The sequence below is a fragment of the Aplidium turbinatum genome, chromosome 15, assembly GCF_918807975.1.
Source record: "Aplidium turbinatum chromosome 15, kaAplTurb1.1, whole genome shotgun sequence".
NCBI classification, from domain to species: Eukaryota; Metazoa; Chordata; class Ascidiacea; order Aplousobranchia; family Polyclinidae; genus Aplidium; species Aplidium turbinatum.
In genome coordinates this window covers 17,314,495-17,602,852 of record NC_137486.1, presented here as the reverse complement: position 1 = coordinate 17,602,852, position 288,358 = coordinate 17,314,495, and the positions used below count along the sequence as shown (strand labels likewise).

The window sequence follows — 288,358 nt, the reverse complement described above, 5'->3', positions numbered from 1 at the left end:
CAAGTGGTTCACATATGGCAACCTTTAAAATAAATAAACTAGGTCAAACGCAACAAACAAATTGATTTTTGAACTGAAAAAAAATATTCAGATCCCAACACATAATAACCAGAAAAACTTTTCCTGTTCTCTCAACTGCATAATTTGATGCTTTAAAATAAAGTATTATTTTGATTGTCCACAAATTTACCACAACATTATAATTATGGAACATCAGTATTTGAGCTTTTTAGCTGATATAGTTCTAAAACACAAAACCCTCATTTCTAAATGAAACAGGGTTGTCGATATTTTACCCAACCCAAAAAAAAACCGGGTGTTTTTTTTTAAAAAACCCACTTAAAAAAAACAAAAAAAAAACATAAAAAAACCAAAGCATCATATTTGTCCAATTTTTATCAGAAAATTGAAAAAATGAACCAAGGTACTTAAAACAAACTTCAAATTAGGACTTAAGGATGTGATTGTGAAGGAAATATCCAAGGATAAATTGAAAACACAGTGGATATTTCTGTACACAAAAACCAAGTAATGCCACTTTGTCCTACACTAAAACGCATTTATGCAAGAAGGCCTCATAGTTAAACAGCCCTAGTGCATTATTTGATTGAGTTATACCAGCACGTACTGTGAGTGAGAGGCACTTTATTGGTAAAAAGTAGTATTAGAGGTGAAATAAGCACGAATCTACCTTTTTTGCATCTTTTTTAAATAAACCAAAAAAACCCGAGTTTTTTAAAAAAAAAAACCATGCGGGTTGGGCTTTTTTAAAAAAACCCAGGTTTTTCTCAACCTTGAAATGAAATATTGTTTTTCCAGTGCGAACGATGTAGTGAACGTATTAAGCATAGGTGCGTAACCTTACATCTCGAATGCAGCTCATATCAAATCCATACACGTTGTCCCACCAGTTAATCTTATCATCCTTGTACTTTCGGTCTTCAATAGCAGTAACATACAAAGTGGCTTGATCTGGAAAGATCATCCCATCAGGAGCCTATAGCAAAGTATAGTTAAAACTGGGCTTCAACCATAGACGAGTCAATATAAGGTTGAACCCCAAAAAAATTGATACAAAAGGTTTTTCAACGGATTCTGTTACCAATGGGCCTACTAAATAATATACTAAAAGTCTACCAAAATCGGACCTCCAGAAAGGGGTCATTTTCAAGATGGCGTCCAAGATGGCCGCCGAGATGTTATATTGCCTATATCTCAATTGCTATTTAAGCTAGAAAGGCGGTTTAGGTGTCTATCCCTAGGTTTTCGGGGTCAATCAATCGAATTAAGTAGGTTAAATTACGATAGACTGATTATCTACTGAGAAACGTATGATTTGTATATAATATACGACCTGGAGGAGCCCGGGGACATTTCGGACGCAGCGATAGGCCAACATCAGACAGAGCAGAGCACGATATTAGCAAATTCACTTGAGGCTTGAGATAAACCGCAAACAAAATCATCTTGACTTCCATTATGTAACACAAGCTTGAGAAAAGTGGTTTTCCAACATTCCAGTTTCTATACTTTTGGCAGCTTGATAAGCCGAATAGTGGTAAAATTTTCAGAGACAATTCCTCACTTTTCATCTGAATAAATTCCATATGTATTGGTGCAAAACGGTTTCCAGTAAACTTTAAAATAAAACGTTTTTTCGAAAACAAAACACTCGAAAATCCGTCCGTAGTATCCCCAATCTCCCCTAATAAGATGGAATTATCATAACAGCATATTACATGCGGCATAACAGGTACTATCAATACAGGCATCTAAGAAAAACTGCAACCAACAGGAGGCTCATACTTGGCCTCCTACAGCAGATGAATACAGGGGATTAATCTGTTCTAAAGAATGGCGTACCATTAAAGTCTGGACACAGACACATTCAGAAAATCATCGGAATTACAACAGTAGGCTACAAAGGTAAATCGTAAACCAGGGTGATCTACCGGTTTGTTGTCTTATTGCCTACGGCTGTCTCTATTCATCATCTTCCGACTCGTCTAGAAGAAACTTGTTATGTGGATTGTCACATTCTTGCAGTTTGCATGGTCCACATGCAGCGGTACATGGTAGTCCGTATCCTCTACAGGAGCAGCGGAGTGTCTTACAGGCAGTGGAGCAGTTGCAATGAATGACCTTCAAGAGACTGTCTGGAGCAGCCTTCATTTTTGACATAAGTGGGATGAGCCGATTCTTTTGCAGGTTCCACCCCCAATTCATGACATCCATACTCTCTGCTTTTCCCATCCAGACCATTATCTGGTAGTAAACTCGACGACAGTGAAATTGGGTAGCAGATTCAGTTGGTGGCAGACTCTCGGGCGTTACAAATGATGAAGCAGAGACAACTTTCTTGCTGAAGGTGTTGCATCGCATTGTCGCAAGGGAATCTGTGCTCTGGCCTTCAAAGAAGACAGCCATTACTTATTGAAACTTGAAACTTGGCACCCAAGGTCATCGATTATCTCTGTGGTCTGGTTTGGGGCAGTGAATGCTTTAGCACAAGACCGAAGAACAGGATCTCCATGCACAAGTTTCCGAAAAGCAGTCTTTTTGCAAACACCGAATATCCGAGACGTAGTGTCACAACCAGTCATGGCATGGATAAATATCAACTCAGAACACATGTCATGTCCAAAGATTTTTTTCAAACGGTTGATGTTGTATACTTTGGTACTGCCATCAGCTTTGGACTTGTCTGACCTGAAATAAAGGCCCTTATACTGTCTTGTCCCCGGAGTACATGTCTATCATTGGCAGATACCTTACTAAAGACTGGCCTGGGTGTTCCTTTCCCTGATAGATAGTGTGCATCATCCCCTGCCAGTCTGGCGTGGCCTGCTTAAAGTTGAATGACAACTCCCAAAGCAGATCAACCATGTTGGCTAGGGTGCGTCGTGTGCCCCAATGTTCATATTTTTTGTATTATTTTTTTTCAATGGTGAGGTTTCACTGAAACAACAATAATATGAAGTTTCAGCAAAAAATATTAATGTTTAGGTGCTCCACATTGCAGTTAAAAATACAGGAATTTCGACCCCCATACTCCATAAATACCTTGTTTTAACATAACACTGATCTACACGATTTTTGCTCTATGAACTTTGAAAACTGATTTAGAGTAATTTTGGGGTGCTGAATCCAAATCTGCCCTCAGATTTATCCTATCACGTCAGGTATGTGAGATATGATGACAGCAAATTGTTACTTTTGTCAAAAGTAGAAGATTTGACGTTGCGTTTATTGCACATACATATTTTGCTATATGCAGAAATCCAGGCCATGTCGTGCATACGTAGCTGAAATACACCAAATATAATTTTGATACCAATTTGTTTTCTAAGCAACATTATTAACCATGCAGTAATAACAATCTAAAAGGGGGGCTAAAAGTATAACTGACCCCCCCCCCCCCCCCGTCAAAGGTTTGCATGAAACCACAAAGGATTAAGTAGGCCTGTGGCAATGCTTGTACAGTAACCTTACTTAGGCTGTTTTGGCCTGTCTAACACTAACCATTCGTTATAGCACTGCATTATGTTGGTGGTGAACGCAATGCCAAATCTTCCACTTTTGACAAAAGTAACAATTTGTTGTTATCATATCTCACAAACCTGACGTGATCTGAGGTTAGATCGGATTCAGCACCGCAAAATTACTCTAAATCAGTCTTCAAAGTTCATGGAGCAAAAAATAATTCTTTTTTTGTTTACCAGTGTAATATATGGATTATGCCTGCATTGTGCTTGGGCATGTTGAATGTTGATGAAGACTTGCAGTTTTTGTCAGTCGGGAAAGTATGTCATTCAAGGTGGCTAACACTTGCTTGTAGGCTACTTCGTAAATACGCTCATGCAATCAACCCTTCCAAAAGTTTCATGAACTTGTCTGAGTACTGCATCAAGGTTTGCTTCCCACCTTGGTTTGAAATAAAACACCACAATTCATTATCTGATGGGTCAAAAAACTTCTTCAACATGTTGCAAAGAAATCTTCCCAAACCAAGAAGTAAAAGATTTCCAAGAAGGTTTTGGAATGCAATGCATTATTCACTCAATCTGAAAATGTCATTGTTGGAATGCTAGGTGATGAAGACTGCCAAGTTAGAAAAGCAGCAGGCCAACAAATCTATTCCTTAGGTGCACAAGCACAGGAAAAGCAAAGCAAGAATCATGTTGGCTCCTCACAAAAAGCAGAAGATGAAAATCGAAAGCTGAGAAAGGAAATTTCACCAGCCGTGCCACCTGCAATATGCAGATTTCTTGTGCCACAGCTTAATAGTAAAGCAAAATCATACCACCAACTTGTGAAGCTTGGCACAGTTCATAAGTCTGAGCCACCTATCATGAGATCGCTAGCAGATCAACAGCTTGACAATGTCATCGACAAACCTCTGCGGCTGGATTATCCTTGCCACAACCAAGCAGTGGAGTGTCACGTTAAGCTAGTGACTGTTAAAGCAAGCTTATATGCTGTAGGTTTTGAAAGAAGGGATGGACTGATTCGTCAGAAGGTGCGATCTCGTCAACTTATGAAAGAATTCAACAGCAAGAAGGAATTCCCACTAGATTGACATGTTCACCTTTTTGTGCTGGTTGCTAAAGTCTCAATGTAGTACAGGTAGTCTAGCACATGCAGCAGTATGGAGTATATCAATCTGTGTGCTGGTATTTCCTTGACAATGATTTCATGGCAGATCACAGTCTTCCCATCACCAATTATGTCTACTAATTACAGCATTTGTTTTATGCACCTACACTTTGAACAGTCCAGTTAGTAACCCCCAGGTCGTGCAGTAAAGTTGTTACTTGCTACTGTGTGTGTACATGACACGAGCACTATATTGTATTTCCAGTCACACTACTGTACCGTTAGACCACTGCCTACATGCTCTCGATTAACCCTTGTATTCTCTACATCATGTGTAGTGTGTACCGTATATTATGCATACCATGCTGTATATTTATTGCAAATGCAATAAGCAAAAGTATGACCTGCATCAACATATGCAGTACAGCATGTGCATTTACCCATTACCTTGTGCCTGCGCTACCGTTTTGTCCAAAACATTGTCAAATATACGCTTTTTGTCATAACTTTTTTTCTAGTGAAATTAAGGCAAAAAGTCCTCATAGAGCAGATAGAAACATTATGATTCTGCATCATTTGATACCAAACTCATGTTCCTAGCACCAGCAGTTCCAAAGTTACATCCGATTTGAGAATTTTGGGGGTATTCCCCCATAAAATGGGGGGTAGAACGGCCAATATGTGGTCCAACTCCCTGAAACCAGTTTTGTTATTGTTTTTAGCCAATTTGTCAGTGGTCTAGACCCCCCTTTTTTTAAATTTAAAAAAAAAATTTTTTCAATCCACCCTATTGTCAAGCCAACAAGGGGATACAGGCAATTGGGATGTGGAGCACCTAAACCTTGACCAAATTTTTTGAAATTTTGTAATTTTGCTTTTTTAGTCAAGCCTCACCCACAAAAAAAAATAATTTTGTTTTCAACCATTTTTTAAATTTTTGGGGGCACACGACACACCCTAATGTTGGCACATGCAGTGAGAATCGGAAGTTCTCTGAATGTGATGTCTTGTCGAATATGTTTTGCGATGCTCAATTATGCTCAATTATCGCAACCTTGGACGTCTCTACAATGTTCAGTTTTAACGTTTCGTGCCTTGGGATAATCTGGCCTGTTTCCTGTCCCATCCCGTGAAACGTTCCTTTCCCATCAATTGTGAGAATGTTATGATCTACATTGTCTGCTGCGAATAGCAAGTTGTTGTCCAACACATCAATATCCTTACCAAGCATGTTTGGTGCAGAACAATTTGCGGCATTCATTTCAAACCTCTGCATTTCGCCATACGAAGAGCAGAACCCCATCTGACACAAACTATCCAAAAGAAACCGCGATCGATTTAGATGGTGCAGTTGCACTGAAAGGCCAATTTGCAAAGGGGCAATAACAGCTCGTGGTCGGACTGCCTGTATGATTGCATGACCAATAATAGCAACTTTTCGCTGTGTGCCTTTACCTACAAACAAGGCATTGAACACAACGTAGAGTGATTTTGGAATATAATCAAGAGCCGCCTGGATTTTAAGTGTCTCTGTAGTCGGGTACTGGTCGTTAACGGATGGCACATTTGTCTTGATGTCACTCTTTATGAGCCTGGCAGCTGCTTCAAGTAATGCTCTCTTCTGTGACTCTTCATCACCTTCTTGGTTTGTGCTTGCGAAGTATGACCTGAGGATGCTTCCCGTTTTCTCTCTCAGCGTCACTATGTCCTCTAAACCGTTTCCTTCTGCAATAATTATGGAGTTTCCATACCGTTTCTTCAGGTGACTTTTTAGGTATTGATTGCCATAAGGGAGGGAACCGTCCTCAGATAAATACTCTTTCATTTCACACCTTAGATCAGAAACAGTCAGCTGTTCTTCATCATTCATGGCTAGGTACGCACACATCTTTGTGAAGGCTTGCTCTTGATCCTCATTCTTTGGCCTTCCAGCTTTCCTAGGCTTTGAATCGCGATCAGTCTGAAACTGCAAGGGGACATCACGGCTACACCTGAAATGGCTGCTACATACTTTGTGATATACGCAGTCTGCAGCATGTAGATCACCACAATAGTATTCAATTCTACCTTTGACTTTCAAAGACCACTCATCATGGCGGTTTTCACTGCAATCCAATATTGCCTTTGCGAAGATATCAGTTTTCACATAACTATAGTCTTCACTTCCATCATGAACATTATTTCCGCAGAAAAGGCAATCAGTCTTGGTATTGAACAGACCCTCAGAGTCCCTAGTACCGGTACTTCTTTTATAAGTGCTGGTGGAATAAATCTTTTCGACTTTAACAACGATAACTTTGCTTGCATTGTGATGCGACTATGCACGCATTCATGTGATTATGATGTCACAAACACAAGAACAATAAAAACTTGAATACCACCATCTACCCAATACGCAAAATCATTTAGAAATATGCCGTACATTTCCTTGAAAATGACCCCTTTCTGGGGGTCCGATTTTGGTAGACTTTTAGTATGTTATTTAGTATGCCCATTGGTAACAGAATCCGTTGAAAAACCTTTTGTATCAATTTTTTTGGGGTTAGGTGCCTTTTTTCCGTATATTGACTCGTCTACCATGAGTAAACGACATCTTAAAAGGAGACTATTTGCAGCCAAGACAACTCACCACATGTTGATCTTGTAACGACACTACTTGATAATGTAAAGTCTATTTTACATTGAACACATTTTGGTTTGTGCAGATATTTTATACTATATTTACCAATAAATTTACAACTATACTTACAACAGTGGGGTATGTTTATTGGTAGCTTGCCTTTCATTTATTATGTCCCTTACGCATTCCATCAAGTCAATATTATGATTAGAGATGTACCGATATATCGGTATCGGCATTGGTGATATCGGCCATTTTTTTAGTATCGGTATCGGCAAAATTTGGCCGATACTGTAGCCGATACTAAACATGTAATAAAAAGGCGTTTGCTGCGAATTTTCTGCAGAAGCAAAGATATAGATTTTTTAAAGTAGTAACTAACGTCACATTGATGTAGAAAAATAAAAACCTGTTCAAATTTTTGATACCTCACACTCCCATGACTTCATGCGCACACCTTTTGGCATTGTTTGCTTACAGTGATTCTTTCACTCAAACAAAACGTTTTGTTTCAGAAGTTTTGCGTTGTTCGATTCTTAAGTTGTGAAGGAGACTCAATTTCTCCAATATTTATCATTTGTTGTTTCTTTTTTACTCTCAACAGAGGATAAAACCAGGCCAGGACTGCCCAGGTGGCGGAAATGTGTATAATTTTGTATCGTTTTTGCGTTGCTGGACGTTTGGGGGACCCGTGTAACTTGGTTCTTTTTGGTGGGCTGGTTCTGTCGGTTTGTGATTTGGTTTCCGCATTTAGTTATGGTGGACTCGCCAAGCTTGGGCAATGTCGTGGCGGAGTGGGTGGGAGCGGTGAGACTGCGAGTCCTCGCTGGGCTGGTCAATAAGTGGTCTTGTTGCACCTGGGATGGTGGCCTCGTTGTGGGGGGAGCGTTCTTCTCGGCTGTCGGCGCGGTGCTGGGCACTCACTGGTTTGGCGGGCTGTTGCAATTCGCTGGCCATAGCGGTGTGGCTTCCACGCTAGCCATTTAGACCATCCAATATGTTTCTCGGCAGCCGTTTTGCAGCAAGAATTGAAATGGCTAGTGTGGAAGCTGTACCGTTGTGGTTGGCGGATCGCAGCTGCTCGCTGTGCTGGTGGGTGCTCGGCCTTGTGCTGGTGGCCGGGAGGGGCGCTCCTTTCTTCGCGGTGGGGTTGTCGTCTTGAGCGCGGCAGGACCGTTTTGATTGGTTTGGTGAGGATCCGTGGTCCCATTGCTTTCATGTTGGGCCTGCTAGTTCTGCCGTGGAATTGTTTGGGCTTGGTGGGTATGTTGCAGCGAGGGGTGGAAGTTGGGTCGCGGACTGGTGGAGCCGGCTTGCAGGGGGCAGCCGGGTTGCATAGTTTTTTTGGACGTTTAGCAGCATGGGGGCGATGCGGGATTGTGCATTTTTGCTGCCTGGGTGGTCTTTGCCTGGCAAAAGCTTTTCAACCAAACGACAAGCGCCCTTAGGTTGCATATTACTTGTCGAATAGTTTTTGTACGACTACACAAATCACTTGGTTTACATCTTATTATCAATTATGATAGTCTATTTGGAGAGTTTGCGCAAACACTTTATTTAATTTTTCAGAAACCCCAATTATGATGTAATGTTTCTTCCCTTATACCCTAGTCCTCAATTATGGTGGCCTTTCATTACTAAAACCTACTATGACACAAAAGTGCGGTTGAGATTGGATTCTTGAATCTTTAATAAATTATACCAATTGAAAGCTTTTTTTAATAGTTTTATGCAAATAAGGTAAAACTTAGCATTTGATATAATACCTTGCAAATACCAAAATTGCATCTTTTTGTAACACCAAAGTATCGGCCAAAATATCGGTATCAGTATCGGTATTGGCCTAAAAAAGTGATATCGGTATCGGGATCGGTATCGGCCACAATATTGGTATCGGTACATCTCTAATTATAATGGTGAAAAAAATTAAACTTTTGGTAGGTGTAATGGTCAAATTAGTAAAAAATTGTATTGAGATTTCAACATTGGTAATCAAAAATAAAGTTATATATGTCCGGCATATATTTGCTTGTACAACAGTCTCACAGAAAAATTTATGTTGTGGCGAATCACCCGCGGTAAATAATTTTGTCATCAAGAGACAACTGAACATTTTAATAATTAAAGAAAAAAAATTTGGTGGCAGATTTAAAGATAAGAACGAAGTCATACTGTATAACAATATAGAACTATTATTACAGTTTAAAATTTACGATACACTAACTATTATAAATTATTATAACTTTTATTAACTATATATTTAAAACTTTTTTACACTTTCTTTGAATAAGTTTGCAATGCAGAAGTAGAATTTCATATTGTCATCTTTCCAGTAATATACTACCCTTACCAGCCATTTATCTCTTGCATATAAAACAGTATTAAGCATTGACTCATAAAATAAACAATATCCCATCCATTCACTCAAGATAATGTCAACTTTCTCAACAGGAAGTTCAACTTCTTCAACTTTTCCTTTGATGAGGGTTATTACTGCAATAAAGTTGATCTGTTGATAGAGTTGGCTACATATTTCCATTACATAACTTGATAAACTCCAGAATAAGTTTTGTAGCTTGGTAATAAAAAGGTTTTTAAAACCACGAACGTTTTACTGCAATGATTTTGTACTACTCCAAATGAAAAAGGATAATTTCAATTGATCTCAGAACATAGTACATATTAATTAGAACATAAAACTTTGATTTAGAAAACAATGAAATTTTTATAAAACTAAACCGGCAAATACCATGATCAAGTCGATTTGCAGCAACAATCTTTTTTGCATAATCTGCAATGCTTGAACATTCAATTCCAATTACTTTCGCTGCACCAGCTTTTGCAGCAAACATAGACAACACTCCAGTGCCGCATCCTACATCAAGAACAACTTTTCCTTCAAATAAATGCTTGTTGTGGTAGATCGAGTTGCGATACGTTTTGGTACGAACTTCATCTTTCAACATTTCCTAACAAATGATAAAAGTATATATGAGAGTGAGGAAATGAAAACTAAAGAGACCAATTAACTCCATGCATTTCATCTAAACCAACAAACAACAAATCGTAAACCAATGAGTAAAAGTAAATAGGCGCCAACTTTGTGATAACAATAGTGGTTCACACATAGATCAATGATGAAGTGTTAGTGATGGAGTCAGAAGTCTCTCAATGTTATGTAAACCATGCGAGCAAACAAGCAATAATCGGTTCAATTAAAGGCAAGCACACCTTAATCTGCAAAAAAGGGGATTATTTGTAAAAATATATGCACACTGTACCTCGTGAATTCCAAAATGGGCGTAAGAGTCAAAATAATAGTCTTTGGAGGTCATTTCATTTGGTGGAATTTTTCCTACAACTTCATCTCCTTGAAGTTCCTTTTCTGTTTCATCTCTCTCCTTTAGTATCTGTAATATAATTTAAGGCCATTGCGTGAATATGCATGGTTTACAATATCCAAGCCTATGTATCATAAATTTGTAATGAAACTGTTTACCATTAAATATCTAAGTTAATTTGAAAGGAGGGACCAGTTTTCCAATAATTATATATAGCTTACACCTTGCACGAACTAGGCCAGTAAAATGTGCGATTGAGACTCTCCATGGAATTTTTCTCAAAAAAACTGGAAAACATCAGCCTGAAAACTAGTCCTTTTTTACACTGATTCAATGTTTGTAGAATGTAGATGCTAAATCAATGTCAACAAAGACTGGCAAGATACAAGAAATAAACTTTATCAATTTATGCCATCAATTGTCTTATTGAAAACATTTTACAACTTAAAAATTGTTAAGCAGAATTTTGTTGAAAGCTGGGAGATTGAAAGAAAACAACAATTGAAATGTTATTCTTTGACATCTAAACCTCAGATTTTTAAACAATTATATTTGATAAAAAAAATCAAAAAAACAATTGCTTCAAATAGCTCTAGATTTGGTTTCTGAGAAGTGAATTGCATTTTCTAAACAGCAGTTACAACTTCTTTTGGGCTTTGTATATTGCTAAACACGTAAATCTGCAACTCATTAAACTTGAAAGTTCACTATCAAACAACGTTAGCAAATACAACAGTACAGTTCAAAGATTTTACTTCAGGAACTGCCGACACCATTTCTACATTCCGCAACTTTACATCGACAACAATTTTTCCAAAGTAAAATATAATTTTATATATATAGACTGTTGCATAACACACATTACCTTTGTTACAGGCTCTTCTTGTACTGGTACATGATTTGTGAGATCTGACATAACTATTTCCATAATAAAATTATACTAAAAGATATATTGATCCTAAATTATAATAGTGGTACCAGCAAGTCAGTCAGGATAGCTAAATGACAATGGTTATAATAATAAAAGTTATGTAGTTACTAGTTATATATAGCCTACAGAATTCAATCATACCCTTAATAGCTATGGCTACAAAATTCTTATCATAAATGTGTGATAACAAAATATTTGCACATGTAACATGTAGGCCTACTCAAACATGCAATTTTATAAATTAACAAATGTTTGAACTTTGAAAAAACATCACACATAGGGGTCATTCCATGTCAACTCAACAGGGTATGCAAGCTCGACCCTCTTAGATTTTCTTGAAATTCACACTAAAGTTTCATATTGATGTATAATGAACACAAAAAAAATTTCAGCTCATTATCTCAAGACGTTTAGAAATTACAGCCCTTCAAAGTCACCAAGGTCCCTCAAAATGCGTTGTCATGTAAATTTTCCTCCATGTTTGGGTCTTCACAACTTTTCATGTAAAGCATTTACACATCTGAAATTTGGTATTCTGATTAAGAAGCAGCCTAGTTTTCATATCTACAGTACCATCAAAACTGCTAATTTCAAATTAGTTTTAGATATAGAACCTTTCAAAAATTGAAATTTTTTACATTTGAAAAAATTACATCAATTTTTGATGTCCGCTATCTCCCAAACCAATAGTCCCAGAACTACCATTTTGCATATTATTATTCTATACTAGTTGGTAATTAACCCCCATGAGACTTACACTAAAAAATTGTCAAATTATTGAAGTTTGGAGGGTGCAAAGATGAAGCGCGAGCAAAAAAGCGCAAAATGCGCCATCTTGTGGTTAATATTTAACCTGTGGACAGTCATTCAGGAAGTTGAAACTTTTAGAAAAAAATCTTCTTTGCCTAAGCTATTAACAGTTCAAGTTTCAAATATGTAACCCAACTCCTTCAATAGTAAATGCAGCTGTGAAATCATGAGTTTGCCCATCACATGCAAAAGTCTTGGGGGTGTGAGGTAGTGTGGCTTACTTGGTAAACATGAAAATATTTTGAATTTTGCTAAGTACACCCTTTTAAATCGTGAAGTTGTCAGAAAAAATAACTCCTTCAAAACATTTTTGAATTTGAAATTGATTTAGGGGTAGCCCTCTCCCCCTGAAGTTCTGTGCCCTCCCCCAAAATACCAAATCTTCATATCTCAAAAACTGCTGGAGCTAGAGATACAGTTTTTGTGTCAAAAGATGCAGAAAACATGATTTCCTATCTGCTTTCTGAACAGTGATTGTGTCTATCTTGAGTAGAAAAGCAGTTATTTAAAAAAAACTTGTTTTGGGTATTCTAGCACAAAACAGCGCTGAACAAGTATTGTGGTCTAAGCTATTCAATACACAAAGTTCATAAACTAACTTGTATATAACTGGTTAGTTTCAAGATAAAAATGAAACTAAACAAACAAGCAAGCAAACAAAGAAAAAAAAGTCAAATGAATCAGTAATGATCGTTGAAGTTTCTTCTTCGTCGTATGAGCTGTTCTTCTGGACTATATGTTTGGGCATGATGTCATCAGCCACTCGACAGTCTCGTCATCCAGGGCCTTCAGTCCAAGCGCTCCATGTGGTGGTTAATGGATTGGGCAGTCATGGACGACATGATCTACTGTCTGGTCTGTGGCGCCACACTCGCATCCCGGTGAGGGAGCCAGGCCCCATTTGCACATGTCTGAACGAAAGCGACCGACGCCGGTTCGTAGGCGGTTAAGCCGGACCCACGCAGGTCTTGCGAGGGACATTCCCGGAGGGTGGGGATCGACGTCGGGTAGGAAATCACGGAGTCGGGAGGTGTTGTTTTGCCACTCCATGTTTCATGTGTAGTTCGTCCAGTGTGCCGCACTTATTCCAAGATCTTCAACGTTGTTCAGAAGCTGTCGTGCGGCGGGCACTAGGGTGCGTCATGTGCCCCCAAAAATTTAAAAAATGATCGAAAACAAAATTTTTTTTTTTTGTTGGTGAGGCTTGACTAAAAAAGCAAAATTACAAAATTTCAAAGAATTTGGTCAAGGTTTAGGTGCTCCACATCCCAATCGCCCGTATCCCCTTGTTAGCTTATGGGGAAAGACCCCCAAAATTCTCAAATCGGATGTAACTTTGGAACTGCTGGTGCTAGGAACATGAGTTTGGTATCAAATGATGCAGAGTTGTAATGTTTTTATCTGCTCTAAGAGGACTTTTTGCCTTAATTTCACTAGAAAAAAAGTTATGACAAAAAACGTATATTTGACAATGTTATGGACAAAAACGGTAGCGCAAGCACAAAGTAATGGGTAAATGCACATGCTGTACTGCATATCCTGGTCACAGATGACTTGGATACTTTTGCTTATTGCATTTGTAATAAATATACAGCATAGTATGCATAATATACAGCACACATGGCATAGAGAATACAAGGGTTAATCAAGAGGATGTTGGAAGTGGTCTAACGGTACAGTAGTGTGATGGTAATACAATATAGTGCTCATGTCATGTACACACACAGCTGCATGACCTGGGGGTTACTAACTGGACTGTTCAAAGTGTAGGTGCATAAAACATATAGTGTAATTGGTAGACGTAGTCAAGAAAATACCAGCACACAGATTGATATACTCCATACTGCTGCATGTGCTAGACTACCGGTACTACATTGAGACTTTAGCAATCAGCACAAAAAGGTGAACATGTCAATCTAGTGGGTTAACCCTAGTGGGAATTGCTTCTTGCTGTTGAATTCTTTCATGAATTGACAAGATCGTACCTGATGAATCAGCCCAGGTCATCCCTTCTTTCAAAACCTACAGCATATAAGCTTGCTTCAGACACAAGATTGACGTGACGCTCCACTGCTTGGTTGTGGCAAGGATAATCCAGCCGCAGAGGTTCGTCGATGACGTTGTCAATCTGTTAGCGATCTCATGATAGGTGGCTCAGACTTATGAACTGTGCCAAGCTTCACAAGTTGGTGGTATGATTTTGTTTTAGTATTAAGCTGTGGCACAAGAAATCTGCATATTGCAGGTGGCACCACTGGTGAAATTTCCTTTCTCAGCTTTCGATTTTCATCTTTTGCTTTTTGTGAGGAGCCAACATGATTCTTGCTTTGCTTTTCCTGTGCTTGTGAACCTAAGGAATAGATTTGTTGGACTGCTGCTCTTCTAACTTGGCAGCCTTCATCGCCTAGCATACCAACAATGACATTTTCAGATTGAGCGAATAATGCATTGCGTTCCAAAACCTTCTTGGAAATCTCTTTTACTTCTTGCTGTGGCCTGTGGGAAGATTTTTTTGCAACATGTTGAAGAAGTTTTTTAACCCATCAGATAATGAATTGTGGTGTTTTATTTCAAACCAAGATGGGAAGCAAACCTTGATGCACTATGCAGTACTCAGACAAGTTCATGAAACTTTTGGAAGGGTTGATTACATGAGTTGTAAGTAGCCTATAAGCAAGTGTTAGCCACCTTGAATGACATAATTCCCCGACTGACAAAAACTGCAAGTCTTCATCAACATTCAACATGCCCAATTGCCCAAGCGCAATGCAGGCATAATCCATATATTACACTGGTCTACAAAAAAAGATTTTTTTTCGCAGCATGAACTTTGAAGACTGATTTAGAGTAATTTTAGGGTGCTGAATCCGAATCTGACCTCAGATTTATCCTATCATGTCAGTTTGTGAGATATGATAACAACAAATTGTTACTTTTGTCAAAAGTAGAAGATTTGGCGTTGCGTTTACCACCAACATATGCAGTGCTATAGCGAAAGGTTAGCGTTAGACAGGCCACAACAGCCTTTAAGTAAGGTTACTGGCTAAGCATTGCCATAGGCCTGCTAAAAATTTTGTAGTTTCATGCAAAACATTGATGGGGGAGGGGTTCAGTTCTACTTTTAGCCTCCCTTTTAGCTTGCTATTACTGCCTTGTTAATAATGTTGCTTAGAAAGCAAATTGGTATCAAAATTATAGTTGGTCACTTGGTGAGTGTATTCCAGCTACTTATGCACCACATGGCCTGGATTTCTGGATATAGCACAATGTGTATGTGCAATAAACGCAACGTCAAATCTTCCACTTTTGACAAAAGTAACAATTTGTTGTTATCATATCTCACAAACCTGACGTGATAGGATAAATCTGAGGTCAGATTCGGATTCAGCACCCTAAAATTACTCTAAATCAGTTTTCAAAGTCCATAGAGCAAAACACGTGTTGTTATGTTAAAACAAGGTATTATATATATTATATTATGGACTATAGGGTCAAATTCCTGTATTTTTAACTGCAATGTGGAGGACCTAAACATTAATATTTTTTGCTGAAACTTCATATTTTTGCTATTTCAGTGAAACCTCACCATTGAAAAAAAATAATACAAAAAATATGAAAATTGGGGCACATGACGCACCCTAGCGGGCACAAATGGGCGTCTTGATTTCAGTCGCTGCTGTCCTCCAGGTAGGCGCTGGAATGTACTGTGGAGGAGGTGGTCGGGGTCCAGTGCGCGACGAGCAAGGGAAATCATGGCTCCTTTACGGCGAAGCTCAGCAGGTTGGATGCCTGCAAGGATGGGAAGGCAGTCCGTTGGAGTGGGACGCAGGCATCCAGTCACAGTGCGTAGTGCGTCATTGATGGCGGTGTCAATGTCAATCGTTGAAGTTGATGTCAAACCTTAGCGGCCGCATAAAACAATAGTGTCAGGTTGGCTAGCTGATAATTGCGGTAAGAGACGTCGTTAATGAGGTGACAGTTTTTCCTTTGCACTGCTGAATAAGCTTTTTCGCCCGAGATAAACAATTGCTGACGCTGGCGGACATTAGCCCATTTTTTACATTGATTCAATGTCTGCCAGTGTTGAATGTTCATGTGTTAATGAGTGTATTTCGATTCTCGTGCGTCTGATAACAAAACAATGCGTTCTGTTAAATCATACTTGATCTCACAGCGGGGAAAGACCTTGTTGAAAATAGCGCGTCTGGATTACTTGTTATTGCCGTGAATATTGTGACGTGACTAACTGACTATTCCAGCAGCGTAAGTTACTTGAACTTTGAACATTGAAATTTCCTCACCGTATGTCAATACCGATAACAGGGGGTGCGCCGCACCCCCTTACTCTACGCCAGTGAAGGCTGCAGTTACTTTTTCGTATCAAAACCAACTATATGCATTTAATTTATTTCAATACATAGTGTTTTTTTACACTAACAAGGTTCACAAATGAGGCATAGATAGCAAAACTAGGTTTATGGTACCGGTACTTTTAGTGTACGGTAAGTGCAAAATAAACGTTCTACACTTAGACTGTATCATTCTAATCTTACACAGACTAAAACTAGCCTACCCTTTTTTGTTCACCGTACACTAGTAGTAGGTACGGTACTGCATAAGCGATTAGTACCGGTAATATAACCAAACTATATAACCTACTGTGCCCACGATCCAAGCTTCATCACAGGATCTATCAATCAAATGTGACAAACACAGCACAACTGTAAATATTCAGAAAATTCTTGGCTACTGGCTGCAATCTCCTCCAGGCAAAAACTTAAACGCTGTATAAATACGAAAGCAACAATACGAAAACGAATGAATAAAATAACACAAAGGCGAGAACACAAAAAAATAAACGAATGAGTTTTTAGTTATTTTATATTTCGCTTCACGTGCACGGCCTACCATGTTGCCAGATTTTTATGCCCAATGTGATTAGTTTTGTTTCTGATAAATAAAAGAAAGGAAGCTACTTGGTTTGCCAATCAGATTACAAAAGAAATATAAGCTCATATTTCAACATGAGTGAAATCACGTTTTAATAACATAAATTTTTCAGTATCTAAAAAGAAAATTACCTGGGTTTGATGTTTTGAGAGCAAAGAAATGGCAAAATCAAGATATGAAAGTTTTTTTTAGTTTAGTGCAGTTCAGTTGACGGCGCTAGCCTCAGCGTTCAACAAAGCGAGAAGAAAAAGACCACCACATTTCTGGGCATGCGCTTGAGGATTATAAGCAATGCAGTTTATCAAATTAATAATTACCAAGCTGAAAAATCACATCATAAATCTGCAGAAGCTTTGAACCGCCTTGTTAAATTGCTTGGTAGAACGTAAGTTACGTTACACAATACGCACCTGTCACTGATAAAATTACTAATGGTCAAGGAATTACTTAACTTACCGTAGTGCTTGAGCGCCAGATAAATTGACGGCGTCAGCGTTAGCGCGAATTGTCTAAAAATTTCACGGCGTAAAGTACTGAGTAAGCTCTTGAAAAAATTGACGGCGTCAGCTCTAATTTCTAGCGCATTTTTATCCAGGGTCTCACAAAACGGAAGTATCTTGTCTTAGGGCCTACCAAGTTTAGGCTAGCAATAGCTATAAATAAAGAGCAGGCAGTAAAGTACGCGCATACAAAAAACATTGACGCCGCCAGCGTTAACGCAAACGTTCGAAAAACCATACGCCGTATGCGTCAACGCAACTTGTCGAAAAAGTTGGCGGCGTCAGCGCATACATTAGCGTAAACTAATTTTGTTTGCTAGGTGCAGGGATAGCCTACCTCGACACTAAGTCCAATATCCCTAACTAGGTGCCAAACATTCACACGGTATAAAACACTCGAAACAAACAAGTTTTATTTTGATTTTCCACGAAGAAACACAAGCATCTGAAAATGTTCATCTGACATTTTGCTGTGTTTTGGTTCCAATATGTCTTTGCCCATTGATTGATTGGTTGAATCTTTATCCTCGGACTGGGAAAGCTTCTTGCAGAGCTTAATCCTGGCAGTTTCGCATACTTGTAGAGCAACGGTGTTCAACCTGCGCCCGTACGGCCGCATGCGGCCGTTAACACGTAATTTAATAAGCATGTGTTAGCGGCCGTGCCCTGTTGTTGAGATAAAAAAATTATTTTATTAAAAAAATGAAATGTTTATATTTTAAATATTATACAGGGATATCTAGAACCACTGGATACCCTTGTAACTATAATAATATTTCAAATTTTAAAACTTGAAAAACATTCTCATTTGAGACAAAACTTTTTCCTCAACCCAATTTCATTGTAGGCAAACTGCAGCCTACATTCAGTGCTGGTCTTTGGTGTATGTAAACCGTGCGATCGCACAGGGCCCGCAAATTAGGGGGGGCATAAATTGACTCAGAAAATGCAGTAGGCTAATTTTTGTCATTTCCAATGGAAAAATTCAATTCGATTCACCATCAAGTTCCGGTAGCCTATCGTTGAAGTCAGTTGCGGCTTTAGAGTGAGGCAAGTGCTGAGATTGTCGCGTCGGGCCACCATTGCCACCGGACAGCACCATTTTACAATAATATTCATTCCCAAATGTTTGTTGAACATGCTCTCAGAATGCATCAAATTCAAAGTAATTTTTCCAAAATTTCTGAGGGCGGCCCCCCAGACGCTGAGTGTCGCCTTCGGCGAACACACCGTCAACCCCCCTCCCCTTTCAAAATACCTAGCTACGCTATTACATTGGATCATTGTTATTGAGACCCGTAAAGCATATTCCGCACAGGGCCGAAATACCTTAAGAGAGGCACTGCCTACAGTATAGGGCAGGGGTTCTTAACCTGTGGGTAATTACCCACTAGTGGGGAATTTGAGGATTTCAAGTGGGTAATTTGAAGTTGGGTTTGTTGTTCTATGTGTACTCCAGTGGTTCTTAAACGGTGGGAAATTTCCCACCAGTGGGAAATTACTGAATATCCATGCAGTGGGAAATTCTTTCTGGTCTGGAAGTGGGAAATTGTTTTAAGTTTTACTCGAATATCCAAGGAAGTAAATCTGATTAGTTAGTCACAAAAGTAATATTTTTTAACAAACACCGAGTCCTAGTGCATTGTTTTACAATTCATCTGGAATCAGATTTGCGTTGTGCAATCTCAAAAATAGAGCCTGACATTGACTCGATCGTCGCTGAAAAGCAAGAACAAAAATCGCATTGACATTAATGGACAATCTTTAATGTTATTTTTCTCATTGAACTTGTTCTTTTTGTTAAATACCATTGTGCTTTGGGATATGTCACACAGGTTACTAGGATTCATTTTGATTTTTCAGTCAGTTTTAAAAGTATGTGGGGAATATAGGTTTATTAAGTAGCGGAAGTGGGTAATGAAAGAAAAAAGGTTAAGAACCCCTGGTATAGGGTATAAGTTATGGGTATTCAATTCAGGAGAATATATGGGTATTCAATTCAGGAGAATATATGGGTATTCAATTCAGGAGAATAGGGTATTCTTCAATTCCCAAACGGAGTTGGATTATTTCTTGATCGAGACTGCAGCGCATAGGCTACTATGATGTGTCTAATATGCAGTCAAGTAGTTAAAACTGTTCAAGGAAATAATGCAAAACGGCATTTTTGTCGTCATATGTCACACAATTATGCAAAATTGGAAGGCGAGTCCAGGAAAATCTGTGTCAAAAATTTGAAGAAATGTGTGAGTCTGCCTTTTCACATAATATACATATGAAATCAAATGTAGTTATTACTATCTGAAGCCTTTACAAATTGTTTCACCTAACGGATCATCAGAAGGTCTGCAAAAAACATGTAAACAGTAAATTAATTATAAAATATTCAGTAAATTATATTTATTATATTTAATTAATTATATTTAATTATATTATATTATATTATAATTATTATAATTATTATAATTATATTATATTTTATTATATTTAATATTTAATAAATATAATTAATTATATTTATTCAGTAAATGTATTACTGTTTACATGTTTTTTGCAGACCTTCTGATGATCCGTTAGGTGAAACAATTTGTAAAGGCTTCAGATAGTAATAACTACATTTGATTTAATTCGCTCTGCTTTGCCTTTTTGCTTGGCATTGAGCACTTTTTGTAGTATTAATAGTTTTCATTGTTTTAATATATATATGAAGTATACGGTAGGCTACCTAAAAAACGAGTACCGAACAAATTAACTGAGACTGGTGTCTTAACTGGTGTTCGTATGCAAAATTAAGGGAGTTGCAATGTCGCAGACTTTTATTGAATAAATTCATTTTAAAAAATGTTTGGTATTTCATGGTAGGCTACTATTAGGTTTAGCCTAAGTATGATAAGTTTAGTAGATATTAACGAATAGGCTAAATTCTTCTCTTAGATAACGCAAATTAAAAATAAATCCCTTAACCCTATTATCCCTAGGTTCTGAGTTCCACCGAATCCCCAGGTGGTGCTGATTCAGCACCCAGTTTAAGCGCTTATAACTCTTTTATTACGAGTCTCATCATTACCATCTTTTGACAACAGATAGAAAATTTATCTGGGGTTATGAAAATTGTAAAATTATCATTCAATTGCTTAAAATACTCTTGATTCAAAGCAATACACAAACAGTGTTTTTTTTACCACATTTAAAATAAAGAAACACAGCGATTTTCGTTTTTTCTCACTCTTTCACGCATCAGCGTTTGCGGTTTCCATATTCTCGAGAGATTGAAGGCTGACAAACGTTTTGAAGATATTTCTGTCTGCGGTTTTTCTTGCAAACGTATTTGTCAGCGCTCAACGTAGCTGTTGATTTTAAAGGGTTTTAACGTCCGAAGACGTTAGTCTGATTTTGAGTAACGCAATAGTAAAATTGCTTTTCTTGAGAAAGGTTTCACTGTTGTCTTTCAGTATAGTCAGAAACAATTCAAGCTGTTTCGTCTATGTATGGTTTACTTACACAATTTTGTATTTTTCTTATTCTGTGCGAGTCAAACGGGTCTTCACGACACTCTGGACACTTTTTTTTATAAAAATCTCTTGCAGTTTGTTCAACTCATCACCAGAATGAAAGTATTTGTTTTCGATTTTATTCAACATTCTAACCACGGCAATGTTGGTCTGGCGTGCTATCAGTCATTGATTGCCAGAATTCTTGTTCTATATTCAAAATTCTTCGTTCAGTCATATTCTTATTCTATGGCATTGTTAAGTCTTGTTTCACTCAATAAAAGAAACTGTATTGAGTATGACCGTTTGTCACAAAGTAGATTGTAATAGCAAAAAACAACTTCAAGAATGTTTTGCAGAATCACAGAAGTTTAAAAAAAATGCACGAATAAACTTCAAATAAGTTTTGTAGTTCATGTCGACTAGCCTAGCACTACCTGGCAAGAAAAATTTGTGCTTTTTGCATTGATTCAATGTCTGTAGACTTTTTCTCAGTGCTAAAACGAGATTATTTTAGTAGCTAGGTAAATGTTCATAAAAACGGCAACGTACGTCACTGCAACTACACCGATTTCATAGTCCAGCCACTCTTATTTATTCAATCAAAAATAAGATCAGAAAATTATTAAATTTTGTATTGCAATCCATTGCAATGCAGCACAAGTTTACAGTTTATAATATTGTGCATTTAAAATTTTCTATTGTATGCCTGTGTTACTTTGCATTGAAACAAATTGCCCAATGGCGGCAAAATAAAATCCTGCTTGGGACTAGCGGCGGATTGAACATTGCGACTTTGGTATAGCGCCTGTATTGCGAAGTCCACGCAGAAGTTATTTTTTGGTGATATTTAGCAGGTGGAAATATGAAAAGCACTGTGATTACTCTGTACTGCAGTTGGGTATAATATGTTGCCAAAAAGCAAACCTATTGTCATTGTTTTGGATTTCACTCATGTAAGCCCAAATCTCGTCGCTGGACAGTCACAGCATTTGCTTATTTGCTGGACACGTGCAGAATTAATGCTTCAACTATATTAGCTTTGGGTCTGCAAAACGACCCAAACAAAGTTTCTTCTTTTAATTTTGGTTGGGACCTGGCGATGTCGTTAGTTCGACTGCAAATTGAGTCCCGTCCCTTGCGGGGTCTCTCGATGACAATACAACGAAAAACAGAAACGGTAATAGGGAAAAAAAAACGATACCACCAAGTTCATCGTCAGGTTTACTACCATTCAAATCTGAAAACCGGCGAAGATGTAAACAATGCTTACAAAAGCCAAGAGGCTACTGGGGAAGTTGGTGCAAAGAAAAGAAAGCAGCTACCGGCAAACTGTAGTCAATGCCAAAGATGTGGCCACTCGGTATACCAAATACACTCTACTAGATTGTGCCAAAGTTGTTTTTGTTTTGCACATGAGCTTTCGGACTAAATGTAAATGTCTGCAAAACCTTTTGTACCAAGCTAAAGATTGAAAATTTGTTTGATTAGTAGCCTAGGCCCACTGCCATTGCGTTCCGATGCTGCTTATCGTGTAGGCGTATATAGCGTAATATGCTGCCATAAATTTAATTAGTTACTTTAAAAAAACGATAACTGAAACTAGTAATTTTTTGAGCGAAGTAACTGTAACTCAATTACTTTGAAAGTAACTAGTGCCCACGACTGGAAGTCATTCTTCGCTCTAAAAGCCACTCGGCTAACGTCACCGATGTAGGCTATAGCCAGCCTACAGTCTATTTTCTAAAGTACAGCCTAGCTATCTAAATCTTTAGAAAGTTAAAGGCATAAAAGATGTTAGAAATTGTTGCCCACATTCGATAAATGGATTCATAATTATCAAAATAACTTATAAAATGAGACCCTGATTGTGACTTTTTTTTTTTAATTTTTTTTATTTACATGAACATGAAAGACCAGCCACCAAATTAATCCTTTTTAGCTTTGATTCAACGTCTGCAAATGTTTGTCTGGGCGATGCTGAGGAAAAAGAGGGTAGCTTCATTCCTAATGGATATAGGCATCAGCCCTCCGCGATTTACAAGGTATCTACGCTCAATTCAAATGCTTCCTTCTCAGCACTTATGTGAAAGTTGTCGCCTTTTCGTTGACATAAATGTTTAATCAGTGGGAGAAAGGTTTAAAAATATTGATAAAGGTTTAAAAATATTTGGAAGATTTTGCTATTTTATAGCCGGTGCATTATGACGGCAACAAATCATTTTTTTTTTGAGTTACGTAACCTAAAGCAGGTGATCGATGCAAAAAATAAAAATAACAAGTAAGTTACGTACACAGCAAAGAGGGATGATCAATGTTCTGATCTAATACTTCGAAAACCGTACGTTATTCGTTTTTTTTCTAGGTAGGCCTATGGCAGAGCCAGTAAATTCGCTCTCATAACGTTGATTCATTGTCTACAAACGCAAACAAAAGAAATTGCGGACTTGGTAGATTGACCGAATCAGCATTTGCGTTGAAACGATGAAACTCGTACCAAGCACTTTCATGAAAAATTGAGATCTGTCCAGAAAATGTGGTTAAATTTTGCAAGTGGCCTTTGAACATTTAGGGTTAGGCGACTGGAGAAAATTCAAGTTTGCAGTGATATGCCGTTTTTGAATGAAAGCTTTTTGTATTGTCATCGCCACTTCCCAGTTTTGAAGGTAAAGTAGATAAATGTGTACAGGTTTGTTGTTAGAAAAGAAATCTATAGATTGTGTTTGAAGATTATTCCCTAGAGAAGTCCAACTCGCACACGGAATTGTGACGTCATAAGTTACAATTGCTATGAATCTCACAGCAAACAAAAAGATTTTTTATTTAGCAAATTTACTAAAGATCAGCGTTGCGTTTAAACGATGAAATTAGTAGCAAGCATTTTGATAAAAAAAATTGACATCAACCATCAACCAAGACAAATTTGCTTTGGTTTTGCGCCGCCTCTAAACTTTTCCTGGGGATGTTACGTTTACTGCAGCAATATGATGTTATTGGATGAAAGGTTTGTGTATGAAGTAAAATTCTCCTTCAGCACAAATGTTTGATTGACAACGCTAAACTTCAAGGCAACTAGAAAGCGAGTCGCACATTTTTGCGGTTTTGTTTTCAGACAGTTCTCGACTAGCGCGACGCTCCATATGAGCAATAAAGAAACACACAATCTTCTCCGAAAAGAGCAATTTAGCAAAATTTCACCAATTGCATTTCAAAATGCATATGTTTGCATGAAAAGTATAAGACATTGGAGGCCCAAATTTACACACAATAAAATTCGATGATATTTAGGAAAAGTCAAAAAAATCTGGATGTATGGAGCCAGTGGTTAAGCCGCGACAGCAAATTTGAAGTGCTTGGTGCTGATTCAGCACCACCTGGGCAATATAGGGTTAAAACTCACTGGCGGCCGAGCTTTATAGAATTAATCTGAATGCGGCCGGTAATAGCAAAAAGGTTGTAGGCTACAGTTGTACACCCCTGTTGTAGAGGCTTTGAATCACTGACGCAGGCCCGGTCACCGAGATTGACAGAGTGAAGTTTCCGAATGTTGAAGTCTTGTTGCCTTGGAATTATTCCATCCATTAGATGCCGCTGAATGGAGAGCAGTCCTTAACGTGCGTTGCTCAAGCGCACACACCGAGAGTCGAACCAGCGCCGCTATTGATCTTGAAGTTTCTTCATTCCAGAAGTGACGTGCTAACCAATTGAGCTATCGTTGACGCTATGCGCTAAAAAACCGCGAAAACTTTACTGCGTAGCCTCAAGCGTAAACTATTCCTAAAATGTGGCCGTAAGCATTAGCGTAAACAAAAAGCAAAAAGTCTACGCCGCAGTATGCGGTGTTGAATTTGCGGCGTATACGTACATCTCTGAGAGCAGGTATTATGTTTTGAGACTGTAGCCTATTCATATTACAATTTTGGTAAAGAGGTCACTTTTTTCAACCACAGACATATAGATTAGAACCAAGCAACCACACGGCATTTAACATAATCCATTAAAATTGAACATAAACTATAAGCTACAAACGTTTTCGGCGTAAGACGTTGTCACCAGTTGTTTGCCTCAGGCGCTTCTTATTTAGGCCTACTCAACGTCTTTTCTTGATGCGTCTTTGCCTCGCGTAATTTAAACGCCATGTGATGTGCCTTTCTCCTTTGCTCTGCCGTTTCATTTTATGCATTTCGTTTTTCAATTCAGTGTTTAGATCAGTTATTCATTTTCATTGTAGATATGATAAGCAGTTATTTTTTGTTACTTGATAAGGGCTAACGTGTGTATGGCCGAAAACGTTTGTAGCTTACAGTTTATGTTCAACTTTAATGGATTATGTTAAATGCCGTGTGGTTGCGTGGTTGTATATGTCTGTATTCATATTGTAGTTAGCTGCTCAGCTTATTAGTTATTTTCTTTAGAAACACAAGCGTTTCAAACTGTTTGTCTGACAATCTGCTACCTGTGGGACGCATGGGCCTAATGTCCTTTCCAAGTGAAAACATGCGTTCTACCGCAGCGCTGAATGGTATTGGTGTGTTGTAATTCAAAAACATGTCTTGAAAACGTTTATTCGAAAACGAAAAATGACGCATAGCGCGTGACGCTTAAAATCGGCAAAATAGTTGACTGCGCTATCACTACCGTCAACTAAGGGAACGTTCAAATATTACGTAACGCCTTCGAGGGGGAGGGGGGGTTTATGCAAAGCGTTACGTTAGCGTCACATCGGGGGGGGAGGGGGTTCAAGCAAAACGTTACGTAACGCTTTCGAGTACGAAATGGTAGTTTTTTGTGCTAAATTCGTAGTGAAAAAGCGTTACATGGGAGAGGGGGGATTGAAAAAAGCGTTACGTTGGCGTTACATGGGGGAGGGGGGGTCAAAAATTCGGAAAAAAAGCGTTACGTAATATTTGAACGTTCCCTAAACAATAAATTGAAGGCGCCAGCCTCAGCGTACACTGATAGCAAGCCTGCTTCAGTAATGCTATTGGATGATTTTAGGGGCCGGAAAACTTGAAGAAACCATCGTGTATTCTCTGTATATAGCGAGCTTTTGTTAAAGTTGTTTTGATTTGGAGCACGAAGATTTCACTGGAAGCCTACCGGTACAGGAGTGAACGCAGTCCAAGAGTTACTAAGGTTGCCAAATATAATTAATTACTTTTTTAATGAAAATTATTGAAATTCTTACTGCTCAAAACTCAAAAGGTTACATTGACAATTTTAAGCATTGCTTAATCTTAAATGAAAAGGTGTGCATTAGTTTAAGAACAACGACTCAATTAAACTTAGTTGTAAAACTTTTGTTTTTGTATTGCTTTCGGAAGCGCCGGGCAGCTTGGTTCATTTGTGGTCTGACGTCATTTCTAGACTGCCACGCTGCAGCAGCACTGTAACTTTTGGACCGCAGTAACTCCTGGACAGTTACACCGGGCCTAAATTATTATTTCAACGGTCCTGCCTACAAGTAATGAGTTTTCATTCTAAATGATGATAGACAGACTATTGGCTGGACTTCCATTTTTGATAATTTTTGTTTTACTTTTGAGAATGGAAAAACAGCAAAAGTTAAATTCTTTTTGGGTGTATTACTGTTTACGAAATTGCCGACGCAATGTTTTCTTTCTTTAATATTTCGTTTTGATAAACCCCTCCGATATCTGCAAAATAAGAGGTGCCTTGTTTGAGAAATGCTGGCCTCTCATTGATTGCGGGCCCAAATTGTATTCAACGGCTCTCAGTGCCAATCGTGCAACGCGGTATAAACTGGTGGTGGCCCGCACATCAGAATTAAACGACACGTGTTGCTAATGAGGTCTACCGGAAAGCCAAATCATGAGTTTATAACTGGTTTCGATTACCTGAATGTTCGCAGCTGAGCACTTTGGTTGCACTGCAATTTGATTATTTTGAATATGATAGCCTAGAACCAGTAGCGTATTTAGGGGGGAGGATAAAGGGCGATGGCCTCCCCCTAATGATCAGGTAAAAAAATAAAATAAAATACAAATTTTGCAAAAAAAAAAGTTGTAGCGCAATAATTGCTTGGATGATTCATCCTAGCGCGGGGGGCGGGGTATACTTTTTGCAATGTAATTTATCAACAGTTTTTCTTCCTTTTCTTGACAATTGCATGGCACAAATTCACGATAGATTCAATGAGCACTGCTCAGCTTTTAAAGTCAGCACATTTCTGCCTTCATTGATTCATGAAGATAAGGACTGCACGATCGACGAGATTTTCGACTTCTACCATGGAATGCTGGATGTTGAACCAAGCAATTGCTTTGCAGCTACTATTGAATTGCGAAGATGGAGAGCGAATTGGCTTGCAGTTTCTGTGGATAAACGACCTGCGACTCTTGTGGATGCGTATCGAGCGGCTGAACAACTCGGCACTTATCCGATTATCCATAAATTATTACTTCGAATCTTTGCTACGCTTCCAGTTACAACTGCCTCCAATGAGCGATGTTTCAGTTCACTAAAGTACCTGAAAAATTATTACCGCACGACCATGACCGAGCCACGTTTGGATGGTCTAGCTCAGATGTATTTAAATAAGGATATTGTACTCGAGCATGATGCAGTCATTGATATATTGGCCAAGCACAGCCATCGCATTAAACTGTAAATTGTCATTGCGAATCGCAGAGAATGTTCAAAAGGTATTCGAGGTCGGGAGGACTAACTTATTGTTTATGTTCTGAAGTGTTTCATATCTTTTGTTGGTTCATTGATCGGAACAGTAACTTACTTCTGCGGATTCGCTCTTGATTTTGGACCCTCTCTCCCCTTATCTGACAGTTTCAGCTAACCCCCTCCCCCCGTTCTGACGCATCATATGACATTTTGATATACCTCACCCCTATTTAAAGGCTCAAACAAGTCTAATTTCAACCCAAGTAGAATAAATTTGAACCAATTAACTGCCATTTTCATCAAGTTTGAGCTTTCTGTGTACTACCGTTGACTACCCCGTGTGTACTACCCCCAGACCCCCATTGGACTCCAGCCGCCGATTCAGCCGCTGCACGGCTGACTGACACAATGTCTTGGCCTCCCCCTAACAAAATTTCTAAATACGCCACTGCCTAGAACCCCCGTGTATTGTTTTTGCAACTTATTTATCAATCGCAATAACATATTTTTGAAACTTGACCAAGAACTACGCTACAACATGCCGTACATTAAAAATGCGCAGAAATTCCAGAAAAAAAAAGGTCACACGCATTATATGTATTGTACAGTACAATAACACGACGCAGAGGTGACAAATAACTTATACCTAAGTTCTCATATATATTTGACCATACGGGCTGTTAAAATACCATAAGACGCTTCTGGGGGTCGGGTTTACAACAGTTATGCTAGTTGGCAAAAAATGTCACGTTTGTCATCATACAAAAAAGTGGAAAATAGCGCTACTTAAATGGTTGAACATTCCATTGTGGTTGTATAGATGATTTGACAACACCATAGGCATTTGCATGACAACTTTATTGTATCTTTCATTGTTTTTAAAAATAATTTACTGCATAAGAAGCAATGCTCTTCACTGCAATTGTGAGGAAATACAAAGTATCAGATTTCTTCGTCTTCAGTAGGTATTTTATACTTTTTTGTGGTATCGAATTGATAGCTAGCCGAAGAACTGATATAAGGGATCGAAAAGGAAAGAAATAGGTATGCCTACTGTGAGTATCGAACCAGCCACCTTTCAAAAGTCGGTTGAATCCATTGACTACTGAAGATGTTCGAAACAACTTTTTGATGAAAACAAAATTCTTCACAAAGGTTTGTAATTCGAGATGACATCAACACTAAGAATTTTGTGCTCAAGTTGAACACTCGTAAACTTGTATAACCGGAAAATTTTGATGTGTTTCATTTCAAATTCATGATAAATCGGTTCAATTGCTTTCTTTTGAAAACATTGACAAAAATTAAACGTTGAAGCGAAATATAAGTTACGGCACTGCCTCCAAAACAAACCACTCGAGTAAAGCAGCTATTGTAAGATAAGCGTGACGCACAATGCACAGAAATGATTGCATCATAAAAGGGCAGAAGATGATTGGTTGGTTTGATAAGCACTCAGTCGTGACATTGCGTTGCCAGAAACTTCTGATCTGTGAGAGCAAATGGTATCCGAAAAAAATGGCATTTGATAAATGCTTACCGAAGCATCTGGTTTTATATTATATCAATTACAAACAGTGTTCTGATTCAATGGCGTCTTTGACACGTACAAGTTCATATGATCACAAGTTTACACAATAAACAGATTTAACACAAGTAACACATCGCAATTCAACGCAACGCAAGAAACACATTGCAATTCCCGCTTGCGCAAACACATAACAAAGACAATGTGACGTATAAACTCGTGTCCATGTCTTCCTCAACATCTCCAACAAAACGTCATTATTTGTCTTCAGTAGACATGAACCATGCCATACAAAAATGTCCAAAATAAAATATAGGTGAACAATCCTCCCATTTGGCCGCTGAATAAAAGTTGGCGACGGGAAAGAAAATACTGCTTTGATTCTGATTTGCTGCTTCCAGACTTCAAGATAAGTCCTACAAAAAGTCCAAGTGCGCAAATAATGTAAAACGCGAATCCATGTAGACCTGTAAGGCCGAGAATACCAGCTGTAACTCCACTTAAAGCAGAAATTGATGTTCTGGAATATTCCGCCTTGGACATATTGTAACGAATCATCATAGGATTAATGTATTGGATAGTCGGCAGTTTTCTTTCCTTTCCCATGATTTCGTGTGTAATTTAAAATTGATTTTTAAGCATGTAATATACTGTAATAAGAACCGACAAAATATCCTGAAATATAAAAACGTACATTAAAAAGGAAAACTTATTGTTCATACCAGTGTCGGACAATGCATAATACAATCCATGGGGACTGCATCAGTGTGATCCAAATTCCAAACCAATTGATTTCAAGTGAAGGCTAACCTGTTTAATGTGGGCTAAAACCCTTTTGCGTTTTTGAATTGTCATGTGTAAAACAAAGTAACAGAAAAAACACGAATTATCTGGAGGAAAAATATGCATATGCTACACAAAAACAAAACACAAGGCTATTAATAAGTCTCTTGCGGCATATTTCAACAAAGGTACGGTATATACCAACGGTGGGCAAACTGCGGCTCGCGAGCCACATGCGGCTCTTCAAAATAAATTTTGTGGCTCTTGTATTGAATCGTATTACAAAAAAATTAAGATTATATTTTATAAATATGTTATCTCGCGAATTCAACCAAGCAGTGGCGTACCTAAGATATGGCAGGCATGGTTTGAGCCATGGGCGCCACATTGATAGAGGCGCGAAAATCAGTTGGTAAAAATTAGAATTTGTGACTTACACTTTCCTCAAAATCTAATTTGCGCCCAATACAATACAAAGATCAAAAAGGAGTCTCTCTTTTACTGTAGCTGTTGTTAAACAATGGAATTGTGACGTTGCAAAAGGAATATTGTGCCTCTCTTGGCTCCTTTTGCGTTCAGTCAGCAACAATTGGAAGTTTCATAAAGTCGCTATGCAGCGATTAGTTGAAGCTTAGAAGTAGCACCAGAATTTACTTTTCATTTTCATAAGAATTTATAACTTTGTAAAATCAAAACATCGTGCAACCTTGACAAATGAACACTTGGAAGAATTAAATCGCACAGCATTAACAACTTATCGTCCAAATTTTCAGAGATTAGAGAGTCAAGTACAAAACTGATATGGATAAACAATCACTGTGTTTTTATTGCTGTTATGTTATTTTGTGTGAACTGATTTTGCGGCTCGCCGGTGTTTATGGTTTATCCGCAAGCGGCTCTTTTTTTTGAACAACTTTGCCCACCCCTGGTATATACCATGGTACAATTCTTTATACCCACGTCCTGATCACATTAAACTAAATGGAGAATTTTTAAATCTTTTAACGAATAGCTAATAGTATTACAGTTTTTTATAAAAAGAAACAAAACTGAAAAACGATTTTGTGATAAAAAATAACTTTGCCTTATATGGTTAAATTTTCAACACCTGTAAGCTATAACCATAGCCAAGTAAAGTCAAAATTTGTCAGGGTTTGATCATGTCATCAAACATATCTTAATGTTCATTTCAGTTACTCAATACTCATGCAAAGAAGTTTTATAGATTAAAATAAAGCAACAATTTGTTAACATTTAGTCTCATCAAAATTTCTCCATACAAAAGTTGATTTTTGCTTGTGTAAGTTTTTAAGCAGTTATAAATATTGTGTTGCACACAGTTTTTTGAAAAGCTTTCCAATTCAAAATTCTGTGGAAGTAAATCATTATACATCGCAATACAGATCTTAAATGCAACTGAATTAAAAGTATGACAATGACAATTTGTGTAGCATTAATTTTCTACAAAATTTGCAATAATAAGTGATTTTACAAATATTTAACAAAGATTCTAAATTTGTCTTGAGGGCTTTGTCTGAGAAAATGCTGTCTTCAATAATTTAAATATAAGCAAGTTGAATTAGTATGATATGATTTTTGTGTGTCTGCGGGCCAAAAATAACACATTGTGCAACAACAGGTGTGACCATACAAAAACATATCGTGGGCCAGACTTTGGACACCCCTGATTTAAACCATATTTATATAGTTTGCATGGTATTAGTCACTGCACTAATAACACCGTGGAATGGTCACAAAACACAGCACAAAGAATAGCAATCGAATCATAAACAACGTTTTAGGCAGTGAACCCTGACACGCATGCACTAATCTCATGCAGAAATTCAAAAAATGTACTTTAAAGCAGTTACAGATTAGTGTGGTTGGCTGGTTTTTCAGCTTGCGTGTTGATAAATCAAAGAAGACAATAAAATTATTGATAAAATTTGCATTGACACATATCTTTATCAAAAGATGAATAAAACCTTGTAATTGATTTGTAATTTCCAACAGTCCACTGAAGCCAGGGTATGATAAGAATATGACAATTTAACAGTTACCCTGATAAATCTGTTTATAGTAAATTTTTGTGTTTGGAATGTTTACTTCTATCCAGACTCTAGAGCATTACAACAAATACAACAACAATCCTTGCCTAAATTGTATTCTCTAACCCAGCGGTGCCCAAAGTGTGGTCCGCAAAAGAATGTCTGTGGCCCCCATCTGGGTTCTAGAATATACAATCTTAAAGCACAGGCCAAATTTCAAGAAAAAAATGAGTAAAAATTGTAATGTGGCTACCAAGACTTACGAAATGCGGCATGTGGCTACCAAACGTTGAGCACCTCTGTTCAAACCTATTGAATATTTGAAGCAGTGAATAAGAGTCACCTTCTCACTTCATTTTGCACTTGGTTCATTACTTATTGTCAATTAATGTTCCCTTAGTTTTCTTTGCTTTTACATCGTCTACAGTTTGCAAGGATGGTCTTTTTCCAATCATGCCTTTCCGCTCAAGCTGCTTTTGAATCACTTTTGCATTGGCAGCATAGCTATCAGCGATCTCTCGTGCTTCTAAAGCATCTTCATCTTCATCCATTGTTGACACTGTGACAGAGCTAAATTTACCCATGTTCATAGTGTGTTTCACCAATTTCACCTCTTTTGGTTTATCCATTTGCTTATAAATGTTTGTTTTATATGAGCTTTCACTTTCAGCAACAAGAGCACCTTTAAAAATAAACCTAACGTTGTTATCTGCTTCAGAATGGCGATAGTATATGGGCAAACTACATCTAGAACATTTCTCCCGAAATTGCTGTTCAATTCCATCACTCCAGCGAAGATAGATTTCTTCTTCAGGTTCCACATTGCTTATTCGATGAGCATGCTTGCTTTTGTCAATGACACGTGCCTTATCTCGACGTCTTAATGGAAGCCTTTCCAATAAACAATCTAATATCAACATCATTTGTCCACAAAGACAATAATATGTATATAAAGGTTTCTCTCCATAAGTTTCTTGGTCTTGGGTGTCCGTACAAACAACACTACGTGACACTACTTTTGGCATACTTGCAAAAGATAAAGTTCCTTATCAGAAAATGTAAATTGTACATAAAATGAACCACGCAACTTAACAATAAATTCTCCTGTTTTAAAATAAGCTCATTAAACAATAATAGTGGGTAGCCTATATAGAGTATAGATTACGGTATAACTAGTTTCTAATGATGGGCTACACATCTTAGAATGTGTGGAATATGAACCATACGGTACTCATTGTTTTGAATGTGAATTGTTATTGCGAATAATTTCACTTTGATAAGGTCTATCACTTCATTAGTTTAAAAGAAATTAAAAAATTAATTTTACAAAGTTACAGTGCATTATAAGTGACATGTTAAGGAAATCTACTCAGAGGCAAGTTGAAATGCAAATATGGGTAATTTGGCTGGACTTACACGGCTAAGTCATGGAACTGCAAAGTAAGTTACTGTATACTGGTCGGTTTTTCTTATACTAGGTTGTACAAAACAATGTCAGCACATAATTCTTTACAGGTAAAATTGAAAAGTGTCCAGTCCATTGACGAGCAACGACCAATGAGTGAGAAATAGAATTGAATTGCGTTCTTGATTGAGTTATTCCAAAATGTATGACTTTCATAACCAGTGTTGCCAGACTATTCAAATAAATTTCTTTGCAGATGCCCTTCTATTTCCCAAATTTAGCTTCAATTCACGAATTACGAACACATGTTAAATGATTACACGGAGAGTTAACTCAACGTTTATTGTTTTTCCGTTGTTGGTGTTTTAAGTTGGGTGCTATTCTAATCTTGCCACCGAAGCAAACAACAGCTGTCCACCCCGTTAGCTCAGTGGTTACGCGCCTGGCTTAAGATCACACGGCGCAAGTTCGACTCTCGGGGTGTGCGCTTAAGCAACGCATTTCAGGACTGCTCTCCAGTCAGCGGCACCTAGTGAATGGAATAATTCCTCGGCAACAACATTTCAACAATCGGAAAACTTCACTCTGCCAAGCTTGATTAACCGGCCCTGCGTCAAGAGCCTCTACAAGTATGCGAAACTACCAGGAATAACCAATCAAGGCTTTGTCAGTTCGAGGATACAGATTCAAACCCAACCAACCAACCAAGCTCCACACAATGAAAACACAACAGAAATATGTTTTAACGATTGATGGAATTTATTGTTTTCTGGTGCTAGTTTTACTTTTGATTATGCGCTACTTAATTGTGCCCTGTAGCGTTGATAGGAGGGTCCAGGAGGTACTTTTGGACCCGGGCCCAGAATAATTACAGTTGCCCGGAACCACAAAAAATCACAACGTATCTTTTTAATACAGTACGTTTTTGTTATTTATTTATTTGCTTCAGATAAGCTATGCACACATTTTATAGCCTACATCCATATGAAATTAGGCTACACGAAAAAAGGTGAGAAAAAGTAGATGTAGCCTACAGGAGAAAGACTACAAACGTCTCAATCTTCCTTGTTCAACAACTTACAAGCAACATCAAAAAAGTTGATCTTAGACAAACATCAGTAGGCTATTTAGCAGGGCACAAATATCCGGGACTTTGACTCCGTAGTAGCCTAATAAAGTCCCGATCGAGCTATTATTCTCACAAAAGACGAAATAGAATGCGGGGTTCACACTGACAAGCATAAGCGCAAATCATAAAGCGTGCCAAAAAAACCAGTGTTCACACTGAAAAAAAAGTGTTCACACTGAGAGCGTGAAGCGTGACCGAATCGCGCTACCGGTTTGAAGATCTCGATTTCAAGCGTGAAAACAGAAGTTGAATTATTTCAACTTTTCCCTTTCGCGCTTGACATGAGAACTCGATCTGTTCGACTTTCGAGTCGAGGTTTGGAAGAGATCGGCTGATTGTACTCGCTTAGGCTATAATTTGTCAGCAGTTTTGGCTCTGTAGATATTTTGTAACACATTATTATCAGCAGTCAGTTCAAATTCTAGCCAGCAGCAAGATGTAGGCCTAATTGATTTAACATACTGGCATTGAAAGATGAAAGCCTAGGAAAAAATACTAGGCCTATTGCTGTAACTTAAACCTGGGTCAGATCATCAGATGTCACTAGAATACTTAAGTGAGGCTTAAATAGTTGACAAATAATTCCACATTTACAGAAAAACCAGATCGCTTTTGTTTTAAAACTAATCAAAGATAAGTTAATCCTTTTTTTCCAAACAACCTCATTGCAAAAAGATCAACAAGGCTAATACAGTTTACAACTTTATATATAATTGGCAAATGAATGAAAGCGTAGTTCAGGTTTAGATGTATTATAGCCTACTGAATTAGAATATGTAGGCTACGGTATCATAGGCTATGCTGTTTTATTAGCCCTGGCCCCTGAATCTATTGAGGCCGAGTGGGGTATATTTGACTTGGACTGCTACAATACAGAGCAGTACCGGTATAACACAATGTACCGGTATTCGGTACCTATAGTATAGGCTAGGTCTGTGATTTAAAGGTAAAATTTAGTACGGTACTTTATAAAGCAAACAGATAAACAAACCTTTGAAGTCATGACATAGACCAGTGCTCTTCAACCGGGTATACTGTAGCCTATACCCAAGTGTATACCAGATCAAAACTAGGGTATACAGCTGGAGAAGAGTATACGAAGGGTATACAGCTTAGATCTGTGATAGTGGAAGTCACAACAGAGGTACAGTGGCTATCGCGAGGGAAAGTTCTTTCCCGTGTGTTTGAACTTCGCGAACAATTAGGGGCATTTTACACTGAACATGGAGACCCACGGGCTTCCAAGTTTCGTGACATATTCTGGATTGCAAAATTGGCATAGCCTACTTGGCGTCGATTTTTGATCGTTTGAACCAAGCAAACATCAGTCTTCAAGGGAGAGGGGGTGATATATTTCGGTCAACTAGCAAGATCAATGCGCTGAAGATGAAAATTGCACTCTGGAAAGAGAATGCTTTGTCGAGGAACTTCAATGACTTTCCTATAGGTAAGTCAATACATAAAAGAGTCTAGCTGGGAGTTTGAGGACGTTTCTACTGAAGATAACTTGTCTGCCCTTATTGTTGATCACCTGAAATTACTTGCCGACAATTTGACTACGTAGGCTATTTTCCTGAAGATAACGAACAATGTCTGAAAGCAATAACTCGTGGATTATCCAACCATTTAATAACGAACCAACTGAAGATGAGGAATTATTGGAACTACGGGCTGATTTAAATCAAAAATACTCATTCCAAAAAGTGGATTACACAGAATGTTGGGTTTCTCTTCTTGAATTTCCCGAATACAAAAATCTCGCGCAAAAAGCCATTGATGTCTTGGTGCAGATCCCTACCACTTATTTGTGTGAAGAAGGATTTTTCAGTCTTGTTGAGATCAATGTCAAACAAACAAAACTCGATACTTGACATTGATTCTTTAATGCAGGGAGGAATAGAGAAAGAGCTAACACCACGTTATGTCCAACTTGTCGAAACAATGCAACAACAAGCTAGCCGTTACATCAACTTCAATTTTGACGTTTTTTGCACTTTTGCATGCGTAGTTTCTTGTGTCCAGTTCAAGACTGCTATAATCACTTTAACAAACAATTAGTTAATTTTTTTTTTACTTCCTGTGCACAATTAAACATTGCTATTTGTGAGGTATACAAAGTTATTAAAAATTGAAAAAAGGTGTACCACGGACAAAAAGGTTGAAGAGCACTGATAGACTACCGGTATATCAATGGTACATGATCAAGTGGTACTAATTTTTTTGTATTGCAGTTAACATTGCTTCAATTATAAAATAAAACATAGCCTACAATTAAATAAAAAACTGGTAGAACTTAAAAAGTTCCTGCTCTGTACGATAAAAAGCATAATGGGTACAAAGATAGGAAGTTGAAGAAAACGTTACGGAAAAAAATGAAAAATATTTAGGCCATCCGGGTAATTATTAATTTATATTCTGACTTAAAAAATATTAAATAGACTAATGATTGATAATAAAACAACTTAGTTGGAAAACATTGCTGAAACGGTAAAAAAAACATTACTGCTGTTGCTGATGTCAGTGAGCTGAAAAGAAATCTAGTTCTAGTGTGACAACATTTGTTGTTCATATTTTTGTAAACTGTACTGTTTTGGTTTTTCACTGCGTGTTTTACAGCTTCTGTGTCACCATACTAATCTTAAGTGTATGACTGTACGTAATGCTTATTTACAGGGTAGCAACTGAGCTATCTAAACAAACTTTATTTACGTATTTGATGAACAGGGATGTTGATGATGAATAAACACATGGATTGAAATTAGCAATACGAAGTAAAGGCGTGGCTATATTTACAGCACTAGTGTTACCAGATAAGAAATTTTTCCATAATTTTAGTAAAGTTTAAAGTAGTTGAAGACAAAAACTTGTGATTTAGGAGATTTTGAAATCCTGGGCAAAACTCTTAGGTTAACCCTATCCTTGTTTGTTGCTAAACAATGCTTTTTGATTGCAACCACGGTAATCCATGGTTAAATATAACCACTTCAAATATATAAGTACTATTACTGTAAGCTGACAAATACAATTAGTATGTTGTGAGTGAGGATTTTAGTGTCTAAAATGATGATATGGGAGAAAATGATTAATATCTACCAATTATCACACCTAAAATTACAGAAATCGAAAAGTTATTTGTGTAAGTCCTGTGCAGATAAGTCTTTTATATGGATATTTTTCACAAAACTTGCATAAGAAAGATCACAACAGCATTGTTGGAAATTCTTTCAATATCTTGCTTTTAGTGGAAGAATCTTCACAGTATAAAGTAGAGACATTATATTACTTAGGCTAGTGAGTGACTTTATAGTATTGTATCAACAATGTCACTGTGAATCTGAATATATGAGTTATAATATAGGCAAATTGTTCGTAAGCAGTTGTTCATAAAGCAATTGTTCGTAAGCAATTGTTCGTAAAACAATTGTTCGTAAACTGTTTTTCGTAAAATGAAATCTGTAAAACAATTCTTCGTAAAGCATTTCTTCGTATACATCAAATTTTAACTGCATGCACAAAAAAATGCTTTAGGAAGAATTGTTTTACGAAGAATTAATTTTACAAACAATTGTTTTACGAACAATTGCTTACAAACAATTGCTTTACGAACAATTGCTTACGAACAATTTGTTGGACACCAAATATTTGTATTGCAGTGACAATTACTCAAAAATTAAGTGCTAGAGCATGAGCTATATAAATGCAATTTAATCTGATTGTGGTCGAGCTGTGAGTTACCTTCAAAACAAAACTTTTCTTTTATATATACATGTTACCAAATATATTAATGTATATTAATTACCAAATATATTATATTCTAAAATTAAAAAATTTCATGCTTAAAATTAGTAAAAGTTAATTACAATGCTTAATTGCTTATTTTATGTGCAGCTGTGGAACTGAAAGACCCGGATGACAACAGTGAGAGCATTTGTAATGACTTTCTGTCTCAAAGCACAAATTCCTTTGAAGACTTCACTGACGGGGTAATTATTACCTACTACCTAGAATCACAAAATGCAAGGTGATGATGTGAGAGTCCTGTTGGGAGTATTTTAGAAAGACCGAAAAGTTTACACAAAAATAAAATTCAAGTTTTTGTCTTGTCTGATATGCGGAATTGCGGATAGTGCAAGTAACATCAGGACATGAAAAAGCATTGCATTGTAAGAACTATAACAGACGACGTCGAGCTAACTGTGTCCCTTGTCCTTGACATTAAAAATATTAAATATCTTCAAATTATAAACAGATGAAACCAAGCAATCACACGGCGTTTAACATAATATATTAAACTGAACATAAACTATCTACAAACGTTTTCGGCCATACACATGTTAGCCCTTTTCAAGTAACGAAAAAATAACTGATGTTTGTTACATATGATGTGATGCGTGTTTGCCTCGTGGAATTAACCGCCATGTGCCTTTTTCCTCTGCTTTTCCGTTTCATTCTTATGCATTTCGTTTTCAATTTAGTGTGAAGATCTGATCAGTTATTTATTTCAATGTAGATGTAAAATCAGTTATTTTTTCGTTACTTGAAAAGGGCTAACAAGTGTATGGCCGAAAACGTTCGTAGATAGTTTATGTTCAGTTTAATATATTATATATATGTTAAATGCCGTGTGGTTGCTTGGTTTCATTTGTTTATGGTTGAAGAAAGTAACCTCTTTACCAAAATTATATCTTCAAATTAGGTATGTAAGATGTATGCTTGCTTTTCAATATATACTGTACAAACTGTTACATCCAAGGTTGACCAAGCATGTTATTTAAGTGTTGAAAGTTTTTGTTTTTGACATAAATCAAGCAACTTTAGTACTTTTTCGTAGTTCTTTTTTATGCGGCCTGCATCGTAACTTAAATATTTTTTTCAGGAATGTTTGCTCTCCATGTTAAAAGAAAACTCGTCAGCAATACAGACAGCACTGTCTACCGCTACATACAATACAGATGAAGAAGCATTGTTTGGTCAATTGATTACCTGCGCCAAACTTTGAAGCATAGACATTAGACAAACACGCCTCTGATATGTGCATGTCACACAGTGTTTACTGTTTAGTATGTATGAACTATTCAACATAAAAGCACATTATAAGTGTGATTTAACTTGTCTGATTTTTTAATATTTGTGTTAATCACATAAAGTTTGCAGACGATATTTGTTACTTATTCCCCAGTTTACATGGTCTCAAACAAATATCTTCTAAACTGCTGTGACGGTTAATCGGTTACGCCTCCAAACATGACATTGTTTGTAATTGTAACAAAATCTTTTGGTTTGTTATTTTCTCAACATTTTAAACTTTTTTGAATCCCACTCGCTTGAGCCTGAGAAATTTCTCTTTGTTGGGTCGGTTAAGTGTTTAGGTGTATATATATACATGTAACAGTTAGCTGTTTGTCTAATGAACTGAATATTTTGCGGCAAATGCGCTCACTTTGCTGCATTGCCAACAAACGAAAATCGCTATTTTATAAATGTTCAACGACTATTAAGAATACTCCGTTTCGCTCATACTGCACGTCTTTTTATGCTTTGTAACTGTTGCATAAATATCGTCTTTTTTGTTTTAATCGTTTACGAGTAGCTTACAATGACTAGTTTAGAACGCTACATAATCTGCCGCGATATGTGAGCGCACGTGAATATCAAATTATTGTGTTTTTCTTGATCAACCTGCTTGCCATCACTTTGTTGCAAATTGCAATGTGACTGGTTTGAAAAGTGATAAAAGATTGGAGGGGAGTTTGGCACTAAAATTGTATGTATTGTAGCACGGCCTACTAGAACACGGCCAAATATGTTGCTATTTGAGGAAATTTCTAAGAGTCTGAATTGTTACAATCATAGCTATGACAAACCTATCATCTTCCCATTTCCAGAAGTAAGTAAAATGAGCAATATTTGCATCTAGACATATTTTTGGCTTGTTTTTCCGGAGATTAGATATGTATGTTAAGCACAACTTATGCAATACTAATGTAAAATATGTAAAAATTTTCCAACTACATCCTGGAGGTAGTCTCATCATACAGTCGTTAGGTTTTTTGTATAGCAGGATTTTTTGCCAATAGCCACATTTTACTTGCAAAATTAAACTTGGTGGAAAACAAAACGAACTAAAATTTAAATTAGCACATCAAATGAACCGCTTACAACATAGAATTCACAAAAAATCCTTGATATTTTAAATGGAACATGCAATTTCACCAAAAGCGACACACCAAACGATACTACCTCCAGGTTGCAGTTGGAAAATCTTACATATTTTACATTGTTATTGCATAAGTTGTGCTTAACATACATACCTAATCTCCGGTTAAACAAGCCAAACATATGTCTAGGTACAAATATTGCTTATTTTACTTACTTCTGGAAATGGGAAGATGACAGGTTTGTCATAGCTATGATTGTAACAATTCAGACTCTTAGAAATTTCCTCAAATAGCAACATATTTGGCCGTGTTCTAGTAGGCCGTGATTGTAGTAATTTGAAGTTTGCCTTAGACGATGTGGTTTGCACTGGCGTTATTCAATTCATGTGAGATTATTTGAACACCGTAAAGAAGCTATTATATGCAACCCAGACATCCACTCTTTCTGGTCAAAATCGTACCCGATCTGGTAAAGATTTGGACCAGATAAAGTGGCTGTCTGGGAGGGCTGTGGTCTGTGGAGTCGGGCGAAAAATATGCGACTCCTCGTTTTATAACTAGCCGACTCCGGCTTCAGGGTTTCCAGGTTTTTTTATAATTTTTATCGTTTTCCATTTTTGTAAAATTTAATTTCTTCAAAGTTACGATCGAAATTGGTACAGCGACTTTTACAAAATTAACAAAAACAAGCACTTCTATTTTCGGGTGAAGTTTCAGACTCAAATACGGCGAACAAGAAATAATATTCTTTTTAAAAGTCTAAACAAAAATTTTGTTTTTCAATATTTTGTATCAAGTCGGAGTGAGCCTTTTAAATGACTCCATTCCGAACACGCCAAAATTCCTCCGACTCCACAGCCCTGGTTACAGTACATATATTGTTCTGTATATTGTTTGCAATTATTTGAATTTGTATACTGTATCTAGTTTACTTTGATATGTGTGGCTGATAAAAGTGCTTATTGTCTGCAAATATGTGGGCTGTGCATTCACAATGATCTGTGGACTTATATGCACTGTACCGTCATTTTCATGCTTATACCAGATTAGCTTATTTCTTGCTATAGTAATCGTTCGTTGTTTTACTTGGTTCAATCAGTGTTTAGAGCGTTTACTGCCACTGGTATGATTGATATCACTTATCATATGAATCTTTCTAGTCGTTAGAGTAGACTAAGTTTAAGTGATGATTGGTGTAGGTTCTATTTCGAAGGATTCAACATTGCACTGCAGTGTATGTTCAGGTCTTGGTTTCATCATGTGCCTAAGCCTTATGCTAGGTCTATTTGGCCAGTGTAGATACGAATGTAGCTACACTATCTACGGCTTGACTCATACGATATATTTTTTCGTTTGTTACGTTGTAGTTATCGTCAATTTTCGTTTTCAACTTCGAAGCCTTACAATATACTGGTACCCCGTAGTTGCTTGCTTCGGTACATCCGTGCTTGGTTTGGTAGTTTTTAGAGCAAAGAAGAGCCCGACGCGTGTAGCTGTAGCCTATATTGCCAGTCGTATATGACTGTTGATGTTTGCAGAGCATCTGATGTCAGCCACAGCCTATACTTTTTGGACAGTTGTAATGCGGAGATATGTTAAGGCAAGACCGTCTTGGTTAAGGGTAAACCATAAAACTTGTAAGAGAAGCGGAGAAGTTAACACAAGATTCCAAATGAAATTTCACAAATGGGCCACTTGAATTCACGACCAATTGTATTTCCCAACATCGCTGAAATAAAAGTAACCTGCGCTTGCAGTTTGTTTTTATTCTGACCATCACAACGAAAAATAATATATGACAAACATAGCAGAGGTCCAAAAAGGGTAGAAGCGGAGCTGACACGTTTTGTCAAGAAAGCAGATCATCTAAGGTAGACTTACTACTACTCATTCTAAACTAACGGTGGAATCATTCCTCAATTATGTCACAAGATTTTGTTCTCCCAGGACCCAGGTCATCCCTTCGTTGAAGAATGGGCCGCACCAAACATCTAAATGTTTTGTGAAAATTTATTAAAAATACCGTACCGTACTTCAGTTTGTTTTGTTGGTTAATCAGCCACGAAATAGGCCTAGACTAGGCCTACTTGTAAAGAACAATAAACAAACTTTTTTTTAAAAAGCCTAGGTCTATTCCAGAAGAAAAACTTCATTGTTATTAACTTATTTGCAAGTAGTCTTCTTGCATAGGCTACTTTTCAAAAAAATACTAAGTTTTCTTGTTGACGAAGCATCAAAGTGGATAAATGCAATGTCGCTGTCGGGTTTTGCTATAGCCTAACTTTGAAAGTTTGTCAACGGATATTTGAACAAGCCTACTTACTCAATGGCTTCCACACGCTTAACGTCTTGTTTCTATGGAAACCAATGTGAACATGTTAGCGCAAATCATAAAGCCGAAACACGCCAAACATGAAAACACGCCCACCCGCTTTATGTTAAATGCTAGACAAGCTCAGTGTGAACCCCGCTTTTCTTTTTTTACTGAACTGTTACGGTACTTTTTAAAAAAAAATATGTTGACACTGAATCCAAAAGACCGCCTGTGTGGCGTTTGCTCTGTGGCGTTAGCTCAATGATTAAGCGCCGACTCGAGATCACGCGGCGCTGGTTCGGCTCTAGGGGTGTGCACTTTATGACAGTGCGTCAAAAGCCTCTACAAGTAGGCTAACCTATGCGAAACAACCAGGAATAACCTATCAAAGTTTTGTCATTCCGAGAATAAAGATTTAAAACCAACCAAAGCATTAAAACAGCTGATAGGTAGCCTCGTAGTTCAAATTTACAAAGCTAAAAATCAATTTCTGTCAACAAAATTACCTTCTAACCAGTGGAAAGTATTAAATGTTCAACATTTTTTTCAATCTCTCTAGTTTGGTTTCAACTATAGAGTAAAATCCGATTGCAATTTCATTGTTCAAGGCTTGTTGAAAAAACGTTAACTATGAAGTCAGTTTGTTTTTATTTCTAACCTAGATGACCAAATGGTCTTTTGCTGTTCCAAGCTAATCAGATAGACTCATTCAACACTGAGTACTTATGCGTTTCTCTACGTTTATGGATTGTATGTTATTGTGCACCGTACTGTTATAGAATCTGATTGGCAAATAAAGTTATTTTATTCTCTCTCTATTTTACTTCGTCTTAAAAAAAACATCACAAGGAAAAAAACAACAGTAGCCTATATGCCAAACAGAACTTAATCCCGGTAGTTTCACATACAGCACAGACTTTGAACCATTAACACAGACCAGGTTACCGCGATAAAAGACAGTGAAGTTTGCGCTTGTTGAGGTGTTGTCTCTGAACTACTGTATTTCATCTTCTGGTAATCGCTGAATGCAAAGCTCTTCTTGAAATGCGTTGCTCAAGCGCACATCACGAGATTCAAACCAGTGTTGCTTGATCTTGAATATTTTAATTAAATGAAATTAAAATGTTATGTTCCATGGATAACCATCTTGTCCTCAATGGACAAAGTTAAAAGTTTTAATATTAAAAAAAGGAAAAAGGTTGAAAAACCTTGTTTTTAGTTTGAAGTTTAAATAGAAGATTGCTCCTAGCGGTAGAATTTTTACTAGAACGTCATAACAAGTAGTGACGTTCTGTGGTGACGTGTTCGCTCCTGCTTTGATCGAAATCGTTTTCTGGAATTTAGAGTGATCATTTTTGATTGTGAGACTGCAAAGAAAGCTCATTTACTGAACCAACGTTTATTTTTCTCAACTTAACAAAATGGATCAAATAACAGCTTGGGTGGAACCCGCAAAACAGTTTGCCAAGGATTCTATCAGATTAGTGAATCGCTGCACAAAACCTGATCGAAAAGAATTTCAAAAAATTGCTATTGCAACTGCCATTGGATTTGCCATTATGGGATTTATTGGATTTTTCGTGAAACTTATTCATATTCCTATCAACAACATTATTGTTGGCAGCTAAATTTTTTGAAGATGATTTGCTACAAAACTTTCTATCAATTTTATTGCCTAGCCTACTCTCGTTTTTGGGGGGTGTTAAAATATTTGAAGATCATTTAACTGCTTGAAAGTATTGAGTTTGTGTTTAAAACTTAAAATCTTGTACATTGATAAGAACTATATGACAGAGGCTGCAAACATTTGGAAAATTCATTGTAAACGAATGCTAAAAGTGTTGTACAATTTATGATTGCAATATACATGGGTGTCATAGTGCCAGGTTTTTATGTATAATCATATAATGCTTTGTCAATTTCATTGTTAACAACATCAATAACACACTTTAAAGGGCTCATCAGTTTTGTTAAATATGCATAGTTTGTCATAAACAATGATCACATAATAATAATTTCATGGCAGTGGCTATATTTTCCGCAATGGTGTTGCCAGATAAAAAATGCTGCTCTACTTCAAGAAAAGTTTGAAGCCTTTGAAAACAAAAACTTGTAACTTGGGAAAATTTTGAAGTTCTTGGCTGAGAACAAAACCCCAATCTTAACTCTAACCCATACCTTAATCCTTTCTGACTTTAATTCTAGCTCTGGCAACACCTGCCACAAAGCAATGCTTTTTAATTGCAACCATGGTAACAAGTGGGTAAAAATAGCCACCTTGTAATTTTATATATGTAATGAGTTTAATCTTTTACTTATGCATTCGACATACTATGTTTCATTAAACCTGGTTATTTGATAAGATACTGAGTCAAAGTTTCAGTTGTTTAATGATTTTATCTGATTGAAAAATCGCCACAGCTGACATTATCTTTATAAATATTATCAACAATCAAAACTGTTGTAGGATTATATTGGTGGTTTCATGCATGTAACATTTCAGTAAAAGTTACTGCTGTTTTATTTCTACCTTATGTTCAGTTTCTATTACATTCATCTGTTCAAAGTTTCTTAGAAAACTCTAGAGAAACTTTACCATGCAAACTATGAATAATACATTTCAGATTTAAAAAGTATTTCTTTTCAAGTATCATTCAAGCTTTGGTTTAGCTGGGGTTTATATAAAATAATGTTTTGTGGATGTTTATAGCAATAAAGTTGGTATTTAAAAGTGGGCAGTGGCTATTTGACGGTCTTTGAATCTGAAACACTATTTGACCGGTCATGACGTCACTATATAGGCATTTTTTTCTTTTACTCTTTTAAAGCAAAAGACGAGTAGAGTGCCTATATAACTTCTAAATTCAACACCTATGTTCAACTGATTCTGTGGCGCGTAGGATACGTATCGGGCTGGTGCTCCAGAGGGAATGAGTTCGATACTACGCGGAAGCGTTTTTTTTTTAATTTTTAACTAAATTATTGTGGTCAATTTTTAATTTGAGTAGCCTACAGCCCAATTTTTTATGTCTTTTCAAATGTGAGCAATAAAGTTAGAGTTTTTTAATTTTCTTGAATTTAAGAATTTCTTTGGATAATTTTTTGTTCGTCATAAGAGGATGTGACCGTGTTTGTCAAACGACGCAAAAATGTAATGACAAACAAAAAATTATGACAAACGGAAAATTGCCCAGAGAAATTCTCAAATTCCAGAAAATTAAAGTAGAATTTAGAACTTATATAGGCACTCTTCTCGTCTTTTGCTTTGAAAGAGAAAAAGAAAAAAATGCCTATATAGTGATGTCATGACCGGTCAAATAGTGTTTCAGATTCAAAGACCGGCGCCGGTCAAATAGCCACTGCCTTAAAAGTATGTTAAAAAACTGCTGTAAATAATTGTTTGAAACTATTGAGACCTCTTGCTTTGTAAAGTGATGTGATGATGCAACAATATGATAGTGCAACATGTGAATATATGTTTTTTTGGCATTTCCTGCCTGCACAACACAATATTTCAAGGAATTAAATAAAATTGACTATTCGACTTATGTGTCTTGGTTTTAATAAAGTACGGTAATTTACAATGTCGCAACTTCAGATTTCCTTGACTTAGTCATTGATGTTTCTCAGCAGTTGAGTGTTACGCTGTACAAAGAATTTGGTTTTGGTCAAAGCTACATTTTTCACAAGTAAGTTTAATTCGAAATGATTCCGGAAAAAATATTTTGTGCAAAACACTTGTAGACAGTTTAAATGGGTTTGTGTCAAATTTACAATGAAACAAAATTTCTTTTCTTTCTAAATTTAAATGAATCCAAGACTATTTCTACCTTGAAAGAGAACAATCTTAAGCTGTGTTAATAGAAAGTTGCTGAGATTCATTTTACAGGCATTATTGCTTCTGACACAGTCTATCAGAAAATGTTTCTTTTTAATAATTTGTATGTTTAATTATGGTAACCGGTGGTGTAGCACCTCCACTTTTTGGGTTTTCACTTTTATGATAACTTTAAGCGTTTAGTCTATTGTTGTTTATTTGTTAAAACATCAACTAATCAACCAAACAAGTAGTGGAACTAACAGTGCTCTCACTTTTAGGGATTTAGTTCCAAATTGAAACTTTTAGCCTCTTTTAGGGACACATCTAGGGATTTTGATGATCTAGGGATTTTTTGGGGATTTTTCGCAATTTCTTGCAGATCGTATTGTATAATTTGCTAATCAGTAAATTCTGTTTTGTTTCATTTTATGTGATATGAATGTGATTTTTGAAATCATGTCACCATCACTTGTTTCCTTGTGGTCAGTGGCCTGTTTGTTTCTTTTTTCGCCACTATACACCAGATACGGTAAGGTTTGCTTTTAGACTAGTGGCCCAGGGTTGACCAGCAGCACCACTATGCCAGGCGTTTATTAAGTTGGCTGTGGCTATATTTACATTATATAGTGTAATAATAGCTTGAATAGTGTTGCCAGAGAAGGAATTTTGCCCTAATTTAAGAAAAGTTTTAGGCGGTTGAAAACAAAAACTTGTATTTTGGAAATTTTTTTTAGGCCTAGAAAGATCACAACCCTAATCTTATTCCTAACTCTAACTCTTACCTTAACCCTTCTTAACTTTAATCCTAACTCTGGCAACACCTGATTGTGGAAAAATAGCCACTTCCTATTAAGTTGCCTTATCGCCAGTGAACCTTAATGCCACAAAGTGCACCAATGTTGTGAGGCAAGGAACTGATTTATTTTCGCTAAGAAACTGATATGTACGTTAATAAAGACAAAATTCAGCATCCTACCGGATGAAACTAAGGATGTTAAACATCCGCCAAACAGCTGGGCATTGTTGTAGTCTTTTGTGATGTCGAAGGTATGTTGGTTTGGTTGGTTTTGAATCTTTATCCACGGACTGACAAAGCCTTGATTGGTTATTCCTGGTAGTTTCGCATACTGGTACTTGTAGAGGCTCTTGACACAGGGCCGGTTACCGAGATTAGCACAGTGAAGTTTTCCGATTGTTGAAGTGTTGTTACCGGGGAATTATTCCATTCACTAGGTGCCGCTGAATGGAAAGCAGTCTCAAAATACATTGTTCAAGCGCACACCCCGAGAGTCGAATAAGCACCAGGTAAACTTGAGCCCTGCGCGTAACCACTGAGCTAACGGGGCGGACAATGTGTGTGTATGTGTGTTAAAACCCAGTTCCTTGACCTTGGAGAAGTTAATAACAGCACAGTCAGCACAACAAAAGGCATAGCCTATACAGTTAGTGCAATCAAGCAGTCACTGAATGACAAAGGCATACCAATGTGCAACATTGTCGGATACACATCTGACACTGCTAAGTAATTTTTGGCAGCAACAGTGTAGTTGCCTTATGAAAGAGAGACTATCCTGATGTGACAATGAAGTGTAGCTGTCATATGATACATTTGTGTGCATCATATGCATGCCGAATTGAAAATAGTGTTGAAACGATTGAATGAAAGGAAATGCGGTGGGCTACCTTTCATTTGAAATCCAATATAACGCGCTAATTATGTTTAGGGATTTTTCATGCCATCTAGGGATTTTTTGACATAGCTTTAGGGATTTTCTGGTTTTCATTTGTGAGAGCCCTGGGAACTAACTAGGTTGAACCACACCCAGACTTTCTTAAATACAAGTAGACTAAAGTTTGCTGAAAGAAGTGAACACCCAAAAAATGGTCATGCTATGCCAATGATGGTGTCCATGTCATGTGTAGTTTAATTACAATTCCTACTAGAAGGGTGATTTTTTTTATTTCAATACTAAATGTCATAAACTTGAAATGAGATTTCAAAAATGTTAAAAACTTGTAATGCATGCTACACTGCTACAGCCTTGAGCCATGTCTTCCAAAGAATTTCTGATTACATTGTAGATGTATACACTCAAACCAAAATTTTGTTTTCACCCAGGGAATACCATTGATTTCATTTGAAAATACTTTTCTTGTGAAGGATTTTCTATTTGAACCACTTTTCATACATTCAAATTTCCGCCAAGAAAACTTCCAAGAGTTTATGGAGCCTCAAGTCTAGATTTTATTATAAACATTCTTTCAAAATGTGCATAAACTTTTGAAGTTTTGTCACAAATTATTTTGTGATGTCACAATTATATGCGATTGTTGCAAACAAATTGTTAAGTTGGTAAAAGGAAAAAGTTAGGAATGAAAAAAGTGGGTTCTTACAGGAAAAAGCATGGAAAAAAATATTTAGTAAGAGAAAACAATGGAAAATGCGAACAAGCCTTTCCTAATGTTGCAAGGAGTGCTTGCGCATTGCAGTCACCAGGCTAAGCAAGTTAAAAAGCTCACACGAAGTGCTAATGCTTTTGCGAAGCAAACAAAAATTCAAAGTGATAAGGTACAAGTTTTGACACACGAAGCAGCTTCATCGATTTCTTCAGATCTTTCAAAGTGCTTAGACACTCAAAACCATGCAGGATCGACCGAAAGCATTGTTGAAATTCAATCAAAATTGAAAGAATTACTGTCCTTTTTTCCTGAAGTAAGCTGTATGTTGATGCGAAAAACTGTTGGGCTGAAAATGGTCAGTGATGTAGGCTACACCAGCTGCATTCTCAGGTGCACGGTCGATTGGTCGACAGGACAATTGGTCGACAAGACAGTTGGTCGACAGGACGTTAGGTCGACAGAACGATTCATTTTAGGGTTAGGGTTAGAGTTAAAGTTAGGTTAACTAACCCTAAAATGAATCGTTCTGTCGACCTAACGTCCTGTCGACCAACTGTCTTGTCGACCAATTGTCTGTCGACCAATTGTCCTGTCGACCAACTGACCGGGTACCCATTCTCAAGAGTCTCAAAACTATTCATATAGGTTTCTCTGCAGACTCCTTTTCACGGGCATCAATTTAAAGATGATAAAAAATTTCAATGAAAAGCAATAATCCGAAGTATGAAACCATTACATAATGTAGTCCACAAACGCATAGCCAATAACAATACGATACCCGGTCAGTTGGTCGACAGGACGTTAGGTCGACAGAACGATTCATTTTAGGGTTAGTTAACCTAACTCTAACCCTAACCCTAAAATGAATCGTTCTGTCGACCGGACGATTCATTTTAGGGTTAGAGTTAGGTTAACTAACCCTAAAATGAATCGTTCTGTCGACCAACTGTCTTGTCGACCAATTGTCCTGTCGACCGTGCACCTAACAATACACTGCCTCACGTTTTCGCCGAAGTCCAACGTGAGTGTTCCGTTGGAGCAACTGAATGGCGGTCTACAGTAGGCTAACTGTGAGATTGGAGAATAGAATAGAAAGATAAATTGTTGTCATGTGACATGGATAAAAGGCGAATATAAAAAAAAAAATTGAAACCAAAATTAAGTAGCCTACTAGGCCTAGTTAAGTTTGCTTTCTCCGAAAAGTGTTCAATACTTTTTCATAAATGTTATTTTTGTCTTTTTCAAATTAGGCAAGGCTGCAAAGAGTTTTTGATTGATTGATTGATTGAATCTTTATCCTCGGACTGGGAAAGCTTCTTGAAGAGCTTAATCCTGGCAGTTTCGCATACTTGTAGAGGCTTTGAATCACTGACGCAGGCCCGGTCACCGAGATTGACAGAGTGAAGTTTCCGATTGTTGAAGTCTTGTTGCCGGGAAACTATTCCATCCATTAGATGCCGCTGAATGGAGAGCAGTCCTTAACGTGCGTTGCTCAAGCGCACACCCCGAGAGTCGAACCAGCGCCGCTTGATCTTGAAGCTTCTTCGTTCCAGAAGTGACGCGCTAACCAATTGAGCTATCGGGGTGTTTTCACTTTGAATCAATGTTAATTTGTGTTCAACAAATATATTGATACAAATGCTTTTAAATGTTTCTAGGAGATGGTTTCTGAACCTCACACGAAATCACAATGTTCTACGAGTGAAACTGAAACGACAGATATTTACAATGAATTGCGATTACCGGTTCTTCCAACGTCATGTGATGGTTCCTATGATGATGCGCAGCACTATGATGTCAGTGACTGCGAATCAGATTTTTTCCCTGACTGGTCCAGTGTTGAGTCATGCACGAGTAGCATTGGATCAAGAAACGATCACTTCTTATCAAAATACAATCGAAAGGATAAAGATGAAATATTTTTAACTGATGACGATTTTTTAAAACTGTCGGACGACGACTTTGACTTCTCAGCAGATGATGATGATGAAGACTATGATATAATTAAACTGCGTGAAAGCAAAGCTATGCAAGAAGGTAAAATCTTGTGAAATATTAGCCTTGGACAGTTTCATGTTTTTTATCACAAAAACCATTGCCAAAGAATTCCACTGCACCTCCTCAGTTATGACTAAGTTAGTGCCCATGACTGACAGTGATGTTTCTATTCAGATTTTACAATCTACTATAGGCTATGTGCTGGAATCAGCATCATGCGATGCTGAAAAGGATGAAAGACATGGCCACGGTAGCGTTGACAGGGGTGTCCAGAGAGTAGGCTACTATTGGACCGGGACCCGAGCAGGGGGGGGGGAGGCGGATGCCCCCCCTGCCCTCAATTTTTCTGTGGATGGGGGGGCAGGGGGGCAATGGTGCCCTTTTAAGGTAATGTAAGCTACTGTACATTTTGCAATACGATGTAACAGTAAGTAATTACTCAATTAGGTAAATATCACAGTAAGTAATTAGCCTACATCAAGGGTCACCAACTGGCGGTTCACCACGCTGTTATGTGCGGCCCACGAAAGGTATCAACGTACAAGTATAACTAAAAATACTTTTCTTGAGGAGTTAAACAGCATGAAGGCAAAAATTACTTTCCGGGAAGCATATTTTCGCTTTGCATACGATTCTACCGACCGACCAATCAGATTGTAGTTTTAGGTAGGTGTCGTTTAAAGTTATTCCAATGCGATGTCCAGCAACACTGTCCTAGTGTTTGATTAAAACGTTTGTTTTCGAATTTCGAAAATATCTGTGAGCATAGGGTTGCTTATTTTAAGTTTGTAAATGTCATGTAAACACTACTGTGCGTTTCACCATTATTGGGTTTCACGAGCAGTGTTCCTTTATGCAAGTTTTTGTTGGCAAAATACTGTAGGTGGTGTGCCAAATCAATTTATAATAAACTGGAAAAATATTATAGCCTGTAACCTGTATGAACTAAAAGACTTTTTCTGGTACCAGTAGGCTATTATGAAAATAGTTAGCTTATTACTGCAAAATGTTGTCAATCAACAATTCTTGCCATGCTTGTAAGCACCGCAAGTGACAGCTGTCTAATAATCAAGGAAAGAAGGATTTATAGACTCTCACAAAAAGGATGAAAACCAACTCATTGCTTTTTCAGAGGGAACACTGTAGCCTACGTGAGTTACGATAGAAACGTTTATTCGGTGATTTCCACAAGCGTTTGTTTCATGGTGCCTGGTTTCTTTCTCCCTGTTATTGGAGCTTATTTTTTGCTGATATGTTTGCAAGTCACTATTGTTGCCTGTATTGCGATGCGTCAAACATTTCCTTGTTCACTGAAACTGTTAATGGCAAGACATCTTTTGTGAAGCGAAGTGACAACACCACTCTTGCTTGGCGATGAATATTGTGATGAAACCGCTCGCCTCGCTATAAGTGCGCAAAACAAGTGCCCTCGTTTATTAGGCAATGTTAAAGAAGTCAAAAGTGTTGTTAAAGGAGCTTGGTATGGCAGTAGCGTTGTTTGACTAATTTTGTTGCTGCGGTATTCTAAGATAAATATTAACAAGATGTAACGCTGGATACTGGGTACGAAATGCGTTCTTTTCTAGCATAAGAGTCAACCTACCTAAAATTTTACTAGTGCGGCCGGCTGCAGCTCTCCTAAGTGCCAAAGTGGCCCGCATGCAAAAAAGGTGAGTAACCCCTGGCCTACATCATCATAACATAGCACGATGCCCTGCCGTGCCATTGTCCTTTGTATACCGGACACTTGTATCATTTCTCGATGATGGATGAGCATTTTTGCTATATCTTAAAACTTTAAAAAAAAATTGGCCTTTCAGCAACAAAAGTGCCCTTTTTTCATAATCCTGCCCCCCCCACTCAAAAACCGTTCCGGCGCCCCTGGACCCGAGTGGATTTTAGGGGCTCGTAACCTTTGCAAGGGGCCCGGAAATTGAAGAAACAATCCCGTATTATTCGAATATAGTGAATTTTTCTTAGAAATTTCTTGATTTGGAACTCAAGGATCTCATTGGTACCGGGCCCAAATTAACCCCTTAACGGCCTTGCATGGCAACATAGCCAAATGCCCGCCAAAAATCAGCTTTATAAAACCTGCAATATGGTAACCCGATGTTGAAAATAGTGAAAATTTAGGGTATTAAACTGTCCAGACCTGTTTACAGAAGTGGGTCAGAAAAGATTGCACTGCACACCTTAAACACTGCACTGCAGCCTTCAACATTCTTTGAGAGACCAGGAACTTTCAACTCAGTAATAATAATGTGCATTTTTATATAGCGCTGTGGCCTATTATCTATCGCAGATATGCGCAGCTCCTCGGCGCTTTACAAAGCAGACAGTGTCAGTGCAGCAGCCGAGTGTTGTGACCTTGCAGAGGCAAACTTGAGATAAAATAATGTGATCTTGAAGAAATAATAACGATGAAATGTTTTACATTGTTGGAAGGATTTGACAAAGGTGAATGCAGTCTCGTATCAATACAATTACCTGTTCCAGCTTGCGGGAATGATGTACCTGGACCAAGCTCAGACATTTCAGAAAAAGCATCCCTTCCGCTGGACAACACGGTTATGAAGTAATATGTGACATATATTTGCTTACGCTCGGGCTGTTCGAGGTTTGAAATAGGTGTTTTATTTTAAAGCAGAATTAATTGCTTGCCTTTTGTTTAGTTACATTTTGCAGTAAGTTTTTTTTGTAAATGCTTTCCTTTCATTAACTTCTAAGTAACTTTCAGTTTCAAACTGTCGTGGTTTTGAAATCGACTAAAACGAAATCTAGAAAAAGCCATTATTTCAAAAAGCACCATGCAATTGATATTGCCTTGCGTCACGTTGCTGAACGAATGACCAAACTGTTTAGGCTTAGGCTACAAACTTTCAAAACAAAAACGATTCAAAAAACTTGAAACAAATTTCGTTTCAACCCACAATTCTGTTGTGGATGTCGTTTCGAATCATTTTTCTTGTTAGGCTACGAGTTTGTTGCATTGCAAATCACTCTTATTGAAAAAGTTCCTTTTTACTAGATTTTAATCAAACGCTTCATTTCAAACCGCCCCAGTTAATACATGACACCGTAGCCTATAACAACCCATTTGTATTATAAGTTATTTAAAAAAATTTTTTTTTTAATTTAGCCTACAGCCCAAGCAGTTAAATTTGTTTAGCCGCTATAGGGCGCTCAAGAGGAATATTTTTGTCAAACCACCCAGGCACATGAAACATGATTTGGTTTGGCTTTGAATTTTGATTCTCGGACCAAAAAGCCTCTGGGCTCTGATAGGTTATTCCTAGTCGTTTTGCATACTTGTGGAGTCTTTTGACGCATGAGCGGTTACGAGATTGGCAGAGTGAAGTTTCCGATTGTTGAAGTGTTGTTGCCGAAAGTTATTTCATCCACTAGGTGCCGCTGAATAGAGAGCAGTCCTGAAATGCGTTGCTCAAGCGCACACACCCAGACCAGAACCAGTGCCGCTTGATCTTGAGTCGAGCGCTTAACTGCTGAGCTAACGGGGCGAAGATAGATCAAACGATTCATTTCTCGGAGGCCTTTCTGACAAACAAGACTTAGTCTAAAAGCTTTAAACATCATCCAGCAAGTGAAACAAGCCATTTTTACATCGTTTCAAGGTCCAAATCTAACGGCTTTAAAAAAAAAGTATAACTGGCAACACTTGCTGAATGGAGAAGTGCAAACATGACTAATAAACCTAAAAAAAGAATGTGTAATCAGAGAGGAAATTCTTGGTTTAGACCACAGGATCTGCGTCGAGTTAAAAGCATGATTGTTGAAAATGACCTTGAAGATGGAGTGGATGTGGGGAAGAGAATGTTTGTCTTGCAGCAGAAGCGAAATAACATCAGTATGACATCGCACCCTTCGCCATTGTTGACCACGGATGACGTCACTTCGCTGAGGGTAAGTGGAATGTTAACTTGAAAATAATTTTTTCCAAAAATAGCATGCATTTACTCCAGTTACAGTTTATTTACTGCAAAGTTTATTTACTGCAATTTACTTACTGCACTTTAGTGCAAAAATTGAGCGATTGGAGAATAGACTTTGGAAAGTTTGTATTTACGCAAAATGTGTAACTCTTTTGCTATCGTATCAAAACGTGCTCTTATAGAAAACGTAGGGGTGTTGCATATTCAGATTTTGTGGCCGTAAAGTGTCAAAATTGACCAAATGGTGAAAGGGGTGAGCGGGTACTGTAGTAGTATCATGCAAAGACTAGTATGCAAGTTTTTTCTCTGTTTTTCTATTTCTTTCACTTCAAGTCGGTATAGGGCTAAATGTGTCTGATTCTTACAATTATGCAATAGAAATAGAATAACACAACGAATCATTGATGAGCAACCTTCACAGTAGGAATATCGTCAATCAATTAATATTCGTTCTCAAAACTTTAAGCGTAATGTCATATATTAAAGATAAAACTTCTTTGGCTTACATTTTCGATACTTTCTATTTCATAAAAAGCAATTTCAATTTTTGAAATTACTCTAGAAATCTCCGTCACAATTGAGCCCGAAGTTTACATTGAAACGATCAAGATCAAACATTAGCACCGAATTGTCCTCGCGCGGGCGAGATGAAAGTTCTATTGTTGAAGACACAAGAAACAATCTGATCTTGGAAGAAAACGAATCAAATCATTCTGACGAAACACATGCGTCGTGAACTCGCTACCCAATCAGAGAAGAAATATGCAAAATAGCGAACGTAAGCGCGCAGCAGCAAATAGGCTACAACGATATCTTGTCACTTCTGCTGTATCACGTTTGTTTTCTGTCTTGTATTTCTTATACTTGGGTTCTTCTTGAATGGTGCATCGTTGTTTTTGCTACATCCAAATATAAGTTTCCGAACAAACAAACGTATTGTAGGCTATTGCTGATGCTTTGTACTCGATTAAATGCAGCCTACCATAATAGCAAATGAAAAGAAAAAGTATACTACAAAGTTGTACGACAACGATGATAGGCCTAACCATGGCCACATAAAGATACGGCCTGATAGTGATTTGTCACATTTTGCAGAAATTTCCAGGTTTTTCTAACTTTGGGCGAACGTTTAAATAAATTTTTCTAAAAATTGTATTTTTACGCTTTCTTTATTCTTTTCCCCAGATGACACAATAGGTTTTAACATTCTCACATGTTGAAAAACAAAGATAATTTGATTTCGAAGATTTTAGTCAGACTAGCTGTTAATTTTCAATAACAGCCTGATTTTGCGTTTTTCAACTTACTTTTTCTCATTTGCTACTGCTTCCCCAAGGCAACAAAAAAGTTTTTTGTCATTAGGAAACCGCAAAAAGTAAAAACATCTCAAAAAATGTCAGTCAAGCACTAGTAGTAGCTGTAATCAAAATCTGCAAAATGTGACAAATCAGGCGCATCTCCAGGTGGCCATGGCCTAACAAGGAAACATCAACAATACGCAGAATTATTGGTCGTTACGGTAATTAATAAAGGATAAAGCCTGCGCACTAACCTGTAAACAGGCTGTTCCTACAAAATTAGCGATGAAAAGATCACAACAAAATCATTTTAATGAAGTAAACTGACTACTTCGCACATATTATGCTCTGCTGATCAGCGCCATTCTGATAGGTTAAATTTCAGCATAACCTATATGGAAATTTTTAATGGTAGATCTATCTTTTCAAAAGTTGCTCTCCGTAAAACGATCAGAAAAAAGTTTGAAAGTCAAAAAATTCCACGGATATGCAAATGAAACAAGATTTTTAAATGGTAAAATGAAGTTAGTTGAAGTTGTTTCATAACAACATAAAAAGTCAAGGAAAGTAAATGAGGCTCATGACAAATGTGCTTTGTATGAACACATTATCATAAAATATCTGTCGTTAACACTTTATCTCACTTTCAATAGGTCAAACATATTTATTTCATAACAAGAAATTATGTAGGCTACAAAAACCATGCGTTAAAAACCATACCATTTTTATACTTGCTTTATTTAAAGGCACATCCAAACATTGAGCACTCGGAGACGCGTGAACAAAATATGGTCACAGTGATAATAATACCAGACAACAATAACATAAAATTTGTCCGTGATTTAAATGCTTTTTGTCATGGACTCATGGGTTGTGATGAAACACTGTAAACTACAGCAAAAATAAATAACCTCTGTCTATTTAGCTCAGTGGATCGAAATCCGTCTTCATAAAGGGTGAAGTCAAGTAAGTAGCCTAAGGTTCAATTTTTGAGGGTGTGCAGTTGCATAATGAAGTTACACAACGCATACAACAGCACTCCAAAGTTTCAAACCGTACAACATGTTGGCGACTGGGCCTGCGTCGCTTTTGAAAACACTTTTCCAGTCTGTGTATTAATATTTCCATAATTACTTAATCGGACTTGAGACTTCTTATAAACAGGTTTCCTAGGTAGCAAATGTCAGGCCATATGCAAAAATGGACATCACTTCATCGTCTGGCTATGTTGAAACGATGTAAAAAGACGCGCTAAAAACAGTTTTCGGGACAAACGCAAAGAAGTCTAGAGATCCATATCCCTCACGCAATGAAGGAGCTTCAATGGCCCTTGCATTGCGTCACATCCGCTTTGAAACACGTCTGTTCGTGCTCGGTGCGGTTCATGGTCATTGCTGTGGATAGCATTTTGCAAATACTACTAACGTGTGATATTACAGTGGTTGGGATCAGTAGTGGGATTCGATCGGTTCGCGCAAACTGGTTCCTAAAAATGACGAAGTTTGCAGAGCCGGTTCTTGGCCAACTTTTTCGAGTGGACCTTGTATGATTGATCACCAAACGCAGGGTTGCCAGATGTAACTAAATTTAGTCAAAGCGAATCGGTTGCAAACTACAGTAGATAAAATCCCATCACTGGTTGTGATGGTTTAGACATGTTGAGAGTGAAAAACACCGGATAAGCGACAAAGTAAAGCCGACCCACAATCGAAGTGTTTTGATGTGGGTTGAATGGAAGTCTCAAGAGAAAATGGCGGGAGTGCGTCGGTAGCGGCATCTCGAATCCTGGCATGGCAATGAACTTGCCTAAAATCATGAAAGTGGAAGTCGAAAGTTGTCACAGGGACCCAGAAATTGATAAGAATGTAAAAAAATAAGACGAAGAAGATTAATGCCTCATATTATCTCCTGTGACTCTGTAGTTTGCAACTGTGGCATAAACAGCGAAGGACGAAAGCATGGTCTTAAAGCTAATACTGAACTTATACAACCTCCCATTGTCTAAACTCTTTAAAAGCTGTCTTTTTGTGACATATTTATCAGAGTTGTCAATGTAAGTTTTATAATGTCACAGTGACGTGATTCCTGCGTCAGTGGGAGTTTGTATTGTCACACACTTTCAACACTGGTTTCGCTGCTGAGACTATCAAGGCTGATCCGATTCGTCACACGATTGCCGTTGTGCACAAGTAAAATTTCGTCCTTGAGTGGTTTTTGATAAGGTATCATCGTCTCATTGTGTTTGTGCTCCTTTGCCAGTTCAGCCAATCGCCTCCTTTTCTCTTCATATGTCATTTTGTGACCACGACAGCACAAGGCGTATTTAAACCTTTCCCAACCCAGAGTCCAAAACTCGCAAATGCTAAGAGCGCACGATATAGCACCTGGAAGTAAAAAGCATCTATGATTTGCAATGAGTTTTCTGGCCGTACTTGCTACAGACATATAGCCTACTTCATGAACTATCTGGCACTTCTTAAAACCTGTCAAGGTCTCGCCACCTGTTTCAGTTCATTGACGTGTTAGTATATCGACTATTACAGCTATAGTAGTATCTTTTTCGTTCCTGGCGCGTTAATGACAAAAAATAAAATGATAATAACAAGAATGAGGTTCACACAATTCAATATAGTAATTATTCCACTAATCACTTCTGGCTGGTGAATTGCTATAGTTTACAAATAGACTAAAACACATTCGTTTATGGCAAAATACAACTACTCAGCAACTTTCAATAGGATGCTCACCCAAACCGAACATGAGCCACATCAGACAAGTTTTTTCCATTGGTCTAGAAACGAAACAATCCACTGTTTTAGGGCAAGGCCATTGTTTGCATTCAAATAACTCCGGTACAAGAAAGCCGTACAAATAATATTGTCCAAGAAGAAATCCAACCTGTAATCATGCAAAAACCGTTGTTAATTATAGCAAGGAGTTTATTTATTTAATATTATTTTTTACCTCTTGCACAGCTTTTGGGATAGGCTACAATTATGTCATCAAGCTGCATGAAAAACGAATGTTTTGTAATAGAGCCCAGACTCCATGTATTTCCCAAACAAACATTTAATGTGGCTTTATTTTCAAATAGAGAAGGTTCTCCACCGCCATAAGAGTAACAATAAAACAAAAAGTTATTTAGGTTATCAATCGCGCCCGGCTCAAGATCACGCGGCGCATGTTCGACTCTCGGAGTGTGCGCTTGAGCAACGCATTTCAGGACTGCTCTTCATTCAGCGGCACCAAATGGATAGAATAATTCCCTGGCAACAACACTTCAACAATCGAAAACATCACTCTGCCAATCTCGGTAACCGGCCCTGCGTAAAGAGCCTCTACAAGTATGCGAAACTACCAGGAATAACCTATCAAGGCTTTGTCAGTCCGACTGTCCGAGGATAAAGATTCAAAAACCAACCAATCCAATCTTACCAAAACAAAATGAAGTGTGTAGGATTACAGCTTACAAAATTTAGCAATGATTGAAATAGTTGCCTCATCTACGCCATTGTAATACGAGATGTCAATGAACGAACCTGAATCTGCCACCAATTTGTGTTGTGTTGGAAGAAGATAAAAACGAAAAAATTTAGAGAGCTTGATGGGCGCTTAGAAGTAAGATTATTTTTATATGCACAAAAATCTTGAAAATTAAAATTATAGGCGGAGACCGGGGATAGTTCGGACGCGGGGATACCTCGGATAAGGCATTTGACGTCACAGTAGAGTATTGTTAAAACACGTTTACCAGAGCTTTGTGGCTCCATTACAAATCAGGATAAAGTTTGCAAGTATGTCTGGTTTTCTTAGAAAGTTGAGGCCGAAAAAGTAATTTTATCAGTGATATCAAGATTTTAAAATTGTACGTGTAAGGTCATAATTCCGTTGCAGTTAACCAAAACAAACTTTTTATTGATTGAGGTTGTAGTTAGAAAGCTATACTCAGATAAGCAAGTGATGATTTTGACCAGCAGTTAATCAGATAGCCATATTTTCTTCATTTACCTGTAGTCACGTGGTCGGGGATACTTCGGACACAATGGCCGAAGTATCCCCGTGGAAAAAATCAAACTCAAACAAAATCTTATTTTCAGATCTTTTGAATAATTTATTGAATTTTAAAGACATAATGGTTCGAACATATAAAAGAAAAACAAATATTCTGTATTAACTGTCAAATCAACTCAAAACGTCTGCATAAAATTGCTGTCCGAGATGACCCCAGGCATGTCCGAAATTACCCCGGTACCGGGGTGACTTCGGACATTTGAAGACCGTAGAAATTATGCTTTTTATAAGCATTTCCGGTTTTCTAAAACAAACGATACTCCTACCCTTTTTTGGCAAAGCTTTAAGGTTTACAACAAAATAACATTTACAAACTTGCTGTGTAATTTTAAAAAAATATGGGCTGTTTTCAAAAAATCGTCCGAGCTATCCCCGGGCTCCCCTACATTAAGTTAAAACAACATTTTTAAACGTAATATGTGTAAAAATCTATACCATAAGTTAATAGTATGTGTCATTTATGATGAGCTTTTGTTAAAAGGACTTACTTCAAAAAGAGTACGAATGACCACGTGCCACCAGTACGCGCGATACAATTGTGGGTTTTCCAACATCCTTCTACTTTCTTTGTTCGCTCTTATTTCGTCATAAGGTCTTGGTTCTTTGATGTATTCGATGTTACGTCCATGCTTGTCGGAATAAATTGGATAGCTTTGACTTGGCCTGCAATTGTATTTTTCTCACGCGACTTGCTCGTGCAAACGCTTACTGATTTTTTTTCACAGGAGGCTTATGGCCAAGACATAGTCTGTTAAGTTGCAATTCTATAGGCTGCTGTTAAAATCTAGAAACTTCTGTCGCATAGTAAACCATTTCTTGATCATCTGGAGTTTGAAACATAAGACACTCAACCGTCTCATTGCTGAAGTAGTGGAAAAACTACAACATTGTTTAAAATAAAACAAAAATGGCGAAGCGCAAATGAAACTTTCATGAATGATAAAATTCAACTTACCCGGGATCTGGCCAGTGCTGCCATTTGCGAGAACGCAACTCTTCTGTCGACGTACTATTGTTATTCGATGTTGATATTTTACGTTTTTCCAAAATGTTTTTGTCTTGATGAAGACTTCGGCTAGGAAAATTTCCTAACCTTGTAGTCTCGAAATTCTTTTGGGACATTTTTTTCCCTTTGTTCTTGTCTGAATAATTATGTTTTTTAGAATGTAATGTTCTCAAAACAAATAGCGGGGAAGCGGCAGGGTCCGAGAAATTGTACGATTCTGTCCTCCTTCGCTTATATACTGGTGCGTTGACATAAAATGGGACGGAGTCTTGTCCAGAGCTGTTGGTGTCCCAAGTTTTCGCTTTTTCATCATATCCAGAAAGAGGAAATTTCACGTAGGCATGATAAATCTTGTGACTCGCGTAGAGACAAAACAAAATCCCCGGAGACGAAACCACCAGCACCATCAAAGACCAAAAACGCAGTTGAGATATTGGACTGAACTTGTTGAAACAAACATTTTCGCAGCCTGGGGTCATTGTATTACAGACGAAACTGGACTGGAATGTAAAAAAGTTCAATTAAACATCATACAGTTATTATTGTTAGTAAAAAGACAACCCTTTGAATCATCAGTTTAATTTCTCGTATTTGAATTGATGAAAATAAGCCAGCAATGAATGCGGAAAAGTTTGGATGTTATCAAGATTTATTATCTTCTCTTGCAATAGTTGCAACGTCTATCTGATGAATGCGAAAGTAAAAGCAGAAATATACGAATTGTTTTATTACTTTACTGACGTTACGCTCATCATAAGAATGAGCATCTTCAGAGCGCATAACGTGCAATGTTAATGATACGTTCATCTATATTCTATACGGGCATAGATGCGGGATATATCCAAGTACGAAAAGCCGTTGTACCTGCTTCTATGCTTACTCATTCTGAATGTGCTTCAATGTAGGTCTTTGGTTATTTTCTAGAAGCCTCTTAGCCAGGGCCGGATTTAGCTGATGGAGGGCCCGGGGCACTTTTAGATCGGGGGGGCCCCCGTGCAAAAATTTTTTTCAAGCTTACGGCGCGAAAAACCATCTCTACGTCTACAGTAGCATCAGTCCAGTACTGCACAGCATTTTGCAGAAACTTTAAAGGCCAAAAGGAAAAAAATCACATTTTTTCCACATAGGAGGACCCTTCAAAAGTCGGAGGGACCGGGGCAACTGCCCCCTCTGCCCCCCCCTAAATCCGGGCCTGCTCTTAGCATAGTTCGGGAAACAACGACAATTAAAAGTGGCATAAGGAAAGACCATCGGCCCGAGAAGTTCAAAGGATACAGATTCAATTCCATACCGAATTATGTCAGAAATTGCATAATTCTCAATGGACTACTACGACACTAACACGACAATCTAACTTGTAAAAACATATTGACATCTTAGAAAACTTTAAAAAAAAGCCAAATCAAAGGGGCCCATCAACCCGTGCATCAATCTCGCAAAATAAACATCAGACGCAAAACGGCCAATTTGTTATGATATGATAACCTATTGCATCACATGCAATGAACTCCTACTATACTACATTAGGCTATGTATCATCATACTTTTAGCCAAATTACAAACTTGGAATACGCTAAGTTTAAAATATAAACAGACATCAGACATAACTCAGCAACAACACTACATTTAACATTATAAAAACAAAAAAGCAATAAGCGAATGTATTTGGCTAGTCATCATCAGGCCCGTAGTTATACATTTTAGCTTGGGGGGGGGCTCAAAAGCTGTTGCGAAGTAAAAAGCTATGTACCAGTGGCGGCTTGTGACTTTTGGCCATGGGGGTGCTGTAAATGGTGATGTTAAATATGACGTCGTAAAGTAACAGGAACGGACAAGCGCCGAAGGCGCGAGCTTCCTAGGGGGGTCTGGGGGCATGCCCCCCCAGAAAATTTTGCACTTTTATATGCTCTAAAATGCCATTCCTGGTGTTTTCAGGACAAAAAATAAAAATTTTAAGCAGTTGAAAATGTGGATTTTTAGAACTTTGAAACAAAGAGCACGAGGGATCAGTATCGAGCACGAGGGATCAGAGAGAGAAAGCGAAAAATTAATGAATGTCATCACGGAGGTTGAAGATACTTTATTTCAAGAGCTCTGTGCCCCTGAAAAGAGCGATGTTGGTGCAGTGGACCTCACTAAAAGATTTAGGCTATATATGCTAAACCATCACAGCACGCTTAGAATAGTGATACCTTTCAGAGTAAACGTTTTCAAGGCATGTTTTTGAAATACAACACACCAATACCATCCAGCGCGGCTGTGGAACGCATGTTTTCGCTTGGAAAGGACATTATGCGTCCCAAACGCAGCAGGTTGTCAGACAAACGTTTTAAAATGCTTATGTTTCTACAAGGAAATAACTAAAAGCTTTGAGCTTGGGGGGGCATTGCCCCCCCAAGCCCCCCCGGCAACTACGGGCCTGGTCATCATACATACCTAGTAGTAAACGTTACCTTATTGTTTTTTTGTTTTTATAATGTTAAATATTGTGTTGTTGCTGAGTTATGTCTGTTTTTGGTTTAAATAAGTTACCTCGCTATCCAAATTGCAAATTTAAAATAATTGTAAAACGGATTCTTGAAAATCCTCTCAATGAAGAATTAATTAATCTTACCTGCTCATCGTGATAGACGTTGTCCCCAATCCTCGCTACCACCACGATGCGAAATATAAACATCATAACTATCCATAACTTTCCAGGAAATGTGGAATGAATACGGACTTGTTCCAACAGTCCATGCAATATATGCCAAGCCATAACTCAATCATATACTTGAAGACTTAATTACAATTTTTCCAGAGTGTCATAAGTAAGTAACACATTTTGTCATCTGTAAAGGAAACGATCAGTTTGATTGACTTGTGCACTTTCGGAGGCTGCTTGGTATGACAATAATTCGGGTCACACAAAGCAAGAAACTGTTGATGAGCACACCCATGGACATTTTGGTATAATATTTCTGTTAAGATATTTTTGATGTTGTTAGTTTTCCAAAAAAATAGTCTAGACCTCAAAATGCAAACCAGAAACTTTTATGGAAAAATTTAGGAAACTGTGCACAACAATAATTAACTCGATTTAACATGTTGGGTCACTTGACTGCTTAGCTGCGAACTATCTCGGGCTGGGTTAGTGATTGACTATGCTAGTTTTTAACTTGTGCTGATCAACTTTGAAAAACAACTGTTTGCCTTATGCTTCTACATGGTTTGCTAACAGAGAAGCAAACAAGCAATGCAATGAAACTCGATTATTATCAAACGACATTTCTTCGGATTTCATTCAAGGGGTACTCCCTTCGTTATCTAGTTCAAGTTTAGAAGTGTCAGAATATGATAAATGCCATATCCTTCTTATCAGGAGGAAAACTGACGTAAGCCACGTGCCAATGCAATCTTGAAGCTCTTTTAACAGTAAGCTTGAAAACATAATCATACCTGATGCTATAGTGATGTAAAATAACCTCAAAATTGCTGTTGTAAACGTTTACTGCGCTACACACGTCAAAACGAAACCCAGTTGGCAAAATTCATGTTTTTAAGTAAATTCTAAGCCTGAAGACGTTAAATCGATGTAAAAGGGAAGAAATTTTGTAAGAATCATGAAAAGAAATGACAGAAGTTGATCTGACAATGTTCATGAATGCCTTATTTTATATTACTAAAATGGAGTCTAAAGCACGGAGAAACATCAGGCATAGCATTTTATAGATAAGCAGTCTAGTCTGAAGCTGATCTAGACATCACGCAAAGTTTGACATTTCACAGTCGTTGCCTTTTTGATACGGAATTTGCCTCTCATTCTTCTAGTGATATCATACAACTTCCTAGTTCACATGCCATATCCCCTGAACATTGGCGTATTCTATGCAATATGGTGACACTGCCATGATGTTCAGGTTAATAAAACTCTTTCTGTTTACGCTACATTAGCTTACAACAAATTTAAAGTATTTTGTTCACTAGCCTACTGTATTTAAAGTCCGAAAGTTACTAAAACCATAGACAATCTCTGTCTGCGATCAACTGGTCTTCTCGCTACGCCATACCTATCTGAACGCGATCAACCACCTTTCGATGTCTGTTTTGAAACAAGCTGCGTTTTACGCGGAAAATCCTGTCGTGACTGTTTACGCGAGAGCTTCCAAATGTCGATGAGGACTTTACAGATATAAAGTATCTACTATTTAATGGGATTATAGAGTGCAAAAATAAAAATCAAACTCCCCAATTGCATTTTTTGACGCTAGTGGGGTCAACCAGTCACTGTTCATATTGTCGCCGTCTTTCATTCGCCAAACCAACACTGTTAAAATTCTTGACCAAAGATCAAAACAAGGATGAGTGTATTTTAGCCGGAATTATATCAACGCATCTTTGTTGACACGAAATCCTAAAACTACACTAAAAGATAGAATAGTTGTTTATTTTTCTCCTGTTATGGCAAGTAATTTTACTCACAACAAGATCAGATACCTTGCTGTTCTTGCACAATTCAGATACTTTGCACAATTCTTGTACACATCTATTTTTTTTAAATAATTCATTTAGGAGATGACGAGATGTACTGTTAATATGAAGTTGTTTAACATAAAGTTTTCCTAAAAGTACGCCTGCCACTTTTGTGCGTTGGTCACTGCGGTTCAATCTTACTGCTAAAAAGCATCTTCGCCTCAAGAGTGATGTAATTGATACTGTTACAATTGTGCTGAGAACATAAAGCGTAGGCGAGTTTCAATTAGCAATAAGATTATCTTTCACAAGGTCTTATCTTCAATAATTCATCAGCAGCACTCAACACCCAAACGACATGCACAACATCACATCCATAGGCTGGCTTCAAATTTGTGTTCATTTGCAATATCAGAGGACAGCAATAAATATTCGCTATCGAGGAGAAAGGGATGCAAAACCACGCTATTGATGAAAACTGTAATTGTAAAGACAAAATAAAAATAAACTAAAAGAAATCAAAGAATGTATGGTGGATTTGCCACAATTTTACGCAGAATTAACTTTTTTTCATCAATGTTAATTCACCTAGCTGTTATTGAAACAACCTAAAAGTGACATCTAACTTAAATATCACTGCATGGTAAGGTAATGCCGCAAACCCAACGATTGTGGGTTGTTGAAACATCACACTTTTCCAAAAATAAACACCGGTATATGCGATACTGTAAAAAACAGTCTAATAAAAGCGATGCAGAGCTGTTCTTTACATAGCATTGTATGTAGTTTGGAAAAGTAATTTTAAAGAAACAAAATCACCTTTGAAAAACGTCTTTTGCAATTATAACTTTTCTATAAGTTACTAAATTTTACAAAAATAATTGATAAGAAACTGATGGAACCTAACCAGATCCTGAAGAGCGAAATATAACAACAGGTTCCTTTTTTGGTTAAACCAAAGGATTGGGACCAAACAGGTCTAATTGGCCGCTTAAGCTCGGCTTATCTTCCTTAAAATAAATCTTCAGTTACACAGTATGATTATGATGTTTTATTTCTTATTGATGAAATCATAAATTGAAAGTAACAGAAATCTTATCAAATTTTGCACAAAAATATTTTTGGAATACAGTTGTAACATTTTGATTTTAACATAATTTCTGATATATTGTAGGCTTAGTCATGGCCACCTGGAGATGCGGCCTGATTTGTCACATTTTGCAAATTTTGATTACAGCTACTGCTAGTGCTTGACTGACATTTTTTGAGATGTTTTTACTTTTTGCGGTTTCCTAATGACATAAAACTTTTTTGTTGCCTTTGGGAAGCAGTAGCAAATGAGAAAAAGAAAGTTAAAAAACGCAAAATTAGACTGTTATTGAAAATTAACAGTCTGACTAAAATCTTCGAAATCAAATTATCTTTGTTTTTCAACATGTGAGGATGTTAAAACCTATTGTGTCATCTGGGGAAAAGAGTAAAGAAAGCGTAAAAATCTAATTTTTAGAAAAATTTATTCAAACGTTCGCCCAATGTTAGAAAAATCTGGAAATTTCTACAAAATGTGACAAATCAGGCCGTATCTTTAGGTGGCCATGGCTTAGTGAAGCATGTTGGTCACTAAACTATTTGACGCAATTGAATGTAAGCCAAAAAACTTTAAATAGAAGAAGTGTTCAATTAAAATCAATGAAATCTGTACAGCAAACAATGACTAAACTATTTCAATTAATAATGCATCATCAGTAGAAAGATGAAAATCAATTTCAAACCTACTCAGTATTTATTGTAACGTTATTGCGCATTGAGCTTTCTTTTAGAAATATTCGAAGAAAAAGACAAGTTTTAATGCTGAAAACGCATTAGAATATGGTCAACAAACCACTTCTTCCGACAGGTGCCTGGATTCAAGCATTTATTATTAACGACGCTCTTTATTCAGAAGCTTGTTAAAGTGCAGCGATAATTTGGTAAATTGAGGATAGAGCAACCAAGCCAACCAAGAAAAATATGACCTCGCATTGATTGAAAACAACGTTTGCAATTTATTCTTTCAAGTGACAGCTCTGTTCAATATCTGAAAGATCTTTACGATCCTTTTAATTCCCTGTAGATTTTGTTACAAAATTGGTTTTTGTGCAGTTACTTTAAACAATCTAATCCATGATAATTTTGCAAAAGTCACTATGACCTTTCTGATAAAGTTTAGCCACAGGCATGTTTGGGAATCAAAGAAAGAACAAAATGGAAGAGAGTGTACGCGCCCCAAATAACAAAATCCTTCATTTTTATATTGATGCAACGCATAGCATCTTTTCACATATAAACTAGATGGGCAATTGCCCAACTAGCTCATTTGCTTGCCCCCTAGCCCTTTCTTTGCCCCCCTAGTTTGAAACTAGGTGGGCAATTTTTAAAACTTAATTTTTGTTTTTATGAACAGCTAAATGGAAAGCTTCAGCATACATTTAGAACTTATGAGCCTACCTTTGACCTCACTTAGGCTATTCTTAATATTCCATTCAAGCAGATTAATTAATAATTATCAGTTTGTGTTGTGAGTAGGCCTACCTCAAATTTTGTGTGAGATTCTCAATGTCTGAATTACCGAAGTTTGTTTCGTGATTTTCATCAAAATACAATACCAGCTCTTTAGAATCATCAAATTCTGCACAGGTTCAACTCATTATAATATCTTAGCAGTCTTAGCAGTCATATATTATAATAGACTCATAGTTGTTTCTTTCTACTTTGTACAAGAGACCTCTGCAACTAAATGTTGCTAGATTAAATTTTATTACATTATTATTTATAAAATATTGTGAGCGGGGATGAATATAGGAATCAATTATGGGTCTCAAAAGTCTAGTCTAAATATAATATGCCTTTTTACCCACAATTTGCCTGAGAAATCTACATTTTTAAGCTTAGCCTAGGCTACATGTTTTACGCTCGGAAAAAAATGCCCTTTCTCCCATCATATACTCGCAAAAAGTGCCCTTTTTAACATAACTCCCATGTTAAAACTGCCCTTTTTTGAAAATTTGCCTTCCTAGTTCCAATTTGTGAAAAGATGCTATGATGCAACGGTATGCAAATTTTTATGTTTCGGTTCTAGTTTTCATCGTCTTCGAAGGGCGTATAGGAATTCGTTTCGTATTATACATGGAGTCTTGGAGTGCCTAGTCACATCAACATCGGTAAGTTTCATATCTCTCGTCGTATAGCAACATTTGAGGCCTTGATGAGAAAAGCTCTTTTTGCTTTTATCAAACGCTTCGTCGCTCATGAAATCGGGTTGTTTTTTATTGTCATCGTTTCATGAACACTACAAACAAACAAAGTATCTCGTATAACCTTATTCTGAATGTATCTACTTGTTCACGCTAGCATAGCCTATGTCTTATAGTGCATGATGCATGCAAGTGAATTTGTTCAATTATTATTATCTTTGCTTCATATGGATCGCAAGGTCTAAAAGAAACGTTTAATAATAATAATAAGTAATAAGTTAATAATAATAATAACGTTTAATAAATCTAATGAAGCTATAGTAGGCTATATCAATGTAGATCAGTTTAGAACTAAATTAAACAATCACATTAATTGGACAACTGACTACAGTATGAAAAAAGCTATTTTCTTCGTTTATTAAGATTTCTTACATATAGGCCTATCCTTACAATAAGATTTCTTACATACTACGCTCATCTGTTTTGAAGCCAAACTAATATGTTGAATAGGCCAACTCACTCGTGGTTTGAAAATTATTCTATCCTTCACATTGGCTAAGCTACCAGCAATGTTGAAAACAACATACCCACAGTAAGTAAGTTAATAATACCAGGCATAATACTGAAGTCATGTAAGTTATGAAAAAATAGGCATATCGGTCGACTGACAAAGAAACTCACAAAACAGAAGCAGAACGAAAGCTGATATAATTATAGCAAAGCTCGTTTTATCTTATTTAGATCAAAATCTCTAAAATAAAACCAAACTCTATACAAATGAAATATTGCTAGTTGTTGCAATAAAGTAGCTTAAGCTATAACAGAGAATCTTTTTGATTCAATCTCTGCAGACATAAAATCAATGTAATAAAGAACAATGTTGATAGCGGGTAGTGGTAGCCTACCTACATTACCGCCTGAACAATAGAGCGTGGAATGGAAATGTCTTTCCACTGTATCAAGCAAATGGGAACAAGCAGAGAGCTACTTTGATTGACTTCGACGTGAAAACTGAGAGGTGAATGCAAACATCTCTCACTTCGTATCACGGTTATTAGCGATAATATTTCGTCGCCTGATTCTGTGGTAGGCCTGATTTTAATTCTGGTGACATCGAAAGCAGTTGATAGCTAAAATAAATTGACGAGGCAGAAGAAATCTCTTTTAGGTTCAGAGACTTCAGGCTACACATCTGTTAAGTTGAACTATTAGTTAAAAATGAAAACCTTTTTGAAGTACAGTCAGTGGTGCCTTCTCATGCGATTATCTTTTGGCAAGGCAACGTTAGTCTCATATGAGGTAGTTAGGTTGTTTTTCATTGCAGAAACAATTACTGGATGACATAGTTGGCAACTTACAGATGGAATAATAATCAGCAGAGCACAACACGTCAAGCCGAAAGTTCACTCTGTCAATCTCAGTGATCGGACCAACGTCAGTGGTTCAAAGCCTCTACCCAAGGGGGCCAAGCATACACAGCATAGCCTACATCACGCGAAACATGTCAATGTGCCCTCGAGATGGTTCGAGTATATTTTATATTATAACCTGCATTTTGATTCTGAGTGTGATGGAAATTTAGGTTTATACTTCGATTCAAAATAGATAGCTTACGGGCTTGCTTGTGTGTTGCATAATTTCACTTTTCATTATTTCTGCAACCTCAACGAAAGCAAGCAACGACCGTCGCTGGATGGCCTTGGAAGATATTCTAGAATTATGAACTTATGTTCTACAATCACACTCGCTTATGTGTTTCGTTTCTTGCCAACAATGCTACAATATTTCTTATCACAATTTTTTTGAGATTTGTATTTTGTCGATGTCTGGGGTTCCGTTTGATTTGTTATTTTTTGTCATCATCGAGTAACTCTTTATTACTGCCAACAAGTTTTAAATACAAGAATAAAACATATAGCATGTACCTTCGGCGCCTGCCTTTAGGTTTCATTTTTTTATTTTTGGAAGATAATTTTTTTTTCAACGCTCACTTATATAAACTTTGCGATCGTTAGCATGGAACAAAAAATATTTTTTCTATTTGTGGCCTTTGTAGTCGATCAAAATTAATGCGTGAAGTTATGCGATTGCTTTTGAATTAGCCTTTATAGGCCTAACCAATTTGAATATCGCTGCGTGAAAAACGAAAAATAGACTTTCTGTAATTTAAAATACCTCACATAACCTAAATCATCTCCCATTACGCAATACTGATCTGCTGTAAGTCTATAGCCTACTGCTTAGTCTGTTTCATTCACTTTGAAAAAATAAGCTTTGTGGTCGAAAAACTTGAAGTTACATGTCACAAGATTTTTTGAATTGAAACGTTTCAATCTTGCCAGTAAGATTCTGTTTTGCCTCATTTCAACCTCGCTGGACTTTGAAAGGATTTGAAAACATCAACTTTTGCTGGTGGAAAAGCAATGAATTCCATGTACAAGAGAAAATCTAGGCCTGTATCTTTCAAAATATTCTCTTTTGCTGGAAACTTATCTATTTTGTTTCTACCTAACACAAAGTAAATCTACACGAGTTTCATTTTATTTCTATTAACAACATGATTTTAAAATAGTGATCTAAATGGAACTTATGAATTATTTAAAAATAATTTGCTACAGTTTAGCGAACACAAGGAAAGTGCATAATGATCGCTTCAGACGTATGTTATTAACCCGGCAAGCAAAATCCCTATTTTTACATTGGTTTAACGTCTTCAGAGATAAAATCATTGTTACAAGTAAGCTTACTTCACCAGCCCAGAATCTGTATAAATCGTGGTTCAATTACATCTCAAAACTGCAAGCAAGCAAGTTTGTCTCAGTTCAGTTTTATTTCTGACCACCATAGTGAAAATGATAGCCTACAATGTAGGAGATTTTGTGCCAACGTTCAAGGACAGTAGCATTGAAAGGGAGTACTTTTGGACTCCGATGATTCTGGAGGCTCAGAAACTTGATGAAACCGCAGTGTATTATTTGGATATAGCGCGTTTTTCTGTGTCTTGATTTATGGCCCGGAGTTCTCATTGGCACCGGGGCCTTATTATCCTCTCAACTATCCTGGCGACTGATGCTGCTGCGTGGTCGCTGCTCACAAGAAATAACGAAAACATTCACAAAACGAGCTAATTTTATTAGACAAAAACACCACATTAAACAATATATAGGCTAAATTAATGCACTGTGCTCGAAAGATACAGGGTGCATTTTTTTCTACAGTAGGCTACACCATATACCCGTTACCGCAGCTTGAACAGTGCTATTGACCCAACACAAAATCTCGCAACGAAATATAATTAGAAAGATGTAACATTTAAAAAGTTTTGTGACGAAGGGAGCGTTCTTCCACTCACTTGTACAGCGAGCAATTGCAATTCGCTAACCATATCGGTGTAGCCTCCACGCTGGACATTTAGACCATCCAATCAACTATATGTTTCTCGGCAGCCAATTGTAATAAGAATTGACAGCAATAGACTCATGGGCAAAGCACGGTGACCGTCGCTGTCTACTCTTGCTACAATCGGCGGCCGAAAAACATTAAAAACATTTCTTCAGAATAGTTGCGAGTCAAGTCATGCCTGCCATAAACACAATTTTTCATCTTTCCCTGCGAATGTTCGAATATTTCTCGGAGTTAAAATATAGAATTGTATCCCTCAAACAATGTGGTAGCTAAAATAGAACAAACATGATTAAAAGCAGTTTCAATTTAAAAACTATTGCAAGTTGGTATGGAATGTTAAAACAAAACATATGAGCTTCTATGCCTGTGATGTAACAATAATGCTGAACAACGTAATGCTTAGCACCAAACGAATCAAATGAAAAATCACCCTAAACTACTATCCCAGACAGCAAAATCCGTCAGTTTACATTGCTTAAACGTTTGCAGACGCTGAATCAATGTAACAATGGCGGATTTTGCTGTCTGGGCAGTCTCTCCTACAGTTTTCGCAACATCTAATTAGTAACATCAAAATGGTGTTGGATTGTGGTTACAAATTTACAATTTGTTTTGTAAAACTTTGGATTTTTAAAAGCGACACAAAATGTGGCGGTGTTGCTGCAGAATGGTGAAAACTGAGTTATGGTTTGCACTTTACAGAAAGTGGCTTATTGGTTGGGTCTCTGGTGGTGTGGAATTCAACAAACTGAAAAATTAAAACATGCAAATTATGGATTAATAATATAAGATATTCGGAAGTAGGTTAATAGTGTTGACATGATTCAAAAAGCGGATTGCACAAATACAGTAATTGCGCACTCAAAAGCCCAGTCAGTATACTACGTCGAATTTGCGCTTGATATACGTTATACGACATCTGACAAACGTAAGCAAGGCGGAAACATCGACACATCAAGTGAAAAAAGTAACAACGAAACTAAAGTGAGATCAAAAATGACCTTTAGGTTTTTTGAGGCAAATAAAGAAATTTTCATCTTACCCGGTCATCAAACGTTAAAACTCATCAAAGTAACGTCGTTGAAGCGATGGTATTACGAGCTGGTTAGAAGCCCTTTGCAATGCCAGCTACGTAGAGAAGATACAATAAAAGGAAAGCACAGACTACAATCGTGCAAATGACAGCATACGAACACAGTGCAAAAACAACGCGAAAGAGACTTGAATTTCTACAACACGAGCTCAATAACTACTACAATGATTGGCCTGGAAATAAGTTCAGATACTTTTTACATTGATATAACGTCGTGAAAGGTTTGGTTTGCAAACGAAAATGTCCCAAACAACAAAACCTGTCCTTTAACGTTGATTTAACGTCTTAATCAATTGAAAAAGGACGTATTTTGATGCCTGGGAACGAGATAAACGTATGTGACACCTTACTAGTCAGGAACAAGTTAGATTGCTACAACGCTTGCAACACCTCGCATGGCTAAACTACAGTAACAACAACTCTACAAGTGAACATCAAACAGATAGAGAACTGTCCACATGCCCTGAACAGGAAAAAATAAACAAAAATATCAGCAAGTTGTTTTTCTAAGAACATTTGCATTGAAAATCATGTTTAGCTATAGGGGTGCTGGAGATTCCGAGAATGAAACTCTGGGCTTTGACCATTCTTGTCTAGCCCCAGTATCCTGAAAGCATTCGTTTCAAGAAAAAAATGGCCAAGAAAAGGCCAGACAACTTTGAAAAAGGTGTGGGACCTTGACAATCATCAAACCTGGAGCGGTTTAAGGTGATTACCCCTCTCTCTCTCTCATTATTTTGTTTAAAAAAAGCCTGGTCTTCATCCCGAAACATCGGGGTCGACCAGTACGGAGACCTTGATTACCAGGAAATCAGAAGTAGTCCTAATCAAGACAATCTCCTCCGTGGACTTGTGGCTTTCCGTTAGTATTACAATAAGCATGATAATTACTTATTAGTATTATTATAAGTATTACAGTACACGTAATATATTCCTGTTTTGTTAACCCTAAAAGCAACACAGTTGAAGACACCGACCTCGAATTGTTGTTTACTTCCGAAACGATAACTTGAAGCAAACACGTTCGAATTGAGTAAAGAAACAACTCCCCTCTAAGTTGTTTCTCAAACAGTGAATGCATGAGCAAGCGCACCACTTGCTTTGTCATGGTTGCCAACCCCTAAATGTCAATTGATAAGCAGAAAAAAAAATAGAGGACGAAATTCTGAGCAGCATTCAGATTCGAAAGAAAATGTAAACGGAGATAAAGAAATTGATTTTACTCAAATACACAGGGTTTGTTTTTGTTTGTGCAAAAAAGGTCTTACGAAACGTTTTAGCCCCGTAATTCAGACGAATGGCCACCAAGAGATGAAAATTGCGACGAAAAACTTGATAGGCTTGAATTTCATCTTTCCGCCCTTCTAGCGGCTGCCACGTAGGAGAACAAGCACAAGACGGCGTAACATATCTCGTTGGCCAGAGCTGACTTGAACTTGTGTATGGTGACCTCATCCGTGTCACGATCTGCAAAACAAGATGGCGTCGTGAAACAAAATATGGCGTCGATAAAAATGTTCTGCGCAAAGTAAACTATACTATTTATCTTGTACTTTTTTTGTATCTTTGCTGTATTTTGAGCAACTTCACCTTTTCTACGTTGTTTCTATATAAGATACTTGATTTTTTTATTGTAAGCATGTAAAATGCATTAATTAGTAGTAGTAGTAGTAGTCCAGTTTTAATCCGGTGATGTCCCCGTTACCGGGGTGGCCGGATTCACCTCCAAGTGCCGCAATCGTCTTCACACCCTGCCTCCACATCGATCTGTCTAGCGCGTCCTCTCTTGTCAAGCCCACCTTGCTGCTTTCTTCCTCAACTTGCTTTTTCCATGTTTTCTTTGGTCTTCCTTGTTTTCTATGACCCTCCACTTGCAACTCCAGCGCTCTTCTCAAAACATCATCTTCATCCCTTCTCAAAACATGCCCATACCACCTCACTCCATTCGCTTTTGCCAACTTATCAACACTCTCATTCAACCCAAGCAAGCTCAGAAGTTCTTCGGTATTCCTTTTGTCCATCAGCTTTACACCACACATTGCTCTCAGCCTCTCACCATCGCTCTCTCAGTTCTTCTTAAAATCGCCAATTCGTTTTCCCGTAAGCACCATGTCTCACTTCCGTACAGCATTGCAGATCTCACACAACTAGTATAAATTCTTCCTCTCATTTTCAACGGAAATCTTCTACCACACAACATTGCTTTGCTTGCCTTTGGCACAATAAAGCAAATTCAAAGTTGCAATAAAAACAAATAGGATTTCGAAGGTTATGGCCTGGAAAGTCTGATACTATTGAAACAAAAAGATATAATCATTTCAATAAAAATAAAACCCGTAAAAGTTATAAAAGTGCTAGGAGATTTCCAAATTCAAAATAGGAATAAAAGCTCTATGGAAAGCGACTCACTATATTCTTCTAAGATGAATATTCCTTTGACAGTGTTGCATTTTCGTATCGTTTTCAACCCAAGAAAAACCTTTGAGAAAATATGAAACAAATTGTCAGCGAAGGCTTTTAAATAACTCAAAACATACAACAACTCGAAAAAAAAATTCGTCTTTTTTGCATGGATTCAACGTGTTTTTGTGTTGCGGTCAAGGGTAAAAGAGTCTATAAATGTGGTTACGCTTTCTTCGATTCGACGTCTGACGATGTTGAACCGATGTAAAAAAAGACGCAATTTGTGAAATTATACAATGTTTTCGGATGCAATAGTAGCGAATAAAACTTGAAGAATGACTTGTACCAACTAGAACTATAAAGCATGCTCTGCGGATATGATGACTGGCGTTGACGCATCACCAAGCACTCAACTATGCCATAAAGTAACAAAAGTTTTCCTTCATTTTTACTTCAGCTTGACGTCACGGGACGTGAAAGCGAAGCAAAGATGAAAGATTGTTTGACATGACGTCACGGCTCCAGCCTCCAGTCACCAAAAATTAAACATTTTCAATACAAAAACATGTGGAGTTTGTGCAGTTGAAAGAGCAATCTACTGACTAGAAAATGCTGCGTTTTTTTTCCTTCGAGCAACTAACATGTATCATGTACAAACAAAAAACACCACAATACACAACAAGTATCAGCATGCCACAACCACGTGCCAAATACCTTTTCCACTCCCTGTGAAAAAGCGTGAAAAAAGAAAACTGTTAAGGAAATCATCACAAAAACGCCGCACAATTGCTTTCATGCAGATAAAGTTCATTAAGTGATTATTTGGATTTTTTAGGGATTTCGTTTCAATCTCTTTTAGTAATTAAGATTATAATGGAGTTTTTTTTTATCGGCTCCAGGCGTACGCCTGGTAGTTGAAAATTTGGATTAAGTGGACGGGAAGGCAAGGAAGCCAATCTTCGTGTCCACCTTCAGGCATGCTTTTAAGCGCCTTGCCAAAGACACAGCGGCATGCTCATCAGCGGTGTCGAACCGGCGCCCTTTCGAATACCGCACCATGTACCGCCATTGCTCGAATCAACAGTAGCCGAGTTGTGTTGCCAGGTGATGAGAGCCGGTTCGGCGTGATGAACAACGCATAAAATTGGCTTAAGAAGAAAATGATCACTTTCGGATACTTTCGGAAATAAATACTTTCGGATACTTTCGAAAACAAAATACTTTCAGATTCGAATCATAAGGCGATATTTTGTCAGTACCAATAATACTGTTGGGCCAACGAATTGATCAATACGTCATGAACCTTAACCACACAGCGTTGCCAAGTCCACATAAAACATCAGCAAAATCTTGCAAGAAAACAAGCACTTGCCTAGGCAGCAAATCAACCTTTTTTATGAACTGTAGACGTTGAATCAACGCAAAAAGGTATAATTCGCTGCTGGGGCGAAACAAAACGATGAATGCTTTGCTGCTATGCGCTCACGTTATTTTCATATTGTTTACATCATTAAATACAAGGTTCTCATACGAGAGTTTACGTTTTGAAAACGGGAAACTGTGACGGCTATGTTCCACTTCCAGAAAAATGTAAACGTTTCTTTGATGACCCAAATTCACGGACATCTATATCTCCTCTGAAACGTTATCTCGTTATCGTTGGTATACTCCGCCAGTAAAACGTTGTTTATCGCTGTCGGATGTAGAATTTATAAAAAAGAACTTATTCATCAATAAAGCAGATGCTTACTGACTATCCCTGCGTTACCTGACTAGATGCGAATTTCAAGTTGATACCATCCAGTGTGACCTGGAGTAACCCGCACTGGCCGCTTTTCATGTCTTGAATTGGGAATTCCCCTCCTAACTCCGGCTCTGAGACGAAAAGTAAAACTCCATTGATAAAAAAAAAAGACAAACAAGATGGGGTTATGTTTAGTCGCATCCAGGCTTACGACCGACGTTTGAAGAATTACATTGAGTGGACGGAAAGACAAGGAAGTCAATCTTCGTATCCTCCTTCAAGCATGTCTTTAGGTGTCTTGCCAAAGATACAGCAGCATGCTCTTGAGCGGTGTCGAACCAGCGCTCTTTGAGTGCCGTACCATGGCTCTTACTACTGGGCTATGCAGCGACAGAGACGGACGAGTAATAACAGAAACTACCGACTTTTTTCATTAGGTGAGGTAGATTATATTTAGAAGTAAATTGAATCAAAAGCCGGATAGCTTATCTGTATTCAAGCTTCCTCTCACCGTTGTGTCTTGCTGCTGCTTTCTCCATTGCTTCCTTGACGCAGTGATACAGTTCCCGGCACTGCACAAGACATTCAGTTTAGTGAGATTTTCTTACAACGTAATAAAAAGCTACAGCGGCTAAACCAGGCCGTTGAAGTCTCTATTCATTCATTAACTAAGGATTTAGGTTCAATGTCAAAACCCTAGTTCAGTGAAAGGCTAGGATGCAAACCTCCAAAGCCAAAATTCTCGTGAGGAACCTTCCGAGACTGACCCAGTTATTGGAAGATGCAACTGGTAGCTTACCTTCTTCGTGAAGAATTTATTGAGTTGGGTCTCCTGGCCTTTCCGCTGCCACAAGCAGAGCACTTTTGTCTTGGGGCAGAAGGTCATGTTGATCAGCTTCTCATACCACCACCGCTCGCATATGGTACCGAACCCGGTTCGCAGGATGATTGCGTCATCACATATCTAAAGGGTAATGAGAAAGTTGTTTTAAAATGATAAAAAGTGAGAGATATTTCGGAGGCCTCAAGTAAGTGCTACCACTACCAGCCGTCATATCGAAATAGATGTGCCAATGCACAACAGATGTCAAGTGCAAAACTGGTTTGTAGTGAGATTTTATCGTTGGTTAACTTTGAACGATGCTAGTTTCAGTGAAGACTATGCTCAACTGTAGGTTCCCAAAAAGAAAATCAGCCGTTTTTACATCGGTTCAATGTCTGCAGAAGTTGCCTTATTCACACGACAACTGAACAACACAATAAAGTTATAAAACAAAGGCATAGGATTCCTACCTCCATGAACAGCACAACTCCAGTTGAATCTGTGCCAGAATGAACGACAAACGATTGCTTGCGTATGTGGCGGCTACCGCACGGCTTCAGATCAATCAGCTCTCCTTTGACTGAACCAAGTTGATCGAGTAAAAGGTTCACTTCTGAACTGTGAGCCAGGCCTACATGAGACTTCCCCAGCAACCGACGAACCTGAAATGAGAAACGCATTAAAATTTTGAAGAAAGTATTTTTTACATTGATTCAATGTCTGCAAAATTCAGGTATTCCATTTCTTGCACCAAACAATGCAATTATGCTTTTTTTTAAATATTACCTTCCGTTTAACTTCGGTCAGTCGCACTCCCATCATGACCATAAAAGACACAAGATTGTAGAGCATCGTTGACAACAAGCGGTCCTCATCATCCTCCAGCCTCTTCCGCTCGCTGCTGCCAAGGGTCCGGTACCTTGAGAAAACATGACGCGTGAACACCTGAAGTTGGAGATCGACTATATCGCGTGACTAGGTTATGTAATGTATTACTGGCTTGTAGAAGAATGACAGCTTTTTAGATAGCTTGTTCCACGCAACTGCTCGGTATTGAGATAATTCAAATGAAATTGTTATGTCAATTGAATGTTCAAAACACTCGTAGCTAGCGGTCGTTGCAGAAAGAGATTGTCAGTTTGCTTTACAAAGCCAAAGCCATAAACGGAGGTAACACTAACAGTTAAAATTTTCTTGAAACAATTTTGAGTCATGCTATCAATTCAGTTAAAATAATTCAAGATTCTTTGATTGTTAAAATAGTTTTTTTTTCCAAAAGTGCGCGCGTTCATGGCAAATTTATGAGTTTCAATTTAAAAATCTTTGTTCTGATGTGTCTTTATTCTGATGTGGTGCAGTTCAGAACAAGAAAGCGAAACACCTTCGGCAAACCAATTGCGAACATTTTGCTTTGTATTAATTTGTATCTCTTTGTCTCAAATCCATTACGTTTGCAATAAAAGTATGATCGGTAATCTCCGACCAGTACGTTCACTCCTCTAAACCTTGTCTCAAACCTTAATTAATCCAGCTTAAATGTGTTAGTTAATTAAGACCTTTCAATCATATCTGTTGGTCCTTGATCCATCCCGACAGCATCTCGCTCCATAGCAACAGCATCCAGGAAGACATCTTCCCAGAACTGCATTTTATCCCAGAGAGATGAACGATCCTTGCCTAAACGCAAACACAAGGAGGTTGCAATTGCCAGTGCAGAAAGTCGATCAATAAAAAGCCACCGACAGCGAATCGGCCCTTTTTTTACATTGATTTAAAGTTCGCAGACGTTAAATCAATGTAAAAAAGGCTGATTTGCTGACTGGGAAAGTGTCTGCCAGCAACTCGCTGTACAACATCATAATTGTTTGCTTTTAGTCAACGTTGAGTTATACGATAAAATGCATCTTTGAAACCTTCCATTGCTCAAAGAAGAAAGTGTCCAGTTAGAAAATGAAATGCAGGAGTCAAATATATGCGTTGTTTAAACACATGGACATGAAGCAATGAAATGAAAAAAGAAACTGTATTACTCAGCTTGCTGCATGCTGTGCCCAAGCATTGCAAGGATTCTGAACTGAAATCAAGCTAACACATTCAAACAAACAAAAAACCAACGATATAAACCAGGCACCCTCGCCGTGTCAAAACAAGCCAGAAAAACGTTTCTTTTCTGCGTTGATTCAACGTCGGAGGTTGGCTCAACGTAAAAAACAAGTGACAGGCGAGCCGAAGTTAGTCATGGATAAGCGAAGCGCTTGATGAAGGTGAGTAAACATCTACACAGGAAAACAGTTTTTTTGCATTGGTAAAACGTCAAAAAGCGTTAAATCAATGTAAAAAGGACGGATTGTGTTTGCTTTGCAGTTGACGTCAGTTTGTTACCACGGGTGCACCAACAGCGGATCTTTTAAGCGGTGGAATAAGCTAACCGTCTGATAAGGTAATTGAAAATCAATTTGAACAAAGTTTATCGGCGGATCAGTAGTCGGCGATTTTAATCTGTGAATTACGATTAATGTATGTGAAAAAAACTTCGTGGCATTAGTTGCTTAATCAGCAGATTTGCTTATTCGGTGGATGATCAAACGTTGGTGCATCCAACTCTTAATATTTCGATTGATGACAGTCCAGTTATTTTTAAGCAATCAACGTAAAAGTAGGTAAAATACAAAATTGATCACGTTTGTGAAACCAACGGATCTTTAACATAAAATAACCACAAGATTGGAATAAAAATGTTATTCAAGAATTTAACTTCAAGACTTCTCACAATCATCAGAAGACAAGACACATTAAAAATAAAGCAGCCAGTTGTAAACACCTATGCGTCGAAGGACATGGGTTCGACACCAGGTCAGGTCGTGCCACAGATAGTATCTTTCTCGTTAAGAACGAAGTGCTTCCGAGTGGATTTCAGCTAACGCCACAATGCGGTTGACATTTGGTCTTGCGCGGCATGATGTGAGTAAAGCAACGTTCGCTGTTGTTATTTCCTCGATATTTCAGTAAACACATTCAGCTCCACCCGCACACACATTCATTACACCCGGAAGTAATGGCAAAATTTATTCTCACGGTCTCAACTGGTTGCTGCCTCGTCTGTTACAAAGCAATTTTTAGGAGAGAAAATTATGTTGCATTTGAGAATCTTTTCAAATGAAATTCTTCGATCGGAATGCACGCTTCAACATAAGAATATTGGCTTTTTGTATCCTTTCAACGTTGAAATAAAATCTTTATGTAATTATGAACGCTTTTCGACGGTACTTGAATCTCTGTTCTAAGTTTGAGTGCTTTAATTGCACCAATGTGCATGCGCGCCATAATCAGATAAAATTGTGGCTTGCGATGAAAGTGACAAGATTGGGATGTTTACAATTGCTTACTAGTAAGTATTCACAAAGCAGCCAAATATCAAGTGATAGGCTCCAAATATCACTTTTTAAAGCAAAGCATCCAACTGTAGTGATTTTTTGCGAGTACGTGAATGCCTACTGCAAGCAGCTTTGAAATCACTGCACTGAAATTCGGTCTCGAAAAGCTTTGATTCAATGTGAAAAGAACAGAATTTGTAAACTACCCAGACCGCAAAACCGTCACTGTTACATTGATTCAACGACTGTAAGCGTTGAGTCAACGTAAAAATGACGAATTTTGAGGTCTGGGTAAGAAAAATCGCCCTTGATGATCGAGTGAACGATCGAAGTCAGCCATCATTACACGACGATCAAACATAGCCATATGTAGAATCAACGTAAAAAAATCAACAAACACAAATGAACATCTTTTCTTAGGTGGAGTAATGCAAGAAACGCTTTTGTTAAATCAACATCTGGACAACTCAGCTAGTAAATCACTCCTTTTTAAAATTGTTTCAAAGTCTGCAGACGTTATATCAACGTAAAAAGGACTGTCTGAGCATAAAAAGACATTAAAACGACGTAACATGATGATAACACAACGAATACCACCAATGATGCCAGCGTTTGTTAATTGAAGAAAAACACAAAACAGGGGTGAACCATGCAGACACAGTGCGGGCTCATGCTTGTTTACTTAAGTTAAAGGTGGTTTCGAGGGCTGCTCCTTCCAACTGCATGAGGAAGGAGTGCTTTGAGGTCCCTTCATCAGTAAAGCAAGAAAATAAATTAAACATTTTCTGATTTTCTTGCAAACGAAAGACATTAGGTTAGTGGTGGTTAAGTACTAAAAAATCACGTTTTTAGTGCTGAATATGTGAAACTGCGGCCTGACAAAATTTCAGTTTTAATAACCAAAATAAAAATAAATGTTGTTAATAATTGATTGTTAACTAACGGTCGTCGGACCACTCGGCATGCGACAATTCAGCAAGTGCTTCAATTCAGCAAGTATATTTTAGCTACTGCCAAGTCAGCAAATGAGATTTTCACCAAGCATCGGACCTGGTTGGTCAATGGTCATCGCTTGCCAAACTGAATTTGCTGACTTGTGACATGCCAAGTGTCGGCTTGTTCAGTTGCTACTTGCTCAGTTTCATCATTTACCAACTTTCAGCCATTTACTGAAATGTTGCTAGCTCAGTTGTCACTTTCTCAACTGCCATTTGTTCTTCACAACTGCTAACTTGTAAGAGACTCTCACAAAGTAATTCCAACCAAGATTGCTCTAAGCAGATCTGACAACAACAAAAAACGTCCAAAGACAACCACAGCTTAAAAAATTTGAAGAGAGTTGCAATGGAGCATTGGTCTTGACAGCTCACAGCAATAGAAAAAGATACTGCATACACAAGCCAGATAGCCAAACCGTCCTTTTAACGCTGCTTCAACATCTGCAGACGTTGAAACAATGCAAATAGGACATGCTATGCCAGCTAGCAATATAAAAAATAATAAATTGAAGCGTCTTGAAAACAACGAGATGTATGTAAAATTGGAATCTCTTTCCTCACCGAGTAATCCTTCATAGAGGAAGACTCTTTGCTCGTCTTCCCCAAAATCTGAATCAACTCTCACTAACTTCCCGTTTCTGTAACGAAGCTCACTGGTGTCTCCATGAGAGGCGGCATCGGAAGCAATGCTGATGGAGTCCTTGAGAAAAAAATCACATTTCCAGATATAAATGTAAGATTTCACCATTTTAGTACATCATGCCAGCTTATTCGTTTTCATTCGCTCGAGTATGCCGGTATGCCCCACCAAGTAGGAGAGCTGAAGGGACATTTTTCAGCTCGACAAGATGCTGCAATCTTGGCATCTGCCTTGTAAAGTCGAAACTATGCCTTAAGGTCAATGGCTAACCAGACAAAACTTTGAATAAATCAGCTGTTTGTTAAGAAAATATGATGCTAAAGCTTGGGAGTTTATTGCGTTAGGATGGCGTTGAAAAATCTCCAGTGTGACTTCCATTGAAAGGAGATTGCACATTCCCAACCTTTAACCATGGCCCGATGGAGACGAAAAGGTTTAAGCTGGTGGTTTAAACAACTTAAATTTAAATATGGTAAGCAAGGCATCTATAAAATACAGCGCATTACTGAAGAATGCAATTTTCAAATACAAACTCATACAGTAAACATACAGGTTGCAAGCCTTAAAACTTTATTGGTAAACTTACATAAGACAAAACTATTCTCGATATTTACTCAGAGTTCTCTTAGTCGGTTGGGCCTTTTTCGCCTGTCCAAGGGAAGGGGAGCTCTGCTTTATAATCCCTCGAAACAGGGGTGGTGGCCTGAACTGAATATTTACCACTAAGAAGTTTTATCACATAAAAATTGACACGAAGATAAATTGTACATCTGAAAACTTACATCGGAAAGACGTGCTGGGACGCTTCTCACGCTCAGATTGTCTTTCGATCGGGATGATTCGCTTTTCCCGGATGCTGCAAAATTAGGAAGGTGCTCATAGATTCACTGATAGTTATTTCAAGAAATACAACACAACAAAGTGTCTTTCTTTGTCGCCCAATCAACTTTATAACCTCCCTTGGTTGTGCACCAATGGTAACATGCTGCTATCCTAGCCATCAAAATTACAAAAAAAACGAGTTTGCGATCTGGGATTGTGATTGCTAACAATTGTCAAAATTAAATTTCATTTTTGTTAATCTAAGGTTTGATGTCGTTGAAGCAACGCAAAAAAACTTTGATTTGAATCGTAGTCCAAATGAAATAAACACAACAGACCCAGCGAAATTCGTTCTTTTCACATTGATTCAGTCGTTGAATCAATACAAAAAGGTCAGGCTTCACTGTATTGAGAAGGACAACACGTAACAATGAACATACCAAGATATTCCTGAGCAAAAACTAAAAAAAAGAAAATAAGCGATGACAAGCACTACGTAGTCAACGTCAAACTCAGTTTGCAGGGTTTGCGTGACGTCACAAAATAGCATAATGACAACAAGTGAACAGTTAAATAGACAATGTTGTGGTATTTTAATACCTAGAAAAAAAGCCACTAGCCCTATTTCTAAAGGCTCTAATGCAGTGGTTCCCAACCGGGGTGCCGCGGCACCCTGGGGTGCCAATTGCAATGCTCAAGGGTGCCGCGAGATATTGCAATAGTGTGGCCCATTCTTTATTTTAACTTTAACTCGTTAAGTGCGGAATTTATTTATTTCTAACCGAGTTTCAGTGCGTATTAAGTTTCGCGCCTCGTAGTTATTCCCGGCTCCTTTCTAGAGAGTCGCTTAGTGGGGAAGCCGCTGGGCTGGCGGTAAGCCTTCGTTTTCTCGCCCAGGAAAAACAGCGTGAAAGAGATTTTGACTCGTTGCTTTTCTTTCCCTAAAAACGTTTGAAAGACATCATTATTGCCAGGTTTCATGATTTTATTTTGCGTTTCATGGCGCACAAAGTCAAATTGCAGTGATGGATTATTGGATTGTGTGACCCAGCACGATTATAAAATTGCACGATTGTTTGCGAACCATTGTAAACCGATGGTTGGGTCAAGGTCAATTGAAGGATTTGTATCGTTAGCAAACAAGCAAAATAGTGATATTATAACAATACACTGTTTTCTTCATCGCGAAGTTCTTGTCCGAAAAACATTAGGTTCAGACCTAAAGAGTGTTAAACAAAGTTGTCAAAATGGTCAACTACATCAAAAGTAGACCACTTAAATCACGTCTATTTGCCAAGCTTTGTAAGGAAATGCGAGAAAACTATGCTAATCTTCTGTTAGGCTACATACCGTCCGAAGTAAGATGGTTGTCGCGAGGAAAAGCATTGTCACGAGTAGGCTATATATGAGTTTCTCAGCAGTCGAGTGTAGCAAGAACTAGTGGTGCGGTACTGATGAGCCTAGCCTCATGGGGGAAACACGTGTCTATCGCTGAGTTCTTGCTACACTCGACTGCAGAGAAACACATGTTTTTGGGAAAATCTTGATGGCTAGGGTGGAGGCTACACCGGTATGGTTAGCGAAACACAGTGCTTGCTGTTCTATATAGTAAGCAGTCAGGTAGTGCTGACGCCAGAAAATCGCTCCTTCTCAACTAGGCTAGCCTATATGAGTTGAAGGATGCAATGCTCTCTTTTTTCAGCCTTGAAAAGCAAGAGGAATTTTGTGAATTGCTTTGCAATTACAATGGGGTCTCCAAATTAGCGTTTTTAGTAAATAGCTTCGACCATTTAAATAACGTGAATGTGAAAATGCATGAAACTCTCTTAACTTCAACCGATAAAATGAAACCACTGAGAGAACAACTGCAAATGTGGTCCTTAAAAGTGGAAACTTTGACATGCTTTCACATTTCACTGAAATGAAGAACAAAGAAGTTCTCATTAATAACTCAGCACCTAAAATCATTGGAAGAAAAAATTTAGAAATAATTCCCCTGCTTGTCCACGGAAAATTACGCATTGGTGAGATATCCACTTTTACTGGACTCTCGTATTGTTTTGAATCTTAAAGAAGAAGAATTAATTGATATTCGTAACGATAGAAATTTTAAGCTTATGCACAAGCAGATGCCTCTCGACGAGTTCTGGATAAAAATTCAAATGAATATCCTTGCGTTGAAAAGAAAGCTATTGTGCCTTTTCTGCAGTTTTCCGCGTCATACCTACAGTATGTGAGAGTAGATTTTCCGTATAAACGAACATAAAAACTAAAAATCGAGAACGACTGCTTATAGTCGAGGAAGATATGCGGGTGGCTTTATCGAATAGAGCCCCCAGATATTAAGGAACTTTCTGCAAGAAGTCGAGCCCAAATTTCACACTGACTTTTGAATCAATAGCCTACATTTATTTACGCGCGCTATTAGGCCTATTTGAAATACAGAAACCTCATAAAATTGATCCAGTTTTGCCAGGGTGCGCAAACTATTTATCTCTTTGATAGGGTGCCGCAAGGTCAAAAAGGTTGGGAACCACTGCTCTAATGCCATAGTTTTTACATCCTTAAAAACCATATACAACGAGCGTTGCCTAAACGACTATATTTTCCCAACTAAGGTATTGGTAAGGTTATCCTCAACTGCAATTTCACAAAGAGTTATGCAAGAAATATAATGTCGAACCATAGGCATACGAAGCCGAGCAACGTTATCAAGTTTAACATATTAAAGATTATTATATTTATAATATAATAATCTTTAAATAATCTTTATATAATAATCTAAATATAATAATCTTTAATATGTTAAAATTGATAACGTTGCTCGGCTTCGTATCCTATGGTTCAACAAGACAAACTCTCTACCGAAGCTGTAAATATAATGTCATAAAATCAAAAGACATCGTGTTCAAGCGAAAGTCAGTGGAATATCAAAACATACGCAACAACAAATTCAAAAAGCTTGCTTACAATTCCATAATTTAGCAAGACCAGATATGTCAACAAAAGCATGCCATGCCCTGGCTTCACTGTACCCGTGCTTTCGGCGTCTTCGTGGGAACTTCCGGGTTCCTGCTGCTCATCAGAGGTCAGCGAGCACTCGACCACGCCACCTGGCGGCGATAGAGGAAGATCGTCGTGGCTGGCGCGAAGGTTGCTATGGCTACCTCGAAGACTTTCACGGTCGGCTGGTTTCAATTCTGCTCAAGATTTGTGGTTTTCGACGACGATCAGATTATCATGGTGGGGGTGGGTGTGGAGATTAAATTAAGAAAACCAAATCATGCAAAAAAAGTGCGTGCAGAAACAAAATCCAAACAAAATCAACAGCTATTTTCAAACGTCTGGACAAAGATTGCTTTATGCTGTCTCAACTTAATGATAGAAATGATTTGATAAATCAACGAAAAACATTGCAAGCGAACTAAGCGGAAAACAACCGTCTTTATTGCAAGCAGCCCAAGTTTCAAATATCGATTGAGTAGCAAGACAAACCACAAGCCAGCTTACAAAACGTTACCTTTAGCGTAATAGTGGGTGCGGCAAATCTCCAGCATTGTGAAGGCGGACGCCATGCCGCCCAAGCCATGGCGGCTGTTGTAGGTGTGCTCCAGCCCGCTCAATACGCACTTTAGTAAATCTAACATTCCTCGATAGATTTTGACAGAAACCTCCTAGAAAAAGAAAAACAAAAGAAAGTTGAGTTATAGGCCAGATATGCTACAGAACAGGCTCCTGCCAATCTAATGATTCTAATCTCAGTCAGCACAATTTTCCTTTTTGACATCGTCTCAATATTGACGTAAAAGAGCAATTTTTATTGACAAGGTTGTTGCACAAGAAAAAATGTAGAAAATCCACAGTAAGCAGTTTTATAATCCTTTGTTCATGTTTCAGTGGAGAGGGAATTCGGTCCATCGCGTCACTGATTGGTGACGTAGCCAAGGCTGTGAAAATGGTACTGCATTTTTGTGTTGTGCTTAAATCCCCCTTTGTACAAAGCTTGGTAGTTACGCATGGACCTAACATTAAAACAAACATCACTTTACTTGTGCAACCCAGAAAATGAACTGAACACGTGTTCACATTTTGAGGAAGTGTTGCCAGAACTACATCAGTATTAAGGAAGATTCCTCACCACATCCTCAACGTATTCTTTATTCCCTTCATCTTGCGTCGACTGATTGAGCCGCTGGAGGATGAAGAGCCGCAAAGACTCGCACTCCATGAGACGTCGGATCTTCTTCAGATTCAACCAACCAACTCCGTGGCCTTCCAAGACGCTTTGGGTAATTTCCTGTTGGTGAAAGTTGTTGGGTTCTACTACAATGAGATGAAGTTGTTCTAAAGAGCCTTTGCACGATAAGTCCAAGCAGAAAGTCGTTTTTAAACGTCGCCAGACGTTGATGTTAAGAAAATCAATTTTACTGGCTGGATTCATCAAAACAAATATTACACCAGTGACTAAAAACATCCTAACAAGAAGATGAAATGATTTTTCAATAGCGCACACTGTTGTATGAACGCAAGGAAACCTACGCGTTCGAGGGTTTAACTGTAACAGCATTCCAAAAGATGTTACTTAAAAAAAACTGCTATGGACAATTGGACATTTCACACACCTTCAAAAACTGCTGGTTCTCCTTCGTGTTTGAATATGTCGCAGTACTTGTGGCCGGAGATTGCTGATTGGTGGGTGTTGGGGGTGGGGTTGCTGAAAGCGGTGAACCGTGACGAACTACTGACCGATGGTCTATGAGAGTCTTGCGGGGACCTTGAGACGATTAAAAAGGAAGCTAAGATGATTGCAAAGCCTAGCTGGTATAATCTGCCCTCTTTACGTTGATTCAACTTCTACAAACGTCGAAGCAATATAAAAAGGTCCTATTTGGCCAGCTGATGATTCGCCTTAGCAGCAGAGAGCAGTGCGACAATACATTGGATTAGCATAATAAGTTTCTGGTCTTGTGCTATATTGTAAGCTTATGTTACGTAGCTACACTTTGAGAGCAAGTTTTTATGACCGACTGTGACGTAAACCTGAAATTGCTTCGCCAGAATGACTCAAAAAATTGAAGTAAAGCTCTTGAACCGGCTTAGCTGGAACACGGACTTCATCCAGTAAAAGTGAAACGGTTTATTATATTTGGAACTGGTCACGCGGGACTAGTTTTACTGACCCTTTACGCTGGGGAATGGCGTGCGTCTCTCTGCATGCGATTTCGTACTCGGCGTCCTGGTAAAGTCGCCCTGCAAATGTTCGCCTTCGCTGCTGTGCGTCGATGACGAGGTGTTGGTGCTTGGAGAGCTCAACGGATCGCTCTCCTCTGTTTTTTCTTTATTATGAGCAACTAGAAATAAGAGAAATATCCACAATTTGAACGGAATGGTGAAACAAGCGCTCATGCAAAGACGAGGTGGCTTCCGTGAAAACAATGATGGTGGAGTTTTTCTAAAATAAATTTTCTTGCACTGACACTGTCTGCTTAGTAAAGCGCTGAGAGCATATCTGCGATGAAAACAGTGCTTTCAAACTCAAACTGTAAAATAAATTACAATACGATAATGATGTGAAATGAAAGAATATGATTTTCGTGAGAACCTTCCTAAAAAGTACGAATTGTAGTTGTACGAAAGTGAAACTATTTCTAACAACAGGTGAGATTTTTACTTCGAATCCTACCAAATATAGACTGCACAACCAACACCACTTACCACCGCCATTCTCCAGTGCATGTAAGGTCACTCTATCTTCAAGCTCATCTTGCTGAAAACAAGAAACCTTGATGGAGTTATCAAGCTACATATACATAAACAAATCAAATATAGCAATAACTATATTTGATTTAATTCGCTCTGCTTTGCTTTTTTCTTGGCATTGAGCACTTTTTGTAGTATTAATAGTTTTCATTGTTTCATACATAAACAAATATAAGCAATCACCAGAAATCGGCAGGAAATGATGATAAACAAGATATAAGGTGCTCATTGTTTTGAAGGAAACTGGCTTTTGAGTCTACAAATAGCACAGAGCAAAATCTTTTAGTTTGCTGTACCAAAGCTCGGTTGAGGAAACTAAGCGTCGTAGCCGCACTAAACCTTGCCTCAATGAAGCTATGGCAATAAAATATAGGACCTTTTCATATTATCTTACACACCTTGGGTTCCACGCAGTCAGCCACATCTGATGAAGTGAATTGAGCTGAGTCATCATCGTCAGAATAGGAAGAGTAAGAAGTTGCTGTGTCATCATCACCCGGTTCACTTTCGCTTACTAAAATATGGTGTCCGACAAATTGTTCGCAAGCAATTGTTCGTAAGCAATTGTTCGTAAGCAATTGTTCGTAAAACAATTGTTTGTAAAATTAATTCTTCGTAAAACAATTTTTCCTAAAGCATTTTTTCGTGCATGCAGTTAAAACTTTATGTATACGAAGAATTGTTTTACGTATTTCATTTTACGAAAAACAGTTTACGAACAATTGCTTTACGAACAATTTGCCTATAACCCTAAAATATGATGAAAAGCAATGAAGCAACAGTTTGCAAATGATGTTGTTTTAACCTATTTCTTACATCAAAATCACTATGACAAAATTTATGTGCGCATACAAAAGTAAAAAATCTTTAAGTTAAAAAATAAACAAAATTAGAGAACTACTTTATCAAAGATAAAAAAAAAACAGATTTAAATTTCTGAAGTACCAAAAACGCTTTTGTGTTGCATGTGTGCAAATGCATGGTGCCACAACCCAGCAAGCAAATCGGTCGTTTTTACATCATTGTAAAAAAGACCGGTTTGCCGACTAGAAATGCATCGACCTTGCGAAATAACCCTCCATTTTGGGCATTACCGCTTTCATCCGTCGGTGCTTCAGTTTCACGTTGGCTGATAAGTTCATCCGCCATTGTGACAGTGGCCACCAAGGTGCTGCTGTCCCCGTACGTGGAGTGGCTCACGTTGGGAAGTTGACTGGCAAACCACTTCGGCTTGTCTCCGATTAGTAAAGGATCAAAAATATCTGAAGAAAAACATAAAGGCATCAACAAGTGATAAGGATAATAATAGATAATGTTCATCTTTTTATCACACCAGGTTCACAATATTCCTGTACTACATTGGAATGCTACTAGTTATACAAGTGGTAATTGAGGTTAAATGTAAAGATAAGTGAAGTTTGATGTTGCTTACATAGTATGTACCTCAAAGTATAGGCGATTTTTCAAGAAAATATCTACACGTTACAAACTTCGAGTGTGGAAGATTCTTATACAACTGCATCCACACCGTCAACAGGTTACCAGTTATCACAAACTTGTGCTAACAAAAAATTACTGACGAAATCATACACAATGTAATTGTAAACCCACAAAAAGTGCGTGGTTTGAGACACAGACGTTTTCAGCGCTTATTTTACATATGCATGCATTGAATTCATGTAAAAAGACTGATTTAGTTCCCGGGTATAAATAGGCATTGATCGGAAAGAAAATCCAAAGCGACAGTTTTAGTGCCACAATGATTGATGACCATATTTGTCGCTGCTCAGCGTGGAAATCATTCATTTTTTACATTGATTCGACGCCTGCAAAAGTTGCATCAATGTAAAAAAATCATTAATTTGTTAACTGACCCTTCTACTGCCACATACAGTTCTCTTTCAGTTCACCGAATGTGACCTTTTTACTTCAAACTATTGGAGCTTGGGATTAGAAAAAACAAAGACAAAAATCTTTAATATAAATTTTTCAGAAAAGAACAACAAAGTTTCAGTCACTGATTGTTGAAATCGACAATTTGTCAAAAGTTTGGGTTCTTTGCGCCAGTTGACGGGACTAATCCAAATGCAGTGTCTTCCAAGACCACAACAGCTCCGAATTTATGAAAATAAGAACTAATACAAGAAACTAAATGTCCCTGAACAACAACCTTTTGCTATTCACTGCGGCAGTGGAAATGAGAGCAATTAGATTTCTTGACCTTTCATTTATGGCTAGATAGAATGAGACGTTTCCTGCTTTCTGATATAAATCTTTTATGAGCTCTGCTGCTATGCTGTGTTTACAAGTCGAAAGGCTATCATTTAAATCAGGGGCGTGTAACTATATACAGTATCGCCAAGGGCCACATCTAAGTCATGATTGTGCCAAGCTGTCTAAGCAAGCCTAAAAAACTCTTGCTTCGTTGATCTTTTTGCAGATGCTACTTTAGTTGCAAGCATATTGCCGCATAAACATGCAAGCATGTACGGAGATGGTACGTTCCCTACGAGCAAATTAGCTCTTTTTATATCGACGTCTGCGTCTACTGAAGTCAACGTCTACAGAGGTTTAATCAATATAAAAAACGTCATTTTTACAATTATTTAATGTATATAAATGTAGAACCAATGTGAAAAGAATGAGTTTTGTTATCAGTAGACCGGACACCTAGCGCACTTCAGTTCAAACTGCATGAAACTACGCGTGAAGGAGAGATCTATGGACACGATAAACACCCGTTTGTTGTGACTTCTCAGCACATGCATATGACATTTTACAGTGAAGAGCAGTTCAAGCACTTCTGTGTAACTGAAAATGACAGCATTGTAGTCGAAGTTCTTCTTTCACTAACGATGAATGTCAAAACCCACCAACAGGAGTTGTGTTATCGAAACGCAAGATTTGCATTGGTGGAGCAAATGGAAAAATTCGCGAACATCACCAAAGAAAGACTTCACAACGCCTCCATTATATGGTCATTCATATGATGTTAATCTCAAGGCTACTTACTGTTATTAATTCTCAAGAAAGCGACATTGTCGGGAGAAAGTGACCATTCTCCGAGAAACTCCACAGCTTGGGTGCGCGCAAGTTGAAAAGTGAATTCTGACGGTTTTGACCTGGTCGAAATAGAAGAAACAACTTAATTACCAACTTGAAATATCTTAACATCAACTGAATGAAGGGGTGCTAATATCCTAGTCATCAAATCAATGTAAAAAACGATTAATTTGGTGTCTGGGATGTAGCCGATATGGCAGTGGTGCGTGGGTTACTTGCCTGCTTTGCATGAAGCTGTGTTGTTGAAAGGCCACCACTGGGCGAGGGTAGAGACGCAGAGTTCTCGTATGATCTGTGTAATACTGTAACGTGTTGGGGGAACAAAGAAACCGCACCATGGCAACTCTGCAATGGTAAAATTCGCAACAAACATGAAAAAGTACATCGGTCTGGCAGTGATATAGCAATAACAGCAATAATCACAAAAACTACATCGGCTGCCGAGAAATATGTCAGCTGACGAGTCAGCAAATTCAAACCAAAGCAGCAAAAAACTATGTTTGCAGATTTTTGAATCAACGCAAAAGAACTGATTTTGTAAAATGGGTTGAAATGCGAATGCAGCCAAAGTACTACGTGTGCGGACGTGAAATCAATGTAAAAATGAGTTTTGAAAACTATGATTTCTCCATGGAGGCACCTGGTTGCGATATCAACAGAATCCACATCATTCCCATAAATAAGAGGATTATACGACTTGTCCTTCAACTCCTCACTTTTCATCCAGGTCGGAGTCGATCCGTCCGTGGACTGGAAGGTCCGAAGATCTTGGATGGGAGGATTCAGGCTCATGCTGGCGAGCGCCTGGAGGATGAAACATCGATAGTTGACGTTGATAAAGATATTTAACAGAATCTTCTTCGTTTGAGGCTCTTAGACGTTTGCGGACGTTGAATCAATGTAAAAATGACGGATTTTGATGTCTGGGAGTCTTCCACTCCATTTGGTGGAAAGAAAATGGCACAGTCATCAATTGGCGATATGGTGGAAGATTGTTCATTTGTTAATCGTGTATTTTCTTCTCGTTGGCAATCGCATGCTGTTATGCTTGCTGAAAGCGGATTAAATCATCAAAAACCTAGCCAGAAAAAGACATCTTTGCATCGTTTCAATGTCTAGCGTAATAAACATAACGTTTTCTGGAGAAGTTGCACTGAAAAGCCTTGTAAGAAAGTCACGGACTAAAACAAAAGTAACAAAATCACGTCTGTAAACATTGTTTCAATGAAAAAAAGGACGGATTTTTCTGAGCACTTATTAATTAAATTTTCAGGAGCATTATAGCTCACTAACTAAGCAATTGCTGGAAATATTAACAAAGTGCTGTCTTGCCTGTTTCAAATGTGCTTTGAGAGTAGACGCTTCTGGCTCTGGTAATAGAGGAAGTTTATCGCCGTTCGTGGGCTTGATCATCTGTTAATAATAACAAAATGACGTATCAACGTGTGCAGACGTTAAATCAATGTAAAAAAGCTTAATTTTTGGACTGAGATATATATCGTCGGTATGTTGACCAATTGTAGCTATTCCATTCTCTCCAACATTATTTTACTATTTTATGAAACTATCTTCAAACACGCAATGAATACAAGATTCCGCAACAAACCGTGCAGTTAAGATTTTAAAAGGATAAAAATAAACATTAAACCAACATTAGAATATTTACTTTTTCTTAGCAATAGCAACAAAACTATCTTTTTATTTGAAAACGTTAGATTACTTATGATAATATTGACAGTAATCAGGTTCCAACAATCAGTCAGCATGGCAAGATGTTTAAATGTGGCTGAGAATTCACCGCTTTCTAGAATGACTCAGTAGGCCAAACACAAGAGCCACTTTACCTTGTTTGCATCAAGATCCACCCTCCAAACGTCATTTGGAAAGGAAAAGTGAGGTTTCAAGTCAAAGAAAGAACTGGGCAGACCAATGATGTAAGGCGTGGGTGCCAACAGCAGCTGCTCAGAACCAGGCATGCATTGAGGTAGTAGGGGAATCACCGGGAACATGTATTGCAGCGGGTAGAGCATGCTTGTGAGCGCCATAACTGACATCGAGAGAGCGTTGTAATCTCGGGAGACAAAGACGACCTGTCAATCAAAGCGGAAATTAATCAATGTTACATAATGAAATCAATGTTTTCAATTTTTTGAGTTTAAAGGATTGAAGATAGTATCTCATCACAAGATTTTGCAAACTGATGACAAATTGATGATGATAAATTAGGAAATTCAGTAGAGCAAAAATTGTATAGTAATAAATTTATAATTAAAGAAACGTTGCAAAATCAGTTTAAATATGACACTGTGGTTCAATGAAAATCTTTTCAATCACTATGCCAAACACAGTGCAGACAGAACATTTATGATTTTTGACAGTTTAAGGCAAAGTTGAGGATAATTCCAAACCTATTAATTATTTAAATTGTGCAGGGTATTGTTCATGTGCATAAATAAATGATACGTAGTTTCATCGGAGTCTTCAAAATTCTGTGCTTTTTGTACTGTGTTGTTACTGATCGCGTAAGTTTTAAATGGCTGCTATTATTACGTTACGCATATCAGCACCGGAAAGTCTTCATTGCGGCCGTGACTAAATTAACAATTTTTGAACGTTTTTTTGCGTGCACTCACATAGTTGCCTCAAAAACACTTGCGGGCAAATGTAGCAGGCGCCGAGATTTAACGTTTTACTTTAACGAGCGTTATCTCCAAATCAGCCAACACTGACTTTTTGTGCTGTTAGAAATCTTGCAACATAATTACCGTGTGGTATTGTTTGTAACAATTACATTTCAAATTGATGCTCAAAGTTTTCCTGTTGGATAAAGTCTACGTTGTTGCTTGCTACCGTGTCTGCTCTGGAAAAGTGTGCAGTGACACTGCGATATTATTTTGTAACGCTGGAACAGAGAGTTCACAGAAGGTAGCATGAACAGTGAACACACCCAAACTCTGAAATTTGCATGACCTATGGCAGATGTTATGAAGACAAGCCGATCCTTCCTCTGTGCCTAACAACACACTGCTGTATGCAAATCGATCGCAAGATACTAAAAGAAAACAAAACTAGGTCGTGACAAAGCGAATCTAAAATCTAAATACAGTAGCTGCTAAACCGAAACAGCATCATCATTGCCTAGTCAATAAGAAATACTCACTCGGTGATTGAAAACCTAAGTTCCGAACACCAAGTTTAACTGTAGGACACAATAGGCAATGTGATAGCATGTAAGTAAAATGTCACCTGGAATCAGTTATTGTTAGAAATCCTATTTTAGCAAGGTTAGAGACTAAATTCATATTTAGTGGAACGGAAAATGCTCATCTGTTGTAGTAATAACACGGGAAAGGTTGTTGGATATGTTGCTATAACTGGCAGCACAGCATCTGCTTCAAAGAGGAGCTGATTTATTGATTCGGGTTATTAAAATCAATACTTTCAAGCTGGTAGGTGCAGAAATATTGAATACATAAAGGCGATCTTTGCATTCGCGCGACAATCTATACCAGATACTGTTGCTGTGTTATTGAGGTTATTCATATTTAAACAAAAGAAAACAAATGAACTTTTATCTGTGGCAGACAGTAAGCGTTTTGCCAGTCAATAGTAATGCTGTTGACTGTGAAATGAAACTCACGCATACCACTATGATACAAAAACGAACAACTCCATTAGCCGGACCGTCTGGCGATGTTGAAGCCATGAGAAAATGGCAACTTTTGGTGAGCTGGGATCTTTGCGTAAAAACACGGAAAAATGCGACGTCCTAAATTTTGTCGGCAGGGAGCCAATTACGCCCGCTGCGTAACCGTTTTGATTTTAAGACAATTCGCAAACATCACGACATTCGCCCATTACATTAGTCATAAATCACACTCACAGCCCAACATATTGTAGAATAAGCATAGCACAGCATGTTAAGCAGCATGCAAAAGCTATGATTGGAGAAAGATGAGCCTATATTTTCGTCAGATAGTTATCTTTCCATTGCTGACAAGCCAAAGAGTAAAACATCGCCTTTTTCGCAATTTCAGCTAGTAAAATTGATCTTTTTTACGTCAGAAAGGAAATTTTACCATCTGGGATAGTAGTTCACCACTTTTCAAAACAGTGGTACGCAACAATTATAGTACACAAGTCAAATAGACAAACCATATTGTCCTTAACTTTGAGATATGTCATCACGCCAGCCTGCATCGAATGAAGCAATATCCTCATAGCAAGTGACAGCAGATTAGGATCAATTGCATGAGGAAATGAACAAGACACAGATATGTATGGCCCACTTATGTTGCTATGCCGCTTTAAACTGTGGTGTATTTTTTTTTAACAGAAAAATCAGCCATTTTATACATTGATTCAACGTCTGCAGACGTTAAATCAATGTACAAAATGGGCAGACTTCCAGACTGGAAACTTTGCAGGAAGTTGTTGCGTTGCGAGCAAGCGCAACGAAAAATGCAAACATAATAGAATGGTAACCATTGTCTTTGGAAACGGAGTTTCATGTGATCCTTAGCAATTGTTCATGCGGATGTAGAAAACAATGTATATATGTTTGCTTTCATGTTTTGACTTGCAACTCACAGAAACATGCTCAACAAACTCACAAATACTGTACGTTGTGATGCTACCAGAAAGGTTCATTTGTCAATATTCAAGACAATAGAGCATTGGGTGACTTAACAATGCCACTCTCATAAATTTGATCAGGCATCACTGCAGTGCAACTCAACGTGTACAGAATGTTGAGTGCAGAGTGCAGACGTTGAATCAATGTAGAATTTTGCTATCTGGGTTGGGGCACACTAACTACAATGATGCGTGAGAGGGTAATCATTTGGTTGTTTCCGCATCATGTAGCATAAAGCATCCCTGAAAATTCCCGATTCAGACAAAACGTATGGTGACCTGTGCAGGTGAAATGCTTTTTCATTGTCAGTGAACCGACAAATGAGCCAATGAACTGTTGTTGCCGTTGCCTTTTGATGCGTCCTCGTTTATTTTCCGAAACTAACTTTTTATATACACAGTATGTAGCAAATTGGTGCTAGTGACCAGATCGTACCACAGATGTAAAACGCGCTTGCTTAAATTTTTTTTTTTTTGTATTAGTCGTCTTCTTTACACCAATTTACGACTGTAAACATTCTCTAAGGAAAACGAACAAAACACGAAACTCAGCTCACAATGTCCGTCCTTTCTGCATTAATTCAACGTCTGTAGTCTGCACTCAGTTGAGTAGACCTTATATCAATGCAAAAAGGACAAAGTTTGCGAGCTGGAAACTGGCCATCAATGTCACCTTGTGTTCAAGCATGATGGCAGCCAGCGCCTCCAAGCACAATTCAATGCCGAGCAGCTCCAAGGGCAAATGGAGTGGGAAATCGAGGAGACACAATCTGGTGGGGTCCGGAAGAGCAATGGTAGATGGTGTCTAAATAGATGGAACATGTTAATGCAATGATATGGTGGTAATCTCATTTGCTTGCTAGCTTTGTGCTGTTCGTGATATTTTACTTGCTAGCTTTGTGCTGTTCGTGATATTTATTCTATTATGAAAGTATTTGCAAATACTAAATATGCGATGGCTGAGCACACAAGTCAAGAAAGAAATATATTTTCAGCAAGAGAATACTTTCAGTGTTAATTAAACCACCACAGAAACAAAATCTCAGTAAAATCTTCCAACAATGATCATTAAGTTTGTAATTTAGATTCTTGTTTAATAAGTTTCTAGAAATATAATAAAGTAGGGAGGATGTAATCACGATCGATTTTCCCGTTGAGGTTCCTGGCTAAAAAACATACGCTGAAGTCGTGCTTGCAAAAAAACTCTTCTTGATACCGCACTGACACCATACCCCATAACTGCAACATGCAACGGATGAAAAGACACGTGGCTTGCCATAAAAATTAAAGAGGATGCAATCACTTACACAAATAAAGCGGCGATATTGAATACCTGCATATCTAGAGGTAGCAATTCAAGAATAACTTTGTTCTTCCCTGCGACGGGAACCGGACAGGCAATAAGATTAGCAATCCAGGCTTCAATTTCCCGCAAGTCATGTAGAACAACCCCCGGTATATTGGTTCCGCTGCAGCCACTCAATACTGACCAGATGCTGAGCAGAAGAAAAGTAGATGAGACTGTTAGTGTTATAATGCACCCAAGCGTGTTCTCACAGCTCGGAGAAACAGTACTATTGTCTCAATCACCACCGGAGGTTATTGACATTTTCCACCAATACCACTAAATAGAATAAAGCATGATATCAAACATGATCTTCTTCTACATTTACATTTCAATAAAAGTTTAAATTCCATGGACTGTTTCACAAATACGTATAATTAAAATGACCTTTTTCTACACCTATCGATATCATAATAAAGGCTTAGCATATAACCAGCTCTCTTCCATTTTCTTGTTAGTAAAATACCTGTCAAAATTTTTAGATCCTTTTCCATTTTTAGCATTGGTTCGCTGAAAACAAGCTTCAATGAGTCGCTTTAACGTCAGTAAGCATCTGTTAAAGAAACACACACATGTATACTTCCGGAATGGCCCGTTTCGGTGAGTCCGATTCGATGAGTCCGATCCCTATTCGGTGATTTTTTCAATTTTTTTTTTAAATTATTGGGTACCGTAGCCTAATTATCATTGCCGTTTTGGGTTAGGGGTTAGAGGTTAGGAACTCACCGAATCGGACTCACCGAATAGTAGCAGACCCGTATACTTCATACAGTACAAATAGAGGGTACCCTTATATTAGCAAAGAATTGCTATTCCTCATATAGTAGTCTCCGCTTATCAAGCATGCGATTAACAGGCTCACCCACCTATTAAGCCCGATTTGGTCTGGTCCGGAATTACTGAATGTGTAGGAGTGGCTGCAAATCGTCTCCCACTTAATAAGATCGAAATCGTCCGGTCCTGAGATGGGCTTAATAAGCTGGAACTACTGTATTAGAAGATGCCACACACACCACTTTTTTTTATTGTCATCTACATCAAATTCAGTAGGCTATGTTCCTTTAAGGCTACTTTTACACTTGAGCAATGCTGCTTTAAAGCGGGAAGAGGAAAATAATAAATTATTCTTTGGTCAAGAACTTTTGCAATCTTTATCAATACGGTACTGAACTAGGACTACTACCTCACCTTCTAAACGTTGAGATAAATGGATGACTGCTTATGATACAGAGAGACGTCAACGTATGCGTTCGAAAAGCTTTTGACTTGCGGCGCTGCGGGCTTAATTGAATTCCTGCAACCACATGTAGGTCTTTGATGTCAAAAAACACAAAGTTGAGTTTGGAAGAAAAGCAGGAATAAGAATAAAACCGATGCAATGAAACTTAAAAACTAGGCTTAGCCACCCTGATATGAACTAAAATGGGTGCATGATTCAGTTGATTCACATCACACAGAAGAGTTCATTGAAATCTCATTGAAGAGGAATATTAAAAACAACGAAATTAAATCAAACTAAATTTACAGGTTGTGTTTTTAGAAAACAAACTTTCATTGCTGGGAAAAAGTTATCAAATGCATATTTTCATATTACAACAAATATCATGTTAATGCACCTATATCTCCATTCGGAGTCTTTAGCTCATTATCGCACTCATCAGAGCTGCTATTGAAAACATTTCCACGAGCAATGCTTTTTCTTTCTGTGCGATCAATTGGTTTTAATGCTCCATTACCATTTGAGGAAACAGGTTTCTCCTGGTTTTTGCTGTAGCAGATAAATTTGATACAGTAAACCGTATATACAAGCAATAATCATAAGGACAACACCAACAATAAATATTCAGAATTAGAAACACATTTGTAAATTTGATAAAAAGTGCAAATCACCAGGAAAAACGATGGTGTTACAAAAACACACCAATTTGTCCAAATTGCAAAAAAGCAGGCAAACTGTCGATCATTTTGCTTTCGACTGTCCATATGGACGGTCCTGGTGGTTTCATCAACACAGTCTACTATAGCGGAAACGTATTTAAAAACTGGCTAAAAGACAACATGGTTTTTGGTTGACAACATGGTTGAAACCTGGTTTTTGCATTTTCAAGCTTTAAGTGTTAAAATGCCAAACGAAACTACCACCATCAAGAAACTAGTCAAGCACAAAACCTGACATTTGCCTACTTTTAAACCTTGAATGAGTGCACAATAGCCTAGAGACCATGGATAAACATGGAAAAATATGTAAATCAGCATTACTTTTGTTGCTGTGATGGCCGTTTTTTGGCTCTGCTTCTTAATTTTTCCAAATCTTTTCTTTCAAATGGACGAAAAAAATTGACACATATCCCATATCGTGTATTTCCGCTATCCTTTTCTGTCAGTGTAAACACAAAGGAAGATGTGTCTTCATGCAAGATCTGATCGGGCCTGGAATAAAAAAAAGTATAATATATTGATAAATTTCTTTCGGAATAAAAAACACATAATCATAAAAAAATATAATTTCAAGTACTATTATACAATACCATAAAATAAGCCACAGGAACAAATTAAAGTTTAAACAAACAAATTTTAAAAACAAAAGGCATGCATCTTTTCAAACTACATTGCACTGTACCTGCGGCAAACATTAATGCATCCTTCCGGTTGGCAAAAATAGCACACATCACTAGTGAACAAGAAATCTTTGTGATTCTTTTCTGGATATCTGCAACATCATTTAATCATATTAGAACACTCCAATGCCTTCTGAATTTATGGCTACAAAGTTAAAAATGTCAATCAATTCATTACCTGTGGAGCAAACCAGGTGCTTGCTTGGAATATCCATTTGCTCTTTTGGTACCAACAATTGCCAGATAATCAATAAAGCGAGTATTGCCATCCTTGGCCATGTTGATGAATGACAGTTTTTACTTTTCCTTTAACATACTTGTAAAATGTGGTCAGAATTTTCTTTCAGCTGCACAAGCCTAATAACTTTAAAACTAATGCTTCCTTACATGCATTTACAAGACTTACACAAAATTACTAAAATCTTAGTTATTTTGTATTTCTATAAAAGTTCAATAAAATATGGCAGGTTTGTTTTCCCTGGTGCAAAAATAGTATGTTCTACCAATTTTTTTTGTTACATTTGCAACACTCACTTTGCAAACGTAGAAAATCATGTCTTCTGTACAATTACAACAGAATGTAAACATGCAGCTTTATTTCCAGCTGTTAATCACTTTATTCAAACTTCTATCATGCCAGCTCATATGATGTCTACTACAGTTGTTTCACATTACCAGTCTATTGTGAAAGTTATCATTGTATTAGTATTATATACAATTCTACTTCTTGAAATTAAATGCCAAAAAAACAAAGAAACTTAATTATTCAACTTATTTTATAGTAGTGTATGACTTAGAATAAAAAATCAAAACACAAGCAGTACTTTCTTTCTTTTCAATAACTATAGACTACATTGTATGTTTATTCAACTAAAAAGATTTAATCTATCAGATTAAATAAACCAAATCCTTAGTGTTGATTTTGTTTATACAAAGTCACTTTTTTCAAATAGAATTATATACTTTTCAAAAACTCTTGTTGAAAAAGCAAATGAGATTGAAGAAGCATACACAAATGCAGTACAAGAGACGAAAATTTAACACAATTATATTAGCCTACTGAATGGTTGTACAAGATAAAAGTTTACCACTAAATTTTTTATAAAATTACTTTCTTTGAATTCAAACTGATCATTGAGTGGATATATAGTGTGATAGTCAATAATATAATTAAAGCAATAGAAAGTACCACACAAAATTATTTCATTTATATTTATTACACTTTCTTAAATTATTAAATCAAAATATTTTTGTATTCGATTTTAATAAAAAAAAAAATGTTCTGATGAAGTACGTATAATGTAATATGTAAATCAAATATAGTTATTATGATACTATCTGAAGCCTTTACAAATTGCTTCACCTAACGGATCATCAGAAGGTCTTATGCAAATAGAATCGCATAGGGTACCTCCCAATCCAAATAACTTATTTAATAATAATAATAATATATGAGATGTTGTAAAGCAGAGTGCTTATTCATCTTTCAATCACGTACAGTAAACAACTAATAAAGATACAATAACAATATCAAGATTAACAGAGGTATCAACAGTGATACACACGCAAAAGTAAACAGCTATTTAATATCAATATGACTAGGTAAAAAGACACACAAAAACAATACCAAAATTTTTGTTATTGTATATACTAAAGCAATATTGGTATGCATCAATTAGGCAGTGACTACTGTAATGCCTAATGCTAACAGTGCAATTGAACACTAGTGTTGGTACAGTAATAACAGTAGGCTACACAATCACAACAACAAATAGTACACTACAGTATTAGATAATATTGGCAACAACAGTATAAATAGGTAATGTAAGTATTAGATATTGGCAACAACAGTATAATTAATGTAAGTTTCAGGTTTGAAAATTTGGATTCTATTTGGATTTGGATTCTATTTGATTAAGACCTTCTGATGATCCGTTAGGTGAAACAATTTGTAAAGGCTTCAGATAGTAATAACTATATTTAATTTAATTCGCTCTGCTTTGCCTTTTTGCTTAGCATTGAGCACTTATTTGTAGCATTAATAGTTTTCCTTGTTTTTAATGTAATATGTAAGTATACTGATAACGTCAGGTATGTAGAGAGACAGCAAAAAACAACTGGTACTTTGATAGTTGGATAAAAACTAGAAAGATTGATCCACAAAAATATATTGGAAAAATATCAACAGCTTGAACTGTTGAACAAGTTTGAACTGCAACTAATCCATATTCCATAATAAATCACTCCCCTTTTTAAATCTGAAACTTACATTAAATAAGTTATTTGCATTGGGAGGTACCCTATGATAGTTGGCCAAAAGAGCAAACCAAGAGCTTCATCAAAGTCGGCCCATTGGAACACACAAGCGCGCAGCGGCACGATTAGAAATGTGGACCTCTGAGCCCGATAGGACACAACATCCTGCCATCCCAACTCCTTCGGAAAGTCTTCAACAAACTCCCACCCTTGAAAGAAAAGAGTGGTGTTGCCTAAATAGAGCCCGCTGCGGAGTTGGGAGAAATAAAAGCAACCTTTTCCGATGGAAGATGACTCCTGACCCTACGTGTGATTGCGGCCTAGACAATCAGACGATGAAGCACATCCTCACCAACTGCCTCCTTAGCCCTTCATGTGATGACAACGACCTCAAAAACATCACAAACAATCCTCTTACCTGGCTCCGACACTAGCGTGACAAGCTATGAATGAATGAATGAATTGACCAAAAAACCTGTGTGTAGCTAATCTATTATGCAAAAAGCCAACTGCATAAGCTGATTATAGGTGGATTGATTGTGGAAATTTTTATCCTTGGACTGGAAAAGCTTTCTGTGAGCTTAATCCTGCCAGTTTTGAACATGTTGCAATGGTTTTGAACTACCGTACTCCAGGTCAATCAGCAAGATTGACAGATTTGCTTCTTGTTGTTTTTGAGTCGCCGCATTATATTCATTAGCTGTTGCTAAATGGAGAGATGTCCTTGAAATGCGCTGTTCAAATAGAAACCCCAAGAGTTGAACCATATATATATCGTTCATTTTTCTATTTTGTGTTCATAAACCTGGGCGCTTGACAAACTACTGTCCGGTGTATGTTTTTGTGGGTTAGTGAATAACTATCAGAAGAAACTGCATCACATTCTTGAATTACATATTATCTACATTAGTCAAGTAGCACAACATTGCAACAGAACATTCCTGCCCCTGTGACGAGTGCAAACCTGCCTCTGCGTCAGACTCTTGTGTCAACCCGTCAATCGAAAACTTTGATTGATCGCTAAAGGCTGAGCTTGAGCTGAGTTCAGTGTTGCCACACTCATCAGCATCATCATTGGTCATGCCTGAATAAGGCGTCGGCTACCACTACTTACAGATAAAAGATATTCAAATGTTTGTGGTGCTCATATTAATTTCTTTATAGTTTTCTCATTCCAGTTGTTATCAAGTAAATGGAATTAAACAATAGAATTCATAAAAAATGCATTTGAAAGATATACAAACATTGGCGTATACAGAGGAGCATTGGGATTTTTTTCCCCTTTTAAAAAAGAGTTTTAGTAATCTAATGAAGTGGACTACATCATTTAATATGTTGTGGATAGCACTGTCAAGGCAAATAAAAAAGGTTGTTGCAAACTAAGCAAATACAAAATCCATGGCTCAATGCTCCCTCCGCCCCCTCGTAGCCTATATCACTATGTGCAAAAATGTATTCTTGGAGAAAATAGTTCCTCATCAAAGTCATTCAACTGATGAAAGACTTTTGAGTTTTGTAAAAATGAAGATGAGTTTTGTAAAGTAAAATACACTTTTTATCGAAAATTTCTTTGGTGGTTATAAAGTATTTTAATTTTGGCGTGATTACCTGTTACACTGTTTGCAATTAATTTACATCGTAGTTCTGTTTGTGTGTTATATTTTAAAACAAAATTGGTTTTTATCTAGCGTTGTGCACTGTGCAGTCTTTCATCAAATTCTTTTTGTTTTGTTTTAGTTGTTATAAGCTCCACAAAAATTTTTGAAACGATGCTAAAGTCATAGAAAGGATCAGGTCACTTCCTCTATGGGCGATCACAAATCTAAAACTTCAAGGAATCATTAAATAACATAAAACTCTAAAGTTTTATTATTATTATGACTGCTCATCTACATCAATATTGGAACTGGCAAATTCAATCCAAAACACTTTTCATTAGGCTGTTATTCATTACTACATGTGTGCTTCTCTGTTTTTGTTTTATTTTGTGCTATTTGTTTTTTTGGGTTTTGTGGCCGTGCTAACTACTGATATATATAGCCTACTACATAATTTTGCATTCAGGCACGTTTTAAACCTTTCAAGGTTTTGCCACCTTTTCCCGTTCGTTAACATGCTGGTGGTTTATATCGATTTTTGTAGTTAGTATCTTTTTCGTCCCGGACGCGTTAATGACGAAAAATAAAATGATTGATTGATTGATTGAAGTCAATCTATATACCATCGACGACTAGCCATCTCCCACACAGCATAACAATTTTAATTTGCAATTTATGTGTTGCAGAACCGGTTTTTGTTAATAAAGAACTCATCAGTACAACTATTAATAAGTTATAATAAACATTTAGTCGAAGGAGAGGTAGAACTATCAGCTTTAACAATAGCTAATTGACAGCTCAACAAAAAGTGTCCACAAATTATATTGGAGCATCTGGCAACTTCGTTATTGGCTTATCATTCAACTGTCATTCAACTAATCAACTGTGACCTCATCACACAATCAGTCAGTGAGAAAATTTTTGTCTCAAGCCTTTTTACTTCAGAAAATCAGTTAAATTAAAAAGTGGATAATGAGTGAACAAACTGACAAAAGACAAGATGAAGAAAATGAATCTGAAACTGTTGAAAAAGTTAAGCCTATTTCTTATCCATTGAAAGTAATTTATTGTCCAGGTAAGTTTGGTATTAAGAAAAGGTCTTCTGTGAAACAGTTGTCTTGTCTGGAGTTACTTACCATATGTCAGATATCTAACCAATTTGTTCTAAGTAAAACACACGGGATACTAAGCCCAGTCAATAAATTATCCCTTAAAGGCAATATGTTGTGCAATAGTAGATTTTGTCATGGCACAATCAGGTTGGTAGCAAGTAGCCAGATGTGCTCATCTACCCATGTCACGTATGCAGTTAAAAAGGTGGAGATGGTCCTGGGTGTTTTAAAACGGACACTGGTCAGCAGGGACAAGCATGTCTTTTTAAGGTTATGTAAACAGTTGATCAGGCCCCACTTGGAATTTGCAGTGGCGGCTTGGAATCCCCATTCTGTTCGGGACATTGATTTGCTGGAGAGGGTGCAACAACGAGCCACAAAATACATTTATGGACTGAAAAACCTAACTTATGAACAAACACTTTTTGAACTAGACCTTCTCTCGTTGGAAAAACGGAGATTAATTTTTGATTTGACAGAAGTTTTTAAATTAGTACATAATGTTTCGGTATCACCATCTTCCAAATATTTCCCTTTTAACTAAAATTCAACCAAAGGTCATAATTTTGAATTGCATAAACAGTTTGCTCAACTGAACTGCCGTAAATTTTCCCTTGCCAATAGAGTAGTCGACACTTGGAATAGTTTACCATATGCTGTAGTCAATAGTATGTCTATTGCAATATTTAAGCGACGTGTTGAAAACTATTTATGCTTACAAGTGTCTTATCTTTTCTCTTCCTTGTGATTTTTGTTTTCTCTTTAAAAATTTTTTATTTATTTTTGTCTACTTATCAATTGTTATTTGCGAGTACCATGTTAATGTTTTTTCTCTGTACAAGCCTTAAAGCAGCCGGCGGCCATCGCGGCCATGGCCGCTAAGTAGTGCTTGAATGACCGCCGGTACTACCTCCTCGGTCGGCCAAGTTTGGCCGCCGGTTTCTTCTAGCCAATTAATTAATTTCGCAATAGAATGATCGTGCTTTAACTGTCGAAAATATGTAGTATCAAAAAGTGACGCAGAATTAGGTCAGCCATAATCACCACTGTTGTATTGTGCGGGAACATTTGCTATTGTATGAAATATCCAGCTGTGATCACCAGCGCTGTACGTCTTGTTTGTAATTCCCGACCTGTATTTTAACAAAGTCTTAATCCGAAGTGCTAATTTACATCGGCTGGCAATATTGTCGTTTTTATGTTGATTCAATGTTGTCTGACATTGAATCGTTGGTAAAAAGGAGAACTAGGTTAGTTGACATCGAAAGGAAAAACACCTGTCTTCGTAGTTGAGAAATGTTCACGCTATGGGCTAGTGACTTCACAACCTCAATGGTGACATCATATCGGTATAAATGGTCAGGTTTTATGAAAGGCGGTATGCAGTTGAAACAATTTAGTGTCGTTAGATGGTCCCGCAATACTGGATTACAATCCCGATAAAGTAGTCATTGCGTGGTACAATGATTCTATTGCAAAACATCGCCCAGACTTCAACAACGCTAAGTGATCATTTTAGCATTGTTGCAAGTTTTATTCTATTTACTTGTGCTATCGTTATTTGTATTTTGGCCTCCAAGCGCGCAAATTTGGCCGCCGAGAAAGAGCTCCCGGTAGGCCACAATGGCTGCCGGAAAAAAACACGAGTTTTAAGGCCTGCTGTAGTACCATGTGTACTGGACCAGAATATAATAATAATCTAGTCTGCCACTGCCCTATGACAAGTTCAATCATGTACTTACACAAAAACGTGTAGAGATAGATACTCTTATTTTCATAAATTATTCCAATTGCACAGTTACATTTCCCTATTTCTACAGCATGCAGTGACAGACACATAGTGAAATATCGCAAAAAATATTAAAATTTTCCTGTATGCCTATTTTTTCAAATATACCATATGGATGTGTTACATGTATGCATTTCTGAAGCAAATAAATAACAAACCTAACAAAGCATATACAGTAATAAGATTTTTAACAATAAATTACTTTCTACTATTTCATCTTAATAAATATACAAATGCATGCATATTTTATAATTACAGAATGCACACTTCCACTTGAATATTGTGAATTCATGCCGGATGCTGTTTTGCAACGATGCCGAGCTTGGCGTGAAAAAAATCATGATATGTTGGAGCAGGAAGGAGTTGGCATGTCAGCACTAAGCTTAGGTAAGTGATGTGGGATAGTTTTTCACATTACTTATTGCTGTCGACTTCAATACTTGTTTATTTGAAGAGAGACAAGAAACAATGTAACTTGAATATGTATTGACAATGTAACTGCATTTTGACAATGTATATATTTGACATAGTTATATATTTATCTCTAAATATATTGTCAATACATTTATGTATTGACAATGATTCTATTTAAATAAGGACCTTCTGATGATTCTCCTTTTATGGTGAAACAGGCTGTAGAGGTTTTAAAAAGCAATAACTATATTTGATATTAACAATGTATATATACTATAGCCTATGCAACTTGTTCACCTTGAGCTGGTATGTTTGTCGTGGTACTGTGCCACAAAGTTTTCAAGTTGGTCTAAGTATTATGACACGGTTATTTGCTTTTCTTTTACCATCCCCAGCACTTCCAAGTTCCAACTATGTGAAGCTTTTTATTTAAATTTGCTTACATGGAATAAGTTCAATACAATTTCTATTTTTGCTTAACAAGCATATAAAACTGCCATACAAACATAAATTCAGATAAATGCCATCAATTTTCTGCACGGTAGAAAAAATACTATTTATTTGTTGTAACTTATCAGACAAGAGTTGTCTATATTTACAGCATTAATGTGAAATGGGAGATTTTAAACCATGTTTTGTATTTTGTGCTCTTGTGTGCAACCATGCTGCAATAAAAACTGATTTCTGTTCATACTATTAAATCTTTTGTTTTACTTAAATTTTGTAAACAGTCTAGGCCTACTCAACAAATCATATCTACGGTTATGATTTTAGGACTGATTAAAAATCCCTTGGTTACTGTAAGTAAAACATGAGTTAATTTTCATGTTTTATCTCCGGCTATCACGACAAAAATTAGTATTACCGTATATATATATCACTTCACTCGCCATAACATAGCAGGATTCCGGAAAACGATATTATTGTTTGACACTTTTCAGGTTTATTTGAAAATTATCCAAGAAATGAAAAACCAAACGGTTCAGATGGCTTTGTACATTTTTCCAGTGTTTTGTTCAAGTCCAAGTCTTGGCAATCTCGCTGAATGGATCTGCGTCGGTGTTCAAAGACTGTAGCTAGAGTTCAGCCATCTAGTAGAATGCACAACAGCCAGGATTATGCACCCGAAAACTTAAGCTTTATCAATCCCAGAATAAAAATTCTCCATATTTATTTCAAAGAGGACACATCCGGAGATAAAAAGCGGCAGAAGAGAGGAGGGCGTGGCAACATTAAGTTGAAGCAGAAAAAAGAACCTGAGATTGTGAAAATTGCCAGAATACCAAGAGGAAAGCGGAAGTACGTCACCAGAGTATCTGGCCTTGCCACGTTTGGTAAGCATCTATGCTTAGTTATCATGCTTGAGAGATTCTGTTTTCAACTTGGCCTGTCTGACAGAAATGTACAGAGCTGAAAAGGGAAATCTAAATAACGGCATTATATTTCGTATTCATCGTGATCAGTTTTTCTTACTACTACACTGAAACGTTTAAATTGGTTTTGTTTAAAAAATCTTATTCAATCTACCGGTAATTGTTGTCTATCGTCGGTATAAAAAATTGCTTCCCTTCTGAAGCTTGAAAGACTGAGTAAGAAGAATTATGTAGACTGTTAATAAAAAAGGAATTCTACAGGCTACTATTATTTCATTACATTATTAAAAGAATCTGTTAATTGCATTTTAAAAAACAATTACTTCACCTTCGATTCTAAAAACTACTTACAACTTCAAGGCACAGCCATGGGCACTAAAATGGCTCCGAAATATGCTAACATTTTCATGGCAAACTTTGAAAACCAGCTACTTCAATCTACAAAACACAAGCCACTCTGTTACTTAAGATACATTGATGACATCTTTATCATTTGGACAACGGGAGAACAATCACTTTTAGACTTCTTTAATTTTGCCAATTCACTTCACCCCACTATTCGCTTCACATTAAACTACTCTTCAAATGAAATAAACTTTCTAGACACAACTGTACACATTATTAATAACAAAATTGAAACAGAACTTTATTGTAAACCGACAGATGCACATCAATACCTTTTACCCACCTCATGCCATCCATCTCACGTCACTAAAAATATTCCATACAGTTTAGCACTACGCCTTCGCAGAATATGCTCGACAACTCAATTTTTTGATAAACACACCCAAATTTTAAGCATTCATCTCAAAACACGAAATTACAAAACTAAAATCATAACTGATGCCATTAATAAAGCTAAAGCAATGAATCGTGAAAGTCTGCTTGAGCAACAAAGTCTAATAAAAACCACTAACTCTAAACGTATACCATTCGTCACCACATATCATCCCTCACTTCCTAACATCAAAAAAGTATTTAATAAATTTGATTACATTTTAAAAATTGATGAAAATTTGAAAACTTTATTTCCGGATCCTCCACTTCCTGCTTACAAAAGATGCCCTACTCTTCGTGATCTTCTAGTCAAAACTAACCTTAAACCTTTACATTCCACCTTGACCCCACCTGGTTTCACCCATTGTAACAGAAAAAGTTGTTCCACTTGTGCTCATTCTAATCCTTGCGAAAACTTTTCCAGCAGTGTTACAAATAAACAGTTTAATATTTTCCAGTCAGTTAATTGTGATTCTTCTAACATCATTTATTTAATTACTTGCCAAAAATGTTTCCAACAATACGTTGGAGAAACTGGACGCAAATTTAAAATCAGAATTAGTGAACACTTACGAGACATCAAAAACAATAAAAACACAGCTGTTGCTTCACATTTCAACAAACAAAATCATACCATTGTTGATTTTCACGCCATTGCCATTGATAAACTTAACAAAACGTGTGAATATAGAAAAACTAAAGAACAATTTTGGATTAAAACACTTCACTCACAAGAACCTACTGGGATAAACATTAGAGAATAAACAATCTTATCACTCTTTTACTGACGATCTTTTTACTAACTACTTTTTAGACCTTCTTGTTTTGTCTATTTTCCTAATTCTCTCGTTTTAGATTTAGATGTTCTTTTCTTTCACTAATTGATTTAAACATTTCAATACGTTTTTTTCTTTACTACTCCCTTGTTCATTTTTAATTCATTTCTAATATAAAGTTTTCATTATGACATCATTATTGAAATGCATTTTTACTTTTAACCTATCATTGCTATGCCAATGTCATTGCATCTCAACATTCTTAGAATTTAGTTCTCTTTAAATTAGCGGTTCAGTTTGTTTTCATTCCTAGCTATCACGATAATAAATAGTGTAGGCTATGTCATCGTTAGAAGTCAGACAAATGATAGGAGCTACAATACGTAGAAACTAGTTTTATAGTTAAAAGTTCTCTCCAATTACAATTTTAATAGATTTGAATTTTTACATGTTGATTATCATCTTATTATCTAGTGTATTGACCTAAAGTCTTATAGTTATGTATAATATTTGATCTTTTCTATTTCTTTACTATATTATCTACTTTTTTAACACTTTCATTAAATTTTATAACCATCTTAATAGTATATCATTCTTTATTATTGTTGCAGTTTATACTGATGAAGCCACACTTGTGTGGCGAAAGCTCTGTATTTAAATAAACCGATTCTTCTGATTTGGTGTGATATTGTTTACTTTATTTAAAATGTTTTGTCACACCGTGCATCCCAGTGGATCATCAGTTGAATTATAGGAAAATTTGATGAAAAGTTTAGGTACGAAGCTTTGTTTTGGAATACTATTAACAGTTTGCGTTTATTAATTTCCAGATATTAACTTAAAGAAGGCGTCTAAGTCCTTTTCGCAAAAGTTTTCTTGCGGTTCCTCTGTATCCGGTGACGATGAGATAATCATTCAAGGGGACGTAACAGATGATTTGATTGACCTTATTCTGGAAACTTATGAGGTAAACAAGGAATTTTTATTATTCAATCATAAAGCATCTCATCAAATCATCGCAACTAGTAGCCTAGTCCCTGCTCATTGAGTCTATCACGGGACCGGACGATTTTGGGCTTATTAAGCGGGTGTTTAATAAGCGGGTGTTTAATAAGCGGGGACTAATGTACAGCCAGGAGTGAATAATCCTGACAGAAGGTTAAATCTTGCGGATATGCAAACTTTACAATTGGTTTGTGAATTTTGCTCATAATGCTCAACAAGTAAAAGGTGCTTTTGATGCAGTTACCTTTGATTCTCGTGGAGCCTATCGTTGAGTTTGAGCTAGTCAGAAGTGCAGCCTATCGTGCAGTTTTTGTCTTTTCCTGTTTATAGATTTAGTTAACCATTGTATTTTATTCAGATGTAGTTAAGTTGCATGTATATTGTTCCTGATGAGGACATCTTGTGATGTCGAAAACGCTTGATACTTAATTTGTTGCGTAGTTTTGTGTTTCTATATGTAATAAACTTGAAGATGTTAAACTTGATCACGTTACTCGGCTTCGTATGCCTATGGTTCAACAAGTAAAAGGTCTATTGCATTTTTGCTGCAGATCGACGAAGATCGCATTGAAGATTTGGGTGAGCTGAAGCGGTGACGAGCGATCTGAATGGTCTTAGAGGAAAAGTTTTCATGCCAAGAAGAAATGATTTTCTGGTTGGATCAATACACAACGCGTAAACTAATCGAGAAGTGTTGTTATTTTGAAGCATAAACAGTAAAAACACGTTGGCAAAACTTTCTGAACACATTTCATTCTTCATACAAGAATCTTTAATAGGTAAAAGCGACAATAAGTTGGCGAAGCAGTTGCATGATTAAAGCACTAGAAAACTGTGTGACGTGTAGCACGTTCCATTTCATTCGAACTTGATTCCTTGTGATAACGGCAGATCTTTGCTGTAGTTGATGGTGCTGAAACACAATCAAGCTTGAAAAACGCTCAGAAGCAACAAATGCTCATTTGAAAACACGTTTGAGTAATAGGGCGTTGAGCTGAAGAAATGCGAATCCCAGAGCTCAACTAGGCGTGTCCCGACAGGCTATAATGCACAGGATGATATCTGTGGATTTCTTGTAAAGTTAATTCAGCTTTAAAAGTTAAAAGTGAGTCCCATTGTAGCCTACTCAGCTGTCGGCACTAACTGGCATATATAATTTCCCAATCGGGATAAGCGAATTAAACCTACCAAGTGGACCTTCTCATGTATTGCTTCCACGAGTCAGAACCGGATTCTCGGCCGCCTCCAGTGTGCTTTTCCCCGCCAAAAGCGCCACCGATTTCGGCGCCACTTGTCGGAATGTTGACGTTGATGATTCCACAATCAGACCCCTTTGGTCTAAAAATAATGGTTGCACCGATACGTTAGATGAACTGAAAAGTGGTGTCTTCTTACTGAGGAGACAAGATAATTATTTGCAAAGAATAACACCATACGGGGCAGCCCATATTAGTCCAGTCGTTGAAGGGTTTTACCTTGACTTAATTGGTGTAAAGCTGAAATTTTGCACATTGGTTCTGTTCATTATGTACAATGACCAAAAAAAAATCCCCGTCAAAATTTTTTGGTGAAAAAAAGTTATCCGCTATTTTCGAAATTCCGCCATTTTTTTCAAAATGGCGGATATACAATTACTGAATTATTCAATTTTTATGAAATTATAGTTAGTGTTGGTGCTCATTTAAAAGTAAATTTTATACTGCAATTATTTCACACTGGCAAAGTTTTGGTCCACCGTGATTGCCGGAGGAAGTTTACGGATACACGGAAAAAGAGTTCAGAAAAAATGCCTGCAAAGAAATTACCGTCTGTGACAAGGAAATTCAAGCTTCTGGAGCCTCCAGTAGGCTATACTGCGTCAAAAAGGTGCTGATAGGATTAATGCTGCTAGTACTAATAGAGGGGACAATACTGTTGCGACAGCTGGTCGAAAAGTACACATAGACTGTCGTAAACGTTATACCAACCCAATCGATATACACTGCAGCTTAAGACGAACAGAGAGGAAAGTGGGTCCTGCCTCACGGGGAAACAAAGTGTTCGAATTTTTGATGGCAATTTCCACAGTAAGACTCATTGTTTGTTTTGTGGGACTGGAGTTCTCACGGACAGACCTGGCTTTAGTTTTGTTAAAACAGATGTTTTTGCAAGGACTATATTAGAGTGTTGTGAGAGACGTTCTGACAATTGGTCATGCGCCATGAAAGGTCGTATTGAATATTACGGTAGCGATTTGCATGCTGCAGACTGTTTATACCATCATTCTTGTAGTGTTAATTTTATATGTGGATTTAACGTACCCTTGCAATGCGGCAGAGTACCTGAGGCAAAACGTCTAAAATCTGGGCGACCTAAGGATGAGGAACAGGACCAGGCATTTCTAAAGATGTGTTCCCATCTTGAACGGAATGATGAAGAACAGTTAACGATATCAGACCTCAGATCTAAAATGAAGGAGTTTTTAGCAAATGATGATTGCCTTCCTTAAGGATCAAAATATCTGAAGACCCAATTATAGAAACAGTGTGGTGAATCTATTTATATAGCTGAAGGTCAGGGCCTTCATTGCATTGTCACTATGAGAGAGAAGACATCCGAAATCCTCCGATCTCATTACCTAAAAACAAGACATGAGGATGATGAAAAGTCACAAAAGAGAGAAATAGTTAAAACTGCGGCAAGGCTCATCAATAATGGTGTTCCAACTGTTAATGATCACTATCCAAGCACAGACGCACTCCTAAATAATAATAATAATCGTGTTTCATTTGCGCCCAAGGCGATACATAACATACAATGACACTGCGATCACAGATGTGATAGCCTACAACAGACGACAGGAGGCAGCGAAGTGACATATAGGCTTAGTCTTCGAGTCAGCTTCTCTCCTTATTTTGGGTTGCCATTAAGTGTCTGTGTCTAGACACAGTCGCGTGCTCTGGAGCGGTGTCGAACCCACATCCTTTCGAACGTCGCGCAGACGTTCTCACCACTTCGCTACGCAACCGACACTCAATCTCGGTCCTGAAGACGCAGAAGACATCCTGAAGCGCAGAAGGCATCCTGAAGCGCAGAATACATCACTGGCTGGTTATGTACCTTTTTCTCAGGATCAAACCCTGAGGAATATTGTGAATGGTGTTGTGGCCGAGAATGACGTTAATGTAGGCATAAACAAACGAAAAATGATCGACTTGATCAGTAAAACACTTCGGGGTAGTCAAAAGGCTGCAAAGTGATCAATGTCCCAGGGGATGCTGATGTTCCGATTGTGAAGGCTACTGTTGTTAATGTAATGTCATACTCGACAACGTTGATTGAAGAAGACACAGATCTGTTGGTCCTGCTTCTTCATTATGCGCAACAAGCAAACAAAGATCTATATTTCCGTTCCGACAAGGAAAATGCTGACAAAGTGTATCAAATAAACGAACTGAAAATGGTGATGGGTAAAGAATTATGTTCCCAATTACTTTTTCTACATGCCTACACTGGATGTGACACAGCATCAAGAATCTTTGGTGTTGATAAGCAATTTGTCTTTCACAAGCTGGTAAAGGGTGCTGCTACTCTGAAAGACTGTGCCAATTACTTCCTTCTTCCAAAGCAGACAGCAGCATCCATTGTGAACAAAGATTGTCAAGCAATGGTTGTGATTTTTGGGGGCACGCGGACGGATTCCCTCTCGTCATTGCTACAGATTACTAATAAAAAAGTAGTCTCTTCCCAATCATTTGTGACGCCTACCAGAACGCCCAGAACGCCTACCACCTACTGAGTCATCGACAAAATTTCACTGTCTAAGGGTTTACTACCAAATAATGGTCTGGCTAGGACAGGAGGTGATATGGAAACTTACGGGTGGGGTTGGAAACTGGAAGGCAGTCAGTTTGTGACAACAGAGTCGGACATGGATGCTGACCCAGATTCCCTCTTATAGAACCTACAGCAACTGTACAACTGGCTGTAGCACTGCCAGGTGGAGCTGTAGGCAGAATAATCTACCCTGTACCGCATCATGTGGACAGTGCAACTTGATGCCTGTAACAATACGTACAATCAGTCATTACTGGATGAAGATGATGACCAGGACTAATTGATGGAGGTTTTTACGTAATTTAACGTGGAAAGTAACCGCTCACACATCATTGGCCAGTTGTTCAATTTTAAGTTATCTGTTATTTTTTCTTGCCTTCAACCGCACTACAGTATATAACCTTGTGAAGTTTTATTTTGAATGTTATTCGCTCTGAGGATGCGCGTTCTCATGGTGCGCGAAACGTCAGTAAAGCAATAAACCATCCTGTTTGTTGTAGCTTTTACTTTCAATTTCATCAGATGAACGTTGCAACTAGTACTAGAAGCGATAATTGTCCTAATGAACACCCAAACTGTTCAGTATTCAACTGAATGTAAATAACTTAATAAGTGGTCTGCCATTCCTGTACAGCCAATGTTCCACGTTATTGGTTTTGTTTCATATTAGTCTTTCCATTAAACTAATGAGTTAATTTCATTTTCAATTGTTTTAATGAATTCTTTACCACCTTAAGCTTAGGGATAGACGCCAGAATTAAAGCTCTAGTATGAATATTAAGTGAATTATTGTCATTACACTGTTTTGTCGGCCATCTTGAAAATGACAACTTTCCGGTGCTCTGATTCTCCTAGATTTTTAATATATTATTTTTGATGATAGCCTAAATAGGCCTAGTAGAAAAAACCTTTTGGAAAACCTTTTGTAGAAAATTTTTTTTGTTTTTAAATTTTTGTTTGAAAAGTTTGTTTATCCGCCAGTTTGAGAAAAAAATTGGCGGATTTTCAAAAAAAGCGGATAACTTTTTTTCACCAAAAGATTTTCACGGGGATTTTTTTTTGGTCAATGTACATAATCAACAGAAGCAATGTGCAAAGTTTCAGCTTTACACCAATTAAGTCAAGGTTCGACCCTTTTTTTCGCTTCAACGACTGGACTATATGCACTATTTTCTTGCTTTAATCTCCCCAAAATGAAAAACGTCCATCATAATAAATGCTCTTTGAGCTCGAAGCTCTTCAAACACGTTGTGCAGTGTCACTTACCCCATCCATTTAAACACATTTGATAAGTTTTGTGTGAAGACGCTACTGGTGAGCCCTTGTTCGACTTCATTGTTCCACCTGACCGCGTCTTCAAAGCCGCCTTCGAATTTGAATACGTAAAGCACCGGTACAAACGATTCTTTGAGAACAACTGGGTCGTCATGGGGCAGTCCGCTTATGATGGTAGGTTCAACAAAGTTTCCAGGTCTATCCATTACCTGTTAAACGACTTCGTGGTTTCGAAATGTACAACCTCTTTCAAAGCTACCGTAATATATCATTGAATTTGATTTAGCCTTTATCTAATGAAAAATCTTTTTTTTTTTAGGAATTTTTTTTACACATAAAAAAACAGGTTTTGCTAGGATTGAGCCAAATAATATTGCACACTCACTACTGTACACCAATTGATGTTTGTTTGGTAAATACGAACGTACGTACATTTCCACCGACTTCGATTTTTCCACCAGCTTTTACAGCATTTTCCACGGTAGATCGATACAGAGAAACTCCGTCGGAAGAATGCAATGGTCCATACAAGACTCCCTCTACAAAAGAATGCGTAAAACTGAATAGAAGCATCAAGAATATAAGTGTCATGGAACATGCCGAACTAGCTGGGTGTAGCAAACTGCATACCTTCTAAGGCGTCTCCTACATTGACTTGGCGGTAGGCATTTTTCAGTCGTTCTAAAACGTTGTCGTAAACCTTTTCGTGGAGAATTAGTCGTCTTGCTGTGGTACATCTCTGGCCTTGAGTGCCTACGCTAGCGAATAGTGTGCCTCGAACCACCATGTCCAAATCAGCATCGTCCATAACTTGACATGAATAAAAACAATTCACGTTGAAAGGTATAATTTTTTTTCGTGAAATTTCAACTTTAAGTGCTCACTGCTCACCTATGATTGCATTATTTCCTCCCAGTTCCAAAATCTTTCGGCCAAACCTTTCTTGGACAGCCACACCAACTTTTTGACCAACTGGGGTACTTCCAGTGAACGAAAGCAAGTCGACATTGACGTCACTAGCCATTGCACTTCCCACATCAGCACCAGCACATATTAATGAACATATGGCAGGGGGAAGATCGTTTTCACGCAAAACACTTTCCATGACTCTGCAGCACAACAACTATGCATGATATAACAAGGTGATGAGAATAAAGACTAGTACCGGTAATCCAGTTTAGTCCATTTCACAATGTGTTCTTGCAACATGGTATTAAGCGAATGCGTAAATTCTGCAACCATCAGTTTTAGTTCTATTGCAGCAGTGGTTTTCAAATTCCTAAAGCATTGCTAGATTGTGAGTAAAATTTGACAGCGTTTAGATGAAGCCTAATCTATTAAATTCAAACAAGCTGAGTGAAAAGTTGTCCACCAATAAGATATAATTTACGCAATATCGGCGTCCAACCCGTGTAATGCGGAAAACAGGAAACGTTAACTCGTAGAGATAGATTCATATTTAATTACTTTTGTGTGGCGATGGTAGACAAATTTACGGTAGGTGCAGGTTTCCATAGCATTGTGTTTCCACAAGCCATTGCAATGGCCGCATTCCATCCATACACAGCAATAGGAAAGTTGAATGCTGTTATAACGCCAACCACTCCCACAGGGTTCCAGTTTTCCAATAAAGCATGGTTTGGACCTGAAAAGAAAACCATCATGAATATGCAAAACTACAGCTCAATCAGCATCAACACTGTAACATACATAGGAAAGGGGGTGTTGTCAAAGTACGGTACTATTTAATCTTAAAAGTCTAAATTCCAACTGTAGTTGTCCTGCATACGTTCTGAAGGGAAGACATGGCCAGGAAGCATGCGGGACAATCCAACTGCATAATCGCAAACATCAATGAATTCTTGTACTTCACCAGCACCTTCAACAGCTATTTTCCCAACCTTGGTAAAAATTGAAAATAAATGTTAGCACAAACCTCTATTTCCTAAAAAAAAAACAGTATTTCAAAATGTTGCTCACTTTTTTCAAAGTTCGATTAACATCACAAAAAACATGTTTTCCTCACAACAGCAATCCAAAATGGTGACTGAATTAATGATTTACATCTAATAGCAGAATGCAATAAATAGTCACACAATATGTTGCAAATGGGCATTCAATCCCTTGCAATTGTTCAATAGAACATAGATACACAAGACAATTAGTAAGCTCATAAATATACAACTCAAATATTTTTTCTGTTAATGTGCAACTGTGCATGGCAGCATGGGTAGTATATTGTTCTCAACAAGTTTTACTTCAGTTCAATTTGTTTCCAACTATCGCAATGAAAAACAATATACCAAGCATGACTACAAAAAGTAGACAATCTCAACATTGTTGTAACTTTTTTCATCAGTGGTTTCAGCCCAAAAGCAAAGAAATCTTATGCTAGCATGAGTACCTCTAATGCTTCCAAATTTCCCAGTAAATGTTTCTTTTCTCGCAGTGCATGACCAACTTGTCTCACAATCTCACCACGCTGGGGGGCTGGTACATCAGCCCATACCTTCCATGCTTCCTTTGCGTTACTGATCACAGAAGCATAATCGGACATGTTTCCCTGTTGAAATATTTGTGCAACATATTTTAAACAACTTTCCTACTAATTTATCAAAATTTCAGTTCAGTTTGCAGGCCTTAAAACTCGTGTTTTTTTCCGGCAGCCATCGTGGCCTACCGAGAGCTCCTTCTCGGCGGCCAAATCTGCGTGCTTGGAGGCCAAAATACAATAACGATAGCACAAGTAAATAGCATTAAACTTGCAACAATGTTAAAATGATCACTTAGCGTTGTTGAAGTCTGGGCGACGTCCTGCAATAGAATCGTTGTACCACGCATTAAATGCTTTATCGGGATTGTAATCCGGTATTGCGGGACCATCTAACGACCTTAAATTGTTTTAACTGCTCGCAGCTCAGTTAAATTGTTTCAACTGCATACCGCCTTTCATAAAACCTGACCATTTATTCCGTTATGGTGTCACCATTGAGGGAGTGAAGTCACTAACCCACAGCGTTCTCAACTATGAAGACACTTGTTTTACCCACGGATGTCAACTAACCTAGTTCTCCTTTTTAACAACGATTCAATGTCCGACAACATTGAATCGATATAAAAATGACAATCGCCAGCTGATGTAAATTAGCACTTCGGATTAACACTTCATTAAAATAAACATCGGGAATTGCAAACAAGACTTACAGCGCTGGTGATCGCAGCTGGATATATTCAATACAACAGTAGTGACTATGATGCGCTGACCTAATTCTGCGTCACTCTTTGATACTACATATTTTCGACATTTAATCCACGATCATTCTATTGTGAAATTAAATAATTGGCTAGAAGAAACCGGCGGCCAAACTTGGCCGACGGAGGAGGTAGCACCGGCGGTCATTCAAGCACTACTTAGCGGCCATGGCCGCCGGCTGCTTTAAGGCCTGGTTTGTTTTTATTTCTGACCATCACAACAAAAAAACAAGATATGACAAACATAGCAGAGCTTGAGAGGTCTAGAAAAAGGTATATAGAAATTTTGTAGGTTGCAACAAAAATTTTAATAACAACAGAAGCTACCCAATAGTTGTGTCACATAAAATTTCAGAAATATTGAAATTAAACCTTGGACTTACAGTTGCTATTCGGGCAATTGGTCGGTTGTTTGAAGGACAAAGCGATTCTATAACCTATAAAAATGCATATCAATTGTGAAAAATTCACCTATTTACAATGAATATCTTATGCTATAAATAGATGTTCATTTATTCAAATTTATCACGGTGAACTACTAAAATAATTGTTTGTCAAACTGCTATATATAACACTGTGTTATGCTGACATAACTATGTTTTATTTGTCATAAGAACTGAAGTCTCAACCCTGTATGCTTAATGCACAACTTTATTTAAATTAGTCTTATTCGGTAAATTAACATACAATATAATACACATTCTCTATTGATTCTCCAAACCTAAATGATAGATTTGGGGTAAGTTTAATCTGTAAAAATAAATTATTGATGGATTGAAAGTAATTGTCAACACATACATTTAAAACCAAACAAAATAAGTTAAAACATATAAATGCTTCTCAAACATCTTTGTAAAATTCAGTGCAATTTTTTCACTTACGGGCCCATTTCCGCGTTTCCAGTTACCATCAAACACACCATCATTTTCTGTTTTTAATCCAAGTTCTTTTAACCAGGAATATTTGGGGTCTTCAATCAACAAACTAGATGACAATTGAGAGCTGGTTGTAGAAAACCCTGATGTGGTATACATCAAAGGCTTACGAAAAAGCTTTTGAAAATGTTGCAACATTTTTAAAAAAAATACTGGTGCTGTGTCACACTTGCAATCACCTATACAATAGATTGAAACGTATAATTTATGTTTTTACGATGGAAATACTACATTTTTAGTTCCAACTGAAGGCCAATATGAAGTTAATGAATTGACTAGTTTATATAATTAATTATCTTTTATTATTAAATGACTTTTGGCTAACCTACTGCACAGTGGCGGCTCGTGCCATGGGACTGCAGCCCCACCTGAAAGAAAGAGAAGAGGGAAAACATGTTTTCCTCAGTGTTTGTCCAACCCGGCTACTTTTTTCATCTAAGGATTGCGGATCGAAAATTAAAATATTAACAGTTTTGTTCGGCAATACCGATTTTGGGCAAACTGAGATGCAGCCCGAGATTCTGGATTTCAAGCGCTCTGATTGACTAAAAATTATCTTTGAAGCTCCACCTTTTTTAGTAGCCTATTTCACAGCATTTTTTGAATCTGTTGGGGCTGCATGGAAAACAGCCCCACCTAACCGAAAAACTTTATAGACTTTTTGATCATCGCTACTCTGCAAAATAAAAACTAATTTTAAAAAAGTCTGTAAAGTTATTCGGTTAGGTGGGGCTGTTTTCCATGCAGCCCCCAAATTTAATGCAATTTTAAAAAATTTTATGGAGGGAGACCCCCCTCGAAATCGTTCGCCTTCGGCGAACTCAGCGACAAGCTTTGCCCCCACTGCTACTGCATTTTCCTTGTGAGCAAGATCAAGCAAACAGCTCGCCTATAAGCTGTATATTATGTTTGTTGTGGTCTTGACTTGCTTGAGAGGAAATTTTTAAAAACAAGTCAACGTAAAAGAGTTGCCAGAAAAATTTAACCTTTCGATGTCGTCAGTTGTCTTCCCAAAGCCAAATACAGTACAGTAGGAGTACTATAAACTGCTATAAATATCTAGCTAAAATTTCAATTCTACAAAGATTAACTATAGGCATACGAAGCCGAGCAACGTTATCAAGTTTAACATGTTAAAGATTATTATATTTACAAAAAACACAAAACTACACAAACAATGATTAAACATTAACTAATTAACTAAAAAGATTAACTAATTCGACACATTGCAAATAAAAATTGTACTACCGCTACTATGTTAGACTAAATTTGCGTCAGTATGTCATTGACATATTTTCGTTTAGGCCTATCAACCGTTGCTACCTTGCATTCACTTTTCAAATCGCTATAAATCAGACTTCACATCATCCGATTGTTTTTATCGTTCTGAATATACTTTCAATTCTTCCAACACTCATCGTATTTAAATTTGTAACAGTAGATGTTCAGTGAGCTCACTGACGATATTCATGTGGTTCTTTGTGATTATTGTACTTTTGCAGTTTGTGTATTATTTTGTTGCTTTGGATATGACGATTGAACAGCTTTGTCATGTACTCCAAACCATAATAAGGCACTAACTCGGAAGTAAAAAGATACTGTTCGGTCACAACAGATTTTAAACAATAGAAGATGCAACCAGTTGAGTTTGTTTTTATTTTTGGCAATCACAACAACAAAAAAACAATATATGTCAAGCATATCAGAGGTCTAGAAAAAAGTAGAAGTGCCAAACCAGGACGTTAAAAGTTTGTATTCCCTTGTTGATTCTGTTTCTGTATTTTATTTGCACAATAGGCTATTGTTTCTTCTGTGGTATTTAGATAGCTATGGTACTATTTTATTTGTATTGTGTATAATTGTACCGTACTATTGTCACAACAGACAAAATAAAAGGTTTCTCTCTCTCTCTTTCTGCTTTTCGAATAATAAAAATAAATTGAATTGTATTTTACAGTTAAGTTTATTTTAATTTTTTTTCTGAGGATCAAAACAAAAACAATGCTTTCCATGACACAGCAGAAATCAACGAAAAGGAGAAAGCGACAAAACAAATATTTTGAAATTATCGAATAAACTTTTCCACATAACTAGCATTTGATCACATCGAAAAATGTTAAACTAGCTATTTTCTGCAAATATTTGCTTGTGATTTTATTCCTTTTTTATTTTAAACTACTTTCCGCATCATGATTCCATCGTCACTGGTGCATGCTTTTTTCTCAGCAAAAGCCAACCAAAAGGGAAAACGCAAAAGCATGAAAGCACTAAAGCAGTGTTCTCAAACCAAGTCAGTTCAGTGCTTCAGTTCGTTTTTATTTTTGACCAAGAGGTCTAGCAAAAGTGACAAACTGTGGACGTTGTAACGTGCATGATACGAAAGTAGTATATTGCTCAATAGTTTTTTCAATCCTCACAGTTACAGAATTTGTTAAAATTCCCAATTGCATTTTTTCATACACCGGAGTTGCTAAATAAGCTGGTGAAATCAGAAAGCAATTGGCAAATTGCACAATCACAGTGGCCAAAGTAAGTTTGCAGCCAAACCACATTTTCAAAGTTTGTCAGTTTTATTTTTGCAATTTTGCTATGGAGTTAGTTAGCCGGGTGCAACCTAATTCTTACCCTGAAAAGATCAAGAAAAAAAATAGTACAAAGTCGCTGATTGCAACAAAGCCAAAGTCGCTAATCAGAGTTTCCGCAAAAATTTTAAAGTTAGGGTTAAGCAAAAACTCCGATCCGTGTGCTATTTTGGCTTTTTCAAATTTTTTCAGGGTGCGAATTAGGTTGCATCCAATTGGGTGCAACCTAGTTCGTACCTTGAACCATTCGTACAGTCAGTTCGTACCATGAAAAGATCGAGAAAAAAAATTAAAAAAAGCCGAAGTCGCTGATCGGAGTTTCCCCAAACAATTTGAAACAAACTCGAGCGTTAGGGTTAGTGGAAACTGCGGAAAAATGTTTGCCTAAACTGCGATCAGCGAAGGTTAGGGATAGAGCATAGATTACTCTATGGTTAGAGTTAGGGTAAGCGGAAACTGCGGTTAGCAGAAACTGTGGAAAAATGTTTGCGGAAACTGCAATCAGCGAGGGTTAGAGCATAGATTACTCTATGGTTAGGGTAAAGGTTAGCGGAAACTGCGGAAAAATGTTTGCGGAAACTGCGATCAGCGAGGGTTAGAGCGTAGATTACTCTATGGTTAGAATTAGGGTAAGAGTTAACAAAAACTGCGGAACTCTATGGTCTATGGTTTGGTACGAACTAGGTTGCATCCCGGATGCAACCTAGTTTGTACCCTGAACAGTTCGTACTCTCAGTTTGTACCCTAAAAAGATTGAGAGAAAAAATTAAAAAAAAGCGGAAGTCGCTGATCGCAGTTTTCGCAAGCATTTTAAAGTTTTCTCTGAAAATGTGGAGAGAAAGATAGCACAAAGTCGAAGTCGCTGATCGCAGTTTCCGCTAACCGTAACCCTCGCAGTTTCTGCAAACATTTTTCTGCACTTTCCGCTAACTCTAACCATAGACTAATCTATGCTTTAACCCTAACCCTCCCTGATCGCAGTTTCCGCAAAAATTTTTCCGTAGTTTCCGCTTACCCTAACCTTAGAGTAATCTATGCTCTAACCCTCGCTGATCGCAGTTTCCGCAAACATTTTTCCGCAGTTTCCGCTAACCTTTACCCTAACTCTAAGGTAATCTATGCTCTAACCCTCGCTGATCGCAGTTTCCGCAAACATTTTTCCGCAGTTTCCGCTTACCCAACCTCTAACCATCGAGTAATCTAATCAATGCTCTTTAATCCTAACCCTCGCTGATCGCAGTTTCCGCAAATATTTTTCCGCAGTTTTCGCTAACTGCAGTTTCTGCTAACCCTCGAGTTGTTTCTTGAAACTCCAATCAGCAACTTCGGCTTTGTGCTGTTAAACTGCAATCAGCGACTTCGGCTTTTTTTATTTTTTTCTCAATCTTTTCAGGGTACGAACTGAGGGTACAAACTGTTCAGGGTCCGAACTAGGTTGCACCCTTGCATCCCATCCATTTAGCCTAATGTTACTTAGAATGATCCTACGTCAGTCATTTATTTTTGATGGGTGCAACCTACTTCGTACCATGAACAATTCGTACCGTCAGTTCGTACCTTGAAAAGATCGAGAGAAAAAATTTAAAAAAGCCGAAGTCGCTGATCGCAGTTTTCGCAAACATTTTAAAAGGGTTGGAGTATCGGATTCGGAGTATCGGTTAGGTATCCTTTTCCTTTTGGTATCCGTTCCCTTTTGTTGGTTTTATTCCCGTAAACTGTTGGGTCATTCCATATCAAAACAGCCAATATGAAGATATCTTGTATATGGTACCTCTCAGATTTTGCTGAAAAGTTGTCATACTATGCTTTAGGCTACCAAACGAAAGAATCCTAAGTTTTAGATCAATATCTCAAACGGTTTTCCCATGGCGGCCATTTGAATTTCAGGCGCTACCCTCGTTTTTGACTTGGGGGGGTAGCGAATAGCAATTTCAGCCATTTTCAGAGCCCCATAACTTTTATTGTAATTGTGGTAGAAGACTAAAAGTTGCTGTGCTAGTTCATTATCAACTATACTACACAATTCAATAGTAACAAACAACATCTCTTGATGCATAAGTGTTAGGTGGGTCATCAAAATCCTGTTTTTTTACCCCGTATAAGTGATTTTTTCAATTTTCAAATGCTTCTTCTACCACCCAAACCAATCAAAATATTTCTCTAAAACCTAATTATTTGTAATATTTGGAAACTTTTCTTCTGCCAACTTGAATTTGGGAGTTGTGGTGCCATTAACAGAGATCTTATAAGGGTCTGAAAACCCTATCAGGCAGAAATGGCCTTTTTTTACCCCTATGTTTAAAGCCCCGAATGACCGCGTGGGCATTTTATGGTCATGCTGAAATTTATACCAGACAAACACATCCATTTATTCTTTCATTTCATGAAATAAAATCTTTGAGTATCAAACTCTTTCACTATAAATTTTATGTTTTTAAAATGTAACATTTTGGTCATTTTTGGCAAATAATCTTGCTTAAGCAAAAAATTTGTTTCAAGAACCCAGTTAGCCTAACATTTCATTTGTACATTGATTCAACGTCTGAATACATTATCTTAAAAATGCAACGTATCGTAGGGCTTCTGTGAATGTTTCTCAGTTTCAACGTATCCTAGTCAGCAAAAGCACCCTTTTCTACTCGATTTCAACGTTTAGCGACGTTAAAACGATAGGCCACACATTTGGTTAGCCTTTTCATTCTGTTACTACAATGTAAAAATGAACTGTTAGGCTAACTGGGTTCTTGAAACAAATTTTTGCTGGTTGGGATAACTAGGCTATGGTAGCCTACCCGATAATTTCCTTTCAATCTAAACTGTAGGAGTGTAGGTCACACATTTGTTGATCCAAACTAATCATTTTAACCATAGGCGCCTAAGCCGTGGGGGCCAGGCCCCCACGCATATTTCCGCGTGGGAGCAACTTTTTATGCGGCATTGATACATAAAACAATAGATGAACTAGCGATCGGCAGCAGAAAAACATTTTTAAATCCAAACCGCAACAGCTTCGCAGTAAATGATCACTAGAACGAGTAGCGATGCTACAATCCCACCCCAGACAAAAAAATCTGTCATTTTTACGTTGATTTAACGTCTGCAGACGTTGAATCAATGTAAAAATGACTGATTTTGCTGCCTGTGACATTGCAAAAACCTACCATTTTGCGTCGATTCAATGTCATCAGATGTTGAATGCACCCAAAAACAACATAATTTGCTACGTTGACGCAGCGTGCGTTTAACTTAATGCGCTTGCAAACAGCCTCGCTGTCGCTTTCGAAAGTCGAAACCTCTGCAGAGAATTGTCGCGGCAGTGAATCGGTTGCTGTGAAAATGAACTTGAAGTCTCGGCCCGAGGTTACCACTAACCAACGTAACAAGGGCTGGTACAAACCGCACTGCCCACAGTCGCACAAGCGGCATAATCAACACAACAACGGACTCGCGCAAACTGCATGGCGCACACATGTCCGTTGCCATGGAAACCCGATCAAAGGCGGGGAATATGCGCATCTTTTGTTTCATCTGCCACACAAAAACGGGCGTATTACAGCGAATTGGAACTTGAAAGCTGGTCAGCCATAAGTTGCGATATTGTAGTGAAAAGGGAGTAATGTCAAGTCGAAAACTTAATCAAACGTCTCTCTGTAACTATTTTTCAAGGGCTGTTTACGGATGTCAGCAACTTTTAAATTTATTAAAGGTGACGTGCTGTTGAATTGATGTAAACATGAATGATTTTGATTTCAACAGGTATATTTTCAAGCATATGGTCAAGTTAGTATTTTCATTCCATTTACAGTATACCTTTTAGTAAACCTTTTCGTCTCTTGTTTCATGCTAATAAATCTAGTTCGTTGCTAAACTTTATGTTGTGCTTAGCTTAACAGTTCTGCTGCTGGAAACGAGTTAGCTCGTGCAATTGTGATGTAATTTAACGTCACATGACGTCACAATGCCGCAAAAATCATAATGTGTTGCCAGTCTGGGGGCCTGACAGGTTGCTTCAATTTTCAACCAAAAAAAACGATTTTTAACCCATTTCCCCGCCAAATTCTTAAAATTAAATAAAAGTCAAAACACCAATCAGTGTGAACAAAGCTTGAAATTCAGCAATAACTTCGAAGTCTAGAGATTCTTAGACTGGGATCATGTTGCCAGGCAACTAGTATATTGATCAATGCACATAGGTCATGTAAAAGAGCTTAGTTTTTATGCAGCAAGGTAATTGAAATATTCTATTATTTTTTAAGGTTTAGACTAATATACCTATTCATTTAGAGTCACTAGACTAGACTGCTTACTGGTACTAGCTAGAAGTCCTGTACGGTAGGCTATCTAACCCTAGTCGCTAAAAAAATCCAAGCAAGCATTTTCTTATGAATATAGGCCATGACTAATTGACTATGCTATGATGTCAACAAAACTTATGAATGTAATGTAAAGGCAAACCAAGCGTGGTAGCCTATAGGTTTCATCGAAAGGAAATATGTTTGCAATCGCCTAATTGGTTAAGTTAAACTTCGGTACCGTACAGTAGCCTAGCTATCGGCCAGCAAAAATTGTCATTTTTACATCGTTTCAACGTCGCCAGACGTTGAAATCGTGTAAAAAAGGAACTTTTGCTGACCAGGTATAGGTTGCAACTGAGAAATATTTACAAAAGCCATTCGATTTGTTCAAAGAACCGAATTAGCCTAACAGTTCGTATTTACATTGATTCAATGTTTGAATACGTTGAATCACTCGGCCTATTATTTTTTTTTACATTGATTTCACGTCTGAACAGGTTGATTCAATGCAAAAAAAACTGTTTTGCTGACTGGCGCGCTTGTAAATGCAATGGTCATTTCGACGATCAATTGCAACACCGATTTGCTCCAAAATTTCAAAGTGCGTTTCAACAGTTTGGCAACCCATTTTTTCATTACCATGGCAACAAGAGAAAAAGGAGAACTCCTCTCACTTTTTCAAAACGCTGGCAGCTAAAGTGTTAAGGAGTGGCAGTCCATCAACCGCTAGCAGACGCATAGCATGTGTTTTGGTCGAGCTTTGTTTATAATAATTAACGGTAGGTCGAACGTAGCGATAACTCCGAGTGTGGCAATAAAAGCAATCCTAGTGTGACGACATAATTACGTCATCCATCTGCGTGACATTTCGCCGAAATTACCTTGCTGCTGATGAAACACGCTTTCGCCCCCACGGCCAAAAAAATAGTTAGGCGCCTATGGTTTTAACTATTCAAAAGTACTAACTTATAGACATAAACATTATTTTTTTTGTAACATTTTCTTCGTTTTATTTTTCCTTCATATCTTAAATTTTTCTGAAGGTGATGCAACCTTGCCAAATTTCTTTCAACTCAGTAACTTACTTCGGTCACAAGCACGTTTTAACGTTCGCGTTTTGTCGCTTCTACCTTTTTCTACACCTTTGCTATGTTGACGTGAATTGTTTTTGATATCATGATCAGAAATAAAAACAACTGAACTGACATGACGAATTCAAGCACGTTTTATCGTTCGCGTTTTGTCGCTTCTACCTCTGCTATGTTGACGTGTATTGTTTTTGATATGATGGTCAAAAATAACTGAACTGACATGACGAATTCAAGCACGTTTTAACACTCGCGTTTTGTCGCTTCTGCCTTTGCTATGTTGACGTGTATTGTTTTTGATATGATGGTCAAAAATAAAAACAACTGAACTGACATGACGAATTTTAATTTAATAGTTCAAACATTTTATTTTTATTCCTTTCTGCACGATTTCAACGTTTAGCGACGTTAAAACGATGTAAAAACGGCAGTTGTAATTAGGCTACGGTACCCGATAATTTCCTTTTAAAAATTTCAAAAACTCGCCGAATAGGGCACTCGCCGAAAAAGGCTCTCGCCGAATAGGGAACTCGCCGAATCGAACTAGTCGAATCGGACTCGCCGAAACGGGCCATTCCGACAGATCCCTAAGCATTGTGCACTGCTTGGTGAGAGTGGTGTACCAACAACCGCACAATTGGAATATTGATTTGAGCTAAGCATTTTGGGTCTGCTACTATTCGGCTAGTCCGATTTGGCTAGTCCGATTTGGCTGCAGTCTTTTTCGACTGGTTTGTTAGATTTACGGAAGGATTTTGTTGGATTACAGAAGGATTATGGTTGAATTTTCAAAAAATTTGGCGGATAGGGAACTAGCCGAGAAAGACTGTACCCGAATAGGGAACTAGCCGAATCAGACTAGCCAAAACGAGCCATTCCGAAGCATTTTGCATAATGCAGAATTATAGTGCAAACTGAAATCAATTTATTTTTTGAACACGACTTGATCATTTTCCTACAATTTTATCTCTACATAATAGCTTATTGATTGCAGGTGGGTACTTTTTCATGGGTGAGAAGAGGTAAAAGCATCATTTTGAACATAAATTAATGGTCAACAATGTCAGCATTCCAATGTTTATGATCACTAAGCATAGTACCTACTTATTTTCACTGTTTTCATGATAAATCATTGTTGAATTTTCTCTGACCTACTTTAAGGACTTGAGATTATTTGCCAAAAATGACCAAAATGTTACATTTTAAAAACATAAAATTTATAGTGAAGGAGTTTGATACTCAAAGATTTTATTTCATGAAATGAAAGAATAAATGGATGTGTTTGTCTGGTATAAATTTCAGCATGACCATAAAATGCCCACGCAGTCATTCGGGGCTCTAAACATAGGGGTAAAAAAGGGCCATTTCTGCCTGATAGGGTTTTCAGACCCTTATAAGATCTCTGTTAATGGCACCACAACTCCCAAATTCAAGTTGGCAGAAGAAAAGTTTCCAAATATTACAAATAATTAGGTTTTAGAGAAATATTTTGATTGGTTTGGGTGGTAGAAGAAGCATTTGAAAATTGAAAAAATCACTTATACGGGGTAAAAAAACAGGATTTTGATGACCCACCTAACACTTATGCATCAAGAGATGTTGTTTGTTACTATTGAATTGTGTAGTATAGTTGATAATGAACTAGCACAGCAACTTTTAGTCTTCTACCACAATTACAATAAAAGTTATGGGGCTCTGAAAATGGCTGAAATTGCTATTTGCTACCCCCCCAAGTCAAAAACGAGGGTAGCGCCTGAAATTCAAATGGCCGCTATGGGAAAACCGTTTGAGATATTGATCTAAAACTTAGGATTCTTTCGTTTGGTAGCCTAAGGTAATGTAAGGTATAGTATGACAACTTTTCAGCAAAATCTGAGAGGTGCCATATACATGGGTGGCTGAGTTGATATGGAATGACCCTGTTAGTAACTTTATCATTGCTGTTATTTTCTGATAAAAAAATAAATTGAATTGAATCGGTATCCGCAAACAAACAAACTGAAAAGATCGAGAGAAAAAAAAATAGAACATCGCTGATCGTAGTTTTTGTTTTTCCTCAGTTTCCGCAAACATTTTATAATTTCCGGTAATGATCCTAAGAGTTTGCCCTAGTCGCAGATCGCTGTTTCCGCAAACATTTTAAAAGGAGGGTTAAGGTTGATCAGAGTTTCCGCAAACATTTTAAAAGGGTTAGGGTGTTTCCACAAACAAACACACTAAAAAGAGTGAGAGAAAAAATAGAACAAAGCCAAAGTTGCCGATCGCAGTTTCCGCAAACATTTTAAAATTTTCGGTCATGATCCTAAGAGTTTGCCGAAGTCGCTGATCGCAGTTTCCGCAAACATTTTAAAAGGGTTAGAGCTAAAGTTGACCGGGGTTTCAGCAAACATTTTAAAAGTGTTAGGGTTGATCGGAGTTTCCGCAAACATTTTAAAATTTCTGGTAATGATTCTAAGAGTTTTTGTTTGTTTGCGGAAAATTTTAAAATGTTTGCAGAAACTGCGATCAGCGACTACGGCTTTTTTTAATTTTTTCTGTCGATCTTTTCAAGGTACGAACTGACGGTACGAATTGTTCATGGTACGAATTAGGTTGCATCCATTTTTGACTATCATAGTGAAAACAACATCTGCCATAAACAGGGTTAATTAATCTTGTAGAATCTCTGTGAAACTAAAACATGAGAAAGCGGTGGTAATAATTTCATTCCCAGACAGCAAAAAGTTACAAAATGACTGCTCAAGGTTATATTTGTTGCTGTATTCATTTTGATTTATTAGTGTACTTTGTATTATAGGCCTACTTGTAATATTGTAATAATGACTGAAAAAGAAGATTTATTGATTGTTCCTGATGATTGGAAAGAGACACCATTTACCAAAGAAGATAATAAACATGGGATGTTGGAGGAAAGCTCTTTTGCTGTTTTGTTTCCAAAATATCGAGAACAGTATTTACAAGAATGTTGGCCTCTCGTTAAAAACTTTTTGAAAGATTATGTAAGTCTTAGGAGTTACTTCAATAGTTTTACTACTGGTACTGCATTATGCAGCATTGAATTAGCGCAACAATAAGCACTTGCTTTTTTATCATACGATCCTGTTCAATGCATGTCTTAAGCTGGTTGTTGAAAAATGTCCCTTACCTTTGTCTAAGGTGTAATAAATTGGGTGAGCATAGTTGCCGATAAAAAGTTAGTCAAGACTAAAAACTTGTTTTTCTACTCTCATCTGAGCCAAAGGCTGAGCACCTTATGTTCTCATGATCCCTTAATGCTTGAAATGAAGTATAGGAACCAAATTTGCTTTATGGCAAAAATCATATGATAAGCTTAGTATTGGAACAACATCGCTCAATCTAAAATATGGTTGATGAGAGGAAAATTTTGGTGTGATAGTTAAATGCGTGTTGCTCATTGATGTGACAAGTCAAGTTATGTATTTATTTAAATTGTGCACCGTGTACTTGAGCCCTACTATATTGGCAGTGTTATGTTTCATGGACATACATATTGCATGTTGATTGAACATGTCTATGATCCCATTCGTACTAGTATTTATGTAAATTATTCTGGGAATACAGTATTTGACTGTACTTTCATAAACTTCTAACAAGGCTTACATCACTGCTGTTTATATATGTTAATAATCAATATGCATGTAGAAATTTATTTATGTCTAAATTAAAGGAGCTGGAATGGTCAATGGTCATATTCATGTACTGTGTCTGCTATTGATTTTTTTGTTTTTGTTTGGTAGAATATTGAAGGAAGCTTAGATTTGATTGAAGGTTCAATGTGTGTCAAGACCAGCCGGAAAACATGGGATCCATATTCAATTATTAATGCTAGAGACTTGATAAAACTGCTTGCAAGAAGTGTACCTTATGACCAGGTAGATGATGACTTGGCTAATATCACTAATCTGGGCAATGGTTAAATTTAAAAACTTGTATAAAGACTAACGGTGGTTTTTATATGTACCAATAATCTTCCTCCAAATACAGTAGATTTCATTTCAAGAGATTTCGTGGCACTTGCACATTTTTAAACCATAGTTCAGTTTGACTTGTCAATTGTTTATCATTTTAACTGAGTTGTGAATCAATTTGAAATTAAATTATCTAATCATCTATAATTATTCACCCATTTTGATGTTATTGCTAATTACTCAGAATATTGTGTATGTAATTGCGGAATGGGCAAGTAATCACAATTGTAATCAAGCTTTTTTACATGCAAAAGCAACATCTATTATTTTGCTCACCACTGTTCCATTGCAGGCTATTCGTGTTTTTGATGACAAAACGTTTAGCGACGTTGTAAAAATTGGAACATTGGTTCGAAATAAAGAGAAATTTGTGAAGCGGAGGCAGCGTCTGATTGGTCCAAACGGAACTACTTTGAAGGCATTGGAGCTATTGACTGGGTGTTATATTTTAGTACAAGGAAACACAGCCACCGCAATAGGACCACACAGTGGATTGAAAGATGTAAGACTTTGCATTGCATAAACGATAGCTTGCATTAATGTAGGGGTAGGCAGTACAGGGTGGATTTTAGCCACTAACTTCGGATTTTGCATAGGACTCTTTTTTAAACAATAATATGATATGACAATGCAGAATCAGCAAAAAAATTTGAACTTTAGGCGTTTTTGGCGGTTAGCACCACAAAAAACTGAAAATTGCGTTTTCGGATTGTGAATTTAACAAAAAATCACAATTTTCTGGAATAAGTGGTTTTCAAATGTACAATACTGCATAAAATTGTCATTTTTTTATGCAAATGGGCTCTGTGAAGATGGAATAATAACTCAAGACTAATTTGGAATTTTATTAGTCAAAGAAAAGTCCAAAAAACACAAAAAAATGGTGAAAAAGCATCAATTTTTTATGATAAAGTGTTCAGGAAAGGACAGGCCTATTGCAAAGCCTTGGACACTAGAAGAGATACAGTAGAAGAATGGTGAGATATAAAATGGTGAAACTTTTGAGGTTAATGCATTTAATGGACTTCTTAAACCGAGGGGAGGACATTCCTGGGGGGAGGGGGTATGAAATAAGGATTTGAGTAACTGATTCCAGAGTCATGCCGCTGAGGGAAAATACCTAAACGAATTTTATTAAATACATTTAGTAGGCTACTATGATTATGTTAATCTTGTTACTAATACTATAATTGTTTTTTTCAGATGACAGAAAATAATACAATATTTGTGCTAGGGGATGTACTTCCCAAAAATTATGATGCAGCAATTGATATATTTAGTGTTGCCTAAAAACTGAAATCAGAGAAGATGACGCTTTGCATCAGGTTATATGTTACTGCTTTGATAAAAACATGGACAAAAGCATTCGGAAAAGATTACATCATTGACCGGAAATGCATCATGGAGAAAGTTCAAAAGGTCATAACCCACTACCACAATCATGTTTATGCCGAACACAACCGCACAAAACCAAAAAAGATAGGAATGGCTTTCGTGAAAAAGAGTATTCGGCATCTCCCACATATCCTGGAGAAAAATGTTATTGATGTTCAATTGTTCATAAAGAATCGCAAGACGTATACAGTACCAACCAATGGTCTTCTTGAAATAGGGAAGAATATGGATGATTTAACAAGCGACTAAAAGGCTTTTTATATCGACCAACTGGGGTATCAAGTCATGCGCATCAGTGAAGAAATTGAGTATGGCATAGAAAAGGAATCAGAAGTAGCTGAACAACCGGCAATCATTGAACAAGATAGGATTGAAGAACAATACATGCAAATTGAAGACGAAACCGACCTATTGAATACATTAAGTGATCAACTGAATATCAGTGCTAATCGGCCGGGGCACATGTGAAATACAATGACAACCAATCAGTTGATCACTTAATGTATTCGATAGGTTGGTTTCGTCTTCAATTTGCATGTATTGTTCTTCAATCCTATCTTGTTCAATGATTGCCTGTTGTTCAGCTAGTTCTGATTCCTTTTCTATGCCATACTCAATTTCTTCACTGATGCGCATGACTTGATACCCCAGTTGGTCGATATAAAAAGCCTTTTCGTCGCTTGTTAAATCGTCCATTTCCCTATTCAAGAAGACCATTGGTTGGTACTGTAGTGTATACGTCTTGCAATTCTTTATGAACAATTGAACATCAATAACATTTTTTCCAGGATTTGTGGAGATGCCGAATACTCTTTTTCACGAAAGCCATTCCTATCTTTTTTGGTTTTGTGCGGTTGTGTTCGGCATAAACATGATTGTGGTTGTGGGTTATGACCTTTTGAACTTTCTCCATGATGCATTTCCGGTCAATGATGTAATCTTTTCCGAATGCTTTTGTCCATGTTTTTATCAAAGCAGTAACATATAACCTGATGCAAAGCGTCATCTTCTCTGATTTCAGTTTTTAGGCAACACTAAATATAGCAATTGCTGCATCATAATTTTTGGGAAGTACATCCCCTAGCACAAATATTGTATTATTTTCTGTCATCTGAAAAAAACAATTATAGTATTAGTAACAAGATTAACATAATCATAGTAGCCTACTAAATGTATTTAATAAAATTCGTTTAGGTATTTTCCCTCAGCGGCATGACTCTGGAATCAGTTACTCAAATCCTTATTTCATACCCCCTCCCCCCAGAAATGTCCTCCCCTCGGTTTAAGAAGTCCATTAAATGCATTAACCTTGAAAGCTTCACCATTTTATACCCCACCATTCTTCTACTGTATCTTTTCTAGTGTCCAAGACTTTGCAATAGGCCTGTCCTTTCCTGAACACTTTATCATAAAAAATTGATGATTTTTCACCATTTTTTTGTGTTTTTTGGACTTTTCTTTTACTAATAAAATTCCAAATTAGTCTTGAGTTATTATTCCATCTTCACAAAGCTATTTGCATAAAAAAATGACAATTTTATGCAGTATATATATATTATACATTTGAAAACCACTTATTCCGGAAAATTGTAATATTTTGTTAAATTCACAATCCGAAAATGCAATTTTCAGTTTTTTGTGGTGCTAACCGCCAAAAACGCCTAAAGTTCAAATTTTTTTGCTGATTTTGCATTGTCATATCATATTATTGTTTAAAAAAGAGTCCTATGCAAAATCTGAATACCTTCATTTTTACTGCCTACCCCTAATTAATGACAGTAGCAATGTAGATGGTGTTGTTGTTAGCAGAGCTTTGGAGCCGGAGCTCTGAGCTTTGCATTTTCAAAAGGAGCTGGAGCATTTAACTGCAACCCATTTCAAAATTGATACTTGTTGGCTGGTATTTTTAATTATTAGATAATTAATTCTTGTGGGTCTGCTATTTCGTGAGACTTTAAATGTGGGGTGATCAGTTCAGTTCAGTTCAGTTGATCAAGGGCGACTATTAATGAAGTCGTATATTGTTCGAGAAAATGCGGCAATGGAGCTGGAGCAGTGGTGTGAAAGAGCTCTGGAGCTATACTCTGATAGAAGAGAGCTCGGAACTGGAGCAGTTTCATTTTTGTGCCAGCTCTAAAACCCTGGTTGTTAGGCCTAATTTTACTATGCTGTCACAACCACGTAGGAAGCACCCAATTAACTACATTGAATTTAGCGAATACTGTAGTGCCGAAATCGTGTAGCGTATGAGGACGCGTGAGTGTCCGCGACTAAATATCATGTCAGATGCTGGTGAAATGTTGTTCCATAATTGGTTTAGCTTAAGCCTGTGGTAAAATCACGTGATGACAGTGGCACAATACAATACGACAAAAAAGCTAAATAATACATGTATGTGCGAAGTTTGTCAATGTTTTGCCTTGAGGTGCAGTACTGTGTTGTGTATGATTGATTTTCAACGATTAAGAAATAAGATGTTTTGTATTGTAATCGTTAATTTGTTTCAAAAACAATCTATGGCTTGCATCTACTCCTTTCTCGGCCCATGGTTTCAAAAAATGCTCTCAAAGTTACCATTCTCATTGGCAGTGCAAGATTGTCTGATTTTTCGGTTATATAGTAAGTATGATATTAAGTAAGCATGTTTTTAGTGTACGGGTTTACTCGACTTGATTTTTTGTAACCTCTTGTCTAGGTTCGGCGAATTGTTTTGGACACGATGAAAAATATTCATCCCGTATACAACATAAAGTCACTGATGATTAAAAGAGAACTTGCCAAGGATCCCAAACTAAAGAATGAGTCTTGGGATAGGTGATGAGTTTGCAATGTTGTTCATTTTAGACAGCAAAATCTGTCGTTTGACGGATTTCGATTGTTTTTCTTCTCAAGGCAGCATTATCTGTGTTGTCTAATATTTGCAGGTTTGCTGTGTTCTTACTATTCATCAAGTGTGTTAACTAATGCACCAAAAATTACAAACCATGCTTTCATTTTCTTGTCACTACTGTTTTAGACAAATGTTGTTTTTCACACCGTTCAACTTACAGCTCATAATATTTCCAAGGTTTTTACCAAAGTTCAAAAGAAACAACACGAAATCTAAGAAAAAAGTTATCAAGAAAAAGAAACCTTACTCGCCTTTCCCACCACCGCAGCCAGAGTCTAAGGTCATATCATGTTGTTTTAACTTGGTTATCATGGCTTGTTGCATTTGAGACCAATGGTACAAAACATCATTTTTACGTGAAAACAGCATGCAGTAGATACTCCAAAAATTGAGACCAGTATCATTACTTTAGTTATGTGACATTATCAAACTACAGTACCGGTACCAAAAATGTCTTGTCCACTCATGCCTTGGTTTTGTACTTTGTACAGATTGATAAAGAAATCGCAAGCGGAGAATACTTCTTAAAGGAACACCAAAGAAAAAAGAAGAGACTGCAAGAGCAAAGAGCCAGTCAGGTAAGTTAATATGGCGACTGACGAGTCTTAGTGATAGTTTATGCTGGCAGTGCACACACTAAACTAGATTATGTAACAATTCACCAATCACTGAACACATTTGATTGCGATTCTGAATTTGGTCCCAGATAACAACAAATTTATTTCTTGATCCCATAAGTAGCAGTTTCTTCTTAATTGTTCTTTTTGTTTCCAAGGCTGAAAATGAACAAAAGCAGCGCGCGAAGAGATTAAAGTCCCTGATTCCTCCTAAAGAAAAATCAATGAAAAAGGAAGACGCCGTCGCGAAAACTGAAGAAGTTGACATGGTTTCCTTGAAACGAAAAGTTAAAAATGCAAAGGTGTTTAAAAGCAACGTTTGAATAACTTTTACACTTGAAGCCTTGTTTCAGCTTCATCTGTCTGGGAATTTTTTTTTTCTGACAATTTCTGATAGAGTGTGTTCACAAAAGATTAGCCTACCTACTCCATTCGCAAAATCCGCCTATAAAGGTTAGTATTTCAATAGTTAAACCATCGTGTGGAAACATACGTTACTGAAATATCTTAAACCGTGAAGTTGCTTTGTCTATAAACGTTGACGGCCTTTGCAGACTATTTACATAAACTTTCGTGGTTTTTACGTCAATGCAGATCAGTGAACATTGATGTACTCTTTCAACAGAAACTCTCAATGAAAACAAAGCCGAAGAAGACGTAACCTTGCACGACACAAAGACGGAGATTGCTGGGTGTCTGGCTCCACAAAGCACTTTCGGCCTGCCTTTTCAGCGACGGTTAAATTTGTCATTCTATGAACTGAAAATAAGAGAACGGTGGACTGTCAAAATGTGGTGTTTTTATCCCTTGGCCGGCGTGATCCTATTCATTATTATTTGTACAAAAGTCGCCGTACTTTTGCCTCGTAGGCGAAACTGCAAAAGTGGCAGTCGTGTCTGCTTGCCGAATGCGATATAAGGCAAGACACGTGTTGGCACCAAACGCGCGGTCACTTACAAAACAGTTTCGCCTGAGTGTTGAGTCACTTCCGGTTTCGTGTCGGAATTTCTTGAAGATCTCTATGTGTTGAACAATTGCTTTAGTTTTAAAATTCAGTGAGCGCGACTCTCAAAGTGGAGCTCTCCCGACTGGTATTGAACTAATGTCATTTAGACTGATCGCAAGCAGCCAGATGGCCTACATTTACAATCAGCAATACAATGTGTGGTTTGTTTTTTTGAAATATCAATTAACGAATTGTACTTTTTCCGGTTAATAGGGAACGTTCAAATATTACGTAACGCCTTTTTTCCGAATTTTTGACCCCCCCCTCCCCCATGTAACGCCAACGTAACGCTTTTTTCAATCCCCCCCCTCCCCCATGTAACGCTTTTTCACTACGAATTCAGCACAAAAAACTACCATTCCATACTCGAAAGCGTTACGTAACGTTTTGCTTGAACCCCTCCCCCCGATGTGACGCTAACGTAACGCTTTGCATAACCCCCCCCCCTCGAAGGCGTTACGTAATACTTGAACGTTTGCTTACTGCAAAAACTAAATAAAATCATGTTTAAACTGTATGGTACGTTGTGAGGTTACAAAAATCAAGAGTATGGACTTGCCGAATCTGACATAAAACGACATAATGTGTTTTGCTTCCCTTTCCATTTGAAATAAAGTTTTATCTTGTCTAAATATTTAATTTTTAAAAAATTATTACTTTCATTTTTCAAACCCTAATTAACTTTTTATACCTGTCTCATCATATAGCCTACGACTACGTGTTTAAGCTTATTCGCACCATCATTCTGTTAAAGCTGTTGTTAAATAGTAGCCTACCTGATCAAACAAACTTACCAAGCATTTTAGCACAGACCTGTCATAAATCAGTAATCAGTGGACTTACACGGCTATACGCGTCGAAGAGTTCTTTTTGCAAAGTTCGAAAGTAACCACTATTTTTTGACAATTTTATTTTTGCTATTTTTTTGTTTCAGTTCTATTCTAACCATCTTAGAATTTTGTTTGCGCGGTTCCCGCTCTGCGCAGAGGAAAAGGTGCGGTTGACGTCACTATGGAGTATACAAATGGTTTTGATCAATGCAATAATTTAATAAATAAAAAACGCGTTAACTGAACACTAATCTAAAACAATTTATTCTCATGCGCACAATGTCCGAACTTGAGGTGTTATCGTGGATGAAAGGCTGAGTGAACGACTTGTGGAGCTGCATTACACATATAAAAAGTTTCATTTGCTTTTTCTGGCAATAGCACTACAAATAGGGGGGGGGGTAGTTTTAATTTCAACTTCAGCCCTGGTTTTAGGATAGGCTACAACAGTATAATCTAAAACCTCTGGTATAATTTTTTTGAAATTTTTGTTCGAATAAGGGCTTGAATCAAAAATGCAAAGGACTGAAACTTCGATAGTTTTTACCAGAGGTCTTCAAACGTACTGTTGCATCCTAAAACTAGGGCTACAGTTGGATTTAAAAAAACAAAACAATTACCCCCGTCCTCCCTACTACAAATCATAACTTCAATGAACCCCCAATATCACAGTGCATATGCCAATGAAAAATCACCCCATAAAGAACAAATACCCTAATAACAACGCCGGCATACCAACCACAACACTAGTAATAAAGAACAAATAATAATACTGTAACACCAGTCACCAGTACAAAAACGTAAATATTTCATTTCAAACTGAACTCTCATTTACCAAACTTCAAAAGAACGGCAACGTAAAAAATATACGCAACAAAATAATGATATAAAAAGTTAGGCCGTCACGACCTGTGGTTGACGATTGATGGCCTATAGGTCACTGCAAGCACTTTTGTCACTTTAAACTTCTTCTCAGCCCAAAGACTTCCAAGCCAAGGAGGCGAAAGATCGGGCAAAGCTTCTGTTATCAAGATAAAGATCTGGATGACTTGAATCTTTTGAACCCAGCTCTGTAAAAGGAAACGGTCTGTATGACGCAGGTTAAAAAAGCTACACATGAATGTCGCCTTCTTTAGAATTTACAAATGAAAAGTTTTGCGTTTAAATTACGTTGTAATGTATGTTCGCAAAGTTAACGCATTGAACAGTAAAGATCCTCCGAAGTCGAACAAATCTCGGATCACTTACAATCCTTGTTGTTTTAGTATTTTCCTTTTGGCTCTAATCTCTTCTATTTCTCTCAATGTTGCAAAAACGTAACGAAGAAGGCCTTTCTTCGATGAGTTCTAAGAATAATATCGATATCGTCAGTGAAACGCAGGCCTACATTTCAAATTTAGACGAGATTTACATCTAACATTTAAAACTGTCTTCAGCATACAAAAACGTCGCACGAAAAATGGCGTATATTTGTTTCCTTTTTGTACGTTCGGTGTGAATCTCGCTTAAAGTAATTTTATCATTCTTTTAAAAATTCTATCAACTAATTCAGCTAACCTCACTTTTGCAAACAATACATAAGCGATTTCCATTGTTAGGCTATACTGGTACGGTCACTCGGTCGGTAACGCCTAGAACATCACACAACTAAGGCGAAAGAGAAAATTGAATTGAGTCCTGTTTTTGTCATGAGTTACCAAGGGGGTGGGGGGGACTTGTATACCTGGGACTGGTATATAAGTCCACTCCCCTTGATAACTCATGACAAAGACAGGACTCAATTCAATTTTCTCTTTCGCCTTAGTTGTGTGATGTTCTAGGTTTTTCCCACTCGGTCAGCCTCCTAGATGCAAAGCTTCCAGGGTTTCAACGGAGAAGCTTTTTTAATCTGAGAAACAGTCAATCAGGTGCGGTAGGTTACAAATAAAAGGTGGCATCTGAGAGCAAGCACTCATCGCAATTTTATCTGAAGCAAGATATGTGCATGATAGTTGAGCGAATGTTTTATCGTTGATCGATTGTAGGAATCTTTATTCTCGGACTGAAAAAGTCTCTTTGAAACAATCCTGGCAGCTTCGTATAAGGCTACTTTGTATAGATGTTAATGCGCTGACGCAGGCGCTGTTGTCGAGATTTATAGTCGAATTTCTGCTTCCTGTATGTGAATTATTTCATCCACTTAGTGCTACTGAATGGAAAGCTGTCCTTGAACTGCGTTGCTCAAATGCACACCCCGAGAAATGAACCAGCAATGTTTGCTTGAGGTGGTCAACTTGATCACAGAAGCAGCTGTCAAGTAAACAAGATCATGATCCCCATACGGTAGGGTGTGACAGCCGCCCCATGATTTTTAAAACTTGGTTTCACAGAGCCTACCTTTTTCTTGGTGGTGAGGTTTTACCTGTATAACATTCCTGTAAAGTTTCAAAAAAATTGGTCAAAGTTTAGAGGTGGCCCGTGGCCACTAAAGTTTTTGGGGGGTGCGCGATACATTTTTTGGGGTGTTTTTGCTATATCTCAGCTCGTAGACATGATAGAAGGTCATGCTATAGCTCAATCGATGCAGAATAAGCAAGTTTATATCAGACTTGTGAACAAATGTTCACTCTAAAATGTGTAGTTTTTGAGTTATTTGAGAAAAACCCGTTTTTTGCATATTTGTGAGAAAAATGTTTAAGCACCTTTTCTTCTTGGGTTAAAACTAATGGAAAATCAATGAAATGATGAATTCACATGTTTACTTAATGTTAAACGAAATTACAAAATACATTTGAGAGCGAGGAACAGCGATAATAAAAATCACAATGTAAGAAACCAACACCGAGATGGATGTAACTTTTGTTTACGCTGATTGGGCATAGAATTTCTGCTGTTCTCAAATACTTGAAGAATATTTTGAAATGAAACTTCTGTCTTAGTAGTGTCAATAAAGTCTTGGCACAGTTTGACACCCCTTTCTGCTGCATCATTAACAACACAAAGATTTGAAACCCGTTTCCTTGCTTCACAGTTGCTGCCGTTCTGGCACCAATCGACAACACCAACACTTAAAAAGGTCGTATCAATCCTCAAGATTCTGAAGAAGCTCCAAGAATCTTCTCCAACAAAGGAGCTCAAGTCATCTGTTTGTTTTGTAGGAACGGAAGGAAAGGAGGGTTTGCCAAAATCACTTCCTCTTTTCAAAGAATGTCCATGATCTTCGAAGCTTGTCAGTTTTTGAACAATTTTTGCTTTGTCTTGTCAGACACGCTGCTATCGAAAAGGGGAAGCAAAGGGTATAGGTTTTTCACTAAGATACCACATGTGCCCCTTTAGAGCTTTAAAAGCTGCTTTGGCCATACTGCTTTCGATTTCTTCATGTTGATAGCCGGGAAGAACGCCCCTTTCTTCACATTCTCAAGAAGGTTGTTGATAAGTTCTAGGTCGTTGCAAGGAGCAGAAGTTGACACAGAAGCGGTTAGCCACCATGGCACATACGAATATACATACAACAAGCTGAATGAGGAGACCACGATTCTTTTATCTTTGAAGCTATCGTAACCAATGACTGCAACTTATACCTTTGAAGCAAGATAACAGATGTAGTGAATGAAGTCATTTATTAACAAACACTACAATTAAATGCAATGTTAACTTTCCTACACTGTGAGCTGTTCTGTAGCTGAGACTAACTTTGGAAACATCACCTCCTGTAGCGATAATGTAAGTGCTGCTAAAGATGTAGGGCTGATGTGGTTACGTACAGCTGCTTCCACTACTGTGGAAGAATTGAGGGTATCATGTGGCCAGAATGCTGATGTACCAGTCTTCACAGTCCTTTTGTGTGGCCTGTTGGAGCAGTGAGCTATCTCTTCAGAATCATCTTGATCCTCAATGTCTACATCATCCTCAACAATATGAAATGACTTTTCAGCTGCTTCTCGTCTTAAACATTCCTTTCTTCTCCGACTCCTTCCTTCTATTGACCTTCCTTTCTGTGGTAGTGAGAACCATATCAACACTGCACATACTTGCAACCCTGTCTGTCATCATACTCAGTAAAAATGCTTTATCTTCTTCATTACTCATGTTCTTTAACACATTCCTTGGCCATAACTTTATTGTGGAGTTTAGTTTCTCTTTGTAATCCTTAATTCTATGTTGCTGTAAATCGTCCATCCTGTACCGGGTTTCTCTTTTTAGGATAGTCTTCATTTCACTAAACAGCTTAATCACTTCCTCTGCCATCTTATGAGATTGCAAGTGAGGTATTCTTGCATCATTTGCATGTTCGTAAAAGGGTAGTACTGCTTTAACAGCTTCGTTAGCAGCATTTCTCAAGGTATTTGTTGTAGTGGAATGATGAGCAAGAAAGCACAGCAGAACCTGACGACAAGTAGGGAGTCGTGAACCAGTAATGACTTTATTTTCTTCACCAGGAATTGTGTCAAGCAAATAATACCTTGGATCTTTAAACTTTGACATAGCATGTAATATAAATTCGCACTTACCACCATAAAAATTGCTTAAACAGTAAACACCATGTTAGTGTTCAGTTTCTATGCTTCTAACAAAGCAAAACATGAGGTAACTTAGGTTTAAACTTTGAAGAGGTACAGCTTCTGTACTTCTCCAGGTGTTCCTAAGAAGAAAAAAAGTGAAAATGGTAAAACATTTAATACATATGTAACAATTTTTCACAATTTTTTTTACAAAAAACGAGTTTTTCTCAAATAACTCGCAAACTACACATTTTAGGCAAATAGTTTCTTCACAAGTCTAATACAAATTTGCATATTCTGCATCGATTGAGCTATAGCACGACCTTCTATCATGTCTAGGAGCTGAGATATAGCAAAAACACCCCTAAAAATGCATCGCGCACCCCCCAAAAACTTTAGTGGTCACGGGTCACCTCTAAACCTTGACCAATTTTTTTGAAACTTTACAGGAATGTTATACAGGTAAAACCTCACCACCAAAAAAAAGGTAGGCAAATTCTGAAAAGGTCGGGGCGGCTGTCACACCCTACCATACGGCCATACTTGAGATAGCGATAGGTCAGTTGTTAAATGTTGGCATCATGCTAAAGCTTATGTCGAGGTGAAGGGTAGCGAATAATTAATGTTGGTTGGTTTGAATCTTTTTTCTCAAACTGACAGAGTTGTCGGTATTTTACCCAACCCAAAAAAAAACGGGTGGTTTTTTTTTTTAAAAACCTACTTAAACAAACCCATAAAAAACCCAGAGCATCATATTTGTCTAATTTTTACAAGAAAAATGAACCAAAGTACTACAAGGTACTTAAAACAAACTTCAGATTAGGACTTAAGGATGTGATTGTGAAGTTAATCCAAAGATAAATTGAAAATACAGTGGATATTTCTGTACACAAAAATCAAGCATTGCCACTTTGTACTACACTAATACTCATTTGAAAATGCATGAAGGCCTCATAATTAAACAGCCCTAGTGCATTATTTTATTGAGTTATGCCAGCATGTACTGTGAGTGAGAGGCACTTCATTGGTAAAAAGTAGTATTTGAGTTGAAATAAGCATGAATCTACCTTTTTTGCATCTTTTTTAAATAAAACCCAAAAAAACCCGGTTTTTTTTAAAAAAACTTATGCGGGTTGGGCTTTTTTAAAAAAACCCGGGTTTTTCTCAACCCTGTTTGATAAAGATTCAAACCAACAATTTCTTTAATTTCCGTTAAGATTTTGTCATGACAGAAAATTAAAAAACGCAAGAAATGTCACCATAACTCACATGTGTCTCCCTTTCCCTTACTAGCTTTCGTTTTTCCTTTTTCTCATTTGGTGAAGTGGGGAAAACATAAGCTGATAGTTTCCCTTCGCAATCGTTTGTGTTCTGTTTTTGTGAGATAGCAGTCTGTGGTAAGAAATCAAAAATAGGTATGGGACAACGCACTGTATGTGAAGTAGCCTACCCAGTTTAGAACCCAAAGAAACTTAAAACGATTACTAAATTTTGTAAGGCTACTGCTGGTTGCTGCTCCAGAAATACACAAAGGCTACCTACTAAAGGGCTTATTCACAAAAGTAGACTATAGGCCGACCCATACTAGCAGAAATAGTTCAGCAATTACAAGTTCCATGCCTTTTCTGGAAATTTAATAGATAAAACATTTCACTAAAGTTAGCAGATTTTGCAACTAATGTACTGTACAAGATAACCCTGGTGCTGTATCCCAACAAGTACTAGTCGTGTCATATCTGAACTGCCTAGTATTTAAAAACATATTGCAAAAACAAAAGATTTGATAACTACTGTATTTATTGTAAAATAACTATTTCACGTACTTCTTTTATTTCCATTGACCGGCATAAGACACTTGAATAGTCAACTTCAACATGCTCAGGTGGCAGATTGTTTTCATTAATTGGAGATACGTGTTGTTCAATTGGTGAAACTGAATAGTATATACAAACAGACATACAAAAATTAATTAAATGCATACATGCAATGTGCAATGGTATGGTTACATGGTAAAATGGCGCATGTAATGTGCATTGTAAGTTGTAACACAACGAATGTTGTAATGTGAGTAGTTAGTGACACAGGCAACAGATCTGCTCAAAATTGGCAATCTACCTGCTTAACACATAAACTAATTAAATCATCAAACATGCATTTCCAACTGAAGATTTACAATGGTAGCTGCAGATCTGCATTACCTTCATGACTAGCAAAATCATCACTGAAAAATCATTGCTGGTATGAACACTTCAATTGTGACATATTACATTTATTTATCTTTTTTGTTAAAGGGGAGGGTGCTACCTTGTCTGCCGTCCCAAGGTAAAGCAACGTAACTACAGATTTTTGATTTTCCCACTTTTTATTGTTAAACGTTTCGCAAAGACTATATTTTTCTTCCAGCAAAGACTCAGCAGCATAACTGCAGCAGTCTTCGAAATTAGCCTCGGCAATCGACAATTGCCGAGGTGATTGCCGAGGCAGATGCATGAATGGCACATTAGCCTCGGCAATAAAAATGCCGAGGCCACACGAGCGCTTGTAAGGACCACAAGATTACAAAAATAACCCTAATTTTCTTAGACCACACCAGACTAGGAGGTTGATTCAATCGTACTATTGCTTGATGTTTTTATTTGGGTTACTTTCTACTTCACCGCCGCTTAGACACGTGTCCAGCTGGGAGAATTGAATCTTTTATAGAAATATCACCCTATTTGCATTGATTCAACGCCAGTAGACGTCAAATTATTGTAAGCATTTACTCCTTATCGCGCTTCGCCTTCCGTTATCTCGTCCAGCTGTATCAGAAACGATTTCACAACGAACCACACAACATCAACAGGCCTCAAATACATGTAAGTAATAGGTTAACGCGTTAACCTTTAGAGTGAGCTTTGTTAATTGCGGTTTGTGATAGATGTCTGGTTGCGTAACAACAACAGGTGTAATTTTATGCGCTGACAATGCTCATGTGAACTATGAAAAAAGTTTGCAATCTTATAAATACTGGCTTAATTGTTACGCAAAAGTTATTCTTTCATCGAATGCTTGTTCTTTACCAGTGTCATTGCCAATATATATAAATCATGGTAAAGGAATATACAGTTAAAAAGTGGAATTTACCTGCTATAGGTTATGAAACAGAGGGGACAGAACAAGGAAAAGTTAGTGTAGTATTTTGCAAAATTTGTAAAGAATTATATGACGGAAACAAATCGGAATTAGAAAGTACAAAATTGGATAAATGGTACTTCGGCAGTAAAGAAAAGTAATGCTTCCGATCATGTGACATCGCGCGTTCATAAACGGGAAGTTTTGCGTCTTCAAGCTTAAGCTTCAAGACGTCGTCGTTGTCATCTCTTATTGGGCATTGTTGTTACGCAAAACAACCGGTCGGGAAAATTAAATCGATTTGTGCTGACTCGAAGGTTGAATCAACCCAAAATTAACATACTTCCCCCCCCCGTGAGTTATTTAACATGAATTATCGTAACAGCGTGCGTATCGCGTTGCTCGCTTTATCGTTACTTTAGGTATTATTACATCACAACAAATCAAACAATGCGGTCTTGATAGACTACTCTATTATATATTTCACTTCTTGTTTTACATGTTGTGGCAGCCTACAATTTTTTTGTAATAAACGTTCACAGCAATTGCCGAGGCAATTTCAACTTTTGCCGTTTGACCTCGGCAATGTTTTTGCCGAAGTAAAAATATGCTAATTTCGAAGACTGCTGCAGTAGTTTGCGAGATATTTGGTGGTCAAAATGACGTAACACATATAAAGATCATATCTGAAAGCCAAAACGACGTAACTGCCAGTTACGTCGTTTTACCATAAAATCCAGAGCAAATAATCCCAGTTACGTCGATTTACAATAGAATCTAGAGTTAATCCCAAATTCCCAATGGGATGTCAGTCTCTGCCAAATAACGCCAGCTGTTTCGCTCGTGTTGCAAAGACAATTACGTAGCAAAAGAATAACCTCATTTTGTAGATAAAATTCTTATTAGCTTCTGAAGTGAAAACATTAGTACAGAAGCTGGGGAGTCAACACGCAACAAAATATTAACCTCATTTTGTAAATAAACTTCTTATTAGCTTCTAAAGTGAAAACATTTTATCTACAAAATGAGGTTAATATTTTGTTGCGTGTTCTCTGCAGCTTCTGTACCCAAACACTCTTCATAAAAAGTCTTGTAGCATCCTTTTAGTAAACAGAATCAGCAGTTAGCTTTAACAAAACTACAAGTTAATGCAAAAAAAAATCGATTTGCATGAAGTTGTGAAAACGCTTATGAATGATTCTGAGGACGATAATGCTAATGACAGAGACTACATGGAGACATACTAAACAAGCTATGCCTGCTTATGCCGGAAAATCGACCACAATTTTGGGAACAGCCACCCACCAACGACAACTCACTTGACTTAACTGATGTTGACTAAAGATATCATACTGCATTGTATTTGAACCATATTACATATTCTGTGTGTGAATTCAATACATTGCGCCAGATATGCCAGTTTGCCATTGCAACACTGTCAGAAACATAATCAGGTTTACAAAGGTAAAGCGACGTAACTACACTAGTTATCTCAATTAGCGAAAATTAGGACAACAATCAATGTTTTTGTTCCCATTGAAACAAAAAGTAGGCAAAGTCTTTAAGTTAGAGGCATCAAATGTTGAATTGCAATTAAGATGTCGTTATGGTTTACGATTAACTTTAAAGCGCTTTTTCTCGGTTTTAACTTTTCTGTAGTTACGTCGCTTTACCTTTGGACGGCAGTCGTGCATATTTTAAACCTGTAAGTTTGTTTTTTCATTCATACATTGATATATTGCATAACTGTACTTTACTTTTTCGCACCACATAGGATAATGTTAAAAACTACAATGATAGGCTACAATACACAAATGATATCATACCAATTCATACAAAATGTTTGGCCTATAAGCTACAAATTCCCACTAAAGTAAGTAGATCTGTGCTACTGTTATAAAAGTTGGTTGGTTTGCAATACTACTGTGGCATGCCATGATTTACTAAAAACTTAATTAAAAATCAAAAGTTGCATATTGTTTTCAAAAATAAAAAGCCAAGTATATACCATTTGGTTGAAATTTTTGAATTCTTTTTAACATCAGTTTCTTTAATGCAGGTGTGTCTGCTTGCAATTTTTCACCAAGCAAATTTTCCAATGTTATCCCTTGTGAAACTGTACTTCCAGGAGTGTGAATATCAGCTGTTATCAGCATATTCTTCTTTTGCGAAAAGTTACCTCTTCTTACCAACTTAGAACTGTCAAATTGGGGAGTCACAAACTTGAAACGTTTTCTACTATTCATGGTTACTGTATGTTTTATCACAATTTGAATTAGCAGCCACTATGTCACCCTAAATTTGCATAGTTTTTTATCAATTTAAAATACAAAAATTTAAATTCCATATGAGCTCCTGGCAACATTTCGTGTGCAATCAGTTGTGACATGCAAGTGGCGTTCTGTACGCAATCAATCAAGAATTTGATGTGATAAATCACACTAAGATTGTGATTAAGTCAGATACCAGGTTAAATTTCATATTTGAATGGTCAATAAAACTTAAGCATATATTGAAATCCCGGAACAACAAAGACTGTAAACTCATTTCTCCAACTACTGCCCGCACACCAGAACTCAGCAGACAACAATTCAGCAATGAAATTCCATATCAGTGTTTCCAAATACTTATCAATGAATTTCACCAACACTCACACCAGAGAAATCAAGAACGTAGACTCACACCACAGTCTCTTTAATATAGAGACTGTGCTCACACCCTCAGAACAAACAACTCATTGTCCCACAAACCACTGAAATGGATACAATATTCAAATTTTGGTATTTATAAAATGTTAATATTTGGTAGGCCTATGAATATATTCTGCAAAAAGGTTGTGGTATCTCCAATCTCCTCATATCTGCCGTGGTATCTAGATTGCCAGAGATGTACGTATACGCCGCAGATTCTACGCCGTACACTTGCAGCGTAGACTTTTTGTTAACGCTAACGCTTACGGCCACATTTTTTGGATAGTCGTCGCTTGAGGCTACGCCGTAAAGTTTTCACGTTTTTTTAGCGCATAGCGTCAACGCATACTTTTTAATGACTTAGCTGTTTGCATTTTTTTATCAAACTTTCCAAATTTTGAATAAGTTGAAAGAATGTTTTCAATGGGCAAAGACATATTGAAACCGAAACGCAGCAAAATGTCTGGTGAACACTTTCAGATGCTTGTGTTTCTTCGTGGAAATTCAAAATGAAACTTTTTTATTTCGAGTGGTTTACACCGTGTGAATGTTTGAGTTTACGCTAGTGTATGCGCTGAAGCCGCCAACTTTTTTTACATGTTACCGTACGTTGACGCATACGGCATATATGGTTTTTCGAATGATTGGCGTATATATGTGTGTGTATATAATATTACTACATGTGTGCTTCTCTCTGTTTTTGTTTTATTTTTTGCCATTTGTTTTTTTGGGTTTTGTGGCTGTGGTAACTACTGATATATAGCCTGCTACATAACTTTTCATTCAAACACGTTTTAAACCTTTCAAGGTTTTGTCACCTTTTCCCGTTGGTCACAGCGGTAAACCATAATCTTTTCGTGGGAAAATTGTAACATAAAGTTCCCGGATCCGTTCGTCTGCATGCAATGACCGAAAAGAAACACTCCTCCGAAAAGGTCTATTCAAGAATTGCATTTCTGTAAAAAAATAGCCCACTGGCTGTCGAAATTGGAATGCAACGCGATACACCACTAAACTTGTCACTACAATGCAAATTACTTGGATAAAGACGGAAATTTCGTCCAGCTGGCAAGCACTAAGCAAACAGTTACCGGTACGGTAAATATTCGACCCCTCTTCAAGCAACAATTTTAAAATGACGAGAATAGCCTACATTGCAATATCTCAAACGCACGTAGGCAGTTACTGTGACGTAATAATGATAAGCAAAGATAAGTTATTCAAGCACCTGTTCAAGTTTAGCTTACACCTTGTTTGTTTGTTTGTCTTATCTTTATCCTGCATTGCGGGAAAGCGGACTTGAGCGCTATGCATCGGTGTACGCCTTCCGACGTACACCTGACCCACGCTGCAGCCGACGGCAATGTCTGTTTCCGGTTGTCTACTCTACTTAATACTTATGTCTTAAATTTGGTACTACCCATTACTCGAAATCGATCACTGAGTAGAGGCAATTATTGTAAAGTTTCTTGCCCAGAGAAACAACAGCAGGTGCGGGTGGCTGGAGTCGAACATGCAGGCTCTCAACTGCGAGTCCAACGCGCTAATCACTCGGCCACTGCTGCCGACACCTGTTCAAGTTTGGCTTACACCTGTTCAAGTAATTAAAGATGTAATGTTATGATGTAATGTTATGCTGCAGCTGCAATGTTTTACAGGTCTTGCAATCTGCTCATTTTTTAGAAATATTCTGTTACGTAATACGCTAAGATTCAGTAGACCTGAACGGTTTTACATGACGTTTGATTTGGTGAACAATTGTCTGGAACACCCGTTCGTTAACGTGCTGGTAGGTTTATATCGATTTTTGTAGTTAGTATCTTTTTCGTCCCGGACGCGTTAATGACGAAAAATAAAATGATTGACTGATATGGCGTATATTTTTTGTATGCGCGTACATCACTGTAGATTGCTATGGTGCTATTTTATTCGTATTGTGTATAATTGCACCGTAGCCTACTATTCTAGCAACAGACGGAATAAAAGTTCTTCCTCCCTATCTCCATTTCTTCTAGCGAAAAATCTTCATCTGGCAGCGCTTGTTGGTGCCTTGTAAAATGTTTGTATATTTTAATTTTTTCAGCATCTTTTTGTATCTCTATATTTGTTAAAAATTTTGGTATTTCTGTCTTCCATATGGTGAAAAAAAGACATCTGGCATCGCAAGTGTTTCTCAAAGGTTTTACTTTTTCCGATCAGTCTTAGGTGTGGAAAAAACATCTGGCAGCGCTGTCTCTAATCAGGTTTGCCAGATTGGCCCTTCGTAAAGGTAGTTGGCGCAAAAAAGAATTGTTTGGCCCCTTGTTTTCAACATTTGGCTCTTTTTGGAAGCAGTTGGCACATACTATCAAACTAGCTATATGAATAAATGTCTTTCGGAAATCGAGACTGAAAAGTGTTATTTCGATTTTTTAGACAGTGTTTAGCTGACAATGTTTATGCCAATTGCCAATGCCAAAGATTCGAGTGGAAACACTGTAGAAGATGAAAATTTGGAATTGTTCTTGTAGAATGTAGACTGTGTTGTTGCAATTGTTGTAGGGTTATTGACGTTGTCAAAGTTTAATATTATGGATTATCAGAGATGGGCGTGATCTTGATCTTGAAGATCACAAGTGATCTTGATCTTCAAGATCACTTTTTTTTTGGTGATCTTGATCTAAGATCACTTTTTTTTGTGTGATCTTGATCTTGAAGAACAATAAGATCAAGATCACTTTAAAATTGAAGTTTACTTGCTGGAAAGAGGCATTTTTTTAGAACTCGTACTGTACAAAGTAATTAGTGGCAACTACTAACATTAAGCCACTGTTAATACGATATGTGTCCAACAAAAGACGATTTAAAGTCCATCTAATCTGGTCAGTGTTGCCATTTCAAATAGAAAAAAGTTTTCTGTGTTGGTCATAATAAAGAAGTCAACTTCCGTGTAGCCTACTTTATGTTGACTTATAATAAAATTGATTTAACTTTGTTCACAATTTCCATGTGTGAATTTTAAAGAAATGTTTGCTTTCTTTGGCTCAATTTTAGATGTTTCAAAAGTCTAGAATGGCGGTGTTAAAAAATCTGGACTCTAGCCGACTTTGGTCATGTAAAGTGGTTTATTGCAGAAAATCAACCAGACCAAGACTTGTTTACAATGTTTAGGGTCTGAGTATGGAGCGGTTTGTTTGACCGAAAACCTCTGAACTTTTTTGATTACAGACAACAGTATCAAGGTTGCCAGATGGGTCAATGGTGCAATAAACATTGACATAATACAGTGAAAGTTAAAACTACTTAGTAACACGAATAAAACTCCAACATGAACCAGACAAAAATTTAGTAAAAAATGATGCAGTTCAGAGTTTATTTTTATTTATTTATTATAAATAAAAAGCATAACACTAATTTGGCGACTTTTTCAGTACTAGTGTGTGTAACCTCGGCCTTGGGTGTGACGTTGCGATTATACGCAAACTACGTCAACAATTGATAGGCCTAAATAGCAACAGTCACTAACTTATTAAAATTCTTAGGCCAGCGATCGAGTAGTTAAAACTTAGCAATACCAACTATATACCTTTACCCAGGTTGCTTATAGTAATTATTTTATGCAACATCATTGATCAAAAACTTGATTTTTTTTCAAGTAGGCTACACAAAAAGTGATTTTGATTTTCAAGATCACGATCTTGATCTTCAAGATCACATAGTTTGGTGATCTTGATCTTTAAGATCACCAATACTGGTGATCTTGCCCATCTCTGTGTATTATGAACAACGTTATTGAACAATTTGGCTGGTTTTTACTCAGTTTGGCCCTTTTTTCGACATTGTTTGACTCTTTTTCTCAAAAGCTGTCTGACAACCCTGTCTCCAATCGCAATTGAAAAATCGGAAGTTTCATTAAATCAACTACAATTTTACGCTACAATTTTAAAAAAATACCAAGAACAGACCGAGTAATTGTAATTTTTCTGCGTTTCCTGAATAATTGCCAGTAAAATGATTACAAAGTTCATACGGTACCGTAGTATTTGCTTTCATTTTTGCGCTTGCTTACTTTGCTGCCACTTGCAGTGCTAGATAGTGAATATGCCATGACTCAACATTCAAATGAATAACCTATATTTTTGCTTATAACAATTGCTAAATTGTTGTCACATGATTTAATGGTTTGTTTACTCGGTCATTGATTATGAATACTGTATATCAAATAAAAAAGGTTGTCACTCAACGATTTTTTCCTTTTAGCCTCATAATTTTGCTTCTCCATATTGTTAGTAAATGCACACACGCGACCGTGTATGCAGTTGGCTGGGGCTGCTGAGGCAAGAGAACCCCAGCTGACAAGGAAATCACGTGAAAGGTGATTGCTGAAGGAAGAAGGGGAAGACTTTATCTTGTCTGTCACAAACAACACATGGCGTAGTCCATTTTTAATGGTAAAAACACATCTTAACTGTATAGGTAAGGTTTTTGGTGCTCTTCCACAAGACGCCCTGTTGGTCAACCGGACAAAATGATGACGTCACACACATTGGAATGGACTATTATGAAGGAGGAAGTGCGGGGTGGAATTGCAATAAAACACACCAGAAGGAAATTGTCTCTGATTTATTGATTTGTTGTTCAATTTAAAGAAATTTGCGATCGTTGAAAAGCACAAGCATAGATCTAACCAACTAAGTTAATACAAAGTCCCAAAATACTACTAGCTCCATCTGGTGGCCACCTAAACTTGACCAAATTCAAACCATTATCAAAAGTTTATTTGCAATGATAAACACATTAAACGACAACCAATTAAAAGAACATGTTACTGTTTATTGAAGTGCTAACTTTCATTTTTATATCTTATCGTTGTTCGAAGACAGCCCCCCAACGAAGCTTTTGCACAATGCATTTCAATGGCGAATCGATCGTCTTCCAGTTCACGCCCTGCATGTTCACGATAATTAATTGTCTCCCATTTATTCATTTCTTGCTCAATTTCAACAGATTTGCTATCGTTGAAAAGCACAAGCATAGATCTAACCAAATAAGTTAATACCAAGTCCCAAAATACTACTAGATATAAAAAATGAAATAAGATATAAAAATGAAAGTTAGCACTTCAATAAACAGTAACATGTTCTTTTAATTGGTTGTCGTTTAATGTTTTTATCATTGCAAATAAACTTTTGATAATGGTTTGAATTTGGTCAAGTTTAAGTGGCCACCAGATAGAGCTAGTAGTATTTTTGGATTTGGTATTAACTTAGTTGGTTAGATCTATGCTTGTGCTTTTCAACGATCGCAAATCTGTTGAAATTGAGCAAGAAATGAATAAATGGGAGACAATTTCCTTCTGGTGTGTTTCATTGCATGTCCACCCCGCACTTCCTCCTTCATAATAGTCCATTCCAATGTGTGTGACGTCATCATTTTGTCCGATTCACCAACAGGGCGTCTTGTGGAAGTGGAAGAGCACCAGGTTTTTAAGGCAACTTTTCTCCAAAAGTTAGCCAAATATTTGCTTACCGGTATGGTAAATCAAAATGTAGTTTTGGTAGAGAGTTCTAGTTTTTTGTACCACAGATAGGCAAGGCACAATACAACAGGGTTGAGCATCATAAGAATATATTTATGTTACACTGCAAAAGTTGCACAACTTCCCATACGGATAGGCAGACAAGATAACCATATGGTATATTTGGTAATTTCCACCCTACAGAAATGACGATTATGATATGTCATGTAAAACTAGGGGTGTTCAATTTCGATTATTTGAATATTCGAAATTCAATTTGTTTTCGATTTCGAATATCACAACTATTCATTTCACTAAACTGCAAAATGAGATTTTATTGAAAAAAACGACATGAAAATTCTCTAGAAAACGCGAAAAAAAGCCATGAAAATTTGCGAAAAAAAACACAAAATAACGTCTACAGCTCCAGGCCCATGTTGGTGTTTATGAACACAAGCTGATCAACATGGTCACCCGTCAGTCGGGATCTCAGCTTCGTGAAGGTCAATCACAGTTTTTGAAAACGATTGCTCCGCTGGAGCCGAGGTCGCTGGGATCCCAAACACTTCAAGTTCATTTTCACAGCGAGCGATTCACTGCCGCAACATTTTACTGCAGAGTGCAGAGGTTTCGACTCGAAAGCGACATCGAGTACGGTATGTTTGCAAGCGCATAAAGCTAAACGCACGCTCCGTCTACGTAGCAAATTATGTTGTTTTTGGGTGCATTCAACATCTGATGACATTGAATCGACACAAAATAGTAGATTTTTGCTATGTCCCAGGCAACAAAATCAGTCATTTTTACATTGATTCAACGTCTGCAGACATTAAATCAATGTAAAAATGACAGATTTTGTTGTCTGGTGTTGGATTGTAGCATCGCAACTCGTCCATAGTGATTATTTATCGCAAAGCTGTTGCGGTTTGCATTCAAAAAGTGCTTTCCTGCTGCCGATCGCTAGTTCATCTATTGTTTTATGTATCAATATTCAATACAGCATAAAAAGTTGCCCCCACACAGAAATATGCGTGGGGGCCTGGCACCCACGCAGGCCCGTAGCCAGCCGAGGGCCAGGGGGGCCTCGCCCCCCCCTGAAAAAAATTTTGCCCAACCCTTGGCAAAATCTCAACATTCTCAAGCAACAGCTACAATTATAATGATTTTGCCCATTTAAATTTTTTCGGCCCCCTCCTAAAAAAAAGTTGCCCCCCCCTCTTGCTCTGCGGTCTGACTACGGCCCTGCCCCCACTGCTTAGGCGCCTATGGATTCGGTAAAAAATGGATAAAACTGCGACAAAGCTCAGCCTACACTTTCTGCTATTGCACCACCTACGGTAGCTATCTTCATTCTTGAGAGAAATTTGTAAAATTTGACATTAAAAATGCCAACTTGGCATTCCTGGTGCAGGACTGGCCGTTGGACCCACGAGAACGTGTGATAGTCACGTGATCGACGATGCGCATGCGTCGAAGTCTTTTTTCGCTTGCAAAATGCGACAAGACAGATTTCGCGCCACTCGCGTTACTTTCAACCACGTTCAGCCGAAAGGGCTGCTATAATTTCTAATATGTCCAATACGAAAAACGAATTTCGAATATCACCATAATCGAAAATCGAAATTGAACACCTCTATGTAAAACCAAAAGAAATGTAACAGAATATACACTAGCATACTTGCACTTTAAAATACACACCAAAAAAGGAAAACAAACTTATGTGAAGTGACGTAAACACAAAAAGGAATTAAAATTTTATCAATTAACAAGAAACTTGCATTGTGAAAGAATATTAAAGCATATTGAAAGAATGGCCAATAAGTCATGTAGAATCAAGTTCTACATGCACCACTACACACTTTTCAATCGACATGAAACTAACTTAAGTACGATATGTTAAACTATTTTTATAATAGTTGTTTCTAAACAGAAGGAAATTAATTGCCATCAAATCTAAATGATGAAAAAATTTATATTACAAGTATGTTTGAAGACCATGAAGTACCATTGAGGACATTTCATATAACTTCTTGGGGGTTGCAAACTTGGAGTTGTATGAAAGTTTGTATCAAATATTTGTATATGTAGTTTCGGCAAGGTCAATAACTTCTCTATTCAAAGTACAATGTTACGAAGAACCTTGTAGCTTCTAGACCTCACAACATCTAAACTAAAGTAGTAGGCCTACCAATCATCTTGCCATGTAAATATATAGATTTTTCTTTACATTTAGTGTAGTCATAACTGGCATTAGTTCATGTTTAAACCACATTCTTTTTATTACTTTTCAAGAGGCATTTTTGAGTGTTTTTGTCTACAATTATACAAAATAGTTTATAGGCTGTTTCGGATAAAGTCAAAATGGATCCTAAAGAAAAGGAAGCGATGGATATGATGGCAGAAGGAGATAGAGTAGCTAAATCTGGGAGAGGATTTTTTAGTTCTCTTTTTGGAGGATCCACAAAGCTTGAAGAGGCTTGTGAAAAGTATGTTAGAGCAGGAAACTTGTTTAAAGTAAGTGCTGGTTTAACATAACTTAGTGTTTTTGTAACAAGTAATGGTAAAACAGGTAAAAAGTATATAATCAGTGTCTACTAACTGCCTGTCTACTGCTCAGCGTGTTTAACCCAATACTTTAAAAGTTGTTTAATGTTTTATTAACAGTCAATGAATTATACAACTATTAATAAAACAATACCTACATAATTAAACTATTAATAAATAAACTTATTAATAAAGCTATTAAATGAACAATAAATAATAACAGCCTAGTATTTAAATTTCTTTCTGCACCAAATTTTACAGCAAACCATAGTTCCATATTTTTAAGACCTTTTAAGCAAATTAAATTTCAATTGCATGTAAGTAAAGGGGGTCCCATACTTGATTCAAGTGTCGGGTATGAGAAGATAAGGTTCTCATTGTACTAAGCCTTCGGCACTAAGGAGAGTAGGGTGGCCAGTTCCTTTCTCTCGGCCGCCTTTACTTCAGCAACTACGCCCACCCAATTTATTACACCCTGGGTAGAGGTGAGCGGTGTTTTCAACAACCAGCTGAAGCCGGGAGTCGAACCAGGTTTGCATAATTGGAAAGCCAACTCCTTATCCGTTGCGCCATCCTACAATTGCATGTATGTTTTTCAAATCCAACAGCATGCCTTGTTACTTTCAGGAGCAAGTCTTTTAGGCGCAGACAGTTAGGCGCCGGTCAAATAGGCACGCACACTGTGGCGTCTGGATATTTAGGTGCGGAGCACTGTGGCGCCCGTTCATTTAGGTGCTATTCCTATTAAAATCTGCAGATTGTATCAGCTTGGCAGGTAGGGCAATGCTTTTCACACAAAATGTTATATTGAACAAAAAAATATGTCATGGCTTCCGTGAGTGAAGCTGCTTAAACCGGCAATGCTTTTCACACAAAATGTTATATTGAACAGAAAAATATATTGTATTTTAATGCGCGTGTTTGGCATTTATTTGTTGTTAGACCAGGTTTGCGTCGACAAAAGCTTTATCAATAAATTATTCAAGTTTCCGAACATGACTGAGTTCACTTTTTGTGAGTCAAATAATAATTACACTAAACATTAGTAAAAAAATATACCGTAGCCTATATTCAAGCGGGTGGTAGGCTTGAGTGAAACGTAACTTAGTTTTCTGTCAAAACCCTGACTAGGTTTAATAACGAGCAAAGTCGCACCAATATGCTTGCAACTTGTAGCCAGGGTTCGTATGCCCTATGGAAATGTATTCATGTAGCAGAGCGTTCTCTCTTACGTACTAGCCAGTAGCCACACGACCAATCCATCCCAAGTAGAAATAATTGCTAAAGATAACAGATTAAGTAAGGTTCCATCTAGCTGCAACCTGTGTTCAGGATGCATAGTAAATGTCCTGTGGAGATGTGCTAATATCAAGAGTAGTAGAGCATTGTCTGGTACCTCATCTCCACACGCGCATTAACAAAACAACATATTTTTTCTGTTCAATACAACATTTTGTGTGAAAAGCATTGCCCTACCTGCCAAGCTGATATAATCTGCAGACCTTACTAGGAATAGCACCTAAATGAACGGGCGCCACAGTGCTCCGCACCTAAATTTCCAGGCGCCACACTGTGCGCGCCTATTTGATCGGCGCCTAACTGTCTGCGTCTAAAAGACGTGGACCCTTACTTTCCTTACTAACAACACTTTCATGAACTCAACAGATGGCGAAGAAATGGAGTGGAGCTGGTGCTGCATTTTGCAAGTCGGCTGAGCTTCAAACTCAGATGCAAAACAAACACGAGTCTGCTTCGAATCTTGTGGATGCTGCTGGTTGTTACAAAAAGTCTGATCCTCAACAAGCCATTAATTGCTTTAGTAGAGTGAGTTGTGCTATTTTTCTCAGTCTAGTGGTTGTAATGTGTTGTTGTAGCGATATGCTTTTAGTGTAGATTTAATATGCAGTTGACAATCTTGAACTGCTTTTCTTGAAATGCTAACAGAACATTCCTCAAAATTAGTTTACCATAAACGATGCAATGTATAGGCGGCTCTCTGGAACAAATCAAATATTATTTTGAGTTGCAGTTTTATTGTGTGAGCTAAACATTCCGAAGATTTTGTGTTGTTTTTGTTATTAATACAGTATGATACATTATATATAATACTTAAATACATAAACTACAGTTTACACTCCGCTTCGAAGCCTTCAATAGCCCAATTGGTTAAGCACCCCACTTTGTGCACAGAAGTAAACCTTAAGATCAAGCGATGCTGGTTTGACTCTCGGGGTGTGCACTTGTGCACTGTATTTTAAACACGGCTCTTCATTCAGTAGCACCTACTGGATGGAATAGCTCACAGACGACACTTTGACAATCAGAAACTTCACTCTGCTTATCTCAGTATCTGAGCCTGCGTCTGTGGTTCAAAGCCTTTACAAGTATCTATGTGGGAGGCCTTTTTAGTCCGAGGATAAAGATTCAAACCAACCTACCTCCACGTATACTAACTAAGTTTACATATACAGGGTGACCCAAAAAGATGCGTACCCATGAAACTTTCAATTGTGACTTTCATTGAAAAGCTATTTATTTCAATTACAACCACACATTATTCAGTTTATGGAAGACCATTGACCAGAGTTTCAGCTTTTTCTGTCGATTTTTAGTCAATTTATGGCTTTCCCAATTTATGGCTTTTGTTCCAAATGTGAAAAAATCGAATAAAACATGGGTGCGCATCTTTTTGGGTCACCCTGTATAATAATTCCATCTATTGATTTGTTGTAGGCAATTGACATATTCACTGACATGGGGCGGTTCACCATGGCAGCGAAGCACCACATTAATATTGCCGAATTATATGAATCTGAGGCTATGAACATTGAAAAAGCGATTGAACATTATCAAAAGGTAGACGACTTGAGTGACAAATGGTGTTTAAAGTGTCAGCTTCTGTAGATAAGAATTTAAAGTTTTTAACTTTATTACGCTGCATCTTTTACATTCATTTTCAATAGAAAGAACTTCTTTACACTATTTTACTTGATGATTGCATTACATTTTACCTATACGTACTTCATTACTGATTACAACTTTTATGACAAAATTGAATAAAAATAGTTGTATGACTCACAATGTCATGTGATCTAAAAAGTTGCATAATTGTGGTGGTTCCAAAATCTTATGGAATGCTTCCAGAATTGTGTAAGAGTGGAAATTTTGTTTTATCATCTTTGTTTGATAATGAGACTGTTAAGATATATATTATATTTGGCCTCATTCATCCACCCCAATAGCTAGGTTGGTTAAAAAATGCAAGATCGCGCATCACTGTTTTGACCTTCAATCTCATGGTGTGCCCTTAAACATAAAGAAAAAAACAGAAACTTTAAGTACAGTTCTCTAATCAGCAGCACCCCATGCTTGGAATAATTCACAGACAACAACACTTCAACAAATGCATTCCATCAATCTCGGTGGCCGAGCCTGCGACAGTGGTTTGAAGCCTCTGTAAGTATGCGGAAATCCCTAATTAATTTCCCAAAGACGCTTTTTCAATTCAAGAATAAAGATTCTCACTGTCAATCATTACGTTTTTGGTAACTACAGAATAAAGCTTGCGCCACAGTTGAAAATGTTATTCTTACTTATTGCACCACTATTACGAAACAAACGAAGGTGTAACAGCTTGTTAAGGCAGCGTAAGGGAAGCAATACAACAGGTGACTGGAGTTTGGATGTCAACCTTTACAAATGCAGTAGGATAGAGTATTGCTTAGATGTCGAATAATACAAAATTCTGCCCCAGTGTTGATCAAGTGACTTGGCGGACTGTTTGTTTTGCGTTCATTTCTTTTAACATAATAAACGTGTGTTCGTTCTGTAGCGTTATGTAAAGCAAAACAATGTTCTGAAGGATATGTAGTTTTTTTCTTTTCTTTTTTTAAACCAAAACCAGTGTAAAAGCGGTTCCATTATTAATCTGAAACAAACAACAACAAGTGTTAATTTCTGTCAACAAAGAAGTATTTGCAATAAATGGGGTTCAACAATTCTATTGATTTCTGTAAAGTTAGTCGCACTATATCGTGAGACTTCATCCATTTTAGGCTGCTGATTACTATGACGGGGAAGACTCAAAAAGCAGCGCAAACAAGTGTTGGTTGAAGGTAGCATCCTATGCTGCGCAATTGGAACAGTACAGCAGAGCCATCGAACTCTACGAACGAGTTGCATTGACATCAATTGAAAGTCCTTTACTAAAATACGCTGCTAAGGATTACATGTTCAAGGCAACACTTTGTCAATTTTGCCTTGGAGGCAGTGGTGTAGATGCCAGGTTGGTTTGTTTTTTTGTATAAATAAGTCTGAAATCTTGTGGAAAAACAAACATGTAAAATTTGCTTGTGGACTAATTGTATGGTATGTACCTGTGGGATCAGATGCGTGTAAATTGCAAAAGGAGTTCATTGACTGCATCTCTAAATGTCGTTTGTTTGACTTAAACTTCAAGTAAAGAAAGGAAAATTTCCACATTTGCTTTCTAAAGGCACAGCCGTGCTAAAGAGTGCTTCTTGTCAGCCAACCTTCCGTCTCTGGAACAAAAATAGCTTTTGATTTGTTAGTAATGAAGCACGCATAGCAACGTATACGCTCGAAATTTTTAACATTTCCTATCACGCTCTGTGCTTTAGACAGGCTGTGGACAAATACCAAGAATGGATGCCAGCGTTTGAGGACAGCAGGGAGTGCAAGCTTGTGGTGAAGCTCATAGATGCACACGACAGCAACTCGGCCGATTCCTTTTCCGAGGCCATCGCCGACTACGACAAAGTGACCCGAATAGACGAGTGGCTGACGACCATCCTTCTCCGCATCAAGAAGACGATATCTGGAGGCGACGACGATGTTCCGGAACTAACTTAGGTCATCCCTTGCCCCGCTCTGCTCATTACTGTGTTAATTAACATTCCTTTCTTGTTGCGTGTTCACCCAACTAGAGATATTTTCCAATCTCACTTCATGGTGAGCCCCTGTGTTGCCAGTTGGAGTGAATCTTGACATCATTAGCCACCGGGTCTCAATGTTGTTACAGTATTTCAAAGTGTTGCACAGCCCGTCAACTGCCCTCAACTGATTATATTTTTAGATGGCACAGGGCTGCCGCACATTGCAATGCTGTTATTTTAGTGTTTAATGTGTTTTAAAATTCATTTATTGTCAATAGGAAAATGACAATTTTAAACTTAATATCGTCGTTTTTCGATTTTTTTCATGTGTTTTCTCATGCTTTGATTTTGTTAACTTTTCAGTCTGATAGGTTGTCCAGGTAATTCAAAAGTGTCAATAAAATTTTACAAAAATCTATAGTATGAAAATGTTAGGGCAGCATCAATTGAAAATATATGAAATAATTGTAGACATTTCACGTCACTACAAAGTTAAAGCAATTTATCTGAAACATCCAGATTGACTTGTGATGCTCACTCGTGTCTATTGTTTGTTTTTATTGACTGATGGCTGATTTAAAAAAATTTTCACATGACATTCTCTGACAATAGTTTGAACTTTAGCTCGTGGGGTTTTACACTGAAATTCTTTGTGTTTGCATGGCGCCCAGTAAGCTAAGCTTTTTGTGTTGAAGGTTATCATCCAAATAACATGTTAAGCCTCACTAAAGACCTGTTGATTCATAATCAATCGGTCAATCATTGTGAGTGTGTATTGCTGGGCTGTGCTGGCTGAATCTTTATTCTAATCACAGACTTCCGTTAGTCGGATATGTTGGGGGTTTGTGCCCATTTGGTGATTCACTATAACATGTACCTAAGTTAGAAGTATAATTGCACTGACTAAGCAATAGTGTTTCCGTTCCAGTCTGACAGTTTCTTTGTGCAATTTGTTGCGTGTTTTATCCAATCAGAATATTATGTTTTTGTTAAAGAGCCATCATCATGTTACATTTGCTCTTATTAGCTTTCGGCAACATTTTTGGGACTGAAGCCCAGCAAAAAAATGTTGTTTTTACATCGTTTCGACGTCACCAGATCTTGAAACAATGTAAGAAAGAAACTTTCACTAGAAGTGTGGAGATACGAATTGTACTATATACAGTATAACACTAATGATTTTGTCTTCGAGTGGAACGTGTTTCCCCCGTTCTGTATTCTTGTATGCCTGCATTCATACCCAGACAGCAAATCATTCATTTTTCATATTTCACATAAATTGTTTTTCAAGTAAAAAAACGACTGATTTATTGTCTGGGTACAAGCATCCAGCATGATTAGTGTTGTTGGACAAAGCATAAGCATGTTGTTGTAGTTAATACTTTAAAGATATTTCATTCTGCTATTTAAACATTTGTTCAAATAAAGTGGTCATATGTACATTGTACAACCTTGCAGTGCAGCAGTGGGCGGTGTTGTATGGCTCGCCAAAGACCAAATAGGAAAAAGCAAATACTGATGTCCAACTAAGTGTTTAGTACCAACCCAGACGTTGAATCAATGCAAAAATGACGGATTTTGCTGTGGGAAGTAGCCTACTTGGCGAGCCGCCAGTGTTATTGAAGACTTACCTCTCCATACACCGACGCATAACTTAATGAAAATAATGCAGCAGATGGCTTCAAGAAGCTTTCCTTGCCGTGAAGGCCTGGCTTGGCTGTGGAGTTTTGCTTGCTTGCAATTGCCATAAGAGACTATTCAAATTTTCATATAACGTCATCACCTTACTTTTGTTTAACCCGACGTTTGCTGTCAATGGCTTGGCGTTTCTGACACCCCCTCCAAACGTTTCATATCATAACGGCCCCTGATCGTGCTCGGAATACTTAGCTGCCGTTTAATTAGTGTCGGAAAGCGCGTTTAACATCGATGTTGATCTTCTAATAGTGAGGACTATTTGTATAGCTGTCGCTGCCACATTGCAAAACAATGTCTTGATAAGTCTAGTAATTTACCTTCAAAAGCAATAACTCACAAGTTCCTGAATATTATACGGTAACGCCTGATGAAGATCAGCCTACTTCTGAATCGTGTCCATTCACGAAAAATTTCTTTACAAACTCATCGCTTAACCTTAACAAATTCTCACAAGTGCTGCACGATTTATTGTAATAAGTATACTGCGTAGTTTGGTGGGCTACATCGCAAACGTAATAGTGGACAAGGCAAACTAGGCCTTCTTCAAAAATGTAATATTTAGCATAACAGATTTTTTTATTTCCATAAGACTCCAAGTCTAAGTTATGATAGAAGCATGTAAACTGTTGTATTGTAAACCACACAAGAGCAATTTTAAAGAAGAAAAAATTGATTTTTTGTCGCTGGCTTTAATAGTTTGCTGTAACATACGGCACAACAGTCAAACCTTTAAAGTATTGTTAGTGTGAATTTCTTTCTCAGCGAGCTCAAATTATAAACACGCGCCTTTGCATTTAAAAAATTGCAAACCAAAACAACAAGGCTATAATTCTGAGCATGTGCAATTGAACAGAGCAATTCAGGAACAGCACCTTGACTTGGAATAGAAGTTGTTAGTTGAATTGTGTGTTACTGGAAACGAAACGCAACGTTGCAATACTTGCGAGCGTATTCAAACAATCAATAAAAATTAAAACGCTTTCAGATTATGATCAAACAAAATTTAATTGTTTCCATTCAGCTATTTAACAATAGCTGAATTTTCCATCCTTGCTTAAAAACTCATGCAGTTTTTATACAGCGAGTGAACTTATAGTGATGGCTACACAAGTGACATTCCAAACATTGCTTTTGGTGTTATTGTTGCTGAAAGTTGGCGCCGACGATACAAAGGACCACGAAGTGCATCAACGGGAGACAGATTGTTTATTAGTTCACTGAATCGATTGTCATAGTTTTTAAGAGCTCGAGATCTTCTTTTAACGCTTCCTGTCATTCGAGTAGCCACTGTACTTGCAGAATCGGCTCTTTGGGAAGCGATTCCTGGATAACCGGTGGCCCCAAAACTGATGCCTCGCTGGTGTGGACTTGGAGGCAACTTGACTCGCTTATCAGCTAATTGAACTTGCCGCAGTTTACCGGTTGGTACCGTTTGAATTCTAGGAAGAACATCCTACAAAAATAATGCTCACACGTTGAAATAATTAGGCGTGGAGGAACAAATGCAAGCCACACTCAGAGCTTACAGTTTTGGTAGGCTATTTGGAGAATTATCGAATTTAGCTTTCCATGAGTGGTGTGTTCTCCGTACGTTTTTATAGACTGTTAGCTAGCATTGTGGCTGAATGCAACAAAGCCTTTAACATTATTATCAGGCGGCAGATCTGTTGTTTTCAGCACAAATGATTACAATTTTATTTTGGTTTACATTTAAGCTTTCAAAGACGTTGATTTGCTGGCTGAGTTGTATGTTGGTAAGTAAGTCTAAGTTTTAGGCTAATCCAAGACAAAAAAAAACAAAAGGAACTGGAAAACAGCAAGAAGATTGACCCTACTAATCAATAACCTACTTTTTTCCTTGAAAGAGTGAGATTAAGCTATAGTTTTATACTTAGTCTACATTCTTGGCACAAAATATATGGTTCGTAACTTCAACTAAGCATGGGCAATCTTAAGCACACGTGTTAGTTGCAGAGTACGTCTTCTTGTAAGGCTCACCCCAAGTTGGAAGGAGGAGTGGGCAGTGTTGTACGTTGACGCCGTCAATTTGACGGCGTCAACTTTTTGTTGACGCTGAGGCTAGCGCCGTCAATTTATTTTTCAGTTGACGGAAGTGATAGCGCCGTCAACTATTTTGCTGATTTTAAGCGTCAAGCGCTAAGCGTCATTTTTTGTTTTCATGGAAAATCTCGTTTCACAACAAGAGTTTCACAATGTATTCTGGCCAGTGCGACTCATCCGAATTACCGGCTTTGGCGTTGGTTGGAATGGCTCCCTGGAATACATGCGGAAGAAGTTCGCTAAATGGTGATCACCCTTGTATTGAGAACGAGGGATCAGAGACAGAAAGCGAAAAATCCATGAATGGCATCGCGGACGTTGAATATACTTTATTTCAAGAGCTCTATGCCCCTGAAAAGAGCGATGTTGGTGCAGTGGACCTCGTTAAAAGAGTTATTCATGCTAAACTATCACAGCACGCTTGGAACAGTGATACCTTTCCGACTAAACGTTTTCAACTTGTTTTTGAAATACAACACACCAATACCAACCAGCGCTGCTGTGGAACGCATGTTTTCACTTGGAAAGGACAATATGCGCAGGGGCGCCGGAAGCGGGGGGGAGCAGGGGAAGCGGATGCCCCCTGCCCTCAAATTTCTGTGGATGGGGAGGGAAGAGGGGGCAATGGTGCCCTTTTAAGGTCATGTAAGCTACTGCACACTTTGCAATATAACAATTTATGCTATTCGCTTTTAGCCTAATTATAATATTCTATTTTTGCCTCAAAATAATATTCACGACACAAAATTCTCCATCACAGTAAGTTATATTACATCATTATAAAATAGCATGATGCCCTTCCGTGCCATTGTTCTTTGTATAGCGGACACTTGTATCGTTACTCGATAATGAGCTGATAGATGAGCATTATCGCTATATCTTATCTTAAAACTTACAAAAAAATTGGCCTTTCAGCAACAAAAGTGCCCTTTTTTCATACTCCTGCCCTTCCAGTCAAAAATCGCTCCGGCGCCCCTGAATATGCGTCCCAAACGCAGCAGATTGTCAGACAAACGTTTTGAAATGCTTGTTTTTCTGCAAGGAAATAACTAATAGGCTGAGCAGCTAATTACAATACAGTCTCAAAACATAATCATCATCATCATCATTTTCAGCCTGTGAGAGCCCACTGCAGAGCGTAAGCCTTCCTCTTTTCATGCCAATTTACACGATTATGTGCTAGTTGGTACCAATTGGTTGTATTGCATTGTTTGTCAATGTCGTCCCTCCATCTCACTTTTGGTTTTCCTTTCTTTCTTTTGGTTTCTCGTGGTGTCCATGTTGTTAATTTTTTAGTCCATCTATTGTCCTGATATCTTGCTATATGACCTGCCCAGGACCATTTTAGTTTCTTGATTGTGCTTAATAGGCTATATCTCGTAATTTCGTTTGGTTTCCTATCCATTCGGCAAAACATAATAGGCTATACCTGCTCTTTATTTATAGCTATTGTTAGCCTGAACTTGGTTGAAATATTTCCGTTTTATGAGACGCTGGCAAAAAATAGCGCTAGAAATTAGCGCTGACGCTGACGCCGTCAATTTCTTTAAGAGCTTACGCAGTCCTTTACGCCGTAAAGTTTTTAGGCAATTCGCGCTGACGCTGACGCCGTCAAATTATTTCAATGACGCGTACAACACTGGGAGTGGGTTACCATTGCTTTAATGAGAAATTTGATTCAAATGCCGAAAGTAAGGTGTTACATTTCTATAATATTATACAGTATCTCACAAAGACCAGCCAGGTAGACGCAAACGTAGGCTATATTTTACGAAATTTAATAATTCCATTCTGCTGTCGGGTTTTAGCTTAAAATGCATGCACAAGTTTCCTCAAATGCCTTTTTGTGCTGCAACATCGATTTTGTAGGCTATAGCTCACCGATCGATCTTTTGATTCAGAATGATCGAATTTTGGAAATCGATTGACGCTCGCATAGGGATAAGATGCTTTTTTGTATTCAGCTTGCTGCGAAGGTGGTGTCGGTAAACTCAAAGCCCCAATCACAGCTTTAGTGTCAGTTCCTTTGTGTCGACCTGATACCGTGTGTTGCAGGTTTTTACTGACATAGTTATCTTCCTGAAAATAAAATTCAACCATTTGACGTTCATCTTTTTGTAGGATGGGCAATTTTTTAATTGTGATCGTTTTAAACTCTTATCCAGGCCTCCGCTCGGTAGTTGAAGAGTTAAATTAAGTAAACGGGAAGGCAAGAAGCCAATCTTCGTGTCCATCTTCTTAGATGTCGAGTTCCCGCATGATTTCACTGGGAATAAGTGCTGGCCATTACGGCGAGCAAAGTTTTTTTTAAATTGTTTCAACGTCTGTCGGCGTTTGAATGGCAACGTTGGCCTTGAATAACTTGACATTATTTCGTGATTAACGTGACATTATTTTAAGATCTCCCGATGTAGAAATGATGTAAAAAGAGAAGCTTTTGTTGGCCAGGATAACTTATTTGTTACTCGAAGTTATAAACAAAACTTCTCAAAAAAGCGTATGACATGGGATGTTTCATTTGCTGAATTGCATCAGAAACTCTATAATAGCTTACTTTAATCCACCGTTGTTGTTTTCTTTCTAATCGCTTTATAAACGTGTTGATGAAGTGATCATGAACGTCCATACTTTTCTTCTGCATTTTGTTCTCTGTAGATACCTGAGTCACAAAAGATACACAGGATCTTGTATGTTGGTAAACATTGACAGTCAACAGTGATAGGCTAAAAAGGTAATGCTAGTGAGTTTGGTCAATTGGACTTTTTCAGCAGTGTCAAGTTTATTCTGATTACACGCTGGACTGGACTGAGTGATTTTTAATAGTTTTAATATTCTTCTTCGTGATGTTAAAAAATATTGTACTAGTTTGTTGTCTAATTTTTGATTAATAAATATAACTAAGTTACTATTATTTCTCGAATTATTCAACCTATTTTCAGTACGATCCTTGCTTTGGACTCACCTTCATGTCAAGAAATCTGTTTTCACTAACGTTGGCGTTGAGAATCACGTGACTGACGTGGGACTTTGGAAGCATTCTTGTGACTACACCTTCTGCCCCATTTTGGGAAGAAATGTTAATAATTTCATCAGCAGGCCGACGAAGTTCACAAAATATGACGACAGGCTTCTTAACCTTTTTGTCTTTTGCCATGATATGAATTTGATGCAGAATCTGATCTTGTCTTATGAAAAACAAATTATCTGAATGTATTTAGGACCCTGTGTTATAAAGGAAAAGATAATTGACCACTTTTTTTAGTACTTAGTAGGCTACTTTTCTTTGTGCGACATAAACTTTAATCGTCACCCTAAGGATCTTGTCAAGCGTTGTAGCAAACAATCCTTAAAAGCTGCTAGAACAAAAGACGCAAAGTACCTTTAAAAGTAGTCTTTTCAAATGATTTCGTATCTGTGTGAACTCGAATTAATTTCTAATGAGTTGTTGAAATTCCACAACAGTGAGCTATCATAGGTTTGGTAGCACAATTGACCATCGTGCTTGGTACAATAACACTATTGTTGTAAAACAATGATGTTTAATCCCCCTATCAATAGCCATTGGTTGCTCAACAATACAGCACCCCAAACATTGAAACTAGTTTGGAAATGTTAACAAATGTTGTTCAGACAAACATTCATATGCATATACTCTCTACAAGTCTCATAGCTTTTCATAGAAGTGCAGTGTCTTTGAAGCAAAATGCTATGTGAGATAGTAGCCAGTAGCCAGCTTATCTTTCCTGAGTAACCTGATTCGAACAAACTAAAGATGCAGCGAATGTACACGGAATATCATTTACTCTTCCAGAAGTAAAATCAAGTAGCCTGATAGCTTCTTTGTATCTTTGACGTTTGGTATTTAAACAGTAGCCTAAATAATAATTTCTAGCTTTCCTACTTTTACTCATTGGAAGTACTAATTTAAAATGATTCCATTTTAGTCGACATTATTCGTGATGTCAAGTTTAATGTCTGCTTGACTAAAAAAAATCTCAGACATCAAAATCCGTCATTTTTACGTAAATTTAACGTCCGCAGACGTTGAATCAATGTAAAAATTATGGATTTTTTTGTCTAGGATGTTATCAACTCGGTTCTGAAGTCGGGTTACTTTCTAATTGCAATGAAATTGAAATATGTTTACACAACAGTTTGCCTGACCTACAAGGCAGAGTTGATTCTACTGCTTTCACAACTTAAAATACAGAGATTATCTATTATTCTCGAGGTTGTAAACTTGCGTGCCATTTTTCATTCTTTATAAATTACTTTGACTTCTTATAGCTCACCAGCTATGGTGAGGTGTTTTTTTTTGTTTCATTTTAGTGTCTGAAACAAAGTCAACACGAGTCGTATCTTCTTACATTATGTCTATTGTGTTCATCTCGCCGTACATGCCGAGTTCATGTAATCTTAGACAGAAGTGTTAAAAACTTTTTATTTATTTTTTGTCGCGGCAGGAGGTAGAGCGTAAAAGAATTCATTTAATTTTTTGAGTCTTTTGAAACGCTTTGGATCCCAAAAATTAGATGGGTTTCATCCCGTCAGCTATGGTATTTCCCAGTGCAAACAAGCGTGTCCGTGATCTGTGAATCATTTTTCTCTTTGAAAGTTTGTGCACTGTAATGCTGCAATTGTGCATTACTGGTGTGAACTACGGCTTAAGCTTTTAAAAATAACATAATTTTCTTAAAAATTACCTGTATCTTTGGTACAACTCTAAGCTTATCATGGCATTGACAAACTGTAAAGCTATCAAAACCTGTACATTTTACACGGTTCTAATTTTAGAACTTTTAATGATAAAGTTTGTGGAATCTTATTTCATCACAAAAATAAAATAATTAATGTTCAAATGGCTCTGTATTGCTTATTGCTTAACCAAGACCTTGTACATCGTTTGGCCAAATGAAGCAGCAAACTTTTGGTGCGAAATTGAAAAACGGTTTACACAATGTGTAGGCCATGCACTGTTTTTGCCATCATGATAAAATTCATTAGTGCATTTTCAGACAATTTTTAGAAAATAACGAAAAGTAAAAACGGCGCAAACGACGTACAAGTCAAAGATTCAAGGGTAGTCAATAGTGGTATGTAAAAAAAGGCATTGTGTTGCTGATGCTTTCATTTTTAGCACGTTTCAATCTATTTTATATATTCCAGTTTCAGAAACAAATCACACGAAATTGAAATGTAAATACTGCAGCGTCTTCTAGTGACTATGTTGTCACTTTCAAAGCTACAAAAAGATGGCACAAACGAAGGAGAATTCCGCGTTGGGCTCGCAGTCGAGAGCCTGCATGTTCGACTCCAGCCACCCGCAATTGCTGTTATTTCTCTGGGCAAGAAACTTTACGATAATTGCCTCTGCCCAGTGATCGATTTCGAGTAATGGGTAGTACCAAGTTTAAGTCATAAGTAGAGTAGACAATCGGAAACAGACATTGCCGTCGGCTGCAGCGTGCGTCAGGTCAGGCGCGGATCTATGGGGGGGGGGCCAAGGGGCCCGGGCCCCTCCCGAAATTTTGTGAGAAATTGTTGAATGGTTTGATATGCTTCTAAACAGCTGGTATTAGTCCCACAGCGGACTTAACTTATCCCGTAAGGGAGGGGAATTATTTTTTGTTATTATTAAGGTTGAAATTATCCATCGATTATACATTTTAATAGCAACATTTGTTGGAGCTGGCTCAGCTGAAACCAACGCTGAGCCAAATGACGTCAGTTGAAACAATCTGAAACCTGAATTGTTTTATAGTTTTAGTCTTCATCATAATTTCAATCAATTATCGTAGGCTATATGTCTGCAAACATACAAATATCCAATTGGTCATGCTGGACACTGCATACAGGGCTTTAAACCAGATTTCAAGTTTACTTTGCATGCTTAGCAATTTTTACTCCAGCAAAATTTATTGATGAACATGGCTGTTTTAATGTCTATTTTATAGCATATCGTATATGTCGTAGTATCATTGTTCATAGTGGCGTAGCCAAGGTGGGGGGAGGGGGTTGGGGGCTACAACCCCCTTTGGCACGCGTGTGACGTCACGATATTGAGAATGATGCTTTCAGTCTCTTTGTCTCTAAAACAAAGTTTGCCAAATTTTAAGCGAAACTGCATTAAAAGAGCGAGTTTTGCCAATACCAAACATTCAAATATCTCAGCCAGGAATTAGCAACAGGAAAACATAGAGACTTAGCTTTATTATCGAAAAAATGCCGAAGAAAACATGATCTTATCCTTTTGCTATACCACCGGACAGCACCATTTTACAGGAATATTTATACCCATATTTTTGTTGAAAATGCTCTCAAAATGCACCAAATTCAAAGTTATTTTTTAAAATTTTCTGGGGGTGGCCCCCCAGACCCCCCGCCTCTGGGTGTCGCCTTTGGCGAGCACGCCGTCAGAACCCCCCAAATTCCTGGCTACACCGCTGATTGTTCATATCTGTTTTATCTTATTCTTTCTTTTTAATTCATTTTCAAATTTTCTGGGCCACCCCAAAAAAAACTCTTAGATCCGCGCCTGGGTCAGATGTATGTCGGAAGGCGTACAGCCGTACACCGATGCATAGCGCTCAAGTCCGCTTTCCCGCAATGCAGGATAAAAATAAACAGACAAACAAACAAACAAAAAACTTTGCAGTCAAAAACACTCCCAAGCCTTGGAAAAAGACAAGTTGTTTACCGAAATGACGATACCCTCATTAATCTGAAGTGTCAAGAATGAAGTTCTTGCGTTTTCTCACGTAAAACAGTGAGATTTACGTGAGATTTACGTTAAATTTGAAACATTTTTGTGCTTGCACCATAAGTATGATATTCCACTGATATACAATCGTGCAGCAAAACCTAAGATTTGCAAAGGGACAAAAACAAATCATAACATCAGTCTATCATAGTTGAATTTTAAAATTGAGAAAGACAAAATTTCATGCTTGTCAGTTTTGACATGGTCATTTTTCAAAGTCGGCACTTGCAGAATTGCAGCAACAGTTTGGTCACAGCTGACCAATTGCGCTATCCTATCGTCGCTTTACATTTGTTGACCTTTTCAAGAAGTTTCGTCTTCGAAATATAAATCTGGCTGCTTCAGAGAAAAAAATTTCAAACTGTACCTATCGTTGTGATTTATTTGAAACGAACAGCAATTTCTTGTTTTGTAATTTCAAGACAAAACATTTTCTTTTTCAAGCTTAATTGTACCACCCTTAGTTGTAACAGTGGGCTTAGACAGCTTCAACTTTTGTTGTTGATATATTGTGGCATCAAAAAGATTCTGACGAAAGGCAGTGCGCAGATGGACATGAGAAAGAAAGAGTGAAGTCAATGTTACGTCACTATAATTACTTCCTTGCATATTGTTTACGGAAAGCGAAAGAAAACTTCAGGCGTGGGTAGCCCAGACAGTAAAATCTGTCATTTTCATATTGATTCAACGTCTGTAGACGTTTGAAAATGACGGGTTTTACTGTCTAGGAAAAACCAAAATGAAACACTTTCTCATCTCTAAACATTACAACTAACAACAATCACTGTCTACCAAAACAAAACTCATAAGTTGTGACGTCACAAATAATTCATTAGTGATGTGAGAGTTGCTATTTGAAAACGAAACGTCTACAAGGGTCATCATAAAGCCGGCAGATCTGTTTGTATTGGCTCAATTTGCACCTTGTAAATTTCCCTGACGCAACAGATGACACATCACTCAAGATAGGTGGCCGGTGCACAATCCAATCAATCATGTTCAATCCATCAGGTGAACGATCTCCGATCACTCAAGCATTTAGAATTGTCCAATTTCTTGACAGCTTTTTGCCATGGGACAACATAAAGATCATCCGAATGCTTAGATCACGATTTGTCGTCAAGGTTTTGATTGTTTTGTAAAAAACCTGGGTCTATAAAACAAAGTGTCTCGCAGTTTTAATGTCGGTATTTACTCACACCATTTCCAAGCCAAAAAATCAACAACTTAATTCTGAACAAAAACGGAGAATTTTCTCACATAAGAAAAAGTGGTTCCGCATGGAATAGTGTTAGTGAGGGACGAAGTCTTTATTAGGAAGGAAAACAGTCATTAATTTTCATTAAATGTCTTTTTACGTTACTCTTGCTAACCAATGCTCACCGGTGTTACACAATGTCCATAAAAGTAAAATAACTTAGTTAAAAGGTTTCTTATTGCATCACTGTCACTTCGTTGTAATTTGACCATAAAAAATCACTTCCAGCCGCCGCCGTTTCACCTAAAACGTGCCCTACTTACCCCTAATGCATCCATGATCTTTTTAGAAGTGTTTGTAATTGCTCACCAAATCAATCACGTTATTGGGTTGGGGGCCAGGCTGGAGCGGATTTAGAAACAAATTTTTGAGAAACACCAATGTTTAAACCATGCAAAAATTTCAAACAAAATGAACAATGTAAGTATTGAGAACCAAACACAGTGAAAAGGTTGACAGAGAGTATGGAGGACTTGCACCTAAAAAAATGCCAAATTTCACTTTGTTTTGGTTGCTTTTTGCGTATTTTGTGCTTGTTTTACATGTTTTTGTTTGTTTTTTTGTGGAGAAAGGGACATGACCAAGTGCCCCTTTCCAGAATCCACCACTGGGGCCAGGGCATAGCTTGTTGTAGTTTTTTTAATACGAATTTCTTACTCCAGCCGGAGTTGCATGAACCCGTTTTCTACTGTAAAAATATCACACATATTCTATTAATGAAAAGCAGCAGTTCAACAACCAAAATAAGTTCTATTTGAGTAAGCATTTCCTGAGAACACTGCATATGGGTGGCAAAACCACTCAATAATTATGAGCCCTGCGGATTGGACACGTCACGATGTTGTAGGCTTACTGGTGAAAACCTGGGAATAGAATGGCATGCAATGTTTTACACTAGGGGTCACCAACCTTTTTTGCATGCGGGCCACTTTGGCACTAAGGAGAGCTGTGGCGGGCCGCACTAATAAAATGATAGGTAGGTTGACTCTTATGCTAGAAAAGAACGCATTTTGTACCCAGTATCCAGCGTTACATGTTGTTCATACTTATGTTCGAATACCGCAGCAACAAAATTAATCGAACAACGCTACTGCCAGGCCAAGCTCCTTTTACAACACTTTTGACTTTTTTAACAATGCCTAATAAACGAGGCCACTTGTTTTGTGCACTTATAGCGAGGCGAGCGGTTTCATCAGAATATTCATCGCCAAGCAAGAGTGGTGTTGTTACTTCGCTTCACAAATGATATCTTGCAATTAACAGTTTCAGACTTTCAGTGAAAAAGGAAATGTTTGACACATCGCAATACAGGCAACATAAGTGACCTGCAAACATATCAGTGAAAAATAGGCTCCAATAACAGGGAAAAAGAAACCAGGTACCATGAAACAAACGCTTGTGGAAATCACCAAAAAAACGTAATTTTATCGTAATTCATGAACAGTCTTCCCTCTAAAAAAGCAATGAGTTGGTTTTTCATCCTTTTTGTGAGAGTCAATAAAACCGCCTTTATTTTATTATTGACAACTCTCACTTACGGTGCTTATCAGCATGGCAAGAATTGTTGATTAACAACATTTTGCAGTACTTGCTTCGGCAGAACATATACTAAAATTGGAACGATACAGAGAAGATTAGCATGGCCCCGCGCAAGGGTGACACGCAAAATCGTGAAACGTTCCATATTTCTTTAAAAAAAAACGTTTTGCAGTACTAAGCTAAATATTTTCATAATACAATCAGAAAAAGTCTTTAAATCTATATATAATATTTTGCCAATTTATTATAAATTGAGTTGGCACACCGACCTATTTTGCCAACAAAAACTTGCATACAGGGAATACTGCTCATGAAACACAATAACGGTGAAACGCACACTAGTGTTTACATGACATTTGCAAACTTAAAATAAGCAACTCTATGCTCACAGACAATTTCGAAATTCGAAAAGAAACGTTTTAATCAACCACTGGGACAGTGTGGCTGGACATCGCATTAGAATAACTTTAAGCAACCCCCACCTAAAACTATAATCTGATTGGTCGGTCGGTGGAATCGTATGCAAAGCGAAAATATGCTTCCCGGAAAGTATTTTTTGCCTTCGTGCTCATTAACTCCTCAAGAAAAGTATTTTTTGTTATACTTGTACGCTGATACCTTCCGCGGGCCGCAGCGATGCAGCGTGACGGGCCGCATGCGGCCCGCGGGCCGCCATTTGGTGACCCCTGTTTTACACGGTTCGTTCTACTAAGTAGGCAAAAACAAGAAAATTGTTAGTTTTTGTTCTGGACTTGGAGGCCAACATTGTTCGCTTCGAGGGAAACCGTAAGCAATCAGTGCAGTGGTGCTTGCAAATCATGTTAGATTTGACTTTTGACAGGGAAACAAGCAAAAGCATTTTGTCCAAATCCTACAATTTTGCCTTGCAGTCGCTTGAAAAGATAAAACGATAATTTTTAAAATTTGCATACAGCTTTTGACCAAGCTATTGGCAATTTCATGTCAATTCATTTGTAAAAAGTAGCACCAAAAATTTGTTGTGTATATCACATTTTTGTATGTTTATACAACCAGTGTTTTTTCAACTGTGGCGCCACTTTTATCAAACAGGCTTGTTTGTTTAAGAAAGATATTAAGGATTGATGAGAACAACTTTTCATGCAATACAAAAACATGTACAGTACCGTTCGTAACAATTTTGCGTCTTGTAGCCTATACTTGTAGCCTACAATCCGATCTAGAGTTGATTAGAAAAGTGGACACCAATCAAGTAACCTTTGAGGTAGATACTAAAAACAAACCACTGACATTCCAAGATGACTTTTGTTATGTTGTTTTTTGCATCGTCCAGTTCTTTGCTTTTTCATGTGGTTTGTCAACAGCTTGTCACAAGCCATGACACAACCGATTCAAAAATTATGCTTGCCTAAAAACTAAATGTCGTTTTTACTCAGTCAATAGTGCAAAGTGTTGACAATATCATGATCTTTTTTCGTCAACGAAAGTTTGTTAACAATTTTCACCAAAAAATGGCACTGAAAGTTGTTTTTGAAGCATAACTTACACATATCATCATTATAGTCGTTTTTCATATCTTATTGAAAGAAATACCATAGCTCGCAAGCGCGGCCACTGATCTGCAATCAGTTGCACACACCACACACATTCAACGTTTCAATGGATCGCCAGAATAAAATTTAAAAACAACTATTTGCTCTGCGTAAGATTTCCCAACCAACACTTCTTGTCAAATAGAAAAACAAAAATAGGCTAAGAATATATTTGATTGTTTTCAATACATTTCTTAGCCTATTTACTTCCATAACATTGTGAAACATTTCATGAAGGAAGCAGTGGCCAGTAGCTATGGGTTTATAAAACTGTTGCATTAGCCCTCCGTTTGCAAAGTAAATCGACGCATGATTCAGCAGTAAGTCATGTTTTTCAATCTTTTTTTATTTTACCAACATATTCACACTCTTTTTTCTTCTTAAATTTTTAGAATAGTTTTGCATATTTTGTTGTGACAACACTGCAGCAAATTGGGGCTTTTGTAGTTTGCCGCTAGCGCAGACATTTAAAGCCGATGTTTTTCCATTTTTTCAACGTATTCATGCTTGAAATTAACACAAAATCTACAGTTTTTTTCCAGCAGAGGTAGTTGCCCTGTCCGTGCAATGTAAAATATTTCCCACAAGTTTGAAAATTGTTGTTGGGAAGATTATAGAGGTCAATGTGAAAAAAATTCTAATGGAGCGTGCCTAAGGCTGGCCTAAGGTCTCACGGATTTCAGAACCATTTGTTCTGGCTGAGACCACCCAAAGTAAACTAAGAAATTCACTAAGTGACACCGTTGAGACAGTCCTGACAAAGTGTCATTTCTGGGCCACTAACCATTGATTGGTGTTTAGTAACAAACAACGCTTAGAGAGCTTTGCCGCTAATGATTTTTTTTAAGAAAGCTGAGAACTGTGACACCACATTTAACCCACCTGCAAGACGTTTTCGCAGCACAAAACAGAGTCCAGCGTGTGGTAACAAAATGCTTTCATTTTGTGCCGCAGCTTATCGGCAAATGACTAAGCAGCAAACAATCAACATGTCACTGTCAATGAGGTTTCAAAGGTTAAACCTAATTGAAACAGAGATCTTTTTGTTTTACAATTGATTAAATTATGTAAACTGTATATCTCACACAAGCGATTTAATTTCATGCTTTAAACTAAATTATGGTCAAAAGCACACCCTCAGGGATTAAAAAATTCTTAACTGGTCTTGCACGCTACTTGTAGCATAAATACTAATATTCACTGCAGTAGTTCAGTTCAGTTTCGTTTATTTTGTTTTGTTGGCGAAAAAGAAAGAAAAAAAAGCAACAATATACAAAAACACAATAAACACAAATAATTCGCACAACAAGGATGGCAGCGAAAGACCAAAAGGTCACCAAAGTCAGCTGCCACCCAAACATTTAAACAAAAGACCCAAAATTAAGAACATTAACACATATAGCACAATACCAGCACTTTACATAAACTATTATACTATTAGTAGTAGACTATTATAGGCTACTCTTGTGTGTGTTTTTTTCATGCAACAAATATCATACAAAGAAACTTCCGCATTGAAGAAGCGTTCCAACAATATTGTCTTGGATAGCAGGCTATTGTTAAATTGACAACATTTCTTAATTAAAAGGCTTATTGTTTACTATTGTTTATTATTGTTTACTATGGAATACAAGTAAATGTTTATTACACGTCACAGTCAAAAAGTTTTTTTAGGCTTACACCTAGTGGTTGAAGATTTAGATTAAGTGGACGGGAAGGCAAGGAAGCCAATCTTCGTGTCCACCTTCAGGCATGCCTTTAAGTGTCCTGCCAAAGACACAGCCGCATGCTCTTGAGCGGTGTCGAACCGGCGCCCATTCGATTGCCGAAATCAAGGGCTCTCACCACTCGGCTATGCAGACGACAATCAAAAAGTTTTTAATCTTGAGCATCCCCTCGAGTGTGGCAGCGCCACTGCCGCTAAACGCATATTTCATTGTAAATTAAAAATATTTTGAGATCATTGTTGCATTGTTAGGCTTTGCAATATCTTCTTTGTGTCGGCGCGTGGTGAACACATCTGCGCAATATTCGAAAGGACGTCGGTCCGACACCACTCCAGAGCACGTGGCTGTATGTCCGCCACGGTTGTCAAGTGGCCTAAAATTGGGACAAAAACGATAAATTAGTCTAATTTCATATGCCGTTTCCAACGGCCATCAAATCCTTCGGACTCCAATTTGTGCCAATGTTTAATTTCCTGTGACGTCAATGAAGTTCTGGACCATAATTAAACTGTTTTTTATTATTCATCTTAAAATGTCCGAATTTCAGACTAATACTGTCTGAGACCTTCCAAGATTACCTGGCAACTCTGGTCTCCGCAAGACATTGATGACATGCCAAAATAGCGAGAGCAGCTGATTCGTTGACTTTATATTTCTTCTCTGCTTCCTGTTATGTTGCATCTGTTGTCGTGGTGTATTGCTTGTTGTCGCAATGGGATAGAACAAAACATCGTTTTTACTGAAACTTGGGTGATAGTAAGTTCCTACACAACCAGTCCACTCCATGGCCTGAGACGCAACTGTGGACGGTCGTGACCGATTATCTGGCACTTCCCTTCCGTGTTTACTTTCGTAAAATTGCATACCGTGGTCCGTGGCCCATTCGACGTTTATAGTCACTGAGTGATCCCATTAGTATATTTAACGCTGTGTGTTAGGCCAATCCACGTCTCCAAATAATTTGTTCATGGGTATGAATTTACACAAAAAGACTTGTCCATTTAATGCGAAATTGTCAGACGAATGTGGCTAGCGACGCTGATGACGTTGGCATGAAAGTCACAACTGTGCATTACACGTGTAGATCACACATCGTAAGACCTTTCTCAATGGGTGTCTGAACTTTAAATACAATGAATACTTAAGATTTGTGAGTTTTAGTGACTTCATTAGGCAGCTGGAAGTGACCCGAACTTTGGTCTAGTGGTCAACATCAATGAAAACGTGCACATCACACGTCACACCAAACTAACTCAGATATCTCAACGCCTGCCTCTGTAATAAAATCATTAATTATACCTACGTTAAGACATCTGAGGTTTAACTGTTTCAACTTTGAGACGATGAATCAAATCTTGAGAAGTTTTGTTTTTACAACTTTAACCTTTCTCAACAATTTGGCGTGAGACAATCCTCTCTTGGAGGTAGATGTTCTATAAATTTCAGTACGAGAAGAAAAGTCTTTTGGTTCAACAAGACACACAGTCTGCCTAAAACATTTGACCAGTTAAATCACGTGAAATCATCAGAGCATGATGAACCACCTCGTATATCAAAGCCAAACAGTTTATTAAAGCGAAAAACTTTCTTGTCAAAGTATTATTGATATTTATTTGCAGCAAGTCAATAGGTCTTTTCCACAGACCGTTGAGATTCTACTTTGGAATATCCATCTAACGACATTTCGTGAAACAGAACACTGCTAAACAAAAAGCAAGAAATTGACTTTTTGAGAATGGAAAATGTTAATAACCTTCCAGAAAAGTGGTAGTTATTCGTCAAAAAGCGGAAGATGCTTTAGGAATAAGATAGGTGTGATACAAATTTGCTTATACCAAAAACTATATAGGCCTTTTTTCAAATTCTCGAATAAGTTCCCCCTGTGAACCCCCATCAACGCTACTGTAAGTCCATTTACAGCGCAACACGTAGAACAAAATGCTTAAGAGAAGTTGCAATTTCCCAGTAACGAGGCAATTGCTCTTGTTGAGTATCGTCTAACTCTAAAAAGTGCACTCCTGGCATCTTTGAAATACTACGATTTGACAAGAATAAGGCTATCAGTAGGCCTTATGCAAAGCGATTGATAAAGACATTTTTGAAGATCTACATTGAGATAACAAGTAAAAAAAAATGTGGGAAATATTGCACCAGAAGTCAATGTATTTTTGTTCTACTTACACACTGCGATACTACGATTAATTTATCGATTTTTTGTAACAGCGTAAGAACGTTGAAAGTAATATATTCAATAGAAAAGAACCGAAATAACTTTAAAATTTCTTAAGGCACTGTTGTAGGCACATTGGTAAAAAATAGTTTGTTTTTTCAGTACGGATTTTGCAAGTGCGTTATTAACGTCCTGCGTTATTAACCCAGACAGCAAAGTCGGTCATTTTACATTGATTTAACGTCTCTCCCCCAGACGTTGAATCAATGTAGAAGTGACGAATATTGCTTGCTGGAAAACTTATGCAAACTTTCACTGTTTTTCTCCTTGATTTGTTGTATAAATTCACCAGAGCGTAAAATAGAGCTTTGCTTGTGCAAACTGACCAACAAATTATTTTATTCTTTATAGCCTTGCTCCAGCACCAAACAATGCATAGAAAGCATAGTTAATTTTGTTGTTTTTGCTTCCTCTTTTTCGTTTATCTCTGTTAACGTAATTTCTGTTAAACTCAATTTAAAAATTATGGTTTCGCATTGAGATGGTGAAAAGTTGAAATAGAAAAAGGGTGAATCCTTTTGTTAGCTTTTGAAAAGTCACTGTAGATCTTGTAACAACATTTTATGAAAAGAGTCTCTCTCATTTCATTGATACAAAACTAGAAATACTTTCCTATTTCAGAGCTGATAAATTCTTCACAGCCAACAACTATCGGGTCCGACGATGAGGTCTACGCATTGAATTGAGTGTCTCGCGAAAATGTTTGTGTGTGCGTTTGGTGAAACACACTGATAAAGCACTCGGAGGCTTGACGACATTTGCTCCTAACATGGTAAATCGCAGGAATGTAGCTTCCCATAATGGAAAGCATTTGGATCTCAAAAAATGATGTTTTTGACGTTTTGATGAACTTTTCTTGGTACTTTTTTGGCCTTTGAAGAAACGTCTTTCTAAACATTGTCTTCGCCCCATTTGAGCTGTCTGGTTGCCACGTCACTATGGTAAGGCACGTACTTATTTGGTTGAGACAAAAAATAAAAAAAACGGTAAAAATTAGAATCGAATCTTTGTTCAAAATTTACAACTTGCCGCTCAAAGAAACTTTACCAGTTCAGCAGTTCTGTTGCGCAATAAAAAAAAACCGACCTCGGAACAGACCAAGGATCTTTTTTTAAAAAACTATCCACAAAATGGAAGGTATGAAACTAAAGCTATTCCCCATAACTTAAAATTTGACTGTAGGCTAATTATCGTATGGAATCGTGCTTGAATGCTAGTAGGAAGGGAAACATATCAATAGTGTTTGGACTGAGCGTGCTCGGGCAACTTACTTTGCAGTACAAAAAGTTTTGTGGTAAAAATTCGTAGATGACAAAACAACTATTGATACTTCCAGTTCAAAATTCTTTTATTTTCGAGTTTTTTACTTCAATGTGACATTGAAACAGAAAAAAATTCTGAAAATTGTCTTGATCGTGCAATCAAGAAAGCTATGCTGGGTTGAAAGAAAGGTTTTAGAGTTGGCGAACTTACAAAATTAGAACAAAGCATATTAAATACGAGCTTTGTTTTCGAACCAGTTTCTTTTCCGTACGATCAAGCGGTGAAATCTCACCACAACGCACCTCAGGAACAAGTTTCGGTTATTGTTTTTCAGCTTTTTTAAAACTATGTTCGAGTGGAACCCCCAAATTTAGAAAACAAAAGTTTATAATTTATAGATTATCCTGGAAAATCAGTAGGCATGTCAATCTCGTGATCTATTGTGAATGTATCAAAAATATTTAGAGCACAACAGCATGAGCTGAATTATAAAAACTTTGAAAACCTTTGTGAAAGTCGCAAGCCTAATTTAAGGATGCAACGAGGCTGAACAGCCTAACCCTCTTTGATTGGTCCCTCTGCAATACGGAGTTGCGGTAGGCTACTAAGGCAAATGTAACTAACAAACAACTGCAAATCACACGCTTCTGAAGCAAGGGCGCACCCATGAAAGTTGTAGGGGTGTGGTGAAACCAAACACAAATCTTCAATTTAAATTTGGCTCTACTAAATTTATTCTGTTGAAACGCAGCTAGGTTGCAAACTAAATAAAACTGAAATGAACACCAGAATAAAAAGCAGCAGTACAAAAGTGAAACAGCATTTTCAATACTACTCGCTATCAAAACAAAAGCTCAAAACAGATTGGATGTGATGCATGATATGAAGGTCACGTTGTGCTAAACACAACCTAACATAGAAGAACTGGTAACATCCAAGCAAGTGCAGTCATGTCACTGACGAATAAACTTCTAATTGCGTTTATCAAAGGAATGAATGGCTATTTACTTTTTTGCGTAAATTCGCCTTAATTTTATCGCAAGTCATTGAAAAAATTGCAAGGAAACCATTACACAATTTTTTTGATGTTAGATTTTGCCTACTTGTTCTGTTTAGTAGGTAACGCTACATTTATTGAAACACAGCATAATTATTACAATCATTTAAGTGTGAGTAGAGCATGTTGTACATTAGAACCCCAAGAGTTTTATCATTTCAAATAAGCGGATGAATACGCAAACGTGGTTTCTTGTCATTCTTTATGATACTTCTCACGCTCACCTAGATTCGATTTCCCATCACTACGTTTGGGTGTTCAACTGTTCATCAGGATTATTATCTTTTCCAGCAGTACTGTAGTTGCAACGTTTATCGCATGCGAAACTAAAAACAGAAACATACAAGTTGTTGTATTGCTTTCTGACGTTTCGCTTATCAAAACAATGCTCATCCTCAGAGGAAACAAAATACAAAATTAAATAAATGAACACTGCAATGCGGTTGAGGGCAAGCAAAAAAAGTGAAACATACATTTTATGTAAATTTGCAAAAAAACTTGCTAGGATGAGGTATATTTTGAGTTGTTTCAGTTTTGGCTACAGTATTAGGTTATGTCGATTGCAAGCAAATATTCTAAAAGTTGTTACATTGATACTCACCAAATTGACGCCACAATCGCTTACCAAAATACCCGTCTTCCAAAATCAGCTACTGGGTGAAGTTTGAAAAGAAAAAGAAAGAGTAAGCATGACTCGCATGAGATACCAGTTGTGCTATTATACTACAGTGCAAATTTAAAAAGGGTAAGATTTTAAAGGGCATTAGACAAAATTTAATTAAAACGCGCAACTTTTCTCCTACAAAAAAACGGTTTCTATCAAAAGTTTTCAGATTATAAACTAGTAAAAGCTTTATATAACCTTTAGAATTGACATAATAAAGCTACTGGAATATCGAACAAAAAGATCGCTTGAAGGGCTTGAAATGCTTTCTGTTGATTTTAAGGGCGTCCAAATAGACAGCCCAGCATTGCGCAACGTAGCCTACAACTTTGTGGATGTACGTGAATTTATATACGTTCACCAAGAAAGTTTATTAAACGATAGAAGTTTCAAATACAATAGCAGCATTTTAAAATTTATTTTTATGACGCTGAAAAATATTGCAGATGTGTATTTTGTTTTTAATCATTTGTATACATGAAATAAAAGGAAGTGTTGAACCTCATAAAATAAAAATAAGACCAAGTGTTTTTCTATGATTCAGCTCTAATTCTATGTCTGTAGTTTATTGAGTACTTAAACATGTCTTATGTCATTGCATATGAAAGAAGAATAAATATTTTTACTTTTTTTTGAGACATTGTGAGACCTTTTGTAGTAATGGATCTAGAATTTCGTTTTCAAATTAATTATTTATATCTTTCTGATTTCACTAACGTTCTCAATGGAAAAATATTTGTCGTAAATATTGCAAGTTCCGATGACGTCATAACAACGTTTTACGTCACAATCTCAATGACGTCACGCTTACAAATTTTTCAAATAATACAAAACAGGTGGTTTGAAAAAATAACAACGCCAACATATAGGGAAAGCATATTCTGGAAACCTTTGTCATATCAATGCAATCGGAGCTCCAGAAGGATATATTGCTTGTGTTAAATTTTAAGGTAGCCTATGGCTTAGTAGAGGAGCAAATAACATTTCAGTTCCTTTCGCAGATTCATGGCTTCAAAATTGTTTCAGATATTTTTGTTTTCAGTTTCAGAATATCAGGATGGTAAATTTATTTAAAGAAAAATGACAAACTGAATGTTAAAAGCCCAAAAGTTTTTCTACAAAAAGTAGTGGGATAAATTTATCGTTACGGAGAGCCGGCAAGCAGTAGTTTAACAGGAGTAGAAAATTGAGAGTCTCTATCAGTTTTTGACTATTCCAGCGCAAAAAAAAAAGCAATTTGAATTAGTTAGACGTTATTTGACGGTGAATTTTCGCAAACGTGTTCATCATCGTTGAGAGTTCCTTCCTCGTTGTGAGGGTTATATACAGGGCGCCACTGTTCAAGATCATCAGCAGCCCTTCAGCGTTTACGTAATTTCATTTAATATTACCCATATTGTAATGTTTGATTTAACGTGTAATAAATATTCGATTCTTAAAGTAAATGAGCTAACTGCGGCAGAAAAACCCTATTTTGACCTTTGCTATCAATACAATGTCGCCATAACAACAAAAAGTGTTTTTGTGGCAAGTCAGTTATGAAAGATGTAACTCATATGCGCGTTTGTCCTTATGAATTTATTAAAATCATATGGAAAAGCAGCGGATTGTTGATTTTGGCCGGTAAACATTGCCACACTTTACGATAGTTGCTTGGTAACGTTTAGTGTATTTTTCAATTGACCGAAGTGTTCGTGATCGATTACGTCACGCACTTCCGACGTGCTGGATTGTGTTTACGGCAACAAAAAGATAATTCAAACATTAAAATCCTGTTGCTGTCCAGCAAATCCGAAAATTTGCAAGTGGACTCCTGCTGCAACTATTAATTGCCAAATACAAGAAAAAAAAAAACACTCTTGAAAGTAAAGTATTCCAACTGCCCCTCTGCTCAATCGCTATGAAACCTCATCTTCCGTGTGTTTCTAACACAATTTGCTGATCAAATAATTTCATTATTTTAATATTTTTTTTAATATTGTGCCTACAAACCTGATATGAATCAGATATATTGTGGCGCGCATTATTTGCAACTTAGAAAAAGCTGTTTCCGATATTCAACCTAACAATCCACGCAACCTCGAAAGACTTTTCTCTTGCGTTCCTGGTCATTGTTCTTGCTTGCCGCAACTTGACTGATGCTGAAAAAATCATCCATTCAACTTTGATACTGTCACTTTCCAAATCACTTCGGAAATGGATTAACTCAATTTTGAAGGGTTACAAGTACAGTGCAAGACCATAATGACCGATTGTTACCGAAGTGTAAACAAAACAAAGAGCCAGCATGACGTGTTAATCTATTAACAAACAATTCTGTTCCTGTTCTCAAAACTAGTGGTTTTCTTGTGTTCTTTTTCTGAATGGTGGCAGGTCAATCAACACTTTCTCCAAGATAAATCATCGCCGACTGAAACACTGCACAAAGCTCTGTAGATTTCCACACGCACTTAAAAGCAAACCGGCAGTTTGCGAATATCTTACTTAAACTTACCTTCCAAAGAACTTCTTTCGTCAAGTAATTAATCGAACAAATATAGTTAAAAACACTTTTTCCCAAAACCTTTCTAGTTTTAACCTTTTCTTTGAACAGACGAAAATAGCAAGTACATTATGAAAGAGTTGTTTGTAATTTTTACTTTTTAGCAAAATTGAAAAAAGTAAATTGATACAGTATATGAAATTGCTTAATAGAATCTTAAGGTTCATCGATTTACATTCGCAGTCAAGGCCGACCGAGCTCTGCAAGAAAACCGAGTTCTTGGACTCTAAGTCTAAGCACTCAGCGCTGTGTCAAACGATTTTTCAAAAGCCTACCTGCCTATCAAAAGCACGCGTCTGTGTCTCAGTAAAATGTTTTAATGTGGACACAAATATCTCCCCATTGTCGCTTTTCAACTTAATGCACATTTCTTCTGGATACGACAAAATTTTGGGAAAAGACTAGTAGCTGAAACAGGCGGTTGGATGGCGCAGCAATAAGGCGTTGGCTTTCCAACAATGCGAACCTGGTTCGACTCCCGGCTCAAGCTGATTGCTGATAAACAATCCTCATCTCTACCCAAAGTGTAATAAATTAGGTGGTGATAGTTTCTGAAGGAAAGACGGCCAAGAAACTGGCCTCCCCATTTTCATTAGTGCCGTAAGCTTAGTATTATGAGAACCTTATCTTCTCATTCCCAAAGCTCAGTAACTGAGTGTGGTACCTTTACCTATCAGTAACTGAAAAGATAAGCAGTAATAGCGCTACATTCATAAGGCAAGTTGAAATTGGACAAGTAAAAACAATATGAACATTTAGATTTTAAAGCAATTTCAAAACAAGCGTAACTTAAAGAAAATATGATAGAAATGTTGGCAAATTCTTGTACGTTGCAATTATGTAATGCACTTTTCCAAAGTTTTTAATAACGGCTGGTGAAAGTTTGATGATGTATGACGTACTCGGCTTCACTTGCCTACCTTCGTTTCTGTTGTCGACATTTATTTTGAAAGCAGCCTGTTCAGTTGAGATTTAATGTATTCCTTCAAAAAAGAACTTGAAGTAATTTTTTTTCTTTTGAAAAGGAAAAAGTTCGAGGAGAAATTTGATATCGATCCTTCTCTTTTTTGATCATTTTATATCTGGACCGATACAAGCACCTTACTCAGTGCATCATGAGACGCCCAAAAGAACAGACTTTTTCTGTTTTTCGCATGAAGTATCTTCGATAAACACAACGGAAAGTTGTGCTTTGATTTGGAGACAGAGGCTTCGAAGAGGTAGTTTAGACTAAAAGTGCACTGACGATTTCACGCATTGTGAACAGTAATCAAGCATCTCAGTGAAACAGGCATCAAAGCAACATAATTAACGCTGGGTGAAAATGCATTAGACAGCACGAATTTTACTTTGCAAAATATCATTATGTTACAGATTAAATAAGTTTGTGCTTTTTATTTCCGTACCAAAATATAATAGAAAAGATTGATTAAACCAAATTAATGTTGTGTAATTTCTCACGCGGTTGTTGATTTTGCTTATAGGTTGTTGCCATAACAAAATTGTATTAATTTATTTAAATTGTTTGTATTTGCTTAAGACAGCTGTATAAAAACCCGACTCTTGCCAGTTCAGAATCAGCAAAGCGACGTTTTGAATGGTGCATCCAGTTTAGTAATTATGTTTATCATTTTCGCGTCAACTTCAGAATGCTTAGGGTTGCGACAAATCATTTCTTGATTACATCAGCGCTTGCAAAAAACTTTTGGCCAACCGTCACGTCATCGTTACGTCATTACAAAAACAAGACTCTGAAGAATTTGCCATCGACGATTAGATCCTTGTTCTTGTTTAAATTGGTGGTCGTTGCGTTATTTGCCTGTACTGTGGACGGGTTTTCGTTGAACAGGAAACAGAAAATGATCAACGCTCCAGACCCAGTAATTTTCAATAGAGAACAATTCACATCTGAGAAACTGCCATGCCGGATTTGTAACAACGCAAGACAACTGACATCATCGCTTGATGCTCATGGACATTACGACGTAAGTGAAACGTCAGAAACGCACTTGAACAGATTGTCAGAACTTATCAAGAACATTCGCCGCGTTTGCGGGGAGCAAACGTACGTTAAATGCCGCTTGCTTCATCAGCAAATGACTCGTCAGGAAAACATGAAATTGCACGAAACGAAACTGGGTAACAATCAAATTGGCTCAAGTGACAATGTTCGTTCAATCAGACAACAGGTTGTGCGGAGCGATATGCCCTCTTCTTACCGCAAAGCCTTACCCTCAAGCGCGAAGGCTTTATCCCGAAGAAAACGACTCGCCTCTGGAGACCGACGTTTGGTTCACATGTATTGTCGGACAAACTTCATCCTGGAGATAAAAGCAGACGGAACTGTTGCTGGCAGCAGACGGAAAACGGCTAACAGTAAGTTGACTATTTATTTTGAAAAAATTGCGCTCATATGGCCAAGTCAGATGTAATCACAATAGCCTACAAGATACGTTTAAAACATGTTCATTGACCGCACAAACTTTGAAACACGTGGTTAAAGTCGAGTAAGTAAAAACTAGCTACACACTGATATTTGTCTTTTTGTGGTAATATATCACTTCCCAGAAACTACAATGCATCTGGCATTGCTCATTACTGAACGTACAATATGATGCTTTATTTCGTAAAGGAGGATCAAGCTCCACATTAAATAGAGAAATTCACATTGAAATATTGAAATGTATGACTTGAGCTCTGCACTTGCTTATTCCTTCTTTTGAGCAGCCGCTTTCGTGCGCGATTTCAGTTTTTTCTCTCCTTCCAGCTTAGTTTGTTTGAAATGATCAAGAACAACATTAAAAATTAATTTTTTTGTGTTTTAGGCTACGTGCTTTTAGTCAGCAACAGCAGTTACGTAATAAATGAAGTTGGCTACTTCAAAAACGTCGAAAAAAAACAATCAAAGCACGCCTTCTTTTCTGCCATGCTTTTTCAGTTTCCCGAAATCATGTTCAAGCCGTTTTGACGAAAATATAAACTTGATGGACTTGCCGTCTGTAGGCTATTATTTTCTGTAGGAATAATAAGTTTGCAAAGACGGGTATTTAAAGCTCCAGCCGCTGGCTTATGTTTTGAACCGTAAAATGTTGAAGCGTCTATGCCAATTTAAGCATTAAAGCTACTTAGTTGTACAATCATCCCGAAAACTTCAAGTCAAAAGAAATTTGTATCGCAACTTCTTTAAAACTTTTCTGACGACTTCAATAGTTGGTTGCAGCTCTCCAGTCATTTCATATTTTTGAAAATTTGATTTTGGCAATACATGTCTCCTGGTATCAAATGAGCTTCTTTTTAATGTTGATTAAACATTGGCGGATTTGCTGTGTGAGTTTCATGCGTCCCGGAAGCTTCTCATAACTAATCAGTTTTCATCTCCAAACTAACCACATTGATGAAAATATGTGTCTCTGAACGAAGAAACTAAAGAATCGATGAGTTGAACAAACCGTTGAACTTGGTGATAATGGTTTTAATAGTGATGTCCACTTGAGCAACGCGATTGAACGCATCCAGTGACAGCTAACCATGCTGCGACACCTAGTGAATGGCATAATTTAGTGGCAACAGTATACTACTGCAACCCCAAGCAAAAGGTGATCGGGTGGTTAAACAATTGTCTTTCGCCTGTTTTCGAAGATGGCCAACGTATCTAGATCCGGTTTTAGCATGGCATCGGCGGGTACGGCTGCACGGGTTCAGTGATTTGAAAGGCAGAAAACATTTCCAATTAGTCAAAAGTATAATATTTTTTTTGAATGAAGACATATCATGGTATGGCAAAATTTAATGTAAAATTGTAAATTACAAAAACTTTCCAACCATCCTATGCCTTTCTTCTGGTGTGTTATAATTGCATTATTTCGGAATCTAATTATTATCCATTTGGCATAAATCAGCATAGGTCGTGAGGGACAAAGCAAATTTGAAATTTTGCAAGTTGTTTTTAACAATCTATTTTACTTTCACTTCAATTACCCGTTCGAATTTGGGACAAATCTTGCCTTAGGCTGTGTAAGTTAGCCTGAAACACTTTTGCACATGTCCTGCAATCACAGATGTCATCCAATGAGAGTAAATACCTAGCTTGCAAAAATGTTTTAACCGATGAGACAGATGATTTAATTTTAATAGAAACGATTTGACTTCACGCCAAAAGTGTGATATGTGCGAACCAGTATTGGCAAATTTTACATTTTTCTTTCAAGTTACCGCTTAGCTATTGGGAAAGTAATGCTAAAGTCAACAATCTTCATAAAGATTAAAATTTAGCCTGTGAGTTTGAAGTCAAGCACAACGCTAACTGTAGTATACGATGTTTAAGAGTAGCAAAAAGTGGCCTAGACACGAATTACAAACAGCTGTGAAGACAATTTATCACAAAGGTTAAATGTTTATTTTCTTTGCGTGATTGGCAATTGCATATATATTTTCTATGTCTCATTTTAGATTAGGCCTACCAGTGTTTTTTTTTCTTTTTTGATAGTAGGCAATTCAACCATTAAAACTTTTAGGGCGTTGAATGAATTGTTTCAAAGAGTTTGTTTTTATTTTGTGATTACGATTTAAAACGACGTGAAACCTAACTCTCACATCAAGAGAGACGGATTTGATACAATAAATCGGAAAGTTGAAATGGTGTGTGAATTCCGGAAAATCCTGTCGTATCAATCAACAACAAACCTCCTTTTTGTAAAGTAAAAAAATTTAAAAGATCAAGCGACAATGGCTCAAATCTAACCGGAGGCGGTTGGGCGAAAAAAAAGTTGAGCAGCACACTTCAAGGACAGTGGCAGCGGCATCTTGCCAATGAAACAGACCGAATGAACCACATCACTCTGAGGATGTCAAAGACACGAAAATACAAACTTGCTTCCTCAAAGTAAGATTAGAAAATTGAAGAAATGCATGGAGATGAAGCGGTTCGCGGAAAACGATACTTGAACAAGAAGCGGACACTTTAAACTGTCAAATTCGGTGACTGGGTTTGCAACAAAAGTTTCGATTACCTAAAAGTGATGAGAATCTTCCACGATTAAGCTTAGGAAAAAGGACGTTTCTTCATGCCACGACCAATTGGTCAACCAATTTCTTTCGTGACAAGATCTTTCACATAAAATCGGTCTTAAAAATATATTCTATTTTAAAATCGCTTAATGATAAAGCACAAGAAGAGTGCCCAAGAATTCACACAACAAATCGATTTCTTATTCAGAAGCAGTTTAAGCTTAATTCACACGTATACAAGTCACCACCTTCATTAATTACTTTAAACACAGTTTCGTCTAACTTGCATTTATCAGCTTAGGTATTATAGTGCCTTTTTGGCCAACCCTTTTCTATACCTTTTTAAATAGATTAAAGCTATTTTAGGCTTTGCGAAATTTCAACCATTAATCCCGATGTATTGTCGAATTGCGATACTAACCTAAGATCAACATTCCGTGCAATTTGAAGATAAATCTAAAAAACAAAATGTAGAAAAATCATTTGTTTTACCAAGATATTTTAAAGTTCCCGCTATTTCTGCGAAGGAGTATCACTAAACATTTAATTTAGACGTAAAAATAGATAGAAATCTTACAAGAGACATCCGTTCAGCATTGTTTGTTCTTTGAATCGGATTTGAAAAGATATTTGCTAAGTGTGATGGATTAATTGAGAATCTATTTTGAAGTTTTCTTTTTGCTTGATTTGAACACTCCCTTCAAGTGACAGGGTGAAGAGCACAGCTGTAAAATTGTTAATGTCATTGTAATCTGTCATTAAAAATCTGTTATAATCGCCTTTAACCCCATTTTTCGTCATGGGTGTGACTCAACTAACTAAGAAGTGACAATAGCTAGAATTTTATACAGTGCCTTTCCTCTCACACATGTTGTGAGAAATGTTACGCAAGTTTAGGATTTCTTTGCAGCTTTTCCAACATCTGTCACCCCCATGGGTCGGGCACTTGTCATACACACGTTAAACCGTTCAAGCTTTATCGATGTCATTATCCATTGCAAAACGTAATTCTTGTCTTGCTCCTTAATTTTCGTGAGAACTGTCTAAAGTAGAGGAGTGTACAGTAGTTGAAAAAAAAGCAAAATAAGCACAGATGATTTGGTTGAAAAAAAAAGACAAACTGCTTTGCACGTTAAACCCCGCGCTATGTGAACTAAGTTCCCTGTCAGTTTACAGTTGAAGTATTTAACATTCTTTCAATATTTGCAAGTTTTTTGGATCACGCTAGTCTACAAGAACTGTTGGTTGCTTCACATGCTTGCTAATTAAAAAAGACAACGAAGAAACAAAACAAACAGTAGTTAACTACCTCTATAAAACAAAAAATTTAAGAGAGTAAGTGGGGCCCATTATTTATCAGGTAAAGGTGGATTTGCAAAAGTTGTATTGATGAAAAAAATTTTTTTAGAGTCTGTGCAATGTCTACATAAATTACTGGACTACAATTATAGTCAAGAGTTTGCTTTAAAGTTTCTATGTCTAATTATATTGGAAAAATATATCCAAAGTAAAACAAATGCAACAAAAACAAGCAATAAAACCACCATTAAACGTTAATGGTTTTGCAGACTTTGCTGGGTCTTGATATGTGTTTTTGGTAGCGATTCCAGCACACTATTAAATCAAATTTAAGTTACACATTTTTTACAGTGAATCTCAGGCAAAAAACTGTTCTGGTTGAAATGTGGATCGACATCGGTTTTGCAGCATCCAACTTTGTAAGAACTCACTCCTTGCAACACAATAGGAAAGTGTTGCTTGTAAATTTATTGGCTTGTTCGAAACACACACAACAACAAAAAGTATTCGCTCCTTTTCAAAACTGAAATAACTTTCGAAGTTAAACAGTTGTGCAAACAGAAAGATAACTAAAGCAGTAAAATGTGGGTTGTTGGCCGGAAGAAAATTACAAGTTTGCGCCAATGAATAACTACAATACGCGAGTTGTGTGTGAAAACAAAACATTTTTCGGAGAACAAAAAAGATAACTTTGGAAGTGTAGATGAGCTGTCCATCTTGTATTGAAGTTTCACAATTCAGTATCAAAGCGACATTAAAACTGAGCCATCTTTACCGAGTTCAAAAGTTCAAAATTAATAATGTCGTATTTTGGGCATTTGAAGGTTCAAAATTAATCAATCCAACATTAAATCAAAATCAATCAGCTCACCTATTATTGTTTTTATTTGAGGCCCATATCGACAGCTTCCTTCTCCCAGGTGAATATTCTTTCAAAAGCCATGCTTTATCGCGCAAGACGTAGGCTATGCCATTGTCGAAACCATAAATTGGAAAGATGTTCCCAGGATTAATAAAAATTCCAAGTGTGAATGACTTTCCCTAAGATGGCTTTGACGTCATATCGCTCAATGGAAATAGTTGAAGAACAATCATGTTTCAATTCAAGTGGCAAAAACTGTCGTCGTTAGTCCTTGACCTATCTTAAGTATGACTTTCTGGTACCAAATTAATGATCTTCCAGAATAAAGAGCATTATGACACAACCAAAAGCTGTCCAAAATGCTCATCAATCACTCCCTAACTTTGGACGTTCCTATTCAGTAAGCTGTGCAAAGTTTACTGTAAATCCAAATAGCTTGGTCTATTGGCGGTGGAAACGATAAGGCGGCTTACAAGTTATTTTGTATGTCGAAACAACGTGACATGGCGTTAGCTTCTGTTTTTTCTAGGAAAAAATCGGCAGACGTTGAATCAATGCAAAAACAAATAATGTTGCCAGCGGGTTTCAAACATTTGGTTTTTTTTTGCGGAAGGGAATACGATAAAAGTTTTTATGAGTTACTTTAGCATCTAAAAACCTGATTGGGTAAAACTGAGTTCTTACTTGGACAAACGAGTTCAAACAAATTCTAAACTTAAATTTGGAGAATTTTTTTTAGCTACACGCGATGGGTAACTTATTTTTCTATTACCTCTGGTTATCGAGTTCAAACTTCGCAGAAACGAATCGTTTAAGTTTTCTTTGTTTGTCTTCGGTTTTCAATTTCAAAAGAATAGATTTGATAACGAAAATTCGGTTTTGTAAACTGCTAAATTCGTTTTAAGTTTTTAATTCAACAAAACCCCTTGCGATAAAGTTACAACAAAGCTTTCTGGTGTTGCATTGGATACATCTGACGAGAAAACTGGCTTCTGTTGCCCAAACTCTTAATTGGTTTTGTGTTGTTGTTAAATGTAGGCTACGTTAAATGTACATAATGCAATCTTTCGCACAACAAAGCATCTGGGACGTCTGTGTAGTCGAGTGGCAAGGACATTGGGGCGATGCTCGAAGTCGAATGGCCGACGTTTCGACTCAAGGCATCAGATTATCTGTAAAATGGACATACTGATAGAAAGATTTAGCTTCCACCACTTCGTACAAAATCCTTTTAATCCAAAATCTTCAAATCATTCAACGTGAAACATTACTACTGAGGATTATCCCCGTCGCTTTCATCATCATGTGCCGTCTCCAAGCCGAAGGTTGGCTGGCAATTGCTTCCTCAGTTCCCAACGTCAAGTTCTTCCCCTACTGTTTTTACTTCTCCGATGCTTGACAAGTCAGTCCACTTTTTCACATCATCTCCGTTTCTTTCTTTCCCCATGGGTGCTAGAAACAGCTAAAAAAGTCACACTAAATTTTTACCATTTAAAATGGACTTTGTTGTTCGCTTGTTATTAACTGTTCGATTTTCAACATTATAGGACCGTTTGAAACAATTTCTTTTTTCAGCAAAAACAAATGGATATTCATAAAAGAATTTTATTCCAAACGAAACCAAGAGAAAGAATTTTGTCAAATCATATTTTGTCTTTTCGAACAGCCTTAATTATCATCACCGGTGTCACAATTGTGTCTATTGGTGTCAATTGGTGTCAATTGGTGTCAATTTGGTGTCAATTGGTGTCATAATTGTGTCTTCACCTCAACAAAAAACAAATCACGAAACATACTTGTGTGGATTGATTGGAAAATGCAGGCTTTGATAAAATGAAATTCTTTTTTGTTATGGAGTATGTCACAATTGTACGTATCCGCAATCGGCAAAGGCGCAAGATATGGAACAGTATAAAACTAGATTTGCCTAATGCCTAGACGTGCACATTGCGATTATGACGCAAAGACATCTTGTTTGTGAACTTTGAAGACTTTTCATGGTTTTGTTTTGCGATTCATTTTAAGGACAGTGCTGTCTAAAAAACAATAATTACGGTATCGTTTGCAGCAGACATTGGCAGTGAGTCATGTTAGCTTGGAGCTAATGTCAGTGTTGAGTCTTTTGTAAATAGAGTAACCTAGTTTGATAGATTGTAAAGCTGTGACGTCAGTGAAACATGTTTATGACGTTAGGCTACGTAGTGTGACAGGCAAGAACATTTTCTTTCACAAATTTTAATAAGCAGCCAGCATGAAAGAAAATTGTGTGCAAGTTCCTTTATGTGCGTGGCTAGTGTTTCACACCCAATTTAAGTACCGTACATTTCAAAAAGATCTCTTGTTATAAAAAGTATTTGAGTAATTGCCCCTTTTTTAAATTTAATAAATTAATGGAACTTTGGCTTTATTCTTCTTTTTTCTTTAATGTAGAGCTACAAAAACTAAAAACGTTTTATTTCAATACATTAAGCAACAATAAATGAACAACAGTCGTTAATCTATTTCAGCGGCCCTTCAAATACAAGCAGTACAACCTGGAGGTGTAGTTCGATTCTATAGCCCTGGGACAGGATATTATCTTGCTATGAATGACCATGGGAAGCTTTACGGAACGGTAAGTTTGACTCTCATAGATGAAAACACAACAAATTTTAATTTCATAACTATTTTAGAAAACTGTAAATATTTTTAAGCAACCATCGTCCATATCATTGACTTTCCTGTCAGTAAAAGCTGTAGTCTTTTCATCGTCTCGTTCAGCGTCAACCATTTTCAAACTGTTGGATCTCAATCTTTTAACTTTCGGCAACCTCTGCAGCTATTTGAGCCTCAGAACTCACTGTTTATCATGCAATTTATATATCGTTCAACTTTCACTAAATTTACTCCTTAATTACTCCCATTTAAGAAATTTTGATTTAGCTAGACGTTAAAACGAAGCAAAGCCAGAATGCCTGGTCGTCAAAAGGTCACCAGGCAAGATCATTAGGAACGTTATTTAAAAAAGAAAATGCGAAATGTTGCATTCAAGATATTTTTGCTATTTCGGTCCAAAATAGTTGTCTGTTTTTCTGTTAACTCAAATATATCGCTTCTATTTTTACAAACTACTTGATTGCTTTGATGGGAGATTAGTTCATCTTCTTTGACAGTGAGTTTGAACTTCAAAGATAATACTTTATCATTTTCTTAGCTGAAAATTGCATTTTGAGTTTTGACACAATCACCACACGGCAGCTTAAGGTTAAAGCCAAGGGTCTGGCCCACCAAAGATGCAAAGCTGATTAGTAAACAAGGGACAGCAACAAGTGTTTGATTGATGGAGGAAAGAGCTTTAATCTTTGCTCATGAAAGTGGTGTAAAAGATATGTGGTGCAATGTGCAAAGCACAATCAGTGTTACAGCATTTATGTAAAACGCTTGTTTGACTAAGCGCCCTACTCCCAGGGTTTGCATGCGTCTATAAAATATACAAATGAAAATATGCAAAGATGTACGTATACGCCGCAAATTCTACACCGTAAACTTGCGGCGTAAACTTTTTGTTTGCGCTAACGCTTACGGCCACAGTTTTTTGGATAGTTGTCGTATGAGGCTACGTCGTAAAGTTTTCGCGGTTTTTTAGCGCATAGCGTCAACGCATAGTTTTTAATGTCTTTTTTTTTCGCTACAACACGCCAATACCTTCCAGCGCTGCAATTGAAAGAATGTTTTCAATGGGCAAAGACATATTGAAACCAAAACACAGCAAAATGTCAGATAAACGCTTTCAGATGCTTGTGTTTCTTCGTAGAAATTCAAAATAAAACTTGTTTGTTTCGAGTGGTTTATACCGTGTGAATGTTTGGCACCTAGCAAACAAAATGAGTTTACACTAGTGTATGCGCTGACGCCGCCAACTTTTTTTTACAAGTTACGTTGACGCATACAGCGTATGGTTTTTCGAACGTTTGCGTTTACGCTGAAGGCGTCAATATTTTTTGTATGCGCGTACATCACTGAAAATATGTGAGGGAATCGGTTGATGGCAACTCTATACCCTTTCTCCAAAAAAAGATGACATTTTGTCTTAAAGGTATAAACTCACGTAACACCGCTGTTTGATTTTTACAAACTTCCTTTTACAAAACCAATTGTAGCAAATGTGATCGAAGATTGTTTGAGCATTACGTCAATTATATTACGTAGCTTGAAGCAATGTCTTTGAAACTGAACAGTTTTTACTTTTTTTACAGAAATCATACTCTTTGAGCAAATGCGCATTCAAGGAAAGACTACACAAGAAAATGTGGACCACTTACTCTTTTTACGGCAGACAAGTGCGATCGGATGGAAGAACAAAACGAAGTGCAAAGCGTCCTTGGTATGTGGCCATTGGAAAAACTGGCATGCCGCGAAAAGCAAACAGAATACGAGCCTCAAGTAAAGCAGCTCAATTTCTTCCATTGTGATTTGGAGAAATCCTACTGAGTGTAAGATAAAGCAATGCAAAGAACCAGTTTTTTTTTTCTACAAGACTGCTTGGCTTCAAAGCTAAATGCAAGGAAAGAGCAATGTACTGCATTGTGTTTCAAAACAACACTTACAATTTTAATAATTACCAGCGCAAAAGAAAATGCTCACCAACTTGTTTTCAAGATTTGTATTTCAAAGAATGGTGTAGAGGGGTGACGGACACTTGCAAAGGCATCACCTTCAAAAACATCAAATTTCATATCTTACAGTTCAATTCAATGGTTTTCAACAAAGCTTTAAAATCGTGCAAAGTGGTGTATTTTTTATTTTATTTATGTAAACTGGTGAAAATACCAAGCAACTTGTAGTTTTAAAAGACATCAGTGCAATTATTTTTACTAGCCTGTGTCGTGCATTTGTGTACGATATTGCGAAAAATGAATATACTGCCAGTTTATATACAGCATGTAATTGTAGACATTTCAGAAAATTAATGAAACCTTAATTGTTTATTAATGTTGACGCGCCATAATTCAGTATGACGTTTTTTTGTTAAATAACTTGAAACTGAAAGAGCTATAATTTATTCTGTGCAGAAAAATAACCCAACTTTTAAGCCAATTCCACTGGAAGACAAAACATTGCGTCAACGTCTCCTTAAAAATTTAAATATCTCTCTGCTGCAGTTTCAGTCTAATGAATGCTCAAAGCAACCTTGTTCATTGCCCAATGCCAACTCTTCAACATTTATTTCTTCAATCGCCAATTTCTTCAGAAAATGATGTGTCTGTTGCAGACATACCTAGGCTACATGTCATAACCTACGAAGCCAGTAAAAGTTGCATTTTCTTCGTTTCAAAGTCGATGTTAAAGCAATGTATACAAAAAGACAACTTTTGTTGGCTGAAAAATTGTGAGGCTTCAAATGTACTTTTGTCAACATGTTTTATTTCTTGAATCTCATATTTGACACAATGACATTGCAGCGTCATAAGCAGTATGTGTTCAGCCGGCAGTTGCGATTCAACTGATAGAAACACGAAAGTCACGAGTGTATTGTTGTATGCTTTATATTACGTATATATTGTGTTTTTTACAAAATTCTAGCTGCGTAGCAGAGTTTTTTTTTGACAATCATGCTTGAGATTTGAGAAATGTGATGCATGATATTAACTCACCCACAAGCCTTGACTAAAGAATGCCGCTTTGGCGTTTTAGGAAACCATTTTGACAAACTAAACGTAGATTTTAACTAACCTCCAGCGTAACTGCTTATGACGCCACGAGTTAATGCACTTGTGTAGTACAGCAACCCAAACAACAAATCATTTGCTTTTGACGTTGAATCAATGTAAAAAGTGACTGATTTGCTGTATGGAAATTGAATACTGCAGCAGACATCAGCCTCTACTGTTTAAATTATATCAGTTTTTGCCATGTTATTGCATTGTACGTTTAAACACGACGACTTTAAATAAGACGAGTTCTTATTAGCTTTGTAGAGTGTTGCTTGACTGATTATAAAACAAACGGAAAAAAGAAAAACCTTTGCTTGGAGCAAAGTTTGGATTTCACGCTACGCTCAAGATGATTAAAACTCGAAATTACAAAATAAGGATTTAAATTTTAAAACTTACAAAGCAGACAGTGTCAGTGCAGCAACCGAGTAGGCTACGCTACACTATCATCTTGAAAATGTTCCTTTTGTTGAGTGTAAAGTAGAAACAAGATTCTGTACAACTTTTAAAAAGTGTTTGGTATGATCGGGCAGGGCACCGAACCCATGCCTACTGATTTAGAGGCGGATACACAAAGTATTAGGCCAAGGTAGATCGTTTTTTCAGAACTCAGAAGGTGCATCGAAATAAACACAAAATCTGAAAAATATATAAAGTGTTATAAAATTATTAAAGGCATTAATTAGTCAATTAAAAATCGATTCATGCTAAACAAATTTGGGTTTTGTCTTAGTCTCAGAAATGTAGCTATACTTCATGAGGTTACACATCGACTAGTTTAAAATTTTACCTGGATATTGACTTTTTACTTTAAAGCTTAGTTTAAGTCGTTAAAACCGAAAAGTTTTTGGATCAGACGTCAAAGTAAAACTTCTTTAACACGCCGAATTTTATTTGATTTTCAAAATACATTAAAATTGATGTAGAAATTGCATAAATCGTAGTTAGTGTAGTCTAAAAATGTATACAAGTTATAAGGATGGATGGATGGTCATTTTATTTTTGTTTGGATGCGAAACGCCGAAAGGTACATAAAACAAAAGCGTACAGTGTGCATCCAATGAGAGTAATTTTTATTTGGCTAGGGAGTTTTTCGAAAGCCATGCCTTATTGAAGAAACGCGGAGGGATTCACATTAGAACTAACTTTGTTTGAGAGCAACTCCCTCAGATAGTACAACTTTTCCTTGATTAAACCAATCAATTGGGAAAATTGAGGGAAAGGTTATAACGGGTAAATGCCCGAAATTGTTAAAACAAACAATTGCTATGTCAAATTCAAGACAAGGTGTTCCTTATAGCAAATACGGTTCTTCAAAAGCGTTTTTTCTTTCTTGATTAATACAAATTTGGACAAGAAATTATCGCCTAGCATGCTCAATGCCATATCTTTCTTAAAAAAGCAGCCCACGTTACACATTACTGAACACATCTCTGTAAACGACCATTGAATTACACCCATAAGTCTATCACGAAGGCGAAGCAGGTTTAGCTTACACCGCAGAAAGAAAACATTATGTTATTATCACTGCATCCAGACAAAAGTCCTTTCAGTTTGTCCCATCAATCCTGCCGACCGGCCGCAAAATCTGATAGGGGATTCAAACCAACAATAGAAATTAAGCCCTCAAATGACGCAGTACCAATGAATCATTTGCGAAAATTAGCATCTGCAATTTCGTCAAGCCCAGTTCCCACCAACTCCTAATTTAGACAACAAAACCTGCAAACGCTGCACAATAAAAGATTACAAGATTTGGACACCTATTTTTAGTTATAAATGCCGAACTTAGCTGCATTTCTCTGTTAACTGAAGCGAGATAAAACTTTTTGATGAACAGAAACCGAAGATTAGAGCAATGTTTTTTCAATTTTTTTTTTGTGCCACGAAATACTTTTTGTCTTGAAAATGTTGCGAAACACTCACCAAGACTCAATAAGATTGAAACCGACTTGTACTAAAACGCTAAATTCAATCACAGTTCATCGATTTCCTGTTTATTAAATGTGATATCTGGCCTGTCTTTCAATTGTTGTGACGTCCAGATTGTAATATTAGGTTACTTAACATCAAACTAAGCTTAGGCTACATAGAACTAGCCTTTTGCACTTGAACCAACAAAAGTACAAACATTTGGTACAATTATCATTATGACTAGGCCAGCAAAACTTCACTATGATTGCAGTGGTTTAATTCCTGAGTTTATCACATGAGAAAAAGAGTCAAGATTTTTTATGCAAGATTTGGCGGTTTGTAGCGGACTACGGGCTGAAAATAATTGGATTAGAATAAAGTATGGTCCCCACTTCCCATTATATAGACCGCTAGTTTTACCAATTGTTTGTGAAGTTCTCTCATGTCACCTAGCGTACAAATTATAATTTGATTTAAATGAAGCGTGAACCAACGCGTGCCAAAGTCTAAAGAAGGAGTCTCATCTCAGCGGCTGGAGATCCGACAATAGGCTATATTGTAGAGTTTTAAAAGGTTCAACAATTGTCCTCTTTAGGCGTTACATTTTTTGTAGCTTCGAAAGAATTTTTTTTTCAAAACATTGTTAAAAATCTAAATGGAAATAAACCCAGACAGCCACTTTATCTGGTCCAGATCGGGTATGGATCTGACCCGATCTGTACCAGATCTGGACCAGATAAAATGGCTGCCTGGGAAGCCTGTGTGCCAAGTTGTCAGCCAACAAAGAAAACAATGACTGTATGGGCAAAGACTTCCATGTTTCCAAAAGATGTAATACAAAGAAAAATCCATATACCTGCGGCCACAACGACATTCTAATTCGGAATAGCCTAGATCAGTGGTTCTCAACCGGGGTCCGCGAAGCATTTTCAGGGGGTTTGTGAAAGTTTTCGAATTTTCAGCATGATTGATAAATTACAACATTTAAAAATAAGTTGTGCTTTGTTAGTTTATTTACAGAGGTTCTCAAACTGTGCTTCGCTACGCCCTGGACTGGTGTGTCTTTTGAAATTTCAAAAGACGTTGCACAATGGTTCGGTTTCCCAGCTAAAAGAACTCACAGCTTTGCCATAAATGTGATTACTAATGAGAAAAAAACGACAATTTTTTTGTAACGGTCACAAAAATTCTATTAAACTTCAATAAAACTTTCAGAAAAACGTTAAATCACTATAGGATAGATTACTGATTTTTGATCCTGTGTGCCAACATAACCTATAAACAGTGGCGCCGGCAGGGGGGGCAGGCGGGGCAGCTGCCCCCCCAATGTTTTGAGCATCATCTTTTAAAAAAATTTTTTTTATTAATACATATTAATATTATTTTTTTAATATTTGGATCCCAACCTCAAGTAAGTCAACTCAAGTTGCAAGGGGGGGGGGGGGGGGGGGGAGGTAAAAGCTCTCTCTTTAAAAAAAAGTATGGAAAACCTTGATGACTAAGTTGTACAGTAGATAAAAAGATTTTTTCTACAGAAGCAAAGATATAAACTTTTTAAAGTTTTAACTAACGTCACATTGATGTAGAAAAATAACAACCTGTTAAATTTTTTATACCTCACACTCCCATGACTTCTTCCGCGCGCATTTTGGCATTGGTTGCTTGGAGTGATTCTTTCACTTAAACAAAACGTTTTGTTTCAGCAGTTTTGAGTTGTTCGATTCTTAAGTTGTAAAGGAGACTCAATTTCTCCAATATTTATCATTTATGTTTCTTCTTTAATCTCAGCAGAGTATAAAACTTGTAAAAGTTTTTCATCCATACGACGTCATGAATGAAATTATATCTCAAATCGGCGTAATGACGTGACATCATCTAAACATTTTACCGAATAATAAAATAACAAATTCGATCGTCAAAAGTGGTTTGGTGGTGGTAAATATTACTTAATGGTGGTAAATATTACGTAATGAAAAGATGTGATAAGGTTGGAAGACATTACGTCATGTATTTTCAATACAAATATGAAGTTTAAAATTTATTCTTTTGTTCATAGTCGTAATCCACCTTCAAAGCGGTAAGCTACTACAAAGAACAATTTTCGATAAGGGGGGCATCAAGAATAAGTCGACATGACTTTTAACCCTTAGAAGGTTGGGCTCCTGGAGTCTTGCTCAGTTTGGGGGGGGGGGGGGCGTCAATTATTGTTATGCTTTAGGAGTGATATCTCTGTTATTTTGGCACGGTTTCAAAATTTGGGATTCACTTTTTAAAATTATTCACGCTGAGCATATCCGAAAATTAAAACTATGTGAATTTTAGAACTGCTCATATACGTTGAAATGTTGAGGTCGCTTATGAGTGTAATTTGTAGCGTGAGTTTACGCATTATTTTTTGGTAGAGTAATGAAGAACGTGCATAGTAATGTTGTGATTATTTTTTTTACATTATTTTACATACAGCCAATGCCCTTTACGCTGTGAAACAGTTAGGATTAACGAGATATGGGCCAAATTAATTACTTTCATCCAGCTGATGGGAAAATGTTTCACAATAGAATATGAAATATTTCAGAGGATGTGCTGAGAAAAGCCTTATATCTTTCAATTTATAACCTTTATTCGCTCAAAATTTCAGCTCAATAGAGGTGAATAAAAGTTAGGAAAAGTCAAGAAATCTCGTAGTCGCAGCCTCAGTGGTTTTAGAGATACAACTGTTGATACAAAAAAGTTGAATTGACAGCCCCCCCCCCCCCCAACCTTCAAAGGGTTTGCATTGAGTCAACAGATCTATGCCTTAAGGTTTACGTCATCTCCGGAGATCAGTAAAATATAAGGTTGTCATCTTCAGTGCAACAAGACCATTGATTGATTGGTTTAGTGAGGATTCGTAGTCCCATTGCTTTCATTTTGAGTGATCATACTGATTTTCAATTTATTCCTACAAGACGTTACGTAATGAAAAAATATATAACTAAGGTTGGAAGACATCACGTCATGTCTTTTCAATTCAAAATGAAGTTTAAAATTTATTCTTTTGTTCATAGTCGTAATCCTCCTTCAAAGCGGTAATACAAAGAACAATTTTCGATAAGGGGGGCATCAAGAATATGTCGACATGACTTTTAAGGTTTACGTCAGCTCCAGAGATCAGTAAAATATAAGGTTCTCATTATCGTGATTGTAAGCCGCGGGAAATTTTTTCTCTAAAAAACAGATTCCCGGGAAGCTAAACATGTTTTCCAGCCCTGGTAGAAAACAAGAGAAATTAAATAATATACCACTGTCTTGCACCAGTGGCGTAGCCAAGGGAGGGGTGTTCGGGGGTTTCAACCTTTCAAATTGAATTTACGGATGTTAATACATTGTTTACAAGAAAAGTTTTAGCCTATGATGTAATTTCTCGTCAAACTGTGCGAGGATGCAAGCCATCTGCAACTGCTGAGATCGCTTGTTCGATCTAGATTAACATCTAAACAGCTATTCGTTATACAAAACTAGAATATATCAGAAATAGCCTAAAGTAACTTCATTGTCTCAAAGCTTTTTGTTTGACGCTCATCAATTAAGATGTATGACCTCTATGACGTTACATTTTCTAAACTTTGGGTTGACTTCAGAGCATAAAAGTTAGTGACTTACCGGAATAAGATCGTTTTTTGAATCAACCAAGGAGAAAATTGATAAATAATAAAACTGTAATAATCTCGCATAAAACGCAATCAACCTATGTCTTTAAAACAAAGTTTGCCTAATTTTAAACGAAACTGCATTAAAAGAGCGAGTTTTGCCAATACCAAACATTCAAATATCTCAGTCTGGAATTAGCAACAAGAAAACAGAGACTTAGCTTTATTTCCGAAAAATGCCGAAGAAAACATGATCTTATCCTTTTGCTATGTCACCGGACAGCACCATTTTACAGAAATATTCATACCCACAATTTTGTTGAAAATGCTCTCAGAATGCACCAAACTGAAAGTAATTTTTCAAAATTTTCTGGGGGAGGCCCCCCAGACCCCCCACCGCTAAGTGTCGCCTTCGGCGAACACGCCATCGGGCTTCGCCCGCCGGCTGTCAACACCCCCCCCTTTCAAAATTTTTGAGTATGCTACTGTCTTGCACTGTCAATATTTTGCCCTCCCAATGTTGAAGGTCTGGCGGAGCCACTGCCTATAAATAAGCTCATAACATAACTTAGTCAATGTTATCGATCGTCATAAGTGTGTTGCGAGTTGAGCAAATTCTTCTAAGTGCATCGATTCGAAATTTACGAAATATTTGTTTCTGCAAAGAGACGCGATATAACTTACTAAAACTTCAGATACCGTAACTTACAATTTTTTTAGAAGTCCTCGACACTTCGAAGGCACCCAAAAGGGTCTGCGGGGGAGGGTCGCTATAGTCTTCATACTCTTTGGTCGACGTTGCCTTACATGCGAGAGTGGGAGTACCCGATGTTGGTGTGCTCTATTTCGGTACCAGTACCACAGGTGCGCCAAGACAATAAGCTTGTTACCCGTTGACCTAGATGTTTCAAAATAAGGATTGAACAAGAACTTCTACAAACGCTACCATAAAAGTCAGTGATCAAAAGCACAAAAAAGATGACTGAACACAGATAACCACTTTATCTGGTCCAGATCTTCACCCGGTCTGGACCAGATAAAGTGGTTGTCACAATAAGAACAGTTAAGCAGCTGACTCGATGACTGATATAGTCTTTCGCTGCTTCCTGTCTGTTGTGGTAACTAGATTGCTATCAGTGGCGTAGCCAGGCCCAGGGGGCTGGGGTTTCAACCCCCCCCCTTTGGCACGTGTGTTACGTCACAATATTGCGAATGATACTTTCAGTCTCTTTGTCTCTAAAACAAAGTTTGCCTAATTTTAAACGAAACTGCATTAAATGAGCGAGTTTTGCCAATACCAAACATTCAAAATAACTCAGCCAGAAATTAGCAACAAGAAAACATAGAGACTTAGCTTTATTTCCGAAAAATGCCGAAGAAAACATGATCTTACCCTTTTGCTATGCCACCGGATAGGACCATTTTACAGGAATATTCATACCCACATTTTTGCTGAAAATGCTCTCAGAATGCACCAAATTCAAAGTAATTTTTCAAAATAAAATTTTGTGATGGAAGCCCTCCAGACACCCGCCGCTGGGTGTCGTCCTAGGCAAACACGCCATCGGGCTTCGCCCACCGGTCGTCAACCCCCCCCCCCTTTCAAAATTCCTGGCTACGCCACTGATTGCTATTGTGCTATTAGGTTCATATTGTGTATAATTAAACTGTGCTATTCTCTAAACAGACAAAATAAAAATTCTCCCCCCCCCCCCTTTCTCTCTCAGAACTGCAATGTGCATAATTTCTAAAGACTTCCTGTCTGATGTACAGGGCCGGTTTTAGGCCGATTTGACCGATTAGATCAAATTGGGCCCCGCACCTTGAAGGGACCCCGCGCTAGCGGGGGTCTTTCTGTATTACGAAGTTTAAAATACTACTGGAAAGTAGATTTAAACAACTTAAAGATCATGCAAAATTATTTGGATTTATAAATAGTTTTCAAGATATGCGAAAGGAGGAAATAAGGGAGCACACATCAAACCTTGAAGCTGCTTTGACAATTACCACAAGAAGACAGGACGCTGAAGAAAAGATTGTTACAGAAAAAAACAAAGATATTGATGGGTATATGCTAGCTGAAGAACTTGAAGCTCTAAAAACTTTCCTTCAACCCAGAATTAAGCCGTATGCCCTCTTTGAACACTTGATAGAAAACAATAGAATGCAATGAAAACATTTCCTAATGTTTTCATTGCATTGAGGATTTATTTGACGATGCCAATAACTGTTGCATCAGGGGAAAGAAGCTTTTCAAAGCTGAAACTAATTAAAACGTACTTGAGATAGAACCGTAGCCTTAATAAATCGAACCATAGCCTTAATACCTCATGCAAGCAAAATTCTTTTGAAAATCATCCAAAAACGACTGGGCTCAATAATTGAAATTGTGCTATACACCAAGTACAAAAAATATAGAAATCTGCTTACTCATGTGAAGGAAAAATCGAAGTCGAATTATTATAAAACTTCAATAAACAAAGAAAGAAACAACTCTAGCAAAACATGGCAAATAATAAATGAAATTACTGGCCGTACAAACAAAAAACACAATAAACAATATGCAACCAACTTCTCATTAAGTAATGGTCATAAAGTTACAACCGACCCGGTGCAAATAAGTAATACATTTAACACATATTATACTCAAGTGGGACCTTCACTTGCAGCCAAAGTTCCAAAAACCACTTCTAATCCATTGTCCCTGATGAGAGGCAGACTTCTCAATTCCCTGCACCTAGAAAATACTGATGAAATGAAAATTTTAAGCATTGTCAACAGCTTAGATAACAAAAAAGCAACTGGTCCAGATGGCATCACTATCAAAACAATAAAAAGATTGAAGTATGTCATAAGCCCAATCTTAGCTTCTATAATAAATGAATCTATGACAATTGGTAAATTCCCTGATAGCTATAAAATTGCAAGAGTGATACCCCTTCATAAAGGAGGACCAAAAAATAAAGTTGATCAATACAGGCCTATTTCCATCTTAACATGTTTCTCTAAAATCTTTGAAAAAATCATTCATAAAAGGTTAGTAAATTTTTTTGAAAAATTCAATGTTTTGTCCCAACAACAGTTTGGTTTCAGAGGTGGACATTCAACCACATTAGCTGCTACGGATATCTATGAACAACTACTACAAAATTGTGATGATGGTTTTGTTACATGTAGTATCTTTATTGATCTTGCTAAAGCATTTGACACTGTTGACCATGAAATCCTTTTAAAGAAACTAGATTATTATGGCATCAGAGGAAATGCTTATAATTTATTAAAGTCTTACTTAAATCACCGTTACCAGTTTGTGCAGTTTGGTACTACAAATTCTAAATATGAAGAAATCAAATGTGGTGTACCCCAAGGCTCAGTTCTTGGTCCACTGTTGTTCATTATCTACATTAATGACCTTAATCATGCTTCTGAATTTGAGACTCGTTTGTTTGCTGATGATACACTACTATGTATTAAGGATAAAAGCCCTACTAGATTGCAAGAAAAAGTGAATTCTAACTTCCTAATGATTCAAAACTGGATGCATACAAACAAGTTAACAATTAATGTAAGCAAAACCAAATACATGTTGTTTGGGTCAAAGTTTGTCCGAGAAAATTCAAATCTAGAAATAACTTTTCAAAATACCAGATTGCAACGCACAAACACTTACAAATACTTAGGAATAACATTTGATGAGTCGTTATCATGGAAACAGCACATCAATATAATCTCAACAAAACTTTCTCAAAGCTGTGGTGCTCTATATCGATTAAGAAAGTACGTAAATTCCCAGACATTAAGAGCAGTTTACTATGCTCTAGTTCACTCCCATCTAATGTATGGTATTATCTGTTGGGGTCGTGCGTCTAAAACGGAACTGTATCCTTTAAATCTAGTACACAATCGCATCATTCGCTGTTTAAACTTCACCAAGATTAAGGACAGAATTCCCACCAAATCTCTTTTCAATAAAAGCAACTTGCTACAAATCGAAGACATGTTTTTAATAGAAGTATGCAAGTTTGTTTATAAAAGCAATAAAGGACATCTACCAGCAATTTTTTTTGAGTACTTTCGTCCTAGTAAGGAAACTCATAACTATAATACCAGAGGTGCTAAGAAAGATATGCTTTTCAAACCAAGAATGCGTACAAAGCTTGGTCAACGCTCAATTAAATTTCTTGGAACAAACACTTGGAACAAATTACCGGAACAGCTAAGAAAACTTCAAACAATTAGTATGTTTTCTAAAAAATTAAAACTGCACTTAATGTCTGAGTATAAGTAACTGATAGCCTATAGTACCATCAAACTGCTTCTACTTATTCTCACCGTATCTCGCTAATTACTGTATATTTGCTTTTGTCTTACCAGTATGCTGTGTTGTATGTATATTGTATATGCCATTTTGTATTTTTGCATCATTTCTAGTAGTTCTGTTTTTTTTTGTTTTTTTTGTATATTGCACTGCTAAATTTCGTATGTGTATTTTTTTTATGTTGTATATAATATTGTTACGGCCAATCTCTGTACAAATCAAACGTCATATAAAACCGTTCAAGTCTACTGAATATTACGTCATGGAAGTTGCTAGAAAATGTGCCAAAATTGCACCATCGTTCATAGACTTGTGTCAAACTTGTTAGGACTTGTTTGGGCCTGTTTAAACAGGAAATATTACATCAGCTTTAAACACCTGTTGGAATGACTTCATAATTGTCTTTCATTTATTGCGTCACAGTTACTTTCTACGTGAATTTGAGATATTGATATCTATTCTGGTCATTCGTAAAATGATTGTTTGAAAGTTGGCCGCACATTTAACTGTTGGCTTAGTGCTTGCTAGCTGGACAAAAGTTCCGTCTTTTATCCAAGTAATCTGTTCTGTAGTGACAGTTTTCAGTGGTGTACGCGTTGCACCCCCTCGTTTTCGGTAGCCGTGGGCTAATTTTTACAGAAATACACTTTTTGAAAAGAAGTTCAAGTGTGTGTTTCTTCGGTCATTATATGCAGACGAAAGGATCCGGGAACTTTAAGTTACAATTTTCCCACGAAGAAATTATGGTTTACCGCTGTGACCAAATATATATCTATCAATCAAATTAATCAATATATCAATCAATCAATATTTGCGTTCAACTTCGACACCGTTCCATTTTAAATAAGCCATGACACCACTCGGGTGTGGCAGACTCGATGACCAGTTCGGTCCTTCTGTCACTCCCATCGTCATCAGCAAACAACCTAGCTCACATTGTAATCTTGTATTGTTTTGTTATTTCGCATGTGCTGATGATCCAAAATAAAAGAACTTCTTCTTCTTCTTCTTGAAAGAGAAATGCCAGATGAGCAGGCTGGTTTTAGAAAAGGCAAAGGTACCCGTGACCAAATTGCAAATCTCAGATGGATTATGCAAACCAGCAGGGAGTACAAAAAAGATCTGTACATGTGTTTTATTGATTATTCGAAAGCTTTTGATGTTATCCAACATAACATTCTTTGGAGTAGTCTGAGAGACATGGGAACGCCATTGCACCTGCTGGAACTCATAAGGTCATTGTATGAAAATCAAGAAGCTACAGTTCGAACAGCATACGGAAATACAGCTTGGTTTAAAATTGAAAAAGGAACACGCCAAGGGTGCATTTTATCTCCTTCTCTATTTAATATGTACACAGAAATGGTCATGAGGAGAGCAGGGTTGAGTAATTCCAATATAGGAGTGAAAATCGGTGGCAGAATTATAAACAGCTTGAGATATGCAGATGACACTACCCTTTTGGCCGAGAACGCACAAGATCTTGAAGACTTAATCATCAAAGTGAAAAAGGAAAGTGAAAGGGCTGGATGGAAACTCAACATCAAAAAAACAAAAATTATAACAACTGGTAAAGCAGATAACATAAACATCAAGATCGAAAATCAAGAAATTGAAACAGTGAATGAATTCATATTTTTAGGCTCAAAAATAAGCTGGGATTCTAATAACTCACCAGAGATAAGGAGAAGAATAGCGCTGGGAAGAAATGCATTAATTGTTGGAATGAATAGCATTTGGAAGAGCAAGGATATAAAATTAGAAACAAAAAAGAAGCTGATCAATACTATAATATTCCCAATTGCAACTTACGGATGCGAAACATGGACAATGAACAAACCAGACAGAAGAAAGATTGACGCATTTGAATTGTGGTGTTGGAGAAGGTTACTGCGTGTTCCTTGGACAGCCAAAGTAACAAACGAGAAAATTCTTGAACAAATTAAACCGGACATATCCCTAGAAGCTAGAAGCGTCAGGCAGAAACTTTCATATTTTGGCCACATAATGAGAAGCAAATCAATGGAAAAAGACATCATGCTTGGTTTGGTGAGCGGAGGAAAAGGAAGGGGGCGCCCGAAAACAAGATGGCTTGACACGATTGTAAATGACAGTGGCATGGGAGTGCATGAATTGAAGGAGGCTGCGTGGGATCGAGAGATGTGGAGAAAGATGACGTATAGAGTGACCGAGAGTCGTAAACGACTGAACGGATGATGATGATGATGAGATCTACAATCGCGCAAGAAAGACTTAACAGTTTGTCAATGCTTTCTATAGAATGCGAGATTGCTAAAGCCATTGACTTTGAAGTTATTGTGAATGACTTTGCTAATAAAAAGGCAAGAAAAGTTTTTTTCTGAAAAACTAAAGGTTAATTGCCTAATTTTCCTTTTTTGCTATTAAAAGTAAAACAACATATCGTAAATAAACATCCACATTACCTTTAATTTGTTTTATAGCAAGTAATAAATGTCTATCTTTGTAGTTTGTATGTACTGGTATGTATTTTATGATATATAAACACCCATAAATTTTGCTATGAAGAGTAGGGGCCCCGTCATCACATTTCTAATTGGGCCCCGCGGTTCCTAGCACCGGGCCTGCTGATGTAAACAAATCGTCCCAGATGAAATGGAACTTTCGAAAAATTCTCTTGCGAAACACTAAACCCTTTTAAATTTTCGATTTCTGCATTGAGCACACTCAAAGTAAACAAAACTGTTTTTAAAAACAGAAATACTAATAAGGGTCAGATCAACAAGAATTTAGACTGATGGCATTAAAGGCTGGACAGTGGATAGGAATTGACTACAAAACTGCGGCTGAAAAATTTCACAACTGAAATATTTGGATTTCGTTGCGTCAAACGCTTGAGGAGAGGAAGGAACCAGATGTTGCTGAGAAATGTTAACTGCTGCTGTTGGGTGAGGTTACAAAAATTATCATTGGTAACATGTGTATGAGATATGGCTATGATAGTTTAAAGATAGGCTACAGTACAGGTTGGGTTTCTGAAAGAAGACATGGTTGTGATTTGACATTACAACAGATATAATATAGGCTGTAAGCCTGCAAAAAGTGAAAAACTTTGTCGAGTTTACCGTAACTACTTTGTACAGTATATATTTGTCGGAATCGGCCCATTTATTTGCAAAACATGTGTTTGTGCAATCACAATTAAGTTTTTGAATACGAGACTCTCAAAGTAAAAGGTTTGAAAAACTTCTCACTTTATGAATTACTTTTGTGTGTTGTGTAATTTAAATCGCCTTTGCAAGTGTTAATTGTAGGCCTATTTTTACAAGCAACAAATAAAACTTTATTTTTTCTCTGTTTTCTAGGTTTGGTGGCTGTGCCTTTTTAAGATAGTGTTTTCCAAAGTCTAAACTCTATTGTATCGATGCATATTTTAAGCCTTTTTCTTTTGTCATTTTCTTTTTGTGCCAAATTCATGTGTTTACTTATTGTTCTTTACATGTTCACTCTGACAGCAGTGAAAAATAAAATTGAATGTTGTTTTCCTAAATGCAGGTCTAATAATAAATTGCAACAACAAATTGCATTTGTCTATTAAAAACTTATTAATGAAAACATATCATTTTCCCTAAAATATAAGTATCTTGTTAAAGTTATTTACGTCTTACAAGATGTTCAATTGTCGATAGTTTTGTTGGAAGGCTTCAAAGCATCTGAATATAATAAATTTGTTGTTTTTTTAACAGCCAAGTGTAGCAAGAAATAACTACAACTAAAACCATATTTAAAACCACTAAAACTATTTTTGGTTTAACATATTGAAGTCGTTGGTTTTGAAAGGTTTATCATACTCAATATAAAAAAAAGTGTTGCTTAGTGTTTGTTCACATAACCTGGAGAGGAATAAGTAATGTTGAGACAAGGAAGTAGTGTGCAACCGTCTGATCTTTTTATATAAACTACGGAATTTCTTTATTTGCTTGTGGAAGGGCTTAAAGACTAGGCCTATGCCTTTTCCATTCTTGATGACTCCTACGTATTGTATGACTCATGGTGTGAACTCTCAATCAATATAATATAATTAAAGCAACTTTTAGGTGATGTCTAGTGTATGCCTTGAACTAGGATGAAGTTATACTCTCAGAATGTATTGTGAAAAAATGATTTAGACTGAACAAACAGAAACATCAATGACAACTTGACAAGCTATGCAACTAGAAGTATGGTTAAGTGGTGAGAGTGCTTGCCTGGTGCTTGAAAGGGTATCAGTTCGACATCACTCAAGAGCTTCACTGTTTTCTGTCAAGGTGTTTGATGACATACCAACTTGGAAGCAGATGAATCAATAAATTTGTAATCTTATGCCGCTTTCAGCTGTGTTGTACGGTGTCTGTAATTGCATTGTGTGTTGTTACAATTGGCATTTATAAACTAAATGTCAAGATTGAGAGAAAATGTCTGCTGTTCTGCCTGAACTATGATGTTTTGCAAAACTGAAATGACTGGTCGACTTCAGGGAGGGCCTCTTTTAACAGATTTCCACTGTAGGAGTAATATGAATAGTGATTGTTGTAGCTGCTTGGGAGCTTGACCCACTGGTCCCCTTAACTGGTTGCTGACTTTTCTGGTGTGGCAAACATGTTATTTTTTCCATAATAAATGGAAATCTGCGATGAAACTATTGAGTTTTGCTTGCAGGCCCATGCAATACATTGCCAGTGTATTGATGTGTGCAGGTGTGCAACCAGCAAAAATTTTGGGGGATTACAAATAAACACTGTTACACTTGTCTGTAAACCCAGCAACGAGTTGACAAAGGAAAACACACAGAGGGGGGCTTCTCCCAGAAAATTTTGAAAAACACCTAAAAATTTTGCATTCTAAGTGTACTTTCAGCCTAAAGCAACAATAAAACCCTTTCAAATAATGCTGTAACAGAGAGTGAAATGTTTAGTACAATGTAGAGTACACTACTAATCTTTTTGTAAAAATTACAGTGACTGGTACTGATTGCTTAACTTGACATGAAAAAAGTTAGTATAACTGTTATGAATCCATACTCATTCATCACAAATCCTCAAATTAAGGTTTAATAAACAAAACACACGATATAGCTGAACATAAACATAGCGGTTAACATCAACATAATAAGGTAGCAGGTATTAACTTAAATAAAGAGATTATACACTACAGCTTACAAACTAAAGATTACATGCAACTGAAATGTCTTCACTACTAAACAATCTGCTGTATGAAGCAAGCTACGCTTCTAGAACACTGAACACAAGTAAAATGTCGTGGCAGGTATTTGATTGTTTAAACGGGCAATTACCTACGTCATAGTACCGCAAGGAGAAGCAATAGAAATGATTAGGCACGAGGCAAAATACGAATGGTTAGTTGTAATCTACAACATTCTCCCCTGCCAAGAAATCGAGTTCAAATGGGTATTTGTATCATTCATACATCAAGCGATCAGGAGGGCGCCTTATGCGGGAAGAACGCCTCAGCATTGGATCTTCTCTTGTGTTAGGCTCTTCATTGACTTCAGAATGATGATCAACTTCGGTGTTTGGTTCAGCACCTTTCACGTTGCTGTGATGCATTTTATCAACGGGTGAATCGCTTGCAACGGTTTCATCATTGTACGATTGATCATTAATGAAAACAGAAGTGTCAGAATCAGTTGCGCTATTTTCGAAAGCATTTCTTTCTCCCACAGGAGCAACATCACGCAATGATACAGTAGTCTGGCGACCATTCGGTAATCTCACAAAAGCATACGTTGGAGTAGCATGAATTAATTCTACTTCATCTACAGCAGGTTCATATTTGCTCGTGCGAACGTGGCGCTTCAATAGAACAGGACCAGGAGTACTGAGCCAAGTGGGACTTGATGATCCCAACTTGGAACGCCGACTAAACTTCATAAAGCGTTCGTGGGGAGATACATTGATCGCAGTACAGAGCAGTGAACGTACGGAATGTAATACGTCAGGCAAAACACTTTCCCATTTTGAAATGGGCAAATTGCGTGTTCTTAATGCAAGTTGCACTGCGGTCCAAATAATATTATTATATTTTTCACATTGACCATTACATCGAGGGTTGTATATTGAAGTTTTGCTGAGAGCTATTCCTTTGCTGTGCGCAAATGATATAAATTCGTTTGACATAAATGCAGGCCCTCTGTCAGAATGAATATATGAGCAAAGGCCGAACAAAGAAAACAATTGCGATAAACATGAAATAACAGTTCCGGCATTCATATTTGCACAAGGAAACGCAAATGGAAACCTCGAATACTCGTCGATTACAGTTAATATATATTTGTTTCTTGTGGCTGAAGGCAATGGGCCTTTGAAATCAATATTTAGGCGTTCCATAGCTTGAGTAGCTTTTATTAGCGGAGTTTGAATCGGCTTGTGGAAACGAGGTTTAATTTCAGCACAAACATTACAATCTGAGATCATTTTACGTATCTCGCCGAGCGAATAAGGTAGATTCTTTGTTTTGATATAATGGTGCATTCTTGTTACCCCAGGGTGGCAAAGACTCGCATGAATCTCGTACAAATAATTGCTAGACAAACTTGCACAATACGCTCTTGATAAGGTATCAGGTGCCACGTTAAGTTTTCCTGGTCGATAAACTATGTCATACTGATATTGTGAAAGTTCAACACGCCATCTCAAAATTTTACTGTTTTTCAACTTACTATGACTTTTGCAATCATACATAAACGCGATTGATCGCTGATCAGTTACAAGTTTGAAACGCCGCGCGGCCAGCAAATGGCTCCATTTCCGCACTGCTTCAACAATAGCAGCGGCCTCTTTTTCTATCGAAGAGTGATGCTTTTCGGTTTTTGTCAACGATCGGGAAAAAAATGCAACTGGTCTATCTCGTTGATTTAAGGTTGCTGACAAGGCAACATCTGAAGCATCAGTTTCGACTACAAACATGGCTTCTTCATCGATTACTCCAAGTGTCACAGTGGCCAATTCTGATTTAAGCTCTTCAAACGCTTTTAAACTATCACCATTTAAAGGAAAGTCGCTGTTTTCTATTAACGGTTTAATTTTGTCAGAATAATGAGACACCCATTTGGCATAATATGCGAAAAGTCCGATAACACGCTGCTGCTCTTTGTTATTTGTTGGAGAAGGGAGCTCTAAAAGAGTTTTCACTCGGTCAGGATCTGGTTTTAAACAACCTTTAGAAATTTGATAACCTAACAACTGTATGCAGTCAGTCGAATATTCACATTTCGACTCATTAAATGTCAAATTACACTCTTTAGCTACTTGCAAAAACTTCGACAAATTTTCATCATGTTCTTGCTGCGTTTTACCACCGATTGTAATATCATCAAGATAAGCGAACGTACCTTTGCAATCATTAGACTTGATAATATCGTCCACAATTCGCTGGAAACATGGCACTGCATTTGTCAGCCCAAATGGTATTCTTTTCCACTGCCAAAGTGAACCGTCAGCTTGAAACGCAGTAAATATCCTGTCGCATTTGGGTAGTTCTACTTGATGGTATGCACTTGTCATATCGATTGTCGAATACACATTAAACTTTGCAACATTTTGCACCACGTCCTGCATCCGTGGCAGCGGATAAGCATCAATTCTAGTGAATTTATTTATAGTCTGGCTATAGTCAATGACCATTCGCTTTTTATGGTTATCTTGGGTAACCACAAGAGGCTGCGCACGCCATGGAGAATTACTTGGCTCGATGAGTCCTTCCTTCAGCAGTCGTTTTACTTCTGATCCTATGAACTCTTTATCTTGCATTGAATAACGCCGTTCTTTGGTTGCCACTGGATGGAAATCCTCCGTTAGATGCTGGAATAGATTGACAGGAGTTGACGTCTTTACAGCTTGCAACAATCCGAGGTGTAACGTGGGCTTCGAACCTCCGAAGTAAATGCTGACTCTTTTATGCTGTTCCATAAAGTCTTGACCGAGTATGACATCAGTTAGCAAATTTTCCAGCACCATTACATCCACTTTTTGGTATAGTTGACCACCAAGGTTCACGTCAACTTTACATATGCCTACACCTTTAGAGCTGCATCCTTTTACTGCTAAACCAATCCGCTGATCAGTCTCTTTAAGGTTTAGTTGCAATTGTTGACTAAACAACTTGCTTATGTGCGATAACGACGATCCTGTGTCCATTAAAGCATTGGCCGAAATACCGTTAATCGTGACAGGAATGATAACTTTCGTATCAATAGGTTTTGAAGTCTTTTGAGGGGTTATGTGCATCAAAGAGGTTGAAGAACAATGACTTTTATTCATAGAAGGTTTAGGTGATCGACACATTTTGGAGAAATGTCCTTTCTTAGCACAACGATAGCACTCAACTTCCTTAGCTGGGCAAAATTGTCGAGAATGCCGTTTATTTCCACAATATGGACATCTTACTGAAACGGTAGCTGCAACAGTATCTTGCTTTCTTTCAAGATCATCTTTAGGTTCGGATATAACAGCAACTTGATGCGAATGCAGTGCTGAGGGTTCTGCAACTATTCGTCCAGCGTTTTTTTGAGCATCTTCCAACGACCGAGCTTTCTCGAAAGCAGCTTGTAAAACAAGGTTTGGTTCTTCCAATAAACGTTGCTTAATTTCTTGTGATGTCAATCCGCCGATAAAGGCATCGAGAATAGATTCCTCTCTGTGCTGAACGGCGGACACAGCTTCGAAATTGCAGTCAGTACTCAAGCGCTTGAGCTTTTGATAATATTCATCAAGTGTCTGGTTGACCTCTTGCTTGCAAGATTTAAGCAAATAACGCGCATAAATTCGATGAGGAGCTTTGTCATATGCACTTTGAAGTTGAGTAATTGCAGCTTCATATGTGCCAGCTTCTGAAATGACCTCATAAGCTGCACTATCAAGATGATTGACAAGAAGACCGAGTTTATCTGCATCCGAAATACCTTCGTACTTCTGAATATAATAGGTAAATGACCTATACCAGTGCGACCAAAGCTTCCTGGCTTCGCTACTGTGAGGATCGGCAGTAAACAGTTTTGGTCTTAAGTCTTTAAGATCCATTCTGTGTCTGTTTATTAAATTGTTATGAATCCATACTCATTCATCACAAATCCTCAAATTAAGGTTTAATAAACAAAACACACGATATAGCTGAACATAAACATAGCGGTTAACATCAACATAATAAGGTAGCAGGTATTAACTTAAATAAAGAGATTATACACTACAGCTTACAAACTAAAGATTACATGCAACTGAAATGTCTTCACTACTAAACAATCTGCTGTATGAAGCAAGCTACGCTTCTAGAACACTGAACACAAGTAAAATGTCGTGGCAGGTATTTGATTGTTTAAACGGGCAATTACCTACGTCATAGTACCGCAAGGAGAAGCAATAGAAATGATTAGGCACGAGGCAAAATACGAATGGTTAGTTGTAATCTACAACAATAACATGTAGGGGCAAAAAGTTTACTGGAAGCTGGCAATTTCCCCCCACTTTCCCCTTAAAAGAGGCCCTAATTTTAGAGGAGCATACTTTGATAACTGATAAGATATGCTTAGCACAGCATCTCTTGCTTCAAAGGCTATTCCATTGTTAAGTATGATGCACTTGTATTTCTTTTTGTGTCGAAGTTGAGCCTATGTAGTATGTACCTGCTGGTAGTTAAATGTTCAGAAAACATCCTTGCTACGAATGTAGTTTATTGATGGATTTAGTTTGATTGCTTATATTGTTGAATTGGACTGCCATTCAACCACAGACGTATACAGAGCAACCTTCAACAGCTTTATCTTGTATGTGTGGTACTGAGAACACTTGGCATTATGATTAGCTGCATATTTATATTTTTCCAGAGTATCTGGGTAATGGGACATGCCTCTACTCTGTAAGCTGTTTTAGTTTGGTACGATTTGTAATATTCCAAAATATCACTATGGCCAAGTGTGTAAGCCATTGAGTTACTTATTCTATTTCCGCCAGTGGGCGGCATTTAATCAAATTGAGAAAAAAGACTTGGTTTTTGATCTTTTTCCTCAAGCGTTCAAAGTTCATCACTTTTTAACACAGTTGGTTGATTGTTCAGTCAGTTTTTTGCTTGTAGATGTTGAATCAATGTTTTTTTTGGAGTGGTGTTGTTTGCCACGTTGTTGGACATGCTTGAGAGAAAGTATTTGCGATAGCATTGGTTTTACTGTAGTTTGACCATTTAAGACGTCATTTTAACTTGCTGTACGTGGCCATTAACTTTGTGTACCTTGCAACACAATACAACGCACTGCTTTTACTTTTTATTTCCTCTGCTTGTTTGTTTTTATATAGTCCGCCCCGATACCTCAGTTTGTTCGCGCGTGACTTCTTGAACGAAGAAGCCTCAAAATCAAGCGGCACTGGTTCGACTCCGGGGTGTGCGCAGTGCGCTTGAGCAACCCACGTTAAGGACTGCTCTCCATCCAGCATCATCTAATGAATGGAATAATTCTCCGCTAACAACACTTCAACAATTGAAAAGTTCACTCTATCAATCTCGGTGACCGGTGTAACGGCAGTCCAAGAGTTACCAGGGTTGCCAAATATAATTAAATATTTTTTTTATGAAAATGAATGAACTTTCTACTGCTCAAAAAATTACATTGACTATTTTAGGCATTAATTAATCTTAAATAAAAAGGTATGCATTAGTTTGAGAGTAACTACTCAATTAAACTTAGTTGTAAAATTTTTGTTTTTGTATTGCTTTCAGAAGCGCCGGGCAGCTCTGTTTATTTGTGGTCTGACGTCATTTCTAGACTGCCACGCTGCAGCAGCACGGTAACTTTTGGACCGTTACACCGGGCCTGCGTCAGTGGTTCATCGCCTCTACAAGTATGCGAAACTGCCAGGATTAAACTCTCATAGAAGCTTTCCCAGTCCGAGGATAAAGATTCAATGAATCAATATGTGGCGCTATTGAAACAAAATAAATTGGCATGACTTGTTTAAGCTGTGTTTTTGCAATTTTCCTTGCCCGTTTTAAGTGCCGCACGGTTTCAGAAAGCTTCACCGTTGCCTAGGTGATCACATATTCTAATCAAATTGATATTTTTATTCCTCTTCGACAAGCTGGACAAAAGGTGCAATGTTGTAGACTTTTTGATCACAAAGCGCATGCGATTGTTTGCTGTTGGGAGCGCATTCATAGATTGCATCCACCTCGAAATCTCCGCGGTAAACCGTGTACTCGCCGAAAAGAATTCGATATTTGGACTTGGAATTCCTCTGAGTTCAATCGATCAGTGTAGAAAGCACGATTGCAAATAAAGTTTTCAATTTTTCCAGAATCGGTACTTCAGGATTGGTAGTCTGGGTTCTATGGTGTTTTCGATCGTACATATCGTACATCACACTACAGGCACGGAATAGTTTATTTATTAAATGTATTAATTGCAACTACGATTAGCGAATGACTTCCGCGATTTTTTAGAGCATGCTGTTGAGATGATTTGTGGCGTAATGTATTTCACTGCTTAAAAGCTCAGGAATTAACGTCTCTGGCTGTCATCACTGGATACGTTTCCACATCTCAATCTGTGTCCATGCCTTACAATGAATTCATAAAGACGACGCTCCTTATTTTTACTGAACTGTGACATTTTTTATGGTGAGATTAATTTGCAATAAAAAATATAGCTTCTTAACGTAACCGGTAGGACGTAGGATCAACTCATTTTTTAACTGCCTTGATTACACAAAGTATTGGGGAAGCTATTTAAATTTTAAAATCTTGACCTATGTTTAGATTTATACTTTTTTTCTTGCATTTTCTAATCATTTGAGTATTCGAAATATCATTCTTATAAACAAACGTAGTGTGACTAGCACTGCTGAACAGTTTTTTTTAAGAATTTTTTTTAAACAGAATCAGGCTTAAGCTTGGGAAGAACTTTTTTATTCTCACTTTTAAATATCTCTATTGCGATATTTTTTCAGTTCAATCGATGATTGGGGTTAGCTATTTTATCCAACCAATCAACGTACAACTAAAGTTTAAATTTCAGCGGGAAATCGGAGCAACTGTGTTGTAACCAAGGACTGTCGACTGATAAAAATCGATAACATTACCTTTTCAGATAAAGCATCTAAAATGGCACTTTGTCCTTTTCCGTGAACAAAATGAAAAGAAGTCCACTTCATTTTGTATTTTGCGACACTTCAGAGCAATTGGGAAACTTTACGTTTATTTGAAGGCATAGAACGTTGAATCTCAGCAAAAATCGCATTGGTTTATTTTAACAAGGTAGGATGGAGGTGTTTATAAAGCTTCATCTCAATAGGGTGGTAGCTTGTTGAGTCTTCTATCTTTTGTATTGAAACTTTCATTTGTGTATAAAGTTACACAGTAGTATCTGTTAACCTGCCTTACAAGAATACAGTTGAAGCATAAGATCCTCATTGTTTTCTGTTCATCTTATCTCGGCTGTTGTGGCCAATGCGCTCTGAACGCCGTAAAACATATGCGTAGTATTCACCATTATCGTCCTGGGATAGTATTATCTGTATCAAGTTAACTTTTCTTTTTGTGGATTTTGATTTGAAAATCGAACGTTCATATGAGCTTAATTTTATTGTCTTACAGTTCTCAGTGTTTAACCAAATTGTTAAACTATTGCTCACACCTTTCATTTTAGTTGAATTTGAAGCGTTTTTTTTTGGAGTTTAATGGTAAAACAGGTCATGGTTGTTGCACGACCATGCAGGGTTAACCATGAAAAAAGTGAATGGCCATCCAAGTTTACAAGTGTACGCTCCATGGTTGTACAAGTGACATTTGTCAACACCTTCATAATATGAAAAACCATATATATCGTTGAGACTATATCGTTGATGTGTTGCCAGTGTCAGTATTTCATGTTGAAATGACCTTTTTCAATGTTTTTTCTTCATCTTGGTGATGTCCTCGCCGCCAATAAAATATATAGTGCAAAGTAATTTAAATTGTTTGATTGATAATAATAATTTATCTTTCGTCGTATTCATCAGAAATTTTTCAATGATGCAAGTTTTAAGGTGAATTAAATTGTGTTGCGTACTCAGAGCACTTTGACCTTTATTACTCTCTGAATCTTTTGTCAAGAATCTTGTTTGTACCCAGCCGTGACACGAAGAATCTGCTGTTGATATTGCCAGTCGATTGTTTGTCGATAGCTTCAAGTGTTTGGCTGAATAACCCGGATGTAGACGCAGCGGTACTTGGAAATATTTGTACCAATTGGTTTCATGGGAAGTGTTGCTTTTGTTGTTGGAGCACATTATGTTCGATTGCGAGTGCTTCATTTTTGAAACTCACATCCCTTCATCGTTGACTCGTCAATTTTTGGTTGGTTAATGGCTATCCAGCTGATACTAGTCACTACTCAACTAGAAAAGGTTGCTCTTTACATTACGAGACGTGTAAAATGCAACTAACTACGCGAGCTAGTAGCTTCCAGCAAACAATGAAAAGATGGTTGTAGTGGACAACGCTTCCGTCCTCTTGATATGCCAAATAACTTTGTGAAAGTCTATTTCAACGTGGCAATGGTTTTGTTATACTGTAAGTGTAATGTAAAATATTGAACGTCTATAAAACAATACGACACTGTTAAATATCAGCTTCTTCATCTGGGATTGAAGGTTGATCCTTTACCCAGATTACAAAATCCGTCATTTTTACTGCCCGTCATTTGATTCAACATGTGCAGACGTTGAATCAATGTGAAAATGACGGATTTTGTTGTCTGGGTACGCCCTCCTTTGTGTCGAAGTTTGTTCAGACTGCCACTAAGAGACTATTCGGTATTTCAGCTCTTGTGAATCTTTGCGGATTCAGATGATGCTCCTGTTTTTTGCCAAACAAACCTATTGTTTTAAAATAAGCCTTCATAAAAAAAATTAATAGGCAACAATAAATTTAAAAATCTATTCACGCATATTCAAATCAACTTAAACAACATGGAAAACCATACAACAATCGAAGAGATTTTTGAAATTGTTTAATTACGAGTTAAGTGGAAAAAGTGCGTTTGAAGCTCCGAAGTCTGACATAAAAAGAAGTCTACGGAATGATACTGGAGGACGGAGGTGTATCTGTGGCAGTTGTATTGACGCATCATCGTACCTTCAGTGTGATTATATTGGTGAAGGTGTGTGTCACTTATTGAAAAGACCATCTCCCTGTTGTTACGCACATAAATAATTGAAAGCAGCATCATGTAATGAACTAATGATATAATGTAATGTCAATTGAAAAACTGCTGAAAATTGCTTTGTATTGCGCATGCTTGGATGTCTTTGAAGGTCGTGTTGCTTAGTAACTTAATTAACAATTCATGAAATGTGCAGTTAGTTTTAATGACATACGTGTACACTGTTGTTCCAATATCATTAAATTTCAATTCACTTTTATCATTTCTACACTTTGAGCTGAGAAAGAATCTTCAGTCTGACAGCATGCAACTTATCACAGTGGTGCATTTTCAAAAACGTAAATTCTTTTGCTAAAAGTTAATATTTTCTGAGGAGCGTCAAGCTTGCAAGCGAAAGTTGAGATTGTTTCCAATGAGTTTGCCAACCAAGTGGAAAATGAAAATTCTCCAAGCAATTATTGATGCAGGCTTTACCCTAGTGCGATTGAAAAGTGTAGTGTATTTAGTGTTAGTAAGTGTATTTAAAAGTGTAGTGTATCAATTGTCGATTTCACAAGGTTTTTCTTCTAACATAATGACTCAAACGTTTTCGACACGTACGTGCGTCCTCATCAGGAATTAAATCTACAATATACATAAAATGAAAAATTGTAAGATAAATTTGACAATACACTGTGTATTGTCACGTAATTTACAAACTTTTGCATTAAAAGCAAAATCATGTCCAGTGTAAGTTTTGGGAGTAGCATCAATAATAACTTTTTGCATGATTGCATTTGACTTAGGAAGTGTAGCCTACTATCATAAGTTTTTTGCCATTTTGCAAACGCTTGCTTGTGGTATTGGAAAAGGTCATGTCCAAAAGCTGCAAAGAGTAAGGTTTTTGTTCTCAATAATATTCCACGTTGTGGTTAATAAACTGTAAACGGAATGGCCCGTTTCGGTGAGTCCGATCCCTTAAGGGGGGATTTTTTCAATTTTTTTTTTTTAATTATCGGGTATCGTAGCCTAATTATCATTGCCGTTTTAGGGTTAGGAGTTAGAGTTAGGGGTTAGAGGTTAGGAACTCACCAAATCAGACTCACCGAATAGTAGCAGACCCAACTGTAAAGGCAGTGTGTTAGTTACACCTTTCAGTTAGTTTTTCATCAGATTCTTGAAAGATTGTTAACCCTACTAGTTTAATAGTTAAACGGTTTAAACACTTCTGATATGTTATGGTGCAACCTCTTAGTATTTATATAATATGCTGACTAGGAATTTTGTAATGAGCTAAGTCGCAATATTTGAATGATGAGGTTGATAAGTACTTTTAAAATAATTCGCTTATGTCATCAATACAATCATTGTTATGGTTTACGAAGGTTTTATATCATATATTTGTGCTGATGTGGCTGTAATGAAGGTTTTGTTTGGTTAATTTCTTTACAACCTAGATTGCATCAGCAAAGTTACATCGCGATTAAAATTGTATATTTGTTTCAATTTGCATCAACAGCCCATCGAATTTCGACCTTTGATTTAGGAATTGAGATAAGAACCAGGATCGTAAGGATCGATCGTACACGTTCATAAGAGTTGCGTGGAAACATTTCAAGCACTGAATCAGAGAACTGGTTGAAGGCAGTTCTATGTTGTAAAACTTCAGTTTGGGGATGTCAATTCAACCTCTATCCAAACAAGCGGCTGGTGCAATGTGGAATCGATCCAACTTGCAAAATTGTATTTTTTTCTACATTTTTTCAGTGTTTGAAAACGTTACATCAATGCAAATTTTGTCAGCTGAGAAGAGTATGCAGGTGTGGTTTTATAAAAAAATATTTTCGTTGTATTATGCAAGACCTCGGTTTCCTAAGCTGTTCGAATATGACGGAAAGCACCTCGCAAGTGCATCGTAAACAATAAACTTATATTGTTTATTATTGGTGCAGCGAAGTTGACTTCGCGAAGCTGTGAAGTGCTTTCCGAAACATGTTTACCACCATTTCGTTGAGGTCGGTCAAAAAAGGGAGGGACTGTGTATTTTCCTAAGAAACAATTTGTGTTATTTGCATCTGGTTACAAAATTGTTTCGTGTTTTATTTGTTAAATTATATCTTTTTGTTTTTATGAAACTTCTTTGGGGAAACGAAAAATCTTTGCAGAAAAGTGTTTAAATGCAGTAGTTTTAATTCCAAAAAGCAACATATTTCATAAAAGGAATAGACAAATGTCTCTCACATTTTGTTCAAAATTACCGTATTCCGGCCACAAAAGCACTTCTTTTCAGATTGATTTAACGTCTGCAGACATTTGATGATGTAACATAGACGGATTTTGCTATCTGAGCCATGTGAAAGGAATGTTTCTAAAGATAGTGCAAGTTAATTTATGTTAATGGTTTGCAAGAGCAATGGTGCGTGCAGTTTGAATGTGACATGCCCGTTTCCAGAATTCATATGCTTACTTTGTAGCGTTGTGAGGGATTGAGCTAATACCTGTTGTCAGGCGCGGATTTATGGGGGGGGCCCGGGCCCCCCCCCGAAATTTTGTGAAAAATTGTATGTTTCCGCATCAAATGGTTTGATATGCTTCTAAACAGCTGATATTAGTCCCTCGGCATCACAATTGATGAAAATGGTTGTTTTAATGTCTATTTTCTAGCATATCGTATATGTCGTAGTATCATTGTTCATATCTGTTTAGCTTTTTCTTTTTTTTTAATTGATTTTCAAATTTTCTGGTCCCCCTCGAAAAAAACTCTTAGATTCGCGCCTGCCTGTTGTTGCTTATTTTTGTGGTTTGTGTGTTATTCCTTTATCTGATATGCTTATTTACTGCAAGGCCATAACTGCCACCATAAACAGTATCAAGCGATACCTACTAAAAACGTAGAAGAAAGTATTGCATTTTCAAAATTATTGAAGAAATGTGAATGGTGGTAACACTTTGCAGACGGCTTTTTAGTCAACAAATCAGGCTTTTTTACGTTGCTGCAAGCCTGCAACATAAGAGGTGATTTGCTGGCTAGAAGTGCTCGTCATCTTTCTGTTCTGCTAACTGGAAAAGCGCTTGGGTGATGCTGATAGTGCGATCAAATGATATCAATCGCCATCGCTTAGTAACTTTGCTTGGGAAATGGAAAGGCTGTTTACCAGGAATCGAATCGAAAATATTTCATTGTTGTTTTTGGAAAAGAAGCGATAAGAAGTTTTGAATCAGCGACGTGTAGTTCGTATATAGCGGATACAGTTTCGTGAGGAAGGCTACAAAGAGCCAAGTTAGATATGTACCTGTGCTTGTTTTGCGTATCAATGGTTCAGCATGCAAGAATTGAACGATTGACTCACAATTAAATGCGTTATGCTTTCACAAATCCTGTATTTTATCATTTCAGCGCAGTTTTAATCACATTGAGGAATCAGGTTACACGGACGTATTGACACAACTTTAGTTTTCTAAAATTAAAATACTCAAAAATAAATTACTATCTATATAATATTACAATTTTTAATATTGTGCATTTTATAATGCGGTAATTAAACTCTCGTTTATACCCAGCGCCAGCCATGGAAGGCTGTTTGAAGGAAGTAATACTCATGTATTAAATTATCTTGGATGCCTTTTGACTATGATACGCAGCAGCGAAGTACCCAGCCTGCAAAATTCGTTAATACTAAATTGATTCAATTTTGCGGAGCAGGTTATATTGCAGTTCTGACTACAGTCACTGTAGTTTAACCTGGAAAGCAGTACACACGTCAACTGCTTAATAGATGTGTACTCACAGGAAAATGTCAATTTGTCAACCCCCACCAGAAAATCAGTTTTACTTTTATTCAACGTAATGCCAACATTAAATCAATGCAAAAATAACGTATTTGTTGGCTGGGCCGTGTATAAAGCAGTTTAGGTATCAACAGCGAGCACATTCACCCAAACAGTCTTTCAATTTCTTAGGTTGCGAAATCGCACTTGTTTTTCAAGAACCCTTGAAAAAAGCAATTTCTATTTGTTCTGTTGTGATGTAAGGCAGCTCTGTACAAACATACCGTCAGCCCTACCAAGCCACCGCAACTTCTCACAATGCGCGTTTCTTTACCACGTGTCATTGAGAGTTAAGACAAATCGCTTTACTAGGCTGACTAGTGACTAGGTTGAGGCTGCAGTATTCACAGCACCTGAAAATATTCTTTATGTTGTCAGATCAGAGTTTCAAGTTAATATTGTTGCATGTTATTCTTCGTGTCTTGGAAGAGCTAAGATATTGCGAAGTGTCATATGAAAAGAGATTATAATTATTGTATGTGCGAGTATGTTTGGGTGGACTATTTCCAAGTGTTAATTTAGCGATAATGACTTTATTGCTTCGGTAGGCTACAACACCTTTGTGGTTTATAATATCTGAGTTCAGGTTTGGTTCGAGTAGCCATGATTGTTGGTGCTAGTTTTGCATTCATTCATATTTTTATTTACTTTCAATTATAAAAGCTAGGACTGAAGTGGCTGTAACACTAACCTCATGGAAGAATACGTACACCTCATTCTCATAAAATAAGTTAGGTGTTGCAAGTAAGGTGAAAAGCGCATTTTTAATACACCACAGCAATTGCCAAGGAACAACCATGTTTTGAGTAAAACTAAATCCACGGGATTATGAAATCTGAGGCTTACCGCACATTCTAATCAGCTTCAGTTGGTTAGGCTATGCGTTGCTGACAAGTTAATGTAGTCAAGATCACTTATTTGACTACCACAATGTTAAATCAATAACATTTTGATATATATAGTTAAATTTAAAGTGTTATGTTTAACTTAGTTATTTTTAGAGCTTCACAAACAACGACGCTTTGTGTAACTTTGTGTTTATCAAGTACGAAATGCAACGTTGATCAAATATAGAACGTGATAGTTTCTGGACAAGTAGAGGCCAAAGTTTCTGTTCTCATGGGATGTTGCTTTAGCGTTCTGAGAACAGCAAGGCTACAGTTGAACTAGCCAGAAAATCTTTTTCGCATTGACTCAACTACAAAGATGTTGGATCAATGTAAAAAAATGGCCGAGATATAGCTGCACAATTTTATATTTGCAACACTCCCCTTTTTTTTTTGAAATTTTTATCTAGCTCAAAGAGTGATGCCTGAACAAAATTAGCCTTTCGATCTTTTTGAAGAAACATGTTCGGTAGTCAAAATCGGCTACAATAATGGTCGTTGTGTTTAAAAGGTGGAATGCTACATTGAAAAAAAAACGAAAATGTCATTAGCTGTAACGCCGCATTTTGTGAGTTAGTTAATTTACCTTGTTGTCAATTATTGAGAATTTAGTGTGGCTGCACTGTAGTCCCAATAACGCAGCTCTTTAATACTTTACCATAAATTCTATGTTTCAATTTTGTAATATGGTTTGCTGTCAACACTTTACGAAAGCAACAGTTTCAGCGAAGTCGCCTCGAGACGAATCTGAGTGCTGTCACATAGTACTGTTTAACTTAAATGGATAAGAACACAGTACAAAATCATTGTCACTACAACCCTAGATATGCGCTTCCTAAAGTTTCTCTGTTAAGGGCCAAGCAGGGTCAAAATTAGTTCAATTTTTAAAAGGACGACAGCGAATCAAACCCATGTCTACCGACTGCGAGGCGGACACTCTATCCAAGTCCAACCGCATGAGTAATCACATTCACAATTTTTCAATAGTTTTTTGTTTTAATTATCGGATTATCTTGTTCCTTGGTGATATAGGCCCCCTGGAATCGCACCTTATTTCGACGCAGTAATTGAGAGTATCGTGATAAAGGTACTACGTTTGTATGAACAACTTTAGCTCATTGGTTTCGTCCATAAGTGTATGAACTTTAAGAAATTATCGTCAGCCAAAATCGCTTTTGCTGGTTGGTAGATCGTTGTCCCAACGACAAGTTTTTACGCAGTAACTCACAATATCAGCTGCTGAGGTTAGTGATCTTTTGTTATCAAGTTTTACTTGACCGAGCAAACATTGAAAGTTGAAGCAAATAAACTAGTTTCTATTAACTTGTGTCTTTGTTGTGATTCAAGGCATAAGCGGAAAACTCGTAGAAAAAACGTTTAGTTTGTCTTCAGAATAAACTGAAACACTACTGGTTGGTACAGCTTTGATGAAACAAAATGGAATTTAATTTTCCAAGTGATTGATGTCTCGCTCACTTTTCAATGTTGACTCATTCATAGAATAAAATCAGGTTCAGTTCAGTTTGTTTTTATTTCTGACTATCACAACAAAAACAATATATGCCAAACACAGCAGAGATCTAGGAAAAGGTAGAAGCGACAAAACACGAACGTTATAACGTGCTTGATACCGCAACATGGTAATCAGGTTAAAAGTAGGTACAGTCGCAACACTTTTTGTTTCAAATGCTTGTGTTCGACACGATGAAGGTCTGGTAATTCTTTTTAGATTTCAAACCTGGTGGAAGCGTGTGGCTTGATTTTCCGAAAGTAAATACCTTGGTGTGTTAAGAACATCAGAGTAACAAGTCTGCAATATCTGAAACGACAGCGATGCATGACAGCTTTATCGCATTACTGGCCTGAAACTGCGTCTGGTTCGTTTCACCAACGCGCTGTTGCGAGATAAGAAAGACGTCATTTGGGAGTTTTTCTTTGTCACATTTCCAGTTTCTATTTTTTGTTTTATCTTTTCCTGGACTGAAATCCAAGATTGTAGACATTGGCGGCTACGGTTGAAATCTGCTCTTCTGATTCACAAGTGGCTTGCTAGAAAGGAATCAACCCAGGCAGGAAATCAGTCATTTGTACCGTCATTCAACGTCTGCAAACGTTAAATCGACATAAAAAGCACTGATTTGCCAGTTGGGAACGAATCATTGGCTACCTTGGTGTGAAGTCATGTTGCCGTAAGTTGATAGCAGTTCAGACGCTTCATTTGGTCTCCAGCCTTACGCAATACAGCTTACCTAGTAAAGTTGTATTTTGTCAAATAATTATGATTGATTGATTTCTGGACAGATTTACTCACTGCACTACTGTGAAATTCGATGATAGTGAAGTTTTTCTTTTGTTACACAAATTCCCCAGCTTCAGTTTGTGAGCGATGGTTTTTTAACTGTTGCATTTCAGATCGAAACGCTTATAAAGGGACACTTGAAACGACTGAATATGTTCAAACCGTATGAACAGTTTCAAGTGTTGCCTGTGATCCAGAGGTGTACATCCGTCATGTGCGCTCTCGTACAACATTTTGTCGTTACTAGTCTGCACTTCAATAGCCATGTCACCACGTGTGTTGTCACACCTGCCTTGTCTGATAACCAGTTTTTTTCTTTCCACTTGTCTATTTTAAACAATGTCCAGAGAGTCGTTATGAATACGGAAGCCATTTATAAGTACACCAATCGATACAACTACAATTAAGAAAACCGGGTTTCAACTTTGCTTCGCCATTATCAAACGTTAAAATAACGTAAAAGCCTCCGACTGATAGCAAATCTCAATCAAACTTTAGTCATTGATGCTCATTCACCAACAGCTGTATCATATCAGTGCTATCGCTCCAGTGGTCACTTAACGACAAGAAATGAAACATGTTTTATTGTTCAGTTGTTGTTTCAATGTAGTTTGGACGTTCAGAGTACCTCTTCAACGGCGTTGTCTATACAGAAGTAGTTACATTTATTTTGAGTAAATGCGGTTTGAAAAACATCTGAAATGGCACTTGGATTATAGAAATATGTAGAAAAACAATTTTTAAATTCGACAGACAGTAGTTTTCAGTGTGCTTGTGCATTGGAGTTAGGTGAACTACCTGGGTGAAGAAATGCAGCGTTTTTACAAATTTTGTTCAATTGCTACGGTAACTTAGTTGCAACGGATGGTGCTGCTGAGTTAGTAACATGAGGTTGTAGTTCAAAAGCTGACTATAGCGTTAATGAAAGAAACAATTAAAGTAATTAGGCTACCTTCTAGTTGAAGGATTTCTCTGTGTGCAAAAACTTAGAGATTCTTGTGAAGGTCATGTTGTTTTACTGTGTATGTCTGGAAATGTTTCAGTATTTACACTGTCATGCTCCCTGGAAAACTATGCCGTCTTCAGAACGTATGGTACTTTGTATTGGCGATTCGTTGCTGCAATTAAGACTAGAATTAATATGGTAACGCGAAACATTATCCGGTGTTTGTTTTCAAACTGTTCTTTTTGTAAATTAACAATCAGAACACAACGCAATAGCATCATCCGTATTGTCTGATTCGATGCTGTATCGCGGCTCTGTAATAGTAGCTGCAGAAAGTTGTTGTAAACGCTTGTATTTCATTCATGGTAAAATTCTTCCTCTTTTCAATACGCTTCTGATATTGTGTTGGGAATACCACTGTTTGTCGTCCGATTGTTATCAGCTTCTAGCTTTCGAATTTAATTTCAAACGGTTGGAAAGCAGGTTTGAAACTCCTAGCAACATGCTCGGTAGTTAGTCCAAGCAGTTGCCAGACCGTTTGTTTTAGGAAAGTTTAGTGGAAGGTGGAATATATACCTGCATTGGTATACTTGGGCAATTGTGACCCTAATACACTGAAATGTCGCAGATGTGTTGTTCTGGATTTGTTTCTAAGGTTAGTCGTACCAAGTCCCCAAGAAGCGAAGGTGAGCTTAGGTTCAAGAAAAGAAATTCAACTTGTGTTCAAAACTAAGATGCATTCAAATCAGGCTTACATCAACCAAGCCAAATTACCATTATGAAGACAAACTCCTTAACTAACGTCATTAAGTAAAGGAGTTCTGCTAGATTAGTTGGCATTTACGTTACAGAAAATATGCAGCATTGCTACAAAACGTTCAGGGATCGATAAATCAATCAGAGTCTTGTTGGTTGAGCAGAAGTCGAGAATGTGTTCTTGTCGTTTTGCACAAGACTGACCTATTTGAAAAGCTTTTAATGTATAAAAAGATTTTTTTTTACACAAGACAGCATGCTCTGTTAACAGCGCTGGATAAGCCGTTGATGCTGCTTCCGCTCATTATTTGATGATACCTAACCGAGCACTAAGCACTTATACGGTCGCGTTTTTACATACCACGCTCAAATACCATTGGTTGATTGTGATGTGGCAAAGCATGGCTGAATTATCGTAGTAGGCTACCTGGCATTTGAAAGTTGTAGTAAGATATTGGCTCCAAGATAATGGATAGTGGTCGTATAGTTTCCGTGATAAATTTATATCAGTTTTCTTGGGCAAGATCTCAAGCCCGCGGAAAATGGGAAGAATCAATTTACAATGAAAGTATAAGATCCCTTGTTATAACGATTGCTTAAGCGAAATAGTCTCCAACATGCCTCTTCCATGCGCATTTATCAGAAGTTATAAAATGAAGAAGAGGAGCTGAAGAAGTTCAACTGAACTGCTGTAGCTCGGCCACACTTTCCGTTTCCGTTAAAAGTTTCAACAAAGATATATGTTTTTCGTGCTAAAACAATAAATACTACCAAAAGTGCTCATTGCCAAGCAGAGCGAATTACATCAAATATAATTATTACTCTCTAAAACCTCTACAGCCTGTTTCACCTAAAGGAGGATCATCAGAAGGTCCTGAAAATTTTTAACATTCGATGTTTTTCAGGATGTAGATTTTAAACAGTGTAATCTTTGCACTTAACCTTAATGATTGCAGACAAGTTGATGATAAAAGCAAAAATTGCAGTTTGGGGGGAACTTGTCGGGAAAATGCAGAAGGTAAGGCACCTTGTCAACTATTAATAATTAGACGGACTTGAATTACTTTCACCCTAAACAACACAAACTGCATTGCAATGGAATAGTGTATTTTCCACAACTCGTTCCTTCGGACTGAAAAAACTTGTGTTTGTTTCAGTGGTTAACTGAAATACAAATTGACATATGTATTTCTGTTCTCAGAAACTTTTTTTTATTAAATCACGTTAACCTTTAGCCACGTTTGCTTTCCGACAATGCCAGTATTCAAACATATTTCTGTCAACAAAATATTTCAATTCAAGTTCACTGTTTCCAAGATAATGTTAATGCATTATTTTTTATGTGACAACAATTCACCGTTTCTTGTGGCTTTCTGCTACATTGCTTACAAGCTTTCTCTTTTAGGTGTAACTCAAAAACATTGCGTCGCTGCATGCTTCAATGAACAGCTGGAATTAAGAAGGCATTCCTGCATTCAAACCAATAAGGTAATTGATACTTTGACGTAATTGCAACCTTTTTGAGTTTCAGTGTTTGTTTTTTGTTAGATTTTCGTTTGCTTGCGGTGGATTTCTTTTGCCAAGCGTTGCATAATCTCTGCAGGCAACTGTGATTGTCGCATTCACAATGGCTTGTGGGGATCCAACAAATCTTTGGCAGTTTTCGACTAACAAAGAATGTTTTCCTTGCTTTGTTTTTACTTTCAACTTATCAATGAGCCTGTTATGATGTCATGGGCGTCATAATCTCAGCTGGCAATCTGTGATATTAAATGGTGACATCACAGCTCCAGATGGGATCTTGATGACCTTCGACCAATCAACGATGGAGAAAGTGTATTCTTGGTTTGCTGATGCTTTGACGTGACAGTGTATGGGCAACTTTTTCGATCAAGATATACTAGAAGAAAAACCTGTAGGAAGATGTGATTACTATCACCAACAGAGCAAATTAGCTTTAGCACAAAATTATCTTCACAGATTAATGGGATTGGATTTACTGCATTAGGAACTGATTGGTTCTTTCAATCTGATCAGTTTCTTGTGCATTTACTTCATTTTCCATACAACGGCAGTTAAAGGTCCCCCAAGCTCTAGCTCTTGACGGAACATGGCGTCACATATCTGAACTAAACAAGAACACATTTTCTAACATAAATTTTCTTTTTAAAGTGATGAAAACATGAAGACACCGAACTGCAAGCGCTGACGACTCGTGGATAAACAGGTATACCTTGTAGCAGGCTCGTTGAGGGACTACATTGGGCCCGGTGCCAATAACATTCCCAGGCTCCCAAAACAAGACGCCGGTAAACAAATGTAATGTTACCTTTCCGGCCCCAAAAGTATTCCCTGTCAACGCTACTGCCTTATTGCGTATATGGTGAATCACATTTCAAATGGAACATTTTCACCACATTAAATCATAGTTTTGTTGCAGATCGACTGAGCCCCTGCCGAATCCTCACTTCGCAACAACCGTTTGTCGACTCCTTTGAAGGAATGTTCTAGAATTGATTTCCCTGAAGGAATGTCGTGACTACATTATTTATGCTTCACATGGTTTTGTTGTACCTTTAGTGCTTTCAAAAATTACAGAATATGTCGCGGTAATGCAAGTGTTATTATACGTGGGGAGCAGCAACAGCTCAAGTGAAATGCAAGCCAATAACCGCAAACGGCAGGGCAACTGGCGAGGAGGCTTCAGATGGTTAAGGTGCGCCCGAATTTATCAAACAGTGTTTTTCGGCTACCATGCTCTTGAGCGACTCTTAAGGACAGCTCTCCAGCGGCACTTGGTGAATAGAAAAATTCAGACATTTCAACAAGCGGAAACTTCACTCTGTCAATCTCGGTGACCGAGTTTGCGCCACTGGTGTAAAAACCTGTCAAAATTAAGCTCTCGAGTAAACATTCTTATTCGCTCCGCGACCTTAGAATTGTGGTAATTTTGGAACGCTGAGTCCGAATCTTAGCTCAAATTTCTTCTATCACGTCAGGCCCCGAGATTGACATTTTGACGTTGAGTTTATTGCGCGTCAAGTCTACCGAACGGTAGGTGGTGCATCCAGCAATTTGTGGCATGGGATAAAATTAGCTAAAATTCTCCCACAGACTGCACTTACGGTGCCAATTTGTTTTTACCATCAAAAAGTGGCAAAGCTAAGAGCAATAACTGGGAAACCTCTTGCACAAAATATACACACACTGGCACAAACCTTTAGCAATGGAACCGTGCATATAGGACTAGGTCGTACATACATACGGTATCACAAACTCCTGATGTGCCAGAACAAATCCGAGATATTTGAATTCGGTGCCCCAAAATTATCTTCAATTAATTCTTAAAGTTCAAATAAGTTGAGTTTTTTACCTGTTATTTTTAAAGCGGTTGCTTAGTAGGCCTACATATAATACCGTAATTAAAATAACAGATCGAAAGGATGCGGTAACATGATGCCAGGAAAGTACAGTATAAATTACGCAATATATTGGAGCACTATCGAGCAACGCAATGCTTCAGTTATGTATACCAGACGCACACTGCGAATCATCGTTCAAACATCATATGATGCTTTGTTGCTTTCTGGAGTCAGAAACGTCATGTAGGAAATGGCGGCATTTGATATTTGAACAAATCTTCTTAAAACTGAAAGCTTTCTGCAAGAGCTCATGCGTCTTTGGATACTTGAGGGGGTAAAATATTACCGTACATTTTTTCTTATTAGTGGCATAAAGAAATATCCTATTGATACCAACAAAACAGCTTGTTTTACTCTCCAATACCCTGAAGAGTAGAACTTGTTAGGTGATCAACACAATAGACGTGGAAGCTAAAAGTTGTTCGGTGAGTACAAACGAAATAGGGAACACATCGGTGAAGGTTGCAAGGCTTATGGATGCATATAGTGATATAGTCGTTTGTGTTCAACTATCCAATTAAGTGCGATTGTTATGCAGGTGCTATAGTGTAATTCATGCAGCTAATGATGAAAAAACATTGCATCTACACGACTTGCCCTTGCTTGGAAAAATCGTTGAATGCAGGCCCGTAGCCAGCCGGGGGCCTCGCCCCCCCCTGGCAAAATCCCAACATTCTCGAGCACAGCTACAATTATAATGATTCAATTTTTTCGGCCCCCCTTGCTCTGCGGTCTGGCTACGGCCCTGGTTGAATGTCACAAACAAAACCATAACGTAAACAGTGCACGCGTGATAAAATAAACGTTCAACTGACAAAACAAGGCAACTTTTGTCAGCTGGGATACAATGGCGTACGGTGACCATTTATTTTTTTGGGTGTTCACTTTTTTTTAACAGGCTAGCCGCTTTAAACAGGTTTGCTCGATAGCTGTTCATATTAAAATAAACTGATATGGTATAAAAAGTCACTGTGCAAATTAAGCGTGTGTTTGAAAATTTCAAAATAATACAAACACCTCCAAAAAAAATAGACTACCGTACGTCACTGGCTCACTGCTGGGATATAGACATCTGCAGTATTGGCACAAATAAGTTTCGGCAAAGCACTCCGCCTGAGAGTAACGGCAAGAAAATCTTCAGCAGTAGCCTACCAAATAAGAGTTTTTGCACCAAGTTATAAAAACTATATAATTTATCCATTTCGTACATTTCTTAAAGTCCTTTAAAACAGTGGTTCTTAACCGGGGGGGGGGGGGCGTGAAGCATCTCTCAGGGGGGGGCGCGAGCTCTACAACAATTTCGATTTTTTTAAAATTACTTTAATGACCTAGGACCTATGCTGTTAGTCATATTTTATATTGTACTCAGTAATTCTTGCTTTATTATAGTTAGACCAGAACTTTACAAAACTATTTTGCACTGAGCTCCTTTAGATCTATCAAATTTTCTCGACGCTGGTTCATTTTTACTTTTCTACGGCTGAGAGTTGAAGGAGACTTACGTTGTTCACTCTCTGGAGTTAAACCTCGCATTAAAAATCTAGTCGCTAAGAAGCAGTGTCAAGTATCTCACTGATGTGTACAATAAACAGACAAAAATGCAATTTTTTTGGTATGATACTTAAACTTATTTAAAATCTAGGGGGGCGCGAGGCACATGACCATTATTGAAGGGGGGCTTGATAGAAAAAAGGTTAAGAACCACTGCTTTAAAACATCCAATAATTACATTTCATTATGCATTAAAGCAGTAAGTAGAAAATACTGTACTTGTAAAACTTCATTATGCACAGCCAAATAAAAATCCACGCGGTACAATCGCTTATAAGCACAATACAAACAAGAAATCACAAATGAAGACATTACACATATATGAATGAGAGGATATGTCGGTCAAACCAACGATGTAGTGGATTGGCCACTGTCAAGAGACGATGAAGAAAATGTACTTTCAATAAAACAGTTGCCAGAGACAGGTGGACAATTGTTTCGGCAGACATTTTCAAAATTGCAGGATATAGAAAGTGCTGCACAGTATCGTATAAACATTTTATATATTTCTATCAAGTTCCAGTGGAGATGAGGAAAAGTAGACAGTACCACCGCACCCTCCTGGTTGTAATTAACGAGACAACAGTAATTTGAAGGCCCACTTGTGCCAAAACTTTACACAACAACAGAAAAACTTGCTTCGATACATAATTTTACATAGCCTACACTTCTTTAAATGCCGCATGTCAGGATGCTGATGACGCGAGACTTAAGCTGAGGAGGTTGCTGTTGAATCGTGGGACTTCGTAAAGTAGACGATAATACGAAAAGACGAAGACATTTCAGCTACTTAACAAGTCAGCTGTCAAAAGTCACAAAACTTAAGTGTTGGCAAAGTACCGTATGAATACTGAAAAATTTGGGTGTTCATCGGGAAAATTATCGTTTCTAGCACTAGTTGCAACGTTTATCTGATGAAAGTAAAAGCAAAGATAAACAAGTTGATTGACTGCTTTTACTGACGTTTCGCGCACCATGAAAATGCGCATTCTCAGAGCGAATAACATACAAAATAAAATTTACAAAGTTATATAGTGCGGTTGAAAAGCACTGCAGTGTATATAAGTTTGTAAATTGTAGCCTATTTTGTATGCTATTCGCTCTGAGGATGCGCATTGTGATGGTGCGCGAAACGTCAGTGAAGCAATAAATCAATTTGTTTAATCAATTTGTCTTTGCTTTTATTAGATGAACGTTGTAACTTGTTCCCGAAACGAAAGTAGGCTACCGTATCTTGCTTTACTGTTTTTGTAAATGTAGATCATTTGTGAGAGATAAGCTAAGTTTACATGGTAGTTTTTTGCCCATGGCCTGGCAATGCAATAAGGTAATTTTTACACTTTCATGGTTATCATATGGAATTAGATCAACTCTCACGGGTAGATCCTATAGTGCTATAATAAAAGGGTGCCATTACATGTAAAAGTGCTAAATGCAGGTGGACAACTGCAGCACTGATGTTCCCTGGCAACTGAAAAAATATTATCTGTATGAGAACACATGTTGCGCATGGCCACAAGACAAACAAAGGCCTTGGAAAAATCTCGTTTAAGTTTAACCCTGTGTTTCCAACCACGTTTTAAACCAGTTTTTTCCAACAGGGTCGGATTCTCGAGTGAACAATTTCATGTTTTCAGGAAATTGCGTGTGCACAGCCGCCTACAGATTTACTGCTCATGTTGAATCACGCGTTTTTACATAGTTTTGTGTGCTTGTAGCAACAAAAGTAAACTCCTTGAAACAGGTAGTCTACTGTGAAATTGGTTGATTTTTTGGATTTTATTAATTAACGATCTTGCACAAAAAAAACGAGGTTAAAAGTCTCAAAATAATGCAGCATAACAGGGTGGGAAACACTGGTTCAGGAATCTGATAAGGATTTTGAGTTAGCAAAATTGCACCTAGATAATATTTCTCAAAAACTTAAAGAAAAACACGGTATGAGTTTGTGGAGTGTACCGTGCTGCTGTTTAAAACAAAAATTTTCAATTTTTTCATTGTCAAGGTTAACGCCCGTAAGTAATTTTGACAGGCTAACATAGTAGTAAACCGTAAACACAACTTTTAATAAACGCTAATCTAAATAAACCAATTGCAGAAGTTAATACAGTACAGAATAATATGACACGCTAAATTTTCCTCTTGGAAACATGCTGGAATATATTGAAGAATTACAGAAGAATCTTTAAAAAACATTAACGATATACTCTGTGCCTTCCATAATTAATAAATCGTGTGGCACAAAATAAATTTGTCATGTTGCTGCAACAAAACGTTGCTTAATGTTCTTCAACCAGCTAGTCTATTGCATTGATGCAATTTCAGACTAATTTGCTGACTGAAAAGTTGCAATGAAAAGGTAGTGTCGTTAGACGGTTGCATTGCAATAATATGAGCGTCCATGAAAACATAACGAGATACAAACTGATAAAAAAACGTAATTATTCGCGGTAATTCAATTCATAAAAAATGAAACAGCGCCAGTCGGTTCCACCTTCGTACGACGACAAGCAGAATGTATTCATATATCTCAACCTGGGTGCTGTAAACATCTTCATTTCCAATTTCGAGCACTCAAAAATGATTTTATGGAAGCGGCGTTGCATGTCAGGGCGTACGCAAAGTTCAGTTTTTATCCATCTCAGCTACGACCCCACAAGCTTTTTATCGCGGTATGTAAGCAATACACAAGTGAACTCAAATTCGAACATTGGTAAATATCGCCTGAAAGAATAGGTGATATTGTCCACAAATAACTACCACATACCCAACATTCATTTTTTTTCTGCAAAGGACCCAACTGACGCGGAGGTTGGTCGGATATATGAACAAGCACAGTTGAATGGAGAGGCTGCTGATGAAAATAGAAAATTCAACAAAACTTGGTTACAGTTCATCTTCAGAAGAGTCGTCCAGTAATGTCATCCGGTCACTTTGGTAAATTCCTTTCGCCTGAAAAGTGGAACGAATGTGAGAAGCACATGCCATCGACATAACTTTCGATATTTACAAATGCTTGTTTTGACGAAGTCTTGATTAACAGCTACACACAAGAAGATTGTGTGTAGCTGACCGAATTGTTTTAATATATGTCAACACAGCTTTCATTTGCCTTCCTCAATGTGTCTGAAATCATCATCATCCGAACTAGGTCCCCACTAGTTTTATCCCTCAAACAATATTCTCAACTGCATGATGTGGTCCATCCAAAATATCTCACTTCTCAAAGCGCAATATCTGCCATTTGTACATTGACTCAACATCTGCAAACGTTGAAGTACTGTAAAAATGGCGGATTTTGTTGTCTGGGATGATATCCAAGTCACCAGGGGGTGCTGACAAGAACAAGATAGTTTGTTTTATTAAGTCAAGTGTAAATCAATCAATTACAAAGTCGGGGTATTCAAAACGAAAAAGAAATTTAACACGATGAACTTAATCCAAATGATACCAAGATGAAAGTATGTGTTGAATCAAAATTTCCTTTCGAAACATTTTCGTTTTACACTCTTGTAATCATAAATAAATGAAATAGTAAATCTTCGTGAGAAACCAATCCACTTGAATTACAAAACCCCAGTGAATAGGTTGTGATTCATGCGAAGCAATTTCACCGATATCGCACCTTCAAATTAATCAAATGCTGTTAATAAACCAGTTAAACAAAGTGCAATGATTTAATGTCTCAAGACGTTCTATGGGCGTACGTTAGCACAGTTTGTAGGCGGAAAATTGCCATATCAATAATTCACCAAGATACGACAGCGGCGTTTAGAACAAATAGCATCAGGCCAAGTCTACCAGTCGTTACTGATTCAACATTCAACCCAGCTGATGCGTAAGAAAACCAAGTAGGAAACCTTTCGTATTCTAACAAGGTAGTGCAGCTTGGACGTGACAAGAGTGAGACCATTCCCTACCGATCATCGACAACAGAATACTGTCTTTAACTCTATGCCTTTAACGTTATTTCTAATGTTCCCCTATATATTCTCCAATGGTTTGGTTAAATTAACAAAATCCCACTTGAACAGCATTGCCTTGGATATCCTGTATAAGCACAAACGCAACTAGTCGGGTGGTGCTGACTACTTGGTACCAATGTTAGCGTTAAACGTAGCACAGTATTTGCTCAGCTTGCTGAAACAAGTAATGTCATTTTACTTTCAAATGGTTTTGTCTTCCATTATAACAACGCAAGTACGGAAGGCCTTGTTATACAACGAGTGCTCAATGTTTGTCGTAAAAATTTATGAACATGGCGCAAGCTTGCATAACATGACGTAAATAAAAAACAAATTACTATAAATATGATTGAAAAAAATATAAATGAAAAAATAAAAGTAATGCAAGAAAACTCGTAGCTGAAGAAAACGGTTTTAACCAACGCTGTTCAAACACCAGTACGTTAGACACGTTTCTGAATTTAATGGCTGCGAATTTGAAGTCGCCTTTCTTATCGCCAGGAGTGCATGTACCAACAGAGCATGACATTTAGGCGCAGATTAGTGTTAATAATTTATTTGTGTTTCGAAACCATGCAAGGATGCATTTTTAAAGTATTGAAATACCTTTCTGTCTGTTAGAAGAAAGTCATTTTCTTGTCCGTATTGCTGAAAGATAGATGTTTTTATTAGCAATTGATCAAGCATTTTACCACCAAAAATGTGAATAACGAAGCTTCCCAGACATCAAATCAATCGTTTTTTTACATTGATTCAACGTCTGCAGACGTATTTTCCTTTACCCTTAAAATACGGGAAACAAGTTAAAAAAAATTGTAACCACAGAACAACAACCAACACAACGATTGAAACAACTTACGTGCTCCGGCAAAGGTTGGGCTTGCACAGCAAGCTATTTTATAAATATAACGGTGAATATATTTATTCAGTAACATTCAAGTGCCAATATGAACAACACTCGCGTATCTAAATTAACAACAGTACACAACTCTCAATGTTATGATCTAAATAACTGTAGAAGTGCAGTTTGCAGCTGATGTAAAAGTTAAGCCATGTCACCCATGTGCAATGTTTCAAAAACTTCACGCCTAAATTCTTAACAAAATTGGGGTTATAAAATTCTCGGCTATGCACAAGCATTTGCATGCCCTGACTATGGTGAATTTTCTTTAAAGTTTACATGCGAGGGAAGAATGATATCTTTGGTAGGCTACCTTATCCACAATACAGTTGCACAAGCACTTTGGAATCTCTCTTGTATTCAGTGTTGTACGCGTCAATGAAATAAATTGACGGCGTCAGCGTTCGCGCGAATTGCCTAAAAATTTCACGGCGTAAAGTACTGCGTCAGCTCTAAAAAAATTGACGGCGTCAGCGTCAGCGCTAATTTCTAGCGCTATTTTAGCCAGGTTCTCACAAAACGGCAGTATTCGACTTCTAACGAGTTTGGTTTTTGAGACTGTTTCGAGCTACGAAAGACGATTTCGTCTTTTCTCCACTCAGATTAACCCAGGATACGATAAACAAACTTGAAACTGCATAATTGGATAGACGAACAGCTGTTCCAGAAAAAGATTGTTCATTGCTATCAGTCTGAAAGTCAAAACGTCAAACAAAATTTAACTCTCATTGTGAAACGAGATTTTCCATGAAAACGAAAAATGACGCATAGCGCGTGACGCTAAACATCGGCGAAATAGATGACGACGCTATCACTTCCGTCAACTAAAAAATAAACTGACGGCGCTAGCCTCAGCGTCAACAAAAAGTTGACGCCGTCAACGTACAACGCTGTATAGTACAGTAGCTTTGTTACCGCATGAGTACCGTAGCAGACTATTAGCTCTATGTCTTAAGAATACAAAACAAGGACTTAAGAAACATTACAAACAATGTTCTTATCTGGCTCCGACACTGGCGTGAGAAGCTATGACAGAACTCTATTTCAGTTTATTCAAGCAACGGAAAAACTTGCTTTCTTTGCCAGACTTACCCTGAGTTTTCGTAACTTGGAATACTTTCTTCTTTTCCTGCACCGACACAAGCAACACAGGAAAAGGATTAAAGCGAAGACAATCACACTGACTATCGCCGCTATTCGTCCAGGGCCATACTTTTTCTACACAAAACAAGTGCTTAAAACAATCCACAGGAAAAAAGGTTATTGCAATCATTTGTGATTTGTTGTGCTTCAAAAGACATCCAAGGGGTCTGCTACTATTCGGTGAGTCCGATTCGGTGAGTTCCTAACCTCTAACCCCTAACCCTAAAACGGCAATGATAATTAGGCTACGGTACCGGATAATTTAAAAAAAAAAATTGAAAAAATCACGAAATAGGGGTCGGACTCACCGAATCGGACTCACCGAAACGGGCCATTCCGGCAAAATTAAAATAGATCATTTGTTAACATCAGGATCTTTTTAGCTTGTAAATCAGAAAATCGCTATTGCTTCAAATAAAAATACATTTTCTTGGCATCAATTTTTAGATGATAACAACAATTTAACAACACCAACAAGATTATCTAAAATTGTAATAACAACTTGTCTTCTAAAGCACTTATGGCAGGCAAAAGCATGATTCTGACATAGCAGTAGATTTCAGCTCCTGGTATTGGGTGTTATGTATTAATTCACCCGGCTGGAATGCTCACCAGTAAATCGTTTGCATAGTCTATAGCTGTTTGCACGGCAGATTCTGAAAAACAACATCGCATAAATTTACCGACTAGGAATACTGCATCACAAAATACACAATTTGTACTATTTCAGGAAAAACAATGGACTGCAAAAAAGTGAAAATGTAAGGAAAGCCTCCAGTAAGGTAGATTGAAGTTAACGCGCATCACGCAATCTTTATATATTCGTATTCAATGCACTTGTTTATTCAATTTGTCTTGACATTTTAAGCTAGCTAATGACAATAAATTCTTCTCCCAATAACTTCACTGCGCAAAATCACATAAACCATAAATAAAACAATAAATATTATACTATTATTACCGCAAAAGTGCTCAATGCAAAGCAAAAAGCCAAGCAGAAAGAATTACATGTAATACGGTATAGTTTTATTGCTCTCTAAAACCTCTACAGCCTGTTTCACCCAAACAGGGGAATCATCAGAAGGTCCTTATTCAAATAGAATAAGAATAATATTCTATCTGAATAAGGATCTTCCGATAATCGCCCTTTTTAGGGTGAAACAGGCTGTAGAGGTTTTAGAGAGTAATAACTATATTTGATGTAAACCATCAATATAAGATTTTCGGTGTAGAAGTGTAGGCCACACACATTGCCAATCGAATTAAAGTTAGAAGTAAATCATTGCCAATCGAATTAAAATACAGAATTAAAGTTGAATAACAATAAGTTCTTACTGTCATCAGTTGTTTTGTTATTAGGCAAAACAGAAGGTTCTCCTAAATGGGGACCTGAAAGTAGTAAACTTTGTATTTACCATAAGCAGACATAACTCAGTAACAACACTACATTTAATATAAAAAAAAACACAATAAGCGAACGTTTTCGGCTAATCATACAGCCGCAGACCAGACAAAAAGCCTACCTCGGGTCAGACATTTTCGCTTTGCGGGTGGCATTTGGCCCGCGGGTCACACACCTCTGGCTTATGCAAACCATCACAGCCAGCAAAATCCTTTTTTTACTTTGATGAAACCTCTAAAGACATTTATTCAATGTAAAAGAAAGGATTTTGCTTGTTGAGAAGCCACATCTTCTACATCTACCCTGACCGCAAATCAGCGTTTTTTTTTTCGTTGATTCAACGTCTGCAGACGTTGCAGGATGGGTAGTTTAGCAATGATGGCGACACAACATGAGTTCACCTTTGTACATGAGCTGAATTAACCATTTCCACTTTTAAAAGACGCATGCTTTCAAACCAATCCTGTTTGATTGTGGACCATAAACTGCGCTAGTGCGTTTCATAGCAACTGCAACAAACCATTAATTAAAATAGAAATCTTTGAATTTAAGTAGCTTTACATATTTTACCTGTTGTTTTAGTTACGGGTGCACGTGGCGTTGTAGTTGTGGTAGTTGGTGGTGTTGTAGTCGTGGTAGTTGGTGGCGTTGTAGTCGCGGTAGTTGGTGGTGTTGTAGTTGGTGGTGTTGTAGTCGTGGTAGTTGGTGGTGCTGTAGTCGTGGTAGTTGGTGGTGTTGTAGTCGTGGTAGCTTGTGGTGTTGTAGCATCGGTCACAGCTTCTGGTGGATTCACCGGTGGTGTTCTGATTCTATATAAGCAAAGAATAAGGTGTAGTATCGAAGACGACGTTCAAGCACAGCGGCTGCTACAAGAATTTCGATTTAAATAGGGTGAACAGAACACTGAACATGCTTCTGTCATCACAAAATCAATTTCAAACTGTTTAAAAACAAAATTGTTGTCAAAAACATCTGCAGTTGAACTTTTGTATCTAGTTGTAACTTGTACAATTATGAAACCAGACCCATGACGATAAATATTTGACACACTTTACAGCAATGTGATTTTTTTAATAATAATTTTAAGAGTTGATGTTAACATTTGTCAACAAATACATTTTTAATAGGTAGACTAGAAATAAGTGCAAAGAGAAAGTTAACAGTTGCATGGAAGAATGGTTGCTTATATTGCTTAGACGAGATGTCAATTGCAAAAAAATTATGATTTCCTTTGGTTGCTGAAGAACTGGAAGAAAAAAACTATACTTGCAAGTTTACGTAACAAAACTAAAGTAGAAACAAAAAGCTACACAACAAAACAACTTTTCAGAACAAATGCAACAAAATGTACAATTGATGCAAAAAGCTGCAAGGTCAATATTATTCACTTAATAAAACATTAAGAACAGAAGTGGAGCGGTTAATGTTTTAAATTTTAAAACCTACCTTTTGTTTATTGGCATAGTTGTTGATGGCACGAATGTTGTAGTCTGCTCAACTGGTGCAGATGTTGTTGCAGAAACTGATAAAAACGGACCAGATTCAGTAGAAGACACATCTGCATCAAAAATCACAATTTCTAATTAAGCATCTGTATCAACTATTGAGTTAACAAGACCTTGATGTACATGATCAAGATTACAGGGTAAACCAAGGTTTTTATAAAGATGCAAGGTCAGAAATAATGATAAACGTCTAGGTATGTATACAGTATACCTTTTTTGTATTTGTAATCAAGATTCCAAAAACAGTACTAATTGATTACACATCGCATCTATAATGCTTACAGCATTAATAATTTTAACTTGAAGTTGACAATTAAAGTTGCAACATGCCAGGGTTGGAAAAATCATGATTTTTTTTTTAAAAAAATCAGATTTTTTTGATTTAAATCAGATTTTTTTGATTTAAATCAGATTTTTTTTAGATAAAAAAGCGTCGAGTCTACTTGGGGAAAGAGATTATTTTAGTAAGATAGCAGAATTATTTTTAACCCCTTGATTGATTGAAAGGCTTTGCTTTGCAAGTGTTTAATCATTGTTATTATCATATTGTAGGCTAGCCTGTCTATTGCACATATTTTTAAGTAAGTGAGATATGTTGCTTTATACTAAATCATAATTTGTGCATATCGAGATTGAGGTATGTCTCAGACTGTCATCTCACTACACTAAAATCTTTCCTTACGTTTGAGCGCACATCACTTTGCTTTTTTGCTCAACTGATGCAAAGCCTACAACCAGACTTTTTGCAAAGAAAGTTTAACTGTGTAATATGTTACCGACATACCGTATCAAAACAATAAAAGTTCAGATGACACAAAAATTTCAGTTTATTTTGCATTGAGAAGTTTGTACATAAATACAAGCTCGTCAGCTTTTGCAGCCCAATCGATTTCGAACTTCTGACTGAACCAGACCAAAAGTGGAAAAAACTCGCTCAACGTCAGCACTAGAAGATTTTGCTACCAAAACTTTCAGAGCTAACGTTAACATATCACTGCTGAATGCTGATTCTGTCAGACTGAGACTTCCACCATGCCAAAGGTGTTACTGATTTGAGCACATCTTCTTGAAACATGCGTCTATGGTTTGAAAGGCCCAGCTTTAGCACGATAATTGAGAACTTCTGACAAAATGATTGGGCTAATGTCACCAGCAAATTCCATTGCCTCATCAATTTCTTCCAAAGATAGTCTGCTACCTCCATATTGGGGGTCCAATATATTGGACAAAAAGTGAGCCGGAGTACAAGCTTGCTTCATGCGTTTTTTTAACTTAGCATCTACATTGCCTGGAGTGGCCAGCATTTCGTAGATCTCATTCTAAATTTTTCCAGATATCTACGGCTTCACTTATGCAGCTTTTTTTTTACATAAAAAGCTCTAGCCTAGTATACCGGTACTATGTTTAGTGAACAACACTGTTTGTGAACTACCAAGTAAACTAAGTTGCCTTTCAAAACATGCATAGCCTATAGCCTTAAGTAATTAAATATAACTTTTGTATTACAGTGTAACGTTTGTTGATGTATTTATTTTTATTTTAGCAAATAAAAAAAATCATTTGATTTTTTTAATTGATTTTTTTGATTTTTATTGTTTGATTTAAATCATTTGATTTAAATCAACCAACCCTGCAACATGCAAAATTAAATATATATATACCTATAGCCAAAGTTTAATAAGATTAAGAGTTGTTAGGGGGACAGAATTAACTATACAGTACAACCATTATACTTGCTGCTCACTTGGTGTTGTTGAAAAGCCTGCATCGGAAGTGTTCATGAAAGGGGCTGTGCTCATCTTTGGTGAAGTTTGTTGTTGCGTAGTGCTGAAAACATGCGGGGTAGAGGAAGTCGTAGTTTCTTCTGAGACTTCATGAAGTGTGCTGTTTTGAAGAGGATGAGGATTTGATTTGGTATCATTGCCTACTGGGAACACAGCAGTGTGGTTTAAAGGTAAAGATGATCCATCATCAGAATTGTTAGAAAATTTCTTCACATCATTTTCATCAGTTAAGCTGGCATTTTTATGTGAGGCTTCTTGAAAGCTTGAGCTGTGATCCACCTTGTTTGTGGCGTTTTTAAGCTCTTTAATCTCATTAAGTTGGCCTTGCCCTTGTGGATTAACACCAATATTACTTTCCTCTGTAGAAGTTGTTTCATTAACGGTATTATTAAAAGATGTATTAGGAGACAAATCTGACACATCCTCACTGCTGTTGTTTGTAGTTGTTGATTGTTCACTATCTTCAGGTAAACCAGTTGTAGTGGGCAATTCAATATTTATATCCCCGTTTTCAGTGGTTTCTTCAAGAGAGTTCGGTTCAGCAACAGTGTCTTTATTGTCTTTTCTCGTCGTTTTTCTCTCATCTTGCATATTACTTGGAATTTCGTCAACTTGATCATCTTCTGTCTTTTTTATTGGTAATTTTGTCTCACTTCTTTCAGCACTATTTGACAAATCAGCACCCTCATCACTTTCATTGTTGCTGGGAGTGTGTCCTATGTCATTCTCTACATTATCTTTTGGATGAGTTTTTATCTCATTTCCTAAATTATTAATATCACTATCTTCAGTGCTGTTTGGCTTCATACTATCATCATTTGTTGGCAATAGGGGTGATTTAACTGAGTTTTCAATATCGACTTTTGCGGGCTTCACATCATTCTGATCATTAAGTTTCTTATCAATGTTCTGATGGTTGCCTTCTGGTGCATTTCCAGTCTCAGGAAATTTTACTTCAGATTGATGTGGAAAACTATTCTGTGGATTTAGGATAGAAGCATCAGTCTTTGCAGGCTCTTTGGAGGGTGGTGCAACTTTACTAGCATTTTGACTTCTTGGAGAGCTAATCTGAAGAGTAGGAAGGAGTGTAGCATTTGGAACACCATTACTTGAATCAGATTGAGCATGGGATAATGATGTTATAAATACAACATACACAATCAACAACTTAAAGTACTCATCAAGCATTTTTAATTACGAAGATTATTCTTCATGAAATCTAGTGGATGCAACAAATATGAGTGAAAAGAGGTACAGTCAAAAATTAACTTTAATTGTCAAAACAAGAGGGTCTTATAGTCATTCATACTACGTCTAGCCTGACTCTACTACGAATTAACCCAGAAGCTGCTGAAGAACCAATTAGTTACACTGGTGTGAGACTAGGTTAAGCTAAACCCCATGAACCTTTGCACAATGACATGGTAAAGATTGACAAAATACTTCACTTTATGGTACGGTATAAAAATAAAAAAAATGAATCATAGATCTGTGCACAAGCAATTGTTTATTTTCAATCATTGTGAATATAGACTGTAGATGCAGTAGGCTATAGGTTTCTGTCCACTAGCGTGGCAGCATCTAACTTCTAAAGGCTATACGGTTTGTTTAACAAAAATGAAAACTACTAACAGAAACTAGTGATGGAACAACCTCCGGCAAACTCCGGTCACTTTTTTCAACTCCGGCCCAGAGGTGTGTATGCCAACTGTGTGTGGCAGTGGTCAAGTTCATGACCTTGGATAAATGTATTTTAGGTATCATTGTGGTATTAGGGTGGCCGCTTTTGAAGTAATTTTTTCACTTCAACTTACATGGGTGATAAATTTTTGCCTTAGCCCAAAATAATAATAAATTCAATTGTTTTTTGAAATTTAAAAAAAAAAAATGTCTGTCAAAAAATACACCATTAGCAATAACGATGTTGGAATTTTGTTATTTTGATGAAATCAAAAAAAAATATGGAAAATAATGAGTAATGCCAAAAATAACTTGGTATTTTTTACAGTAAGTGCATACCACTGATCACCAATACAATCTACTCATACAATGTGATATTGATTGTGAAAACCTTTACCGGTATCCTCAAACTTAGAAAGCTTGATAGAAGAGAGCTCCGGAGCTGGAGCAGTTGCAATTTTATGCCGGCTTAAAAGCCTTGTCTGTAAATCCTTATTTTGACCTCAACAACACTCTATCAGCTACAGACTATCATTCAAAACACTTTGGACTGATTTTGAGACAGCTTACATACTAGAGGCTAAAAATGGCAGTAACTTTCCATTCAAAATTATGTACCGGTAGTGTACTTGTGCTTTAAAATTAACTCTATTTGTAACACAGATTCAGTCATCCAGAAAACCTTGGTTGAAACCAAGAGTAGTCCAGGCCCAACTACCGGTATACTCTGTATGCATACAGTTTATTTTTGACAATCACAACGAAGAACAATATATATACGATGTCAAACACAGCAGAGACCTAGAAAAAGGTAGAAATAACAAAACGTGGACGTTATAATGTGCATAAGTACTAAGTACGGCACAGTCACAACATCTTAGTACCTAGGATTTTAAAAAATTTAGAAAAAAAAAAACAGAGAAAAAAAGGCAAGCAAAATTTTTTTTTAACGATTTATAAGCCTACTACGATCCTAAGTAAAAAATGAAATAGAAACAAACACTAGACAAAATAGACAGTTGCTATGCTGATCAACCTTGGTGCATTAGCAAAAGTGCTGATGGTCTTAAGGGAAAAACTCTTTGATGCATTAGCTCACCATGAAGAGAAAGGTAGGCAAACAAAACCCTGAAAGAAATCCTGTCGTGGGCAAAACTATTTCAAAACGCAACACACCAGGCCTTGCAAGACTAGCAAAAACAATACAGTGGGTATTATCAACAGTCTAAAACCTGGTAGAGGGCAAGGTGTTAGAACTACTAGAACTTCACTGGTAACATGCTTCATCCCTGGGTTTTTTTTTCGCTGAAACTTTTCGGTCATTTGTCCGAAATGGCTTGAAAAAATTCGGTCATTTTTTTATTTATTTCGGTCATTTTTGGTCATATTTTTTCTTTTTTTCACATTTTTTCGGACATTTTGACCGAATTGACTATATTTTTTTCGGACATTTTGCTAAAAAATCAGTCAATGACCGATAAATGACTGAAAAAAAAAACCAGGCTTCATCATATCATCAGTTTCAGGTGCAAGTATAGAATACGCCACCCTAGTCAACATGACGTCACAAAACGGACGCAACTACTACATAAGGGGTGAAAAAAAGGATGCTGAAAAGCGGCGGAATGAAGGTGATAAAGCGGAATGGATATGGATTTTTTAACAATTTTACTGTGTTTTTACAATAAAAACATTAAACCAACGTCGAGTGTTGAATATAACTACCTAGAATGACATAAAATTTACCAAATTGCATCAATTCAGCTAAAAATTTACCCAATTAAACTTTAAAAATAAAAATATGAAACGTTTGCAACTAAATGTGTTGTAGCTATCTAAGTTCAGCTCGCATTTTAATTTTTACAATAAAAGTACCAATCTAACGCAACTGCAAAGAGTATGTCTTGCTTTATGCACCTGGAAAGTTTCAGGTTTATATCTTATCTACAAAACGGGCAACCGTCGTTCAAACGTAGCCGCTGGGCGACACTTTTTTCCAATGCATTGTAAAGGCGAATCGATCCTTATTCAGTATAAGCCACCCCCTGTTTGTTGTGATCGGTAAATAGTGCTTCCACTAAACTTGCTGTAGTTTTCTCGTTTCTGCTCGGATTTGAACAATTTTGCCATCGTTGGAAAGCACGATCATACATCTACACGAATCAAATAAACAGTAGCAAAAAATAGGTACTAGCTTTATCTTGTGATAACTTAAACTTTACCAACTTGTAACAATTCTCAGCAATTTAATTTTTACAATAAAATCATTAAATCTTTGCAAACTAAAAGAATATGTCTTGCTTTATACACATGAAAACTTTCAGGTTTATATCTTATCCACAAAACTGGCAATCGTCGTTCAAACTTAACCGCCCAGCAAAGCCTTTTTTCTATGCATTGTAAAGGCGAATCGATCCTTATTCAGTATACGCCACCCCCTGTTTGCAGTGATCGGTAAATAGTCCTTCCACTAAACTTGCTGTAGTTTTCTTGTTTCTGCTCGGAATTTAACAATTTTGCCACCGTTGGAAAGTACAATTACATATCTACCCGAATCAATTAAACACAAGCACAAAGTAAGTACTATCTTTATCTTGTGATGACTTAAACTTCACCAACTTGCACCAATTCTCAGCAATTTAATTTTTACAACAAAATCATTAATATTATGCAAATGGAAAGAATATGTCTTGCTTTATTCACCTGAAAAGTGTCAGGTTTATATCTCATCTACCAAGCGAGCAATCGTCGTTCAAACTTAACCGCCCAGCGAAGCTTTTTTTCAATGCATTGTAAAGGCGAATCGATCCTTATTCAGTAGCCTATACGCCACCCCATGTTTGCAGTGATCGGTAAATAGTGCTTCCACTAAACTTGCTGTAGTTTTCTCGTTTCTGCTCGGATTTGAACAATTTTGCCATCGTTGGAAAGCACAATCATACATCTACCCGAATCAATTGGCTACAAATCCAAAACAAGTAGGCTACTATCTTTATCTTGTAATAACTTAAACTTTACCAATTTGTACCGATTCTCAGCAATTTAATTTTTACAAGAAAATCATTAATCCTTTACAAATTGAAAGAGTATGTCTTGCTTTATTCACCTGAAACGTTTCAGGTTTATATCTCATCTACCAGACGAGCAATCGTCGTTCAAACTTAACCGCCCAGCAAAGCCTTTTTTCAATGCATTGTAAAGGCGAATCGATCCTTATTCAGTATTATACGCCACCCCCTGTTTGCAGTGATCGGTAAATAGTCCTTCCACTAAACTTGCTGTAGTTTTCTCATTTCTGCTTGGATTTGAACAATTTTGCCATCGTTGAAAAGTACAATTATATATCTACCCGAATCAATTAAACACAAGCACAAAGTAAGTACTAACTTTATCTTGTGATAACTTAAACTTCACCAATTTGTACCAATTCTCAGCAATTTAATTTTTACAATAAAATCATTATTATTTTGCAAATGGAAAGAGTATGTCTTGCTTTATTCACCTGAAAGATTTCAGGTTTATATCTTATCTACCAAACGAGCAATCGTCGTTCAAACTTAACCGCCCAGCGAAGCTTTTTTTCAATGCATTGTAAAGGCGAATCGATCCTTATTTAGTATACGCCACCCCCTGTTTGCAGTGATCGGTAAATAGTGCTTCTACTAAACTTGCTGTACTTTTCTCGTTTCTGCTCGGATTTGAACAATTTTGCCATCGTTGGAAAGTAAAATTATATATATACGCGAATCAATTAAATGCAAGCACAAATTAAGCACCAGATTTATCTTGTGATAACTTAAACTTCACCAAATGTAACGATTCTCAGCAATTTAATTTTCACAAGAAAATCATTAATCCTTTACAAATTGAAAGAGTATGTCTTGCTTTATGCACCTGAAAAGTTTCAGGTTTATATCTCATCTACCAAACGAGCAATCGTCGTTCAAACTTAACCGCCCAGCGAAGCTTTTTTCAATGCATTGTAAAAGCGAATCGATCCTTATTCAGTATACGCCACCCCCTGTTTGCAGTGATCGGTAAATAGTGCTTCAACTAAACTTGCTGTAGTTTTCTTGTTTCTGCTCGGATTTGAACAATTTTTCCATCGTTGGAAAGCACAATCATACATCTACCCGAATCAATTGGCTACAAATCCAAAACAAGTAGGCTACTATCTTTATCTTGTAATAACTTAAACTTCACCAATTTGTACCGATTTTCAGCAATTTAATTTTTACAAGAAAATCATTAATCCTTTACAAATTGAAAGAGTATGTCTTGCTTTATTCACCTGAAAAGTTTCAGGTTTATATCTCATCTACCAGACGAGCAATCGTCGTTCAAACTTAACCGCCCAGCAAAGCCTTTTTTCTATGCATTGTAAAGGCGAATCGATCCTTATTCAGTATACGCCACCCCCTGTTTGCAGTGATCGGTAAATAGTCCTTCCACTAAACTTGCTGTAGTTTTCTTGTTTCTGCTCGGAATTTAACAATTTTGCCACCGTTGGAAAGTACAATTATATATCTACCCGAATCAATTAAACACAAGCACAAAGTAAGTACTATCTTTATCTTGTGATAACTTAAACTTCACCAACTTGCACCAATTCTCAGCAATTTAATTTTTACAACAAAATCATTAATATTATGCAAATGGAAAGAATATGTCTTGCTTTATTCACCTGAAAAGTGTCAGGTTTATATCTCATCTACCAAGCGAGCAATCGTCGTTCAAACTTAACCGCCCAGCGAAGCTTTTTTTCAATGCATTGTAAAGGCGAATCGATCCTTATTCAGTAGCCTATACGCCACCCCATGTTTGCAGTGATCGGTAAATAGTGCTTCCACTAAACTTGCTGTAGTTTTCTCGTTTCTGCTCGGATTTGAACAATTTTGCCATCGTTGGAAAGCACAATCATACATCTAAACGAATCAATTGGCTACAAATCCAAAACAAGTACTATCTTTATCTTGTAATAACTTAAACTTTACCAATTTGTACCGATTCTCAGCAATTTAATTTTTACAAGAAAATCATTAATCCTTTACAAATTGAAAGAGTATGTGTTGCTTTATTCACCTGAAACGTTTCAGGTTTATATCTCATCTACCAGACGAGCAATCGTCGTTCAAACTTAACCGCCCAACAAAGCCTTTTTTCAATGCATTGTAAAGGCGAATCGATCCTTATTCAGTATACGCCACCCCCTGTTTGCAGTGATCGGTAAATAGTCCTTCCACTAAACTTGCTGTAGTTTTCTCATTTCTGCTTGGATTTGAACAATTTTGCCATCGTTGAAAAGTACAATTATATATCTGCCCGAATCAATTAAACACAAGCACAAAGTAAGCACTAAGGTTATCTTGTGATAACTTAAACTTCACCAACTTGTACCAATTCTCAGCAATTTAATTTTTACAATAAAATCATTATTATTTTGCAAATGGAAAGAGTATGTCTTGCTTTATTCACCTGAAAAATTTCAGGTTTATATCTTATCTACCAAACGAGCAATCGTCGTTCAAACTTAACCGCCCAGCGAAGCTTTTTTTCAATGCATTGTAAAGGCGAATCGATCCTTATTTAGTATACGCCACCCCCTGTTTGCAGTGATCGGTAAATAGTGCTTCTACTAAACTTGCTGTAGTTTTCTCGTTTCTGCTCGGATTTGAACAATTTTGCCATCGTTGGAAAATACAATTATATATACACGCGAATCAATTAAATGCAAGCACAAATTAAGCACCAGATTTATCTTGTGATAACTTAAACTTCACCAAATGTAACGATTCTCAGCAATTTAATTTTCACAAGAAAATCAATAATCCTTGACAAATTGAAAGAGCATGTCTTGCTTTATTCACCTGAAAAATTTCAGGTTTATATCTTATCTACCAAACGAGCAATCGTCGTTCAAACTTAACCGCCCAGCGAAGCTTTTTTTCAATGCATTGTAAAGGCGAATCGATCCTTATTTAGTATACGCCACCCCCTGTTTGCAGTGATCGGTAAATAGTGCTTCTACTAAACTTGCTGTAGTTTTCTCGTTTCTGCTCGGATTTGAACAATTTTTCCATTGTTGGAAAGCACAATCATACATCTACCCGAATCAATTGGCTACAAATCCAAAACAAGTAGGCTACTATCTTTATCTTGTAATAACTTAAACTTCACCAATTTGTACCGATTTTCAGCAATTTAATTTTTACAATAAAATCATTAATCCTTTACAAATTGAAAGAGTATGTCTTGCTTTATTCACCTGAAAAGTTTCAGGTTTATATCTCATCTACCAGACGAGCAATCGTCGTTCAAACTTAACCGCCCAGCAAAGCCTTTTTTCTATGCATTGTAAAGGCGAATCGATCCTTATTCAGTATACGCCACCCCCTGTTTGCAGTGATCGGTAAATAGTCCTTCCACTAAACTTGCTGTAGTTTTCTTGTTTCTGCTCGGAATTTAACAATTTTGCCACCGTTGGAAAGTACAATTATATATCTACCCGAATCAATTAAACACAAGCACAAAGTAAGTACTATCTTTATCTTGTGATAACTTAAACTTCACCAACTTGCACCAATTCTCAGCAATTTAATTTTTACAACAAAATCATTAATATTATGCAAATGGAAAGAATATGTCTTGCTTTATTCACCTGAAAAGTGTCAGGTTTATATCTTATCTACCAAGCGAGCAATCGTCGTTCAAACTTAACCGCCCAGCGAAGCTTTTTTTCAATGCATTGTAAAGGCGAATCGATCCTTATTCAGTAGCCTATACGCCACCCCCTGTTTGCAGTGATCGGTAAATAGTGCTTCCACTAAACTTGCTGTAGTTTTCTCGTTTCTGCTCGGATTTGAACAATTTTGCCATCGTTGGAAAGCACAATCATACATCTACCCGAATCAATTAACTACAAATCCAGAACAAGTACTATCTTTATCTTGTAATAACTTAAACTTCACCAACTTGTAACAATTCTCAGCAATTTAATTTTTACAATAAAATCATTATTATTTTGCAAATTGAAAGAGTATGTCTTGCTTTATTCACCTGAAAAGTTTCAGATTGATATCTCATTTACTAAACGAGCAATCGTCGTTCAAACTTAACCGCCCAGCGAAGCTTCTTTCCAATGCATTGTAAAGGCGAATCGATCCTTATTCAGTATACGCCACCCCCTGTTTACAGTGATCGGTAAATAGTCCTTCCACTGAAAGTGCTGTAGTTTTCTCATTTCTACTCGGATTTTAACAATTTTGCCATCGTTGGAAAGTACAATCATACATCTACCCGAATCAATTAAACACAATCACAAAGTAAGCACTAACTTTATCTTGTGATAACTTAAACTTCACCAACATGTACCAATTCTCAGCATTTCAATTTTTACAATAAAATCATTATTATTTTGCAAATTCAAAGAGTATGTCTTGCTTTATTCACCTGAAAAGTTTCAGGTTTATATCTCATCTACCAAACGAGCAATCGTCGTTAAAACTTAACCGCCCAGCGAAGCTTTTTTCAATGCATTGTAAAGGCGAATCGATCCTTATTCAGCATACGCCACCCCCTGCTTGCTGTGATTGGTAAATAGTGCTTCCACTAAACTTGCTGTAGTTTTCTTGTTTCTGCTCGGATTTTAACAACTTTGCCATCGTTGGAAAGCACGATCATACATCTACACGAATAAATTGAACAGTAGCACAAAGTAATTATTAGCTTTATCTTGTGATAACTTAAACTTCACCAAATTGTACCAATTCTCAGCAACTTACTTTATACAATAAAATTATTAAGCCTGTGCAAATGGAAAGTGTATGTCTTGCTTTATGCACCTAGAAAGTTTCAAGTTTATATCTTATCTACAAAACTGGCAATCGTCGTTCAAACGTAGCCGCTCGACGACACTTTTTTCCAATGCGTTGTAAAGGCGAATCGATCCTTATTCAGTATACGCCACCCCCTTGTTTGCTGTGATCGGTAAATAATGCTTCTACTAAACTTGCTGTAGTTTTCTCGTTTCTGCTTGGATTTTAACAATTTTGCCATCGTTGGAAAGTAAAATTATATATATACGCGAATCAATTAAATGCAAGCATAAAGTAAGTACCAGATTTATCTTGTGGTAACTTAAACTTCACCAATTTGTACCAATTCTCAGCAATTTAATTTTCACAAGAAAATCATTAATCCTTTATAAGTTGAAAGAGCATGTCTTGCTTTATGCACCTGAAATGTTTCAGATTGATATCTCATCTACCAAACGAGCAATCGTCGTTCAAACTTTTTTTTTTTTTACCTAAACTTTTGCAAATGGAAAGAGTATGTCTTACTTTATTCACATGAAAAGTTTCAGATTTATATCTCATCTACCAAACGAGCAATCGTCGTTCAAACTTAACCGCCCAGCGAAGCTTTTTTAATGGATTGTAAAGGCGAATCGATCCTTATTCAGTATATGCCACCCCCTGTTTGCTGTGATCGGTAAATAGTGCTTCCACTGAACGTGCGGTAATTTTCTCGTTTCTGCTCGGATTTTAACAATTTTGCCATCGTTGGAAAGCAAGAGCATACATCTACACCAACGGTGTTCAACCTGCGGCCGTTAACACGTAATTTAATAAGCATGTGTTGGCGGCCGTGCCCTGTTTTTAAAATAAAAAAATTATTTCATTAATAAAAATGAAATGTATTTTAAATATTATACAGGGATATCTAGAACCACCGGATACCCTTGTAGCTTGTAATTATATATAATATTTCAAATTTTAAAACTTGAAAAACATTGTCATCATAAGTTTTTGAAGCTAGGCTATATTGTTAAAATCGTTTTGAGACAAAACTTTTTCCTCAACCTAATTTCATTGTAACGGTAGCCTACATTCAGTGCCGGTCTTTGGGGTGTGCAAATCGTGCGATCGCACAGTGCCCGAAAATTAGGGGGCCCCGCAATTTAGGCTACTCAAAAAATGCAGTAATTTTTGTCATTTCCAATGGAAAAAAATTCAATTCGATTCACAAGCAAGTACCGGTAGCCTATTCCTTGAAGTCATAGTTGCGGCTTTAGGGTGAGGCAAGTGCTGAGGGTGAGGGTGAGGCAAGCACCATTTTACAGTAATATTCATACCCAAATTTTTGTTGAACATGCTCTCAGAATTCACTAAATTCAAAGTAATTTTTCAAAAATTTCTGAGGCATTCCAGTCCAGACGCTGGGTGTCGCCTTCGGCGAACACGCCGTCAAAACCCCCTCCCCTTTCAAATACCTAGCTACGCTACTGAATTGGATCATTGTCATTAGGGCCCGCAAAGCATATTCCCCACAGGGCCCGAAATACCCTAAGACCGGCACTGCCTACATTGCATTATGTCCTTAAAAAGAAAAAGAACACTAGCAGAGGAGAAAAGGGTATTCAATTCCAAATGGGAGTTGGGTTATTTCATGATGGAGACGGCAGCGCATACTATGATGTGTCTAATATGCAGTCAAGTGGTTAAAACTGTTAAAGGAAATAATGCAAAACAGCATTTTTGTCGTCATATGTCATATATTATGCAATTATGCAAAATTGGAAGGCGAGTCTAGGAAAATCTGTGTCGAAAATTTGAAGAAAAGTGTGAGTCTGCCTTTTCACGAATGAAGTACCTACAAAAACGAGTACCGAACAAATCAGGCTAACTGAGACTGGTGTCTTAACCGGTGCTCGTATGCAAAATCAAGGGAGTTGCAATGTCGCAGACTTTTATTGAATAAATTTAGTTCAAAATGTTTGATATTTCATGGTACTATTAGGTATAGCCTAAGTATGATAAGTTTAGTAAATATTAACGAATAAATTCTTCTCTTAGATAACGCAAATTGAAAAAAAAGATCATTTAAAACTCACTGGCGGCCGTGCTTTATAGAATTAATCGGAATGCGCCGGCAATAGCAAAAAGGTTGTGCACTCCTGATCTACACGAATCAATTGGCTACAAATCCAAAACAAGTACCATCTTTTTCTTGTGATAACTTAAACTTCACCAACTTGTACCGATTCTCAGCAATTTACTTTATACAATAAAATTATTAAACTTTTGCAAATTGAAAGAGTAGCCTATGTCTTACTTTATTCACATGAAAAGTTTCAAGTTTATATCTTATCTACAAAACTGACAATCGTCGTTCAAACGTAACATTTTTTGGTAATAGAGGTAAGTCGCTATGTTTTCTTGTTGCGTATTCCTGGTTGAGATATTTGAATGTTTGGTATTGGCAAAACTCGCTCTTTTATTGCAGTTTCGTTTAAAATTAGGCAAACTTTGTTTTAGAGACGTAAAGACTGAAAGCATCATTTTCAATATCGTGACGTCACACGCGTGCTAAAGGGGGGTTGTAACCCCCAACCCCCCCCCCCCCCCTTGGCTACAGAACTGGTAGGAAGGCTATGAGCTACCCTCCAAACAATCCCAATTCAAAGGGTTTAAATTGTGTTGCGTGTTCTTTGAACTGGACGAATGACAAAAACGGCTAGCATCTTGCTCTTTTCCTAGATGTGAGATGTATCAGTGTTGTCCAAATACGAAGGACGATTGCTTGCTTTATAGATAAGACATAAACCTGAACTTTTCAGTTGCATGAAGCAAGACATACCCTTTCAATTTGCTAAGGTTTAATGATTTTATTGTAAAAATTAAATTGCTGAGAATCGGTACAAATTGGTGAAGTTTAAGTTATTACAAGATAAAGTTAGTACTTGTTCTGGATTCGTAGCCAATTGATTCGTTTAGATGTATGATCTTCCTTTCCAACGATGGCAAAATTGTTAAAATCCGAGCAGAAACGAGAAAACTACCGCAAGTTTAGTGGAAGCACTATCTACCAATCACAGCAAACAAGGGGTGGCGTATACTGAATAAGGATTGATTCGCCTTTACAATGCATTGAAAAAAAGCTTCGCTGGGCGGTTAAATTTGAACGACGATTGCTCGTTTGGTAGATGAGATATAAATCTGAACCTTTTCAGGTGCACAAAGCAAGACATACTCTTTCCATTTGCAAAAGATTAATGATTTTATTGTAAAAATTAAATTGCTGAGAATCGGTACAAATTGGTGAAGTTTAAGTTATTACAAGATAAAGTTAGTACTTGTTCTGGATTCGTAGCCAATTGATTCGTTTAGATGTATGATCGTGCTTTCCAACGATGGCAAAATTGTTAACATCCGAGCAGAAATGAGAAAACTACAGCAAGTCTAGTTGAAGCACTATTTACCGATCACAGCAAACAGGGGGTGGCGTATACTGAATAAGGATCGATTCGCCTTTACAATGCATTGACAAAAAGCTTCGCTGGGCGGTTAAGTTTGAACAACAATTGCTCGTTTGGTAGATGAGATATAAACCTGAAACTTTTCAGGTGAATAAAGCAAGACATACTCTTTCCATTTGCAAAATATTGATGATTTTGTTGTAAAAATTAAATTGCTGAGAATTGGTACAAGTTGGTGAAGTTTAAGTTATCACAAGATAAAGTTAGTACTTACTTTGTGCTTGTGTTTAATTGATTCGGGTAGATATATAATTGTACTTTCCAACGATGGCAAAATTGTTAAAATCCGAGCAGAAACGAGAAAACTACAGCAAGTTTAGTGGAAGCACTATTTACCGATCACTGCAAACAGGGAGTGGCGTATACTGAATAAGGATCGATTCGCCTTTACAATGCATTGAAAAAAAGCTTTGCTGGGCGGTTAAGTTTGAACGAAGCACTATTTACCGATCACTGCAAACAGGGAGTGGCGTATACTGAATATGGATCGATTCGCCTTTACAATGCATTGAAAAAAAGCTTTGCTGGGCGGTTAAGTTTGAACGACAATTGCTCGTTTGGTAGATGAGATATAAACCTGAAACTTTTCAGGTGAATAAAGTAAGACATACTCTTTGAATTTGTAAAGGATTAATGATTTTCTTGTAAAAATTAAATTGCTGAGAATCGGTACAAGTTGGTGAAGTTTAAGTTATTACAAGATAAAGATAGTAGCCTACTTGTTTTGGATTTGTAGCCAATTGATTCGGGTAGATGTATGATTGTGCTTTCCAACGATGGCAAAATTGTTCAAATCCGAGCAGAAATGAGAAAACTACAGCAAGTTAAGTTGAAGCACTATTTACCGATCACTGCAAACAGGGGGTGGCGTATACTGAATAAGAATCGATTCGCCTTTACAATGCATTGAAAAAAAGCTTCGCTGGGCGGTTAAGTTTGAACGACGATTGCTCGTTTGGTAGATGAGGTATAAACCTGAAACTTTTCTGGTACATAAAGCAAGACATACTCTTTCAATTTGTAAAAGATTAATGATTTTGTTGTAAAAATTAAATTGCTGAGAATTGTTACAAGTTGGTGAAGTTTAAGTTATTACAAGATAAATCTGGTGCTTAATTTGTGCTTGTGCTTAATTGATTCGGGTATATATATAATTTTACTTTCCAACGAAGGCAAAATTGTTAAAATCCGAGCAGAAATGAGAAAACTACAGCAAGTTTAGTTGAAGCACTATTTACCGATCACAGCAAACAGGGGGTGGCGTATAATGAATAAGGATCGATTCGCCTTTACAATGCATTGAAAAAAAGCTTCACTGGGCGGTTAAGTTTGAACGACGATTGCTCGTTTGGTAGATGAGATATAAACCTGAAACTTTTCAGGTGAATAAAGCAAGACATACTCTTTCCAGTTGCAAAAGATTAATGATTTTATTGTAAAAATTAAATTGCTGAGAATTGGTACAAGTTGGTGAAGTTTAAGTTATTACAAGATAAAGATAGTACTTGTTTTGGATTTGTAGCCAAATGATTCGGGTAGATGTATGATTGTGCTTTCCAACGATGGCAAAATTGTTCAAATCCGAGCAGAAATGAGAAAACTACAGCAAGTTAAGTTGAAGCACTATTTACCGATCACTGCAAACAGGGGGTGGCGTATACTGAATAAGAATCGATTCGCCTTTACAATGCATTGAAAAAAAGCTTCGCTGGGCGGTTAAGTTTGAACGACGATTGCTCGTTTGGTAGATAAGGTATAAACCTGAAACTTTTCTGGTGAATAAAGCAAGACATACTCTTTCAATTTGTAAAAGATTAATGATTTTCTTGTGTAAATTAAATTGCTGAGAATTGTTACAAGTTGGTGAAGTTTAAGTTATCACAAGATAAATCTGGTGCTTAATTTGTGCTTGCATTTAATTGATTCGGGTATATATATAATTTTACTTTCCAACGAAGGCAAAATTGTTCAAATCTGAGCAGAAATGAGAAAACTACAGCAAGTTTAGTTGAAGCACTATTTACCGATCACTGCAAACAGGGGGTGGCGTATATTGAATAAGGATCGATTCGCCTTTACAACGCATTGAAAAAAAGCTTCGCTGGGCGGTTAAGTTTGAACGACGATTGCTCGTTTGGTAGATGAGATATAAACCTGAAACTTTTCAGGTGAATAAAGCAAGACATACTCTTTCCATTTGCAAAAGATTAATGATTTTATTGTAAAAATTAAATTGCTGAGAATCGGTACAAATTGGTGAAGTTTAAGTTATTACAAGATAAAGTTAGTACTTGTTCTGGATTCGTAGCCAATTGATTCGTTTAGATGTATGATCTTCCTTTCCAACGATGGCAAAATTGTTAACATCCGAGCAGAAATGAGAAAACTACAGCAAGTCTAGTTGAAGCACTATTTACCGATCACAGCAAACAGGGGGTGGCGTATACTGAATAAGGATCGATTCGCCTTTACAATGCATTGAAAAAAAGCTTTGCTGGGCGGTTAAGTTTGAACGACGATTGCTCGTTTGGTAGATGAGATATAAACCTGAAACTTTTCAGGTGAATAAAGCAAGACATACTCTTTCCATTTCCAAAATATTGATGATTTTGTTGTAAAAATTAAATTGCTGAGAATTGGTACAAGTTGGTGAAGTTTAAGTTATCACAAGATAAAGTTAGTACTTACTTTGTGCTTGTGTTTAATTGATTCGGGTAGATATACAGTATAATTGTACTTTCCAACGATGGAAAAATTGTTCAAATCCGAGCAGAAACGAGAAAACTACAGCAAGTTTAGTTGAAGCACTATTTACCGATCACTGCAAACAGGGGGTGGCGTATACTGAATAAGGATCGATTCGCCTTTACAATGCATTGAAAAAAAGCTTTGCTGGGCGGTTAAGTTTGAACGACGATTGCTCGTTTGGTAGATAAGATATGAACCTGAAACTTATTAGGTAAATAAAGCAAGACATACTCTTTCAATTTGTAAAAGATTAATAATTTTATTGTAAAAATTAAATTGCTGAGAATCGGTACAAATTGGTGAAGTTTAAGTTATTACAAGATAAAGATAGTAGCCTACTTGTTTTGGATTTGTAGCCAATTGATTCGGGTAGATGTATGATCGTGCTTTCCAACGATGGCAAAATTGTCAAAATCCGAGCAGAAACGAGAAAACTACAGCAAGTTTAGTGGAAGCACTATTTACCGATCACAGCAAACAGGGGGTGGCTTATACTGAATAAGGATCGATTCGCCTTTACAATGCATTGGAAAAAAGTGTCGCCCAGCGGCTACGTTTGAACGACGATTGCCCGTTTTGCAGATAAGATAGTGAAACTTTCCAGGTGCATAAAGCAAGACATACTCTTTGCAGTTGCGTTAGATTGGTACTTTTATTGTAAAAATTAAAATGCGAGCTGAACTTAGATAGCTACAACACATTTAGTTGCAAACGTTTCATATTTTTATTTTTAAAGTTTAATTGGGTAAATTTTTAGCTGAATTGATGCAATTTGGTAAATTTTATGTCATTCTAGGTAGTTATATTCAACACTCGACGTTGGTTTAATGTTTTTATTGTAAAAACACAATAAAATTGTTAAAAAATCCATATCCATTCCGCTTTATCACCTTCATTCCGCCGCTTTTCAGCATCCTTTTTTTCACCCCTTATGTAGTAGTTGCGTCCGTTTTGTGACGTCATGTTGACTAGGGTGGCGGATTCTATACTTGCACCCAGTTTCATCACCCTCTGCTCAGTCTGCTGCTTAAATTATTCTTATTGATTTTGAATTTCACAATGCAGAGTTGCCAAATCAACCAATAATCCAAATGAACTTAAACGTCATGCCAACTGTAAATCTGACTAGAAATATTTTCGGTGTGATTGGCTCAATACTCTATATCGGGGCTCAGGGGTCACCAAATGGCGGCCCGCGGGCCGTATGCGCCCGCCACGCTGTATCACTACGGCCCGCGGAAGGCATCAGCATACAAGTATAACCAAAAATACTTTTCTTGAGGAGTTAAAGAGCACGAAGGCAAAAAATACTTTCCGGGAAGCGTATTTTCGCTTTGCATACGATTCCACAATAGATTCTACTGATCGACCAATCAGATTATAGTTCTAGGTGGGGGTTGCTTAAAGTTATTCCAATGCGATGTCCAGCCACACTGTCCCAGTGGTTGATTAAAACGTCTGTTTTCGAATTTCTAAATTGTCTGTGAACAAAGGGTTGCTTATTTTAACTTTGCAAATGTCATTTAAACACTAGTGTGCGTTTCACCCATTTCACCGTTATTGTGTTTCACGAGCAGTGTTCTCTTTATGCAAGTTTTTGTTGGCAAAATAGATTGGTGTGCCAATTCAATTTATAATAAATTGGCAAAATATTATATATAAATTTAAAGACTTTTTCTGATTGTATTATGAAAATATTTAGCTTAGTAGGCTAGACCTACTGCAATTTTTTTTTTTTAATATGGAACGCTTTACGATTTTGCGTGTCATCCTTGCGCAGGGGCCATTAGTGATGCAAGCCGCGCCGCGCCGCGCCGCGTACGCGGCCGCTTTTGACTTTTTCGCCGCGTGCCGCGCCGCGCCGCGTGGAAGGTTGAAATGACAAAGCCGCGCCGCGCCGCTTGCCGCGTAAACTTTCAAGAAATTAATTTTTCGTAAACGTAAACTTTCAAGAAATTAAACTTTCGTAAACGTAAACTTTCAACTTTTCAAGAATCAGCTATGAAACTTCAAATTTAAATTGGAAACACGGATCAGTTATTTTTCCCTTCGGAAACCCTAAGATGGAAAGCTATGCAAATGCAAATTGCAAATGGCTTGCAGTTGACAGGGTTTTAGGGCTTGCTTGTCAGGGAAGCTGTACGAATGTTTTTGGTTAGTAGCCTAGCTGATAAGCTCAGTTACCAGGCTATAGGCCTAGCGCAACTACCGCATTATTTACTATATCAGTTAGCCCAGTGAGTTCAGGCTATAAGTTTTACTCTTGTGTGTGTAGTTCATATAGCCACTGGCATTATAATTGCATTATTGCTTACAAAAAGTGTTCAAAAGTCCTGATACTGGATCCAGGAACATTCTATTTGTCTTAGTTTGTATTATGTCTTAGAACTTAGATGCATTGCTGATAAGAGAATATGATCTGGTTAGCCTGGCCAATTAGTGCACAACTGTATTGGTACTAGGTTACCAGTTATATGCCATGGATGCTTTTTCCTACAATTGACTTTCTAAACAATAACTCGTTAAAATATTTTTTTTTAATTTTGTAATTTGCGGTGTGCGGTGCGGTGCAGTGTCAAAGTTCCAGATAAATTGCGGTGTGCGGTGCGGTGCGCGGATAGATGAGTCAGTTGCGGTGCGGTGTGCGGATAAAAATTTTGGGTTCGCTGCATCTCTAGGGGCCATGCTAATCTTCTCTGTATCGTTCCAATTTTAGTATATGTAGGCCACTGCCGAAGCAAGTACTGCAAAATGTTGTTAATCAACAAATTCTTGCCACGCTGATAAGCACCACAAGCAGGCCCGTAGTTGCCGGGGGGGCTTGGGGGGGCAATGCCCCCCCCCCAAGCTCAAAGCTTTTAGTTATTTCCTTGTAGAAACATAAGCATTTTAAAACGTTTGTCTGACAATCTGCTGCGTTTGGGACGCATAATGTCCTTTCCAAGCGAAAACATGCGTTCCACAGCCGCGCTGGATGGTATTGGTGTGTTGTATTTCAAAAACATGCCTTGAAAACGTTTACTCTGAAAGGTATCACTATTCTAAGCGTGCTGTGATGGTTTAACATATATAGCCTAAATCTTTTAGTGAGGTCCACTGCACCAACATCGCTCTTTTCAGGGGCACAGAGCTCTTGAAATAAAGTATCTTCAACCTCCGTGATGACATTCGTTAATTTTTCGCTTTCTCTCTCTGATCTCTCGTGCTCTTTGTTTCAAAGTTCTAAAAACCCACATGTTCAATTGCTTAAAATTTTTATTTTTTGTCCTGAAAACACCAGGAATGGCATTTTAGAGGATATAAAAGTGCTAAATTTTCTGGGGGGCATGGCCCCAGACCCCCCTAGGAGGCTTGCGCCTTCGGCGCTTGTCCGTTCTTGTCACTTTATGACGTCATATTTAACATCACCATTTACAGCACCCCCATGGCCAAAAGTCACGAGCCGCCACTGGTGCATAGCCTTTTACTTCGCAACAGCTTTTGAGCCCCCCCCCCCCCCAAGCTAAAATGTATAACTACGGGCCTGACCACAAGTGACAGTTGTCTATAATAAAAGAAAGACGGTTTTATGGACTCTCACAAGAAGGATGAAAAACCAACTCATTGCTTCTTTAGAGGGAAGACTGTTCATGAACTACGATAGAATCACGATTTTTCGATGATTTTCACAAGCGTTTGTTTTATGGTGCCTGGTTTCTTTTCCCCTGTTATTGGAGCCTATTTTTCGCTGATATGTTTGCAGGTCACTATTGTTGCCTGTATTGCGATGTGTCAAACATTTCTTTGTTTACTGAAATTGTTAATTGCAAGACATCTTTTGTGAAGCGAAGTGACAATACCACTCTTGCTTGGCGATGAATATTCTGATGAAACCGCTCGCCTCGCTATAAGTGCGCAAAACAAGTGGCCTCGTTTATTAGGCATTGTTAAAAAAGTCAAAAGTGTTGTAAAAGGAGCTTGGCCTGGCAGTAGCGTTGTTCGATTAATTTTGTTGCTGCGGTATTCTAACATAATTATGAACAACATGTAGGCCTACCGCTGGATACTGGGTACGAAATGCGTTCTTTTCTAGCATGAGAGTCAATCTACCTAACATTTTATTAGTGCGGCCCGCCACAGCTCTCCTTAGTGCCAAAGTGGCCCGTATGCAAAAAAGGTTGGTGACCCCTGCTCTATGTAATAAAACCAAAAATATTTTTGCGACTGTTTAATATGTGAAGGAAACAGTTCATTCAATACCCATCAACATTGCCATGAATGAACTTTAGTGGCCATGAAATTGAGTTGTTGAACTGCATTCTTTTGTGAGCTCAAATTGATACTCAAACAGCAAGGTGAATTTTCAAACAAGTAAACTTGTATTATGCTAAAGTGACTTATGCGACATAATTTTTTTTGCATGAATTACAACGCAGTTCAATCATACGCATATGACATGGTATAAAAATAATATTCAGTATCAATATATCGTTTTTTTTCAACAGTCCATGAACCATCGGAAAAAAGAATGAAATACTTTAAAATGTCTTGTTGTATGTGTTGATCGTTTGAATGTTAACATTTAAACAATACAGTCCTTATAAATTTTATGTGAAAGTTTGGGCTACTTTCGTCCCACTGTTTTCATGCAAAAATTGAACTCGATTTTGGCACTTTACATACTAGAGGCTAAAAATTGCAGTAACTTTCCATTCAAAATTATGTAGTGTACTTGTGCTTTAAAATTAACTCTTTTGTTAAAAATTAGAAAAGCAACTGGCACTCGGCAGTCAAAGTGACACAGAGATTCTGTGATCGTAGGTAGGCTGCTTTGGCAATTTTATACAGCAGATTTCGCATAACTATCATTTCAAAGGGATATCAAAAACATTCAGTCTAGAGTTCGAAATCAAAATTGCATTAGCCTCCAGTCATTATTACAGGTTTGCATGTAAGCAAGGCCTGTGTAGCCTATAGCCTACATGTCGCTATGGTTTAATGCAGGGGTCACCAAACTTTTTTCTCAGAGGGCCGGATTGCTGCGAGATTAACAGCTGCGGGCCGGATACAAATTGCGAAACGGTATACAACTATTTAGAATCTTCATTGACTTGAATTGAGCACAATAAATAACAAAGTCAGCGGCGGAATAGCAAAGTTGTGATGAAAATCGAAAGGTTGCTGGAAAAGTTATCCCCTGCTGTGATACACTACAGGGCATCGTGCTCTTGAAAAAACGTTACATTTTTCTAAATTTAGCCTAGGTTGTCCCCATTTGTGGTGGCCTAATGATAAACAGCAACGTCATTATTTTACAAAATGGTTGGTAACTTTTTTCCTGAACAGTTGTAGTGCAGCTGTTACTTCCGCAGCACGTGGCGGGCCGGATGAAATCAGTTCGCGGGCCGGTTCTGGCCCGCGGGCCGTAGTTTGGTGACCCCTGGTTTAATGTGTAAATTTACAAGATAAAAGTTTAACTGGGTCTTGCTCTCAATGTTACCGTTCTCAGGTTAAGAAAGCACAAGCTTGGGTGATAAAAAAAATCGGCTTGATTATGTTGTTGCCCACAGAAGAACAAGTCTGTATTGTCTACGCCAGGGATATCAACACAAGCACTTTTTGAAACAAACTTTTATTACAACACCTTTAGCTCTCAACATTCGAAGAAATCTAGACCAAACATGCAAACGAACAAAAGCATGCAAATAAACCGAAGTAAATTTACATTAATGTTCAATCAAAGGCAAGTATAGTATAGTACAAGTATAGTGCTCCACTTTGACAGGTGATTTTTAACGCCTGATTATGAAAGTTATGTAAAACTTTTAAACTTTTTTTTATGTGGAAATACTAAAGAAAAGGATGAATTTTCATAATAGAAAAAAAAAAATTGAAAAAAATTTTTTTTTTGATGTCTAAACCTCAATTTTCCAAAAATCGGGGCACTGTTGGTCACTCTCCCCTATAGTCTACCGTTTGAAATTGCAAAAATTAATTTTAATGATTAAAGATGATTCCAAAATAATCTTTTGGTACAGCCGATAGAGATTTAAATGTTTTGAAGAAAAGCTTTGAAAAAGTCATGCAATATTTCTCACACCAAACTACAAGCAGTACGAGGTAGGCTCGTAGGCTAAACAAGAACAGTGTTATTGTTATTAGACTGCAATAACCGACTTAGTTAGAGAGCTACAAAGACAATCATGAAAAGCAGCAGTCAACGTTCATGTTTAACACACTAGAAAACTTTACTGCAAGATTCTTACTTGTAAATAATGAAAGGTCTGTGAAAATTTAAAATAAGGAAAAGGTTTGACAAGTGCGAAAAACCTTTACGTCTCTACATTTGAGCCTTGTGGCTTATCAACTGTGAGTAAAGGTCCTAATTCTCATTACACAGCTTTACCATTCTTTAGTCCATTTGTAATCACGTTATACTGCATGCAATTGCTGGCTACAGTAGTTGCCACATTCACACAAAATAATTGTTATTGATTCATATAGTGCATCGTGCTGTATGGTTGGGAAGACAACTAAATACTACACCTGTTCTAATTATTACAATCATGCAATAATGACAATATGTTTGCGTTGTGTGAGGTTTTTCATTTGAAAAGAGCCTTTCGAGACGTTTTTTGCGTGCATCTCCCTGCAATACGGCTTAACTATTTTTTTACAGCATAGCAGCAAAACCGCTTACGGAACGAGAAGTCAATTTACAATGATGAAGCAACAACAAGTTTCATATAAAAAAAACTCAATCATTTTTTTAGTAATATATTTCCACTTACTTTGATTGACAAGACGGGAGACTACGAGTGTGAGCGGTACAGAAAGCTTTTGAAACCTACAGTATATAATCGAGAACGTTCTAATGCACATATAACAATGTTTTGAAAAATAACTGTATAAAAATAAGGGGTTTACTATTTCTACTATAAAAATGCTACTTGTCTTGAAGTGAAATTTCTTATGATGAACAAGATAAATCTTGTAAACTTACCAGTTAATATATTTAATTAAAGTAACCTAGCGAACAACTTTTTGGAAAAAAGTCAACAAGATTTGTCTTTTTAAGAATAAAGCGATAAATCTGGCTGGAAGAAGCTGTGAAGATTCAGGTGTTTTCTATGAACAAACGAAGAAACAGAAGATACACTGAAGAACAACGAAACGTCATGGCATATGAGTACAGGGCACCAAGCCGACTTAACACCAAGCATTCACTTTTTTTCTTTAAACATTTTCACAGAAAATAAATAAAATTGAAATAGAAATATACGGAAAACTTTCAACTCACTGCACTTCTTATCGTAGTACGAGTATGGTGAACACATAGACAAGAAAATAAATGAAATTACTGCAAAAAGTTCAAAGAAACGCAACTTCACACTCATATAATGTTCCAACATAAAAAAAAATCCTCACGGTTGATAAATTATACAAGGTTTTAAAGCTTGTACTTGTACACTTCAAACTTCGGAAAACACAGGAATAGAAAGTCTCAGCTGTTATCAGCTGTGATACCTTAAACGATGTCAGACATACGGAGATTCTAAAGGGAAACATTAGAAAATTTAGAGCACCAAGTAAGATACGCTTTCTACTGCTTTTACAAATGTGTTTCACAAAATCAATATAAGTTTTACATTTCAAAGCGCGCACAAACGTTTAGAACATGTTGTACAATATTGCGTTTGGAAGGATTACTACAATTGAAAAACGGGCTACGATACGTTTATGCTAAATTTATGAAAAAAGCAATTAGAAACACTGGGAACATATTCGAAGCTATGAATTGAAAAACTGAAGCTGTTCAAGTGGAAGAACCTGAAACAGCTGTAATTGCGGTTTCTTCCATTCAACTGTTGCGTAAAATCGTAAAAAAGCTAGAAAAAGGTAAAACATAAACATGGCAAACGCTTTTCACACCTGGGTTTAAACACAGCAGAGGTAAAGTGAAGATAGTGTAAGTTACACAGGCAAGAACACACAGCGTCTGTGGGGCTATCAGCAACAACGGTTAATACATACAAGATAACTATGTTAAAGGACATGCAATGCACATTGCACAAGCAGTGTTTGTTCTTCCCATGCAGTAGATTGTTGGCAGCAGCACCAACATGATCGTTGTTAAGGAGCATGCGCTTGGCAGTCTACTTCCATGATTTTACAGCTGCCGAGATATTAACGCCTGTAAGACTCTCAACCATCTTGGGTAGCTTCGACACAACATCCAGCACTTCGCCAGTAAGCTTGGCAGCTCCAACTTCACCTTTGCCTGATGTGACCATAGTAACTTTTTTCGTGTTGGCCAAAGGAGCCGCAATCTCAGCAGCCACCTTTGGGAGAGTAGCCAGAACCATGTCAACCATAGCAGCCTCTTGATATTGCTTCCAAGCATCGGCTTTCTTTACCATCTGCTCTGCTTCTGCCTTCGCTTTGGCTTCAATAGCAAATGCTTCCGCTTCTCCTTTCACACGAACTGCCTCAGAAGTGGCCTCAGCCTCCAAAATCACCTTGTTCCTCTCCGCTTGAGCAATGGTTTCTAATCTGGAAAGGTAAAAATAACAAAACCGTCAAATAAAAAGCCAAAAAAATATTATGAAAACCAATTTTTTTTTACAAATAGCAACTTTCATATATTAACTGCACAAAAAATGCCACATAAAGTACAAAAAAGTGATATGCAATTTGATCGCTCATTAGTGGTTGACCATCTCACAGTGTATCTTAAGATGAGTACAACCTGTATTTTTCAGCCTCTGCAGGTTTCTTTACTTGAGCCTCCAATTCCTTTTCACGACGAAGAATTTCCTGTTCTTGCACTTGGATTTGTTTCGCTCTTTCTTCCACTTTGATTTGCATCTCTGCCTCCTTGATAGCTTGCTTCGTGATAGCAGCTTGTAACTGGTAAGCTAGCTCGGATTCGGCTTTTTTCGATTCAACCTTTCAAATAAATTAATTCTTAAAAGAGAATCAATCGATTCGTAAGACCGTTACTGTACAACTACTTTAAAAAAAAATTCTTATAGATTCATGTGTGTTGTTTAAAAGTTTTTTAAAGCTTGTGAAATAGTACATACAGTTACTTGAGCGAAAAAAAAAAATACTTGTCCTTGGTATTGAATTTGTACCTATGGAAATTGTCTTATAAAACGTTTTTCAAACATTACCACCAGATATCACAACCAGCTCACCAGACTTTACCTCAATATCATATCCAGCTTTTTTGAGTTCATAATCTCTCTTTGCCTTTGCAATTTCGGTATCATTCTCAAATCGAACTTTTAAGCGCTCTTGATTTGCTATGGCTTCTTTGATACCAGCATCCCGTTTCGACTGAGCTTCTCCAATCCTGGCATCACGATGAACTTGTGCAGTGCGTGTCTTTCCAAGGGCAGCAAGATAACTATTGTAAGAAAAAAATATGTAAAACATCATATCAGATATGAGATCACCATTTTGTATCAATGTTGTAGCATTGTAAATTGAGGCAACAGCAATTCAATGTGTAAATTTGCTCAACGTGATTTGGCTTCATGAGACGTTCTGTTCTGCGTTTCTGGGACGGACGTCGAAAATGATTACATACAATTGTTGCACGTTTTGTACCACTTTACATTTCTGCTCTTTGTTTTAACTGCATATCGTGTTACTGAAGGGTATGTACCGTATGTTTTATGAGAAGAGGTGACTGTAAGTTTGTAATTTATTTAACTTTATATCCATGCAAGAATACAACAATTAAAATGATTATCTAATTCTGATAATTTCTTCTCTCACCCTTCATTGTCAGTAATATCTTTCAAGGTATACGATACTACTGTAATCCCCATTTGAATAAGATCAGAAGATGCAACTTCAAAAACTTGCTTGGCGAATTTCTTTCTGTCTTGATAGATTTCTTCCACAGTCATGTTGCCCATTATGGCTCTTTGATGCCCTAAAGTCAAAACAGGAGTATAATGAAAGCAATACAAGTCGTATCAAAAAATCTACTGCAGAATTCTGTTAATGTTCAAAAACAAAGTTTATAGATAATCAAGCAACATCATTTGATTAATTGAAACTGCAGAGGACGACATTTAGGCACACTGGCACAGCCTCTGAAGTCTGAAGAATGTGAAAGAATGAGCTCTCACTGTGTGACTGGGTTGTTTTGGCACTCTTCTCTGTGGCGCTGGGCAACTTAGATGCCATTCCGAGTAAAGTGCATTTTATTGAGTACATGGTGGTTTGTGACAAGCAGTGATGTACGCGCATACAAAAAATATTGACGCCTTCAGCGTAAATGCAAACGTTCGAAAAACCATACGCCGTATGCGTCAACGTCACTTGTAAAAAAAGTTGGCGGCGTCAGCGCATGCACTACCGTAAACTCATTTTGTTTGCTAGGTGCCAAACATTCACACGGTATCAACCACTCGAAACAAACAAGTTTTATTTTGAATTTCCACAAAAAAACACGAACATCTGAAAGTGTTCATCTGACATTTTGCTGCGTTTTGGTTTCAATATGTCTTTGCCCATTGAAAACATTCTTTCCACTTATTCAAAATTTGGAAAGTTTGATAAAAAAAAATGCAAACAACAGCTAAGACATTAAAAAGTATGCGTTGACGCGATGCGCTAAAAAAAAAACGCAAAAACTTTACGGCGTAGCCTCAAGCCACAACTATACAAAAATGTGGCCGCAAGAGTTAGCGTAAACAAAAAGTCTACACCGCAAGTCTACGGCATAGAATTTGCGGCGCATACGTACATCTCTAGTGACAAGCATGCTATATTTTATTAATAAACAGCTAAGATAATAATTCCATGTAACAGATACCCTAATAAAAATGCATTTTATTTTAAAGCTTAATACATTTTACAATGCTTTCTACATGAAAGTTGGCAATAAAAAAATACAATAAAACCTTTATCTTCATTGAATGACCCAGCTCCATAAAAATATCTGAGGATGATCCATTGATCCTACGTATGCGACTGATAGTGGTTAAATCTGATTGATATGAATCACTAAAGATGTAAGTTATTTTTTGTAAAACATGTTATTATACACCCAGAAATCAGATGAAAAGACATACCACAGTATCACCTAAGAGATAGACAAAAGGCCAAGAACATTTCATTACAAATGGCAGTCTGAAAAAGAATTAGCAGACAACTCTTATGATGTTGCGACACAACAAGTCATTTCACCAAGACATTAGTTGCACATTAAAAATATTACCAGTGCATACCTTCAAGTGTTTCAAGAGCAATGTCATGAATTTGTCTTTCACTTTTTCCAAGAAACTGCATACACGCATTTGCAAGCATGTCTTGATTTTGACCTTGAATTTTGACTTGGGCAATTCCAATGCAAGAGATAGGAACTCCTCTGGATGTATTTACTTCAGTACTATGAATTTGAAGAGTCATTGTGTTCAATGAAATTCGCTGAAGTTGTTGCACAATCGGCCAAACCCATATACGACCACCTGGCACCATAAGGGGACGTGTATGTCCACAACCTGCTACTACCATTGCTTCATTTGGTCCACAGGTCTCAAATCCCATTTTCAAATTTTAGAGCACTTTATTTGAGAAAGTGGCAAGGCTATATAATTTGCAAAAAGTATCACTGTAATTTCAGAAATTGTAAAATTCAATTTATACTTGAATTTATACTAATCTCAACATAACTGGCGGATGCAAGGCTGAGTGGTAACCATCATTATTGGCCATGCCCAGAGATGGGCATGATCTTGATCTTGAAGATCACTTTTTTTTTGGTGATCTTGATCTTGATCTAAGATCACTTTTTTTTGTGTGATCTTGATCTTGAAGAACAATAAGATCAAGATCACTTTAAATTGAAGTTTGCTTACTAGATAGAGGCATTTTTAGAACTCGTACTGTACAAAGCAGTTAGTGGCAACTACTAACATTAAGCCAGTGTTAATATGATATGTGTCCAACAAAAGACGATTTAAAGTCTCCATCTAATCTGGTCAGTGTTGCCATTTCAAAATTGAAAAAGTTTTCTGTGTTGGTCATAATAAAGAAGTCAACTTCCGTGTACTTTATGTTGACGTATAATAAAAAAATGATTTAACTTTGTTCACAATTTCCATGTGTGAATTTTAAAGAAATGTTTGCTTTCATTGACTCAATTTTAGATGATTCAAAAGTCTAGAATGGCGGTGTTAAAAAATCTGGACGCTAGCCGACTTTGGTCATGTAAAGTGGTTTATTGTAGCAAATTAACCAGACCAAGACTTGTTTAAGGTCTGAGTATGCAGCGGTTTGTCTGACCGCAAACCTCTGAACTTAGTATCAAGGTTGCCAGGTGGGTAAATGATGCAATAAACATTGACATAATACAGTGAAAGTTAAAACTACTTCGTAGCCTAACACGAATAAAAGCTCCCACATGAACCAGACAAAAATTTGGTAATAAATGATGCAGTTCAAAGTTTATTTTTATTTATTATAAATAAAAAGTATAAAACTAATTGCAAATTTTGTGACTTTTTCAGTACTACTGTACCTCGGCCTTGGGTATGACGTTGCGGTTCTACGCAAACTACGTCAGCAATCGATAGGCCTAATAGCAACAGTCACTAACTTATTACAATTCTTGGCCAGTGATCGAGTAGTTAAAAATAAAAGTTAACAATACCAACTATAAACCTTTACCCAGGTTACTTATAGTAGGCTAATTATTTTTGCAATATCATTGATTAAAAACTTCATTTTTTTTTCAAGTACACAAAAAGTGATCTTGAAAGTGATCTTGATCTTCAAGATCACAATCTTGATCTTCAAGATCACATAGTTTGGTGATCTTGATCTTCAAGATCACCGATTCTTGGTGATCTTGATCACCAATACTGGTGATCTTGCCCATCTCTGGCCATGCCTGAATAAGGCGTCGGCTACCGTGAGTTTCTACAACAATCGATTGTCCAATGTCCATCGTTCTTATTAAGTTTACAAAATCTTGGTTTATCTCTGTTGAAAGATTTCTAAACATGGATGCCCCGGTGCATCTGACCAGGAAGTCGCCCATTCATTGTTAATATTAACTGAAAAATTGTTGAAGGTATGCCAGTTTAATGCCTACGTTATGTACGTATATGACTGTTACTGTCAAGACACCTAATGACATGGTGGACATCCTCACATTTTTGTTTTTTAATTTAAATCTTCAAATTTCAATCAGCAATAACTAGATAACTCTACTGTATTAAATGTATTAATTATGCTTTTTGGTGAGATGAGTCTGATTGTACGCAAATTTTCTTTTAATAAAAATATTTCCACTAAATATCTTTTGTGAACAAAACAAAATTTTCATATAGGCAAGTAAAAATTGTCATTTTCGTATTAAATCGACTTAAAATGCTTTTTAAATTTTGCATTTCTGTTTCTAACAGTCTATTGGGTTAATACAGTAACCAGCAACCTACATAAAAACAACATGAAAAATAAAGCACCATATCATAATTAATCATACATAACCGATACCACAATAATTAGAATTAATGCAATACACCGAGAATTATTCCTAACCTACACTACAAACCTAAACAAAGGCTAGGCTGCAGTATATAGTAGGAAGTCAGAAAGTTTATTTTTGGTGTACAAAAACAACCTTGTGGACGAATAGGCTATACTGCATTCAGGCTCAGTGTGACTGCCTTATAATCGGTAAGCATAGGTTCGATACCCTTCGGGTCATACCAAAGAATTTTTATAAGTAGGAAGTAGTATGCTATCCTACTAAATCTTGTGTCTGCTTGGCATTCAGCAAAAGGTGCAGCGTAATCGAGTTCAGCTTCCCAATACAATCACAATGTTGATGTGATATTGTTGGTGAATAAAATTCCACCCACTTGGTGCCGCTGAATGGAAAGCAGTTCTGCAATCGTTAAAATGCGTTGCTTCAGCACACAGTCCAATAAATGAACAGTTTGATCTTGCGTTTTTTTTTATTCGGGATAAATTTTGAGGATGAACCAACCGAGTCATCAGGGCGAACTTCCTCTTCGCAAATTTTTTAAACACAACCTCCTGTCGCTAACAATTCTCAGATTGGAAAGTTTGAACATTGCGCGGGGGAGAAGAGTTTCAGCTGCTGCATTTGCGCGGCTGTCAACATCAAACGCTGGAAATTGCGCGGTTGTCAATATCAAACGCTGAAAATTGCGCGTTTGAAAATTATTCACAAAAACGTAAGGAAAATGCTACATAAAAATATTAAGAGTGGCGTGCACAGTAACTTACAGTTTTTTTTTTAATATTGAGCAGTGTGTAAGGGCATAGCTAGGGGGCCCGCCCCCCACTCCAACAACTTTATGAGCGATATATTGCAACTTTTGTACATTTTGGACAAATTTTTCAATAAATTGCGGCTAATTGAATTCACTTTAACAATAATTTGCTGATTACGAAGTGAAACCAATATTATTTAACATCATGCCAATTTTGAGGAAAAAATTTGACATTGTTGGTTTAAAAATGACTACCAAAAAGGGCTATTTTTGGTTAAAAATGGTCAGAATTGTTCGGGGGAGACAAATTTTGCTTGGTATCTGTACTTTAAACTTTGCCCCCCCCCCCAATCGAAAATCCTGGCTACGCCAATGGCAGTGTGGTAGCAAAGGGTTACTATAATAAAACAGGTACAATAGGTTTAATGACGTGCTCTTCAATCAAATAATTACAAAACATAATACACGAAAGAATTTATTTACATTGCCAGACCCGGCAATATAACTTGCAAATTTACGTTTACATAAATGCACTGTTAAATATCATCTTCATCATATTATAACTTACTGCGTCTGGTTACACTGTAATTGTAACTGGTAGAGTATAGTACGGTAATGAAATTAGTAGCCTACAGTCTGTAGGCCTACACAGGGAGACCACAATAATAGCAAAAAAATTATGTCTAATGTTATTTAGACACTCAAGAGCCAGATATGAAGGCGGCAGGGTAGGCTATTCATGTTTTGCATCGATAAATCCTGGTAGGCATCATCCACGTTGTTTGAATCAGGCGGTGGTAACTTCTTTAGTGACTTCGTTGGTGATTTCGATAAATCAATGAATGCCGGATTGGATCTGGATGTTGCATGTTGCTGTTTTCGGGTTTGTTACTTTCCTAAAAAGTGGAAGTAGAGACGAAATCATTAACCGAATCAGCCGCGACATGTAATCAATCTCCTAAAAAGTTGTTATCATTATAGCCTACTATTATACAAAACAAGATACATTCTATAAATCTATAAGTTACAGTTATACGTTGGTCGTCGAGTTATTATATTACTGTAAAATTCGTGAATGTTACATAAATTGTCTTGTTTCTCTGAGTTTGTCCTGTTCAAAAAAACAGTTTGCGCTGCGGGGCAGAAAATGATGGTTCGGCACAGACTAAAAAATATTTGTTAGAAACAAGGCTAAGCTAAAACAAAGTTTAAATCAGAAACATAGTTTGACCACACTTCAGCAGAAAAACGTACGGCATTTTACCAGACTTAGGCTACTTGGAAGTGAGGGTACGTTGATAAGCCTTCAACGCCTCTTTTGCTAGCGGGCTGTGTTCTGAGACAATTTTGTCCGTTGAAACATTGCAATCAGTGGCGTAGCCAGAAAAAAAAATTGGGAGGGGCCAAATATTTGATGAATTGAAGAGAACGACAAAGTGTTTGATTTAAGACATCTCCACCTGAAGTGCAGTGGCGTATCTTGGTAGGTTAAGCAAGGGAAGCAATAAAACTGGTCGGGTGTTAGAGCGTGCCGAAGGCACGCGTACTCTAGGGGGGTCCGGGGGCATGCTCCCCCGAAAAAATTTTGCAAAATTACACTCAAATAATGGATTATAGCGCTTTCTGGAAACACTTTCAGGGTAATATTTGTATGAAATTTATTAGCAGATAAACAGAGCACTTATTAAGGGTAGCTGTTACACACGAACGGGCAAAAACTGCGGCTAAAATTAGAGAACACAAAGAACTCAGCTACACAAAAACCCAACAGAGTGAGCGATTCTGAAATTTCTTCCACAGATTAGTTAAAAGAAGCGTAAATCGAGTAAATTTTGCGCGATTTACGATTTGCAAAATTTATTGGTGTCTTTCTGTGTGTCTAAAACAAGTCCTGGGGGGTGTTAATAGCCAGATATCTTGGAAAACGATATAAATTTATACAAATTATATTACATTTTCAACAAAAGGTTCAACTTCGGAATCCAAACTTTAAAAATTTGGGGGGGCCATGGCCCCTTTCGCCCCCCCCCTGGCTACGCCTATGATTGCAATTCTTGTGAACAGAACCAATGTGTGCTTTTGATGTTGAAGTATTGAATCTTCCCAACCAAAATTTACTTTTGTTTTGCTCAAAGCAAACTAAGCAAAAGGACATCGACATTTTTTCATGTCCGCTTTTCGTTCTTTTTTTACTTAGGCTACTCCTCCACAAATATCCCGTTTTGATCGCCGTTTAAGTACGTCTGAAAAATATGAAAATCATTAAATAACGACACCAGTTTGTCAATGGGTATAGCCATCATAGGCGTAAATCCGGAGAGAGGAGAATTATTCCCCCTAAAAGTTTGGCGGGGGGATGCAAATATTCCTCAAAATTTTCTCTTTGTCAGTAACGTCTTCACAATGATCTGAGACTGGTAAAAAATTTCACGATACTAGGCCTATTTATGATACTGACTCAGTCTGTGTACAGTATCTATACTGTAGGCCTAGGCTATAGGCCTACACATACACAGCCTAGCTAGCTCTATTATTATGACAGCATAATAGGTTAGCATAAGCTAGGCTATAACTAACTTTTCTAAACCGGAAGGATACCACTAGCCTAAGCTTATCATGCCTAACTGTACGTCGAAGCTCAGTGAACTTTGTCATTGCTACTCAAGTTCAACTGTAAATCAACGGATTACCTAATTTTAACTAAAAGAATGGAGAACTAACTCACTCACTGCACTCACGTCCAATTCCCAAAATAGAAATCAAGCGACAGAAAGGCGAGAATGGGAAAGGGAGTGAGAGGGGGTTCCTGGTGGCGAGTGACGACTGAAACCAGCTGATCATCGTTATTCCAGTCATTTTTAGAACTTTTGAAAGAGAAGGTTAATAATATTTTCTTTAAAATTGCTGAAAACAACAATTCCCTTTTTAAGACAAAATTTCCTTGTAAAATTGTTAAAAATCCTTAAAAAATCCTTCCGATCTTCATTTCCTTTTTTTATCCTTCGAAGCGTTGAAAAATCCCAATTTCCTGATAAAATCCTTCAAAGTAGAAGCACTGCAGGGGTGGGCAATTTTCGTTGTTACGTCACATAAGGTGAAACAATGGAACATAAATTGTTGATTTTCTCGATTTAACCATAATTCAACAAAAACTCACGAGTGGTTTTTGCATAAAACGATAGAATTGTTGCGATTATTTAGTTGCATTCTCGGGGCTGGCCGGAGCGATTTTGCGCGGCTGAGGTTGTGATTTTTAGTGAATTGCACGGCTGCGCTTGTGATTTTTTGTGAATTGCGCGACTGACACTGCGGCTGGAAATTGAAGTGCGCGGGGGATTTATCCCCCGCGCAGGCCAAACTTTCCAATGTGGTTCTCCACCAACTTTCAAGCTTTATCAAGTTTTTTGCCTATTTTACGCAATCTTTTAAATAAATCTTTTTCCTGGAGCTATTTTTCTGTCGTACTTGGCATAAACTGTTCATTTACTTCAGTGAAAGGTTTTGAATCCTTTTTTGTTTTACTTTGCGGAACTAGAAGTTTTCCTCACCTTCACATTTTGTTCTCAATAATCTTAAAATTCCCCCAAACTGAAAACAAATTTCTGGCAACACTAATTGAAATACCTTTGTCTGTTACCAAAGTTGCCAGAGCGCGTTACTTGATTTTATGCCTTTTTAGAACCTAAAAAACACTATGAGATGTGCCATGTGTGCTGCAGCACATACTACATAGAGAAAGGTGGAAATCCGTCTGAGGGATGGTTAAAATTTTACTGAAAGATTACAAATATTCCACAAGACTTTGAATAATTTTATTGAAATTTTTTGTTTTGTAGTTTTTAATTTGATAAGTTTGGTCAAACACAAAAGTGTGTGTCTCACAAAAGAATCCTATATGTTTGGCCAAAAATAAGTGTTATTTGTCAAAATTCTTTGAGGGTTAAGCTCCCAACTCCTCAACGAAACAAGTTTTAAAAACTAAAAATATGCATTGCCAATTTCATTGTTATAATAAAATCAAACAAAATACACATGAAGACTATTTTTTGTCAACTACCGTAGCCTACTGCTAAAACTGCAACTTTATGTTGGTGATTCTTAATGCTATGAACAAAACTCTCTTGTTCACATATATTCATAAAGAGTAATATTTGATAACAACAAATATTTACTACTATAGTTCAATGAGCATAGCACAAGTATACAGTACTTCCTAGATAGGCTATGCACTGCAGTATTCAATGCATAAGTAATGTCTTAACTCCATTTGTCAGCAGCATGTGGGTATTGTAAGATTTATGTTGACGTTTTTGTGTTATATTCATGGCAGTGGCTATTTGACCGGCTCCGGTCTTTGAATCTGAAACACTATTTGACCGGTCATGGCGTCACTACATAAGCACTTTTATCTTTCAAAGCAAAAGACGATAAGCGCCTTAAGTTTTAAATTCAACATGTTTTCTTCAACTGAGTCCGTGGCGCATACGTAACGTCTCGGACTGCCATTCTAGAGGGAATGAGTTCGATACTATCCGGAAGCGTTCTTTTTTTTTTTTTTTTTTTTTTCAACTACAAAAGGATACAAACTGATATGAATGAATCAACAAGTGAATAAAAAAGTTTCAAAACGAATTAAAAAAGTTTTTTCTAGTCTTTATTTTTAACAAATTCCTTTCATTTCTTAGCACAATTTCTCTGAAAAAATCACACCTTCTAATAGGCTGTAAGATTACGTTTCGCTGAAGTCCGAAGTTAAAAATTAAATCCAGTCTCATTGTCGCACAACAATCAGTCAAGTTTCAAATCATCATCTCAACCAACCCTTCAAGACAACTTTCCACTTTCACTTTACTACGCTACGCTGAAGAGGTCGGGAGATCGAAACACTGGCCTTTGTCCGTAGTTGCTTTTGGGTGCAACCTAGTTCGTACCCTGAACAGTTCGGACCCTCAGTTCGTACCCTGAAAAGATCGAAAGAAAAAATTAAAAAAAGCCGAAGTCGCTGATCGCAGTTTAATAGCACAAAGCCGAAGTCGCTGATCGGAGTTTCCGCAAACAAACTCGAGGGTTAGGGTTAGCGGAAACCGCGGAACTGCGGAAAAATATTTGCGGAAACTGCGATCAGCGAGGGTTAGAGCAGAGCATAGATTACTCGATGGTTAGAGTTAAGGTTAGCCGAAATTGCAATTAGCAAAACTGCTGAAAAATGTTTGCGGAAACTGCGATCAGCGAGGGTTAGGGTTAGAGCATAGATTGCTCCATAGTTCGGGTAAAGGTTAGCGGAAACTGCGGAAAAATGTTTGCGGAAACTGCGATCAGCGAGGGTTAGAGCATAGATTGCTCTATAGTTAGGGTTAGGGTAAAAGTTAGCGGAAACTGCGGAAAATTTTTTTCGGAAACTGCGATCAGCAAGGGTTAGGGTTAGAGCATAGATTAATCTATGGTTAGAGTTAGGGTAAAGGTTAGCGGAAACTGCGGTTAGCGGAATCTACGGAAAATGTTTGCGGAAACTGCGATTAGCGAGGGTTAGGGTTAGAGCATAGATTAGCCTATGCTGGTTAAGGTTAGCGGAAACCGCAATCAGCGACTTCGGCTTTGTGCTATCTTTCTCTCGATCTTTTCAGGGGGAAAATTTTAAAATGTTTGCGGAAACTGCGATCAGCGACTTCCGCTTTTTTTAATTTTTTCTTTCGATCTTTTTAGGGTACGAACTGAGGGTCCGAACTGTTCAGGGTACGAACTAGGTTGCATCCGTTGCTTTTCATAATGTCTTTTTAGACATTCTTTTTGGGTCAAAATAATGTCTTTTTAGATATTACTTTTAAAGAAATAAAAAGGAGTCAAAAGGCATGTAAATTTCACTCTGTGTGGAGCTACATGTACTTGAGAGGTTAACTGTTAGCCTATTCTTTTATTCACAAATTTAAAAAAACTTAACTTTATTACTCACATTTGGAAAGATTTAAAAAAAGGCAGTGGCTATTTGACCGGCTCCGGTCTTTGAATCTGAAACACTATTTGACCGGTCATGACGTCACTACATAAGCACTTTTTTCTTTCAAAGCAAAAGACGATAAGCGCCTTAAGTTTTAAATTCAACACGTTTTCTTCAACTGAGTCCGTGGCGCATGCGTAACGTCTCGGGCTGCCGTTCTAGAGGGAATGAGTTCGATACTATCCGGAAGCGTTCTTTTTTTTTTCCTTTTTTTAACTATAAAAGGAAACAAACTGATATGAATGAATCAACAAGTGAATAAAAAAGTTTCAAAACGAATTAAAAAAGTTTTTTCTAGTCTTTATTTTTAACAAATTCCTTTCATAGCACAAATTCTCTGAAAAAATCACACCTTCTAATAGGCTGTAAGATTACGTTTCGCTGGAGTCCGAAGTTAAAAATTAAATCCAGTCTCATTGTCGCACAACAATCAGTCAAGTTTCAAATCATCATCTCAACCAACCCTTCAAGACAACTTTCCACTTTCACTTTACTACGCTACGCTGAAGAGGTCGGGAGATCGAAACACTGGCCTTTGTCCGTAGTTGCTTTTCATAATGTCTTTTTAGACATTCTTTTTGGGTCAATAATGTCTTTTTAGATATTACTTTTAAAGAAATAAAAAGGAGTCAAAAGGCATGTAAATTTCACTCTGTGTGGAGCTACATGTACTTGAGAGGTTAACTGTTATTCTTTTATTCACAAATTAAAAAAACTTAACTTTATTACTCACATTTGGAAAGATTTAAAAAAATGGGCTGTAGGCTACTCAAATTAAAAATTGACCACAAAAATGCACTTTGGGTCAAAATTTAGTTAAAAAAAAAAAAAAAAAAAAGAACGCTTCCGGATAGTATCGAACTCATTCCCTCTAGAATGGCAGCCCGAGACGTTACGCATGCGCCACGGACTCAGTTGAAAAAAACGTGTTGAATTTAAAACTTAAGGCGCTTATCGTCTTTTGCTTTGAAAGAAAAAAGTGCGTATGTGGTGACGTCATGACCGGTCAAATAGTGTTTCAGATTCAAAGACCGGAGCCGGTCAAATAGCCACTGCCTTAAAAAAATGGGCTGTAGGCTACTCAAATTAAAAATTGACGACAAAAATGCACTTTGGGTCAAAATTTAGTTAAAAAAAAGAAAAAAGAACGCTTCCGGATAGTGTCGAACTCATTCCCTCTAGAATGGCAGCCCGAGACATTACGTATGCGCCACGGCCTCAGTTGAAGAAAACATGTTGAATTTAAATTTTAAGGCGCTTATCGTCTTTTGCTTTGAAAAAGAAAAAAGTGCTTATGTAGTGACGTCATGACCGGTCAAATAGTGTTTCAGATTCAAAGACCGGAGCCGGTCAAATAGCCACTGCCTATATTCATCACTTAGTGGCAGAGATGTACGTATACGCCGCAAATTCTACGCCGTGGCCTTGCGGCGTAGACTTTTTGTTGACGCTAACGCCGTAAAGTTTTCGCGATTTTTTAGCGCATATCGTCAACGCATACTTTTTAATATATTTTTTTTGCTACAACACACCAATACCTTCCAGCGCTGCAGTTGAAAGAATGTTTTCAATGGGCAAAGACATATTGAAACCAAGACGCATCAAAATGTCAGATGAACACTTTCAGATGCTTGTGTTTCTTCGTGGAAATTCAAAATAAATCTTGTTTGTTTCGAGTGGTTTATACCGTGTGAATGTTTAACACCTAGCAAACAAAATGAGTTTACGCTAGCGTATGTGCTGACGCCGCTAACTTTTTTTACAAGTTACGTTGATGCATACGGCGTATGGTTTTTTGAACGTTTGCGTTTACACTGACGGCGTCAATATTTTTTGTATGCACGATTGCACGTACATCACTGCTTAGTGGTAAGGCTATATTGTAGGACAATTAATATACGTTTTTTATGAGTACTCCTTTAAGTTTTATTAAAACAATTATTGGTAGTAGTGTTCATTTCTTGGTCTGTTGGGGTAAGCATTATTTTGCAGATATGTTTTTGTTTCATTTTTTGCTATTTGTTTTTTGGGTTTTGTGGCCGTGCTAACTACTGATGTAGGCTATAGCTTACTACATAATTTTTCATTCAGGCACGTTTTAAACCTTTCAAGGTTTTGCCACCTTTTCCCGTTCGTTAACGTGTTGGTAGGTTTATATCGATTTTTGTAGTTAGTATCTTTTTCGTCCCGGACGCGTTAATGACGAAAAATAAAATGATTGATGATTGATTGATTGATATTTCTGCTCTTATATTTGATA

At 37.2% G+C, this 288,358-nt stretch overlaps 14 protein-coding genes, 3 long non-coding RNA genes, 1 other non-coding gene and 1 pseudogene across 20 annotated transcripts in view; 9 read left to right on the top strand and 10 right to left on the bottom strand.

Moving 5' to 3' along the window:
* LOC145784603 (protein arginine N-methyltransferase 1-like) overlaps positions 1 to 11,557 on the bottom strand; it is a 14,679-nt gene extending 3,122 nt beyond the window's left edge. The window contains exons 1-6 of the mRNA XM_082596463.1: positions 11,423 to 11,557; positions 10,498 to 10,626; positions 9,966 to 10,185; positions 9,567 to 9,709; positions 866 to 997; positions 1 to 22 (exon numbers count right to left, since the gene is read on the bottom strand). The exon at positions 1 to 22 is cut by the window's left edge and continues 50 nt beyond it. Coding sequence (XP_082452589.1) covers positions 1 to 22; positions 866 to 997; positions 9,567 to 9,709; positions 9,966 to 10,185; positions 10,498 to 10,626; positions 11,423 to 11,485 — 709 coding nt within the window. The 5' untranslated portion in view covers positions 11,486 to 11,557. The remainder of the gene's footprint in view (positions 23 to 865; positions 998 to 9,566; positions 9,710 to 9,965; positions 10,186 to 10,497; positions 10,627 to 11,422) is intronic.
* Positions 11,558 to 30,081: 18,524 nt separating this feature from the next.
* On the bottom strand, positions 30,082 to 33,305 carry LOC145784432 (STING ER exit protein-like). The gene has a single exon (XM_082596245.1). It carries the CDS (start codon positions 33,260 to 33,262, stop codon positions 32,609 to 32,611), a length of 654 nt encoding a protein of 217 aa, XP_082452371.1. The 5' UTR covers positions 33,263 to 33,305; the 3' UTR covers positions 30,082 to 32,608.
* Positions 33,306 to 36,007: 2,702 nt separating this feature from the next.
* Positions 36,008 to 42,345, top strand: LOC145784551 (uncharacterized). Its single transcript, XR_014291020.1, has 3 exons — positions 36,008 to 36,218; positions 38,660 to 38,754; positions 39,648 to 42,345. It is a non-coding gene; the product is annotated as an uncharacterized LOC145784551 (long non-coding RNA).
* A 7,090-nt stretch (positions 42,346 to 49,435) lies between these two features.
* Positions 49,436 to 56,340, top strand: LOC145784474 (uncharacterized). 2 transcript variants are annotated; one of them, XM_082596297.1, is made up of 5 exons: positions 49,436 to 49,776; positions 51,122 to 51,500; positions 53,961 to 54,039; positions 55,220 to 55,385; positions 55,977 to 56,340. In XM_082596297.1, exons 1-5 carry the CDS (start codon positions 49,498 to 49,500, stop codon positions 56,148 to 56,150), a joined length of 1,077 nt encoding a protein of 358 aa, XP_082452423.1. In that variant the 5' UTR covers positions 49,436 to 49,497; the 3' UTR covers positions 56,151 to 56,340. The 2 variants fall into 2 exon arrangements, with proteins under 2 accessions (XP_082452423.1, XP_082452422.1); XM_082596296.1 differs by having other exon boundaries at positions 53,910 to 54,039.
* A 2,481-nt stretch (positions 56,341 to 58,821) lies between these two features.
* LOC145784834 (gap junction delta-2 protein-like) lies at positions 58,822 to 64,547 on the bottom strand. The gene is made up of 5 exons (XM_082596675.1): positions 64,404 to 64,547; positions 61,739 to 62,289; positions 61,272 to 61,446; positions 59,460 to 59,610; positions 58,822 to 59,096 (listed from the first exon to the last, which is right to left on the bottom strand). Exons 1-5 carry the CDS (start codon positions 64,545 to 64,547, stop codon positions 58,822 to 58,824), a joined length of 1,296 nt encoding a protein of 431 aa, XP_082452801.1.
* Positions 64,548 to 72,585: 8,038 nt separating this feature from the next.
* Positions 72,586 to 102,602, bottom strand: LOC145784602 (MAP kinase-activating death domain protein-like). The gene is made up of 33 exons (XM_082596462.1): positions 102,376 to 102,602; positions 102,200 to 102,289; positions 101,839 to 102,009; positions 101,196 to 101,347; positions 100,768 to 100,873; positions 100,046 to 100,132; positions 99,568 to 99,730; positions 98,908 to 99,039; positions 95,444 to 95,689; positions 94,932 to 95,012; positions 94,240 to 94,403; positions 93,819 to 93,944; positions 93,549 to 93,658; positions 91,631 to 91,798; positions 90,935 to 91,050; positions 90,492 to 90,543; positions 89,957 to 90,127; positions 89,399 to 89,550; positions 88,915 to 89,073; positions 88,297 to 88,450; positions 87,812 to 87,976; positions 84,737 to 84,810; positions 83,876 to 84,014; positions 82,999 to 83,064; positions 80,499 to 80,619; positions 79,729 to 79,861; positions 79,413 to 79,604; positions 78,919 to 79,083; positions 78,631 to 78,691; positions 78,144 to 78,250; positions 77,090 to 77,101; positions 76,382 to 76,451; positions 72,586 to 75,439 (listed from the first exon to the last, which is right to left on the bottom strand). Exons 1-33 carry the CDS (start codon positions 102,474 to 102,476, stop codon positions 75,321 to 75,323), a joined length of 4,125 nt encoding a protein of 1,374 aa, XP_082452588.1. The 5' UTR covers positions 102,477 to 102,602; the 3' UTR covers positions 72,586 to 75,320.
* A 4,324-nt stretch (positions 102,603 to 106,926) lies between these two features.
* On the top strand, positions 106,927 to 114,129 carry LOC145783909 (density-regulated protein-like). Its single transcript, XM_082595668.1, has 5 exons — positions 106,927 to 107,126; positions 109,211 to 109,339; positions 110,548 to 110,700; positions 113,123 to 113,259; positions 113,849 to 114,129. Exons 1-5 carry the CDS (start codon positions 107,024 to 107,026, stop codon positions 113,891 to 113,893), a joined length of 567 nt encoding a protein of 188 aa, XP_082451794.1. The 5' UTR covers positions 106,927 to 107,023; the 3' UTR covers positions 113,894 to 114,129.
* On the bottom strand, positions 114,026 to 122,749 carry LOC145783908 (alpha-aminoadipic semialdehyde dehydrogenase-like). Its single transcript, XM_082595667.1, has 11 exons — positions 122,522 to 122,749; positions 122,024 to 122,077; positions 120,793 to 120,951; positions 120,178 to 120,289; positions 119,856 to 120,033; positions 119,280 to 119,497; positions 119,019 to 119,198; positions 118,821 to 118,927; positions 118,380 to 118,597; positions 114,486 to 114,635; positions 114,026 to 114,210 (listed from the first exon to the last, which is right to left on the bottom strand). The coding sequence occupies exons 1-11, from the start codon at positions 122,711 to 122,713 to the stop codon at positions 114,156 to 114,158; spliced, it is 1,623 nt and encodes a 540-aa protein (XP_082451793.1). The 5' UTR covers positions 122,714 to 122,749; the 3' UTR covers positions 114,026 to 114,155.
* A 10,592-nt stretch (positions 122,750 to 133,341) lies between these two features.
* Positions 133,342 to 141,399, top strand: LOC145784605 (KRR1 small subunit processome component homolog). Its single transcript, XM_082596465.1, has 8 exons — positions 133,342 to 133,539; positions 134,299 to 134,433; positions 134,822 to 135,031; positions 138,620 to 138,738; positions 138,992 to 139,094; positions 139,306 to 139,392; positions 139,590 to 139,733; positions 140,057 to 141,399. The coding sequence occupies exons 1-8, from the start codon at positions 133,360 to 133,362 to the stop codon at positions 140,090 to 140,092; spliced, it is 1,014 nt and encodes a 337-aa protein (XP_082452591.1). The 5' UTR covers positions 133,342 to 133,359; the 3' UTR covers positions 140,093 to 141,399.
* A 54-nt stretch (positions 141,400 to 141,453) lies between these two features.
* Positions 141,454 to 151,212, bottom strand: LOC145784606 (uncharacterized). The gene is made up of 5 exons (XM_082596466.1): positions 150,871 to 151,212; positions 147,572 to 147,681; positions 147,018 to 147,140; positions 142,516 to 142,613; positions 141,454 to 142,337 (listed from the first exon to the last, which is right to left on the bottom strand). The coding sequence occupies exons 1-5, from the start codon at positions 151,106 to 151,108 to the stop codon at positions 142,295 to 142,297; spliced, it is 612 nt and encodes a 203-aa protein (XP_082452592.1). The 5' UTR covers positions 151,109 to 151,212; the 3' UTR covers positions 141,454 to 142,294.
* Positions 151,213 to 159,365: 8,153 nt separating this feature from the next.
* LOC145784258 (alpha-soluble NSF attachment protein-like) lies at positions 159,366 to 165,932 on the top strand. Its single transcript, XM_082596045.1, has 5 exons — positions 159,366 to 159,563; positions 161,259 to 161,417; positions 162,327 to 162,449; positions 163,649 to 163,878; positions 164,234 to 165,932. Exons 1-5 carry the CDS (start codon positions 159,411 to 159,413, stop codon positions 164,463 to 164,465), a joined length of 897 nt encoding a protein of 298 aa, XP_082452171.1. The 5' UTR covers positions 159,366 to 159,410; the 3' UTR covers positions 164,466 to 165,932.
* A 745-nt stretch (positions 165,933 to 166,677) lies between these two features.
* Positions 166,678 to 186,288, bottom strand: LOC145784766 (uncharacterized). Of its 2 annotated transcripts, XM_082596614.1 has the most exons (6): positions 186,254 to 186,288; positions 185,877 to 185,978; positions 171,210 to 171,432; positions 170,802 to 170,906; positions 170,129 to 170,326; positions 166,678 to 167,639 (listed from the first exon to the last, which is right to left on the bottom strand). In XM_082596614.1, the coding sequence occupies exons 3-6, from the start codon at positions 171,399 to 171,401 to the stop codon at positions 167,289 to 167,291; spliced, it is 846 nt and encodes a 281-aa protein (XP_082452740.1). In that variant the 5' UTR covers positions 171,402 to 171,432; positions 185,877 to 185,978; positions 186,254 to 186,288; the 3' UTR covers positions 166,678 to 167,288. The 2 variants fall into 2 exon arrangements, with proteins under 2 accessions (XP_082452740.1, XP_082452741.1); XM_082596615.1 differs by lacking the exons at positions 185,877 to 185,978; positions 186,254 to 186,288 and having other exon boundaries at positions 171,210 to 171,454.
* On the top strand, positions 177,850 to 177,955 carry LOC145784915 (U6 spliceosomal RNA). The gene has a single exon (XR_014291083.1). It is a non-coding gene; the product is annotated as a U6 spliceosomal RNA (small nuclear RNA).
* A 4,059-nt stretch (positions 186,289 to 190,347) lies between the features above and the next one.
* On the top strand, positions 190,348 to 201,976 carry LOC145784604 (uncharacterized). Its single transcript, XM_082596464.1, has 3 exons — positions 190,348 to 191,234; positions 198,534 to 198,640; positions 200,262 to 201,976. Exons 1-3 carry the CDS (start codon positions 190,508 to 190,510, stop codon positions 200,475 to 200,477), a joined length of 1,050 nt encoding a protein of 349 aa, XP_082452590.1. The 5' UTR covers positions 190,348 to 190,507; the 3' UTR covers positions 200,478 to 201,976.
* A 12,416-nt stretch (positions 201,977 to 214,392) lies between these two features.
* Positions 214,393 to 223,927, top strand: LOC145784176 (uncharacterized). Its single transcript, XR_014290988.1, has 3 exons — positions 214,393 to 214,507; positions 223,044 to 223,220; positions 223,690 to 223,927. It is a non-coding gene; the product is annotated as an uncharacterized LOC145784176 (long non-coding RNA).
* An 11,396-nt stretch (positions 223,928 to 235,323) lies between these two features.
* Positions 235,324 to 237,046, top strand: LOC145784860 (uncharacterized). Its single transcript, XR_014291060.1, has 4 exons — positions 235,324 to 235,457; positions 235,845 to 235,927; positions 236,612 to 236,666; positions 236,880 to 237,046. It is a non-coding gene; the product is annotated as an uncharacterized LOC145784860 (long non-coding RNA).
* A 160-nt stretch (positions 237,047 to 237,206) lies between these two features.
* LOC145784016 (uncharacterized) lies at positions 237,207 to 251,300 on the bottom strand. The gene is made up of 8 exons (XM_082595773.1): positions 250,073 to 251,300; positions 248,270 to 248,381; positions 247,394 to 247,632; positions 246,757 to 246,810; positions 246,034 to 246,077; positions 245,371 to 245,496; positions 243,984 to 244,025; positions 237,207 to 242,364 (listed from the first exon to the last, which is right to left on the bottom strand). Exons 1-8 carry the CDS (start codon positions 251,298 to 251,300, stop codon positions 242,299 to 242,301), a joined length of 1,911 nt encoding a protein of 636 aa, XP_082451899.1. The 3' UTR covers positions 237,207 to 242,298.
* A 17,207-nt stretch (positions 251,301 to 268,507) lies between these two features.
* LOC145784930 (U6 spliceosomal RNA) lies at positions 268,508 to 268,594 on the bottom strand (annotated as a pseudogene).
* A 2,864-nt stretch (positions 268,595 to 271,458) lies between these two features.
* On the bottom strand, positions 271,459 to 278,604 carry LOC145784292 (flotillin-1-like). Its single transcript, XM_082596083.1, has 5 exons — positions 277,086 to 278,604; positions 275,623 to 275,782; positions 275,047 to 275,248; positions 274,586 to 274,785; positions 271,459 to 274,389 (listed from the first exon to the last, which is right to left on the bottom strand). The coding sequence occupies exons 1-5, from the start codon at positions 277,402 to 277,404 to the stop codon at positions 273,993 to 273,995; spliced, it is 1,278 nt and encodes a 425-aa protein (XP_082452209.1). The 5' UTR covers positions 277,405 to 278,604; the 3' UTR covers positions 271,459 to 273,992.
* Positions 278,605 to 288,358: the final 9,754 nt, after the last annotated feature.

Coding starts and splice junctions, on each gene's coding strand:
- LOC145784258 (XM_082596045.1), top strand. CDS start 159,411: ATGGATCCTAAAGAAAAGGAAGCGATGGATATGATGGCAGAAGGAGAT. Junction 159,564..161,258: donor GAGCAGGAAACTTGTTTAAA/GTAAGTGCTGGT, acceptor TGAACTCAACAG/ATGGCGAAGAAATGGAGTGG. Junction 161,418..162,326: donor CCATTAATTGCTTTAGTAGA/GTGAGTTGTGCT, acceptor GATTTGTTGTAG/GCAATTGACATATTCACTGA.
- LOC145783909 (XM_082595668.1), top strand. CDS start 107,024: ATGAGTGAACAAACTGACAAAAGACAAGATGAAGAAAATGAATCTGAA. Junction 107,127..109,210: donor GAAAGTAATTTATTGTCCAG/GTAAGTTTGGTA, acceptor TTATAATTACAG/AATGCACACTTCCACTTGAA. Junction 109,340..110,547: donor CATGTCAGCACTAAGCTTAG/GTAAGTGATGTG, acceptor TTTATTTCAAAG/AGGACACATCCGGAGATAAA.
- LOC145784604 (XM_082596464.1), top strand. CDS start 190,508: ATGCTTAGGGTTGCGACAAATCATTTCTTGATTACATCAGCGCTTGCA. Junction 191,235..198,533: donor CAGACGGAAAACGGCTAACA/GTAAGTTGACTA, acceptor AATCTATTTCAG/CGGCCCTTCAAATACAAGCA. Junction 198,641..200,261: donor ATGGGAAGCTTTACGGAACG/GTAAGTTTGACT, acceptor CTTTTTTTACAG/AAATCATACTCTTTGAGCAA.
- LOC145784292 (XM_082596083.1), bottom strand. CDS start 277,404: ATGGGATTTGAGACCTGTGGACCAAATGAAGCAATGGTAGTAGCAGGT. Junction 274,786..275,046: donor AAGCTGGATATGATATTGAG/GTAAAGTCTGGT, acceptor TTTATTTGAAAG/GTTGAATCGAAAAAAGCCGA. Junction 274,390..274,585: donor GCAGAGGCTGAAAAATACAG/GTTGTACTCATC, acceptor TTACCTTTCCAG/ATTAGAAACCATTGCTCAAG.
- LOC145783908 (XM_082595667.1), bottom strand. CDS start 122,713: ATGTTGCAACATTTTCAAAAGCTTTTTCGTAAGCCTTTGATGTATACC. Junction 120,290..120,792: donor GAAATTTGGAAGCATTAGAG/GTACTCATGCTA, acceptor ATTTTTACCAAG/GTTGGGAAAATAGCTGTTGA. Junction 118,598..118,820: donor AAATCGAAGTCGGTGGAAAT/GTACGTACGTTC, acceptor GTCGTTTAACAG/GTAATGGATAGACCTGGAAA.
- LOC145784605 (XM_082596465.1), top strand. CDS start 133,360: ATGACTGAAAAAGAAGATTTATTGATTGTTCCTGATGATTGGAAAGAG. Junction 139,393..139,589: donor AAGAGCAAAGAGCCAGTCAG/GTAAGTTAATAT, acceptor TTTGTTTCCAAG/GCTGAAAATGAACAAAAGCA. Junction 139,734..140,056: donor GAAAAGTTAAAAATGCAAAG/GTGTTTAAAAGC, acceptor CTCTTTCAACAG/AAACTCTCAATGAAAACAAA.
- LOC145784606 (XM_082596466.1), bottom strand. CDS start 151,108: ATGAATAGTAGAAAACGTTTCAAGTTTGTGACTCCCCAATTTGACAGT. Junction 147,141..147,571: donor GGTCAATGGAAATAAAAGAA/GTACGTGAAATA, acceptor TTCTTACCACAG/ACTGCTATCTCACAAAAACA. Junction 142,338..142,515: donor ATACTAAAACAACAAGGATT/GTAAGTGATCCG, acceptor TTCCTTTTACAG/AGCTGGGTTCAAAAGATTCA.
- LOC145784016 (XM_082595773.1), bottom strand. CDS start 251,300: ATGCTTGATGAGTACTTTAAGTTGTTGATTGTGTATGTTGTATTTATA. Junction 247,633..248,269: donor ACTATGCCAATAAACAAAAG/GTAGGTTTTAAA, acceptor TTGCTTATATAG/AATCAGAACACCACCGGTGA. Junction 242,365..243,983: donor TTCTTCTAACAGACAGAAAG/GTATTTCAATAC, acceptor TCCACTTTTCAG/GCGAAAGGAATTTACCAAAG.
- LOC145784766 (XM_082596614.1), bottom strand. CDS start 171,401: ATGGCAAAAGACAAAAAGGTTAAGAAGCCTGTCGTCATATTTTGTGAA. Junction 170,907..171,209: donor ACAGATTTCTTGACATGAAG/GTGAGTCCAAAG, acceptor TTTGTGACTCAG/GTATCTACAGAGAACAAAAT. Junction 170,327..170,801: donor AACAACAACGGTGGATTAAA/GTAAGCTATTAT, acceptor TTTTATTTTCAG/GAAGATAACTATGTCAGTAA.
- LOC145784834 (XM_082596675.1), bottom strand. CDS start 64,547: ATGGCTTGGCATATATTGCATGGACTGTTGGAACAAGTCCGTATTCAT. Junction 62,290..64,403: donor ACGTCTATCACGATGAGCAG/GTAAGATTAATT, acceptor TTTACATTCCAG/TCCAGTTTCGTCTGTAATAC. Junction 59,611..61,271: donor TCATTCGTACTCTTTTTGAA/GTAAGTCCTTTT, acceptor GCATGATTACAG/GTTGGATTTCTTCTTGGACA.
- LOC145784432 (XM_082596245.1), bottom strand. CDS start 33,262: ATGCCAAAAGTAGTGTCACGTAGTGTTGTTTGTACGGACACCCAAGAC.
- LOC145784602 (XM_082596462.1), bottom strand. CDS start 102,476: ATGGCCAAGGATGGCAATACTCGCTTTATTGATTATCTGGCAATTGTT. Junction 88,451..88,914: donor AAGAATACGTTGAGGATGTG/GTGAGGAATCTT, acceptor TTCTTTTTCTAG/GAGGTTTCTGTCAAAATCTA. Junction 79,605..79,728: donor TGACCGAAGTTAAACGGAAG/GTAATATTTAAA, acceptor TTCTCATTTCAG/GTTCGTCGGTTGCTGGGGAA.
- LOC145784474 (XM_082596296.1), top strand. CDS start 49,498: ATGGAAAATGCGAACAAGCCTTTCCTAATGTTGCAAGGAGTGCTTGCG. Junction 49,777..51,121: donor TACTGTCCTTTTTTCCTGAA/GTAAGCTGTATG, acceptor AAATGTTTCTAG/GAGATGGTTTCTGAACCTCA. Junction 55,386..55,976: donor ATGACGTCACTTCGCTGAGG/GTAAGTGGAATG, acceptor AAATTACTCTAG/AAATCTCCGTCACAATTGAG.